Source organism: Mesoplodon bidens (assembly GCF_964165515.1).
Source record: "Mesoplodon bidens genome assembly, chromosome: 14".
In the NCBI taxonomy this organism is placed as follows: domain Eukaryota; kingdom Metazoa; phylum Chordata; class Mammalia; order Artiodactyla; family Ziphiidae; genus Mesoplodon; species Mesoplodon bidens.
The window spans coordinates 37,121,059-37,409,416 of record NC_138170.1 but is presented as its reverse complement, the minus strand read 5'-3'; the positions used below and the strand labels follow the sequence as shown (position 1 = coordinate 37,409,416).

At 39.1% G+C, this 288,358-nt stretch overlaps 3 protein-coding genes and 2 pseudogenes across 7 annotated transcripts; 2 read left to right on the top strand and 3 right to left on the bottom strand.

Annotated features, from left to right (window-relative positions):
• Positions 1-14,955: 14,955 nt before the first annotated feature.
• Positions 14,956-41,342, bottom strand: FAM161A (FAM161 centrosomal protein A). 3 transcript variants are annotated; one of them, XM_081254813.1, is made up of 8 exons: positions 40,647-41,342; positions 28,782-29,020; positions 25,833-26,999; positions 25,322-25,489; positions 23,572-23,671; positions 16,642-16,695; positions 16,361-16,515; positions 14,956-15,898 (listed from the first exon to the last, which is right to left on the bottom strand). In XM_081254813.1, exons 1-8 carry the CDS (start codon positions 40,818-40,820, stop codon positions 15,763-15,765), a joined length of 2,193 nt encoding a protein of 730 aa, XP_081110939.1. In that variant the 5' UTR covers positions 40,821-41,342; the 3' UTR covers positions 14,956-15,762. The 3 variants fall into 3 exon arrangements, with proteins under 3 accessions (XP_081110939.1, XP_081110940.1, XP_081110941.1); XM_081254814.1 differs by lacking the exon at positions 16,642-16,695; XM_081254815.1 differs by lacking the exons at positions 16,642-16,695; positions 25,322-25,489.
• A 17,992-nt stretch (positions 41,343-59,334) lies between these two features.
• On the bottom strand, positions 59,335-74,206 carry CCT4 (chaperonin containing TCP1 subunit 4). The gene is made up of 14 exons (XM_081254816.1): positions 73,935-74,206; positions 69,705-69,757; positions 69,139-69,228; positions 67,857-67,965; positions 67,065-67,207; positions 65,662-65,783; positions 65,178-65,310; positions 63,795-63,934; positions 62,663-62,759; positions 62,470-62,580; positions 62,247-62,377; positions 61,874-62,108; positions 59,782-59,895; positions 59,335-59,545 (listed from the first exon to the last, which is right to left on the bottom strand). The coding sequence occupies exons 1-14, from the start codon at positions 74,059-74,061 to the stop codon at positions 59,531-59,533; spliced, it is 1,620 nt and encodes a 539-aa protein (XP_081110942.1). The 5' UTR covers positions 74,062-74,206; the 3' UTR covers positions 59,335-59,530.
• A 12,274-nt stretch (positions 74,207-86,480) lies between these two features.
• On the top strand, positions 86,481-247,050 carry COMMD1 (copper metabolism domain containing 1). The gene is made up of 3 exons (XM_081254817.1): positions 86,481-86,673; positions 161,928-162,209; positions 246,833-247,050. Exons 1-3 carry the CDS (start codon positions 86,497-86,499, stop codon positions 246,938-246,940), a joined length of 567 nt encoding a protein of 188 aa, XP_081110943.1. The 5' UTR covers positions 86,481-86,496; the 3' UTR covers positions 246,941-247,050.
• On the bottom strand, positions 154,881-155,230 carry LOC308627670 (small ribosomal subunit protein uS10-like; annotated as a pseudogene). The gene has a single exon. The product of its transcript is annotated as a small ribosomal subunit protein uS10-like (transcript).
• A 39,358-nt stretch (positions 247,051-286,408) lies between the features above and the next one.
• On the top strand, positions 286,409-287,322 carry LOC308627748 (phosphatidylinositol N-acetylglucosaminyltransferase subunit P-like; annotated as a pseudogene). Its single transcript has one exon. The product of its transcript is annotated as a phosphatidylinositol N-acetylglucosaminyltransferase subunit P-like (transcript).
• The last annotated feature ends 1,036 nt before the right edge of the window (positions 287,323-288,358 follow it).

The following is a 288,358-nucleotide window of genomic DNA, read 5'->3' as shown; positions in this document are numbered from 1 at the left end:
TTAAATATTTTAAAAGTTGGCATTTAATTAAGAATTTTAAATATTCAGTGCCCTTCTGGCTTTGCCTCTCAATGGTTCTCCTTGGGGTTTTGTCACTTACTCATTGCCACCTGCTGGAGAAGAGAAGAAGTGCCGTTGAATACTTGCCTTTCCTGTAACAGACCTGTTAACCTTTCTCAGCCGTGGAAATCATACCAAGTCCTCAAAGGAGTCGCCCCTTATTGCCCCAGGTGGAAGTCAGAGGAATGTTTGTGGTATGGACTCGGGAAGGAGAAGGTTCTCTGACCTTTCCATTCCTGTGTCCTGCAACCTGCAGTTGCCCCTTCACCCGAGAGGATGGGAGGGTGTAACTTGATGAGCTGGGATAACAGCAGGTGAATTCACCAACTGGTCCTGAGAACCAGGAGAAGCGCCAGTGGTGATAATACTGGCTGCTTCCATACCTACGCTTCTGGGATCAGAGCAGCTTTGATACTCTGTGGACAGGTTAGGTTTACTTATTTAGGCTAATGTCAGATGACCTTAGAAATAAAAATTAGAGAAAGCTATTTTCAAGCCTGTTCTTATAGATAGATTAGGCTTAAACAAGAGATTTGAAAACTTCTTCCACACAGACCACTAAAATTTTTCATGGCTCTATGAACACATCTAACTTTTTGTTTCAAGAATATTACTAATGGAAATTATTTTTCCAGTCTGTCCACATCCCCATTGAGCTCCACTTCAGGTAACCAGAGTGTGTGCCCTCACCCCAGCATGTCTCTCACCCCAATCTGACAGGTCTCTGCCTCTGCTCTCAGCAACCTCCAATCCACTCCCTCTCTGCAACTAGAACGATCATTATAAAATGCAGACCATTTTATAAACCACTTCCCTGCTTTAGAATCCTTCAGTGGTTTTTGAAGTCCAGACCCTGGGGGCCACTCAGAGGCTGTCCTAGTCTCTTCTTTTAACCCTTTCCTGTCATTCTCAGTTTTTGCCATGTTAACCCACTTCCATTTCCCAAGCAGTAACCTCTGTCTCATTTCTGGGCCTTCATGCACACATACACACCGCAGTCTCTTTGTTTGAGCAACTGGCTGACTTTTACTCATTTGTTAGGCCTCAGATACCTTTCACAAGAGGTGTCTGGCCTCCCGAAGGCTGGTGGGGCTCTGCTCTCCCTCCATGTCTTGGCCAGACCCAGGAAAGCACCATCACACTGTCTGTGAGGAACCGTGTCCTAATCACCATCCCCTTTACACTGCAGGCTTCCTGAGGGTAGGGACTGAGTCTTGTCTACTTTTGTATTCCCATGCCTAGTACTGTGCCTGGCACATAATAGGTGTTCAAAAAATAAATGTTGCATGAATAAATGAAAGAGTATATTTGAAGCACTTTTAACTCCCAAGAAAAAATATGTATGCTGTCAATTTTACAGAGTAAATCAGAATCAAAATCTTTCTTTAAAACTAAGTTTTCTGATAAAAGAGAAATTCACAACTTACTCTCATAATTTTACTTAAAAAAATAATGATGCAAGAAACAAAAATGTACCATGAATCCATTATAAATAAGATTCATGAGACTCATTCAAATCTTTCTTTCCCAAGACCTGACTTTATCAACAGAATATACATATAAGAATGAGATTTTCCACAAGACCAAAATACTATTATGAAAAATAAGGGTGAATTTACACACTGATTAAATTTGGCCATATTTATATAATCCATAATATTCATTCCCACTAAAGAAGCCATGAAAGTACTTGAATAAACTTTTGAATAACTTTGAATAAAGTTGTAGAATACTTGTTTCTTTTCAAGAGGCAAAAAAGCAGGACAAGTTTAAATTCTGGGCCTCCAAACCAAATTTCAGAAAGGCTTAATAGCATCCAAATGACCTTCTTGTTAGTGATGCCTATTCATCCTTGACCATGCGGGCTCCCGAACACTCCAAAGGCTGTGGGGCTGCAGCTCTGCCTGTGAAACTGACACAACTCCGTGCACTGGCACGTGGCAAGGACCCTGAGGTCACAGCCCGGTTTCATGATGTGGAGATACTCTTAAGTGATGAATGGTAAGGATTTTATGTTCTGTCTGCAAATCATGATGGGATCTCATAGTACAAGATATAAAACAATTTGTTCTCAAATATTGCTTTGCCACCTCCACTGCTCATTAACTTAATTTTGTGAGAGTTTCTTGATAGAAGACAAACACTTTTATGAATGAGTCACAAATATTATTACATTAATTCTTTAGAAAATATAATTCTATCGTTATATATGAAAATGGTCATTGCTTTTCTTCATTTTCCAGAGATAAATATGTTTTCCAAGGAGGGCAAAGGACAAAAGCAGAAAGAAAAAATGCCTCCTGGTATTCTCCTGGTGGGGACTTCCCTCCAGCTACAAGAATGTTAGTGTAGTAGCTTCATGACGGCCCCAGAGATATCACGTCTAATTCCTGGAACCTATAAATGTTACCTTACCTGGAAAAAGGGTCTTTGCAGATGTGTTTTTTTCTCAAATTTCTTTTCAGAAGGGGGGGGGGTTATCCTGAATTATCCAGTGGGCCTAAATGCCATCACATACATTTTTTTAAAAAAATTTATATATTTTATTTATTTTTATTTTTGGCTGTGTTGGGTCTCCATTGCTGCACGCGGGCTTTCTCTAGTTGCAGCGAGTGGGGGCTACCCTTCGTTGTGGTGCACGGGCTTCTCATTGTGGTGGCTTCTCTTGTTGTGGAGCACAGGCTCTAGGTGCACAGGCTTCAGTAGTTGTGGCACGTGGGTTCAGTAGCTGTGGCACATGGGCTTAGTTGCTCTGCGGCATGTGGGATCTTCCTGGACCAGGGCTCAAACCCGTGTCCCCTGCATTGGTAGGCGAATTCTTAACCACTGCACCACCCGGGAAGCCTTTTTTTTTTTTTAAACATACTGATTCACAATTTTTTAAATGTTTATTTATTTATTTATTTTGGCTGCGTTGGGTCTTCGTTGCTGCACGCTGGCTTTCTCTAGTTGCAGCGAACGGGGGCTACCCTTCATTGTGGTGCGCAGGCTTCTCTCGTTGCAGAGCATAGGCTCTAGGTGCACGGGCTTCAGTAGTTGTGGCCTTCGGGCTCAGTAGTCGTGGCTCACTGGCTCTACAGTGCAGGCTCAGTAGTTGTGGCACACAGGCTTAGTTGCTCCGCGGCATGTGGGATCTTCCAGGACCAGGGCTCGAACCTGTGTCCCCTGCATTGGCAGGTGGATTATTAACCACTGCGCCACCAGGGAAGCCCCCATCACATACATTCTTGTAAGAGAGAGGCAGACAGAGATTTGACAGAGACATAGTGGAGGAGATGAAGACAGAGGCAGAGATTGGAGTGATGTCGCCACAGCAAGGAAGGCCAGCAGCCACCAGAAGTTGGAAGAGGCAAGGAATGAATCCTCCCCTAAAGCCACCAGAGTGAGAAGGCCCTGCTGACACCTTGATTTTGACCCAGTGACACTGATTTCATACTTCTGGCCTCCAGAACTGTGAGAGAATAAATTTTTGGTTTTTTAAGCCACCCAGTTTGTAGTAATTTGTTACACAGCCACAGGAAACTGATACAACTAGGGTGACGTTAACATCCATTATAATGAGTTTATGGGGCAAAATGTTTATTTTAGTGGAATTTGATTACAATCGTGAGGATTCAGTCAATAAATATTTATCAAACACTTACTATGTGTCATGAGCCTATAAGCTCCATTGGGCAAATATTTTTGTTTTGTTCACTACTATATGTTCAGCATCTAGAACAGTGCTTGGCACATAGCAGCTGCTCAGTAAATATTTTGGAATGATATTTGCTTGCCACTCTTCTAGGCCCTAGGATACAGCAGTGAACAACGTAGATGATGTCTCTGCACTTGGGGAGCTTACGTGCTACTGGAGAAGAGACAATAAATACACAATAAATATATTACTTATGCCTAGTAATGATCAATGCTCTATGGGAAAAGCAGAGTGAAGGAGACGGGGAATGTGAGGTGGTGGCTTTTTAGATACAGGAGTTAGAAAAGGCTTCTCTGTGACATTCGAAGAGAGGCCTGAATGAGGTGAGAGCACCGGCCTTAAGGATGCTAATTATAAATCTGATATTTTTTTGAACTCTGGAATTTCTTAGGAGGATTTAGGGTAGAAGCTCATAGGAAACACTGATTCTTCTCTGTGGAGAAATATTAAAGACCACCACTTCAAAAATTGCTGGAATACATCCTGCAGACTCTCTTAAATTTTGTTAATAAAGGACTTAGAATAATGCTACCAGAAGGACTCTAGGAATGTAGTACCACTTTAAATTAAGAAACAAAGCAATAAACAGAAAGGTGCATGATTTGCATTCTCTCCACAACTTTTTATTTGTGAAATGTATTAAACTGAATCAAAACACATAAGACGCAGAAATTTAACTTTCATCCAGAATAAAACTCTGATATATTCTCTGGATAAAATTTGTTAATCCCTAAAAACTTGCTGTAAGATGAACTGTTCATTACAACATGTTCCCTTAAAACAAAAGCACTGCATTTGACTTCAGGAGAGCTAGGTTTGAGTGCCATTTCTTCTAGTTATTAGTTGTGACTGTGGGGACACAGTATCTATCTGGGATCCACTCCCATCTGCCCCCTTCCCAGTAACGTCCCAATCTTGCTCAGGCATCCACCCTGCCCCATACACCCTAGCACTTTAGGAGAAGCCAGCTCCATCGCCAGTGCCATGGGTAATCCCCTGCCCTTTCCCAGTGGTTTTGTCAGAAATGGGCATTAATCAGTATAAGTTAGGATTTCCATTTTTACTGGCCAAACATATTCTAACTAATAGCACTAATGTTGGACAAATTACTTAACTGTCCAGCATCCCAGTGCTCTAATCTATAAAACGGGGGTGATTCTGTTTACCCTATCTACCCAACGTACTCACTGTAAAAGTGCTTTTTTTTATTTTGCAAAATGGACTATATCCTAAGATGGTATTATGTCAAAAGAAAGAAAATTAAGTTGAGTAGCTTGAGGCATTTCCTATAAACCATCAGATTATAGTTAAATTTGCAAATTATGGAAGATATTTTCTTTCAAAAAACAACTATTTCAAATATATGCATTCAACGAGTATCATAGAATTAGCACCATTGTCAGTTTATCCATTTATTCATTCAGTCTTTCAACCAGTATTTATCGAGCACCCACAATGCACCAGCCACTATAGTAGATGCTGGGGGTCCAGTAATTGGCAAAATGGTCACAGGCCCTGCCCTCAGGGAGCTGCAGCTGCCAGCAATGCTGCTGCAGTGCCCAAACACTTATAGACCCATCTCAGAGGCAATTTCTCAGCAAGGCAAGAACACCAGTCTCATTATTTTACTGCTAGGCTTGTTTTGCGAAACCAATGACACTAGTTTGACTACTTATCTTATTCACTAGTCTTTTGTCCAATTTACTTTTGTCAGTTTTTTAAAAGATTAACTTGTTCTCGAAGAAGAAATACTTGGCACCATTGAGGTACTCAAAAGAATACACCTTAAGCTCAGAAATCAATTTCAACCCAAAAGGATGAAACTGGTTCTAAGTATGTTTGATCCACGGTGATTCAAAATATATTGAGAACCATTCTTTTGAAGGAGCCATCACTTCTTAAATAAATGCATGTTGAGGTTCTGTTTTAAAACTCACATTATTTTTAGCCCCAGCTAAAGAACTTGGCATTACCTTACAAAGAATAGGCTTCAGAGTGGCAGTGACTGCAGTTGCTCCCTATGATTCTATCACTGTGATTGTGAAACCTTCACTTTAAACACCTGGGGAGATAAAAGAAGAGGATCAGGGATGGAGCCCTGAGGAGCCCTTAAAGGGCAAAGGGAATAGAATTTGCTGGCAAAGAAGGCAGAAAACCAGAAAAATACCCAGGAGAAGAGAAAATATTGTGAAAGGAGGAATGCTCTGACCACATAAACCCTCCTGAAACTCCACCAAAATGTCAGTAAAGGAATAAAACAAGAATAAAGCCACAAGAACAAAGAAAGCAAGAGAAGAAATAAGAGCAGGTGAATCTAGAGCTTAACAACATCTGGAAAGTTGTTAACAGAAAAGAGAAGTAGCAACTAAGGTAGAAGGCAGCAGCAGTTGTAGTCAGAGTATGGGGTTCAAAGGAATGATTTTAAAGTGCGTGGATGAGGTGGAAGAGAATAGGTCCCTGGGGATGAGGAAGGCAAAGATCTAAAGTCCAAGAGGTCTCGGGAAGGACAGGTTTTCTGCTAAGAGGTGACATCTCTGAGAATGATGCAGATGACAGCAGGTATGTATGAAATCTGTGATGCCATTTACAGGATATAGACATGTAGATTACATGTAGCATAGAGTTTATACATTATAGAATATCTGTAATACATGTACTATAGAATATTTATATACAAACATAACGTTTCTGGAAGAATACACACAAAGCTGTTTTTGAAAATTTAGACGCTTTTACATCGTAGGGTGTGTTTATCATGAACAAAAAGGATCCTTTTAAAATAAGGCAAAAGTTTTTCATTAGTTCCTCTTGATAGTTTTCATATCAGAAATGTAACATGTTTCTTAGTTATATTTTACATTACATTTGGGGTATTGTTTAAGTTTATAGATTCTGAAGCTTTTGAACACAAAAGTTCCTGTACACCGTTAGTGGGATCTAGTCTAAGAACAAAAAAAAAAAAAAAAAAAAAAGAAAAGAACAGAAACAAAAACAAAAACCATCCAACAAAAAACAAACAAAACTCAATCATGCTTTTCTTGAAAAAAAAAAAAACCTATTGTTTTGCTTGTTTCTGAGTCATCTTAAGAGCTTGAATTGATCTTCCATTTCTAAGGTAATGTTCCTTAGAGTGTAGGGTAGGGCAGGTGAACAAGCAGAGGATTCTGGTCCAGGCTTTGTCATTAACTATTTTCATGACATAGCCTGGGCTATTTAATTTCCTCCTCTGCAAAATGGAAAGGACACTCTACCTGCCTCACAGGTTGGATGTGAGATTCCAATGATATAATGTGAAATACTTTAAAAACTACAGTTATACAAATGAAAGATTCTTATTTTTATTTGCTGCTTTTAAACTCTCCTCCTTTCCCCTTTTCTTAAAATTCATACTTTCCTAATGGTTCCAGAAGTGATGGCAGGTCAGAGAGCCTTCTGAGCTAGTCCAGCTACCCAGTTGGTCTGAGATAAGAAACTGGGGAAGTTGGAGAGAGGTAGAACTAACAGCGGATCACAGAAGAACTAACAAGGAAATATTGGTTCAGTGTCTCCTTGTGAGAGAAAGAAAAACTGAGGCAAAATGCAATTTCTCTTCACTCCCATAAGAGTAAAACAAATTTACAAGATCTCATTAAAACAATGAGAGACAAACAAGTTCTGAAAATTTCTTGGTGAGTAAGGAATAACACAGAAAATGAATTGTATGGCACTCATTATTAATTATGTATATGTATGTCCATAATGTCATTGATATGACTTTATTTAGTGAGCTTGTTACCGAGTCCAAGCTCATACTGCTCACCCCACAACAGGCCAGTAAACCAAGAGATGAGGTGCTGGGGCAAGGAATAGTGCCCTTATTCAGAAAGACAGCAGGCCAAGAAGATGGTGGACTAGTGTCCCAAAGAACCATCTTACCTGATTTAGAATTCATGCACTTTTTATACTAGAAGGGGAGGGGGTGTGGCTGTTTGTTGTAAACTTCTTGGTGCCGGAATCCTTTGTTCTTGCAGCTGTCCATGTAGGCCTGGTCACAATGTTCCTATAAACCTCCAACAAGACAAATGTTATTCTCTGTTTCTGCAACTTTTTATCTTGAAATGATGGAAAAAGTGTTATACCTTTAAATGTCAGAGCCTTGAGAATGGGCTATCATTTCCAGCTATAGGCAACATTCTTTTACAAAGGTGCAGAGCCAGCATGACTAAGCACAGGCAACAGAGCACCAGGGTTAGAACTAAAGGAATAGGTCCAATACGAAGTCAGTTTTGTTCTTCTATGTTACAGGCTGTTTTATATTAGTGAACATTTTTAAAAATGTACTTTTTTGAGCTTCCCTGGTGGCACAGTGGTTAAGAATCTGCCTGCCAATGCCGGGGACACGGGTTCGATCCCTGGTCCGGGAAGATCCCACATGCCACGGAGCAACTAAGCCCGTGCGCCACAACTACTGAGCCTGTGCTCTAGAGCCCATGCTCGGCAACAAGAGAAGCTACCACAAGGAGAAGTCTGCACACTGTGACGAAGACCCAATGCAGCAAAAATAAAATAAATAAATAATTTTTTTAAAAAAATGTACTTTTTTCGGCTTCCTCCTGCCATATTTTTGTTCCTGCCTCCATATTCCTCATGAAGTGTTTCAGTTTGTCAGCCACATGTTCTCTTGGCAAGGTTTTCAGGAACATAACTTTTAAGGTTGGCAAAAGGATACTGTACCACACCCTATCCATCTGAACATGATTATGATGCCACAAATCACTTATTTTCATAATAAAATGTACCATGCTTCTTTTTATTAATAATTCAAGACGAACAGAAATATTGTTATTTGTTTGAGTAGAGCTCCACTGTTGTTTTTCTTTAGAATGTTAATTCCCTATCTTGCATTTCCTTCCTCATAGATAAATACAAGGAATATTTTTCTTCTTGGAAAAAGTGAGCATTCTTCAAAGACAACTAAAAGATAGACCTCAGTGTACAGGTTTAGCATAACAAGCACATGTAGTCTGTGAAAATTCAGAAATGTTACTTCTTTCCAAACTATGTTTAATGATGGATTGCATAGATCTCTTGAATTAGAAACTGTGTTTTCCTACATTTAATAAAAATTCAAATGGCTGAGGCTTAAACAAGATAACACTGAGTCTGGAGGTTGGCAGTATTATTTCTGTGGCTCAAAGGTGTGAGGGCCAAAGTTTCTCAGATTTTTCTTGGCCTTTCTCTCATGATTATAAGATGAATGCTGTGACTCTAACCATCACATTCAAGTTCCAGGAAGGATGAAGGAGGAAAAGAGAAAAGGCAAAGACCAAAAGGCCAAGCTAGCCAAATCTTTCCCCTCTAATGACCTTTCCTGAAAACCCCATTTACTTCTCTCTGGCCAGGATGGTATCACGTGACCTCCTAGCTGCAAGGAAATTGGGAAATACAGGTTTTTGTTTTTGTTTTCAGCTGGGTATATTGCCACCTCCAGCAAAAGCAGGAAGGAAGAAAGGAAAAATAGTTACTGGTCAAACAACTGGCAGTCTCTACCACGTCCTTTTCTTGGAAAAATATTACTTTATTTCAAGATCATGTCTGCAGCCCAATGGTTATTTCTTAATTATAAGATCAATAAAGAAGAACCTCTACAAAATTGCCCCACTGCTGCTTTCAGTCCCTAATGGACTGGGTCATAAGTGCTGGTTTGAATTTCTCAATGCTATTATATTACTAAAGCTAGTCAGTTTTTCTTCTCTTGGGGGAATAGCTTCTAATGGAAAAATAAAAGAACTTAAGACACTACATATGCAAAACTGTAGTAAGTGGGTCTTAAGATGATTTTTTAAAAGTATATTTTCACGGGTCATTTGTAATACAGCAGTTTTGGGGAAAAAATAACTACCCATACATTAGAAGTTAATCACCCTTATGACCACTTCAGTGCATAAGGTATAGTGGTAGGAGAACTAGCTTTGAAATTAGACACACCTGTATTTGCAATATGGGTAATTTAAAAAGTCTCTGAAGTGACCTGCCTGTTTTTGCCCTTGCCATTTACAGACCATTCTCACCCAGCTGCAGAAAGACACTAGGTGATGTCAGATCACATCACCCTTCTCAAAACCCCCAGTGGCTCCCCATCTCAGTCAAAGAAGCCAAAATCCTTACAATGGCCTCCAAGATCCTCTCCTTCTCTGTACCCACCTCCCCCCCGCCATGTCTTTCTGACCTCATTCCTGTGTCTTTTCCTCCTCTTCTCTCTGTTCCAGCCACCCTAGCCTCCTTGCTGTTCCTCAAACATCTGAGCACACTCCCCCCCACCCCCGAGAACTCAGCACTGGCTCTTCTCTGCCTGTAGCCCTTCCCCCCTGATATCCACGGGGCCCACCCCTCACCCTTTCAGGGCTTTTTTGAAGGTCACCTTTTCTAACAAGGTCCTTTAAATTACCAGCACAAGCTTTCCCTCAGCTTCCTTAATTTTCTGTATCAGCTGCATTTATCACCACCATCTTTTTATTTCAGTTCATTTCGGTGGTAGAAGGGGGGTAAAGTCTTTACTCCTAGTCCAATATTTTCTTTTAAATTATTTTTCTAAGTAATACGGTAAAAAAAAAATTCAAACAGTTCAAAAAGTACACAGGAAAACTAAGTCTGAGAATTTTCTGGGAAGATGGTAGTGGTAGCAGTCTAGTGTTTGAATCATCCTGTACGCTCCCATTTAATGACAAGAACAAAACTCAAAACCCTCAGCTAACATCTATAATAAAATCAGGCGATATAAAGAGCCATAGATTCCAAAATGAGAAAACAAGACCCTCGTGGTGTCAGGAAGATTATGAAAGGAAGTACAGAAGCCAAAGGCGATTTTGAAGGCCCTGGGAATCCGAGAACCCTAAAACTACCATCAGGTGTTCTGAGAATTGACAATTGAGCAGGCTGTTCTGAGAACAGCAGCAGAAATCAAGACAGACTCTGCAGGCTCCAATATGCAGTTGAGTATGATGAGACTACAGAAAGGTCTGATAATGCTGAAGTGGTCTGGGGGCCCTGAAATGACCAAAGCACCCTCCTCCCAAAAAAGTCCCACCTTCCCTGGTGGTCCAGTGGTAAAGAATCCGCCTTCCAATGCAGGGAAATGCAGGTTCGATCCCTGGTCTGGGAACTAAGATCCCACATACTATGGGGCAACTAAGCCCACGCGCCATGACTACTGAGCCACACGCCTCAACCAGAGAGTCTGTGTGCAATGCACTCCAGAGCCTGCGCACCACAACTAGAGAGAGAAAACCCACACACCACAACTAGAGAGAAGCCTGCATGCTGCAATGAAAGATCCTGCGTGATGCAATGAAGATCCCACGTACCACAACTAACACCCGACACAGCCAAAAAATAAAAATAAATAAATATTTAAAAAAAAAAGTCCCACATTGAGGAGAAACTTCTATGAGCAGGAATAGCAGAGGCAAAGAAAATAGGAGATCCAGAAAAAAGGTGGTGGGTGAGCAGCATAGAAAATCTCAGAAAGTTCAAGCCCATATTTTTAAAATATCACATCATACAAACAACAGAGTTGAAAGCTGTTGGGGGAGGCCATCTGACCCAGGCCCTGAAAGTCCACGCACATTCTTGCTAGGTAGGCCAGAAGGCAATGTACTGACCACTCTTTACCTGGGCCATTTTCTCAGGGTTTTGTTTGCAGCAAGCAACCTTGAGGGGTGAAGTAATGTCTTCCCCACCTCCACCCCAAATTACAGTCTTGTTCCCAAATACTATGAAACTGGGGACTCCCCCAAGCTCAGTGTTTCCCTCCTATAACATAGCCCACTGGGTGTGAAGGCATCCATGGGGGTCCCTCTGCATCTCCCCCAAGGAACTTGGGGGACAGAGGGAGCCAGCACAAATGAAGAGCATGCTGACACTTCAACTACTGCTTTTACCATTAGTAACAAAGTCCTTTGCCTTTGATATAGGAGTCTCATGTCTTCTGTCAACATCCATGAAACTGCGGCATGCTAACTTGTTAACTTATAAATATGGTAAAATCCTAGACCCTGCAGTTCTTGACAGAATCTAGAAAATCTGTCCTAGGCTGCTTCTCCCTTGTAGGAGTACAGTACAACTCATTCCACTTAAAATATGAGCAAAGAAAAAGGATCACGATTGAATATCATTCAAAGTGTTTTTTTTGTTTGTTTCGTTTTGTTTTTTAAATAGGAGAACCAGAGAATAATAATATCTGTTTGGACAATGAAACCATATCAGAAAAACATACCCACAAAAGGAAAGAAAACTATAGCTATCATAATACTTCAGATTAGCTAAAAGAAAATGATAAAAACTGTAAGGGGAAATGTAAATTACAATGTGAAAAATTCTGAAAGTGATTTGAAAAAAGATTTTAAAAGAGGAGTAAAAAACCCAGGAAAGATGAAAAAGTCACCTCAAAAATGAAGGCTAGAGTGAATAAATACAACAAATAATGTCCTAAAATGAGGAAAATGTGAGAAATAAAAAAGAATTGGAGGGACCTCCCTGGTGGCGCAGTGGTTAAGAATCCGCCTGCCAATGCAGGGGACACGGGTTAGAGCACTGGTCCCGGAAGATCCCACATGCCGCAAAGCAACTAAGCCCGTGCACCACAACTACTGAGCCTGCGCTCTAGAGCCCACGAGCCACAACTACTGAGCCCGCACGTCACAACTACGGAAGCCCACGTGCCTAGAGCCTGTGCTCCGCAACAAGAGAAGCCACCACAATAAAAAGCCTGCGCACCGCAACGAAGAGTGACCCCCGCTCGCTGCAACTAGAGAAAGCCCGCGTGCAGCAATGAAGACCCAACGCAGCCAAAAATAAATAAATAAATAAATAAATAAATAAATAAATAAATAAATAAAATAAGCAACAAGGCTATACTGTATAGCACAGGGAAATATAGCCATTATTTTGTAATAACTTTAAATGGAGTATAATCTATAAAAATATTGAATCATTACATTGTATACCTGAAATGAATATTGTAAATTGACTATAATTTTAAAAATAATAAATTAGTAGTAATATTAGTAAATAAGTAGTTCAAATATTATTTCTAACAAAAAATACTTAAATAATTTCATATCTCACTTAAATAAAATAATGTTTAAAGTTAAGTTTCTTGAGTAATATCCTGTCCTCTGACACTATCACTTGAATACCCTAGTTTACAAAGAGCCTTTCCATATACGATTACACCAGTCCTTCCTACAGCCACCCAAGATGGGTACTATTCCCATTTTTAAAGAAAACTGAAGATTAGTCCTGAAGCAAGTCCCACACACTGCCCATGAAACGGAGAAGAAACAGAATGGGGAGCAAATCCTTAGGAAGCAAGTTACATTTTGAATGTTACAATTTGTGGATTGTGTTTCACAGGTTCTCAATAAATTGGAAGGGAAATGTTTTTAATCCATGTGTACTCATTTTGAAGTAATTATAAGTAAAATTAAAAACCATATTCATCTACTTACTCATCCAAGTCTTTATTAAATACCTACTGTATGTACAATCCTGTGCAAAATATTAAGGAATAGAAAGATGAATTTTTAAGTTGTGCCAACTCTCAAGGAGTTTACAATCTAATGATAGTGACAAACAGTTTAACACAAACTTAGGAAAGGAGTTTATGAGTGAACATTTGCTCTTAATTGAGAAAAATCACCTCATTTTTAAATTTAAGGCATAAATTGCCAGTTGGAAAACACTGCTATTATATACACCTTTATTATTTATTAGTTCATCTTTTTTAAAGGAGGTTTATTGTTTTTAGGAAAAGAGAAGTCTTACCCAATCACATCTTTATGACTGGTTTGAATTTTTAAAACAAAAATTTGCTCAAAGAGCAAAATGATGGATTCATATAATCAAATTAACATCATGCACAGAAAGACAAGTGTGTCTGCAATAATGTGTAAAAAGTTGAGCACAACTGGGTCCCGTATTAAAGGGTCAAATCTGAAGTACTCTGGAGACTTGCCTTGAACAAGTTATTATACACAATTTCATCATATATAAAACAGGGTGATATTTAATTCCAATTAAGGTTAAAACTCAGATGCTATAATTATTTCCAACTATCTTAATACACAGGGTTAAAAAAACTAGTATAAAAACTTTTAGGGCTTCCCTGGTGGCGCAGTGGTTGAGAGTCCGCCTGCCGATGCAGGGGACATGGGTTCATGCCCCGGTCCGGGAAGATCCCACATGCTGCAGAGCGGCTGGGCCCGTAAGCCATGGCTGCTGAGCCTGCGCGTCCGGAGCCTGTGCTCTGCAACGGGAGAGGCCACAACGGTGAGAGGCCCGCGTACCGAACAAAAAAACAAACAAACAAACAAACAAAAAACTTTTAAAATAATTTATGTATCAAAAATAAATTGGAATAAAAGTAGGGATAAAAGAGAAAAAGTGATGATGGTGTGGCTAATTTAACAGTAACTCTCTCTTTGGCCTTGTAATTGCCAGTTGGAGATTAATTTTTCTCCATTTTAAAATGGGCTTTGGGACTTCCCTGGTGGTCCAATGGTTAGGATTCTACCCTCCCAATGCAGGGGGCATGAGTTCAATCCCTGGTCGGAGAACTAAGGTCCTGCATGCTACACAGTGTGGCCTAAATAAATAAATAATAAAATAGACTTTGAAGCATGTGCCCTCCCTGGGTTCTGCATACCTTTCACAACTGGCTTCTGACTGGTGCAGCAGGTCTGGTGTTGCTTTAAGGGTTGCAGACCAGGCTTGGAGTTTCTTTAGCAGTCTAGTCCCATCAAACTTTTAGAAGCCTTCAGGTATATATTTATCCACACTCAATTTGATGTTAAACTTACCCAAATAACAATTTTTCTTCTTTTTCTTTTTTCTTTTTACATTTGAAAACTCTTGACTTTTATTCGTTGGCCTCTATATTCTGACATCCTCCGTTATTTAGCTTAACGGCAGCTCCCTAAGGGCATATGAAACAATAGACTTGGATTTTTCAAAAAAAAAATCCCCAGTAACTCTCAGTGCATAAATGAATGTAAATGTGCAAATTATCTATTTTTTCCTGTTTTATTACTTTTTAAAAATGGCTCAGATAAGAAATTTAAAATACCTAGTAAAATAAGTTTGAGGATTCATTTTGTGAGATGTACTGCAGAGAAAAAGAAGGAGCAAGTAGTATAATTTAAAAATATTTATTGATTCATGCTTTCCATAACTTTTTTTTCAAACCAAAGGCCAATACTCCCCTCTGCTCTCAATGCTAAGCAATTTTTTCCACCCAAAATGATAAAATTATGTATATTTTTATACCTAATCAGTTTGTGACAGCTGTGATTCTCAAACACTTTTTAAAAATAGAAGTAAGGGCTTCCCTGGTGGCGCAGTGGTTGAGAGTCCGCCTGCCGATGCAGGGGACACGGGTTCGTGCCCCGGTCTGGGAAGATCCCACATGCCGCGGAGCGGCTGGGCCCGTGAGCCATGGCTGCTGAGCCTGCGCGTCCGGAGCCTGTGCTCTGCAGGGGGAGAGGCCACAACAGTGAGAGGCCCGCCTACCGCAAAAAAAAAAAAAAAAAAAAAAAAAAAAAAAAAAATAGAAGTAAGATCAAAGTTGCAAACAGACCATATGTAGTGATTTTAAAAACTGAATAGGCAAAGCCTGACTCTAACTGACCAAATGACCCATCAGCTGGATTCGGCCTTTTCAGGCTACACGAGGACTTTGCTCAAGAGACCTGCATGGGGCTTCCCTGGTGGCGCAGTGGTTGAGAGTCCGTCTGCCGATGCAGGGGACACAGGTTCGTGCCCCGGTCCGGGAAGGTCCCACATGCCGCGGAGCGGCTGGGCCCGTGAGCCATGGCCGCTGAGCCTGCGCGTCCGGAGCAAAAAGAGACCTGCACGTTATCAGACGGCTTCCCATGGATGTCCTTAACACCACAAGCGCAGCTTCTGATACCCAATGCTGCCAACAACATCAGGGGAACAGAGAGGAGACCCTGCCGACTGATTCAGTTTTATTCTTCAACACAATTCTCTTCTCCACTCTCTTCATCAGCTTTACCTGTTTCCTTGCAAGAATCTTGGCTGTTGGTATCAGTAAGATAATTTTCTTCCCCATTCTCTCTTTCTTCTATTTTTTCTTCATTAAAGCTAGAGAAAGAAATTTATCAATCTTTCAAAGGAAAAATGATTTGGTTTAAAGGTAAACAAACCCTCTGTAATGTACGCCATCCTGCAGTTAGTCTTCCTCAAGTGTATAAGCTCCGATTTATCAAGAGAAGTCTATAAAAGTACCAATTGGGAAAGTAGATATTCTTCTGAGAAGTAATTTATTTTAAAACTTGATTGACTCAAACTTCATTTGAAAGCATGCTAATATTTTCATTATTTATGTCAGAAATTTAAATTATTTTACTTTAAAAACAAAATACTTCATCACTGTATAATATTTTGAAGTGTCAAACATGTTAAAATGTCAGTATGTTTTACAATAGTTCACATGTATTCCATTAGGTAAAAGACCTTTTAAAATATTATAGAACAGAATTTTAGCTTTCCTGCAAGTAAGAATTTTTTCAAAGGTAAACCATTCAGACATCTTATATATGTTACCTTTCTTTATCTTCAGTGAAACTTTTCATCTCTTGATTGCTGAAGTACTCAAATATTTTTCCACTTTGGCCTTTCTTTGAAACAAACTCATCAGATATTCCTAGTGCTTTTAAGGTGTTAGAATAATGCTTTTGTGCTGCCATTCTTGCATTTTTCTATAGGAAAGACAAACCTTTTTAGATAAGAACAAAAGACTTTAAGTTTCCATTACAAATGTATGGGCTAAAAGCTCCAGTGAAAGTTAAATTCAATAATCACAGTTGGTTGAAAAATATGCATACCCTCTGACCAGCAATTCCACTCCTAGGTATATGCCCAGAGAAACTCCTACATATCTGCCCAAGGAGACATAACAAAATGTTCAGAATAGTACTGTTTGTAACAACCCAAAACTGGAAACAACCTAAATATCTATCAGCAGTAGGATGGATAAATAAATTGTGACATATTCATATAACAGACTAAAATAAAGCAATGAAAATGAACTCTAGCTATATGCCACAACATGGACGGATCTCACAAGCAGCATACCACAGAAGAGTACATGTAGTATGATTCATTTACATAAAGTCCAAAAACAGGCAAAACTAAACTATGCTGTTTAGGGATAGGTACATCAGTGGTAAAACTGTAAAGAAAAACAAGGAAATGCTTATCTCAAAAGTTAGAAGGGTGGCTACCTCTAGGTGAGAGAGTTTTGATCTGGGAGGGGCACACAGGGTTTCTGGGGTACTGGCAATGCTCTAATGCTTTTAACCTGGGTAGTGGCCACATGAGTTTTGATCTATAATTATTCTTTACTGTATACTGTTTCATGACTGTTCAAGGATATCTGAAAAAAATCAGTAAGAAAATAAGTTCCTGTGATAGTTGTCAGAGAGTTCTTTATATGCCTACTGTAAATTTTACTCTTTACAAGCCATATCTCTAATCCACCGAAGATGATAAAATCATCAATGTTGTTACCTTAATTCTGTAGAGGAAGCAAGGGATACAGCAAGAAAAACATGAATTTAGAACTGGGTTCAACTCTCCAGAATGTTACTTCCTGGCTTTGGGACCCGTGGGAGTTGTGATGACACTCTCATACCTAAAGCAAGTCAGTTGTCATAGTTCCTGAGACCACAGGATTTACAGAGACATAAGATGACTGGGGTTCTCATTAGTGCCTTGGCTTTAGTCCAATTTTATCTCCTATGAGTGGACATGAACTAGTATAGGGCCAAAAATCGTCATCTGGACCTCAAACTAAAGAAAAGTCCCGAGGAATGGCCCAGCCCCAATGTACCACTGGCATCCCATCCTGGAAAGGGTGTGGAAGAGCATCCAGTCTCACCCCAAATTTAACAAATAAGTAAGATACTCCCTCCACTCTTGCTGAGGTTAAGCGGTTTGCTTAAGGTCACAGGATATAGTGAGAGGGAAAACCAAGTCTCTTAATCCTTTCCTGAGTCTTCTCCACTCCACCATGCTGCTTTCTAAGTGGTAGTGGTTATCCTGGAGTTTGAAGGTAGCCTGAAGCCTGACTTCAGCAAATCAGTGTCAGATATTTTCCTAACCCAGGGATTCCGGCATAAGGAAGGACCATGGAGTCTAGTGTTCCATGGGAGAAACCAAAATGGCAAAGACTGATTACAATGGATAAGACTATCACCAGTGCATTTCCTGACATGCTAGAAAACTGAAAAAAGAAGCACTCAAACTGCTGCTAAAATGCACCCACTGTGAATAATAATAATTTTTAGAAAAGTAAGTAAAAATGCAACCAGAGGCTATGAACACCAACAGACAAGACTTGGGGAACTGAAAGGCACAGCAAAGTGAGATGAGAACTATGGCCCAAAGACTGTAAAGCAGAATAAAGAAACCCCAAATGTAACCCAATGTGTTAAGAAAAATATATTCTAATTTTAAGCAAATGAAATATAAAAGATTTAAACGATACTAATCAATGTTAGTGCTTGTAAGCCTTCATCTGAATTTGGCTTAAAATCCAATTTAACATCTATTCAGTTAATAAATCCTCTGATTTTCAAGAAACAGGAAAACATGGTTTGTTCTGTCCTGGATAACTCAACAGCAGCAAGACCACAATTAACACTTATAAATGGGTAATGCATAAAGTTGTGAGTGAATTTATTAAATAACAGCTGTTAATTAGCAGCAATAGTCACTGCAAGAAAAAAAGAAGTTCTAATTTATGTTAACAAAACCAAAACAATGGTGAGTCACTGTCAGTCACCCTGTATATAGAATTTATGACCTTTTAAGATTTTATATCAAGGTGAAGAGTGTGTAATTGTTCCTAATTGAAACAAACATTTCCCCCTTGAATTTCACAATGCAAAAGAATTGTAAAGACTATGAAATAAAAGTAGTTAAAATAACTGTATGGTTATTTTGTTTTTCTATCTAAGACTGCAAAAAAACCAAATTAACTTTGTTTCTTGAGGAAACCCAAATAATAAGAAATGATGAAAGTTTGTCTACAATCACTGCCCTAGTTTGAAGGGGAAAAAATACTTAATTTTTATGAGCCTAAGTTTAGTTTATAGTAATTCTTTCCTTTATTTAATAATAACTGAATACTTATTTTGTGACAAGCCCTCACGGGAGGTAGAAGGTATATGGGAAGAGAGAACAGCATATGTGTGGGCCAAGGATGGTGGAAGAAATATCAGCTATGAAACTAACCTATGTTTTCAATATTTAACATTTCTTTATGGGTTTAATTTCACACACACCACTTATTTTACCACATTTTCTCTGGTGCTTAGAAAGAGTGGGAATTCACAGCATGGTAAAACTGCTTGTTAATACTGAGACTCATCACTAGTATTGTCAGGGTAGTGCTCTCAGCCTGGACTAATCCCAGGAAGAAACAGTTCAGTTTGGGTTCAACAAATGTTTCTTAACATCCCCTTTGTGCCATACATTGTCTTAGGTGCTAAGTGTTAGGAATACAAAGATTTGACCAACACCTTTAAAAGAACTAGCTGAAAGAGAAGAGAGCATTGAACAGATAATTTCCACACAACATGCAGGAGCAAAGATAGAGATGCACAAAAGGGTAATAAAAGACCACAGAGGAGGGCTTCCCTGGTGGCACAGTGGTTAAGAATCTGCCTGGCAATGCAGGGGACACGAGTTCAATCCCTGGTCCAGGAAGATCCCACATGCCACGGATCCACCAAGTGTGTGCGCCACAACTACTGAGCCCACGCGCCTATAGCCCGTGAGCCACAACTACTGAAGCCCGCGTGCCTAGAGCCCATGCTCTGCAACAAGAGAAGCCACCACAATAAGAAGCCTGTGCACCACAACAAAGAGCAGCCCCTGCTCGCCACAACTAGAGGAAGCCTGCGCACAGCAACAAAGACCCAACGCAGCCAAAAATAAATAAATAAAAAGACTAAAATACTTACTTAAAAAAAAAAAAAAAGAGGGCTTCCCTGGTCGCGCAGTGGTTGAGAGTCTGCCTGCTAATTCAGGGGACACGGGTTTGTGCCCCGGTCCGGGAAGATCCCACATGCCGCGGAGCGGCTAGGCCCGTGAGCCATGGCCGCTGAGCCTGCGCATACGGAGCCTGTGCTCCGCAACGGGAGAGGCCACAACAGTGAGAGGCCCGCGTACTGCAAAAAAAAAAAAAAAGAAAAAAAAAGAAAAAAAGAACATAGAGGAAATGGCACGCAACCCAATCTGGGGAAACAGTGCAAGAAGCGATTTTACACTAAGCCTTGAAAGAGTAAGAGGAAAGATAGGAAGAAGCTCTAAGGGTGCTGAGAAACAGAATAAATAAAGATTTCAAGTTTGAAACTAGTAGTCTGGTATGGTCTGAAAGTAAAGAGTGTACAGAGTGGGGACTGGGGGCGGGCAGTGGTCGATGAACTAAAGAGGTCAACAGGGATCAGATAATAGAGGATTCTGTACACCATGCTAAGACTCGTGGACTTTCTTCCAGGAGAAAGTAGGACAGCTTAATGTTAAGTGTTTGGAAGCAGACTGACTTGGGTTCCAATCCTAGTTCTATTATTTACTAACTATAAACCTTATGAGTTACTTACTTTCTTTCAACTTCAGTTTCTTCCTCTGCAATACAGGAATACCCACCTTGCAGCATTGTTTGGAGAAGTCAATGTCAAGATCCCTTGATACCATTCAATGAAAATGAGAATGAATGGCATCAGTGAAATGGATGATTGCCACTGTTATTGGGGTTATTAACTTCGTACTCAGGGTGAACGTGGTGGCAAGGGAATGGGAATGGCAAAGCGAAGACAGAATGCAAGGCAGGAAAACCAGTCAAACCATTATAACTCAGATAGGAAATAACAAAGGTTTCACCTAGCATTTCACATTAGAAATGGAGAAAGGTAGATGCAAAAGTTATTTAGAAAGGAACTTGTCACATCTCTCAGTGACAACTGAATGGAGAGAAAAAGAGGTTCCCAGTTATCTAAATTGTGGCCCAACAAAAACATGAACTCAAAGAGGAAGATCTAGTTTGGGGCAAGATGAATGTAAGACGCCTGTGGGAAACCTGGGTAGATACATCCAGACAAGTGGACATAAAACCTGCAGTTGGGAGCTGGAGATAACTACTTTGAGGTGAAAGTCAATCACTTTATGCTGAGTAACACAGAACAGCTTAAGATAATTTTTTTCCCCTAAAGTTGAAACTGAGATATGAAAAAAAAAATCCCTTAAAATGAAAAGCAGGGCTTCCCTGGTGGCGCAGTGGTTGAGAGTCCGCCTGCCGATGCAGGGGACATGGGCTCGTGCCCCGGTCTGGGAAGATCCCACATGCCGCGGAGCGGCTGGGCCCGTGAGCCATGGCCGCTGAGCCTGCACGTCCGGAGCCTGTGCTCCACAACGGGAGAGGCCACAACAGTGAGAGGCCCGCGTACCGCAAAAAAAAAAAAAGAAAAAAAAAAAGAAAAGCATTACATAAAATTATATCCAAATCAGTCAGTAAAGGGTTCCCATAACTTTGAGAGGCTGTAATATGTAGATTTACCCATAACACATGTCCTCTGTCTTCAGTGAGTCACTGACACGGGCAGCCCTATAAGGACACTCATCTGTCCCAGACACTTGCTGGCAGGAAGCTCCAAATGTAACAGCTTGAAATTCACAACACAGCACCTGTAACCTTCAGTGATTTTGTCCATTGTTAAACCATGTTGCCCATAGTAGCCCCTCCCTTATGGACACAAAGGGGAAGATCATCTGAAATTGACAAATCTCTCTTAAAGGAAAGACTGTAAAACTGAGTATAAATCTAGTAAAATCAGAATTCATTGTCCATAGGATCAAAGTATTTTTTCTGATAAAAAGGAAGTGCTTCTCACAGACAGAAAACAAACTTATGGTTACCAAATTGGGAGAGGAGGGATAAATTAGGAGGTGGGATTAACAGATACACACTACTTTATATAAAACAGATAAACCACAAGGTCCTACTGTATAGCACAGGGAACTATATTCAATATCTTGTCATAACCTATAATGAAAAAGAATCTGAAAAAGAATATACATATACACACATATATACCTATATAACTGAATCACTTTGCTATATACCAGAAACTAATACCACATTGTAAGTCAACTATACTTCAATTTTTAAAAAAAGGAAGTCCTTTTGGTAATTGTAGATAAGACTAAAAATTATAGACTCACTTAAAAAAACTGATCAACAAAATGAAAAGGCAACCTACTGAATGGAAGAAAATATTTGTAAATCATCTACCTAATAAGGGGTTACTATCCAAAATATATAAAGAACTCATACAAGTCATTAGCAAAAAACAAATAATCAAATTTAAAAATGGGCAAGAGGTCTGAATAGACATTTTTCCAAAGAGGATATTCAAATGACCAACAGGCACATGAAAAGGTGCTCAACATCACTAATCATTAGGGAAATGAAATCAAAACCACAATGAGATATCACCTCATACCTGTTACAATGGCTAGTCTCAAAAAGACAAGACATAACAAATGCTGGTCAGGATGTAGAGAAAAGGGAACACTTGTGTGCTGTTCGTGGGAAAGTAAATTGGTGCAGCCATTATGGAAAACAGTATAGAGGTTCCTCAAAAACTTAAAAATAGAACTACTACACAATCCAGCAATTCCACTCCCAGGTAGTTATCTAAAGAAAATGAAATCACTATGTAGATTCACTGCAGCATTATAGACAATAGTTAAGATGTGGCAACAACCCAAATGGCCACCAAAAGGTGAATGGATAAAGAAAATGTGGTATATATATATATATATTATATATATATAAAATATATATATATATATATACACAATGGAATATTATTTGGCCATAAAAAAAGGAAATCCTGCCATTTGTGACAATACAGATGGACCTTGAGGGCATTATGCTAAGGGAAGTAAGTCAGACAGAGAAGGACAAATACTATATGATCTGATTTATGTGTGGAATCTAAATACACACACACACAACTCATAGAAAAGGAGATCAGATTTGTGGCTACTGGAGGAATTGGATGAAGGTGTCAAAAGGTACAAACTTCCAGTTATAAGATAAATAAGTACTGGGGGTGTGACGTACAGCATGGTGACTGCAGCTAACACTGCTGTGTGGCATATTTGAAAGTTGCTAAGAGAGTAGGACCTAAAAGTTCTCATCACAAGGAAAAAAAATATTTTTGGTAACAATACGAGGTGATAGATGTTAACTAAACATACTGTAGTAATCATTTCCTAATATACGTATGTCATTATGCTGTATACCTTAAACTTATACCTGCTATATGTCAATTTTATCCCAAGAAAACTGAAAAAAAACCTGTCAGAAATAAATCTGATTCAATTAGCCATTTTGTTTCATTTTTTAATTTTTCAAAGACTTCCAAAACTCCCCTTAATATTTGGCCAAGTTGGTACTGAAAAAAGACTAGCCATTAAAAACAGGTTGTGAAACTATTATTTTGAAAATGATTGGATTAGCAGCATGTTCTTTATCAAGCTTACAAGCCTCATCAAGATTCAATGCTCAGATTTAAGCAAAACTACTTACTTGACTGATGTGATGAAGCTGTCACAGAAATAATACTGTCTCAGTAAATTATATAACACATAAGAAAAATGGACTATAAAAATTAGGAGATAGAGATGTTAAAAAAAAAAGAAAAAAAAGCTGACAATAGCTATCAAATTCCAACAAACACAACCTGAGCAACTCTTTCAAATAGCAGTGGCCTGTTTTTTAATTTTTCTTCTCTTTCTTCTAGTTCTCGTCGGTATTCTCTCATCCTTTCTTTTTCACTCTTTCTAAAATCAAATAAAAGGAATGGAATTTTTAAAAGAAATAAGAATTTGCACATATAACATTTAGCGTAGATGACAAATCAGAAATTAAGTCATGAGCACAGTTTATCACAATTTCTTTTCTAGACTGGTAAATTTTTATGGAATGCAGGATAAAAATTCTAGGTTCTGAGAGCACACATTTTACATCCCAGCAACAGTCTGGGTACCTTGAGGTTCCTGAAATCTTCAAAGCATAATGGATTCAGTGGCTTTAAACTGGCCTGAGGAGATAAATGAATGCCCTCTTATCTCATTTATAAGTATTTATAAACCAAAAAAGTTTGGTCCAAATTTGGTATCTTCTCTTTAAGGAATTTCTTCTGAAAACAAGACCTTGCTCTTCTTTTTTCCCCTAATGATATCTCCTATAGGTTGATGGCACAGTTAAATGGGAGCAGGGTAGGGGAGTAATGGGGAGTATGGGAATACCACATAGAGAGGAACAGGAACCAAAATACATAAATTCACAGTAAGTATACTTACTATTTGAACTAGATCCTATAATAAATTAAATTATGCTACTTTCTCTATGTAAAATACATTAATTCTACCAAGATCATAAGACTTCATGGATTAGAAAAAATAATTATACCATAAAATGATAATTATGCCTAACTATACACAATTTAGCATTATGGAAAATCCCATTTACTTTCTAAGGACGACCAGTATATTTCTAACGAATATTTTGCTCAAGTTCATCAAATAAAGCTCCTTCTATCAATGAATTACATTGATACACATTATAAGGAATGTATACATAACATCTGTTACAAAGGAATATAATAATTATTATACATAATAAACATTTAAAAAGGAGCACTCATAATTAAAAGCAAATATAGATTTGGGGGTACTTATAAATCAGATTAAAATTAATAAATCATATTACTTACCCAGCTTTGAGGGAGATATTTTACTACTTAAACATGAACATTTTTATGTCGCAACATAAAAATGTTCCTCTGGAACACTGATTTTCAAACTTTGTACTGCGGAATTGCAGCATGTAATACATACTACTAAACCTTAACACACGTGTTAACTGACACACCACATAACTGATGTTAACATCAATGTGTTAATTTGTGCTATCAGATTTCATGCAGACCTTAGAACAAAGCTCTCTGACATATCTGTTTATTGAAGAATATTCTAAGATGACACGGCAAGCTGTTAAAAAGAGCTTTATCTGTGTGAATCAAGATTTTTCTCAATATTGCACTGTGCAATAAAAAATAATATAAAGAAAAAGTTTAGATGCTGATGTAAGATTACAACTGTGAACCATGGCCACAATATGTTTTTCTGTTCATCAACATGGCGTCATGGTCCTGGAGTCAGTATACATGTTTGTTCTCACCACGAAGTGAGTGAGTATGAGAGAGAGAGAGAGAGAGAGAGAGAGAGAGAGAGAGAGAGAGAGAGAGAGAGAGAGTGTGTGTGTGTGCGTGCGTGTGTGTAAGTTAACTATAAGTAACTGATAGTAACTTGAATCCAGAAACTGAAATACTAATACTATTCTTAATTTGTTCATATATTGGGGGTCCACTGATTAAAAAAAAAGTTTGAAAACCAATGATCTGGAGGGTCAGGATTCTCTCATGATACCTGAGAGATTTTACTCTGGATTTAGACATTTGAGCTAAACTCTGATGTGAGTCATAAGCCTTAGCCCGGGTTGTCAAGAGTTTCTGCAATTCTTTCATTCTTTGCTTCTGCTTAGTTAGGATCCGATTTCTCTCTTCTTCCAATATTTTCTTTTCCTCAAGTGATCTCCTGAGGGCAACAAACTAAGGCTTAATTCACTTTAAGCCAATGAGAATGTTGTTTAGCAAAGACTTAAGACAGGATAATTCAACGGTTGAATAAAAGGGGCAACCTTCTGAGAAGGATCTGAGTTGTAATTAGAAAATCAATAGGGTGACTGTAAACTTTTCTATCCCCAAAGATTCATAAAATGGAAAACACATTAATTTCTTAGAAGAACACCCTCCGGCAAAATGTTCTATATTATATAGTAAAATATGTTACCAGATAAAATAACGTCATATTTTCAAATTCCCCAATACAAAATCAGTGGAGCAACCATGAGTCAATCAGTGCTGTATCAGTTATTTACCTTGTGGCTTGTTCTCTTCCCCTGGAGGACACCGTGGGCATGGGAGGGTTGCAGCTACAAGGCACAGGTTTTGTATTTCTACTTCTTACTGGTGACCTGCGCCTTGGAGACAGATAAGGCCAACGTGTTTCTTTTAAATTTTCTTCATCTGCTTCAATATCTGCCAAGATTTTCTCTCTTTCAGTGGATGCGTGTGAGGCTGCATGAAGGTCAGATGGTTCACAGACTGTCAGGGGTTTTGGACACTTCTGTTCTGAGTGATGTTTCTGATATCTCTCAGGAAGGTCTTCAGAATCAGCAGTCTGGCACCTAACCTTGTGTTTACACTTGGACTTTTCAGCCTGTTCAGGACACTTGGGCTTCCTTGTAGCATAACTTCTGCGAGCTGGACTACAAGGAAGAGGGGATGAATTCTGTAAAAAGTCTTGGGTTCTCTGCTGCATCCTAATGTTTCTATAGAGCTCTTCTTCTGTTAACTTGTCATTGATAGTTGAACCATAAGTAGATCGAGGTATTGGTCTGGCTTTAAATTGGTTTGTTTTCTTTTTAGACTTAAAACAGTCTTTCAGCTGCTTTTCCTGAATTTGCTTCTGTTCCTCCCTTGCAATAAACTTAAATGGCTTTTGCGAGGCCAAAAGAGCTTCTTTGTTTTTCTCCTTCATAGACCTCCTCCGTTCTTCATTTTGCTTGACTATATCATGATAAAGGGGGAGAAAGACGAACGCAGGAACTGGGTTGGCTCGGAATTTTTTCTTACACTCTGATTCTTCTTCTTGTTTCTTGAGCAGTTTGCGTGCCATTTCGATATCTGATTTAGATTTCACGTTCTCTTCTTTTTTCTTCTGCTCTCTAATCATCATTTGAAAAGGCTCAGGTACTGTAATCTTTGGCACCCATTCTTTTGGCTTCTTTTTTTTTTTTTCGAGTGCTGGCAAGTCAGCATCTTCAAACTGGATATAATCTTCAACAGAGAAGTCTGTCCACATGTTGTTGATGAGCTCCTTAGCATAGGTCATCATTCTGCTTTTCTCAGAATACTCTTTTTCTACGTTGGGCAACTCATCTTCAGAGGAAGACACAATCAAGGAGGAAGACTGACCTAAATCAGGCTCTGAAACTGATGTCATTAATGAAACAGGATGATGGGAGCTCTTTTCTGATACAGACCTAAGTAAATGAGAAGAATAATTAGGTTACTCTTTCAGCTGCATGTGACCAAATATAAAAATTAAGACCTACATAATTTCTAAGATCAAGGCAAAATCAGTTAGAAAATAGGGGCTGGATAAGGCTTGTGAAAATCATAAATTTGTTTTAGAACAGAGCCTGGTAGATGCCGATAAATGATCTAGTTTTACTCCCTCATTTTACAGGGCAGGAACCTAAGACAGCAGAGGCTCCTTGGGTCTAATCTTGAATTCTCCACACGTTTTCCAGAGTCACCATCTTAAAACATACATCTGATCACATCACTCTCCTTCCTGAAACTTTCCCGTGATTTGTCATTGTTACAAAGTCTAGATTATAGGGACTTCCCTGGTGGCGCAGTGGTTAAGAATCCGCCTGCCAACGCAGGGGACATGGGTTCGAGCCCTGGTCCGGGAAGATCCCATATGCCACGGAGCAACTAAGCCCGTGCGCGACAACTACTGAAGCCCGTGTGCCACAACTACTGAAGCCCATGTGCTGCAACTACTGAGCCTGCGCTCTAGAGCCCACGAGTCACAACTACTGAAGCCTGCACACCTAGAGACTGTGCTCTGAAACAAGAGAAGCCACCGCAATGAGAAGCCTGCACACCACAACGAAGAGTAGCCCCCACTCACTGCAACTAGAGAAAGCCCGTGCGCAGCAACGAAGACCCAACACAGAAAAAAAAAAAAAAATCCAATCACAGGGGACTTCCCTGGTGGTCCAGTGGTTAAGAATCTGCCTTCCAATACAGGGGGACACGAGTTTGATCCCTGGGGGGGGGAACTAAGACCCCACATGCCTCGGGGCAACTAAGCCTACGCACTGCAACTAGGGAACCCGTGCACCGCAACTACTGAGCTCTCGAGCTCTGGAGCCCTCGTGCCATACCTAGAGAAGCCCGCACACCTGCCACGAAGAAGAACCTGTGCGCCAAAATGGAGACCCAGCACAAGGAAAAAAAAAAAAAGATCCAATCATGGGAAGTTCCACACAACACACGGTGATTTCTCACGGCACCATGCCTTGGCACACATGCTTCCTGCTGCCTAGAAGGCCACTCCTTGCTTCCTACATCTGCTTCAGCTATTTCTCCTTCAAGACTGAACTCAGATACGACAATCAATGTGCCTGTATCCCTCCACTGACACCTTGACATGATCAACTGCTCTTCCTCTGTCTCCATGATACTCTGTTACACCATGTCGTGTGTTTGGATCTCAGCTAGTCTTTAACCTCCTTGAGGGCATCTTGATTTTGACTCCTCGGTGCCCAGACAAGGTCTGGCACACAGGAGATGCACAATCAGAGCTGACCAACTCAAGTTTCAAAAGAAGCAAGTTTATGGCAAAAATGACTATTTTGAAAACTTAAATCAGATCTATGTCTTAGCTCTGAAACTTCTGTACTATATCTTTACTGAGCTCATATTAATCCACATATTATTTTAAAAAGGGCTTTTAAAGTTAAATTTTAATATTCATCATTTGAAAATGGCCCAGACTAAATATTCTGATACATGTCTAAGAATGGTGGGTCAGAGAGAAAAGAACAAAGGGCCATCAAATGACCCACAAGGCAAGAAGCCACCTAATAGGTTGATCAGCCATCAAACAATCTAAATAAAATCTCACCTCTGTATATCATTAAAAGCACAAGGGGATATTTGAGAGAAAATATTCTGAAATAATTTTGTTCTGCACCTTTAAGTATACATTTTACTTTACAGTCCACAAATAACATTATGTACAAACTTACCTGGAAGAGACACTAGCAGCTTCTTCCATGGTGATCGCTGGCTGAACTTCCTTTAAATTTAATTTATTCTGGTACATTTTCTCTAACTTTGCCATAGTTTCCATGTGGGCTGCCTTCAGCTCTTCTAGTTTCCTGAAGTACTCTTCATTAGAGTGGTAAATATCAGAAAGGTCCACAAAATCCTCACAGCTTATACGTTTTTGTTCATTTACCCCAGAAATGTTGGCGTTAAAATCAGCCTGGTAGGAGGAAAAAACCTGTTATATGATGGCTGGAATTGAAAGACAAATTAAGTTGACATGGTTCCCAATGCTGCTTTTTAAAAAGTCCACTTAAATATATTATATGTTATGTGTGGACTATGTACATATAACAGATTATAAGTTACTTGTGGGCTATGCACATTTTCTCCTAATGACATTTTATTAAGAACAAGAGCGAGAGACCAAGTTGCCATAAAATAAATGTTATTAAGTCCATTTTATAAAGGATGGTTAGATTCCCAGGTCATGTACTAACCTATACACTACAGTAGGATCAAGCCAAACCACCCTTTATAAAGAGCCTCCTTCTGGAGGAGCTTCAAGATGGCAGAAGAGTAAGACGCGGAGATCACCTTCCTCTCCACAAATAAATCAGAAATACATCTACATGTGGAACAGCTCCTACAGAACACCTACTGAACGCTGGCAGAAGACCTCAGACCTCCCAAAAGGCAAGAAACTCCCCACGTACCTGGGTAGGGCAAAAGAAAAAGAAAAAACAGAGACAAAAGAATAGGGATGGGACCTGCACCTCGGGGAGGGAGCTGTGAAGTAGGAAAGGTTTCCACACACTAGGAAGCTCCTTCGCGGGAGGAGACTGCGGGTGGCGGAGGGGGAAAGCTTCAGAGACACGGAGGAGAGCACAGCAACAGGGGTGCGGAGGGCAAAGCGGAGAGATTCCCGCACCGAGGACCGGTGCTGACCAGCACTCCCCAGCCCGAGAGGCTTGTCTGCTCACCCGCCGGGAAGGGCGGGGGCTGGGAACTGAGGCTCGGACGTCGGAGGTCGGATCCCAGGGAGAGGAGTGGGGTTGGCTGTGTAAACACAGCCTGAAGGGGGCTAGTGTGCCACAGCTAGCCCGGAGGGAGTCCGGGAAAAAGCCTGGAGCTGGCGAAGAGGCAAGAGACTTTTTCTTGCCTCTTTGTTTCCTGGTTCGCGAGGAGAGGGGATTAAGAGCGCTGCTTAAAGGAGCTCCAGAGACGGCCGCAAGCCACGCTCTGAGCGTGGACCCCAGAGACGGGCATGAGACGCTAAGGCTGGTGCTGCAGCCACCAAGAAGCCTATGTGCAAGCACAGGTCACTATCCACGCCTCCCCTCCCGGGAACCTGTGCAGCCCGCCACTGCCAGGGTCCCATGATCCAGGGACAACTTCCCCGGGAGAACGCACGGCGCGCCTCAGGCTGGTGCAACGTCATGCCGGCCTCTGCCGCCGCAGGCTCGCCCCGCATCCGTACCCCTCCCTCCCCCCCGCCTGAGTGAGCCAGCCCCCGAAGCAGCTGCTCCTTTAACCGCGTCCTGTCTGAGCAAAGAACAGACACCCTCAGGCGACCTTCACGCAGAGGCGGGTCCAAATCCAAAGCTGAACCCCGGGAGCTGTGCAAACAAAGAAGAGAAAGGGAAATTTCTCCCAGCAGCCTCAGGAGCAGCGGATTAAATCTCCACAATCAACTTGATGTACCCTGCATCTGTGGAATACCTGAATAGACAACGAATCATCCCAAATTGAGGAGGTGGACTTTGGGAGCAAAGATATATACATTTTTTAACCTTTTTCTCTTTTTGTGAGCGTGTATGTGTATGCTTCTGTGTGTGATTTTGTCTTTATAGCTTTACTTTTACCATTTGTCCTAGGGTTCTGTCTGTCCGTTTTTTGTGGGTTTTTTAAAATTACTTAAAAATTTTTTTTCTTAATAATTATTTTTTATTTTAATAACTTTATTTTATTTTATTTTACTTTATTTTATTTTATCTTCTTTCTTTCTTTCTATTTTTTCTTCCATTTATTCTGAGCCATGTGGATGAAAGGCTCTTGGTGCTCCAGCCAGGCATCAGGGCTGTGCCTCTGAGGTGGGAGAGCCAAGTTCAGGACACTGGTCCACAACAGACCTCCCAGTTCCACATAATATCAAATGGTGAAAATCTCCCAGATATCTCCATCTCAACCCCAGCACCCAGCTTCACTCAACGACCAGCAAGCTACGGTGCTGGACACGCTATGCCAAACAACTAGCAAGACAGGAACACAACACCATCCATTAGCAGAGAGGCTGCCTGAAATCATAATAAGGCCACAGACACCCCAAAACACACCACCAGACGTGGACCTGCCCACCAGAAAGACAAGATCCAGCCTCATCCACCAGAACACAGGCACTAGTCCCCTCCACCAGGAAACCTACACAACCCACTGAAACAACCTTAGCCACTGGGGACAGATACCAAAAACAACAGGAACTACGAATCTGCAGCCTGCGAAAAGGAGACACCAAACACAGTAAGTTAAGTAAAATGAGAAGACAGAAAAATACACAGCAGATGAAGGAGCAAGGCAAAAACCCACCACACCTAACAAATGAAGAGGAAATAGGCAGTCTACCTGAAAAAGAATTCAGAATAATGATAGTAAAGATGATCCAAAATCTTGGAAATAGAATAATTACAAGAAATGTTTAACAAGGACCCAGAAGAACTAAAGAGCAAACAAACAGTGATGAACAACACAATAAATGAAATTAAAAATTCTCTAGAAGGGATCAATAGCAGAATAACTGAGGCAGAAGAACGGAGAAGTGACCTGGAAGATAAAATAGTGGAAATAACTACTGCAGAGCAGAATAAAGAAAAAAGAATGAAAATAATTGAGGACAGTCTCAGAGACCTCTGGGACAACATTAAACGCAACAATTTTCGAATTATAGGGGTCCCAGAAGAAAAAGAGAAAAAGAAAGGGACTGAGAAAATATTTGAAGAGATTATAGTTGAAAATTTCCCTAATATGGGAAAGGAAATAGTTAATCAAGTCCAGGAAGCACAGAGACTCCCATACAGGATAAACACACCAAGACACATATTAATCAAACTGTCAAAAATTAAATACAAAGAAAAAATATTAAAAGCAGCAAGAGAAAAATAACAAATAACACACAAGGGAATCCCCATAAGGTTAACAGCTGATCTTTCAGCAGAAACTCTGCGAGGCAGAAGGGAGTGGCAGGACGTATTTAAAGTGATGAAGGAGAAAAACCTACAACCAAGATTACCCAGCAAGGATCTCATTCAGATTTGATGGAGAAATTAAAACCTTTACAGACAAGCAAAAGCTAAGAGAATTCAGCACCACCAAACCAGCTTTACAACAAATGCTAAAGGAACTTCTCTAGGCAGAAAACACAAGAAAAGGAAAACACCTACAATAACAAACCCAAAACAATTAAGAAAATGGTAATAGGAACATACATATAGATAATTACCTTAAATATAAATGGATTAAATTTTCCAACCAAAAGACACAGAGTGGCTGAATGGATACAAAAACAAGACCCATATATACGCTGTCTACAAGAGACCCACTTCAGACCTAGGGACACGTACAGACTGAAAGTGAGGGGATGGAAAAAGATATGCCATACAAATGGAAATCAAAAGAAACCTGGAGTGGGAATTCTCATATCAGACAAAATAGACTTTAAAACAAAGACTATTACAAGAGACAAAGAAGGACACTACATAATGATCAAGGGATCGATCCAAGAAGAAGATATAACAATTGTAAATATTTATGCACCCAACATAGGAGCACCTCAATACATAAGGCAACTACTAACGGCCATAAAAGGGGAAATCGACAGTAACACAATCATAGTAGGGGACTTTAACATCCCACTTTCACCAATGGACAGAAGAGCCTGTGCACTGCAATGAAAGATCCCGCGTGCTGCAACAAAGACCTGACACAGCCAAAAATAAATAAATATTTTTTTAAAAAAGCCCCAACCAAGAGTACCAAGAGTCCAGGGGGCCAAGCCACAGGCAACAGGAGCCTTAAAGGATGTGAGCAGAGGACAGACATGGTCAGTAACACTCAGAAGGACTCTCTGGTAGCAAGTGAGGTAGAGTGAAGGGAAGCAAGGTTGGCAGCAGTTGATGGGCTACTGCAAGGGTCCGAGTTAGAGGTATTAAGGGCAGAATTAGGGAACAGCACCAGGAACACAAGAAAGGAGGCTGCCTTGGGAGATTTAAGAAGCTGAATCATCAACTTGATAATAGCCTGGACTGTGGGCAAGAAACTGAAAAGGTTTCTTTTTGGAGTGCTGTATGTCTAGGTAGATGACGGGGCTTCCATTCATTAATATAGGGAATACAGGGAGGAAGAGTATTTTAGGGAAAGGAAACTAATCTCTGTTTTATACACACTAAGTGTGAGAGGATAGTAGGGCAGCCAAATGTACAGGAAATGGAGGAAAATAGGTCTGGAGACCTGGTAAGAAGGCTGGGCTGGAGATAGAGATATGGGAGCCAGCAATGCACACAGAAGTGCAGGGGCAGCCTTGGGTGTGGATAAGGCTGCCTGTGGGCAATGAGAGGCAAGAACCTGAGGATGGAAATGTTGGCAAACACCAGCATCTAAATAAGCAGTGACAGGAGGACTAACATGAAATGGACAGTGGTCATGAGAGATACAAAGATCTAGTTGAAACTGAGCAGAACCCTGTAGGGTCCTCCTGGGCACAGAAGTCTTTCTGTGTCCCCATTTCAAAGGGCAGCTTCAAACAGTTACTAATTTGAGGAGTGAGGGAATGCAGAAACAAAGGAAAAGCAATCAAGAAACAGTAGTGAAGGAAAGGGGAGGGTCCTGGTTCCTCCTCAAGGGATATATGTAACAATCTGATACGAATCTCTGAGTTCTTCTACAGGAACTAAGACCCCCACCCAGGTGGAGGATGGTAACTTTAGGCTGAGCCCAAGCACATGGACCCCAGACTGGCTGGAACCAGAAGGCTGATGACTGAGATTCCTGGAACACCACCCTGTTACCTCCCCATCAACCAATCAGAGAAAGGTTACACACCCTGCAGCCCTCCCCGCTAATTCTGCCTATAAAAACTCTTCCCCATTAGGGGAGTTTGGGCTTTTTGAGCACAAGCCGCCTATTCTCCTTGCTTGGGGTTGCAATAAACCTTTCTCTGCTCCAAACTCCACTATTTTGGTTTGTTTGGCTTCACTGTGCATTAGGCACACAAACTTGAGTTCAGCAACAAAGTGATAAGGGTATTTAAAAGAAGGGAGCTTTGGTTTGGTTTGAGTTTGGAAGATAAGGGAAGGCTTCCTATAGGAGGTGATGTTTGGGCTGAGTCAACGAATGGAAGAATCTGGGGGATCATAGAAAGTATTATATATGGGGAAAGAGGGAACAGGTACTCCAAAGGAAATGACGTTAGCAAAAGTGATGGGGATGGGGGCGGTGGTGTGTGGTGGAAAGCAACGTGCACACAGCTGCAGGCTAAAAGGAAAGTAAAAATGCATAAAGCAATTTTGGGAAGCAAGCCTGGAAAGGGAAGTTAGGGCAAGCAGGCGGTGGTTTCTGTTTCTTGTCTACCACTGGCTCCTGACCACTCACGGGTCACCTGGTTTCAGCCCCTTTACAACCCTTCAAAGCTGAAAGGGTTTGATGAAAGTTAAGTAACTTTTCAGTTTGGAGCGTTCTCGTGGCGTGGGGAAAAGATTACAGACGTGGTATCAGCATTCTCATTCATGCCTAGGTTCTGCACTTCTTAGCCATGTGACTTGGGCCCTAGCCTTTTGAACTTTAGCTTTACGATACATAAAGTATGTGTGCCAGGTTGTTAAACCGGTGTCTCGGCTCCAAAGCCGTGCTATGTGATGCTGGGCTTGGGACTCTGCAAACCACATTTCCGCTTTGCCAGCTGCTTCCCGCTAGACTCTGCTAACAGTGGGGCTACAGGGAGACTGCAAGGCTGGAGGAAGAAGCAGGGACTTATTCCTTCCTGTTAGTTCTCCATCTGCTAATCCACTTGTACCGCCCCAGCAGGGTTCCTCGTCCGGGCGGGCGGCAGGAGCTCCTACTAGCAAAAGTGGCCGATTCCAGTTTGCAGTTTTTCCGAAGCTCACAGAATCAGCATATCACCTCGGCTTACTGTTCCCTCTCCCTGCCTCCATATATATATGAACAGCCCAACTGCTCACTCCTTCAGACCTTCACTCAAAATGTCATCTTCTCAGCAAGGCCTTCATTGACTACCCTGTTTGAAATTACAGGGCTTCCCTGGTGGCGCAGTGGTTGAGAGTCCGCCTGCCGATGCAGGGGACGCGGGTTCGTGCCCCTGTCCGGGAGGATCCCACGTGCCGCGGAGCGGCTGGGCCCGTGGGCCATGGCCGCTGAGCCTGCGCGTCCGGAGCCTGTGCTCCGCAACGGGAGAGGCCGCAACGGTGAGAGGCCCGCATACCGCAAAAACAAGAAAGGAAAAAAAAAAAAAAAAAGAAATTACAGCCTCTCCCCTGACTCACTGTCAGCCTCCCTTTGCTGCTTTCTCTCATAAGTACTCACCACCAACTGATATCTCTGCTGATTTGTGTACTGGATGCCTGCCTCCACCAAAAAGTGAGCATCACAAAAGCAAAGCGTTTGTGTACTTCGTTCAGTTGTTCCCCAGCGCCTAGAAAAGTGCCTGGCCAATGGCAGATGCTCAATAAGTATTTGTTGGATGAGCGAATGTCCAGCTAAAACAATATTAAGTTTCTCCCAAGGGAAGAGGACAGGTATTCCCTCATAAAGACTGAATCAAAGAAATATTGGCTGCTCAAGAGTGATATCCTACTGAGTATTAAGGAAAGGGCTTATTTTCCAAAAACTACCATTGAAACAGAGTGGATATTCCAAACACTCGCTTTTAGGCAAAAGCATCCACGTGCTCTCCATTCATTCTTTTAGAACACTCCTTAAAAGGAGTCCTTATAACAATCATTTTCACAGAAAGGATGAAGTTTATTTGAACCTGGAAAAACTTTGAAAAAGATATAGAAGGATGAGTAGCTTCTGAAGAGATGCGGTAAATGATAATTATACGTATGCACTGACTTTTGCACAGTATCCATTCCATTTCAGCTTAATACTGGTAACACTAGCCTCAACTTTTCGGGTAAACTGATCTCACAGTGTTTTACCCAAAACAGATAAATGGTTAATAAGCAACTTCCAACTCTAATTTCATCTTAAATTGTCTCCACACTGAAGGAAACATTTAGTAGTTCAAATAATCTAGACCAAGGACATTATTTTCCAAGAGCCTAAAATAGCACCCTTTCCCTTTAATTGTTGAGCTTTCTGTGGAATGTTTTTGTTCATGCAGATTAGAGGATAATCTTCCCTAGATTGGCTTGACCCATTTAGATGATGTCTCCTTCCAACACATGTTGCTTCATTAGTAATCAGCACTCATAATTATTTGTGTTATAGTCGATCTACTATCATCTACAATTATGGAATTTTTATTTAAAAAAATTTTTGCATTAAAGGGATTTGTAAGGAATGAGGCAGATCTAAATGTACATAAGAGAAAAAAAGCAAGTGGCAGAACAATATGTATCTATAAAATGCTACCATATATTAAAATATTATGTACACAGGAGACAGGAAAAAGCCCAGAATATATATCAGTTTCAAAACAGTGGCTACTGATGAGGAGGGAGGGGGGAACCAGATTTTCTTTTAGAGGGGAGAAGTGTTAAAAGGGCCTAACCCTTATTTATAACATTTTTTTAACATCTTTATAAAAATATGGATCACTTCACTAATTTTAAGTGTCATCCTTGCACAGGAGCCGTGCTAATCTTCTCTCTATTGTTCCAATTTTAGTATATGTGCTGCCGAAGCAAGCACGGTATAACATTTGAAATTTTAAAAGGAGAATGTGTTCATGTATTACTTCTATAATTAAAATGTAACTTAAAAAGAAAAAGAATGTTTTGTGAATATTAATACTAAATTAAAAAATGAACAATTTCTCATGGCTACTTGGTCTGCCTGGCACCTCCCGTGCTCCTTGGGGAAGTGGCTCTCACACTGCCCCAGAGATCCTGCCTACCTGTCCCTTGCTCTTCTACCTGCTCCCACCCTGACTCCCAACTACCCATGATAATTCCTTTATTTCTTCAGTAAAAAAAAACCCGTCAGAGGGAAGTTCCCTCATCTTCCCATCTACAAAACTGCCTGCCTTTGTGCCCCTTTGCTCCTTCCCTCCTGCTTCGGGGATGAAATGTCCTTCTCTTAGCAGCATTTGCCCCTTTCCCTTAGCATTGAAAGCAATAAATTGGAAACTTCCACACCCCTGCAATAATTCTTCTACCACTGTAGCTGGTCTTAATCTCTTTTGCCCCCTTTTTCTCTACCTGACTGTTAAATGTCAAGGGTTTTAAGAGTTCTATACTAGGCCCCTTCTCTTCTTTCTCTGAACTCCCCCCTTAAGTGACTTAATCCAGTGCTTCAAAAATGCTGAAAACTCCAGATGGAGATTCTCTGTCCCACACCCAACAGGACTACAGTTTCATAGGCCCAACTGCTTTCTACATCTTTCCACTTGGTAGTTTCACAGGTATCTCAAATTTACCATGTTCAAAACTGAAACCTTGATTCCCACTCAGCCCCTGAATCTATTCCTCCCCAAGTTACCCACAATTCAGTAAATGATGTTATCTTCTATGCAGCTGGTCAAACCAGAAACGTGGGAATGAGCATTCTTGACTACTTCTTCCTTGGCCTTCACATCCAATCTAATCTAAGTCCTATGCAATCTGTCCACTTCTTGCCATCTCCCCCGGGCTCTAGGTCCAAGCCACCACTTCTAGCACCTGAATTACTGCAAAAGCCTCCTACCCAGTCTCCTTTCTTTGTCAAACCCTCCAATCATTCTCCACAAAGCCATCAGAGTCATCGTTTTAAAATGTAAATAGGAACATGTCACTTAAAGGTCTTCAAGGACCTCTCACTGCACCTGCAATAAACGCTAAACTCCTTACCTTGGTCTACAAGGCCCTCCTTACCTCTCCAACCTCATCCCCTCCCCTCTCCCTCTCTCTCTTCTCCAGTCCCATTGGCTTTCTTTCAGATCCTTAGTCACACAAAACTCTCTCTCTTCCTATCTTTGGGCCTCTGCATATGCCGCTCCCTCTGCCTGGAATGCTTTTCCCACCCCTACTCTTCAAATGGCTGCTCTTTCTCATCGATTAGGCATTGGCTTAAATGTTAACTCACTGAAATAGGTTCCTTCCTATTTCTTTTTTTAATTATAGTAAGCTGTTCATTTCTTTCCCAACATTTCCTGTCTTACAACCATTTGTCCATTTTTTATTGTCTAACTTCCCCATCAGAATGGAAGCACTGTGACGACATGAGCTATGTCTGCTTCATTCACTACTGAATAGTCTGTGACTGGCACTTAATAAATGCTCAATATTTGTTGAAAAAGAGAAGGCCATCCCACTAGGAAAGTCAGTGAAATTTTAACTGTGAATTATAGAATAGTGCTTTACCCATGTCATCATCAACCCCATAGCAAGGTCTATGAACTGATATCTCCAACTGAGGCTGGATTCAAGAAATATGACTTAGTGCCCTATATGGGCACGGAGTCCTGCAAGGGGTGTGAATGGAGCCGGTGGTGGGGCGGGGGTTGCTTTGGCAAACCAAAGGACTTAAAGGGGCCTACTGTGACAGTTGGTTCTCTAATCAATTTTGTGTGGTGATTCTGGTAAGCTGAGTTTACTCCATCTTATAGATGATGAAGCTGAGACAAACTAACCTTTAAAAAACCAAGGTGGAGGGACTTCCCTGGTGGTGCAGTGGTTAAGACTCTGTGCTCCCAATGCAGGGGACACAAGTTCGAGTCCTGGTCTGGGAAGATCCCACATGCCTCGGAGCAACTAAGACCGTGCGCCACAGCTACTGAGCCCGTGTGCTGCAACTACTGAAGCCCGCGCACCTAGAGCCTGTGCTCTGCAACAAGAGAAGCCACCACAATGAGAAGCCCGTGCACCGCAACAAAGACCCAATGAAGCCTAAATAAATAAATAAATAAAACAAATAAATAGAAAAATAAAAAACCCAAGGTGGAGACCAAGCCAAACTGTGAAGAAGGCAAAGCTTGGCTCCTGCACTCCCTTTCTTGGCTTTTCAGTGCTTTGTCTGCCAACCCCATGTCCTCTGACCATCAGGCCTTCTACAGTGGCAGCTTATCCAGATTTGCTTTTGGGTCCTTCAAGTACAGTGGTCTCAAAACAGTGTCAAACTCCAAACTTAGCTTCCTTTTTCAGTAGGACCATGCCCCTTGGAGATTAGCTCATTAAGCTAACCTCTCCTAAGGTGATGTTTCTCATACAAATCTGCAGTTTACCAGGGCACTCTGGAAGTATACCTGTGGCTACAGAACTGACTGCTTCCTCCACCACAGCAAGCCAAAGTAGAACTTAATCTTTGCGAGAGTTGTTCAAATAACAGTCCCACTGGCAGTTGTTATTATTATTACTAATTTATACAAACTGTCCTTTAGCTATGACATACTCTCTCATTTGGTTATTATAATAGCCCAGTGAGACAAGAAAGAGAGACAGTTATTATAGTTCTTTTACAGATAAGGAAACTGAGATTGAAGGAAGTTACTTCTGAATATCAACTAGCAAATGAACAGATCCTAGCCCGGGACTCCAAATCCTTTTTCTCCATTCAAATTTTTTTCCAACATAAGTTTGCCTCCTTTGTTGGCTCCTGAAATTTGTGTTGAGGGGAAGCTTTATCATGAATGAATCTGGTCCTAGGTCACTGACCCTGGTTCATGTTCAGGGTCTCAATCTGCCTTACTCTGGATAACCTCAAGTAGTTTATCTGTTGATAAAATACTGCCCATAAAAGGTGTTGCTACAGATTTTCTCATTAACAGTTTTAGTGTAGATTAAAGAGATTAGAATTCCAAAATACCCAGTAATTTCTATTAGCCCCAGACCACAATGTTTTGAATCTGAGAAGCTTTGGACAAATGGTATTAAGAATCTTTAACCGGGGTTAAGGAGGTTTATGTCTGCAGATTACTAGTTAAAATTCAAGGTTCCCATCTTTTAAGTGAACAGAACCGATGGCAGACTTGACCCTCTACCTGGTAGACAGGTGGGTCACAACACATTGGACACCGAAAATTGATCAGTGAAAAAGCTGTCTCACCCCACCCTTAAGAGCCGTGTGGAAACATTGGAACCTCAGTAATTTGTTTTTCTGGAGGCTTAACTATATCTGTCTGATTTACCCAGCGAACTCTTGCTGGTTTTAAACATCATCTCTCATGTTCTGTATTAAAATGCACCAATAACCAAGACATCAAGATGACAACAAAACACACCTGACAGCACAGCTGATTCAGTTGCGTTTTATGGGTTATCCTCTATGGTTAGAACAGTTTTCCTCAAGTTGAAAAAAAAAGAAGAAAAAGAAAAGCAAATATCTACTCCCAACAGATGCTGGGGCATAAGGAGTAAAGTTCTGTACTTTTCACTCTCTGGAAACAGACTAACGTAAATGCTCTCCAAGAAATTTTTACAACAATCTCTTTACTTAAAGTTAAAAGACTTTTCAACGCCTTGGTTTTGAGTATTTTCCGTGGGATCACAGAGAACGTGGTGGGCCAGGCTCACCGGTAGGGAGGGATCTGGACAGGGCGCGCGTTTCCCAGCACGCGCCTCACCAGCGGTGTCGCCGACCAGCCTCCAGTTGCACCCCCCCGGGGCCTAGCCCCAGCCCACTTCCCGCCCCTGCATTACCGGCGCCCGCGCCGACCCCGCTGCCTCTTCCTCCTCCAAGGCCGCCGCCGCCGCCGACAGGGACTCTACGGGGTCTTTGCGTTCGTAATGGGTGACCCGCGCTCCGGTGCTGGGATTGACCGGGGCTTGGAGACTGCTGGCCGCCAGCTTCGCTGCTCGGTGCGAGGCGGCCATCACCACGCCACCGAGGCCTGAGCGCCCGCGCTGGGCCGGGGCGTGGAAGCCGGCGCGGCCGTAGGCGCCCGACAGCTCCTTGCTTGGGGAGGTGGTTACTAGGGGTCCGGTAACTAAGGACGCTACAGGTGCCGCAACGGGCCAAACGTCACTCAAAACCGGCGCACACTGCGGGAGGCCCGAAGTAGGGGCCTCCTGGATAGCGGGAATCAGTATTGAATCTTTGCTGGTTTAGAGGGCTGGTGGGCAGAATAGGGCACCTCTTCCCCTCCTTCGCGCTTCACCGCCTAAACGCAGGCTTCTCACATTATACTAATGAAACGACACGTTTTGTGAGTGAAAAAGCGCATTTTTATTCATTGAAATAACCTGTTAGGAGGAGACGGCGGCGGCAGAGGAAAGCTGGGGATGTTATCACGTTGCGGTCTCAGGACTGGAAAGTTCGCATGCCGCTACCCAACATGGCTCCCCCGGAAGCCAGAGAATGGGAGTCCAGTATATTCTGTTCTGATTGACTTGAGAGCTAGCAGAAATCGACCAATCCGGAGGAGGCTGCTAGCTATCCCTCTCGTCTGACCAATAAAAGCCCAGAGTTGGGTGGAGCCTGGTCCACCCACCAGTGAGTGACAGTGCAAGTGTATGAACCGCATGTTTGCTCCTTGGGTTCCTCAGCCTTATAGTGGCGCGGGTCGGAGGGCGAGAGAGCCCAGCAGTAGCCACAGACAAGTGTCATCTCCATCTCACCCCCATCAACATCTCCCACCTGGGATGTGGGTGCTTCAAATGACGCCTTCCCTCTACACCACGCGCCTGGAAGAGAGGCCTAGCCTTAAAATAGCAGGTGTGGTGCAGTCCAGCCACCTGCTACCTAAGCCCCTACCTCCTGAGGCTGAGGCTACAGCAACCTTCCCCCCCCCTATTCTTCAGCTTCCTCCCACTCCCTGCGATACAACCTGCCACCGCCACCACAAAGGTAGAGTGTGCAGCGCGCGATGTCTAGAACCCTTCTCTGAGATCTGAGCCCTTTATACCAAGTCTTTCTTGTTCGCTGGTCTGAAGTGTGAGCACTTGCAAAATCCCCTATTCCCTCACCTTCTTCAGGCTGCTCTTTGTTTTGACTGAACATTTGCTTCGACCACTGGAACAGACGCTGGCTGGATTTTGAGCAGAAGCCAGAGTTGGAAGCCCATGAGGTATGGATGCCCCAAGTGACCGGAGAAGGGACTTCCAGTCATTTGCATGCAGCTAGTTCTGTGGCTGCACGTCCCCCTCTTGGGATTCGTTTTAACTCAGACCCAAAACCAGCAAGACAAGTCTACGTGCTGAAGCACTGCAAATGGAAGATTAGGCTAGAATAGGATAGAAGGAATGAGTGTGGAGGACATATTGTATGTGTTTATAGAAGAGCAGAAAAGCTTCCACTCATCAGCAATATTCTAAATTTGCAGATATCTTTTTAAAATTGTTTTGATTGAAATATAGTTGATTTACAATGTTGTGTTAGTTTCAGATGTACAGCAAAGTCATTCAGTTATATATACATAAATTTGCAGATATCTAATAATATAGCCTCAAAATATATACAGCAGAAATGGACAGGTCTACAAGAAAATGACAAATCTTACATCATCATAGGAAGAATTATTTTTGCACTTTTATATTGAGATGTAACATACACAGTGCAATGAATAGATCTTAAATGTATAGTTGGGGGACCTCCCTGGACGTTCAGTGACTAAGACTCTGTGCTTCTAATGCAGGGGGTCTGGTTTGATCCCTAGTCAAGGAACTAGATCCCACATGCTGCAACTAAGAGTTAACATGCCACAACTGAAGATCCCACGTGCCGTAGGAAGATCCCGTGTGCCAAACCCAGCACAGCCAAATAAATAGATATATTTTTTAAGTGTACAAAAAATGTATAGCTGGATGCGTTTTGACAAATGCATACACTCATGAAATCATATTAAGAGACAGAACATTTCAGTCATCCTGGAAAGATTCCCTTGTGCCCCTTCCCAGTCTGTTCCCCATTCCACATTCCCTTGACTGTTATAGAACTTCATATAAATGGAATCATACTGTATGTACTCCTTTTGCTCTTAACTTCTTTTGATCAGCATATTGTTTTTTTGGGATTCATCCATGTTGTATATATGAGTGGTCTGTTCCTTTTTAATTGCTGAATAGTATTCTTTGCTGAGATAATAGTTTTCCAATACTGGAAGAATTTTCCTCATTATTCTGTGCTATTCATAATGTAACAGTTACAGTCAAGGCATACTCTTTTTTTTTTTTTTTGCGGTACACGGGCCTCTCACTGTTGTGGCCTCTCCCGTTGCAGAGCACAGGCTCCGGAAGCACAGGCTCAGCGGCCATGGCTCACGGGCCTAGCCACTCCGCGGCATGTGTGATCTTCCCGGACCGGGTCACGAACCCGTGTCCCCTGCATCGGCAGGTGGACTCTCAACCACTGCGCCACCAGGGAAGCCCCAAGACATACTTTTAAATTTAATCCGTGCCATTGACATTGTCTTTATCACTTTCTTAAGTTTATTCACTCACCTGTTGTTTCCATATTTTCAGCTGTCAGTTTGGGTCCTTCAGGAAGATGATACCAGGAAGGAGTTAGAAGTGAAAGAGAGTTATTGGGGGAAGTTCCTGTGAAAGATAAAGGGAGGGGAGTAGGAATGTTTTCAGAACAAGATATATTCTAACACCTTAGAAAAGAGAGGGAAAGGAGAATAATTGTGTAGGTGAAGGTTGAAACTACAGTGAAGGTCTGAGAAAGTCTCAGCCAGGTAGAAAGAGAACTCCAGCACAAAGATTGCTCATAGAGCAGACATGGCCAGACCCTACCAGCCCTGCCATCTGAATCACTGGCTAGCACTCCCTCTGAAGAGCAAGTTCTCAAATGGAACACTGTGGGAAAACCCTGAAGTGCTGTGGTTGCCGGCTGTTAGCCAGTGTTATGCTGGTAAATGTTTGATGACTGGCTCTCCGGGAGAATGTGTGTGTGTATGTGATTGTACTTATAAATTTTAGTAATATAAAGAATTGTAGCACAAAGCTTATAAATAAAACATACTCTTTACTGTAAATCCCTCACAAATGATTCTCCCAGAGTACTTTCATTGGTCTTTGCTGAACTCTTGTATCTATAGCCAACCTATGGTTGCAACTGGTGAATGTAGTTCCAGCATGAATGCTGGTTGATATTTTTGTTTATATTAATGACTAAGATGAAAGTGAAACAACCAACATGTATGTCAGAATTTCACTTGTGTGCCAATGTTGTGAGTAACTTTTTTGCTAGAATAGATAAATACTTTTCTAATACTAAAAGAATTTTCCTTAAATTTTTATGCTGTTCACAATGTGACAGCTATAGACACCACACACTAAGTTTTTTTCTGTATTATTAGCATTTTCCTCATTGTTTTAAGTTTAAAACCCAACCTGTAGCACTCGCTGATTTCCATGATGTCAGTACCCTCACCAAGGCCAATTTCAAGTAACCAGTGTGACATCACTGAACATGAACTTGGGGAATGATGCCCAATAGGACACCATTATATAGTTTTTCCACCATACAGATAGAGTAGATGCAAATAATCTTGAGAGCCTAAGTAGAAGTAAAATGTAGTAACAGAAGAGGAAGTGAAGAGTTTTGAGAAATTATCTTTGTTTTAAATATAATTTATTTAATTACAATTTAGCAAAACTTAATTTTTAATAATGGCTGTGTTTAACAGTTTGCAAATATCCTGAAATTTTTACAGTCAGGTCTTTCAAGCCAGTACTAACAGGCCCCTGCACACTGCTGTGTCAATTGACTGCACTCCTCACAGCAGAGCCTGTCTTTAAAGGAGATCTAAGCAGCTAAGCTAGATGACTGCCACATTTGCTATTGTGAATAAAGCAGCTATGAACAGTCCTGTAAGTGTCTTTGATACATTTGTGTATATATGGAGGGATATAGAAGATTTGAACAGCACAATTATAATTAGGTAACATATGTCTATTAGAAAATATATTTTTCTAATATGTATATAAATATATTTTATATATTATATTATAGAAATAAATTTATATAAATATATATATAACAATTGGAGAATATATATTATCTTAGGAACATTATAAAAAGAAAGCATAGCACTCAGCCATAAAGCTAGCCTCAACAGACTTCAAAGGATTAATATTATACAGTTAACATTCTCTGATCACTTAATGCAATTAAGTTAGACATTAAATCTTTTTTAAAAACTAGAAAAGGCTTTCAGTTTGGAAACTCTAAAATACTTCTAAAAAACAATTCATGGGTTACAGAAGAATTCATGAAAGAAATTATAAAATATATAGTAAGTATATATACTTAAATTATATATGAAATAAATATATTTATTAATATATTAATATGTTCCTTAGAAACCACTTAAATGTATATTAAATAAATAGAAACCATATATTAATTATATTTAAATTTACATATAATATACAAAATGTAATATTATGTAATTATATTCATTTGTGATAGTATATTAATGTATTTAATAAAATATTTTAAGTGGTTTTTAAGCCATGTGTTAGAATAATTTTGGGGGGGGGAGGGCTGCTCCGCATGGGCTGTGGGATCTTCGTTTCCCAACCAGGGATCAAACTGGAGCCCTCAGCAGTGAGAGCACAGAGTCCTAACCACCGGACCGCCAGGGAATTCGAGTAATTTTTTTAATGCAGAAATAGATAATTGAACACTGGATTATCAGATAGCTTCCAAAATGCTTCAGATGATTCTAATCTTTTACAGGTTGGAGAACCAAGGCTCTAATTCTTCTCTAGGATACCTAACTATTTGCTCAGTTCCATTTGCTCTCTGGTCCTCTGGCTCGCTGCTGTAGTAGCAAAGTAGCATCTCTTGTGCTAAAGCAACGCTGCCTACACCCACAGAGGCTCTCGCTCCTTGCACCACTTCCAGACTTAGATGAAGCACTGAGCTTTTGGGCTTCCCCAGCAGCTGACTGGAGGCACTGGGCAAGGATCAACATGCTAGGATAAGCTTTGACCAATGAGAGATGTGAAACTGGCAAATACATTTCTTTCCCTTCCTTTACCTGACAGACTCTTCTAAGGTAGGATGATTCTATGGAGACTGTCTGGGCAAGTCACTAATGACAAGAAACCGATCTTTTTTTTTTAAAGAAATGGCCAGCTTAGTAATTCATACCTTTGTATTTGTTTTCCATCTTTTGCTGTCTCATTTCCCTTTCTTCTACATTCTTGATGTCCTGGGATTTAATGACCCAATAAAATATTAGTAGATTTTTAAAAATAATAAAATAAAAAATAATATTACATAAAAAATATATTATATGTAACATTATATATTTATATAATAATGTATAGGTTAACATATAATTTTATAATATAATAATATAAGTGGCTTCAAACCACTTAAAATGTATTAAATAAATATATATATATGTATATGTGTGTGTGTGTATATATATATAATCTCCCATGCACCTTGGGATAGGGATTGTTCTCAGAGCAATATGACTCCTGGATTCTTCCACAGAACAAGTGCAGGGTAAGATCATTGGTTCAGCAACAAACAGAAACTACTGAAGTAGCTGAAATGTGCAGAATGCTTAGAAAAATAAGGCAGAAATGAGAAAAATAAATTTTGAGGTTAAAAAGCCTTGAATAACAAAATGAGTAACAGAAATCCTTGGGTTTAAAGACAATGTTATGGGACTTCCTTGGTGGTGCAGTGGTTAAGAATCCGCCTGCCAGCGCAGGGGACATGGGTTCGAGCCCTGGTCCGGGAAGATCCCGCATGCCACGGAGCAAGTAAGCCCATGCACCACAGCTACTGAGCCTGCACTCTAGAGCCCACGCACCAGTACTGAGTCCATGCGCTGCAACTACTGAAGCCCACACGCCTAGAGCCCGTGCTCCACAAGAGAAGCCACCGCAATGGGAAGCCCACGCACCGCAACAAAGAGTAGCCCCCACTTGCTGCAACAATGAAAACCCAATGCAGCCAAAAAAAAATAAATTTATTTTTAAAAAAATAAAGAGATGGGCTTCCCTGGTGGCGCAGTGGTTGGGAGTCTGCCTGCCGATGCAGGGGACACGGATTCGTGACCCGGTCCGGGAAGATCCCACATGCCGCGGAGTGGCTGGACCCGTGAGCCATGGCCGCTGAGCCTGTGCGTCCGGAAACCTGTGCTCCACAGAGGGAGGGGCCACGACAGTGAGAGGCCCGCGTACCGCAAAAAAAATAAAAATAAAAATAAAATAAAATAAAATAAAGAGAATGTTATGACTGAGTTTAGTCAACCAACTGGAAGTGAAGGGCTGAACCAAGATGGAAATTATTCTTTGCATCTGAAGTGTAGTACCATCACCTTATTAGGTCACAACAGAGTGACCCAGTGTGGCTCTGGCCCAATTCTCTTGGCTGTTTTTGGAGAATCCAGGCTCTAAAATGATGCGAATCAACCAGACTGGTGTTTTGAATGAAAAAAAAAATTCTACAGAGTTTATGGGAGAACTGTGGCCCCTCCACAAGAAAATATCACTGGAATCCCTTTCACTTTCCTAGACCTGAAGAAAGAAGAAAGGAAACAGACAGATTGAAGAAGAAAAATTGCCACCTATGAAAAAAGCAAGACAAAGAAAAGAAAGATAAAGAAGAAAAAGAAAGCAGTAGAGAGAAAAGGTAGAGATCTTGAAGTCCAAGAAGACTCCAGATCTCCTACCCTAAAAGACAATCCTGCCCAGTCAGGACAGAGAGAAAGCACAATCATGTTCGGCCTTCTCATCAAAGAACCAAGAGCCAGAGTCCTTTCTCTACTCCAGAAAAGAACACTCCAGCACTCCCAGAACCTTCAGTACAAGTGACCACTTCTGACCCTTAGTGATATCCTGAAATTTCCCCAGCCTGAAACTGTACCAAAGCTAAAGGATATTCTCTGGACAAAAAAAATTCCAAAAACAAAAGGAAAAGGAGAAGAATCAACCAAAATCTCACGCTTCTTCTCATACTTGATCTTGCTGGTGCTACAGATCCCACCAAGTTCATGTTCACCTAGAAGACAGCTAAGCCCAAGGAGGCAGCTCACCTGGAGGAAGAACTCCACCAAAGCATAGACGGAGCAGATCTCCAGTGAGATGAAAAAGGCACTCATCAGCATTCTTGTCTAGGAGTAGTTCATTGTCCACTTTGTCTTGTGTTGGGTCACTGACAAGTCTCCCAAGAGGACCTTCAGCCCCCTTGAAAAACTGGTAGTGAAACAGGAGGTAAGGAGGCAGGGCACAACCTTGAAAAGAACGGCATAGCCCGAGGACGTGACATAAACTGATGAGAACCAAATAGGTCCAAGATGGTGGATGAGTCGACTTCCACTAGACCTTGAGCCTCAGTATACGCTCACTGTAACACATCAGCAAGCTAAATGACACACCCACAGGTGCCATGACAGTTCCAAGGCCAACCATAATGGTCAAAGAATGGGAGGTGGCCCAATTCCTGGAAATCCCCACCCCTTCCCCCAAATAGCTGGACCACTCCTCCCACTCATTAGCCTATGAAATTACCCACCCCTATAAAAACTGACAACCCCATACCCTGATGCTACTCTTGCCTTCTGAGATGGCCCACACTCCATCTGTGGAATGTGTTTCTCTAAGTAAATCCACTTCTTACCTATCACTCTGTCTTTCACAGAATTCTTTCTGCAGCAAGACATCAAGAACCTGAGCTTCATTAAGTCCTGAGACCAGGTGTGTGATCTCAGTTAAAAGACCGTGGGTTCAAGTCCCAATCTGAGTTGCATGGTTTCAGCAGGTTATCTCCTTCAGCAAGTCCTCCAAGGCAAAAGCACCAAACATCACCTACAGCAACTCTACCACCAGAAATTCATCATTCCCCAGCACCCAGCAGCAAAGCCCTACAAGAAAAAGTTGTATTTCTGTTTCTCCAGGGAGAACTTCAGGTAAAGTGACAAAAAGTGATAGAAGTGACAAAAAGTGATAAAAGTACTGAGAATAAAATATAATACTATTCAGCCATAAAAAAGAATCTAGGGCTTCCCTGGTGGCGCAGTGGTTGAGAGTCCACCTGCCGATTCAGGGGACGCGGGTTCGTGCCCCGGTCCGGGAAGATCCCATGTGCCGTGGAGTGGCTGGGCCTGTGAGCCATGGCCGCTGAGCCGGTGCATCCAGAGCCTGTGCTCCGCAACGGGAGAGGCCACAACAGTGAGAGGCCTGCATACTGCAAAAAAAAAAAAAAAAAAAAGAATCTAAAAAAAAACAACAAAGGAATGAATATAACAAAAAAGAAGTAGACACAGATAAAGAGAACAAACTAGTGGTTACCAGTGGGGGGAGGAGGGGCAATGTAAGGGTAGGGGAGTAGAAGATACAAGCTATTGGGTGTAAGATAGGCTCAAGGATGTGTTGCACAACATGGCGAGTATAGCCAATATTTTGTAATAACTGTAAATGGAAAGTAACCTTTAAAAATTGTATAAAATAGGGACTTCCCGGGTGGGCCAGTGGCTAAGACTCCATGCTCCCAATGCAGGGGGCCCAGGTTCGATCCCTGGTCAGGGAACTAGATCCCACAAGCCGCAAATAAGAGTTCACAATAAGAATTCACATCCCACAACTAAAAGATCCCGCATGCCACAACTAAGACCCGGCGCAGCCAAATAAATAAATAAATAAATATTTTTTAAAAAATTGTAGAAAATAAAACAGAAAAAGAAAGTACTGAGAAAAAAGGCTCCCTCATCTAGAAAAGTGGAGTTCTCTGAATCAGAGGACAAAGGTGGCAAAATGGCTGCTGCATTTTCTGTGCAGCAGAGACACCAAATCAGACGACAAAACCAGCTCCTCCTCAGATGATGATGGTGATGATAGACCCAGAAGTCCTACATGAGAAATGGTGAGGTAGGCAGGTGGCAGTTCAGAATGCCTCTCCATCACTACAGAAGTGCCAGAAAGAGATTTTCCCTTTTAGAGAAGTCCTTCCCCACCACCCACCAGAAGGCACGGTTTTCCTTCTCTCACACATCACTTCTCCTCAGCTCACGTAGCCCATGACACCACCATCATTAACCCCTTAACGACCATATCATTTGCAGATATTTTCTCCCATCCAGTAGGTTGTCTTTTCGTTTTGGTGGTGATTTCCTTTGCTGTGCAAAAGCTTTTAAGTTTAATTAGCCACCATTCTACTTTCTGTCTCTATGATTTTGACTACTCTAAGTGCCTCATATAAGTAGAATCATATAGTATTTGTCTTTTTTTGTGACTGACTTATTTCACTTAGCATAATGTCCTCAAGGTTTATGTTGTGGCATATGCCAGAAATTCCTTTCTTTTTAAGGCTGAATAATAGTCCATTGTGTGTGTGTGTGTGTGTGTGTGTGTGTATATCACATTTTGCTGATCCATTCATCCATCAATGGACACTTGGGTTGCCTCCACGTTTTAGCTATTGTGAATAATGTTGCTACAAACATGGGTGTACAAATACCTATTTGAGACCCTGCTTTCAATTCTCTTGGGTATATACCCAGAAGTGGAATTGCTGGATCATGTGGTAATTCTATTTTTAATTTTTGAGGAACTGTCATCCTGTTTTCAACAGCAGCTGTAGCATTTTACATTCCTACCAACAATATCCACGGGTTCCAGTACCCAGTATTGTTTTTTCTTTTCTTTCTTTTTTTTTTTTTTTTTGTTGGCTGTGTTGGGTCTTCATTGCTGCACTCAGGCTTTCTCTAATTGCTGCTAGTGGGGGCTACTCTTCATTGTGGTGCACGGGCTTCTCACTTGCAGTGACTTCTCTTGTTGCAGAGCACAGGCTCTAGGCACACGGATTTCAGTAGTTGCAGCATGTGGGCTCAGTAGTTGTGGCACGCGAGGCCTAGAGCACAGGCTCTGTAGTTGTGGTGCATGGGCTTAGCTGCTCCGCGGCATGTGGGATCTTCCCGGACCAGGGATCGAATCTGTGTCCCCTGCATTGGCAGGCGGATTCTTAACCACTGCACCACCAGGGAAGTCCCTCTTTTCTTTCTTTTTTTTTTTTTTTTTTGCTGCGCCACGTGGCTTGCAAGATCTTAGTTCCCCAATCAGGGATCGAACCCATGCCCCCTGCAGTGGAAGTGAAGAGTCCTAACTGCTGGACCGCCAGGGCATTCCCGTTGTTTTGTTTTTCTGATAGTAGCCATCCTAAAGGGTATGAGGTGATATCCTGTAGTTTTGATTTGCATTTCCCTAATGATTAGTGATGTTGAGCATCTTTTCATGTGCTTATTGGCCATTTGTATATCTTCTTTGAAGAAATATCTATTCAAGTCATTTGCCCTTTTTCTTCTTTGCCCATTTTAAAATTGGGTTGTTATTTTGTTGCTGAGTTTTAGTAGTTCTTTCTATATATTCTAGGTACTAATCCCTATTAGATATGGGATTTGCAGGTATTTTTTCCCTTTCTGTAGGTTGCTTTTTCCTCTGTTGATAGTGTCTTTTGATGTACAAAACTTTAAAATATTCATGAAGTCCAATTTGTCTATTTTTTCTTTTGTTATCTGTGTCTTTTATGTCATATCTAAGAAGTGACATTGCCAAATCCAATATTGTGAAGATTTTGTTCTATGTTTTCTTCTAAGAGTGTTATTGTCTTAGGTCTTTCATCCACTTTCAGTTAATTTTTGCATATGGTGTAAGGGCCTAACCTCATTCTTTTGCATGTGGACATCCACTTTTCCCAGCACTATTTGTTGAAAAGACTGACCTTTCCACATTGAGTGGTCTTGGCTTGCCATTTGAACTCATTTGAACATATTTGTGTTTATTTATTCTATTCCACTGGTCTAAATGTGGGTCTTTATGCCAGTGCCACACTGTTTTGATTACTGTAGTTTGCTGTATAGCTTGAAAGCAGGGTGCATAATACCTCCAGCTTTGTTCTTTTTAACATTGCTTTGGACATTCAAGGTCTTTTGTAGTTCCATACAAATTTTAGGATATTCGTTCCAGTTCTGTGATAATGCCATTGGTATTTTGATAGGGATTACATGGAATCTGTAGATCACTTAGGATATATTGACATTTTAACAATATTCAGTCTTTGAATCCATGAACATGGGATCTTTTCCCATTTATTTGTCTTATTTCTTTCAACAATGTTTTGTAATTTTCACTGAGCAAATCTTTCATTTCCTTGGTTAATTTCTAAATATTTTATTTTTGATGCTATTATGAATTGTTTTTGTAACTTCCTTTTCAGATTGTTGTTAGTGTATAAAAATGCAAATGATTTTTGTGTGTTTTGTATCCTGTTACTTTGCTGAGATCATTTATTAGTTCTAACAGCTTTTTTGGGTGTGTGTGTGTGTAATCTTTGGGGCTTTTTACCTGTAAGATCATATCATCTGCAGATGTAATTTTACGTCTTCCTTTCCAATTTGTATGCCTCTAATTTCTTTATCTGGCCTCATTGCTCTGGCTAGAATGTCCATACTATGTTGAATAGAAGTGGTAAAAGTGGGCATCCTTGGCTTTTTTAAAGAAAAAGCTTTCAGTCTTTCACCATTGAGTCTGATGTTTGCTTTGGGTTTTTCATATATGGCTTTTCATTATGTTGAGGTAGTTTCCTTCTATTCCTTTTTTTTATCATGAAATTGTTGCAATTTGTCAAATGCTTTTTCTGCATAAATTGAGATGATCATGTAGGTGTTCTTTTTTTTGGTTTTTTAAAAATAAATTATTTATTTATTTTTGGCTGCATTGCACCTTCATTGCTGTACACGGGCTTCTCATTGTGGTGGCTTCTCTTGTTGCAGGGCACGGGCTCTAGGCACACAGGTTTCAGTAGTTGTAGCATGAGGGCTCAGTAGTTGTGTCTCACGGGCTCTAGAGCGCAGGCTCAGTAGTTGTGACACATGGGCTTAGTTGCTCCATGGCATGTGGGATCTTCCCAGACCAGGGCTCGAAGCCACGCCCCCTGCATTGGCAGGCAGATTCTTAACCACTGCACCACCAGGGAAGTCCCATGTAGGTGTTTTTCACTTAATTTTTTTTGCATTGATTAATTTAATGATATATTGCATTGATTAATTTTCACATGTTGAAACATCCTTGCATTCTAGGAATAAAAGTTCACTTGGTCATAGTGTATAATACTTATACTATGCTGCTAAATTTGGTTTGCTACTAGTGAGAATTTTTGTATCATTGTTCATAAGGAATATTGGTCTGTAGTTTTCTTGTAATGTCTTTGTCTGGCTTTAATGCTGGCCTTATAGAATGAATTAGAAAGTGTTCCTTCCTCTTCAATTTTTGGAAAAGTTTGAGGAGGCCTGGTATTAGTACTTTAAATGTTTGGTTTAATTCACCAGTAAAGCCACTGTGTCAGGTCCAGGGCTTTTCTTTGTTGGGAGATTTTTTTTTTTTTTTTGCGGTACGCGGGCCTCTCACTGCCGCGGCTCTCCCGTTGCAGAGCACAGGCTCCGGACGCGCAGGCTCAGCGGCCACGGCTCACGGGCCCAGCCGCTCCGCGGCATGCGGGATCCTCCCAGACTGGGGCACGAACCCGTGTCCCCTGCATCAGCAGGCGGACTCCCAACCACTGCGCCACCAGGGAAGCCCCTTTGTTGGGAGATTTTGATTATTGATTCAATGTCCTTACTGGCTATAGGTATATTCAGATTTTGTTTCTTCATGATTGAGACTTGATAGGTTTTGTGTTTCTAGGATTTGTCCATTCAATCCAGGTTATCTAACTTGTGAGCATACAAATTGTTCATTATATTTTCTTATAATCCTTTTCGTCTGTAAAATCAGTAGTAATGTCACTTTCTTAGCACTGCTTTTGCTGTGTCCCATAGTTTTGGTATGTTGTTTTCATCTGCATTCATCTCTAAGTATTTTCTAATTTCTTGTAGATTTTAGTAATTTTTCTTTTCTTAATCCATCTAAAGAGTTGTTAATTTATTGATCTTTTCCAACAAACATCTTTTTGTTTCATCAATTTTATTGTTTTCTATCCTCTATTTCATTTCTCTCTGCTCTAATCTTTATTTCCTTCCTTCTGCTAGCTTTGGATTTAACTTGTTCTTCTTTTTCTAGTTAAAGTTGTAGTTAGGTTGTTTTGAGTTTTTATTTTTTAAAGTAAGCGCTTTATAGTTATAAATTTCCTTCTTAGCACTGCTTTTGCTGTGTCCCATAAGTTTTGGTATGTTGTGTTTTCATTTGCGTTCAACTCTAGGTATTTTCTAATTTCTTTTATGATTTCTTCTTTGACCCATTTGTTGTTGAAAAGTGTGTTTAGTTTCCACAATTTTTTAAATTTTCCACTCTTCCCTCCGTTATTGATTTCTAACTTCATCCTGTTGTGGTCAGAGAAGATACTTTGTATGCTATCTACCTTTTAAAATCTATTGAAACGACTTGTGGCTTAACATATGGCACATCCTGAAAAATGTCCCATGTGTACTTAAGAATATGTATGCTCTTATTGTGGAGCAGTGTTCTGTATGTCTGTTCTATCTAGCTGGTTTATTGTGCTGTCTTCCATTTCCTTACTTTCTTAAGATTGTTTTGAACGTTATTGTGAGTGAGGTACTCAAGTCCCCAACTACTTTTTTGTATCTCCCTTCAATTGCCAGTAATGCTGCTTATGTATTTACCTTTATTGAGATCTTTATTTCTCCATACAGCCTCAAGTTACTGTCTACTGTCCTTTCACTTGCATGACTGATGATTTTTGCTTCACAGTACTTTGATGTCCTGTCATCGGGTGCATGAACATTTCTAATTGTCATATCTCCACAATGTTCTTTTTTTTCTTGTGACTTTTTTTAGGTTCTATTTTGTCTGTTATCAGTAGAGCCACTCCTTTCTTTTGGTTCCTATGTGCATGAAATATATTTTTTCTATCATTTCACTTTCAATATATTTGTCTTTGGATCTAGAGTCTTCATAGACAGCATATAGTTGGACCATGTGTTTATATCCATTCTGCCAATCTCTAGTTTGATGAGTTTAATCTATTTACATTTAATTACTGGTTAGGAGGAACTTACAACTGTCTTTTTCCTATTTCTTTTCTATATGGCTTATAGGTTTTTTCATCCCTCATTTTATGATTTACTGTCTTTTGTGTTTAATTTTTTGTAGCGAATTGTTTAAATTCTTTTCTCACTCTCTTTTGTATATATTCTATAGTTTGTGTGTGCGTGTGGTTACCACAGGGATAACATTTAATATCCTAAAGTTATAACCCTCTAATTTGAATTTATAGCAGCTTAACTAACTTCAACAGCATACAAAAACTGCTACTTCATAGCTTTGTTCATACCACTTTCATTTGAGGTCACAAAATTTCACCTTTATATACTATGTGCCCCAAAACATAAACTAATAATTCTCTTAAGTGCATTACTCTCTTAAACTATGTAGAAAACAAGATTCGAAGTTACAAACCAAAGTTTGTAAAACTTAGACTAATTTTTTTCTTTAAATATATCACTCTTAAGTCATATAGAAGACAAAAAGTAGTTAGAAACTGTTTACAAAAACACTAGCTTTTATATTGCCCATGTAATTACCTTTATTGAGATCTTTATTTCTCCATATGGCTTTGAGTTACTCTCTACTGTGCTTTCACTTGCATGACTGATTTTTTTCATATGTTGATGCCCTTTCTTTTTAAAACTGAGATGTAATTGCTATACCATATTATGTTACATGTGTACAATATAGTGATTCACAAATCTTTATAAAGGCTATACTCCATTTATAGTTATTATAAAATATTGGCTGTATTCCCCATGTTGCACAATAATACCTTTGTAGCTTATTTTATACCTAATGGTTTGTACCTCTTACTCCCCTACCCCTATATTGCCCCCCCTTCTTCTCTCTCCCCACCGGTAACCACTAGTTTGTTCTGTGACTGTTTCTTTTTTGTTATACTCACTAGTTTGTTGTTATTTTGTCAATTCCACATATAAGTGACATCAGACAGTATTTGTCTTTCTCTTATTTCACTTAGTATAATGCCCTCCAAGTCTATCCATGTTGCTGCAAATGGCAAAATTTCATCCTTTTAAAATGGCTGAGTAGTATTCCATTGTATATATATATACATCTTCTTTATCCATTCACATTACTGATGATTTTTGATTGAACACCAGACATTGTGAATTTTATATTATTGTATCCTTTAAGAGTTTTAAGCTTTGTTCAGATACACAGGTATGTTGCTTGGGATTGGTTTGATCCTTTAAAGAAATCCTTTGCTATGAAGAGTCCACAGCAATCTTTACTCTATGGCAAATTTAGCTTCGCTACTAAGGCAGAACCCTTCTGAAGGCTCTATTCAGTCCTTGTATATTGCAAGGTTTCTCCAATTTGGCTAATGAGAATTTAAAATATTCCTAGCCTGTTGTAAACTTCAGTCTACTGCTTTTCATTGGTTGTTCCTTGAACTCTAGTTTTACCCCAGACACAGAAATAAGTACTCAGCCAAATACTCAAGGCTACACCTCTACACGTCTGGGAACTATTTCTGTAAAGCTTCCTGTTTTCTAGTACTTCATCCCACAACTTCTAGCCAACTCAGTCTTTTGGAACTTTGATCCCTAACTCAATTCAACAAAACCGATGGAAGAAATATTAACCTGTACCTCTAAAAACCTCAAGAAACTGAAGGGGACCAAACTTAAGACACGATAGTCAAACTGTCAAAATACGAAGAATCTTTAAGTAGCAAGTGAACAATCTGAGCAAAATCCCAGTTTCACATTTGTGTCATTTCCTCAAAAGAAAAAAGCAAACACAAGGACTTACTTCCCTGGTGGTCCAGTGGGTAAGACTCTGTGCTCCCAATGCACATGGCCCGGGTTTGATTCCTGGTTGGGGAACTAGATCCCACATGCATGCCGCAACTAAGAAGCCACATGCCACAATCCTGCAACTAAAGATCCCACGTGCCGCAACTAAGACCTGGCACAACCTAAATAAATAAATAAACATTAAAAAAAAAAAATTAAATGACAATTAAAAAAAAAAGCAAAGACAGAAAAAATGCATCCATCTGAATCAAACTGCCCCAAAACACACAAAACCACACACTTATACCTCAAAATACAGAGACATCAATTAACTTTTATGAGCCACACTCATCACATCAGTTATTACAACTTTGTCACGTTTCAGATAACCCTCCTTCTACTTTACAATGACAGTAGCTCCTACTTCCGACAGCTACTTCCACAACTTGAGGTGTTTCCAAGTGGCATATTTAATATACTATGCAGTTGTTAACCATTTAGCATCTGTAAAACTGTCTTATCAGGTTCCTTTTGCATTGCTGATTAAGTTTTGCCTCAACCATATTTCTGTAAGCCCTGTGATTTCTATTGCACAATTTTGCACACCATGATTTTTAGTTATACATGTTACAGAACTGACTTTATGGCAAAATACCAAAGTAGTTAAATTTAGGTGGAGGGTATATGGTGTTCATACTATTCTTTGAACTTCACTGTATTAAAATTTTTTCATCTTAATGAAAAGCTGAGGGTGGGAATTCCCTAGTGGTCCAGTGGTTAGAACTTGGTGCTTTCACTGCCTAGGCCCGGGGTTCAATCCCTGGTCAGGGAACTAACATCCTGCAAGCCTTGCTGCGTGTGGCCCCCCCCCCAAAAAAAGAAAGAAACGAAAAAGAAAAAAGAAAAACTGAGGGTGAGGAATAAATAGTACTCAAGAAGAAAAAAGTATGCAAAACTTTTGCCTCATTAGGATAGTCATCCTTTCTCATTGTTAAAAAGCATACCTTTTAAATATTTAACAGGATAATTTCCCTTTCATTACTTCAGAATTATTTAACTGTATCAAACCACTATTTTGAGTTTTGTCATTTGGGCTTCGATTTCCTAAAACATAACTTATTTTATAAACTGTTGTAAAACCCAAGTCAAACCCTAAATAAAGTAGTTAGTGGCTTAATTTATATCAAACTTAACAGAATAAATGACTAGGGAATGTTTGTCTTGTTAGAGTTCCCTTTACAAGGTTTTAAATATAAACTACTCATATATTTAGATATATAGGTATAGCCTAAGACACAGACACACGTAAGGATGCTGAATAACTCAATTAAAAGTTCCAATATAAATAATTTTGGTTAAAGTATTTTCACTTAAGAGTATTTAGGATAGGGCTTCCCTGGTGGCACAGTGGTTAAGAATCCACCTGCCAATGCAGGGGACACGGGTTCGATCCCTGGTCCGGGAAGATCCCACATGCTGCAGAGCAACTAACCCCACGCACCACAACTCATGAGCCTGCACTCTACAGTCTGTGAGCCACAACTACTGAAGCCTGCATACTCCGAGCCCGTGCTCCACAACCAGAAGCCACCACAATTAGAAGCCCGCGCACCACGACAAAGAGTAGTCCCCACTCGCTACAACTAGAGAAAGCCTGCATAGCAACGAAGACCCAACGCAGCCAAAAAAAAAAGTATTTACGATATACATAATTCAGTTGTTTTATGGTAGCTATGATTTTTTTAACAGCAAGCTCCTAATACCCACTAAAATGATAATCACTGAATTATTAAATTCCAGACTATCCAAAGACTTATCTGAATTTACCATGTACCAAATTAGTCATTTTAATTAACTACCGGAGTTCTCAGACACAACCAAACTTCAGGCTGGTCTGCTGAAGTTTTCTCCAGATGTGAAGGAGCTCCCCCCAGCTGCTTTCATAACACTTTTGTGAAATACACAAAAGAAAGATGGTTGAGTGTGATACCAGATTACAGAGGCCCAATTTGTGGTCCACCTTAAGGGTTTGGCCTTTCTCCAAAGGCAATTAGAAGTCATGAAAGCTTTTATAAAGGAGTGCCTGACAAGTTTAAAAAGATCACTAGCTATATATATAGTGTATGCAGAATTGACTGGAAGGTGGCTAAAGCAAGGACAGACACTACTTAGATTTTACACCATTCATGGTGCAAGATGATGCTTGTTGATCAGGGTAGAGGCAATAAAGATGTTTTAAACCACTGGAAAAAGACTTACTAGTTATGAATCCTTTTTGTACAAATAAGATTTGCTACATTTTAATTTTTAGAAAGAATCCCAATTAACACAACAGTGGTTATTCTTGGAGAAAGGGATTAGCATGAGAAAGACTTTCATTTTTCACTTTTCTTCTGTATTGTTAACTTTTCAAACAGCATATATATTATTGTAAGCAGGGATTTATCAGGGTGATGAGCATATTGGGCCATTTTTCCTTCTCAATACTTGTTAAAAAACTAACAGAAAACTTAAAAGTACCCAGGATTAAGCCCGTAAGGAAGTTAACACGTTAAGTGTGAATTCTTCCTTCCCTTCCTATACAGATTTCTCAAGAGGATCAGAGGTAACAGAGGTTGTGAGGGCAGGGCAGTGGGGGTAATGCAGGAGCACAATTAATCTGCCCTTTGAAACCATATTTTTAATGTTTCATCAAACTGTGTCAATACAATTTGAAGCAAATGCCAGCTGGAAGACCAGGCCCACAAATTCATAAAGGAAACAATCTTCCAAACAACAAGGAATGCCAAGGTGCTCTTCCACTCCAACTGCACTAATAGTGGCCATGATGGTGCCAGTCAGCCAGTGTTATCCATGTTACCGACTGTTTACCTGAAAAGAGAAAAACTTAGATTTCAAAACCTGTAAGGACAGAACTTTAAGGATGGAAGATGTTTAAGGTGGTTATCCAAATCTCCCTATTTTTATAGGTGAAAAAAGACTAGAAGTATGAACTGTTTTCACCCTGATGACTAGCAAACTAACAACATTTACTGCCCCCCACCCCAACTCTTCAAAAATATGCCTTTTTGACCTTGTAGGGAAATACACGACCTGTATATACGTACCACATCATCAATTTTCAGAATGCTCCGGACAGTTTCAGTTGCTAGAGTCAGTGCACTGACTGAAACCAACAGAGGCTGGACAACCAGTTCCTCAAGTATGTTGGAAATACCACCCTGCAAACCAGTACAAGTTGCTTTTAGTGTTTTTAACTGATCCATATCACCAAATACAGTTACCAGTAAACCTCAAGGCCTCTCAAACTTAGTTTTCCCTTAGTCTAGTCAAGAGTAAGATACTCTCTACTAAGCTATTCTCTACACTGTAGCTTGTGTTTCAACTAAAATTTGGAAAAATTGAATTCCAAGCCTAACTCCAAAACAACTCCTTGTAAGCATCTTTTAGTTAAAAATACCCTGGCAAAGGGCCTTCCCTGGTGGTGCAGTGGTTAAGAATCTGCCTGCCATTGCAGGGGACACGGGTTCAACCCCTGGTCCAGAAAGATCCCACATGCCAGCTCGTGCACTACAACTACTGAGCCAGCGCTCTAGACCCCGCGAGCCACAACTACTGAGCCCACGTGCTGCAACTGCTGAGGCCCGCGCGCCTAGAGCCCATGCTCTGCAATGAGAAGCCACCGCAATGAGCCCGTGCACTGCAACAAAGAATAGCCTTCACTTGCCACAACTAGAGAAAGCCCACGTGCAGCAATAAAGACCCAACACAGCCAAAAATAAATAAATAAAAAATAAATTTATTAAAAAATAAAAAGTATCCTGGCAAAAATTATGTAGATGATCATAATTATTAAAAATTATGAGATTTGGGGCTTCCCTGGTGGCACAGTGGTTGAGAGTCCGCCTGCTGATGCAGGGGACACGGGTTCGTGCCCCGGTCCGGGAGGATCCCACATGCCGCGGAGCGGCTGGGCCCGTGAGCCATGGCCGCTGAGCCTGCGCGTCCGGAGCCTGTGCTCCGCAATGGAAGAGGCCACAACAGTGAGAGGCCCGCGTACAGCAAAAAAAAAAAAAAAAAAATTATGAGATTTGTTTACTGTATACCTGAAACTAACACAATATTATAAATCAACTATACTTCAATTAAAGAAAAAAGTTATAAGATTTTAAATCATCTGATTCCCAATTCTGAATTTGGTCATGTCTGCTCTACTCTGCCTTTACATCATTCTCACTTCCCACTTTTAGGTTCCTACTGCCACTATCCTAGTCACCTTTATCCTAGGATTACTGGTGATGGTCCTAACAGGTGAACCTATCTCCATTCTTCCCTCCTTAAAATACTCTTTTCAGCACCTTAGCCTCTTGGTTAAAAAATTTTTAGTGGCTCCCAACTACTAGAATTAAAACACAAAAAAACACAAACACCCATGCCTGTCTCAACAACTCAAAGGACTCCTCATTCTAGCTTTTATCTGATCTTTCCAATCTTAAAGTCCACTGTATGACCACCATATAACCTCTGCTCTAGACAAAATGAGTAACTTCTTGGTCCCTTACCTGTAAACCACTGCTTCCCCATCTGAAACTTTTTCATTCCCTACCAACCAAGGCTGCAGCTTCATGAAACTTTCCCTAACCAGGTAGTGCCCTCCTTTGAGTTCTGTAACCATTCAAAAAATATCATCTTGGATTGTCAATTTTTTTCCATTACATATTATTTGTCTTCTCAATAAAAGGAGACATAAAACATTAATTCAAAAGGGGAAATTATTATTGTTCTATGTGTTTACCCTATACAACTACACTAGGGTGGTGCTCACAACAGCAGCAATGGTTGACTACACACCAGGCATCTTTGTAAGAACTTTCTAATTAGTAATCCATTTAATCCTCACAGGCCTATGAGGGAACTATTAATAGTCCCTGTTTTTACAACCAAGATAACTGAAGCACAGACTAAGTAACCCGCTAAAAGTTGTACAACCATTAAATGGCAGACTTAATGAACAATACTTCTCACTTAAGGCATCATCTTCATTCTCACTAGGTGGCATACATTAACCTGCAGGTCTTATACTTAAATCCAAGGTTAACTCTATTTTTAATTACAAAGCCTTTCATTCGACAATTATGAAGCTTTTAGTATTTTATAATAATCAACATTTTCTGCAGTAACTAAAGATTAAATTATTACCTTTCGGACATTAATGCCTGTAGTTTTTTCTCCTTGGGCATGCCTGTTTCTTAGTTCTGTTACTGTAGAAATGGGATTCAGGCCAGCATTTTCAGCTAGTGTAGATGGAATGACCTCCATAGCATCTGCAAAAGCACGAACGCAGTAGGATTCCATACCACTCAATGTTCGTGAGTATTCAGTTAACCGCAGGGCCAACTCTATTTCTGGAGCACCACCTCCTGCAATAAGAGCCCTGAAATTCACAAATATATTTTTAGCTTATTTTATCCAACAGAAAGCTATTTTTTAATAATAATAACTTAGTATTTTTACCTTAATAAAAATATACAAGTTTTTATGTTCAAAATGTTACATAGTAATTTAATGTTACCTCTTCTTCACTAAACAGCGAATAACACATAAGGCATCATGAATGGAACGCTCAGCTTCTTCCATCACCAATTTGTTAGAACCACGAACAACGATTGTAACTGTTTTTCCAGGGCTTGCACAGCCTGTAATCTTTAGTAAACAAACTCCTAATTAGGTATTTGAAGGATTAAAACAAATAAAATAAAACCAGACAAATAGAAGCTTAATTTTAATATTGTTACCTTGATCAGTTTGCCAGAACCATTTAAGCTGACCTCCTCAGCTAACTCAGCCGATCCCAGCATGTCAGCAGTGAACTGGTCAACATGAGCAACTGGTTTGGTTCCAATAGTCTGAGAAAGATAGTGATATCCACAAATTGAGAAGTGTGAATAGTGAACATTTTCACACATACAGATACTAAGAATAGTTTACCTTACAAATGAATTCAATGTCTTCTCTTTCAATATCCTTAACCACCATAATCTTCATTTTGTTCAGGAAATGTAACGCAAGATCACTAAGAGCATCTCTAAAATACAAAATCAGTGATTATGTCAATACTAGGTTAGAAAAAAACTTTGCTGTTCAACTCCTTTTTTACGGTTTTAGTAATTTTACTGTTGTTTAAATGGCCAATGATTTAACAAATTATTTGTGAAGGAAGATGCTTTAAACAGCTTACCAAGTTTATGACCTCAAAATTCTTAAATAAGATTTCTAATGAATATTTAAAACGTACCCCAACGACACGATTTGTAAAACACACAATAAAAATTATGTCAAAGTTTTTCTTAATACTAAATAAGTATAATTCTGATAATTAACAATCGATGCTTTATGAATTTATAAATTAAGTATGATGTAATTCAAGACTCCACAAATTTATACACTTTTACACAAATTACCTGGAATGATCCTCCTGACAACCCTTGATACTGAAGGGCAGATATTACTATCCTTGTTTTACAAATAAGCACACTGAGCTTTGAGAGCAGTTTATTCGAGGTTACTAGCTATTACATAACTTGTATTTAGAACCAGGTATTCCAACTCTTCATCAAGGTTTCTATATCAAGAGCATCCATAATACTTTCTGGCATAACATATTAATATATAGTACATGAGAATGTGTCTACCTATTAGAAGAAAACACTGAAAACAAACAAAAAAGGGATCAGTTCAAACTTTGGAGAATTCTTCCAATCCATGGACTATCCAGCATTCCCCCCAAAAGAACTTCTAAAATTTCAAGGCAAGCTATTACATGGACCTTTAAATAAATGCCTCTAAAATTTTAGCTAGCTAATTAATTTTAGACTAAAGTTAGCTTTTTACTTGATAGTGAGGATATTGGTCTAGAAGGATAACATATCCCACATTTAAATGATCATAACAGGAAGAGAACTCACTTTAGATCATTTACCAGAATACAACAATACCCTAAAATGCAGATTCATTCCAGATTTCTAGTGGTTTACCCACCTCAAGTGTTTCTTAAAAAATTGCTAGAAGGGATCCAAAATCAATTATCATTAAGAGGTGAACAAAATAAACAGCCTCACACCTTAGAATAGACTTCTGTATGAGAAGAACATTACATCCTGTTTTCTTAATTTGCTTCACTAAATTTAGAATATAGGCTCTCTCCTCTCGAAGCACTCGGTCCATCTGGACGTAGTCAGAAACTACTATTTGATTGTCCATCTGTTCAGAAAAAGGATGTATTAATAATTTGCATTTTAAGAGTCCTTAAGCAAAAAAATGACTTTTAATGAAAATATTATATATAGTATAAATTCAACCAAAATCATACAAGAAATTATATAGACATGCACAGAAAAAATTTAGAAAAAGGAATATACACAAAACTTAACTCAGGTTTTTTATTTTCATCTATACAAACTGCTGTCTTATTTTTTACAAGTACATTTTTGGTGATTATAAAACATAAGAATGGGCCTCCCTGGTGGCGCAGAGAGTCCGCCTGCCGATGCAGGGGATACGGGTTCGTGCCCCGGTCTGGGAGGATCCCATATGCCGCGGAGCGGCTGGGCCCGTGAGCCATGGCCGCTGGGCCTGCGCATCCGGAGCCTGTGCTCCGCAACGGGAGAGGCCACAACAGTGAGAGGCCCGCATACCGCAAAAAGAAAAAAAAAAAAAAAAAAAAAAAAAAAAAAAAAAACCATAAGAATGATTATCCTATTTTGTGAATGTCAGTTCTTTTCATATGAATTTACGTATTACTGAAATATCAATAATTTCAGTTGCAACCTTTTTACTCTAGGGATTGTTAAAAAAAACTGGTATGCTGAAAGGAACTACGAAGGACAAATATTGTTATACAAAGACCTACAAAACAACATTTTTATGTGGGTTAAAATCTGGGAAACAAACGACTCAACAGGAAACTTGTATGCCAACACAATGTAAAATGAGAGCAAACCTGAATGAGATGACAAAGATCAACCACTCCTTCAGGGGATGGTACTTATGACTGATAGATATGGGAATAATAAAAAATCAAGTTTTTCGGAGTATGGGTAATAAACTGGTTTTAAAGTTCCATTGTGCCGACATAAAGACAAAAGATCTGCCTGCTAGGGAAGGATGGGTGAAGGTTTCTGTTCTCAGAAAGCTAGAAAGAATCTGCAAAGTCCATTTATACTATCACTTTCACATAACCTATTTTTATTGTTTCACAGACATCGCTATCATTATTTGTCTTCATTTGTGAAGTGAACGCTCAATTTCAGTAAATAGCCAACTGAGATTATAGATTTATCATGTGTGGCATCCAACATTTTCTACTTTTATCTAAATTTTACTAATTATTTTTAGATCCTTGCTTTTTATCACTAGTATCAGCACTTTCTATTTTTATAAAAAGAAAAGTTTCATTATTAGAAAGTCAAACACCTAAGGAATCATTTCATTTGGTTTTACTTACATCTGTTTTGGGAGCAGATAAGCAGAACTGAATAAGCCCAATCTTGGCCTTTTCAACCCTGGTTATACCAGAATTTGCCACCTTTTGAGTAAGAACCAGACCTTCCACCAACTCACAGTCATCAATTGTCCCACTAAGAAAAAAGAAAATGAAATAGTTATGAAGGAGGGGCAGAAACCTGCAAGTTTAATAGATTGCTAACAGATTAAAAATCATCAGTCTGATAAAATGTGCTTCAGCCTCACTCACATTTATTAGTGCCCCATTCCTGAACCTCTCCGGTCACACCACTGCCCTGCCATCATTAGGGAATATAAACAAATTCTTGAAATTCCCACATTAACACAAGTTGTCATGAAAACAAAACAACAAATGTATGTGACTTTCACCTATGTACTTTTCATTTAACTTATTTATTTTTGGCAAGAGCTTATGTTTAATTTCAAAATTAATTTTTATTAAAGTTATAATTAGAGATGCTTACCCAAGTTTCTTAACTATTTTAACATCTCTAAGATCTACACTAGTAGCTGTGGCTGGGTCAATCACTTTCATCACTGCATTTACAGTCATTGGAGAAAGGAGACTTGAATATTGAGAGACAACCTAGAATTATTAAAAAAGAAAATAAAGTCAGTGTTGTAACACAAAATGTCCTAGTTTTTTAATGACAAAGATATTCAAGAAGTAATGTCAATCATTTATTTGGCTGGGGTGGAGAGCATATGAGAAAACATTCCATATAAACTGTCTTTTCCACTCAGGTTTGTCAGTCACCATATAAAAACATATGCCTGTGTTCCTCTTTTATTAATATAGTAGTCAGGACTAGATTACTAGTAATTCTACAGGAAATCCAAAAGAACAAATTAATTTTATGCTGAGGTTTCCTATCTAAAATGAATTTATGATCAGATGTTATATATGTGCACCCCTATTACTGAGGGGCTGACAAAAATAGCTAATGGTTAACATTTATTGAGCACATATTATATGTCAGGCAGTGGTTTTAACACTGTACATTCATATATTCATTCAACCTTCAGACGAAAAATCTGAAACAGCTTAATTAAATGGAGCCAGCATTAAACCCAAGCAGTCTAGGTTCTATGACCAATGCTTGTAACCACTATGATATTCTGTCTATATTAGTTCTGGGGACATTTATCAATAATATTACTTAATATCACTAATACTATCTAGCTTTCCACTTAATATACAAATAACGCTGATGAAAAGGAAAAAGAACGGGGTGGGGGTGTGACACACAACAGAAAACAGGTGACATGAGTTCCCAAGAAATTTAAACTAACATCACTTCTTTAAGTTTGATAAGAAAAGCAACATAGATATTAGTAAGAGATGGACCATGATGGGCAGCCCTACCTTGGGTTCAAATCACAGCTCTACCTCTTATTAGTGGGTCTTGGGTAAGTTATATAACTTCACTAGACCTCTTTTCCCATCTGTAAAATGAGGATACTACAACTTACCTGAAAGCCTTGAAGGAGTAAATTTTACTGGAACTAATTCAGTTACACAAATTAGCTACCTAGTCACTCTTTAGAGTTAACGTTTATGAACTGTACAGCATCAAAAATCAGTGTAGGGACTTCCCTGGTGGCGCAGTGGTTAACTGAGCCCACGTGCTGCAATTATTGAAGCCTACGTGCCTAGAGCCTGCGCTCCTCAACAAGAGAAGCCACTGTAATGAGAAGCCCGCGCACTGCAACGAAGAGTAGACCCTGCTCACCGCAACTAGATAAAGCCTGCACGCAGCAATGACAACCCAACGCAAAATAAATAAATAAAAATAAAAGTCGCAGTTGTGCTTCTTAATGAACTGTAAACTGTAATTTTACAATGATCCCATAGTGCTTGTCTCACCTTTGAGTTCAGTGAAGTGGCTGCACTATTTAACAAAGTTTCTCTGTCACTCAGTTCCACAGGTCGAGACATGTCAGTCAAGATTTCAATACCCTTTTCCAAAGCCTTCTGGAATGACTCAGAAATGATGGTGGGATGAATCCCTGCCATTTGTGAAAGGTTAGTTATTTAATTGTAACAGATAAACTTCATATTTGATATGACTTAAAATTTCTCTGTTCATTAAAATTTCAAAGTAGTCAAATTTTAAATTAATCTTAAATAATAATGGTTTGAATAACCTTAACAACTAATATGTCTAATAATTTATTTCCATTTAATTTGGAATAAATCGATTACATACTATGATATTTAAGACTAAAACCAATTTTTCACTTTTCAAAACTCTACAAATCTACATAATAATTAGAATAAGTGACTGGGGAGTCACTATGACATTTAGGCACCATTTACCAAAGCAGGAACCCATACTTTCTCTCCTAAATCACAGTTCTCATCTATATCTTAAGTTTAGTACACCACCAACCAGTCATTTTTGAAAAGGAAAATTTTAACAAGTTCCATTCAAAAGGAAACCTAGCCAAAACAAATAAAACAAGAACAAACAACCCCCCCCAAACCAAATCCAGAGCAAAAAGAAAAAAATTTCTAATTCATATGGTAAATATAGCAAAATGTAATCTAAAAATTCCTGCTTAGAAAATTCTGCTTCAAATTAAATTGTAAATCTCATATTACTTAATATTTTTTTGCCTTTATTCAGTAATAAAGCATGTCCTATGTCCTACCCACCTTTCTGAAGAAGCTTGGTACAGGAATCTAAGAGAGAGCCAGCAATAATGACCACTGATGTCGTGCCATCTCCCGCTTCTATATCCTGAGCCTTAGATAGCTCCACCAGCTAAGTGAACAGAACAAGTCAAGTTGCTCAATGAGAATGAGACCCAGTAACATCTAATTCAAATATAACATCAATGACCTTCACCACGAGGTTCACATATAGAATTTGATTATTATCAACACTGTAAGATTCAATATACTTGACTTCTGATTCGCTGTCCACCTTGGTCTCATTTAAAAATGACGACCTTGGGGCTTCCCTGGTGGCGCAGTGGTTGAGAGTCCGCCTGCCAACGCAGGGGACATGGGTTCGTGCCCCGGTCCGGGAAGATCCCACATGCCGCGGAGCGGCTGGGCCCGTGAGCCATGGCTGCTGAGCCTGCGCGTCCGGAGCCTGTGCTCCGTAACAGGAGAGGCCCCAACAGTGAGAGGCCCGCGTACCGCAAAAAAAAAAATAAAAATAAATAAAAATAAAAATGATGACCTATATAGTTGTGGCATGCAAAATTCTACTTACATACTTTCTAACAAGCTATATTATGATTTCCAGTTCAGACTAAGGGTTGTAAATTTCTTCTTCCCAGTACTTAAGAGAACTATGGGTACCCTGTAGACTCAGAAGCTATGAAATGCAGCATTCAGATGAGAGAATATTGTCAGTTTGAAATCCCTGGCCAAGTTTATCTAAACTGACCCTGCATGAAGCATAATCTGATTCATTTTCAGTCATCTTTAACTAATTAAAAGAGACTTTTTAACAGATAGGAACTTTTAAGGAATTTGTTTTTGCTGATATGGTGACTTCTCACTTGACACTGCAATCACCATTATGATCTGTAGTTGAATTAGAAACTGTTTTTAAAAATAAATGTCAGTGCAAGTTTAAACACAATATTTATTTTGCAAACAGTTAAAATTATTTTGCTCTCTTTCAGTTAACACCCATTGAACTAATAATTTGTACAATTTCATGTTTTTCTCTCTTCCTTCCTCATGTGTGGCACATTGCTGTGAACAAAGACAAGATTCATGTTTTATTACAACTTGCAATGGAGAACATGCTAGACATACAACGTATCCTAAAGATATGCATGTTTAGCATAAAAAAGGAAATATTTTCACCATGTTTTAAGCAATATCATGTGATCAAATAAAAAAATTTAACTGTTTACCAAATATCAAACAACACACTTAAAAACCCCCCACAAAACCCTCACCTAAAAATTATACTTACCATTCTGGCTGCTGGATGTAACACCTGCATTTGTTTCAGAATGGTGGCACCATCATTTGTAATGGTCACATCACCTTTTCCATCTTGAATCTACAAAGTTTGTTATTTTTAAAAGAAAGTTATATTTCAAAAATTTTGTTTTCTTCATCCAGTATTAATGTGAAATCCTAAAAGCTCTACTAATTTTAACACTTCTTGTACAGAAGTTAACTTATGTTTGCATATTGTTTAATTTCAAATTGTTTTCCCTTACATTGGTATAATGATTTAAGAATATGCAGTAATAGTCCAGCTTTGCAAATGAAATAGCTGGGTTTTTTCCTACTTAAAAGTGAAGTAACTGAGACACCAAAAAAGGGATGGAAATGATATTATGAAGAATCATTATCATAAACAAAATATGAATTATAGTTAGGTCCCATTCATCCCAAAGTAATCTATCCCTTTCTGAACTCTCAAAGCCTTTCTAACACTTTACTTTTTAAACAGCACATCTTAACCCTCTATAGAGCGCTTGCAGTATGAACAGCAGCACTCAGTAAGTAATGAATGATTGAGCCTTTTACCATTTTATCCATTCCTTTCGGTCCAAGGCTTGTTCTAATAGCATCAGCAACGGCTGTAAACAGAAGAAAAAAAGAAATCAAGACTCTTTAAAGAGCATTTCTACCCTCAAATAATCATTTTCGACTTATTAGAATATGGTGGACAATTCACCATGTTCACTAAAGAAAATTCAATGTCATTAATAATAATCTACTGGAAACAGTAATTATTTTACTCCTTTAATTGTACGACACTTCAATTTTTGTTGTTACTATCACTATATATAGCACTTGTACTCTGCATGTGGTAAAATAAATTTTGATGGTTCACCTAATCTTCCTTTAAGTATCAAAATGGTATAACCTACTTATGCGCTCTGAATGAGGACTATATTATTCTCTCCATTCCTTAAAACAAGCCACAATAATAGGACAACTATATAATTTGCTTATTTGTTTACTCTGTCTCTCTAAACTATAGTGTAATTTCTGAGGGCAAAGATTTTTGTTTACTAATGTGAAGCTGGTATATGGATAGACCACAGTTTAAAAAACAGTAACAAAAACCCTCTTTGAACCCCAAACCAAATCAAACAAAAACCCCACAAAAAAACAAAACCTTAACTAAAAAACCAAATCTAAAATCATAGTATTTTTTTGTGGGGGGGTGGTACGCGGGCCTCTCACTGTTGTGGCCTCTCCCGTTGCGGAGCACAGGCTCCAGACGCGCAGGCTCAGCAGCCATGGCTCACGGGCCCAGCCGTTCCGCGGCATGTGGGATCTTCCCAGACCGGGGCACGAACCTGTGTCCCCTGCATCGGCAGGCAGACTCTCAACCACTGCGCCACCAGGGAAGCCCTAAAATCACAGTATTTAAAAAAAAATTTATTTTAAATATTTTGGCCACGCTGTGTGGCATGCAGGATCTTAGTTCTCTGAGCAGGGATCGAACCTGTGCTCCCTGCAGTGGGAGCACGGAATCTTAACCACTGGACCATCAGGGAAGTCCCTAAAATCATAGTCTTTAGTCATCATTAGTATGTTATGAACCATCTCTGGACATATAGTCTACCACTCCATTCTTCTTATTACTTGTCCATGAGCATGTTTCTATTTTATTGATCCACTTATTATTTTCTAAGAGAAATTGTAATTGATGTACTTGATACCCTTTACTGCGACAGGTCCAGGACAAACGATTAAATCTCCCCACCTTTTTTTTTTTTTAAAGATTTAATTTTATTTATTTTTGGCTTATTTATTTTTGGCTACTTTGGGTTTTCATCGCTGCACGTGGGCTATCTCTAGTTGTGGCGAGCGAGGGCCACACTTTGCTGTGGTGTGCGGGCTTCTTGTTGTGGTGGCTTCTCTTTGTTGCAGAGCATGGGCTCTAGGTGAGTGGGCTCAGTAGCTGTGGCGCACAGGCTTAGTTGCTCCGCAGCATGTGGGATCTTCCCGGACCAGGGATTGAACCCGTGTCCCCTGCGCTGGCAGATGGATTCTTAACCACTGCGCCACCAGGGAAGTCCGCCTTCCCCTTTCTCATATACCATTTCACCCCATATACAAAGGGCTAAAATAGTGCCCTATTTTTGTGTACTCCACAACTAGCATAATGCTTCCCCTTAACTGTGTAAATACATAACCTGGACTTCCTTGGTGGTGCAGTGGTAAAGAATCCAGCTGCCAACGCAGGGGAAATGGGTTCTATCCCTGGTCCAGGAAGATCCCACATGCCATGGAGCAACTAAGCCCGTGCACCACAACTACTGAAGCCCGCACACCCTAGAGCCTGCTCACCCCAACTACTGAAGCCCGCGCACCTAGAGCCCGTGCTCTGCAACAAAGACAAGCCACCGCAATGAGAAGCCTGCGCAACGCAATGAAGAGTAGCCCTGGCTCGCTGCAACTAGAGAAAAGCCAGAAAAGCCTGCGCACAGCAATGAAGACCCAATGCATCCAAAACAAAAAATAATAGTAATAATTAAAAAAAATACATAATCTTAAAGAGGGTAAGAGAAAATATTTGGTATAGTTTAAGAATTATATTCTACTTAATTATTTCATAATTTGGGGCTGCATTTCCTAATTATTCAGCCATCCCTACCCTTTCAGGTGATTTTAGTGGACCCACATGGCCACAATTCTACAAGCAGACCAATTCATTTTAAGAATGTGCCCTTATATTCATCTATGTGAAGACTCCAGAAAGACACATTGTGCAAAAAATAAAAAATTCTAGACTGATCACCTCTCTCAAAGTGTTTGAAGTTTAACATACTGTGTAGTACACAATTATATGTTAAATGACTCGTGCTGAATAGTACTAAACGACCACTACTACTTTTGTGTGTGTGGTTTTGATATCATCAACCAATGGTACTTAATATACTTTTTGGTTATTAGCAAAATAAAAAACTGGCTCCATGAAGTACACTAAAGATGCATCCGGCAAAAGCTTTTCTCAACCAGTTTGTAGGGTTTTGCCTGACTTGGACAGACTACGAGTGGACAGACTACGAGTGGCCCTTTGTTCCAGGAGCTCTCCTCATTTAAGATGTAAGGGTCATGTTATTAGGTAAATAGATGGCCTTTTCTTCCTATATGCATACCTCCCTTGTCCAGTTTTAATTCTCTGTGCCCTGATGTTTCAAAAGCTACCAAAGTAAACGTCCCATCTTGTATCCTCCTTGTTTGTTGAAAATCTACCATATTATATAGCATTCTTGCCCACCCCCCTCCAACAGCCCCAGAATTGATCTAACATCTTGCTTCTAATGTAATAAATCTAAGCTTCAACTATGCTCCCTAGATAACTATCCACCAACTTTTATTTCCAGGTAAATATTCTCTCTTGAACTTCCAAATGACTCCTAAATTTACCCATCTGGTCACTCTGACCTCCTCAACTCATTTAGGCTCAAACGAGAACCTATTCTTTCTTCTTCCACCATCCTCCCTTCAGTGCACCTGTTTCTTTCAGCAGCAGCATCCCACCCTCAGTCACCTAGACAAATAACCTCAAATATTTGTAAGGCTGTACTTTATATACATCTGGCTCTTCATATGCTTTCTCACTTAATCCTCACAGCAACCCTCCAAATTAGGTACTATCTCACTACACTGAAGAACAATCTGTAGCTGCGCGAGTTGTTTTAAACCCTTTCCAAGACACCAGGCCCTTCCAGATTCGGACCGACTTTACCTTTCCGATCTCACCTCTCATTTCTTCATGCACCTTATGCTCTAACCCGAATGAAATACTCACTGTAGCCAGTACACATAACGGCAAGATCTCTAAGCATTTGTTCTCACTTTTCCTTCCAGACTCTTCCATCTCAACCCGGCTTATCTTAATCCTCACAACTCCCTTTTTTTTTTTTTTAAAAAAAGGGCAACTTTCCCTCCCCGATTTTATAAGTAAGGAAACCTTGGTTAAAGGTCACAAAGCCACGAAGTAAGGTAACTGAATGAAACCCAGGACTTCTTAAATTCCACCAAAGGCCAAACTGTTCTCCAGTTGCTCATTGCACGTGCAGAGAGGACATCAAAGCACAATGCAGCTTCATAATTATTCTCAAACAAGATGGGTCGGTTGGTTCCCCACATCCCAGTACAATGGGCCCCGCCCCAATCTAAGGCGCAGAGAGTTTACCCGAATTCGTTTCAATAGCTGTACCGAAAGAAGTTTTTAAATAAGAACAAGAAAACTAAAAAGTCCTGTTCAAACATTCTACCAGTGGACCGCTGCATGCGGGCTTCGGCCCTTTTTTTTTTTTCCCTGTACGCGGGCCTCTCACTGTCGCGGCCTCTCCCGTTGCGGAGCACAGGCTCCGGACGCGCAGGCTCAGCGGCCATGGCTTACGGGCCCAGCCGCTCCGCGGCATGTGGGATCTTCTCGGACCGGGGCACGAACCCGTGTCCCCTACATCGGCAGGCGGACTCTCAACCACTGCGCCACCAGGGAAGCCCGGCCCCTTTCTTAAATAGGATGAATGAATGCAGCACGGCCCGGCATGAAAAATTATGGGCGTCTAAGACGCAGAATGGGGCAAGTCCAAAGGCCTCCATACTCGGGGTCGGAAATCATGGGCAGAGAACAGACAGGAGGATCCCTGCACTGAGCTTATTCTACGGGAAGCCACAGGGGATCATCTGAAGGAACAGAGAACGAATCATGCCCATCCAAGACTGGGAGTGAGCATGCACAGCTAAGCCCGGAGGGCCACGGCTTAGGCCGGGCAGCGATACCTTTGGCCGCGGAGATGTTGCTGAAGCGGATCTGGGCCGGCTTATCGCGGTCCTGATAGGCGCTCTTCCCGCGGCCGCCGGCAGCCCCGGCGGGCGGCCCGCTCCGGGGGGCTACGTTCTCCGGCATGGCAAGCTTGGACGGGTCTGCGTGAGCTCTGGAAGGACAGATGGACGCGGATTCCGGCTGGCCCGGGACTAAAGGTAAACGCCCACCGCCTTCTCGAAGCTTCCAGAGAGCGACGCCGGCGCCGGGAGGAGGAGGCGGGGAAAGGGGCCTCCCTGGAGGCCCGGCGCCGCCGTGACGTAAAGGCTGCCCGCTGCATGCCGGGTGCGGGGGTCGCGCCGCGGATCTTGGGGCTGTTGGGAGCTGTTGGCCTGCGGCCTAGTGGGCGGTGGGCGGGCTCCTGGGAGGCAGAAAGGACCGCCTGCGATTGTAAAGGCTGGTGTTGGGACATCACATCTCCTTGACCCTGAGGTCCCTTCTGTTAACTCAAGCTGCACCTGTCCGCTAGGTGTTGTAGCCAACGGGAGTTACTCCTGTGTGGGTGGGGCAGGGCTGAGTCGGTTTTTACTGGCGGTAGACGTGTATTTTATTCAGTTTTATATATTTTGAAAGCGAGTTGGAAGAGAGGTTGGCAGGGGTGAGTTCTTTTTCCCCCTTTCTTGTTTTAATTGAGGTATAGTTGATTTACAACATTGTATTAGTCTCAGGTGTACAACTCAGTGATTAAAATTTTTCATGGATTATACTCCGTTTAAAGTTATTATAGGGAATTCCCTGGTGTTCCAGTGGTTAGGACTCAGTGGTTCCACTTGAGGGGGCACGGGTTACATCCCTATTCTGGGAACTGAGAACCTGCAAGCCGTGTGGCGCAGACAAAAAAAAAAAAGTTATAAAATATTGACTATATTTCCCGGGCTGTATAATACATATATCCCTGTAGCTTATTTATTTTATACGTCCTAGCTTCTACCTCTTAATCCCCTATCCCTGTTTTGCCTCTCCCCCCCTTCCCTGTCTCCACTGGTAAACACTAGTTTTTTTAAATTATGTATCTGTGAGTCTGTTTTTCTTGTTATATTCATTCATTTGTTTTCGTTTTTAGATTCCACATATAAGTGATAACATATAGTATTTGTCTTTCTCTGACTCATTTCACTTACCATAATATCCTCTAGGTCCATGCATGTTGTTGCAGATGGCAGAATTTCATTCTTCCTATGGCTGGGTAGTATTCCATTGTGTGTATATACCACATCTTCTTAATCCATTCATCTGTTGATGGACACTTACGTTGCTTCCATATATATATATTTTTTGAATTTTTTTTAAAGAATATTTATTTATTTATTTTTGGCTATATTGGGTCTTCGTTGCTGCACGCGGGCTTTCTCCAGTTGCGGGAGCTGGGGCTACTCTTCGTTGCAGTGCGCCGGCTTCCACTGCGGTGGCTTCTCTTGTTGCGGAGCACGGGCTCTAGGTGCGGGGGCTTCCGGGCTTCCGTAGTTGTGGCTCATGGGCTCTAGAGTGCAGACTCAGTAGTCGTGGCGCACCGGCTTCGCAGCTTGTGGGATCTTCCCGGATCAGGGCTCGAACCCGTGTCCCCTGCATTGGCAGGCGGATTCTTAAGCACTGTGCCACCAGGGAATTCCGCCCGATATCTTGACTAATGTAAATATTGCTGCTATGAGCATTGGGGTGCATGTATCTTTTGGAATTAGTGTCTTCATTTTCTTCAGATACATGCGGAGAAATGGAATTGCTGAGTCATGTGGTAGTTCTATTTTTAGTCTTTTGAGAAACCTCAGTGCAGTCTTCCACAGTGGCTGCACCAATTTACATTCTCACCAACATGCCTGCCAATATTTGTGTTCTTTTTGATGCTAGCCATTCTGACAGGTGTGAGGTGATAGCTCATTGTGGTTTTGATTTGCATTTCTCTGATGATTTGCGATGTTGCGCATCTTTTCACAAGAAGAATGTCGTCTATTCAGGTCTTCCGCCCATTTTTAAATTGGGTTCCTTTTTTTTGGTACTATAATTTTGGATATTAACCCCATATTGGTCATATCATATCATTTGCAAATATTTTCTTCCGTTCAATAGATCGTCTTTTCATTTTGTCAATGGTTTCCTTTGCTGTGCAAAAAAGCTTTTAAGTTTAATTAGGTCCCATTTGTTTATTTTTGCTTTTGTTTCCTTGTGACTGCTTTTCTTTGATTTAGATGTTGGAGTTGGTTGTTGAATATTGATTGATACTAGGTGGTAGTTAGAAATTTAAATATACACTGGCTAAATACCAGAGAATCTTAAAAGTTTTGGACCTGTGATTGCCTACCAAATCAGGACTGCCTGTCCAGTTAGTACAGTGCCTTAGTTTTACAGTATTTTCTCCTGCATAACATAGCCAATGACTCTTAGGGAGCCTGAACATTTTCATAACAATCATTTAGTTCAGTTATGTGCTAGTTGCAGTGCTAAACCCTTTACACGTTTCATTTCATTTAATACTCTCAACAATCCTATGAAGTAGGTGTCTGTCTTTTTTGGTAGGAGGTAAGGGAACGAAGCACAGGGAGAACTGAAGCCCAAGGTAAACTTGTAAATAAATGGAAGAAGTATTCCAATAGAGCAACGACTTCAGAGGCCATGAGCTAAACTGCTGGGCTTTTTTTACTTCTATATTTTAATATGAAAATAATGCAGGTGAGGTTCTTTCGATATTCATTCACAAATAGTTACTTAGCATCCATAAAATGATGGATGCCTGGGATAAGTTCAAGGACAATTGTTCATAGTACTTAATCCTGTGATCCTTAGGAGCTTTTACACTCAGTCAGGTTACTGGCCGTAGAAGATGAAGCTTCTTAGGTGCTCTGAGATCCATAAGTCTAGTGCTGATTTCTCTTTAAAGGAGCAGATTACTTCTATGCAGCCCACAAACATGCTATGATTATTTGTTAAAACAACTGGTGTAGTATGATGGAAACAAGTGTGATGATGATGGAAATAGCATTAATTTGGGGGCTCAAAGTTCTGGCTTGAGTTCCACTTCTGCTACGTATTAGCTATGTAATCTTGGGTGAGTCATTTAAGTTCTCTGGGTCTCATTTTCCTCACCTATAAAATAGGAGGGTTGAATTAGATGGCTTCTAAAGGCTTATTAAACTACTAGTTTTATCAGTGTGAGGAGTAGACGTGTCAGAAAGGACAAAGCAGAATTTGGAATATGCCATTATTGGCTTTTGGGGACAGTCTCCATAGGTATGACAATTGCTTTAATTATCTGAGAGGTTTCAAGTTATAAATACATATTTTTCTTTTTCTGTGACAACTGATATTGGAATTATTTTTCTTCCTAGGATTAAGCAATAATAAATGCTGAACATTTGATTGCTTAAAAGTATTGATGTACACTAATTCTCCATTAGAATGGGATTTCAATAAGTATTAAAACATACAACTTTTGTAGGATACTTTATAGATACAAAGCACTGTTGCTAGTGAAGGATAGACATGTTGGAAAAATTCCTATTGTATCAGATCCAAGCAGAGTTAAGACAGATGTGGGAATGTTGGCAATAACAGTAGCCTTATAGAAGTTCTCTAATGATTTGTAAAATAGTTTTTATAAAACAATAATATTTGGCCAACCATCCAATTGAGGGTTCTCCTCTCTAGGATGGATGTTGAACCATGTGCTAAGCCCTCAATAATAAGACTGAGCCAGGCACCATTTTGGATTGGAAAAGGAGGCAGGAACGTGTTTAACTTTTCTCTCTTAGGTTTTCACTCCATCTTAAAGACAATTTTTTAATTGTTATTTTTATTATCCATATTTCTTCCCTTCCGAATCAGTTTATGTTGTTGAGACCACCATTAAGCTCTGTTTTCCTAAACCATATTGTCTGCATCATTCTTTTTTAAAGTTTGGCTTGCAATATGTTAACATGAAGCAGGGGCCTGTTTTCCTTAAATACATTTTGATTTTTCTAATTTTCTCTGAAAGGTTTCTAGTTCACATTTTTATCACTTTCTAACCCTCCCAATTATAAGATTACTATCTGAAAATGGGAGAAGGAAAAGCCCAAGGGGGGTGCTGGAAAACTTAGAAGTTTTGTGATCTATTATAAGTAAACAAGTAACCAGATGTCCTATCTAAAAACAGAAGTGAACTAGTATTTAATTATGGTAGTACTATCCAGAGCCATAGAAGTTGCAAATTTGTGGACAAAATAGATGACTGTTATTTTGGAGGTCTAGGGTGTGGAGGGACACAACACAAAAAGAGAGGCAGCAGACACTAGATACCTCTGATGGAACATGAAACAAGCTGAACCTGAGTCTGATCAAGTTCCTAGATCTAACTACAAATTTACAGATTTGTAGGACATACAAGGATACAAGAATATATTTTTAAAAAATGATACCAGGAGGGTATAATCAATAAAATCTAAATCATGGGAAACTCAGTAGGACAAATGACCTACAAACGAATTGCAAGAAAATGAAAACAAAAAACAATGAAGTTGGAAGGGGAACCTATAGGTAATTGCATTTGGCTAGCTAATCAACTACTTAAATATTCAGACAAACAGTTAAAAAATATGAAGTTTGTAAGACAGAAATTTGAATACTGATTGATATTCAATGATTGATTATTAAGAAAGTATTTTTTACACGTAGAATATGGAAAAATGTATTATGGTTTTTTTAAAGAGCCTTTATCTTTTTTTTTTTTTTTTTTTTTTTTTTTTTTTTTTGCGATACGCGGGCCTCTCACTGTTGTGGCCTCTCCCGCTGCGGAGCACAGGCTCCGGACGCGCAGGCCCAGCGGCCATGGCTCACGGGCCCAGCCGCTCCGCGGCATATGGGATCCTCCCAGACCGGGGCACGAACCCGTATCCCCTGCATCGGCAGGCGGACTCTCAACCACTGCGCCACCAGGGAGGCCCCAGAGCCTTTATCTTTTAAGAGAAGCATACTGAAATATTTACAGATAAACTGCTATGATATCTGGGATTGTCCAAATAAAAGAGAAGGGTGAAGTGGTTGGGAGTAGAAAGGAAACAAGATAAGCAGTGTGTTGGTATTCATTGAAGTTGGTGATGGGGACATGGGAGCTCATTATACTATTGTTTATACCTTTTATGTGTTTGAAATTTTCCATGAGAAAATGTTTTTAAAAAATGTTTGGCTATTCAAAAAGAAAACAAGACTAGATTTCTCCATGTATTTTCCATCTTTCTAAATTCAATCCCATTTAAATCTTTGAGTCTGAATTTGAATTAAAATACTTTAAAATGCAGAATGAGAGTTTTGTTCTGTGGCAGTTTCATTCCAAATGCTTGCTGTGATAGTTATCTTGATTAACACAGCTCATTAAAGGATAAAATAACACACAAGATACATAGAGAGGTAGCCCACAGATAAATGAGCCCCCGTATGCTCTGAACCATCACTTACTCTGTCACCTAAACCAGAAACCTGGGAGTCATTCCTTTCCCTCTTCCCTCATCCAAACTCTGCTAATTTTACCTCCTTTATGTCAAAAAATCCATCTCATATTCTCCATTCTAAGTGCAGCTCTCTTGGATCCGACCCACATCATCATCAATTTGATTACTGTGATGGTCTAGCTTTTGGCCTCCCTTGCTCCTTCAGTTCATTGCCACATCACTACCACAAAGGAATCTTAAAAGCTCAAATCTGATCTTGTTATTACTCTTCTGCTTAAAACCTTTCAGTCACTCTTCAAGGACCAGATATAAAAATCGCATTACATGTAAACTTTCCATCTCTATGACTGAGGCCCTGTCTATCTTTCCAGGTTTATTATCCTAGGATCCTGGTTCCACTTTGCTACTGTAGGGGAGGAAGCTATATCTTTTTCTTTCTACCCTTCTAGGTGCTTGGCTGGGGCTCTGTAACAAAAGACAGATAACAAGAGAAAAGCATACAGATTTATTTAATGTAAGTTTTATGTGGCAGGAGAGCCTTGATAAGGAAATTAAGACTTGAAGAAGTGGTTAAAACTGAGTGTTGCTGTGATTTGATGAAGAGTGGAAAGTTGTGGGAAAATGTGATGGGACAAATGATATGAGCTAAGGGTAGTCAACTGGGAAAACTTAGTAAAGCCTGTTCTTCCCTCTGTCTTTGGAGATAAGAGTGCTCTGGGTATAGGGAGGGTACCTCTCACATGAGGGTCTTATGAACTGTTTCAGGGGAGAAGGGGGAAGTCAGAGAATCCTTCTTGCACCTGTCGTTTCTCAAGTTCCTTCAAATATTCAATATGCCAAGGTGCCATATTTTGGGGTAGTGTGTCCTGAATCCTACCATTACACTATGGGGTTCCTAGTGTACCTCAATACACCACTATGTTTTGTGCTTGCATATATAGGGACATGCTATTTCACCTGCAACATACCTGGCTATTCACATTAAGCCTTTCTTTGCCTGATTCAAACTGAGTTAATAATTATTTTCTTTCTTTCTCCACCAATTCTGATAGCTACTTCTAGGTACTAAGTAGTAACAACCCTTAGTTCATTGCATTTTAATAATTTGTTGATACAGAGGAGGCAAAAATAATTTTCCCTCCCACTTTTCTGTTCTGGCTGGGACCCCTGTATCAAAAGACAGATTAATGAGAAAAACAGAGGTTTATTAACGTGTATACGTGTATACACGTGTATACCTCATGTATACATGTGACATACCCAGGGAAAAATGAATAACTCAAAGCAGTGGCTTAGAACTCCTGTTTATATACCATCTTCAGCCAAAGACAAAGGAAAGGACCATGTCCAGGAGCTCATTTATGGAGAGATGACAGAGAAAAGCATGGTAAACAAGAGTGAGTTATCGCAGATTTAAGTCGGTGCATTCTCCATTGATAAGGGTCTAAAGTTGTCTTCTGGGATTGGTTTTTGTACTTTCTGGTGGACAGGGAAGGAGAGACACCTTTGAAAATGTATGTCCTGCTTTTAGGTGAATCGGAGAAGGGCTGTGAGCTTTCCTTGTATCTGCTTATTCTCAGTTGCCTTCAGCTCAAAAGAATCCTTATGCCAAAGTGGTATATTTCGGGGTGGCATATTCTGCTACCCTTCATTTACATATTATTTTCCTTTACCAGAATGTAAGATTTTAGAGCAGAGTGTCTTATTCATTCTGTATGCCCTGGAGCCTAGCAGAATGATTGGCACAAAGCTCTCAACCAATATCTGTTGAGTGGAGAGTGAATGGAGATTAAAGTAGAACTGGAAAAAGCAGAGGAGAGACAGGGAGCAAGGGGAGTTTATTGCAAAACTTAGGGGCCCCTGTCTTTCCACATTACTTCAGTTCACATTTTAAATTTTAACATTTTGCAGAGCTGGAAAATCTTATAAAAACATGTATTGCTGGCCTGAGACCAGACAGCCTGTAAGCCATAATAGGAGCAGTTTAATAGGGGAAGCGACTAGTTGCTTGATGAGACTTAGAATGGGAACCTATCTGACCACAATGAAAAGGAAACCTGTTTAGCAGAAGGGCGGCTAGTTAGATGCTTATAATTTCCCTTGAGCCAAGGCTCAAGGTATTTTCCTTGCTGTTGTCTCACAGCAATTAGGCAATTCTTTTAATAGGCCTGCGTCCAGGTTTATCATCTGCGAAACAGGTTGTGTTTTGAAATTTAATAAAATAAAGCTTGTGCTTTGATCCTTTTGTTTGAAACGCATTCTAAAAATGCGGCTGTTACCAGCCTTGAACAGTCACATTGGCAATAGCAGCCCCTGGTGGCACAGGGATGATTTTCTTTTATTGGTCACCTTGGTGTTTTGGAACTTGTAGGCTCAGGCAGGCCCTGTGTTAAAAAACAAAATTCAACTGAGTAAATTTTAAAAATTTTACTGGCTTTATTCAGTGATTCATGAATCAGGCAACATCCAATCTAGCAAGTAGAAAGTAGCTCCAAGGAGCTGTACAAAATGAAAGACTTTTATAGACAGAAGGGCGTGGGAACATGGAAGTTACACTAGACAAAAAAGAAGTTTGGTTATTACAAGGTCACCTTCGTTTAGCGGATGGCAGGGATCTATCAGTTTACCTAACTACTGTTGATTAGGAGATTCCGAGTTGGTAATTAAGTCTCAGTTTGGTGATGTGGAGCTTAGCGTTAAGTGACTCCATTTTGGGCCTCCTTTCTTATTTTTAACAAGTGATATGTCCAGGTATAACATATATTGGAATAAAAGTTGAATAATGATAGTGATATGCAGAATTTCCCCCTGCTTCTAATAAAAGAGCAATCTATTTATTGTAAGGATTAATTAGAACTGGGAGTACTAAGAGAGAGTTCTTAGAACCAGTGGAAAACTAGCAGGCTTCCAGAAACTTCAGAGGGGTAAATTAACCCCTAGATATTGTAGACTACATTTGGTGTGTATTTGCATTTTGGGGAGAAAATATCTGAGGCTTCTATAAGATTCTGAAAGCATCTAATTTTGTCAAAATGGTTATGAAACACTATGTAAGGTGTGTGGCTTTTCTCAGTAATGTAGAACACATGTTCTTTAAAGCTTTTCATTAAAAGAATTCTGATTTTATGACACACATCTTTTTTTAAAACTGAAATATAGTTGATTTACAGTATTGTGTTAGTTTCAGGTATATAACAAAGTGATTCAGATATATATATATATTTTTTTCCAGATTATTTTCCATTATAGGTTATTATGAGATATTGAATATGGTTCCCTGTGCTATACAGTAAATCCTTGTTGTTTATCTTTTTTTTTTTTTTTTTTTTTCGGTACGCGGGCCTCTCACTGTTGTGGCCTCTCCCGTTGCGGAGCACAGGCTCCGGACGCATAGGCTCAGCGGCCATGGCTCACGGGCCCAGCTGCTCCGCGGCATGTGGGATCTTCCCGGACCAGGGCATGAACCCGTGTCCCCTGCATCGGCAGGCGGACTCTCAACCACTGCGCCACCAGGGAAGCCCTGCTTATCTATTTTATGTATAGTAGTTTGTAGCTGTTAATCCCTTATTCCTAATTTATCTCTCCCTTCCTTTCCTCTTTGGTAACCATAAGTTTGTTTTCTATGTCTGTGGGTCTGTTCCTGTTTTGTATGTAAGTTCATTTGTATATATATATATTTTTAGATTCACATATAAGCAATACCATATGATATTTGTCTTTCTCTGTCTGGCTTACTTTCTTAGTATGATATTCTCTAGGTCCATCCGTGTTGCTGTAAATGGCAATATTTCATTTTTTATGTCTGAGTAATATTCCATTATTCCAGTAATATTCCAATATGTGTGTCTGTATACATATATATTTGTATATATATGTACGTATATATACCACATCTTCTTAAACCAATTGTCTGTTGATGGGCAGTTTATTTATTTATTTTTATTGGCTGCGCCGTGCGGCTTATGGGATCTCACTCAGTTCTCCCACCAGGGATTGAACCCGGGCCACGTCAGTGAAAGCCCAGAATCCTAACCACTAGGCCACCAGGCAACTCCTGATGGGCACTTTATCTTTTCATTAAATAACTTTTTATTACAACAATATTATATGTACACTGTAGACATTTAGAAAAATCAGGTAAGCAGAAAGAAGCAAATAAAAGCCATCTGCTCAGAGATATACTTCATAACCATGTTGGTAAATAACTTTCCAGACTTTTTTTTTAGGCGGGTTGATAGATTCAACTATATAAACCTAAGGAACATATTGCAATGTAAGTGACAAACATTAGTATTACTAATGTGTAAAGAGCTGTTAGAAATCACTGAAGTGACAAACCTCTGTAGAAGGTGGACAAGGAAATGGGAAGAAATACAAGCAGTCAATAACTATATATAAAAAAGTCCTCACGTAAAGGTGGTTGTTTAAAACAAGACAGCAGGCCCCAAATGGAGTCACTTATGCTAAACCAGCCCCACATAACCAAACCGAGAATTACAGTTTCACCTTTCCCAGAAATGGAATCTTAAACCAGCCAATCAGGAACCGCCTAATCAGCACTAGTTAGGTAATCTGCCTGATAGATCCCTGATGTCCCCTAAAGGAAGGTGACCTTGTGATAACCAACCTGCTTTTTTGTTTTGAGGTACAACTTGCTTATTCTCACTCCCTTCTGCCTATAAAAGTCTTTCATTTTGTACAGCTCCTTGGACCACCTTTCTAGCTGAGATTGAATGCTTCCCTATTCATGAATTGTTGAATAAAGCCAATAAAACCTTTACAATTTACAAAGTTGAATTTTGTTTTTTTAACAGTTCAAAAGGTACAAACTTCCATTTTTAAAATAAATAAGTCCTGGGGATGTAATGTACAGCATGTTAATTATAGTTAATAATAGTGTATTGTCTTTTTTTTTTGGCCAAGATGTGTGGCTTGTGGGATCTTAGTTCCCCAAGGCCCTCGCAGTGAAAGCGAGGAGTCCTAACCGCTGGACTGCCAGGGAATTCCTGAAAGTTGCTAAGAGAGTTAATCTTAAAAGCTGTCACCACAAGGAAAAAAAAATATAGCTGTGTGGTGATGGATGTTAACTAGACTTATTGTAGCAATCATTTTGCAATATATACAAATATGGAATCATTATGCTGTACACTTGAAACTAACATAATGTTATATTGTCAATTATATAAATTTTAAAAATCACTCTCAAAATTTAAGAAATACATATTAAAACAATAAGATAGTATTTCTCATGTATCAAATAGCAAAGATTCTAAAGAATAATACCAGTCAGTGTTAGTAAGGTTTCATGGAAATAAATGGGTACAGCCTTTCTGGTGGGTAATTTGGAAGTCATGTACTTAATAATGCTTTCTATCCACTCACCACCCTTATATTACTTTTTCCCTTACATGGACCATTCTCTGCAACACCTGTAGGCACACTTAACAGGATGTATAGTTTATCTCTAGGTTTGTTTTTCTTAGCATTCTGAAAGCATCTCTGAATTTGCTTTTTAGAAAATTAATTCCTTTAGGGAAAGAAATATCATATCTTTTCTAGTATAAAGAATACCTCCTGGGCTTCCCTGGTGGCGCAGTGGTTGAGAGTCCGCCTGCCGATGCAGGGGATGCGGGTTCGTGCCCCGGTCTGGGAAGATCCCACATGACACGGAGCAGCTAGGCCCGTGAGCCATGGCCGCTGAGCCTGCGCGTCCGGAGCTTGTGCTCTGCAATGGGAGAGGCCACAACAGTGAGAGGCCCGCATACCGCAAAAAAAAAAAAAAAAAAAAAAGAATACCTCCTGACTTCAGGCAAATGCTGGATAAATATTAGTTAAAGTAGTCTAGATCAGTGATTCTCAGCAGCATGGCACTACTTCAAAAGGGGTATTTCAGTTTTCACAATAATGGAGGGGGAGGAATGGCCAGGGCTGGACAGGCACCAAGGATACAAGACATCTTGCCATGCAGGGGACATTCGTATAGGTGAAAAACCTACCTGTTTATTATTGTCTGAGCCTGAAATGTAACTTTATACATTGAAATGCATATATTATAACTTTCTTTCCTTTTATTTTTATCCTAAATTACAGTTAGATCATTATATTGATTTTTAAACTGAGATATAATTCACATACTGTGAAGTTCATTTTCTTTTAAAGTGTACAATTCAGTGGATTTAGTATATTCACAAAGTTATACAATCATAGCCACTATCTAATTCGAGAACACTTTCATCATCCCTAAAAGAAACCCATTAACAGTCATTCTCCATTCCCCACTCCTCTAGTTGCTGGCAACCATTAATCTACTTTCTGTGTCTATAGATTTGACTGTTCTGCACATTTCATATCAATGGGATCATACAATGTCTGGCCCTTTATGTTAGTCTTCTTTCACTTAGCATGTTTTTAAGGCTCATCCATGTTGCAGCATGTATCAGTAACTCATTCCTTTTTATTGGTGAGTAACATATTGATTTTTGGAAATTATATGGGTAAGAAGTTATATTATCTATGCACTTTATTTCAGGATAGTAAAGAAAGTGTTAACAAAATATTTGTTATAGACAGCAACATTGGATCAGAGCCACTAATCTAGCTGGAAAGACAAGACGCATGTACGTAAAAAGGCAATTAACAACCCAAGAAAACATATTACCAGGGCATATTTAAATTTTTGGTGGGCAAAGGTGCACAGGTAAGGATTAGGCAGAGGTCAGATTTGAGTGATAGATCCTATTCAGTTAATGGATTGGCAAACCTTGCAGTGAGATACAGCCATCCGAAAGTTAAACTGCCACCCGCATAGGATGCTACTCCATCTAAAGTAATATCCATTGAGCAATTTTTTCTTCGACAAGCCCCTGGAGTGATGAAGAAAATCAGCGGAAGCAAAGTGAGCGGTATGGAACTTAATGGATTGATAGCTCCGCGGTGGCAAACCTAAGGGTTGGGTTTTGCAGAGCTGGGAGGGGCCAACACCGACCCCTGCTGGAACTCCGCCGCCACTTTCCTCTCGCGCCTTTGTCCAGCTGTTTAGGCCCATATCGGCTGCCGTGGCGGGGAAACGCTCAGCTGTTGGGGGGCGGGGCCTCCGCCAACTATGGCGGGCGAGCTTGAGGGCTCTAAGCCGCTGAGCGGGCTGCTGAGCGGCCTGGCTCAGGACGCTTTCCATGGGCACCGGGGCATCACGGAGGAGCTGCTGCGGAGTCAGCTCTATCCGGAGGTGCCACCTGAGGAGTTCCGCCCCTTTATGGCGAAGATGAAGGGGATTCTTAAGGTACCGCTACTCCCTGCAGCCTCCGCCGCGGAGCCTAATCTCTTCCCCGCCACCCTCCGACTCGTCCCCCCAGAAGCTGAAAGGCTTCCCTCCTCAGACCTCCGCCCCAGGGGCTCCACATTACGCTCCTTCAGATCCCCTGCACTCGTTCTGTCCCTTTTCTCACTTTCTTAGGGCTCCCCGCAGCAGTGCTGACCGACACCCACCGGAGAAAACTTGGGTTTTGTCTCCAGACACCTCTCTTGTGTAGGTTACGATTTCGAGTTGCCTCGGCGGATCTGTGCGCTCCATACTTTTTAAAATTAAGAGCGATCAAGCTATCAGCTTTCCTAGGCCGTGGAAGTGTTCAAAAATGTTCAAGTGATCATGTGTATGCCGGCATAAGGGGTGGGTTAGCCGGAGTGAACCCCAGTCAAGCAGTCCACCATATGGTTAAGAGAGTACGTTCACCAGCTTGAAGTCAAAGCGTAGCTCAGCCTGTCCAATAGAAATGTAATGAGAGCCAAACATGTAATTTTTACAATTTCTAGTAGCCACATTAAAAAAGTAAAAAGAAAAAAGTGAAATTAATTTTAACATTTTGTTTAACCTAGTATATCCAAAGTATTATCTCTTCACGTGTAATCTATACAAAATAATAATGAGATGTTTTATATTATTTTTTCACTAAGTCTTTGAAATCTGGTGAGTATTTTACACTTAAAGCACATGTCAGTTTGGACTAGTCACATTCCAAGTGCTCAACAGTCACTTGTGGCTAATGGCTACCATATTGGACAACACTGGTTTAGACTAAGAACTAGTGATAGGACTGAATCTAGTAATTAAGTGTACTCTAGAGATAACTTGTAAAAATTATTTTTGTGGGCCTCCTATGTGTTAGGAACTCTGTTAGACATGTTATATTTTATTTAATTTGTTTCTTGCAAAAACCTTATGTGGTGTACACCCATTTTAAAGATTAGGAAACAGGCTCAAGGAGTCTAAGCATTTAGCCTAAGCATTACACTTTGATTAAAATCAGTGTTGAAATTTCATCTGTTATCCTTTTGCAGTTACTGTGTTTCAAAACTGCTTATGATACCTTAAAAAGGCAGTTATGTTTTTTTTTAAAGATTTTGTTGTTGTTATGGACCATTTTTAAAGTCTTTATTGAATTTGTTACTATATATATATATTTACATCTTTATTGGAGTATAATTGCTTTACAATGCTGTGTTAGTTTCTGCTGTATAACAAAGTGAATCAGCTATATGTATACATATATCCCCATATCCCCTCCCTCTTGAACCTCCCTCCCGCCCTCCCTATTCCACCCCTCTAGGTGGTCACAAAGCACCGAGCTGATCTCCCTGTGCTATGCGGCTGCTTCCCACTAGCTATTTTACATTTGGTAGTGTATATATGTCCAAGCCACTCTCTCACTTTGTCCCAGCTTCCCCTTCCCCCCAGCTCCCCCACCCCCGAGTCCTCAAGTCCATTCTCTACGTCTGCATCTTTATTCCTGTCCTGCCCCTAGGTTCATCAGAACCATTTTTTTTTAGATTCCATATATATGTGTTAGCATACGGTATTTGTTTTTCTCTTTCTGACTTACTTCACTCTGTATGACAGACTCTAGGTCCATCCACCTCACTACAAATAACTCAATTTTGTCTCTTTTTTAAGGCTGAGTAATATTCCATTGTATATATGTGCCACATCTACTTTATCCATTCAATCGTCAGTGGACACTTAGGTTGCTTCCATGTCCTGGCTGTTGTAAATAGTGCTGCAGTGAACATTGTAGTACATGTCTCTTTTTGAATTATGGTTATGAATTTGTTATAATATTGCTTCTGTTTTATGTTTTGGTTTTTTGTCCACGAGGCATGTGGGATCTTAGCTCCCTAACCAGGGATTGAACCCTCACCCCCTGCATTAGAAGGTGAAGTCTTAACCACTGGACCGCCAGGGAAGTCCCCTATGTTTCTTTTTTAAAACTGCTTTTGCTTAGAGGATTTGAATCTGAAAAAAAAAAACAAAGCAATTATTTCACAGAAAGTAAATGGATTGTCTCATAGAAATGTAAGGAGTAATATCTCATATGTGATTCTAGACATTCTAAGTAATTTTAGTTGATATCATAAATCACTAGTGAATACCTTGTATTTCTATCAAATATTACCCTTTGAGTGGTCAGAAAAGGTTTCCTAGAGAATTTGACATCTTACCTGAGTTTCTGAAGTGTTTGCTAGGTCTACAGGGGATGAGGATAAGGGACTGCAGGCCAAAAAGTAAGAACAGCACTTGTGTAGGCAGTGTCTTAGGATTTCTAAATATTGGGGGCTACTTCTCTCTAGGTGGCCCGTATTTTGATTCTTTTGTTTTGTTATGAGATAAAAATTGCAGTATACTGCGAGAAAAGATTGTCTAGAAACTCTCTCTCTTATTTTCTTTAAAATACATTGCTAAGTAATATCTAGGTCTTGCTCTCACTATTCTCAGTCCTCTGCCCAAGGCTAGAATACTTAAGTTTTCTGAGTGGTCTTTGAGTAGCATGGTTCTCTTGGTATTGGGAGAAGAATAGAAGATTTGCCTGTGCCTGGCAGCACAGACTCTGCACAGCTGCTGGTCTGAGGTACCAAGGGAAATAGCCTTTGATTGTTTGACTTAGGGCTGAAACTATGGGCTCAAGATAACATCTAGTTCCAATCTTCATTTACCTTATAAGCAACACTGAGGGATAAAACATCTCTCTAATTCTTATGGAAACATAAAAAGCAAACATGATTTTTAAACAAAAAGGCTTTGAGCAGAGATGGAACGTCTAGCTGCAATAAAAGAGAATATACACAAATAAACATGATGCAAAGATGCTGTAGCATTTGGAAATAGAGGTCTGAGTGGACTACTGTGGACAGAAAAGAGATATTAGTTCCTTCTGGCAGATGGAGATGCCATATTTGTTGGTTTTTTTCCCCCAAATAATTAATTATTTATTTAAGGCTGTGTTGGGTCTTTGTTGCTGCATGCAGGCTTTCTCTTTGTCTGTGGAGTCTCAACAATCTTGAATTCAACATGCAGGCTAGAATAAAAGCAGTGAGGAAAAATACTAAAGAAAAAAATGTAGGAGTCTAAGCAGAGGGACAAAAACTGAGGATAAAAATGGAGTAGTACCCCAATTGTCATTTGGTGGCCATACCTTTCAATCATCTATAGAACATCAAGTTCTATAAAGAGAGTGAAAATGAAAAGGGACAACAGGGGTAGGAGGAAAGGGAAGGAGGGATGTGTAACTCCCGGCAGGGAATGGACAGTGCGTACCCATTAATAATCTTATTGCCAGCTGCCTGCATTCATTTATTCATAGCCTGTGTTTCAAGTTCAGGTGCTTCCTGAGCTGTAGCTTTTCCCTCTAATCTTCACGTTCCTTGCCCAGGTGTAGTGGGTGAACTGGAGTGAACTGGAGCTTTTCTACCCTACTTGGCTGGGACATTGACCCTCTGTAGCTTTGCCTGTTGATCACAAAAGGACAAACCCTTCATCTGCTTGTAGATACGTGAAGCTGACTGTTCACTTGCTTTAGTTTTATTTTTTGGTATCTCCTGTGAAGCAGTGAAATCAGTGAATTGAGAGTGGTGTGTTTAGTTAGGGAAATGACATCCTATATAAATACTCTGCCTTTTTTAACAAAAAATATTTATTTATTTATTTATTTATTTTGGCTGTGTCAGGTTTTAGTTGGGGCACGCGTGATCTTTAGTTGCGGGATCACAGCATGTGGGATCTTTAGCTACGGCATGAAGGATCTTTAGTTGTGGTATGTGGTATCTTTTTAGTTGTGGCATGCATGTGGGATCTAATTCCCCAACCAGGGATCGAACCCAGGTCCCCTGCATTGGGAGCTGGGAGTCTTACCCACTGGTCCACCAGGGAAGTCCTACTCTGCCGTTTTTATCTAATTTTTTTTTTGCTCACATTTGTAATTTCAACTTCTCATAGATATGTGTTTGCATACTCTCTACTTCTTGCTCCTGCTGTTAACCTCATGGGTATGCTCCTTAATTCTAGTTTACTAGAATTCTAGAGAAGGATCTTTAACTATGAAGCTGGATCGCAGTTTGTACACTTATGTCCTGTATTCACTACTGCCCTCTGTTGATGATGATATTATATTTCATCACTGAAATCTCATGTTAAACAAAGACATTTTTAAAAAATATTTATTTATTTATTTAGGCTCCTCCAGGTCTTAGTTGTGGCATGCAGGCTCTTTAGTTGCGACATGCATGCGGGATCTAGTTCCCCGACCAGGGATTGAACCCGGGCCCCTGTATTGAGAGTGCAGAGTCTTACCTACTGGACCACCAGGGGAGTCCCTAAACAAAAATTTTTGATGAAAATTCTATTGAATTTTTTGGGTCTATTGTTGATATAATTCTTTATTCAGTTCTGTCAATCAAGTGTTAATTTTTCCATTTCTCTTTCCCTCTATAATTTTTTTTCCTTTTTTAAAAAATTTATTTATCTTACTTTTGGCTGCATTGGGTCCTCGTTGCTGGCACGCAGGCTTTCTCTAGTTGCAGTGAGCAGGTGCTACTCGTCGTTGCAGTGCGCGGGCTTCTTTTTGCGGTGGCTTCTCTTGTTGTGGAACACAGGCTCTAGGTGCACAGGCTTCAGTAGTTGTGGCTCGCAGGCTCTAGAGCATAGGCTCAGTAGTTGTGGCACACAGGCTTAGTTGCTTCGCAGCATGTGGGATCTTCCCAGACCAGGGATCGAACCCATGTCCCCTGCATTGGCAGGCGGATTCTTAACCACTGCGTCACCAGGGAAGCCCTCCTTTTTTTTGTTTAATTGAACTATAGTTGATTTACAATATATGTTTCAGGCATACAGCATAGCAATTCAATATTTTTATAGATTATACTACATTTAAAGTTAGTACAAAATAATGGCTGTATTTTCCTGTGCTGTACAATCTATCCTTGTTGCTTATTTATTTTATACTATTTTGTCTATAATTTAAATTTTTAAAATGTTTAGATCCTATTTCATTATTTATTTATTATTTATTTAGGCTGTGCTGGGTCTTAATTGCAGCACGTGGGATCTTTGTTGTGGTGTGTGGGATCTTTAGTTGCAACATGCGAACTCTTAGTTGATGCATGCATGTGGGATCTAGTTCCCTGACCAGGGATTGAACCCGGGCCCCCTGCATTGGGAGTGTGGAGTCTTACCCACTGGACCACCAGGGAAGTCCCTAGATCCTGTTTTAGAAGTCTACAAATACATGCGACAGCTTATGGATTGGCCTTCCTATTCCACTTCTACCTCCTGATCTATTCTCAGCACAGCTACCAGTGAACCTCTTTTTTCCCCCAACTTTATTGAGATATAATTGACAAACCAGTGATCTTTTTAAAACATACATCATACCTACTAACTCTCCTGCTTTCAACCATTCCATATTCATGGCTTCACCTCAAACTTCAAATAAGATCCAGTCCTTTTACCATAGCCTTCACGTCCTTGTGATCTCCCCCTTACCTATTTCTCTGATCTCATTGTCTTATTCCAGCCACACTCATCTTGTCTTTATTTAAACCTGGTAGATGCTTTCTGAATTTCTTTAGGACCTTTGCAGGTAGTTGTCCATATGCCTGCAGTGCTCTTCCCCCAGATAGTCACATGGATTGTTCATTTACTTCATTCATTCTCTACTTAAAAGTGATTTCCTATGAGGTCTTCCCTGATCTATACAAAGAGCCTCACCCTTCCTCTCCACTCTTTGTGCCCTGCTTTGCTTATCTTCATACTTAGCACTAACTGAAATTATGTACTTATTAGCTTGTTTATTTGTTGACTCCCCTATTAGAATGTAAGCATTAAGAAGGCAGGACTTTATTATTATTTTTTCCTTTTTTATCACTAACACCTAAAACTGTTTCTGGCATGTGGTATGCACTTAGTAAAAATCTGTAGAAAATGTGAATGAATGGATAGTGCTTAAATGTGGAGATTGCCATTGAAAAGGTAAGCACAGAGAGAAAACCTACACTACTTCTGTATGGGGAGAGCTGGAAGGTATAATACTCTGGAAGGTATAATCAGGGGTCAGCAAACTATGGCCCCTGGGAGAATCTGGCCTGCAACCCGTTTTTATAAATACATTTTTATTGGAACATGGCCACATGCTCATTCATTTACATATTGCCTATGATAGCTTTCACCACTATAATAACAGAGTTGAGTGGTTGTGACAAAGATCTTGTGGCCTTCAAAGCCTAAGATATTTACTATCTGAACCTTTACACAAAAAGTTTGCCGACCCCTGTTTCAGAATGTTCTTAAATTCATAATGTTTGGTATTTGCAAACAATATTGTATATAAATTATAAGTTGGTTACTTGACTCAAATCTAAAATAGGAATATTTAGGAAATAGGGATTATTTGCTCTTATGTCCTCTTTTTTTTTTTTTTTTTTTTGCGGTACGCGGGCCTCTCACTGTTGTGGCCTCTCCCGTTGTGGAGCACAGGCTCCGGACGCGCAGGCTCAGCGGCCATGGCCCACGGGCCCAGCCACTCCGTGGCACATGGGATCCTCCCCGACCGGGGCACGAACCCGTGTCCCCTGCATCGGCAGGCGGACTCGCAACCACTGCGCCACCAGGGAAGCCCTGCTCTTATGTCCTCTTGAGGAATTTCACTAGTTTGTTCTTTATGCTCATGAGGTTTGTGGTAAATAAAAAGTAAGCTTTAATAATTCTGTAGTACTCAGTGTGTGTTCTTGGTAAAACATGGTTATAATTTGAACTTGGAATTTTTTTCATATTCAGAGGATGTAAAATTTTTGTTTATTAATATAATTTAAAATAATATAAAATTTAATGTAAACTTGAGAATCAAGTTTTTACTGTCAACATATGAAAACTGGTTTAAATTTATTTGAGAAAATAATATCAGTAACATATATTAAGATTTAAATAGTAAAAGCCTAAGAAATATTTGTATTTTATTCATTTTATTTATTTATTTAGTTAGTTTATTTATTTATTTTATTTATTTATATTTGGCTGCATTGGGTCTTCGTTGCTGTGCGCGGGCTTTCTCTAGTTGTGGCGAGCGGGGGCTACTCTTCGTTGTCGTGCGTGGGCTTCTCATTGCGGTGGCTTCTCTTGTTATGGAGCACGGGATCTAGGCGCACGGGCTTCAGTGGTCGTGGCATGCGGTCTCAGTAGTTGTGGCTCATGGGCTCTAGAGTGCAGGCTCAGTAGTGGTGGTGCACGGGCTTAGTTGCTTCACGGCATGTGGGATATTCCCGGACCAGGGATCGAACCCATGTCCCCTGCATTGGCAGGCGGATTCTTAACCACTGCGCCACCATGGAAGTCCTGAAATATTTGTATTTTAAATACCTGGTTTTGTCTCTTCTCTTGAAGCTATGAAAATTTATAATTTTTTTGAGAATTATATTGACTGGAAAGGAAAGACCTGTGGTAATACAGTTTTTGTATATCTTATAATGGGGATAGGTCATGTGACGTATGCTGGATTTAATTTAATTTTTAATTTTGCAAACATTCAGCTACCTGTATGCTTTCTCTTAATAATTTGTATTGTAAATATTATTTAACTTTATTAAAGAAAGTATAGAAATTTGAAATTTGTAAAAACACACAATATCATCTGCTGACATGACCATTGTTAATATTTTTGTACATTTATTCATCCAACAAATGTTTATTCAGCGTACATATTTTTTTAATGGAGAGTAGACTTTTTTAAATTGGTATTTTCACCATTGTGTTTAATGTGTTCATTTAAAATTAGAGCTGGTAAGCAAGTCCATGAAAGGAACATCACCAACTAAATGGTTTACTTTACTCCTCCAGTGTAGTAAAATTTTCGGTACATCTTGGTTGTCCTTTTTTTTTTTTTTTGCGGTATGCGGGCCTCTCACTGTTGTGGCCTCTCCCGTTGCAGAGCACAGGCTCCGGACGCTCAGGCTCAGCGGCCATGGCTCACGGGCCCAGCCGCTCCGCAGCATATGGGATCCTCCCGGACCGGGGCATGAACCCATGTCCCCTGCATCGGCAGGCGGACTCTCAACCACTGTGCCACCAGGGAGGCCCTTGGTTGTCCTTTTTACAAATCCTCCAGAACCTCACGAAGTGCTTGGCCCGTGGTGGACAGTAGTAAATCCATCTTCATTAAGCAGCAAGTATTAAAAAGTAATTGAAATTCTGTTAGAGGTACTAATTGAAGATATTCTATATTTACTTCACCTGACTCCTAAAACGTAAAATAAAAGACAGTGTACAGATACTTAGGCCTGTGTAACAGTGAAGAAAACTCAGCTTGGAAAGAGTTGGTCATTGGCCAACAAGAAATTTCAACAAATTTAGACTTGATGGGATTCAGTGTTCTCTGGGAGATGGGGTGTGTGTGTGTGCCCAACCCGGGCACCACCTGGCTTCCCTAAGCATCTTAATTGTATACCATGCACTATGCTTGGGATATAGCAATAAACATCACAGCTGTAGTCCCTGCCCCAGTGGATCAGATAGCTCCTGGAGAATATAGGCATTAAGCTAATGGTTAGGGGTATTTGGAAAAGGCAGTCACAGAGTACTCTGTGTCAACTTAAGTAAATTATAGGCAATTTAGAGTAGCTCCTAGCCCACTTGACAGCATGAACAAAGAAAGAGAAAGGGGGGAAAAGTCCTACTTTTTAAAATTTTTTGGCTGCATCCGGTCTTAGTTGCGGCAGGTGGGCTCTTCGTTGTGGTGTGCAGGCTCCTTTCTAGTTGTGGCACATGGGGTCCAGAGTGCGTGGGCTCTGTAGTTGCAGCACTCGGGCTTTCTAGTTGTGACATGTGGGCTTAGTTGCCCAGTGGCATGTGGAATCTTAGTTCCCCGACCAGGGATTGAACTGACGTCCCCTTCATTGCAAGATGGATTCTTAACCATTGGAAAACCAGGGAAGTCCCAGTCTTACTTTTTAGATACAGTGGACTAAAAAGAAAAGATAGAAACAGCACAGAACTAACTTCCCCTAGTTGTGTAGCCCTGGTCCCAAGGTTGAGGTTTCTCATGAATATGGCTGACGAAAGTCATGATAATGTCTTTCCTGGATGAGTATATGGCTGCTCTGGGACCTCATTTTCAGTTTCTTGCCTTGATCTTTGGGACCGTATTGGCTGTCAGAGTGTCTCTTGACCAGACCAAGATGTGTGCTATAGTAGCTCCATCTCTTCTCACTGGGGCTCAGCTTACTTACTGTGCCTCTTCTCAGATCCTGAAGCATGTTCTCAAGTAGCTCCTTAAGAAAGGATATATGAGAGATAACTTTTTTCTTTTTAAGTCATAAAAGATATATTTATTCTAGTCTCACACTTAAGTGCTAGTTTGGCTGAGAAGATATTTCTAGGTTGTGAATAATTGAGTCACAGTTTTGAAGGCATTGTTTCATTGAATGTGACTTGTCTTTTTCTCTCTCTGGAAGCTTTTAGGATTTTCTCTTTATCCTTTATTTCCTCGAATGTCATTGATGTATGATTTTCTTTCATTTCATTCTTTGGGCTACTGTGTGCCCTTTCAGTCTGGAGACTCATGACCTTTTAGTTCTGGGAAAAGTTGTATTTCTACTTTATTTTCTTTTTTCTTTCTATTTTTTAAATTGAAATATAGTTGTTTTACAATGTTGTGTTAATTTCTGCTGTACAGCAAAGTGACTCAGTTACACATACATATATATGTGTGTGTGTATATATATATACATTCTTTTTTTAATAAATTTATTTTATTTTTGGCTGCTTTGGGTCTTCGTTGCTGCACGCGGGCTTTCTCTAGTTGTGGTGAGCTGGGGCTACTCTTCATTGCGGTGTGCGTGCTTCTCATTGTGGTGGCTTCTCTTGTTGCAGAGCATGGGCTCTAGGCACACAGGCTTCAGTAGTTGGGGCACGTGGGCCCAGTAGTTGTGGTTCATAGGCTCTAGAGCTTAGGCTCGTAGTTGTGGCGCACAGGCTTAGTTGCTCCGCAGCATGTGGGATCTTCCTGGATGAGGGCTCAAACCCGTGTCCCATGCATTGGCAGGCGTATTCTTAACCACTGCGCCACGAGGGAAGCCCTACATTCTCTTTTATATTCTTTTCCATTATGGTTTATCCCAGGACATTGAATATAGTTCCCTGTGCTATACAGTAGGACCTTGTTATCCACCCATTCTATATATAATAGTTTGCATCTACTAACCCCAAACTCCCAGTCCATACCTCCCCCACCTCCCCTCCCCCTTGCCAACCACAAGTCTGTTCTCTATGAGTGTATTTCTGCTTCATAGGTTCATTTGTGTCATATTAGATGCTACATATAAGTGATATCATATGGTATTTGTCTTTCTCTTTCTGACTTACTTCACTTAGTATGATAATCTCTAGTTGCATCCATGTTGATGCAAATGGCATTATTTCGTTCTTTTTTATGGCTGAGTAGTATTCCATTGTATCATATCTTCTTCATGTACCATCTTTTCTTTATCTATTCATCTGTCAGTGGACATTTAGGTTGGTTATTTTCTTATATCTTTTTTTCTCCATTCTCTTTCTAGCACTCTGATTTTTCAAATGTTAGACCTTCTAGACTGAATCCTCAAATTTTCTTTTATTTTCTCTATTTTCCATTTATTTGTTTTTTCTTCTACTGTCTGGTAGATTTCTCAACTTTGCCTTCTAGCCTTTTCTTTTTTGGCTGCACCACATGTCATACAGGATCTTAGTTCCCCGGCCAGGGATTGAACCCATGCGCCCCGCAGTGGAAGCGTGGAGTCTTAACCACTGGACCGCCAGGGAAGTCCCCTTTCTAGCCTTTTAATTGAATTTTTCATTAGATCATGTTTTTAATTTCCAAGAGTTTTGTTTTGACATGGACAATATCCTATATTTAGCCAATGTAGGAGAAGAAGAAGTTTTTCCTTGACTCTCTTGGAATTCCTGGCCAGGTCTGAAATTTAAACTGACAAAGACAGATTGACAGGAGAGAAGTATACAAGTCTTTTTTAAAATAAATTTATTTAATTTATTTATTATTTTTGGCTGCCTTCGTTGCTGCGTGTGGGCTTTCTCTAGTCGCAGTGAGCGGGGGCTACTCTTCATTGCGGTGCATGGGCTTCTCATTGCAGTGGCTTCTCTTGTTGCAGAGCATGGGCTCTAGGTGCGTGGGCTTCCATAGTTATGGCTTGTGGGCTCTAGAGCACAGGCTGAGTAGTTGTGGTGCATGGGCTTAGTTGCTCCATGGCATGTGGGATTTTCCCGGACCAGAGCTCGAACCTGTGTCCCCTGCATTGGCAGGCAGATTCTTAACCACTGCGCCACCAGGGAAGCCCCGAGAAGTGTCCAAATTTGTTTAATATAGTTTTATGTGACAAGGGAGCCTTCATAAGGAAATGAAAACCCAAAGAAACAGACCTGAGTATTTTATATGTTTGATGAAGAGTGGACAGTTCATGGAGAAATAGAATAGGTTAAGGAGTATGAAGTAATTGTAGTAAACTGAGGGAATTTAGCAGGGCCTGTTTGTAGGCTTCTTCTTGGCACTCCTTTGTTTTGTGAGATGAGAATGGACATTCCATTCCTCTGTGTATAGTGAGGGCACCTCTCATGAGGGTTTTATGACCTGTTTTAGGGAGAAGCGTTGGTGAGGAGGTCAGGGTGACTTTCCTCCTCTTCCTTTTCTTAAATTACTTCACCTTAAGATATTCAATATGCCAAGGTGCCGTAATTTGGGATAGAATGTCCAGAACCCCATCACCACCAGCCTCTCCTCTCTTTCTTAAAATACAAGGAGGAGGGGCTTCCCTGGTGGCGTAGTGGTTGAGAGTCTGCCTGCCGATGCAGGGGACACGGGTTCGTGCCCCGGTCGGGGAGGATCCCATGTGCCACGGAGCGGCTGGGCCCGTGGGCCATGGCCGCTGAGCCTGCGCGTCCGGAGCCTGTGCTCCGCAACGGGAGGGGCCACAACAGTGAGAGGCCCGTGTACCGCAAAAAAAAAAAAAAAAAAATACAAGGGAGAGCATATACATAATTTTCTGCATTTGGCTTTTAAAAAATTTGACTCTATTTCTGAATATGTATTTTTTTCTTCCGACTGCGTTAGGTCTTCGCTGCTGCGCACAGGCTTTCTCTAGTGGCAGTGAGCGTGGGCTACTCTTCGTTGTGGTGAGCAGGCATCTCATTGCGGTGGCTCCTCTTATTGTGGAGCACAGCATCAAGGCATGCAGGTTTCAGTAGTTGCAGCACACTGGCTCAGTAGTTGTGGCACACGGGCCCTAGAGCGTGTGGGCTTCAGTAGTTGTGGTGCGTGGGCTCAGTAGTTGCAGTGTGAGGGCTCTAGGCCGTGTGGGCTTCAGTAGTTGTGGCGCAGGCTTCAGTAGTTGTGGCTTATAGGCTCTAGAGCGCAGGCTCAGTAGTTGTGGTGCACAGGCTTAGTTGCACCACGGCATCTGGGATCTTCCCGGACCAGGGCTCGAACCCATGTCCCCTGCATTGGTAGGCGGATTCTTAACCAGTGTGCCACCAGGGAAGCCCTAATAACCTGGAAACTTTTGTGGAAAGTACATATGGTAAAAGCAGAGGCTTAAGAGTGAATTTGGTATCAAGTTTACAAAATGACTCGAGGTCATTGCCCATTAGTGATTTTGTTATTGTTGCCAAAGAGTGGTTTTACCAGCTTCTCTTTTGAAATTTATCTTGTGGCATATATGCAGTGAAAGAGCCAGTTGTGAAAAAGCCATAATGCTTTTAAATATTGAGCTTTCTTGTCTCTGAAGTAGGGTTTTTGGATTTATTGTATAATGTTAAAAGATTTTACTGTGTAAGATATTTTAAAATCTGGTATTGGACCTCCCGAGGGAAGATGGCGGAAGAGTAAGACGCGGAGATCACCTTCCTCCCCACAGATACATCAGAAGTTCATCTACACGTGGAACAACTCCTACAGAACACCTACTGAACGCTGACAGAAGACCTCAGACCCCCCAAAAGGCAAGAAACTCCCCACATACCTGGGTAGGGCAAAAGAAAAAAGAATAAACAGAGACAAAAGGATAGGGACGGGACCTGCACCAGTGGGAGGGAGCCGTGAAGGAGGAAAGGTTTCCACACACTAGAAGCCCCTTCGCGGGCGGAGACTGTGGGTGGCGGAGGGGGAAAGCTTCGGAGTAGCGGAGGAGAGCACAGCAACAGGGGTGTGGAGGGCAAAGCGGAGAGATTCCGGCACAGAGGATTGGTGCCCTCAGGCACACACCAGCCCGAGAGGCTTGTCTGCCTGGCCGCTGGGGCGGGCGGGGCTGGGAGCTGAGGCTCGGGTATCGGGTTTCAGTCGGAGCGCAGGGAGAGGACTGGGGCTGGCGGCAGGAAGAGAGCCTGAAGGGGTTAGTGCACCACGGCTAGCCCGGAGGGAATCCGGGGAAAAAGTCTGGAGCTGCCGAAGAGGCAAGAGACTTTTTCTTCCTTTTTGTTTCCTGGTGCGCGAGGAGAGGGCATTAAGAGTGCTGCTTAAAGAAACTCCAGAGACGGGCGCGAGCCGCGGCTAAAGGCGCGGACCCCGGGGCCGGGCGTGGGACGCTGGGGCTGCTGCTGCCGCCGCCACAAGGCCTGTGTGCGAGTGCAGGTCACTGTCCACCCCCCCTTCCGGGGAGCCTGTGCAGCCCGCCACTGCCGGGGTCCCGGGACCCAGGGACAGCTTCCCCAGGAAAGCGCACGGAGCGCCTCGGGCTGGTGCAATGTCACGCCAGCCTCTGCCGCCGCAGGCCCGCCCCGCACTGCGTGCCCCTCCCTCCCCTCGGCCTGAGTGAGCCAGAGCCCCCGAATCAGCGGCTCCTTTAAACCCGTCCTGTCTGAGCGAAGAACGGACGCCCTCCGGCGACCTACGCGCAGAGGCGGGGCCAGGTCCAAGGCTGAGACCCGGGAGCTGTGAGAGCAGAGAAGACACAGGGAAATCTCTCTGTGCAGGCTCGGAGGCAGCGGATTAAAGCTCCACGGGTCCGCTTGATGTGCCCTGCGTCTGTGGAGTGCATGAATGGACAGCGAATCATCCCAAATTGAGGAGGTGGACTTTGAGGACAAGATTTAAGATTTTTTCCTCTTTTCCTCTTTTTACAACGAATTATCCCAAATTAAGGAGGTGGACTTTGAGAGTAAGATTTTCGATTTTTTTCCCCCTGTTCTCTTTTTGTGAATGTGTATGTGTATGCTTCTGTGTGAGATTTTCTCTGTATAGCTTTGCTTCCACCATATATCCCAGGGTTCTATCTGTCCGTTTTTTTTTCCAATAATTACTTTTTTATTTTAATAACGCTACTATATTTTATACTTTATTCTATTTTACTTTATCTTCTCTCTTTCTTTTCTTCCTACCTTCCCTTCCTCCCTCCCTCTCTCCATCCCTCCTTTCTCTTTTTCTTTCCTTCCTCCCTCCCTCCCTCCTTTCTTTCCTTCTTTCTTTCTTTCTTTCTTCCTTTCCTTCCTCCCTCCCTCCCTTCTTCCTTTCACTCTTTCTTTTTCTTTCCTTCCTCCCTCCCTCCTTCCTCTCACTCTTTCTTTTTCTTTCCTTCCTCCCTCGCTCCCTCCTTTCTTTCTTTCTTTCTTTCCGTCCTTCCTCCCTCCCTCCCTCCTTTCTTTCTTCCTTCCTTCCTTCCTTTCCTTCTCTCTCTCTTTCTTTCTTATACTAATTCTTTCTTTCTACTTTTTCTCCCTTTTATTCTGAGCCGGGTAGATGAAAGGCTCTTGGTGCTGAAGCCAGGAGTCAGTGCTGTGCCTCTGAAGTGGGAGAGCCAACTTCAGGACACGGGTCCACAAGAGACCTCCCAGCTCCACATAATATCAAGCAGCGAAAATCTCCCAGAGATCTCCATCTCAACACCAGCACCCAGCTTCAGTCAACTACCAGCAAGCTACAGTGCTGGTCACCCTATGTGAAGCAACTAGCAAGACAGGAACACAACCCCACCCATTAGCAGAGAGGCTGCCTAAAAACATAATAAGGCCACAGGCACCCCAAAACACACCATCAGACGTGGACCTGTCCACCAGAAAGACAAGATCCAGCCTCAACCACCAGAACACAGGCACTAGTCCCCTCCACCAGGAAGCCTACACAACCTACTGAAACAACCTTAGCCACTGGGGACAGACACCAAAAACAACGGGAACTACGAACCTGCAGCCTGCAAAAAGGAGACCTCAAACACAGTAAGATAAGCAAAATGAGAAGACAGAAAAACACACAGCAGGTGAAGGAGCAAGATAAAAACCTACCAGACCTAACAAATGAAGAGGTAATAGGCAGTCTACCTGAAAAAGAATTCAGAATAATGATAGTAAAGATGATCCAAGATTCTATTTCCAAGATCCAAAATCTTGGAAATAGAATAGACAAAATGCAAGAAACAGTTAACAAGGACCTAGAAGAACAAAAGATGAATCAAGCATCGATTAAAAACACAATAAATGAAATGAAAAATACTCTAGATGGGATCAATAGCAGAATAACTGAGGCACAAGAACGGATAAGTGAGGTGGAAGATAAAATAGTGGAAATAACTGATGCAGAGCAAAATAAAGAAAAAAGAATGAAAAGAACAGAGGACAGTCTCAGAGACCTCTGGGACAACATTAAACGCACCAACATTCAAATTATAGGGGTTCCAGAAGAAGAAGAGAAAAAGAAAGGGACTGAGAAAATATTTGAAGAGATTATAGTTGAAAACTTCCCTAATATGGGAAAGGAAATAGTTAATCAAGTCCAGGAGGCACAGAGAGTCCCATACAGAATAAATCCAAGGAGAAATACGCCAAGACACATATTAATCAAACTGTCAAAAATTAAACACAAAGAAATCATATTAAAAGCAGCAAGGGAAAAACAACAAATAACACACAAGGGAATCCCCATCAGGTTAACAGCTGATCTCTCAGCAGAAACTCTACAAGCCAGAAGGGAGTGTCAGGACATAATTAAAGTGATGAAGGAGAAAAACCTGCAACCAGGATTACTCTACCCAGCAAGGATCTCATTCAGATTTGATGGAGAAATTAAAACATTTACCGAAAAGCAAAAGCTGAGAGAGTTCAGCACCACCAAACCAGCTTTACAACAAATGCTAAAGGAACTTCTCTAGGCAAGAAACACAAGAGAAGGAAAATACCTACAATAACAAACCCAAAACAATTAAGGAAATGGGAATAGGAACATACATATCAATAATTACCTTAAATGTAAATGGACTAAATGCTCCCACCAAAAGACACAGATTGGCTGAATGGATACAAAAACAAGACCATATATATGCTGTCTACAAGAGACCCACATCAGACCTAGAGACACATACAGATTGAAAGTAAGGGGATGGAAAATGATATTCCATGCAGATGGAAATCAAAAGACACCTGGAGTAGCAATTCTTATATCAGACAAAATAGACTTTAAAGTAAAGATTATTAGAAGAGACAAAGAAGGTCACTACATAATGATAAAGGGATCGATCCAAGAAGAAGATATAACAATTGTAAATATTTATGCACCCAACAGAGGAGCACCTCAATACATAAGGCAAATACTAACAGCCATAAAAGGGGAAATTGACAGTAACACACTCATAGTAGGGGACTTTAACACCCCACTTTCACCACTGAACAGATCATCCAAAATGAAAATAAATAAGGAAACACAAGCTTTAAATGATACATGAAGCAAAATGGACTTAATTGATATTTATAGGACATTCCATCCAAAAAGAACAGAATACACATTTTTCTCAAGTGCTCATGGAACATTCTCCAGGATAGATCATATCTTGGATCACAAATCAAGCCTTGGTAAATTTAAGAAAATTGAAATTGTATCAAGTATCTTTCCCGACCACAATGCTATGAGACTAGACGTCAATTCCAGGAAAAGATCTGTAAAAAATACAGACACATGGAGGCTAAACAATACACTACTCAATAACGAAGTGATCACTGAAGAAATCAAAGAGGAAATAAAAAAATACCTAGAAACAAATGACAATGGAGACACGATGACCCAAAACCTATGGGACGCAGCAAAAGCAGTTCTAAGGGGGAAGTTTATAGCAATACAATCCCACCTTAAGAAACAGGAAACATCTCGAGTAAACAACCTGACCCTGCACCTAAAGCAATTAGAGAAAGAAGAACAAAAAAACCCCGAAGTTAGCAGGAGGAAAGAAATAAAGATCAGATCAGAAATAAATGAAAAAGAAATGAAGGAAACGATAGCAAAGATCAATGAAACTAAAAGCTGGTTCTTTGAAAAGATAAACAAAATTGATAAACCATTAGCCAGACTCATCAAGAAAAAAAGGGAGAAGACTCAAATCAGTAGAATTAGAAATGAAAAAGGAGAAGTAACAACTGACACTGCAGAAACACAAAAGATCATGAGAGATTACTACAAGCAACTCTTTGCCAATAAAATGAGGGCCTCCCTGGTGGCGCAGTGGTTGAGAGTCCGCCTGCCGATGCAGGGGACATGGGTTCGTGCTCCGGTCCAGGAAGATCCCACATGCCGCAGAGCGGCTGGGCCCGTGAGCCATGGCCGCTGAGCCTGAGCGTCCGGAGCCTGTGCTCCGCAACGGGAGAGGCCACAACAGTGAGAGGCCTGCATACAGAAAATAAATAAATAAATAAATAAATAAAATATAAAAATAAAATGGACAACCTGGAAGAAATGGACAAATTCTTAGAAATGCACAACCTGCCAAGACTGAATCAGGAAAAAATAGAAAATATGAATAGGCCAATCACAAGCACTGAAATTGAAACTGTGATTAAAAATCTTCCAACAAACAAAAGCCCAGGACCAGATGGCTTCACAGGCGAATTCTATCAAACATTTAGAGAAGAGCTAACACCTATCCTTCTCAAACTCTTCCAAAATATAGCAGAGGGAGGAGCACTCGCAAACATTCTACGAGGCCACCATCACCTTGATACCAAAACCAGGCAAGGATGTCACAAAGAAAGAAAACTACAGGCCAATATCACTGATGAACATAGATGCAAAAATCCTCAACAAAATACTAGCAAACAGAATCCAACAGCACATTAAGAGGATCATACACCATGATCAAGTGGGGTTTATTCCAGGAATGCAAGGATTCTTCAATATACGTAAATCAATCAATGTGATAACACCATATTAACAAATTGAAGGAGAAAAACCATATGATCATCTCAATAGATGCAGAGAAAGCTTTTGACAAAATTCAACACCCATTTATGATAAAAACCCTGCAGAAAGTAGGCATAGAGGGAACTTTCCTCAACATAATAAAGCCCATATATGACAACCCCACAGCCAACATCGTCCTCAATGGTGAAAAACTGAAACCATTTCCACTAAGATCAGGAACAAGACAAGGCTGCCCACTCTCACCACTCTTATTCAGCATAATTTTGGAAGTTTTAGCCACAGCAGTCAGAGAAGAAAAGGAAATAAAAGGAATCCAAATTGGAAAAGAAGAAGTAAAGCTGTCACTGTTTGCAGATGACATGATACTATACATAGAGAAGCCTAAAGATGCTACCAGAAAACTACTAGAGCTAATAAATGAATTTGGTAAAGTAGCAGGATACAAAATTAATGCACAGAAATCTCTGGCATCCCTGTACACTAATGATGAAAAATCTGAAAGTGAAATCAAGAAAACACTCCCATTTACCATTGCAACAAAAAGAATAAAATATCTAGGAATAAACCTAGCTAAGGAGACAAAAGACCTGTATGCAGAAAATTATAAGACACTGATGAAAGAAATTAAAGATGATACAAATAGATGGAGAGATACACCATGCTCCTGGATTGGAAGAATCAATATTGTGAAAATGACTCTACTACCCAAAGCAATCTACAGATTCAGTGCAGTCCCTATCAAACTACCACTGGCATTTTTCACAGAACTAGAACAAAAAATTTTAAAATTTGTTTGGAAAAACAAAAGATCCCGAATAGCCAAAGCAATCTTGAGAACGAAAAACGGAGCTGGAGGAATCAGGCTCCCTGACTTCAGACTATACTACAAAGCTACAGTAATGAAGACAGTGTGGTACTGGCACAAAAACAGAAAGATAGATCAATGGAACAGGATAAAAAGCCCAGAGATAAACCCACGCACATGTGGTCAACTTATCTTTGATAAAGGAGGCAGGAATGTACAGTGCAGAAAGGACAGCCTCTTCAATAAGTGATGCTGGGAAAACTGGACAGGGACATGTAAAAGTATGAGATTAGATCATTCCCTAACACCATACACAAAAATAAGCTCAAAATGGATTAAAGACCTAGATGTAAGGCCAGAAACCATCAAACTCTTAGAGGAAAACATAGGCAGAACACTCTATGACATAAATCACAGCAAGATCCTTTTGGACCCACCTCCTAGAGAAATGGAAATAAAAACAAAGATAAACAAATGGGACCTAATGAAAGTTGAAATCTTTTGCACAGCAAAGGAAACCATAAATAAGACCAAAAGACAACCCTCAGAATGGGAGAAAATATTTGCAAATGAAGCAACTGACAAAGGATTAATCTCCAAAATTTATAAGCAGCTCATGCAGCTCAATAGCAAAAAAACAAACAACCCAATCCAAAAATGGGCAGAAGACTTAAATAGGCATTTCTCCAAAGAAGATATACAGACTGCCAACAAACACATGAAAGAATGCTCAACATCATTAATCATTAGAGAAATGCAAATCAAAACTACAATGAGATATCATCTCACACCAGTCAGAATGGCCATGATCAAGAAATCTAGAAACAATAAATGCTGGAGAGGGTGTGGAGAAAAGGGAACACTCTTGCATTGCTGGTGGGAATGTGAATTGGTACAGTCACTATGGAGAACAGTATGGAGGTTCCTTAAAAAACTAAAAATAGAACTACCATATGACCCAGCAATCCCACTACTAGGCATATACCCTGAGAAAACCGTAATTCAAAAAGAGACATGTACCAAAATGTTCATTGCATCTCTGTTCACAATAGCCCGGAGATGGAAACAACCTAAGTGTCCATCATTGGATGAATGGATAAAGAAGATGTGGCACATATATGCAATGGAATATTACTCAGCCATAAAAAGAAACGAAACTGAGCTATTTGTAATGAGGTGGATAGACCTAGAGTCTGTCATACAGAGTGAAGTAAGTCAGAAAGAGAAAGACAAATACCGTATGCTAACACATATATATGGAATTTAAGAAAAAAAATTTCATGAAGAACCTAGGGGTAAAACAGGAATAAAGACACAGACCTACTTGAGAATGGACTTGAGGATATGGGGAGGGGGAAGGGTAAGCTGTGACAAAGCGTAAGAGAGGCATGGACATATATACAGTACCAAACGTAAGGTAGATAGTGGGAAGCAGCCGCAGAGCACAGGGAGATCAGCTCCGTGCTTTGTGACCGCCTGGAGGGGTGGGATAGGGAGAGTGGGAGGGAGGGAGACGCAAGAGGGAAGGGATGTGGGAACAGATGTATATGTATGACTGATTCACTTTGTTATAAAGCAGAAACTAATTTAAAAAATCTGGTATTGGCCTTTCTTTACAAATGAAGAAAAGTATGTAAAGCAGTATCTTTTTGATACTTCAGTCAGTTTAAGAACGAACTTCACCCGTATACGTTTTGGACAGTAAATATTAAGTAATAAGAAATTAACTTGAGTATAAAAAATGTATGCAAAATATCTGGTCTTAAAATGTTTAGGTCAGGAGACTTGAATAGGAGAGACTGAAAACATTTGACTTATTCTGTCATATTTTCAGGATTCATTTGTGTTCTGTCTTAACTATAAGCAGTAATTCTCTTTTTCTACTTTAGATGGCAGTAGAATATTGGCTTGCTAGTAACACTGATAAGATACGTTGGAAGCAACGTAATATTTAAAATGTTCTTTCTCTTGAATTGTTCTAGTTCAGAAAACAAAGTTGTCTACTCAACAATAAGAATTTCTCATCCAAAAGAAGTCTAAATATTTGGTTTGATATATTGAATTTAGTAATATCATTTTCTGGAAAACTTAAAGCTGTGTAAACAGATTCCTTTTGCTACAGTTCTTTAGGTTTTGTTTAAGTAAATTTAGCTAATTTCATTGATGATTTTTAAAAATTTAATTTTATTTTTATAATATATTTTTAACTGAGATATGGTTGATGTACAGTATTATATAAGTTACAGGTGTACAACATAGTGATTCACAATTTTTAAAGGTTATACTCTATTTATAGTTATTATAAAATATTGGCTGTATTCCCTGTGTTATACAATATATCTTGTAAGTTATTTATTTTATACATAATAGTTTGTATCTGTTAATCCCCAACCCCTATCTTGCCCCTCCCTCACTTTTGGGAATTAAGATAGTAACTCATGAGATGTATTCCTACTTCTCTGAAGGACTGGCAAACAACTATTTGATGTTATGTTTTTTATGTCACTGGACATCACATGATAAAGCAGCAACTGCAGATTACCAGCTAGAATTTGCAGACTATGTGAATAGGCTCAAATGACCTGTAATGAGGTGTTCTGTAAGTTCTTTTCCTTTCTTTCTTCGTTTAGAGTAAAATGCATATTAATTGAAGACCTTTTTTTGGTTCTCCTATCTCAAAGCAACTATTCTAGGTCTGAAAACTTGACTTGGGTTGAAGGAGTTCCTGGGTAGGAATATTTTTAAAGAAAATTTCTATCTTTGATTTACCTATCAAATACAGTCAGTCCTGCTTATTCATGGCTTCTGCATCAGAGGATACAGAAGGACAACTGTACTATGCCATTTCATATAAGAGACTTGAGCATCTGTGATCTGTGGACACCAAGGGACAACTGTATTTATTGAGTCCCTAATGTGCTATACCCTGCTCTGTACACAAAGGTGAATGTGATAGTCCATGTCTTAAAGAATCCTGTATTATATGGTAAATGCCTTAAGAAAGGCATAAATAATGTGTTCTGCTAGAATGGAACCTAATTTATAATCCTTATAAACTACAGAAATATAAAAAGTCAGGGGGGTTTGGTCATAATAAAACACATACTTTTTTTGGCTTTAACTTAGAATGTAATTTTTATAAATTTTAACTTCCATTATGGATCATCTTTAATAAAAATTTATGTTTCAACTAGTTCCTTTTTTTTGAAAAAAGCCATATGATACTAAATTGTAGAAATTTTGGTATGGGTTGTGTTATATATGCTGTATATATGATTAAATTTAATGTTTTTATATGCCAGTATGGGATTATCTCTGAAAGATACTGTTCTCTGTCATGACATCTGATTTCTTCCACAATTTTCTATAGAATTCTTCCTTCCTTCCTCCCTTCCTCCCTTCCTTCCTCCCTTCCTTCCTCCCTTCCTTCCTTCCTCCCTTCCTCCCTCCCTCCCTTCCTTCCTTCTTTCCTTCCTTTCGGCTGACAGGTCTTAGTTGCGGCACGTGGGATCTTCGTTGCCACGCGCGGGCTCTTCATTGCAGTGTGCGGGATTCTCTCTAATTGTGGCGTGTGGGGTCCAGAGCGCGTGGGCTCTGTAGTTGAGGTACACGAGCTCAGTAGTTGTGGCTTACGGGCTTAGTTTCCCCGTGGCATGTGGGATCTTATTTCCCTGACCAGGGATTGAACTCACATCCCCTGCATTGGAAGGCGGATTCTTTACCACTGGACCACCAGGGAAGTCCCTATAGACCTATTTCTATACAAAGAAGCTATCATTTATGAAATCCTTAAATTTCCATTATGTTTTTCCTGAGCATATGTTACATATATTACATAGCATATATTATATTTGATTATTAAGAAATAATAAAACATTTACAAATCATTTATCATTTATTTAAAATATGTTTGTTTATTCAAACAAACATTTATTGAGTACCTGCTATGTGCCAGGTCCTGTGCCTGGCACTGGAAATATGAATGAACCAAACTGACAATTTTCCTGCTTCTTTAACCTTACACTGAAGGGGGGCTGTGATTTCCTGACAGTAAACAAGAATATGTGCATAAAAGAATGGTGGCAGAAAATGTATTCATTTTTTATGTACTTCCTCCCCTTCACCTCTAATAATCTTTTTTGATCCATTAAACTCAATGACAGACACTTCCCTGGGATAATGAATCTTAAATCATTAGTATCTTTGATTTTCTTTTAAGAAAACCACTAGATTTTACTTAAAATCAAGGTGATAGATGTTAACATATTAATCTTATATAAATTTCATGTTCTAACGAAATCTCCTAGTATGTTATTTTTTTACCATCCAGATTTGCTTGGTGTATAATAAATTTCTTGGTATAGAGATATAAAGTGACTTAATTTTTCTATTGAGGATTCCACTCCTATACATGTACCATGCATGAGATGTACTCTTCTTTAGATCTCTTTAATTATCTGTCCCTAAAGTCAGTGGATCTTTGTATCTTTTCTGGCTTTTCAGCTAGTTCCCTAGAAAGAGCACTTAAATTTTATTTTCAGACACTTGTTAATTGAATATAGCATACATAAAGAAAGGTACACAAATCACATGTGTGCAACTTAATGAATTTTCACAAACTGAACATAGCCATATAACCAGCACCCTGATCAAGAAACCAAATACTACTAGCACTCTGGAGCCCTCCTTATGCCCTCTTCCTGTCACTAGGCACCCACATCCAAGGGAAGCACTTTACTAACTTGTAATACCATAGTTTAGTTTTGCCTGTTTGTAAACTTTATATAAATGGAATCTTATAGTGCATACTCTTTTTTTTTTTTTTTTTTTTTGCGGTACGCGGGCCTCTCACTGTTGTGGCCTCTCCCGTTGCGGAGCACAGGCTCCGGACGCGCAGGCTCAGCGGCCATGGCTCACGGGCCCAGCGGCTCTGCGGCACGTGGGATCTTCCCGGACCGGGGCACGAACACGTGTCCCCTGCATCGGCAGGCGGACTCTCAACCACTGTGCCACCAGGGAAGCCCATAGTGCATACTCTTGTGTCTGGTTTCTTTCACTCAACATGTTTATGAGATTCAGCATTATTGCATATAGTTGTAGAGTCATTCATTCTTATTGCTGTAGAGGAGGGGTCAGTAAACTATGCCCCATAGGCTAAATCTGGTCCCCTGCCTCTTTTTGTACAGCCAGTGAGCTAAGAATAGTTTCTACATTTTTTAATGGTTTAAGAAAAAGAATTTTTTGTGGCACACGTAAATTATATGAAATTCAAGTTTCAGTGTCCATAATAAAGTGTATGGTTGCTTTTGCTCTACAAGGGCAGCGTTAAGTAATTGCAATAGAGATGGGATGATTGGCAAAGCCTAAAATACTTACTGTCAGCCCTTTATAGGAAAACTTTGCCAACTTCTGCTGAATACACCAGTGTTTGAATATATCACAATATGCTTATCCATTCTACTGTTGTTGGGGATTTGAGAAGTTTCCAGTTTTTGCCTTATTATGGATAGAAAATACTACTTTTCTTTTTATAAATTTAATTATTTATTTTATTTTTATTTTTGGCTGCGTTGGGTCTTTGTTGCTGCACGCGGGCTTTCTCTAGCTGCGGCGCGTGGGGGCCACTCTCCTTTGTGGTGGGCAGGCTTCTCATTGCAGTGGCTTCTCTTGTTGCGGAGCACAGGCTCTAGGCGCACGGGCCTCAGCAGTTGTGGCTGCTGGCTCTAGAGCCCAGGCTCAAGAGTTGTGGCGCACGGGCTTAGTTGCTCTGCGGCATGTGGGATCTTCCCAGACCCGTTCGAACCCGTGTTCGATGCATTGGCAAGCGGATTCTTAACCACTGCACCACCAGGGAAGTCCCTGAGTTGTATTTCTTTTGAACTCCTATATAACTGAGATGTGTTCTGCTTTGAAGCTGCAAATAATTAAATATGTTTGTATATTCTTTTCCTCAACTTTTGTAACTCTATCTCTCATCGTACATTTTACAGCCTTTCCAATAGTTCTTTAATGGTCTGATGACCTAGTATAGCTAAGTGCAGTATTTATCTTTTCTCTCGTTCTATTTTTTTTTGAGTTTTTGAATTTAATTTAATTTATTTTTTTATATAGCAGGTTCTTATTAGTTATCTATTTTATACATATTAGTGTATATATGTCAATCCCAGTCTCCCAATTCATACCACCACCACCACCACTCCCGCCATTCTCCCCCACCTTGGTGTCCATATGTTTGTTCTCTACATCTGTTTCTCTATTTCTGCCCTACAAACTGGTTCATTTGTACCATTTTTCTAGGTTCCACATATATGCATTAATATATGATATTTGTTTTTCTCTTTCTGACTTACTTCACTCTGTGTGACAGTCTCTAGATCCATCCATGTCTCTATAAATGACCCAGTTTCGTTCCTTTTTATGGCTGAGTAATATTCCATTGTATATAGGTACCACATCTTCTTTATCCATTCATCTGTCAATGGGCATTTAGGTTGCTTCCATGACCTGGCTATTGTAAATAGTGCTGCAACGAAAATTGGGGTGCATGTATCTTTTTGGAATATGGCTTTCTATGGATAAATGCCCAGTAGTGGGATTGCTGGGTTATATGGTAATTCTACTTTTACTTTCTTAAGGAACCTCCATACTGTTCTCCATAGTGGCTGTATCAATTTACATTTCCACCAACAGTGCAAGAGGGGTCTCGTTTCTCCACACCCTCTCCAGCATTTGTTGTTTGTAAATTTTCTGATGATGCCCATTCTAACTGGTGTGAGGTGATACCTCATTGTAGTTTTGATTTGCATTTCTCTAATAATTAGTGATGTTGAGCAGCTTTTCATGGGCCTCTTGGCCATCTGTATGTTTTCTTTGGAGAAATGTCTATTTAGGTCTTCTGCCCATTTTTGGATTGGGTTGTTTTTTTTTTTTTAATATTGAGCTGCATGAGCTGTTTATATATTTTGCAGATTAATCCTTTGTCTGTTGATTCATTGCAAATATTTTCTCCCATTCTGAGGGTTGTCTTTTCATCTTGTTTATGGTTTCCTGTGCTGTGCAAAAGCTTTTCAGTTTCATTATTTTTGTTTGTATTTCCATTACTCTAGGAGGTGGATCAAAAAAGATCTTGCTGTGGTTTACGTCAAAGAGTGTTCTTCCTATGCTTTCCTCTAAGAGTTTTATAGTGTCTGGTCTTACATTTAGGTCTCTAAGCCATTTTGAGTTTATTTTTGTGTATGGTGTTAGGGTGTGTTCTAATTTCATTCTTTTACATGTAGCTGTCCAGTTTTCCCAGCACCACTTATTGAAGAGACTGTCTTTTCTCCATTGTATATCCTTGCCTCCTTTGTCATAGATTAGTTGACCATAGGTGTGTGAGTTTATCTCTGGGCTTTCTATCCTCTTCCATTGATCTATATTTCTTTTTTTGTGCCAGTACCATATTGTCTTGATTACTGTAGCTTTGTAGTATATTATGAGGTCAGGGAGTCTGATTTCTCCAGCTCCACCTTTTTCCCTCAAGACGGCTTTGGCTATTTGGGGTCTTCTGTGTCTTCATACAAATTTTAAGATTTTTTTGTTCTAATTCTGTAAAAAGTGCCACTGGTAATTTGGTAGGGATAGCCTTGAATCTGTAGATTGCTTTGGGTAGTATAGTCATGTTCACAATATTGATTCTTCCACTCCAAGAACATGGTATATCTCTCCATCTGTTTGTGTCACCTTTGATTTCTTTCATCAGTGTCTTATAGTTTTCGGAGTACAGGTCTTTTACCTCCTTAGGTAGGTTTAGTCCTACGTATTGCATTCTTTTTGTTGCAGTGGTGAATGGGATTGTTTCCTTAATTTCTCTTTCTGATCTTTCATTGTTAATGTATGCAAATGCAAGAGATTTCTGTGCATTAATTTTGTATCCTGCAACTTTACCAAATTCAATGATGAGCTCTAGTAGTTTTCTGGTGGCATCTTTAGGATTCTTTATGTGTAGTATCATGTCATCTGCAGTGACAGTTTTACTTCCTCTTTTCCAATTTGTATTCCTTTTATTTCTTTTTCTTCTCTGATTGCTGTGGCTAGGACTTCCAAAACTATGTTGAATAATAGTGGTGAGAGTGGACATCCTTGTCTTGTTCCTGATCTTAGAGGAAATGCTTTCAGTTTTTCATCATTGAGAATGATGTTTCCTGTGTGTTTGTCGTATATGGCCTTTATTATGTTGAGGTAGGTTCCTTCTATGCCCACTTTCTGGAGAGTTTTTATCATAAATGGGTGTTGAATTTTGTCGAAAGCTTTTTCTGCATCTATTGAGATGATCATATGGTTTTTATTCTTCAGTTTGTTAATATGGTGTTTCACATTGATTGATTTGCATATATTGAAGAATCCTTGCATCCCTGGGATAAATCCCATTTGATCATGGTGTATGATCCTTTTAATGTGTTGCTGGATTCTGTTTGCTAATATTTTGTTGAGGATTTTTGCATCCATATTCATCAGTGATATTGGTCTGTAATTTTCTTTTTTTGTAGTATCTTTGTCTGGTTTTGGTACCAGGGTGATGGTAGCCTCATAGAATGAGTTTGGGAGTGTTCCTTCCTCTGCAGTTTTTTGGAAGAGTTTGAGAAAGATGGGTGTTAGCTCTTCTCTAAATGTTTGATAGAATTCACCTGTGAAGCCATCTGGTCCTGGACTTTTGTTGGACGATTTTTAATCACAGTTTCGATTTCATTACTTGTGATTGGTCTGTTCATATTTTCTATTTCTTCCTGGTTCAGTCTTGGAAGGTTATACCTTTCTAAGAATTTGTCCATTTCTTCCAGGTTGTCCATTTTATTAGCATAGAGTTGCTTGTAGTAGTCTCTTATGATCCTTTGTATTTCTCCCTTCTGGCTTGTAGATCCTTTGTATTTCTCCCTTCGGGCTTGTAGAGTTTCTGCTGAGAAATCAGCTGTTAACTTTATGGGGGTTCCCTTGTATGTTATTTGTCATTTTTCCCTTGCTGCTTTCAGTAATTTTTCTGTCTTTAATTTTTTCCAATTTGATTACTGTGTGTCTCGGCATGTTTCTCCTTGCGTTTATCCTGTATGGGACTCTCTGCGCTTCCTGGACTTGAGTGGCTATTTCCTTTCCCATGTTAGGGAAGTTTTCGACTATAATCTCTTCTGATATTTTCTCGGGTCCTTTCTCTCTCTCTTCTCCTTCTGGGACCCCTATAAGGCAAATGTTGTTGTGTTTAATGTTGTCCCAGAGGTCTCTTAGGCTGTCTTCATTTCTTTCCATTCTTTTTTCTTTATTCTGTTCCACAGCAGTGAATTCCACCATTCTGTCTTCCAGGTCACTTATCTGTTCTTCTGCCTCAGTCATTCTGCTATTGATTCCTTCTAGTGTATTTTTCATTTCAGTTATTGTATCGTTCATCTCTGTTTGTTTGCTCTTTAATTCTTCTAGGTGTTTGTTCTTTAATTCTTCTAGGTCTTTGTTAAACATTTCTTGCATCTTGATCTTTGCCTCCATTCTTTCTCCGAGGTCCTGGATCATCTTCACTATCATTATTTCTGAATTATTTTTCTGGGAAGCTGCCTATCTCCACTTCATCTAGTTGTTTTTCTGGGGTTTTATCTTGTTCCTTCATCTGGTACAAAGTCCTATGCCTTTTCGTTTTGTCTGTTTTTCTGTGAATGTGGTTTTCCTTCCACAGGCTGCAGAATTGTAGTTTTTCTTGCTTCTGCTGTCTGTCCTGTAGTGGATGAGGCTATCTAAGAGGCATGTGCAAGCTTCCTGATGGAAGGGACTCGTGGTGGGTAGAGCTGAGTGTTGCTCTGGTGGGCAGATCTCAGTAAAACTGTAATCCACTTGACTGCTGGATGGGTGGGGCTGGGTTCCCTCCTTGTTGGTTGTTTGACCTGAGGCGACCCAGCACTGGAGCCTACCCTTCTCTTTGGTGGGGCTAATGGCAGACTCTGGGAGGGCTCACGCCAAGGAGTACTTCCCAGAACTTCTGCTGCCGGTGTCCTTTTCCCCACAGTGAGCCACAGCCACCCCCTGCCTCTGCAGGTGACCCTCCAACACTAGCAGGTAGGTCTGGTTCAGTCTCCCCTGGGGTCACTGCTCCTTCCCCTGGGTCCCAGTGCACACACTACTTTGTGTGTGTCCTCCAAGAGTGGAGTCTCTGTTTCCCCCAGTCCTGTTGAAGTCCAGCAATCAAATCCCTCTAGCCTTCAAAGTCTGGCTCTCTAGGAATTCCTTCTCCTGTTGCTGGACCCCCAGGTTGGGAAGCCTGACGTGGGGCTCAGGACCTTCACTCCAGTGGGTGGACTTCTGTGGTATAAGTGTTCTCCAGTTTTTGAGTCACCCACCCAGCAGCTATAGGATTTGATTTTACTGTGATTGCACCCCTCCTATCTTCTCATTGCGGCTTCTCCTCTGTCTTTGGATGTGGGGTATCTTTTTTGGTGAGTTCCAGTGTCTTCCTGTCAATGATTGTTCAGCAGTTAGCTGTGATTCCAGTGCTCTCGCAAGAGGGATTGAGTGCACGTCCTTCTACTCCACCATCTTGAACCTATCTTGTAGCAGGGTAACTGAGGACATGGGAAAAGACGTGACCCAAGAATCGGCTTACCTAACAAGCTGGGTGCGTGAGAATGTTTCAGGACTGCAAGCAGTACTGATTGCTCTGGGCACTGATCCACGCATGTCCTTGGTATAATTGGGAACATAAGAAAATAAGGAGGTGCATTGCTTAGATGTTCAAGGACGACACAGCCTGTGCTAAAAAGAACCTTTTTGTATTAGATAAAGCTTAAATAAATATGCCATAGTGGACTGAGGGCTTTGCTCTTTTGCCTGAGCGAGCAACAGCCCTCTACCACTGTGCTTTAACGCATACGTCTCGTGTGTTGGACTCATTTTCGTCCCTGACTGAACAACTGCAACACTATCTCTTTTCTCTTGTTCTTATTTTTCCTTTATTATTAAGTCATTTATATTTCCACAGGGTCAGGACTGTGTCTCCTATTGCAGACCTATGAACTTCATCTGGTAGTGGGGCTCTGGTTATAATAAAAGATGACCTCTAAGCAATTCTGTTTCTTTCTTTTTTTTGTTTTTTTGTTTTTTGCTGCATTGGGTCTTTGTTGCTGCGCGCGGGCTTTCTCTAGTTGCAGTGAGCAAGGGCTACTGTTTGTTGTGGTGCATGGGCTTCTCATTGTGGTGGCTTCTCTTGTTGCAAGCACAGGCTTAGGCATGCAGGCTTCAGTAGTTGCAGCACGTGGGCTCAGTAGTTGCGGCACGCGGGCCCTAGAGTGTGCGGGCTTCAGTAGATGTGGCACGTGGGCTCAGTAGTTGTGGCTCACGGGCTCTGGTGCAGGTTCAGTAGTTGTTGCGCACAGGCTTAGTTACTCTGTGGCACATGGGATCTTCCCGGACCAGGAATCGAACCTGTGTTTGATGCATGGGCAGGTGGATTCTTAATCACTGCACCACCAGGGAAGTCCCACAATTCTGTTTCTTGTACAGTATTTTTTTTACATAAGTATTAATTTAGGCACTTGGTTTGGATACTACACTAATCATGTGCTCTTTCCCAAGAGAAGGCTTTATGGTCTGTCAAGAGAAAGAGAAGAAGGGGTATTTTTTAAATTTTGTAATTGCTTCTGGAGACTTTCCCACACTTACATCCCTGAGCTGGCCACAAAATGTTCTTTTTGAAAAGGCAAAATTCTTTCTCCGTGAAGTTAGAGGCTAATGTCTTGCTTGGAGTGTTTAATAGGAGGAAACTTTCATTGTACCTCATCATGGATTTTTTTTTTTTTCCGCTTGCTGACAGAGACAGAAGTCCTACCCCAAACGGGAAAAACATAGAAGATGAGTAAGTTATCGGGTAAAAGTAACTTGGCAGATTGAAAGCCAGTTAGTAACCGTGAACTTCTAGTAGTAAAGAGTGTAATTTGGAAGCACCCTGAATGTTAGGTGCTCTCCTTGTGGCATAAATAGCCACTTAACAACAGATCCAAATCACTCTTTGCTTCTCCAGTGAATAGAGGAAATCCTAAGCCTAAAAGATTTTTAGTAGAGAAAATCCTGGGTTTACTCAGAAATATATTTTCTATCTTTAATAATAATACTCGAGATAAACATTTGTAATCGTTTAAAATGTGTTAAATTCTTGAGTTTAGTCATTTATAGAAGCATTAAAGTGTTACGTAAATATATCTAATTGGTTATTGTTTCTTAGAATTAAACAAACCTAGCCTTATTTTGAGGGGAGGGGTGATTGATGAGTTTGCTTTACCCTTCTTTACCTACCTGGTTTGTGTGTGTGTGTGTGTGTGTGTGTGTGCGCGCACGCACATTCTTTTTTGTTTTTCTTTTATTGAATGAAAGATTCTTTAAATTCTATAGTTCTTTTTTTTTTAAATTAATTAATTAATTTATTTTTGGCTGTGTTGGGTCTTCGTTTCTGTGCGAGGGCTTTCTCTAGTTGCGGCGAGCGGGGGCCACTCTTCATCGCGGTGTGTGGGCCTCTCACTGTCGCGGCCTCTCTTGTTGCGGAGCGTAGGCTCCAGATGCGCAGGCTCAGTAGTTGTGGCTCACAGGCCCAGTTGCTCTGCGGCATGTGGGATCTTCCCAGACCAGGGCTTGAACCCGTGTCCCCTGCACTGGCAGGCAGATTCTCAACCACTGCGCCACCAGGGAAGCCCTGTAATTCTATAGTTCTTTACAGTTTTTAAAAGTTTCACACACGATTTCATATAATCCCATAATACCCCCTTTTTTTCCCCACTACCCTAATTTTGCCCCTTCTCCCCCACATCACTGGTAACAACTAGTTTATTCTCTGTATCTGTGAATCTGCTTCTTTTTTGTTTTGTTCACTAGTTTGTTCTATTTTTTAGATTCCACATATAAGTGATATCATACAGTATTTGTCTTTCTCTGTCTGACTTATTTCACTTAGCATGATGCCCTCCAAGTCCATCTGTGTTGCTGTAAATGGCAAAATTTCATTCTTTTTTATGGCTGAGTGGTATTGCAGTGTGTGTGTGTGTGTGTATACACACACACATATGTATATACCACATCTTCTTTATCCATTCATCTGTTGATGGGCACTTAGGTTGCTTCCATACCTTGCCAATTATAAATAATGCTGCTGTGAACATTGGTTTACCTACCTGTTTTGCATGAATTTTTTTCATCTTGGTATCTAAGAAGATGTCCAAAATTGGCAGTGCTACTGCTTCCTTTGTTTCTTTTGTTAACTTACTATGTTTTCTTCATTATATAGGTACAAACTGGAAAATTAGTTTTTTTTGAACCCTTATTTAACTTTACAATTTTTTTCTTATAATGTGTTCTGTAGAGTGTTTGGACTTGGAAATTATATTTATTACCACTTTAATAACAGACTGCACAAGAAGAAATGTAGGAGATAATAATTAGGTTTATAGCCTTTTAAAAATTATTTATTTATTTATTTATTTATTTATTTATTTATTTGGTTTTGCTGGGTCTTCGTTGTGGCAGGTGGGCTCCTTAGTTGCAGCTTGCGGGCTCCTTAGCTGTGGCATGTGAACTCTTAGTTTCGGCATGCATGTGGTAACTAGTTCCCTGACCAGGGATCGAACCTGGGCCCCCTGCATTGGGAGTGTGGAATCTTATCCACTGCGCCACCAGAGAAGTCCCTATAGCCTTTTTAATACAGAAAATGACCAGGTCTTGGCTTATAATGTTTCATATTATGACATTAGAAAACTTGGTAATTTTTGGTGTTTAACAATGACATGGGATTATTTTTTTGGAGGAATCTGGGCCAATGCAGGAAGTATTCTAAAGATTTGCCCTGAAGACAGAATCTTAAATTCTTAGTCTGTTTTTTTTGGTTCTGTTTCCCTCCTATTTTTTATAGCTTTGTGGCTATCTTATTATCTTTCAAAAGTTTGTGAAGTTTAATTTTTTCCCCTTTTGCAGTTTTATGCAACTTGAATTTGATTAAAATAAACAAATGTGGAGCAATTCCAGTGATACTATTAACTATAATTACTTTTAAAGATACCGTATAGACATCTGGCCAAAGATTGTATATTACCTATGTAGGAGAAGGTTAAGGTGGGGGTAAACATCTGTTTGGAGGAAAATGATTAGAATCAAATTCATAGAATCACTATTGACTTTGCATGATTTCTGAATTAACCGTCTTAATTTGTTCCAGAATCACTAAAATTGTAGATCTTTTCATTGAGTAACAGTGTAATTTAACATAATCCTAATATAATGTTCTGAAATTAGACTAGAGTAATATAGAAAGCAGCAAATTCCTTCCAAGATATCTAGCCTCAAGAGATCTTTGCAGAAGCAGATACTAGGCTGTTCTTTCAGGAATTTAGAATATTAAGATTTGAAAGCTGGCTTGATTAGTGGATTTGAAAACAGAAAACACCACTTTTCATAGAATATCTGTCAAGATTTTTTCATTACTAAATTGTAAACCCTTTTAACACTCCATCAAGTTAGTCATAGTCATTAATTTTCTCTGACTAGGTAGGTAGACTGGATGATAGGTAATGCAGAATTGAAGTGTTTATTTTAATCAGGTCATGAAACAAGTATGGTAGTAGACATTTTTCTTTCGTTTATTCCTATATTCATTCAACTGTGTGCAAAGTATCCTGCTAAGTGCTGGGGGGAATATGATTCGTGTAAGACACTGTGAATTTCACACGGAGCCTGAAGTTTACTAGTTTATAACACCCGGCCCACCAATGATAAGGCTTCATTTTCATCATTAAAGTTGTTTAGAAGGATCAAATTTAATCTGTTTGAATTTCACAACATTCTGTTGCTACTTACTCAGCTCAGACTTTCAGTAAACAACAAAATAGTCACATGAGTGCAGCAGAAGGAAGCAAAGTAAGCTGTATGATCCACAAGATGGGAGATGGATCCTGAATTATAAAGATTTTTCCACAGTATGAAATACTGAATTTTGATTCCCATAGTACACTACCTTTTGCTTTTATTTTCTCTCCTATTGTGAATTTGTATTCATTGATAGTAAACTTACTTAAAAAATTAATGGGGGGACTTCCTGGTGGTGCAGTGGTTAAGAATCTGCCTGCCAATGCAGGGGACACGGGTTTGAGCCCTGGTCCGGGAAGAACCCACATGCCGTGGAGCAACTAAGCCTGTGCGCCACAACTACTGAGCCTGCGCCCTAGAGCCTGAGAGCCACAACTACTGAGTCCGTGTACCACAACTACTGAAGCCCACGTGCCTAGAGCCAGTGTTCCACAACAAGAGAAGCCACCACAATGAGAAGCCCACGCACCACAGCGAAGAGTAACCCCCACTCGCTGCAACTAGAGAAAAAAGTCCACGTGCAGAAATGAAGACCCAACGCAGTGAAAAATAAATTAAAAAATTAAAAAAAAATTAATGGGTATAAATCTGGAAGTATTGGGCCTGAGTCATTGGTTTGGATCAGGCTCTAATTGGGGCAAGCCATTAGAATTGCTTTTAGTTTCCACTATGTCTTAGCCTGCTTTGGCTGCCATAACAAAATACCATAAACTGGGAGGCTTAAACAATAGAAATTTATTTCTCACAGTTCTGGAGCCTGGGAAGTCTAAGCTCAAGGTGCCAGCAAGGTAGGTTTCATTCTGAGTCCTCTTTTGGCTTATAGGCACTGCCATTTCACTGTGTGCTCACATAAACTGTTCTTTGTGCATGTATGCAGGGAGAGAGAGGATAAACTCTCTGGTGTCTTGTCTTATAAAGGCACTAATTCCATTATGAGGGCCCTACCCTCATCACCTCATCTAACCTTAATTACCTCCCAAAGGCCCCATCTGCAGATCATCGCATTGGAGGTTAGGGCTTCAACATATGAATTTAGGGGAGACATAAATTGTTATTCATGTTTGAAGAGGAAATTAATCTTCATGCTTACTGTTTAGTTTATGTATAAACTGCTTCTTGAGAATTTAGTAGCCATCAGAATCTTTTAGCTAATGAATTTCACATTTTCAGATTCACATAATTAAAACCTGTGGAATGTCCTCATTCTGAAGTCTACCAAATCCAAGTTGTTTTTTGCACAGGGAGAGCAAGCAGTAAACAGAACGGGAGTTGGACATGTGTTTGAGCGGTGATACTGGCTTGTTCTTATCTTTTGACTAAAGAAGGAGGTAACAATGTCCACTCCGGCGAAACAACTCTGTCTCCTGTTCCCCTTAAAAAACAAGACTAAGGGACTTCCCTGGTGGCTCAGTGGTTAAGAATCTGCCTGCCAATGCAGGGGTCACGGGTTCAAGCCCTGGTCTGGGAAGATCCCACATCCCGCGGAGCAACTAAGCCCATGTGCCACAACTACTGAGCCTGCGCTCTAGAACCCGAGAGCCACAACTACTGAAGCCCACGCGCCTAGGGCCCGTGCTCCGCGACAAGAGAAGCCACTGCAATGAGAAGCCTGCGTACAGCAAAGAGTAGCCCCCGCTCGCTGCAGCTAGAGGAAGAAAAAGCCCGTGTGCAGCAACAAAGACCCAGTGCAGCCAAAAAAAAAAAAAAGAGAGACTAAAATTTTTCTTTTGACCACGTATGTCTCCTGATATGAAAACGTGCATTTAATTTTCTTTATAGTAGCTAAGATCAGTGAAACACAGAACTGTTACTTTTTTTTTTTTTTTTTTTTGGCGGTACGCGGGCCTCTCACTGTTGTGGCCCCTCCCGTTGCGGAGCACAGGCTCTGGATGCGCAGGCTCAGCGGCCATGACTCACGGGCCCAGCCACTCCACGGCATGTGGGATCTTCCCGGACCGGGGCACGAACCCGTGTCCCTTGCATCGGCAGGCGGACTCCCAACCACTGCGCCACCAGGGAAGCCCCAGAACTGTTACTTTTTAAAAAATGTAAATAGACTTAATTTTTTAGAGCAGTTTTAAGTTTACAGCAGAAAGTGCAGAGAGTTCTCATATACTTCCTGTTCCCACATAGGCACAGCCTCCTCTATTCTCCATATCCCCTCCAGAACGGTACATTTGTTACAATAGATGAACCTACACTGGCACATCATTATCACCCAGAGACCATAGTTTACATTAGGGCTCACTTGTTCATCTCTCCCTCCCTCTTCTCCTTGGCAACCACTGTTTTAAAATTTTATTTATTTATTTATTTTTGTCTCCATGGTTTTGCCTTTTCTAGAATGTCTTATAATTGGAATCATAGAGTGTATAGCCTTTTCAGATTGGCTTCTTTCACTTAGTAATATTCATTTAAGTTTCCTCCATGTCTTTTCACGGCTTGAAAGCTCATTTCTTTTTTGTATTGAATAATATTGCATTGTGTGGATGTGCCACAGTTTATCCATTCAGCTGCTGAAGGACATATTTGTTGCTTCCAAGTTTTGGCAATTATGAATAAAGCTACTATAAATATCCTTGTGCAGTTTTCTGTGTGGACATAAGTTTTCAGCTCATTTGGGTAAATACCAAGGAGTGCAGTTGCTGGATCGTATGGTTAAAAGTATGTTTTTTGTTTGTTTGTTTGTTTGTTTTGGAGTATGTTTGGTATTGTAAGAAACCGCCAAACTGTCTTTCAGAGAGGCTGTAGTATTTTGCATTCCCAACAGCAATGACTGAAATTTTACATCACTTCACGTCTTTGCCAGCATTTGGTGTGTCAGTGTTCTGGATTTTGTCCATTGTAATGGGTGCATTGCTGTTACTTTTTGATTTGGTGGTTTATTTATGAAAATTCTAGGGACTGCTTGATTGTGTGAAAGTGTTATTAAATATCTTTCATGACAGACAACATATCAGAATAGAATCTAATTGCAATTGCCAAAGAATCTTAAGCGTCTAAATGTTTACTTTGCTTTAATATATATTTATACTCTGACTATAACTAGAATCACAAATCATATATGCATATAAAGAAGAGCTAGAAGGAAACTATAAATTTATTTATTTTATTTATTTTTATTTTTGTCTACGTTGGGTCTCTGTTGCTGCACGCGGGCTTTCTCTAGTTGCGGCGAGCGGGGGCTACTCTTCGTTGCTGGCCTTTTCTTGTTGTGGAGCATGGGCTCTAGGCACGTGGGCTTCAGTAGTTGTGGCACTCAGGCTCAGTAGTTGTGGCTCGCGGGCTCTAGAGTGCAGGCTCAGTAGTTGTGGCGCACGGGCTTAGTTGCTCCAAGGCATTTGGGATCTTCACGGACCAGGGCTCAAACCCATGTCCCCTGCATTGGCAGATGGATTCTTAACCACTGTGCCACCAGGGAAGCCCAGGAGGGCTTTTCTTAAACTGAAGGTCAATGTAGCCATCGTCTGTATTGGAGAGCCTTGAGTATTTCACTTTACTACTGGGGATTCCAGTATCCAGATTGGTACGAGACGGCATCATAACACGCTGACACAGCTACAGTCGGAGCCCCGGCCAGGCCACCCACATGCCAACAGCTCCAGGATGTGTGTTAAATATTTAATATTTGAGTTGATTTTAGTTATAATCCAGGCGTTTTGTTACGTCTTTGTGACATTTGTTTTTGTTAGGTACACATTTATAAAATCTTTTCTTAAACCTGGTCATTTTTTTCTGTATGTTTGATTATATTCCATAAATATGGCAATTTGATAAGAAGTAGAATGTGGGCTACCATGGATTTTAATGACTTTGTATATTTAAAACATTAATGACTCTTAAAATACCTAAAATACCATACCCATGGGTCGGTAATTCAGATTGCTAAATGACTTCTCACCTTAAAATTCTTAAATTCCACTCTTACATGTATTCTGTTAGGTTCCTTTGAAATTTGACAAATGTTCTCCTTGATTATGTTTTTCTTCAAACAAAGCAAAAATAAGACTTGAAAACAAATTACATCAGCAGCAAACAAAATATATAACAAATTATATATCACTTACGTGCTAAGTCATGTTGCAAGAGAAAAAGATTCAAAATTTAAAATAAAAATTTTGCTTTTATAAGAACTGCATTGCAGGAAGTAAGGAGGGGAGTGCTCACCAATTAGATGGTGAGGATTGCCATCTCATTTTCTTAGTACATCAAAATTATATTTGTCTTTTTTATAAGAGACCTGTTTTGTGTGGGGAGAGAAGAGGGGAGTGGTCTGACTTATCAGCAGGGAGGAGAGTTCTCATGGTGCACAGGTAGGAAAGAGAAGACTTGACTCTCAGGTAGATGACATGAGATCTCATGATACTCAACCTTGGAGAGGGACATAGATGGAGCCAGTAGTCATACATGTTAGCAAACTTCAGAAAGACTGTTTGTTAGGCATACTGATAACAAACATTTGAAAGTGAACATTGTGTTTGTCAAGGAAAATGTTATGGATTTATCATTTGATTCTTTTTTTCTAAGCATTGAAATAAAATGTTGCCTTATTGTGGAGAACCTGATTTCTTCATGTAAATCAGGGAATCCTAAAGCTTGTCCCACAGAATATCAGTACCTCAGGTTATTTTTTTGGAAGAAAAAAAGCATTTAGTGATCAATTAGAATTGGAAAATGCCACATACTAGATTTCTTTCTTGGAAATGGGTGTTAACATATTAAAGACACAAAGACATTCTGCACAGAGAAACATGTTTGACTTTCTTTGACTTAGGGTTTCTCAAACTTATTCAGTCCATGGAAGCTCTTCTCCCTGACCCCCTACACCATAGCAACCGTAATAATTTTCTGTGGAACAGGTGGTCTATAATAGTTAACACTTACATTGTTCTTACTATATGCCAGGCACTGTTTTAAGTGCTTTACATATATTAATTTGTTAATCTCTGCTGTGCCTCTATCTTCTTTTTTCCTCCATCCCAAGTACTAATGGCTCACAAACTGTGATCCATGGAACAAGAGACAGTGTAGCCACAAGAAGCTGAGGGCCCGGACTTGGAGCCTTGACTGGGTTAGAATCCTAGTTGATTAAATCCCATTTATGGCTTGTGATCTTGAGCCAGTCACTTAATCTGTGCTTCAGTTTTTTTTAAAGATAGAAACAAAACTTTGAGTTATTATGAAAATGTTCAAACGTAAGAAAAGTAGAGAATAGTAACCCTTCACCTAATTTATCAATTGTTAATATTTTTTTATATTTTCTTTCCTTTTTTTTTTTCTGGAGTACTTTAAAGTATATGCCATGATATTTCATTTTAACTTTAGTGTGTGTCTCTAAACTACATAACACAATATGATTATACGACCAACACAAGTAACAATAATTCCTTAATATTCAGTGGTCCCCTAATTGCCCCCAGAAATGTCTTTTATTGCTGGTTTACTCAAACCAGGATCTGATCATAGACCACAACATTGCATTTGGTTGTTGTATCTGTAAGGAAAATCAGAAGTAAAGATGAGGTTGAGGGAGTCATTTTTGGATTTTAGTAATGAAGTAGGACATAGATTCCCTGCAGAGACTGAGGGGTAGGAAAGAGGATTTGGAGTCTGGAGAGGCTAGAAAAGATTTGGGATAAATATAGTCAGAGGTGGAGAAATAGACGCTAGGTATCTTTGGTGGATAAGAATGCCCAGCAACAGAAGCATTGAGAGTCAGTGATGGATACCACCTTAATCAAATGATCAAACTCAGCATCGTCAATAGACAAATTGACATCTCTGCCTCATATATGATATTTCTGCCCCAAAATCATAAACCTACTCTAATGAGTAATTTTGCAAAACAGCCACCCTAGACTCTTCAAAAAGTCTGGGGAGACAGGATCATTGCGGGTCATCTTGGAGACTGGCTACTTACTATAAGGAGGAACAAGTTTTCTAAGTAAAGAAAACCATTTATTGGGACATTCAAGTGACTATTCTAGTAGGCTTGAATATAAGGAATATGGAGTTTAGAAAAGATCAAGATTGGGAGTTGTCGTGATAATGATGATGATAGTACTGTTAAAATGTAATTTTCCAAAAAAGTCAAATTGTTACCCTCCTACAGAAACAAAAACGAACACACGTTAAAGAATTAATTTTACTCATATTATGTGAGACAACCAGGCAGATACAACCCATTCAAAGGAAAAATCAAAGCAGCACAAATTAATGTGATGTAAAGGCATGGTATGAATTGTAAATTGAGACTAGGCAAAACTAGATTTTTTCCCCCACTCCCCTAGGAAGGAGGGGGGATGTCAATTAAATTACTATTTGACAGGACATAATTTACGTATCTATCAGTAGTATACCACTTATGAAGAGTTGCTAAGTAGCTCCAAGTCATTTAACTGGACTAGAATCTGATAGCCTGGAAAAGTGTGCTATAGAGGATACATAGGATATTTTGTTCCGAGTTCCTCATTTAATCCTCACTACAATCCAGCAGGGGAGATAATCTTATCTCTATACCAGAAATGACAAAATTGAGGCTTAGAGTGGATGACTAACTTGCCCAAGATCTTACTTAGGGAAGTGGAAAGAGTACTGAACACAGGTTATTTTGACTCCTTAATCTGTAGTTTTAATCACCCATAACAGATATAAAAATGGCACTATGTAGATAAACAGGAGGAAACCACTAGTTTCCTGTGCTGTGTTCTGAAGGAGTTGGAGAAAAGGTGGGGTCGTAGAGGATATCACAACCAGAAGCACCTTGAGCCAGAGCATTGAGATGTAAAAGATCCTGGGATATTTGGGGAACAATAAGTACAAAGAAATGTCAGCAATCCCCATCTTCCTGCTTAAAAGAAGAAATCATTCTGTTGGTTACTGAAAATGAGGTTTGGACCATTTTAGTGAGTTTGTGCATTTTAGGAGACAGTTTATTACTCTGGAAATAATAGGATTTAGGAGGCAGAAAGACTTTAGTTAAAATTCCCAGTATTACAGTTTACTAGTTAAGTTGGGTGAGTTGCTTAATCTTTCTGAGCCTCAGTTTCTTCATATACAGAATAAGAAAAATATTTATACTTCAGCTAGAATTAGTAATATAATACATGTGATACTATATGTAAAACTCCTAAATAGTGCTTGGCATATGGTTTGTATTTAATAATCATAGCTATTATTATATTAAAATCGTGCTATGTGGTAAAGTGTTAATTCTCTTTACTCCTTCAGGAAAGTCATTTACTTCAGGGATCTGTATTTAGATCCAGTGGATACAGAATATATTACAAGGGTCCTCCACAGCTAAAAGAAGAGACCAGTTGCAGAGTTAGTGTTTTTTAAATTAAACATAAACATTTGCATAAGTAATGTACAAGTAAGACTTTCCTCTTTATAAAGTTAGGTTTCAGTTATTTGTCTTTGAGAGCCATGTCCATCTGCAGTGGAATAAGCTTTTAGACACAATGATAACAGTCTTGTAAGAAGCTAAGTCATATGCAGCTGGGGGTTTTTTAATAACTTTTTTCAATATCCTAAAGCGCTAGCTAAAATTTTCAGTTTTGGAAAAGGAATTTGTCATGTATTGGCTTTTTCACGGATACCACCTTATCTATATGAGCGTGACTACATGTTATTAAAATTCCAGATGGCTGCTATTGGAGTTCAAGAAAAATAGGAGTTATAGAGAAAACCAGCCAACTTCCAGGACAGTCCTCTTTACATGGCAGAATTTGGAGAGTGACTAGGATTCACCGTTGATGCTATACAGACGCTTTCTCTTTTGTGCTGGCATTCGGACTGGTCAGTCTCTCAGAGAACAATCTAAGTAGACTTCTAAGAGACTGCTGTATAATCCAGAAAGCTTTTTTTTTTTGGTCACCTTATGGTTTAGCTCACCTCTTCATTGACCAAAATATTTGTATCCATCATTCAAGACACTTCTTTCTAAGAGGTGTTACCTGGAGACTTAAGTTATCTACAGAGTTAATAATTGGTTCGTTGCTTTAATTGGGGCAGAGAGAGTTGAGGGGGTGTGTGTCTTTGGGGTTCTTTGGAGAAGAACGAAGTTTCAAGTATGCTAAGGGTGTAGGAGACTTGATCAACAACTGGATAAATTCCAGAAGGCTTGATGAAAAGCATTGTTAGCTTAAGTTAGGAAAGGTAACCTGGGGAATTAAAATTTTAGGAAGATATGTGCCAAAGGAACTTGGCATATGGGGATGTAGCTGAACACTGCAGGATTTCTATCCCAGTTGTGTCTAAGACCCTTGAAAGACCCCATGGTCTTTATCATCAAGCTCTCTGGCTTGAACAACAGGGGTACTCAAGTACTTGATAAATGAATAACTAAACGTTTAAATTTGTAATGTAGATAAGTGAAATACTCATAGCTTTGGGGTCTTTGTTTTGTCAGATACCCCCCTTTTTGTCTTCTTTCTGTTCTTTGTCAATATCTTGGGGTCTACTGGTAGAGTTCCAGAAGCAGACTACATGTCTGGATCCCCAAAATTAGCCTCTTCGTTTTCCTGGAATAAAGCCCTAGATTTCATTGTGAATAATCACATTTGATTATGTTGTTATTTTCAAGTTCAAGTTTAGTAGATTATAAATAAAACAAATCGTCCCTTTAACAGAAAGCACCTTTCTCCATTTGTTGATGATTTAAAATTTTCTTTTATCCACTATATATAGAAACTCCAGGCAACCTGTGTGTTTCTCTTACTATTTAACTTAGGGAATTTGACATTGATGGGAATTAAAACCACCCTTTCAGCAAACCCTGCCAACTTTGGAGGCCTTGTCCTCTTTTTCAAATTGGCTACAAATCTCTCTTTCTTTCTCTGCCGACATCTTTAATTCTTCTCTGACTTTAATGTCTACATCTGGAAAGGTCTTTGGATAAAATGTATATGAAGGCCACAAGTGGATTTCTATAAAACAGTACTCTTATTCCTGGCATTTCCTTGCTGTTATTTCGGTTGTCTGAATGGCCAGGAGATTCAGATACCACCCATGTTTTACAGACCTTTCAATAGTAAAACAGGCAGCTATATTCCATGCATGGAGCACAAGTGAGACAGACAAATAAAAGACCTATTGGCTTTCTGTTCTCTGCTCCCTCTTTTCAGTCCTTAGTTCACCATAAACTGCAGAGATTGACACTACATCTAAGGAGCAAAGAAAAGCAAGGGAACAAACGTTCATTTTTCTTTTTCAGTATAATGCTAAAATACCTAAGTCCTGTTTAAACATCATCAACTACATTTAAAAACAAAATAGATTTGAGATGTGTTTGTGTGTGTGTGTGCGCGTGCGTGTGGCACGTGGAGGGAAGCAGAGAATGAAAAATAAGTTTTATTTATTAGTAGGCTTATCCCCTAGGTGGGACAGTTGGGAAAGCTGCCCTGGAGGGACCATGGGAGTGATGCTTTATGAAGAGAGAATCAGGGGATGCCCATACCACACACCCTAAATGAGTTTTGCCTCAGGCTTGTGCCCTTCTGGTCTATCAGCATGAAGGAATAAGATCGTAAATAAAATGTGTTTTTCTCTTTTAAATGGCTTTACAAGTTCATGTTGTGGATTGAAATTTTCAGTTAAAGGAGAAGGCTAAAGATATGAAATTGAGAACTAAACAAAATGGATGACAAATGGCTAGGGTAGTGAAGCATTCACTGGCTTGTCAGTTAGGCTTTATAAATTAGTGAAGAGCCCACTAGAGCCAAATATTACTCTCCAGGGTGTTCGTTGTCTTCAGAGTGTTGAGGTTATTTTTATTAACTAGACTGTATTAAGAATATCTTTTCTGTATCATTGCTTTTATTTTTTAATTTTGTTACTGTTTCATTGCTTGATGTTGCTGAAAGAAAACTTTTCCAACTTGGGTCCAGTGGTTGGTGACTACAGATTGTGACAGTAGACAGATTAAGAGGAGAAAAGACAAAGTTTATTTAAGCTTGCATGGTATGCATGAGGGAGTGCTCAATAGCCAGTGATAAAAGGTTTATATATCAAATTTAACAAGGGTGGTGGTGGTCAGTTTAGGGCTTCAGTGAGAAGGTATGGAATGTTCTATTGGGCTTTTAAAATAAATTTTATGTGTTTATTTATTTATTTTTGGCTGTGTTGGGTCTTCGTTGCTGCACGCGGGCTTTCTCTAGTTGTGGCGCGCGGGGGCTACTCTTCGTTGTGGTGCGTGGGCTTCTCATTGCAGTGGCTTCTCTTGTGGTGGAGCACGGGCTCTAGTCGTGCAGGCTTCAGTAGTTGTGGCTCATGAGCTTAGTAGTTGTGGCTTGTGGGCTCTAGAGCGCAGGTTCAGTAGTTGTGGCACATGGGCTTAGTTGCTCCATGGCATGTGGGATCTTACCGGACCAGGGATTGAACCTGCGTCCCCTGCATTGGCAGGCAGATTCTTAACCACTGTGCCACCAGAGAAGACCTGGGTTGTAGTTTTCTATTGAAAAAAATTTCTCTCTGCAATCATAAAATTTCTTTCTACAGTCACCCCCATTTTGATCAATTATAGCAAAGTAAGATTATCCTTATTTATAAAATAAGTCTAATATAATTAAATTTGGCCTAATTATTTACATAAAGGCAGCAAGAATGATAACTGACCACATAGACCTTTTCAATTTTTCTTTGCTGGACTTAAAACTCTCTTGAGGCCAGAAAGCCAAGCCAAGAACTCACCACCAGACTTCACCTGCAGTAATCTATCGGTTTGGGTGAATTCCTCTCTTCTTGAGGTCCCCTAAATGTCTTAAAGTTCCTGAGCTTGCTACCAGTGACCTTCCTTAGTCACCTGTAAGGCTGGTAACCTGTAAGTTAAGTTCCAGGCTAACTTCCAAGAGGGCTTTGTAAACACTGGTTCTTTATATCAACCATATAGTTCCTTAAAACTGTCTGGTTGTATCTAATTCTATGCCCATCATTCTCAAATGTGGCATTTCAGTCCAAGCCTTGATAATATAACCAATGTTTCCAATTGTGTACTGATACAAAGAGAACTTATTAGAATAACTGTATTGCCATGAAAATAAGAATATGAAATAAGAGTTTCCAAAATCTAGAGGGTTCAGGCAGGGAGAAAAAGGTATATGTTTTATTTTTGTTTACAAAGGTTAATCTATGAAGTGGTTTGAGTTATAGATAGCTTAAGAGAATAGAGAAATGGGGTACATTATCTCCAGAAAATAGAACATTAAAGAACCAGCAATGTTCCAAACAAACAAAGAAAAAAACTATTAAAATCATAATTATTCTTCATCAGTTGATTCGGTCACATGTAATTAATTCTCTTTCTGCTTGATCTTGGGTTATCAATTTTATGAATCCATCAGCCTCTTCCCTAGAGTTCTGGACTCCTTGCTCAGTCCAGTGGTATGACCTTGCAGTTATTTAAGCAATGCCATCAGAAGCTTGTATCTCAGATTACTTGTCATAGTCCTCTCTATGGGTCTCTAAAACTGTCCCTTTGTTGAAGATGAAGCATTCTGGTTTGTAGCTGATTGTAAGAGCTTTCAAGAAAGCATGAGAGTAAGACAATAACTATTTGTGAATGACAAAATACTTAAAATGGCTCTGGTTAAAGATCTGATGAGAGTTCATTATAAAAATAATACAATTGATGAGAAATTTGGTTTCTGTGACATAACACATTTTAAGATAATAACTGGAATTATGATTCATAACATTGTATCAGGACATATCAAAGACTTCAGGGGCATTTGCAAATTTCTAGGAACTGTGTATATTGGGTTGCCAAAAAGTTCATTCGGGTTTTTCCATAACATATTATGGAAAAACCCAAATGAACCTTCTGGCCAACCCAATAATTTCTGAAGTACTTATATTAATAACATTTACTCATATAAATATAATCTACGGAACGTTAAGCATCACTTCTTATTTGACAGTGTTTCCCATGCAGTTTAACGTGTCAAATAAACTTAATTATCTCAAACATCTCTCTTTTTAAAAGATGAAAGAACAGATCCTTTGAGATTTTCAAGATCAAGATTTTATTTAGGATTTCATTTGAGGAAGGCAAAATATCAAGTTGTCAAAATGTCAAAAGGTTTGAACACTTGATTAAATAGATCACAGGTCACTTTTTAAAAAAGGAAGACTTAGTTCTCTTAAATAAAGACATGGTAAAGCACCAGAAGTTATTCCAATGGACACAGAAGTTTTGTTTTCTTAGGTGGATTACTTAGAAGGTAAATAAAAATCTGTTACAGCCTCTTAAGAGCAGACCAATAGTCCAATCATCTTTGTTCTTTTAAGAGAGAAAAGAACCTAGTTCTAGTTGCATGTGTACACTATTGATATTAAAGTTCATTTTAGGACTTCCTTGGTGGCACAGTGGTTAAGAATCCGCCTGCCAATGCAGGGGACACGGGTTCAATCCCTGGTCCAGGAAGGTCCTACATGCTGCAGAGCAACTAAGCCTATGTGCCACAAGTACTGAGCCTGTGCTCTAGAGCCCGTAAGCCACAACTACTGAGCCTGCGAGCTGCAACTACTGAAGCCCACGCACCTAGAGCCTGCATGCTGCAACAAGAGAAGCCACTGCATTGAGAAGCCTGCACACTGCAACGAAGACCCAACGCAGCCAAAAATAAATAAATTAATTTAAATAAATAAAGCTCATTTTAAAACCTTGTAATAAATCCATTCAATCTTAACTACCTTCACCACATGAGATAAATTTCTCTCACTCTTTGTTTTCCCCACAGACCCTTTACAACTTTCTATATCAATTCACCTTTTTGTCCTTTCACTTTCCTCTTTCTCTGGAACAATCTTTAAACGACCTCCAAACAACTACTTTAGGACAAAATTACTCTTTTTTCCCCCCCTCAATAAAAACATATCCTACATTCCTTGAATACTTTTCATACACAGATGTTTCCCTTAACTCTTATTTGTTTCTAGTAGTTTTGGTTACATATAAAATAATGATAATTAAAAAATTATTTATTTATGTATTTGGCTGTGTTGGGTCTTAGTTGCAGCACGCAGGATCTTCTTTGTGGCATGCAGTGTCTTTTGTTGTGGCATGTGGGCTTCTCTCTAGATGTGGCGTGTGGGCTCTAGAGCGCGCGGGCTCAGTTGTTGCAGCGTGTGTGCTCTCTAGTTGTGGCGCACAGGCTCTTCATTGCGGTGCGCAGGCTTCTTTCTAGTTGTGGCGCGCAGGCTCCAGTGTGTGCGGGCTCATAGTTGCAGCACGTGGGCTCTCTAGTTGTGTCACGCAGGCTCTAGAGCATGCAGTCTTAGTTGATCTGTGGCATGTGGAATCTTAGTTCCCTGACCAGGGATTGAACCCATGTCCCCTGTGTTGGGAGGCAGATCCTTGACCCTGAACCACCAGGGAAGTCCAAAAATGATGATAGTTTTTTTTTTTAATTTTATTTATTTTTTTACACAGCACGTTCTTATTAGTTATCCATTTTATGCACATTAGTGTATATATATCAATCCCAATCTCCCAGTTCATCACAGCACCCCCACCCACCCCCCCACCACTTTCCTCCCTTGGTGTCCATACGTTTGTTCTCTACATCTGTGTCTCAATTTCTGCCCTGCAAACTGGTTCATCTGTACCATTTTTCTAGGTTCCACAAATATGCGTTAATATACGATATCTGTTTTTCTCTTTCTGACTTACTTCACTCTGTATGACAGTCTCTAGATTCATCCACGTCTCTACAAATGACCCAATTTCGTTCCTTTTTATGGCTGAGTAATATTCCATTGTATGTAGGTACCACATCTTCTTTATCCATTCATCTGTCCGTGGACATTTAGGTTGCTTCCATGACCTGGCTATTGTAAATAGTGCTGCAATGAACATTGGGGTGCATGTATCTTTTTGAATTATGGTTTTCTCTGGGTATATGCCCAGTAGTGGGATTGCTGGATCATATGGTAATTCTATTTTTACTTTCTTAAGGAACCTCCATACTGTTCTCCATGGTGGCTGTATCAATTTACATTCCCACCAACAGTGCAAGAGGGTTCCCTTTTCTCCACACCCTCTCCAGCATTTGTTGTTTGTAGATTTCCTGATGATGCCCATTCTAACTGGTGTGAGGTGATACCTCATTGTAGTTTTGATTTGCATTTCTCTAATAATTAGTGATGTGGAGCAGCTTTTCATATGCTTCTTGGCCATCTGTATGTCTTCTTTGGAGAAATGTCTATTTAGGTCTTCTGCCCATTTCTGGATTGGGTTGTTTGTTTTTTTAATATTGAGCTGCATGAGCTGTTTATATATTATGGAGATTAATCCTTTGTCCGTTGATTCATTTGCAAATATTTTCTCCCATTCTGAGGGTTGTCTTTTCGTCTTGTTTGTAGTTTCCTTTGCAAGAGCTTTTCAGTTTCATTAGGTCCCATTTGTTTATTTTTGTTTGTATTTCCATTACTCTAGGAGGTGGATCAAAAAAGATCTTGCTGTGATTTATGTCAAAGAGTGTTCTTCCTATGCTTTCCTCTAAGAGTTTTATAGTGTCTGGTCTTACATTTAGGTCTCTAAGCCATTTTGAGTTTATTTTTGTGTATGGTGTTAGGGTGTGTTCTAATTTCATTCTTTTACATGTAGCTGTCCAGTTTTCCCAGCACCACTTATTGAAGAGACTGTCTTTTCTCCATTGTATATCCTTGCCTCCTTTGTCATAGATTAGTTGACCATAGGTACGTGGGTTTATTTCTGGGCTTTGTATCCTGTTGCATTGATCTGTATTTCTGCTTTTGTGCCAGTACCATATTGTCTTGATTACTGTAGCTTTGTATTATAGTCTGATTCCTCCAGGTCCGTTTTTTTCCCTCAAGACTGCTTTGGCTATTTGGGGTCTTTTGTGTCTCCATACAAATTTTAAGATTTTTTGTTCTAGTTCTGTAAAAAATGCCGTTGGTAATTGTATAGGGATTGTATTGAATCTGTAGATTGCTTTGGGTAGTATAGTCATTTTCACAATATTGATTCTTCCAATCCAAGAACATGGTATATCTCTCCATCTGTTTGTATCATCTTCAGTTTCTTTCATCAGTGTCTTATAGTTTTCCGCATACAGGTCTTTTGTCTCCCTAGGTAGGTTTATTCCTAGGTATTTTATTCTTTTTGTTACAGTGGTAAATGGGAGTGTGTCCTTAGTTTCTCTTTCAGATTTTTCATCATTAGTGTGTAGGAATGCAAGAGATTTCTGTGCATTAATTTTGTATCCTGCAACTTTACCAAATTCATTGATTAGCTCTAGTAGTTTTCTGGTGGCATCTTTAGGATTCTCTATGTATAGTATCATGTCATCTGCAAACAGTGACAGTTTTACTTCTTTTTTTCCAATTTGTATTTCTTTTATTTCTTTTTCTTCTCTGATTGCCGTGGCTAGGACTTCCAAAGCTATGTTGAATAAGTGTGGTGAGAGTGGACATCCTTGTCGTGTTCCTGATCTTAGAGGAAATGCTTTCAGTTTTTCACCATTGAGAATGATGTTTCTTGTGTATTTGTTGTATATGGCCTTTATTATGTTGAGGTAGGTTCCCTCTATGCCCACTTTCTGGAGAGTTTTTATCATAAATGGGTGTTGAATTTTGTCAAAAGCATTATCTGCATCTATTGAGATGATCATGTGGGTTTTTCCTCCAAAATGATGATAATTTTTAATCATTAGTAACCTTTATAGAGAAAACTAGTTAGTAGACAACAGAATTGCCTGTCATATACTAGCATTTTGTAGCAGATTAGCACATTTGATGAATATATTATCTCATAACTTCTAGACATATATGCTTCTTCATAGTATACCTTCTCAGTGTGACAAGAACATGTTTATTAACAGACCTAAATATCTTTAGTCTCTTTGTAAGAATAAGAAAACAAAAGTATATGCACTTAAACTTATATTCAGTAACAATGTTTCAATGTTTTATCTTATTTAGGAATGACCCACATATTCAATAAATATCTATTATTTAACATAGTATAACTTGAAGGTTCAATTTACCAAAAAGATTTTGGAAAGTACTTCAAAGCAGTCACATTTTAAAACACAATTATTGTTGAAATAAAATTTGTCAGAATAATGATTCGATTTGATTAAAATCAAACCTGTGAGTTTTATTATCTTAAGCATCTAGTAAATATAATAGTAGCTTATTTGACTAGTAAGTCCAAGTAGAATAAAATGTAAGTCTGCATTAAACTTAATGCTGACAAGTTTGAGGACCTTCCTGTTTTATTAAACCAACAATACTAAAGTTTTGTTATTTACCAAATCACATTATTTTCAAATCACATGAACTTGAAAAATATTTTGGTTATTTCGTATATTTCTGAGAGTTTTAGGAATATTTACGGTAAGTCCCCTACATACGAATAAGTTCCGTTCTGAGAGCAGGTTCATAAGTCCAGTTTGTTCTTAAGTCCAACAAAGTTAGCCTAGGTACCTCACTGACACAATCGGCTATGTAGTACTGTAATGTAAAAGGTGTATAATACTTTTTGCACAAATAATACGTAAAGAACAAACAAAAAATAAACATTTTAATCTTACAGTACAGTACCTTGAAAAGTACAGTAGTACAGTACAACAGTTGGCATACAGGGGCTGGCATTGAGTGAACAGGGAAGAAGAGTTACTGACTGGAGGAGGGAGAGGAGTTGGGAGATGGCTGAGCTGAAGGATCATCAGCAATAGGAGACGGAGGGCTAGCTGCAGTTTCACTCATGCCTGACGTTGATGGCACAGGTTCTGGTTCCTTGCTGGATTCAATTCTATCTACCCTCTTGAAAAAATGATCCAGTGATCATAGATGACATGATAGCAACGGATTGCATTCTGAATTGCTGCTGCAACCTTCTTGTACCATTCTACGTTCGGGTCCTGTGCTTCAAAAACTAACAGTGCCTCCTCAAATAAAGAAAATCCCCTTGTCATATCCTGCGTCATGAATCTCTTCAGTTCTTTAGTTACTTCTTCTTCCTCTTGTCGCTCCACGCTCAATTATTTTCACTTTTGTTTCCCTCATTATTGCTTGGCGCTTCTTAGCAGTACCTGCTACATCACTGCTGCTTTTACACTTGCTTCCGGACATCCTGGGCTTGAAATAAAGGTACTACTATCTTTACTGTACTACTGTACTCTATACAGTACTGTACAGTAAAGTACACAAAAGCACAACCACTTGTAGAGGATGCACGCACGTGACAGTGTACTCCAGACATGCGAATTAACTTATGTGATTGTACCTTTTTATCTAAGTGGTTGCTTTTGTGTATTCCTTGAGTCCTTAGAGGGAGTCGGCAGGGGTCTGGAATTCCAATGACTGTAGGAAGTTGAGGGGCTGGAGTGCAATGGGCAAGCCTTAGAGGAGCCAGCTTGGGAAATCTTAAGTTTTTCCAAAGGAGCCTTGAAAGTTCTAAATTATTCTTAGTACAATCATGTCAACAAGGGAGAAAGTAAAGTTAGTGCCATAGTGGCAGAGCGTATAGTCAGCAGGGGTTTGAGAAGGAGGATTTCAGTTGACTAAGTTCCCATGACAGGAGTAGGATCAAGTAGGGAGAACAGAGAGGCCTTGAAACAAAAATCCAAGAAGGCTTGCAGCCTGAGAAAACAGAGGCTTCGAAGCAAAGAACAGAGAGGCCTTGAAACCGAAGCCAGGAATAACTTCCAGCCCAAGGTATACCTTAAAAAAAGAAGCCTGGGACCCTAACCCCGCTTCAGAGAATATGCTAATTCAAAATGTGACTCAAACCATATGCCTTTTTATGGCTTAGGCATGGATCCAAGGGATATCCGCCCCAAAAGCTACAGAAGTGACACGTCTATTTAAATCTTTTACCCATTTTAAAATTCAGTCATTTTGTGTTATTAGTGAGTTATAAGAACTTTAAAAAAATATATTCTGAATACAAGTTTGTTATCAGAAATATTATTGGCAAGTATTTTCTCCCAGTCTGTGGCTTGTCATTTAATTGTCTTTTGAACTACAAAAGTATTTGATTTGGATAAAGACCAGCTTATGAATTTGTTTCTTTATGGGTTATACTTTAGCTGTTGTATTAAAGAGCTGTTTGCATAATCAAAAGTTCTCAAAGATGTTCTCTTCTGTTTTTTTCAAAAAGTTTTATAATTTTAGGTTTTATATTTTTGTATATGATCCGTTTTGAGTTAATTTTTGTGTATTTGTGAGTTAATGTTCTCATACATTCTAAGTGGAGGAGAGAATTGGTTCTTTAAGAATGAACCAATTTTTTATGTATAAAGCAGAGATCTATAGTACCTAAACAGATAAACAGGATATTTGTGGCATTAAAATTTTTTGAGGGTAGGGCACAATTAAGTTTAAAATGTCTAGAGGCACTTCTTAGGAATGTGATAATGAAAACTTAAGGAACACAGTCTATTTTAAACTTTATGCATGTGGGTGCACAGTTATTCCAGCCCCATTTGTTGAAAAGACTATCCTTTTTTGCATTGAACTGCCTTTTCACCTTTGTTGAAAATCAATGGACCATGAATATAACGGCTTATTTTTGAACTCTCAATTTTGTTCCACAGATCTGTGTCAGAAAACTTGGTTTTAAGATCACATATAATAGGTAAAATAATTTTTCAGGTGCTTTAAAAATTGGCACCTCAAGATTATTTCCTTATAATTTTTATGTGAAAGAAATGCATAATTTTTCGTTGAAGGAAAATGCATGTTTATATTTTTCTCCAAGTAAAAATTTGCATCTGAAATTTTTATTTCATAGTGAAATGGATGGGAAAAGATGGCTTTCAAAAATTTTAGTTCAAATATATTTTGCAAGGTCAGGGAACTATTTGATTTTTCTTTAAGAATGAAATTATTTAGATTTCTTCCAAACACCTGTTTGTTTAACTCAAAACATTAAAGAACCAGCAATGTTTCAAACAAAAAGTCATAAAATATAATCATTCTCATCAGTTCACTAAATCCCTTGTTACTAATTCTTATTTTGCATGAGTTCTATTTTTCCATTAGAGTTCTGAAAATTCTTATCCATTTCAGTTGTATGATTTTAAAGTTATCAAAACCTGTATTCTAGAGTACTTATCAGTCCTTTCCATGAATCTTTCTGAAGATGAAGTACTTTTGCAAATGTATCAGAGTTAAATAGTAAGTGTCTAAAAATGACAAAAGACTTTAAAAAATGGCCGTGATTAAAGATCTGATAGACTTTTTTTTTTTTTTTTTTTTTTTTTGCTGTATGCGGGCCTCTCACTGTTGTGGCCTCTCCCGTTGCGGAGCACAGGCTCCGGACGTGCAGGCCCAACGGCCATGGCTCACGGGCCCAACCGCTCCGCGGTACGTGGGATCCTCCCGGACCGGGGCACGAACCTGTGTCCCCTGCATCGGCAGGTGGACTCTCAACCACTGCGCCACCAGGGAAGCCCCTGATAGACTTTTAATAAGAAAACTTAGTTATTTCTGTGACACAACAATTTAAGATAGGGACTTCCCTGGTGGTCCAGTGGTAAAGAATCTGCCTTCCAATGTAGGGGATGCGGGTTCAATCCCTGATCAGGGAACTAAGATCCCACGTGCCGCGGGGCAAGTAAGCCCGTGTGCCACAACTACTGAGCTCTCGCGTCTCAACGAGATAGCCTGCGTGCCGCAAATTCCAGGGCCCCTGCGCTCTGGACCTTGCCCACCACAACTACAGAGCCCACGTGCCCTGGTGCCCACATGCGACAACTAGAGAGAGAAAACCCACATGCCACAACTAGAGGGAAGCCCACGTGCCACAACAAAGAGCTCATCCTGCAGCAAAAGATCCTGCATGCCTCAACAAAGACCCCGCGTGTCACAACTAAGACCCGATGCAGCCAAAAAAAAAAATATTTTTTTAAGATAATAATTGGACAACAAGGATATTGACACATTCTATGATCTTCAAACAATTTTTAGAATACCTGTATTAGTAACATATGTCCACACACATATAATCTAAAAGGCTTATCATCCATCTGACAGAGATGAAAGACCTGTGTATTGAAAAACTACAAGACAGTAATGAAAGCAATAGAAGAAGACAAGTGGAAAGATAACCTGTACTATTGATTGGAAGAATTAATATTGTTAAATGTCCATACTACCTACATCTACAGATTCAATGCAATCCCTATCAAAATTCCAATGGTATTTTTCACAGAAATAGAGTCAACAATCCTAAAACTTGTATGGAACCACAAAAGACACTGAGTAGCCAAAGCAGTCTTGAGAAAGAACAACAAAGGTGGAGGCATCACACTCCCTGATTAATTTAAACTATATTACAAAGCTATAGTAATTAAAACAGTATGGTTTTGGCATAAAAACAGACACATAGATCAATGGAACAGAATAGAGAGTCCAGAAGTAAACCCAAATATATATGATCAATTAATTTACCACAAAGGAGGCTAGAATATACAATGGGGAAAGTACAGTTTCTTCCATAAATGGTATTGGGAAAATTGGACAGCCAGAGGCAAAAGAAGGAAACTGGATCACTATCTTACACCATACACAAAAATTAACTCAAAATGGATTAAAGACTTGAACATAAGACCTGAAACCATAAAAGTCCTAGAAGAAAACAAGCAGTAAGCTCCTTGACATAGGTCTTGGCCATAATATTTTGAATCTGACACCAAAAGCAAAAGCAACAAAAGCAAAAATAAGTAAGTGGGACTACATTAAAGTAAAATGCTTCTGCACAGCAAAGGAAACCAACAAAATGAAACTGCCACCTACTGAATGGGAGGAAATAATTGCAAATCATATTTCTGATAAGTGGCTAATATCCAAAATATACAAAGCATTTATACAACTCAGTAGCAAAACAAACAAACAAAAAAAGTCATGCCTATGTAATGAAACCCCAATAAAAACTGGAATTTTTACCCTGGGTGTGTTTTTCTGGCAAACAGTACTCTGTGTATTGTTATGCATTGATGTACCAGGAGGGTGATGCATCCTGACCCTCTGGGAGGGGACATGGAAACTTTGCATTCAGGACCCTCTCAGACTTTGCCCTATGCATATCTTATTTTGGCTGATCCTGATTTATGTACTTTTTTGCTAGAATAATACTGTAATTGTAAGTGTAGTGTTTTTCTGAGTTTTGAGGCTTGTTCTGCTAAATTATTGAGCTTAACGGGGTAGTTGGAACCCCAAATTTATAGCCACTTGGTCATAAGTATGGGTGGCTTGGAATCCCTCAGCTCCATGGCTGGTTTCTGAGGTGGTATCCTCTTTGTGAAGGATTTTGCCCTAACTTATGAAGACTGGTTCAACTCTGGGTCATTCATGTCCCAGTTGCATTGCAGGGTCGATGGTGGAAGGGGACTAGGTAGCCCATCATTCAGTAAGTAGACCTACACTTTATCTCCCAGTTTTCAGAATGAGTTATCTTCCAGTTTTCAGAATGAATCCCTTACCTTGAGCTGTGCCTCGAGTCCTTGAGTCCAGAGCCCTCTAGTTTACTCTGTAGAATGGAAACCCACAGTCTTTCACCAGGGGAAGTGATGGGGTAGTAGTTGGGTTAAGTAAGCAGATTTTCAACCAGTTCTTTGGTTTCCAACTTCTCTTTCACTCAGAAATACCTAGTGCTTTCCATTTCTTTGTCTTTCTGGAGTTCTACAGTGGGAATTGCTTCCTAGCTGTACCAGAGAAATCTATATACCCAGAAGTCCTAACACTCGTTTCTTACTATTTTCTACTATGTCTGCCATCTTCTTTGTTATATTTTTCAGTTTTGTGTTTGTGATAAACAATTGAGAGATTGAGTAGTTTTTCTGTACCTATTATTACCTGAATTTTATTTTTTTAGCTAGTTGACTTTAGAGTGTTTGATATATAAATAAATGTTTTGTGAATATTTAGAATAGCAGGTGTATTTATTTTGCTGTAGATGAATATAATTAAAAATTCTAAAATTACTGTGGTCAGGTTTTTATTAATATGGAAGCTTAAACATGGAAATAAAATTTCATGTAAAATGTGCTGAACTATTTTTAATTTCTGTAATTTTAAGCTGTCAATTTCTGATAAATTACATATCTTAGTTAATGGAGAAGACTATCTAGATTAGCAGTGTGATTTATCTTCTAGGCCTAGCTACCAAGTCGACTATTTCAAAAACCAGAGCCGAAACTACTTCAATAGAGAAAATTATGGATGTGATCAGTAGTCTCCCTACTAAACTGTAAACATAGTGTGAGCAGGTATTTCAATGGTGTCGAGTTTTGTGAACACTTAATAAATATTTGGTGATCAACTGACCAATGCTGACTGAAGTATGTGAAATCTTATAAATGACTAAGAAAGATCTTGAAAAAACAAGTGTAATCTGAGTTAGGGATAGATGTTTAAAAATCCACCAGAGTAGTTACTAAATGTGAAAAAAATTGCTGCTGCAAGGGGTTGAGTTATCTTTAAGGGCACGATAAATCTCAAGGACAGGAGTTGGAGCTTCAAAGTTCAGCTACCCTTCTCACATGAGACTCCTTTACCTTTTTTTCCCTCAGTATTTTATTTTTTTTTGCCTTAAAAAAAACTTTTCTAAGCATTTTCAAACATACAAAAGGGTAAATAAGTATTTACCTTTATTGAAGTATCAAGGTTTGATATCCTTAAGAAACAAGTTCCATGAAGCTGCCCTGAAAATTCTGGGAAGTTGGGTAGGTATGCTTACTAGCTAAGCATACCTCCTAGAACACATGATTAAAATTTGTTAGAGCACATGCCAAGTAAACTATGAAAAACCTAACAAACTTTTTATCTTAGGTATTGGCATATCCCAATGATCTATACTGTTCTAGGGTGTGATGGCTTAGGAGTGAATATGATTTGAACCTAATACATTTTTAGAGGGTATCAAATTCAGAACCAGGCAGATCCATCTCCTGACCCTAAACATAGTCCTAAAGTAAATCGCTTGAGGAAATTGGATCCCAAAGATTACAGGTGGGGAATTTTGAAGTGTGTTCATATTTCGTTGGAGATCAAAGAAGCCTAACTAAAAGAATTGTGGGCTGACTTATATGATAACTTCTTTTTGAAAGGGCTATTTTATCTTGAAGATTATGAGTTTGGAGGAACTAAGGTGATTGGCAGTGGGAAGAATCAGAACATGTGAAATTCCTTAAAAATTTATTGACTTAAATAACTTTGTGTTAACACATAATTTAAAAAAAAAACCTTTACACTTAAAAAAAATCTGTTAGAGCACAATAACTAATTGCTGTATACCAAAGACTTCCCAATTGCATGAGGCTGTTTTTATTTATTTATTTATTTTGTAGAGGCTGTTTTTATTTTTTTGCTGTATGCGGGCCTGTCACTGTTGTGGCCTCTCCCGTTGCGGAGCACAGGCTCCGGACGCACAGGTTCAGGGGCCATGGCTCACGGGCCTAGCCGCTCTGCGGCATGTGGGATTCTCCCGGACCAGGGCACGAACCCGTGTCCCCTGCATCGGCAGGCGGACTCTCAACCACTGCGCCACCAGGGGAGCCCTAGAGGCTGTTTTTTTTTTTTTTTTTTTTTTTTTTTTTTTCTTTTTGCGGTATGCGGGCCTCTCACTGTTGTGGCCTTTCCCGTTGCGGAGCACAGGCTCCGGACGCGCAGGCCCAGCGGCCATGGCTCACGGGCCCAGCCGCTCCGCTGCATATGGGATCCTCCCAGACCGGGGCACGAACCCGTATCCCCTGCATCCGCAGGCGGACTCTCAACCACTGCGCCACCAGGGAGGCCCGTGAGGCTGTTTTTAAATTGTTGATGTTCAAGCTTCAGTTTTCACTGGTGTGCTGCTACCTGATATGAATATATTTAACCAGATTCATCACTCTGTTAGAGTGTATACTTTTATTTTTTCTCACTCCCACCTAGCTTTCTATAACCAGATTTTGAGCTTGGTTAACTTTTCACCTGACTGCCCTTAATTGGATGTTAAAGCAGCCAGGTAACTGGAAAGTTCCTGGCATAGTGACTGTTACATAGTAGTTGTGTAAGTCACTGAACTTTGGAATGTGTCCAGAGGTACTCTAGGTGAGTCTGTCATTGGCCAAATTTTTGTCTTATGAAACCAAATTAGTTTCTTTTTTAATGTGTAAATTTGTTAAATTAGAATGCAGAATATGGCAGTAGTACTCAACAGACACACTAGTCAGTTGTGTATTAAATTTAGTAATGGGAAATATGAATTTGCCTTTGAAATATGATTTGATTGCACTTCTGTGTTTACCTGTGCCAAATGAAACATGGTTGTATTTTGTTTACAAAGGCTCCAGTAACTTCCCAGGCATGGAGACATCAGATAAACAGAGACTTTATTATTTTATCACAGGTGGCAAGAAACAGGACTAATTACACAGATGTGAGAGGAATAAATTCTCCTATCCACTCCATAGCTCTTCTTTTTGCTGAAGTTTCCTTCTATTGGTAATTTTCAGTTCTGAATTGTGTAAGTTGAGAAGTTCAAATTATTATAGCTTTTTTTTTTCCTGTAAGAAGGACCAGGCATAGGCAACAGTGATTTATAAGATTTGCTGTCAACTTGAAATATTTTCCTTTCTCCCCAGTGAAAAGTAATAGCATTTTTCTCTTTTCTTAGTTTTAGCTTTGACTTAATCTTTCCAAGTTGTCCATAGCCAGCACCTTATTTTCTTGGTAACCTTTTTTTCCCCGTTTAAATGTAGCCAGGATTTTTATTATAGTGGAAATGGGACTAATTAGCTATTAGTTGTTGAAGTCTGATATGAGATGAGTGTTTTTACTTTAAAATGCAGCTGACCTAAATTGCAAAAACAATAGACTCCTCAACACCAGTGCTTCTTTTTTTTTTTTTTTTTTGCGGTATGCGGGCCTCTCACTGTTGTGGCCTCTCCCGTTGCAGAGCACAGGCTCCAGACGCGCAGGCTCAGCAGCCATGGCTCACGGGCCCAGCCGCTCCGCGGCATGAGGGATCCTCCCAGATCGGGGCACGAACCCGTGTCCCCTGCATCGGCAGGCGGACTCTCAACCACTGCGCCACCAGGGAAGCCCACCAGTGCTTCTTAAATGATGTCTGTTGAGGACTGGATTTGTAGTGTGTGTGTGTGTGTGTGTGTGTGTGTGTGTGTGTTGTGTTTTTAGAATGTTCAGTCTCTCACCAAAAATACATAAAAATATAAGATTCAATTATTTTGTTAGAAAAATCAACATAAAAATACTGTCACATTGCCACAAAAGTTTCTGAATGTTTACTCTCAGTCTCTACAGCCACCTCATAGTGGACTTGTAATGAAGTTTGTGGACTGGCATTGATCTGCAGACTGTACTTTGGGTAGTACTGCTCTAGATTTCCTGGCAAATGAGGAAAGCCAAGGATGCTGCATTGTGCTTTTGGTTACACACCAGATTGTATGCTCTTCAAAGTCATGTTCATGTTATTCATCTTTTTTGAGAGCTTAGGACAGGGCCTGATAGGAAGGTGGTTGAAACTCGGTGATGAAGATTATATGGTGATAACAAGTGGAGTCAAAACTGAGCGGGCTAGAACAAATTCTGAAAATATTCAAAACTGAATTGTGAAGTAGTAACATAGGAGGGTTTCCATATCAGATTATCTACTTTTTCTTCAGGGATAAAATAGGCCTTACAAAAATTTTCTAATAAAGTACATTCAATCCTGAATGGCAATTGAGAGCCAGCTTTCATCATTTTGGTCTACTTTAAGAATACAAAAGCTCACACTACCTATTATATAAAATAGATAAACAACAAGGATTTACTGTATAGCACAGGGAACTATATTCAATATCTTGTAATAACCTATAATGAGAAGTGAAAAAATGCAGATATATACATATATATGTATAACCAAATCACTTTGCTGTAACCTGAAACTAACCCAATACTGTAAATCAACTATACTTCAAAAAAAAAAAAGAATACAAAAACTGAGTTATGCCAAAGTTAGTTTATAGGAGGGAATAAAGCTTTGGAAATTTAACAAGGTTGAACCACTTCAAATTACCATTTTTGTAAGTCAAAAACAGTTGCATACTGGCAATTTTGTGTAGCTCAATGTATAGATACAGCAACATGGAATGTTAATACTGGGGGCGGAGTACATAGACATCATTTAGCAAATCCCCTTCATTTAATTTTAGGGAAACTAAAGCCCAGAGAAGTGTTTCAAACAGCAAAACCATTTTCTAACTGTAAGTATAGTAAACCAGATTTTACGAATTTACTGAAGGTAAATAAAAGGCAAAACTGAGTTGCGGGACTTTCCAGGTGGTCCAGTGGTTAAGACTCTGTGCTTCCAATGCAGGGGGACTGGGTTCGATCCCTGGTTAGAGAACTAGATCCCACATGCATGCCACAACGAAGATTCTGCACACAAGCTGCAACGAAGATCCTGTGTGCGGCAACTAAGACCCGGCACAGCCAAATAAATTAAAACAACAACAACAACAAAACACACAAAAACTGAGTTGCTTTCCTTTTGGACTATTTCTGCTTATGTTTTGGACTATGTTCTACTTAAAATAATATCATAAGCAATTTCAAGGGAAATATTTAGTTTTTTTAAAACAAGAAAACTGAGGGGGCTTCCCTGGTGGTGCAGTGGTTGAGAGTCCGCCTGCCGATGCAGGGGACATGGGTTTGTGCCCCGGTCCGGGAGGATCCCACGTGCCGCAGAGCGGCTGGGCCCGTGAGCCATGGCCGCTGAGCCTGCGCGTCCAGAGCCTGTGCTCCGCAACGGGAGAGGCCACAACAGTGAGAGGCCTGCGTACTGCAAAAAAAGAAAAAAAGAAAACTGAGGACTTCCTTGGTGGGGCACTGGATAAGACTCCACGCTTCCAGTGCAGAGGGCCCGGCTTTTATCCCTGGCCAGGGAACTAGATCCCACATGCATGCTGCAACTGAGAGTTCGCATGCCGCAACTAAGGAGCCCGCCTGCCACAACTAAGACCTGGTGCAACCAAATAAATAAACACAAATTAAAAAAAAAAAAAAAAAACAAGAAAACTTTTAAGAGCATTAGAAAACACTAGTTTACCTAAACCATTTTTTGGACAGTTTCACTTGCTTTAGCTCATCATATGATTTTTTTTATTCCAAGAGGCTATAGAAATGCAACTAAGATCTTTTGACCTGGTATTTGATCTTTAATTGTGTAAATATATATTTTTGTCAGAAAATATTCTGGTGAAATAAATCAGAAGAAAAAACATTCTCTTTATTACTTACTAACAAGCTAATATTAATAGTCAGTAGAGGCAAATTGCTTTTGCTTTCTCAAGGTCTTAATTTCTTTGTATTGACAGCTGGTAGCATTCTGTAGTTTATAGGCTTAACTAAGGGAATGTGTGCACATTATGGCACAGCATATTTTTGGAACCTTCACAGAACTGTTGACAAGTAAAGATTTGTTTTTGGTTACCATGAGTAGTTTCTATGGGGGTTGAACTATTGTTAGTTCTTGGTTAGCCTCTATGCTTGTCAGTCTGTTTTCTTCAGAAATGATGAATTTAAATCTGCATGATGTGTTCCAGTTCACTTACTTAATGGAAATTAGGGGAGTGAATAACTTTCTGAAATTCTTAATTACTGTTCCCATTAAGGGGTTGGAGAAGCAAATATTTATATCTCATGCATTATCTTGCTTAATTCCTAATCATTCTTTCTCCTTGGATATAACTTACTCACTAAAGAAATAGCTATCTATCCAAACAACTGCCTTGGCATATTCCAGCAATATTTTTTTTCTTACAATATTAAAAACCCCACATATAATATATCTAGAAAAAGACAGTTATTTCCAAGCAGGATGAGATTGATGGTAAGTATATTATTTGTGGATGAGAATTTTCTGCTTGTTTTTTTTTTAATTATATATATGAGTTACTAGCAATACTGACCATGGTAAAGAATATTTCTTACAATTAAACTTTGTTTCTTTCTTGGAAAAATAGAATACCTAAATTCAAGGTCATCTTATATTTGAGTCAGTAAGATACTTATCCTAGAAGTTTATTATTTATCTTTGACAGTATTTTATCGAGTTGATTAAAAAGAGCTACAAGTTATTAGATTGCATTGATTTATCACTTATATTTGATACACTCTTAAGAAATAGTACTTTTGGGTTGTTGAAATTATGTCCCCAGTATTTATTCTTGGTCATAAGAACCAAGATTTTTCACATTAATTTATATTTATTATATTAGACTAGCAAGTTTGCTTTCCTCTTTTGATATGGAGTAAAATTAGAAAGATTAATGATTCTTGTATGGTAGTTCTATTTTTAATTTTTTGAGGAATCTTCATACTATTTTCCATAGCGGCTGCACCCGTTTATATTCCCACCAACAGTGCATGAGGGTTCCCTTTTCTCCATGTCCTTGCCAACGTTTATTATTCATTGACTTTTGATAATAGCCATTCTGACAGCTGTGAGATGATATCTTATTGTGGCTTTGATTTGCATTTCCCTGATGATTAGTGATGTTGAGCATCTTTTCATGTGTCTGTTGGCCATCTGTATGTCTTTGGAAAAATGTCTGTTTACGTCTTCTGCCCATTAAAAAAAATTTTTTTTGATATTGAGTTGTATGAATTCTTTGTATATTTTGGATATTAACTGCTTACCAGATATATTGTTTGAAAACACTTTCTCCCATTCAGTAGGTGGCCTTTTAGAACAAATTTTAGAATTATTTGTTCTAATTCTGTGAAAAATACTGTTGGTTTTTTTTTGTTTGTTTGTTTTTTGGCTGTGTTGGGTCTTTGTTGCTGCTCACAGGCTTTCTCTAGTTGCAGCGAGCGGGGGCTACTCTTCATTGTGGTGCGCGGGCGTATTGTGGTGGCTTCTCTTGTTGTGGAGCATGGGCTCTAGAGTGTGCGGACTTCAGTAGTTGTGGTGCGTGGGCTCAGTAGTTGTGGCACACAGGCTCTAGAGCGCAGGCTCAGTAGTTGTGGCGCATGGGCTTAGTTGCACCACGGCATGTGGGATCTTCCCAGACCAGGGCTTGAACCCGTGTCCCTTGCATTGGCAGGCGGATTCTTAACCACTGCGCCACCAGGGAAGTCCCTGCTGTTGGTATTTTGGTAGGTATTGCATTGAATCTTAAATTGCCTTGGGTAATATGGTCATTTTAGCAATGTTAATTCTTCCAACTTGTGAGCACAGTATATCTTACCAGTTGTCTGTGTCGTCTTTGGTTTCTTTCATTAGTGTCATAGTTTTTCGAGTACAGGTTTTTTACTTCCTTAGTTAGATTTGTTCCTAGGTGTCTTATTCTTCTGTAAATGATACTATTTTTAAAATTTCTCTTCTGATAGTTCTCTGTTAGTGTATAGAAATGCAACAGATTTCTGTGTGCTAATTTTGTATCCTGCAACTTACTGAATTAAGTTACTAGGTCTAATAGTTATTTTGGTGGTATCTTTAGGATTTTTCTATATATAGTATATCATCTGCAAATAGTGACAGTTTTACTTCTTCCCTTCTAATTCGGATTCCTTTTTTTTTTTTTTTTCTTGTTTGATTTCTGTGGCTGGGACTTCCAGTACAATGTTGAATAACAGTGACGAGAGTGGGCATCCTTGTCTTGTTCCTGATCTTAGAGGAAATGCTTTCAGCTTTTCACTGTTGAGTATGATATTGGCTGCAGGTTTGTCACATGTGACTTTTATTATGTTGAGGTATGTTCCCTCTGTACCCACTTTGTTGAGAGTTTTTATCATAAATGGATGTTGAATTTTGTCAAAAGCTTTTTATGCATCTATTGAGAAGATCATAGGATTTTTATTCTCCAACTTGTTAATGTGGTGTATCACATTAATTGATTTTCGAGTTGAACTGTACTTGCATCCCTGGGATAAATCCCACTTGATCATGATGTATGATCCTTTAAATGTATTGTGGAATTTGGTTTGCTAATATTTGTTGAGAATTTTTGCATCTTTGTTTATCAGTGATACTGGCCTGTAATTTTCTTTTTTTTGCAGTGTCTTTGTCTGGTTTGTATCAGGGTGATGCTGGCCTCAGAGAATGAGTTCAGAAGCATTCCTTCCTCTTCAATCTATTTTGGAATAGTTTGAGGATAGGCATTAACTCTTCTTTAAATGTTTAGTAGATTTCACCTATGAAGGCTTCTGGTCCTAGACTTTCGTTTATTGGGAGTTTTTTTGCTTGTTTTGTTTTTGTTTCTTAATTACTGATTCAATTTAATTACTGGTAATTGGTCTGTACATATTTTATATTTTTTCCTAATTCAGTCTTGGGAGATTATACATTTCTAGGACTTTATCCATTTCTTCTAAGTTGTTCATTTTATTGGTATATACTTTTTTGTTGTAATCTCTTATGATCCTTTGTAACTTCTCCTTGTTCATTTCTGATTTTATTTATTTAGGCCCTCTCTCTTTTTTTTCCTGATGAGTCTGGCTAAAGGTTTATCAATTTTGTATATCTTTTCAAAGAACCAGCTCCTAGTTTCACTCATCCTTTTGTTTTTGTTTTGTTTTGTTTTAGTCTCTATTTCATTTATTTCTGCTCTGATCTTTATTATTTCTTTCTTTTTTGGGTATTTTAAAACATTGACCTACACAGAAGAATTCCAAATAATTTATATAGATACTTTGCCTCCAAGGAGGTGGAGCATAACTTCCTATTCTTTAAGTGTGGGCTGCTCGTGGTGACTTCCCACCAAAGAGTAGATTATAGAAAAGGGGGAGAAAAGAGTTATTTTACAGTGGAGAAACCTGAAAAACACTACCTCAGCTAGGTTCCATTAACAATGGTAAGCCATGTTGGTAGCATGTACCCTTGATGTGGTATGATGAGAATGGCAGTTCACCTCTGGTCTTTCTCCCAAAACCTATAACCTCAGTCTAACCATGAGAAAAACATGAGGCATATCCAAACTGAGGGACATTCTACAAAGTACCTGACCAGCACTCCTCAAAACTGTCAAGGTTATCAAAAACAAGGAAAGTTTGAGAAACTGTCATAGCCGAGGGAAACTTAAGGAGACATGATGACTAAATGTAGTGTAACTTGGATGGGATCCTGGAACATAAAAAGCACATTAGGTAAAAACTAAGGAAATATGAATAATATATAGACTATGGTTAATAATAATGTTATCAGTATTGATTCACTAATTGTCACAAGTGTGACTTTACTAATGTAAGATGTTAGTAGCCTAGGAAGTTGAGTGTGTGGTGTATTGAATCTGTACTATCTTCATAAGTTTTCTGTACATCTGTTCTAAAGTTAGTTTTAAAAATTGTAGATACAAAAATAGAACTACCATATGACCCAGCAATCCTACTACTAGGCATATACCCTGAGAAAACCATAATTCAAAAAGAGACATGTACCAAAATGTTCACTGCAGCTCTATTCACAATAGCCCGGAGCTGGAAACAACCTAAGTGTCCATCATCGGATGAATGGATAAAGAAGATGTGGCACATATATACAATGGAATATTACTCAGCCATAAAAAGAAACGAAACTGAGCTATTTGTAATGAGGTGGATAGACCTAGAGTCTGTCATACAGAGTGAAGTAAGTCAGAAAGAGAAAGACAAATACCGTATGCTAACACATATATATGGAATTTAAGAAAAAAAATTTCATGAAGAACCTAGGGGTAAAACAGGAATAAAGACACAGACCTACTTGAGAATGGACTTGAGGATATGGGGAGGGGGAAGGGTAAGCTGTGACAAAGCGTAAGAGAGGCATGGACATATATACAGTACCAAACGTAAGGTAGATAGATAGTGGGAAGCAGCCGCATAGCACAGGGAGATCAGCTCTGTGCTTTGTGACCGCCTGGAGGGGTGGGATGGGGAGGGTGGGAGGGAGGGAGATGCATGAGGGAAGGGATGTGGGAACAGATGTATATGTATGACTGATTCACTTTGTTATAAAGCAGAAACTAATAAAAAAAATTGTAGATACTACTAGAGCCCTCTATATACCTCTCAGATTTCATTCTCCTTGTCCTTTGAAGTAACCTCTGGCCTGCATTAGGTGTTTATCAATCTCATGCATAATTTTACATTTTTACTACATACATATTTTAAATTTATAGTATTTTTTACCTTATAAAATTTCATATAAATAGTATCATACTTTATGTATTTGTGTGCAGCTGCCTTTTTTGTTATTGTTGTTCGGCATTATGTGTTTGTGCTTTATCCATGTTGATAGATATAATTCTAATTCATTTACTGTGTATTAGTCCATGGTTTGAATGTCACTAACCATTTTTGTTGTTGTTGTTCCGGACATTGGGGTTGATTCTAATTTGTTACTATTACCAACATTGTTGCAATAACCATTCCTGCATAGGACTCCCAGTGCATATGTATAAGAGTTCCTCTAAGTTTTTTCCATTGCAGAAGAGTTGCTGAGTTCTAGAATTCGTACATCTTAAATTTTGACAGGTAATGCAAAATTGCTCTTCAAAAATGTTCTGTTCCCACAGCAGTATATGAGAATTGTTGGTGAGGAAGTGAAGAAACAGTTTTTAATATTGTGGGGCATTTTACTTTTTGCCAGTTTAATGGAAGGGAAATGGTAGTAGTTTACATTTTCTTTATTATTAGTTATGTTGAGCATATTTTTATTGATTGATTTATAATTAAGTTTCCCTTTCTATGAATAGTCTGCTCATATTTTTGGTCAAGTTTTTAGCTGGTAGGTCTTTTTGATTTCAAGGAGTTCTTTATATATTCTGCATACTACTCTTCTGTCAGTTATATACTTTATAAAATCTCAGTATTTCATTTGAATTTGAAACTTTAAAAAATGGTATCTTTTTTGTAAGAAGTTATTTTTTGCTTTTTAAAAAATTGAGTATAATTTATATGATAATACTTAAGTATTCAGTTTGAGTTTTTGAGAAATGTATGTACCTGTGTAATCCACACTTCTGTCATCTTATCATCCTATCTTCACCACAGAAAGTTCCCTCATTCCTCTTCCCAGTCAGCCCCACCTCTGCCTCAGGTAACCACTTTTCTGGTTTCTGTTATCATAGATTAGTTTTGCTTGTTCTAGAACCTAACATAAATTGAATCATATAGTATATACTCGATGTATCTAACTTTAAAAATTCAGCATAATATCTGAAATTTATGCATGTTTTTGTATCTATCACTAGTTTTGGGGTTTTTTTTTATAGACTTTGTTTTAAGAACGGTTTTTGGTTTACAGAAGAACTGAATGGAAACTGCAGAGAGTTAACATATACTCCCTTGCTCTCTGCTCCCAAGCAATTTCCCCTATTATGAACACCTTGCATTAGTGTGGGACATTTGTTACAGTTGAGGAGCCTGTGTTGATTACATTATTAACTAAAATCCACAGTTTACATTAGAATTTACTCTTTGTCTTGTACATTCTGTTTGTATATTCTTTCTACACAAATGTTTAGTTATGTGTGTCCACCATTTAGTATCAGATTTTGTACACTATACACAATTGTTTCATTGCCTGAAAAATCCCTTGTGTTCCACCTATTCGTCTCTCCCTTCCTCCCGCTGAACTCCTGGCAACCACTGATCTTTTTACTATCTTTATAGTTTTGACTTTTCCAGAATGTCGTATAGTTGGAATTGCCATGATCAAACACTCACACAGCCCATATTCTAGGAAATAGGACATAGACCCTTAACTCTTCATGGGAGAAGGGTCAAAGAATTTTGGAGCCAAGTTTTTAAATAACCATATTCTATATTATATCTACATATTATAAATGGGGAAATTGAGGTACAACAAGACTAAAAGACTTTCCCAAGATCAAGTGAGTACAGGACTAGTTTTTTTTGGGGGGGATTCCAGATTTCATGCTCATCCAACTATTCACTCGTTCAGTATATATTTGCTGATCACCTACTATATGCCAGTCACTGTGCGAGGCTCCAGAGGTTAAATATTAAACAAGAGAGGCAAGGTCTCTGCCCTCTTAAAGAACTTACATTTAGAGCAAGAAATAGGCCTGATGTAGGTTTCTTTTTTAATTAGGATTTTTATTTAGAGATAATTATAGATTCACATGCAGCTATAAGAAATAATACAAAGAGATACCATTGTATTTTTTATTGATTCCCCCTAACAATAACGTACTGCAAAACTAGTATAATATCACAACCACTATATTAACATTGGTACAGTCAAGACACAGAACTTTCCATCACCACTAAGATCCCTCATGTTGCAGTTTTATAGCCACATCTACTTTCCTCCCACCCACCCTTGCTCCTTCCTTTTTTTTTTCTCCCCTTTAAACAACTGATAATCAATTTATTAAAATAGTTGATTTAAGCGTCTGCAGTAGTGATTCAGCCTCGACTCCTGGCTAAATACTGATGGAAGTAATCTGCTTAACAATCTCAGAAAGACTGTTCAAGTCAATGAGTTTCTTGTATATCCTCATCTGAAAAAGAGACCAAATCTTTCAGCAGGAGTTTTTCTTGTAGTGATTCTCAGAGTCCTGGTAGGCCTCCAAACTGGTCTTTTCATTTTAAGATTCTTTTCCTTTGCACCTCTCATCAAGTCTGCACAAACCTTCTCCAGAGGTTTTACATTGTGACTGGATAGGGTGATTCTAATTTGGTGAAATTGCCACCTCTGGTTCCACGGGTATCTTTCTGGTATCTTTCAAAGCCATGGTTGTGATGTACCTCCCTGACTGACTTGTTCCTGGGTGAGAAAAAACAGTGGCAAGCCAAGAGCAGGAGTGGGTGGACCCGAGCTCAGCTGCAGCTGCAACCACATATTCCTCAAAGAGCCCCCACCCCTTCCTTAATCACTAGCAACTACTAATCTGTCTTCCATTTCTGTAATTTTGCCATTTCAAGTATATGATATAAATGGAATAGTACAATGTGTAACTTTTCCTGATTGGGTTTTTTCACTCAGCATAATTCTCTGAGAATTTATGCAAGTTGTAGTATCAATGGCCCGTTTCCTTTTTATTGTAGAGAAATAGTCCATGGTATGGATATACCACAGTTTATTTAACCACCAGTTGAAGGATGTCTGGTTTGTTTCTAATTTTTGGCTATTGCATAAACATTTGTGTATAGCTTTTTGTATGGGCGTAAGTTCTCCTTTCTCTGGGGTAAATGCCCAGGAATGCTATTGCTTGGTCATATGGAAGTTGCATGTTTAGTTTTCTAATAAATTGCCAAAATGTTTTGCAGTGTGGGTGTGCCATTTTACATTCCCACCAACAATGTATGAGTGATCCAGAGTCTCTGTATCCTGTCTTGTCACTACATTTTAGCCATTCTGATAAGTGTGTAGTGACATCTCATTGTGGTTTTAATTTGCATTTCTCTGGTGGCTGATGATGTTTAGCATTTTTCATTGTACTTATCTACCGTCTGTATATCTGCTCTGGTGAAATGTCTCTCATATGTTTTGTCCAGTTTCTAATGGGATTGGTTATTTTTTAATACCGCATTTTGAAAGTTCTTTTTTGTTTTGTCTTTTGGCTGCACCGTGTGGCATGCGGGATCTTAAAGAGTTCCCCAACCAGGGATGGAACCTGCGCCCACTGCAGTGGAAGCATGCAGTCTTAACCGCTGGCCCTCCAGGGAAGTCCCTGAAAGTTCTTTATATATTCTAGATACTAGTCCTTGGTTAGATATGTGGCTTGAAATATTTTCTCCCAATTTTAAGTATGTCTTTATCCCCTTCACGGGGTTTTTTGCACATGGTGAGGTTAATTTTGATGAGGTTGAATTTAACAGTTTTTGCTTTTATGGATCATGCTTTTGGTGTCAAGTCTAAGAATGCTTTGATTAGTCCTAGATCCCAAAGATTGTCTTTCTTTTTCTTTCTAAGATTTACAGTTTTTCATTATATCTAAGCCCGTGATCCACTTAAAATTTACTTTTATATGTTATGAGACTAAGGTTGAGGTTCTCTTTTTTTTTTTTTTTTTTTTTTTTTTTTTTTTTTTTTGCGGTATGCGGGCCTCTCACTGTTGTGGCCTCTCCCGTTGCGGAGCACAGGCTCCGGACGCACAGGCTCAGCGGCCATGGCTCACGGGCCCAGCCGCTCCGCGGCACGTGGGATCCTCCCAGACCGGGGCACGAACCCGTGTCCCCTGCATCAGCAGGCGGACTCTCAACCACTGCGCCACCAGGGAAGCCCTAGGTTCTCTTTTTTAACCTATGGATATCTACTTGCTTGATTACCTTTTGCTGAAAATGTTCTCTTTCTTTCCTTCATTGAATTGCTTTTGCACCTTTGTCAAAGATGAGTTGCCCATTTTGTGGGGGTCTGTTTCTGTGGTTTTTATTGGTCTGTGTATTCCATTGGTCTATGTATCTGTCTCTCTACAGATATCACAGAATCTTGATTACTGTAGCGGTGAATTAAATCTTAAAATGCAGAAGACCAATTCCTCCCACTTTATGGTTCTTATTCAAAATTGTTTTATCTACTCCACTTCCTTTGCCTTTCCATTTAAATTTTACAATAATTTTGTCTATACCTACAAAAAATCTTGCTAGGATTTTGATCGGACTTGCATACATATCAGTCTGTTTCTTTTCTCTGAAATAGACAGAACAACTTGGCATGTTTTTACATCTCTTCTGTTTTCCTGTCTCTTACTACCTCACTTTTTTTGTTCATTTGAAATTTCAGTTTCAAACTGCTAATTATTAATTTTTAACATTTAAAAGTTGTAATTGGATCATCATATTTCAGTCAAATACATTTTTAGCATATTGCTGATCTGTGTTGACTAGGTGACCAGTGGTTTCTCCAAGCTGCCCACCAGCAGCCACATCATGTGGGGTTGTTCTATGATTATATTCTAGCAGCACAACATTATCAATAACATTAATATGATGGTTTGCATTTTTATCTTTCAATCAGATTCTTCCTTTCTCCTGATTTCCTAGCCTAAATATCCTTTAGCTCTGAGCCCCTTGCTAATTTGCAAGGTTAGATTAGGCAAACAGATATCAACACCATGGGATTATTTTCTGCTTTATCTAGGAGTTTATAGTTTGTGATATACATGGTAAGATTTTGTAGAGCAAGGAGTTGGTAACTGTAGATACTTCTAGACTTAATCTGCAACATTTATTACTTTTGGTTTAAAAAGTTGTTCATACAGTTGTGCTTGTCAGAACATAAATTCAAAAAGTTGTGTTAGATCCTATATTTGCAGAGATACACAAATTAGACTGTCAAAGATTAAAGTCTGTTGGGTGAAATAGACTTGTAAACAGAAAGCTTCATTACATTGAGGTAAGTGCTATGATAGAGATATTAGGGCATTTTTGGAATAGAGAGGCACCCTTACCTTACGAGGGGAGGAGGAATATTGGGGGAGTCATGCTTGAACTGAGTCTTGAATGGTGAATAGAAGTTAATCTGGTGAAGGTGGTGATGAAAGGACGTTTCAGGCAGTTAGAATAGCGTGAACAGAGGCACACAGAAAGAAGCAGCTAGCATATTGGGATTGGTAGCAGAGGCATTATGAACAAGTTAGTGCTGTTTGAGTGGCAAGTGTGGGAGGCAGGGAGTAAAATAAGATAGGAGGATAATGTTACCAGAAAACTGGGTTTGCCCAAGAGTGGTGGACATTGAGCCAATAGCCACAACCAAGCCAGAGATCGAGAGAAGGAAGGATTTATTACTTGCAGCAAGTAAGGAGAACACTGGGGATCTTTCTCAAAGCAGTGTCTTCCTGAACAGCAAAATTGGGGAAGTTTTAAACTAAGAGTACATGTATATTCATGAGGGGGCTTGAGCAGAGGAGAATTCAGCATAGAATTAGGACAAAGGTTGGCAGAGTCCAAGCTTTAGTTGATTAAAGTCTAGACTATCAACATCTTCATTCCATCCTCCACCTGGTGGGGGCCTTAGTTCCTGCAGAACTCAAAGATATATTATGTATATCCCTTGAGGAACCAGGACCCTGCCCCAAGGCTGCACTGTTGTTTCTTGACTGCTCCTCCCTAGTTTCTGCATTCCCTCCCTTAAGATCATTAATTACTGAGATCTGTTCAAGGGCAAGCATGGCAGCCAGGCTTAGATCACAAAATGGCTTAGGCCTAAATGGGTTCTCTTATGTCAAGAGAGCCACTCTTGGTTCTCTTTCTCCAAAGACCCTCTAGCCTGTCTGCTTATAATAAGTCAGCTCACATTTTGAAGGGCCTGTTGTGTTGGGTTTGGACTTGATCCTCAGTGGCTCTCAAACCGATCAGACCCAGGGTTTCCTTTTTATAGTAAATATTTTCCAGTGTCCCTGTTGGCCTGCACTCTGCAGGCCTACAAGGCCTGCACTTGCCCAGCTTCAAGACCGAAGAAAGAGCTCAGTCAGCGACAGAGACATCAGGGGTTTAATGGATGGAGGAGCTTATACATCTGAAGCAAGGTCCTGGAGCAACACCCCACCATGTGTGACAGACAGAAGGCAGGACAAGGTGGCAGGCTTTGCTCCTGGGTGGAAGGGGAGATTGCCAGTTATAGGGGGAATTACATCAGATTGGCTCATTAGTTACCAGGGAAACCAGCAGAGGGGCACACCCCTCACTGCCCTTTTGATAAGAACAGTCACTAGCTGGGGTCTGGGGCAAGTTTATAGGAAGGTCAGTCATAGTGTAGGGTATAGGTGAAGCAGGCACTGGTAAGGCAGGGGATGTACAGAGAGCAAGAGAACAGCCATCTTGAGTGGTCTGACCATACAGTTCCTTTATTAACCTTAAATTAAATGCATGTATAATTATAATTCACATATAATAAAATTAACATGTATAATTTCTAATAATATGATAACATACATGTAATATAAAGGAAAGTTATAAGGAAAATAAAATAATACAGTAATTTAAAAAATATATTTAACAATGTAAATGTTGAAGCATTACTGCATTAGAACATGTAATGAATTTATCAAATACTTGCACCTCTATGTAGAATCACTGTGACTGTGCAGCAGTAAATGCAGACATATATAGATGTGTTGTTTTGGTAGTTCAGATATCAAACTATGAATGGTATTGCCACTGGTAATGAGATTGTCCAAAATGCTCAACAACCTATTTGTAAAGTTCTGACCAAACCAACGTATTGATACAAGCTGTATTAGTTGCATTCCTGGAAAATTTAGAGCTTATTAAAACTGTGCCAAAGAATAATTTTTTATGTAAAAAGAAAAAGATTAATTTCTAGGCCCAGGTAATTATAAACAGGTTCCACATAATATTAGATGGGACATTGCCAAGTCATGTAGGACACGTGTCAGTTTGTTTTGTAGGATGTTCTTGAGCAGGGGTTAGCAAACTACATCCTGCAGGACACACTATTTTTGTATAGCCCATTAGCTAAGAATGGTTTTTACATTTTTAAAGAGTTGGGCAAGTAAAAAGAAGAATATGGGGCTTCCCTGGTGGCGCAGTGGTTGAGAGTCCGCCTGCCGATGCAGGGGACACGGGTTCGTGCCCCGGTCCGGGAGGATCCCGCATGCCACGGAGTGGCTGGGCCCGTGAGCCATGGCCGCTGGGCCTGTGCGTCCGGAGCCTGTGCTCCGCGGCGGGAGAGGCCGCAGCAGTGGGAGGCCCGCGTACCGCAAAAAAAAAAAAAAAAAAAAAAGAAGAAGAATATGTTACAGAGACGGTAACACCTTTTTTGGATGAATTGACCCCAGTTCAAGATATTGTTGACTGGAACCCAACCAAAATAACTTCTATCACAAGTGAAGTTAAATCAGAATAGATTTCTTAATATGCTTTGAGGAAAAGAATGATACACATCACCTGTGTTGTGATGTGATCGTGTGAAGCAAAGTGCCAGTGGAAATAATTTTATTTAATTATAGTATATTATACAAATTAATGTTTCTATTGAGTGGCATAGCCAGAGATTTTGGGTCCTCCTACCTGGTAAATAGGCAGATATTCAGTAAACATTTGTTGAATTTTAATGTGAAATATCGTTAATCTATGTTGTAATATTTATCATACAACTTTTTCATATTAATGGAGAAATGAAAGACAGCATGTTTGTCTTTCAGCCTCCGTTCCACCTATTCTACTTATACTCCACCTGTACACTGTCTACCTTTACGTTTCTCTGTTCTCACTGCTACTGCTCAAGTGTAGGCAGGACTCTTGGTTCCAAATGATAGGAATACAGCTTAAACTACCTTGAATAGTAAATGGGAGTTTTTGGTGCCTACAGGTGGAAAAGATGCCGAGATAACATACAGAGTTGAAGAAAGGTCTGCAGGAACCAAGGCCTTGGGGATTACAGAACAGGATATCACTCCATTAGAACCCACTCTCATCTCTCCTTGGCTTCATTCTATTTTATTGCAATCAGGCTTTTGCCAAAAGATCAAAGATGTCTGTCTGCAACCCTCCAGTCTCATGTTCTTCTGGTACCATGACCCCAGGAGGCAAGAGCCACTTCTCCTCCTAAATTGGGAGATTAATTTGGATCAATCATTGTGCCCAGAGAAAGGAGGTACTATGATATTTTGGTTTGGAGCTCATACCAATCCTCATGGCCAGGCAGGGGAAAGCTTGTTCTGAGACCAAATCATTAACCATCACTGATTTATTCAGGGCTCCATTGCCCCAGCCCTTTGATGATTTCCCGCTTCAGTTTAGCTGCTTACTGTTCTCAGAACAGCAATGGCAATTAAGGTTTGAAAACTTATGGAAAAGAATAAAGTAGTATACAGTTTCAGAGTAGTATTATTGGATATGAGCTATTTGGTTGAAGATGGGCTATAAAACTAAACTAATTCATTCACTTAACAAAATTTACTTAGTACTTCGTATGGACAAGGCATTACCCAGTTATAGTATATCAAACCAAGCCTGGCTATAAGGCACTGTGAAATTATGTAAGATTTCATCAGAGCACTAATTCATTTTATTCTCTTGTTTTATTATTTTTACATTTTAATTTTATTTATATTTTATTATTTCCTCATCATGGAACTGGATATTTATAGATTCTAGTTATTGATAGAGAATTTGAGTGACACGGATTTTTTTTTTTTGGCCACGCCACGTGGCTTGTGGGATCTTAGTTCCCCTACTGTGGATTGAACCTGGGCCCTCGGTAGTGAGAGCGTGGAGTCCTGTCCACTGGACCACCAGGGAATTCCCAAAATGGAATTTTTCACAATAGCTTTTCTGATATTCAGTATTTTCAAAGGGAATATTTTTGTATTTATGAAGCGCTTATTCTCATTACTGTCTTTTGATGACCCTTTTTGAAAGCTTATTCAGTGATTAAGAATCACTCAAAATGTGATCTGTAGTTAAGATGCATCTTTTTCTAGTTATCTACCAAATTCATATTTGTTATTTTTTCTGTCATTATAGTCTATTGCATCTGCAGACATGGATTTCAACCAGCTGGAGGCATTCTTGACTGCTCAAACCAAAAAGCAAGGCGGGATCACATCTGACCAAGCTGCTGTCATTTCCAAATTCTGGAAGAGCCATAAGACAAAAATCCGAGAGAGCCTCATGAACCAGAGCCGCTGGGACAGTGGGCTTCGGGGCTTGAGCTGGAGAGTTGATGGCAAATCGCAGTCAAGACACTCAGCTCAAATGCACACTCCTGTTGCCATAATGGAGCTGGAAATAGGGAAAAGTGGACAGGTGAGTTCAATTTCAATTTCTCTTTGTAAACTGTATTTTTCCATTACATATTAGCCATACATTCAGAATGATTTTATGTAACAGTCTTTGTTTGTAGGGATAATGATAACAGGAAAAGATTCTGGTTTTCAGAATCCCTTTTCAAAGATAGAATCATCTGAAAGTTTGGATATTCCCAACTGTGGATAGAGTCTGAAAACCAGCCTCTGGCATCTATCTCAAATGAACAAAGTTGGTCGATAAGGTGATTGCACAGAAGTTGGCCACTGTTCCCTTTTGGTTAGATCTGAGTTTGTGGTGTTTGGTCAGAATCTCCAAGGCAATGATAAAGATGCTAAGTAAAGACCAGGAATTAAGATTAAACAACATAGAACAAACCTATCTCACAAAATTCATCTTTATAGGCATTCAGGTCTAGGAGGCAATGTATTTTTTTTAATAAATTTTTATTTATTTATTTATTTATGTTTGGCTGCATTGGCTCTTCATTGCTGCGTGCGGGCTTTTTCTAGTTACGGTGAGCGGGGGCTACTCTTCATTGCGGTGTGCAGGCTTCTCATTGCGGTGGCTTCTCTTGTTGGGGAGCACGGGCTGTAGGCACGCGGGCTTCAGTAGTTGTGGCTCGCAGGCTCAGTTGCTCTGCGGCATGTGGGATCTTCCTGGACCAGGGCTCAAACCCGTGTCCCCTGCACTGGCAGGTGGATTCTTAACCACTGCGCCACCAGGGAATTCCCAGCAATGTATTTTAATTACAACATTGTGTTGTTCCTAAAGACCCTAAAGTATACTATTTCTGTCCTTAGCCTACAAATTGTTTTTAATTGATCTTGATTATTTACAAAACAGTACTGCTTTCCTTGCAGTTTCCAATGTCATTATAGCAGACATCTACATGGTTTTTCTTTGAAGTCTTCAGTTTGTACTCCAGATGACTGCCAGATCAGACTTTTAATGACCTGGTATATGTCTTTTGGGAAAAAAAAAAAGCAGCAACTTGTAATTAGGAAGAGAAAACCCAGATCATTGAATTAGCTAACCAGATTTATTTTCAGATAAATAAATAAGTGGTTCTATTACATCCTATAATAGAAATTTATATCTTTTCTTCTAATGATGAGCGCATTTTTTTAGCTGGCAGGTTTCCTCACATAATCCCTTCTTGAGTTTCTTAGGGTTTTTCCAGTATTTGTAGTTCCCTAATGACTTTAATTTTAATTTAAAAGATAATTCCTTTAAAAAATTGTTCTTTTTCAAAATATATTTTGAGGACCTTTTATTCAGTTATTTTACAATAGTGCTAATTGCCTTTACTGACTTTGGTTTCTCTGATCCTAAAGTCCATTTTCTTAACCACTGTGTTATACAGCCTTCTTCCTATTATTCCTAGACCAAAAATCTGACAGAAAGGTGCAGGAAGTATTCTTGGATACCTAAGTTTCACCAGCCATTTTTATAGGCTGTTCATTTTTTATTCTGGCAGTAGTGATTATTTCATTTTGTCAAGTATTTATCATTTGGGCAGGAATATGAAAACATACATATCTACTTTGACTTTCCTAGAAAGTAGTGATTATTTCATTTTGTCAAGTATTTATCATTTGGGCAGGAATATGAAAACATACATATCTACTTTGACTTTCCTAGAAAACTATTATAGTATTTCTTTAACTCGATATTTTCCTAATATTTCTTGAACTGGGGTTTATAATGTGCCTTTTGATTTTAGTAACTTATATACCATCTGAATTTATTGGGTATTGACACAGGGATTTAAAAAATCTATTTTTAAGTTCCTATGGTTTTTCTTTCATTTTTTTTAGCTAAAGTAACAAGAAAAAACATTTTTTCTTAGAACAGTAGAATGTGTTTTTGTCAATCAGTAAATCTAAACATCACTACACATGTTTTTTTTTTTTTTTTTTTTTGCGGTACACGGGCCTCTCACTGCTGTGGCCTCCCCCGCCGCGGAGCACAGGCTCCGGACGCGCAGGCCCAGCGGCCATGGCCCACGGGCCCAGCCGCCCCGCGGCACGTGGGATCCTCCCGGACCGGGGCACGAACCCGTGTCCCCTGCATCAGCAGGCGGACTCTCAACCACTGCGCCACCAGGGAAGCCCTACACATGATTTTTTAGCTAGCTTCAGGAACATTTCATGATTACTTAGAATAAGTTGGTAAACTTTTTTTTGAGAGGACAGACGTTTTATGCTTGACAGCTATACAGTTTCTGTCACAAGTATTCATCATTCTTGGTGCAGCTCAAAAGCAGCCACAGACAGTATATAAACAGATGGGCACTCCTATCTTTTTAGAAGGTTTACCTATTTCAATAGAATCAATAGGTCTTAGAAGTCAGAGAGTCCTTAAGTACTCATCTAAGGTGAATTACGTAGGTGAGGTGGTATATCCTCATTTTCCAGAGAAGGTGTATGTGACAGATAAGTGACTTGCTTCAAACATAGCTGATAAGTGGTAAAGTGAGAACTAAAATGGGGATTGGGGCTTCCCTGGTGGTGCAGTGGTTGGGAGTCTGCCTGCCAATGCAGGGGACATGGGTTTGAGCCCTGGTCTGGGAAGATCCCACATGCCGCGGAGTAACTAAGCCCGTGCGCCACAGCTACTGAGTCTGTGCTCTAGAGCCTGCGAGCCACAACTACTGAAGCCCACATGCCTAGAGTCTGTGCTCTGCAACAAGAGAAGCCACCACAGTGAGAGGCCTATCCACCGTGACGAAGAGTAGCCCCTGCTCTCTGCTACTAGAGAAAGCCCGAGCGCAGCAACAAAGACCCAATGCAGCCATAAATAAATAAATTAATTTAATTTAATTTAAAAAAATAAAATGGGGATCACCAGACTTAGTTTTTCCAAAAACCATTGACACCAACATCTAGGAGCTTTTGTTAGCTTCTCACGATAGTCTGTGCCAAGAAAACATGTTGGTTATAAAACATGTTGGTTATACAATGCAATAATCATGAGCGTTGATAGGAATATCACTCAGCAATAAGAAGGAAAGAACTTTTGATATACGCAACAAAATGGTTGAATCTCAAAATCATTTGCTGAGTGAAGTAAGCCAGATAAAAGCTTTTTTTAACATAATGTATGATTCTACTCATATAAAATCCTAGAAAATGCAACGTAATCTATAGTGACAGAAAGCAGATGCCTGGGCATAAGAGTAGAGGGAGGAATAGATTAGATTACAGAGGGGTGCATGAAAATTTTTAAGTGTGAAAAAATGTTTATGTTCATTGTGGCAGCTGTTTTATGGATGTAAATATATGTATGTCAAAACTTATGAAATTGCATGCTTTAGATATGCAGTTTATTGTACATTACTTATACTTCAAAGTTGTAAAGAAAATGGTCACTGTGAAAATGATTGAAAATGCACTTTAACCCACAAAATCCTTTGAACGCAAATATATTCTTAAATCAAGAAAAGTTGTAAAGAAAGAAGTAAACTGTAATAGAACCTAGGCTGGCAGTAAAATATACAACCCAGATCCTACCGGAAATGTTTTTGTGAGGCCTGGATCCTTGGTTAGTACTTCTGTCAGCTTCTAGGTGAATGTTATTTATGAAATACTCTACTAAATCAACTTAGCAGTTTTTAGAACACGTATAGGCAACAAAGGCAAAGTTATTTTTACACTGCTGTCATTGGATGAGCTTGTGAGAGAATTAATGATTCTAGGATATTAAGAGGTTGCTTCTAAGCAGAATGAGCAAGTTTTTTGAACTCTGGGGTGTGTGTGTCCATGTACCCCAACAACTAAATTACTGTCTTCAATTTCTGTCATTTTAAATCAGTGGTTCTCAATCATGGCTACACATAAGAATCACTTTTGGAGCTTTAAAATTTTTCATGCTCTGGACGTACTTCAGACCAGTTAAGTAAGAATCTGTGGGGATGGGACCTGGGCATCAGTATTCTTTAAAACTGGTGATTAAAAAAAAAACAAGGGTAGGGGGACTTACCTGGTGGTCCAGTGGTTAAGACTCCACACTTCTTCTGCAGGGGGCACGGGTTCAATCCCTGGTCAGGGAACTAAGATCCCGCATGCCACGCGGTGTGGCCAAAAAAAAAAGAACACAACAACTAAAAACTGGTGATTTCAGTATTCATCCAAGGTTGAGAACCACTGTGTTAAAGGTGCCAACTACTCTGATTTGAAATGTTAATATAGCTTGGTATTAAATTTTTACAGTGAGAATTCAGTATATGTTGGCATATTACTTCTACTTGCCATAATTTATGAAGTGCTTGGGGACTATTTATTCATACACTAGATGTGGTAGGTTTTTTCTCTCTTTCCCTCTCTATTTAAATTTCTCTCTCCTGCTCAGTTTGTCTGCATTACTTCTTTCTTTGGTCCAAAAAGTGCATTTGACAATTGGCAGCCAAGTGCATGCATTAACTTTTTTTTCTTATTAACCACAATATATAATGCCTTTGGGATATGAGGAAGGCAAAGTAATAGAGAAGTAACTAAGGCAGTATATATTTATGGAAATATGTAAAGCTAGAGAAAATGACTATGCACTAGTGACCTAAATACCTTTCTTGTAGTGAATGTTTTTCTTCAACAGAAATAAAATTTTTGCAAGAATAAAACATGAATTCAGTTATAAAAGTACACAGAAAACTCTGTGGTGAACATTTCTTGTCCAAAGGGAAGAACATCAGTGTTTTACTCGTATAATTGAGATCCTTTCGTATTTGATCATAAATCACTGAGGGACCTAAGCCTTGAGGACTGTTGCAATCTGGCATGTGTCTTTAGGAAAGTTTTATTGTTCTGCTTACTTCATTAATACCACTGTTTTCCTTTCCTGGAACTTAAATAGAAATTCTCATAGAGTGTTTTCTTTTTTTAAGCAGTAACTTTTGGGGAGATAATTTATATGCTTAGTAGAGTCTCATACATGGTTATTTCTCTTTTTTTGAGACTGAATTTTGGCATTTTATAAAGACATGTTGGTTTTTCTTTTGTGACTTCTTGTTTTTCAAAACCAGTAAGATGTTTTGTGAGGAAACATTTAGCCACAGCTTCCATGCTAAACCATTTAGTAGTAAATTATTTCTTCTTTCTTCTGCTGAATTGTTCTTTCATAAGCATTTAGAGATTCCCTGCCTGTAGAGATCCTGAAATATAAATCTCTGTTTCTTTATTGTCTTTTTTATTTTTATTTTTTTAAAATATTTATTTTGGCTGCACTGGTCTTAGTTGCGGCATGCAGGATCTTTAATTGTGGCATGCAAACTCTTAGTTGTGGCATGCATATAGGATCTAGTTCCCCAACCAGGGATCAAACCCAGGCCCCCTGCATTGGGAGTGCAGAGTCTTACCCACTGGACCACCAGGGAAGTCCATATTGTCTTTTTAAAACAATGAATAATGTTATTGCCTTTTCTAGACTTAAGTTTTAGTGTACCAAAACTCCTCTAGTTTTGGGTTGTGTTTTCAGCAGACAGAGGGAAGAAGATAGAATCTACCTTTACTGATGTAATTTTTTTCTGGCCAACTGATCATATGCTCAATTCTGTCATTTTCAAGCAGTTAGATTAGAGAATATCACATATCAAGAGACTATATACAATGGTTAAAAAAAAAGAGTATATACAATGGTAGACACACTCTGATTTCTAGGATCAAGACAGGTTAGGCTCTGGATTAAAAGGCCAGCATTTTGTTTACACAGGTAAACATCTAATCTCAAAAGAAAGTAATCACTTGTTTTTAATTTCCACAATTCCTTCTACAACAAGGTACACTGATCTCCTTGTATAATTCTGGTGGTAAGGAATAAGAACCTGCTAAAACCTGTGATTAATAATCAGTTTATGCTGAGTTCTCTTACGTAGCATTGTAGCTTCATAAGCCGGAGTAGAGCCACCACAACTCCCTGCTTTGTGTCATAGAAGAAGCAAAATTTAAAGCACATTCTCTTTCTCATGCCCTTTCTCTCTTACATACATACATACATTTATATGTGTACCAATATATGGGAAAATTTGTAAAGATGGGATATAGAGAGTAAATAAAATGCCATTTTATTTTATTAACACTTACTCACCGTTTTGAGGTCATGTTGCTTTATTCTCAGTAGCTATGGAGGAAAGTTTAGATAATCTTATTTGGTTATACATGCTGTAATGCTTCGTCTATTTCTGATAATTCTTGTTTTTAAGGTTGGATTTTCACTTTTAACAATGTAATAAAGGAAAGCCTCCAGAGAAATTAGTCAAGCTAATCTAATAAACAAACCACCCTTTGTCAGTACAGATTGATGAAATTTAACAGCTTGAGGATGCTTAAATCAGTTTAGAATACTTTTTTTTAAATTAATTAATTTATTTGGTTGCACCGGTTCTTAGTTGCTGCAGGTGGACTCCTAAGCTGTGGCATGCAAACTCTTAGTTGCGGCATGCATGTGGGATCTAGTTCCCTGACCAGGGATCGAACCCAGGCCCCCTGCATTGGGAGTGCGGAGTCCTAGCCACTGTGCCACCTGGGAAGTCCCACTTTTTTTTTAAATAAAGGAATTTTCCATTTTATATTTTATATCAGGTTTTGAACATTGAGTTTATTTAAACTTTAATTCTGAATGGGTCAACCCTTTTTTGTAGCTCAAAGATGTGTTTCATAATAGTTTGTTTTCTAAAGTTGTGGTCCTAAACTTACAGTTCCAAGATATAATTTGTAGAAGGACAGTGCCTAAAGTCTATAACAACACAGAAAATAAATAGAATAAAAATTTGGTCCTTCTTGAAAGCCATTGTGATTTTCATTGTGTTCATTTTTTGCTAAAAAACAAACATGGAGATCCACAACTTAATATTTAAATTCTGAATAACTCTGAATTAACTATTTACAAAAAATACCTTGTACGAAGGAAATGTTTTACAAAAGAGAAAAAGATGCTAAAAAACTTTTAACGTTACTAATTAGAATGAATATTTACATAACAGAGAATAGGTAATAGCTAGTGGGGAAAAAATGTAAGTGGTCATCTAGTTTTGAAACAATTAAAATCAGAACTTTTCAGTAGTTGATAATTTACCCATTAAAAAGTAGACATTTGGGGGTATGTTTTATGTAAGAATTGTGTAATAATAAGTGGTACTTAATATTTTTGATGTATTAAGATTAGAATGCTCTACTATTAATATGCTTGGTTTTCTTAACCAAGCCTCTGTTCAAAAATTTATATAATGATTTTGCATTTATTTTGGTCTTAAATGACAGCCTTTTGAGACTTGATCCATGAGCAACATTTGACATACTTGACTTCTCTTTTCTTTGAAACACTTGTCTTCCAGGACACCACATTTGCCTAATTTTCCCCCTAATTTTCTAGTCCGTTCCTTTTTTTTCCCTTTTCATATCTCTTTTTTCTGCTGGTTCTTTCTCATTTACCCCACTTCTCAATGTTGGAGTGTCCCTGGGCTTAAGTCTTTGGTCCTGTTTTCTTCCCTATCTCCAACACACTTCCTAGGTGATCTCATTTAGTTTTTTGTTTGTTTGTTTTAATTTATTTTATTTATTTATTTTTGGCTACATTGGGTCTTCATTGCTACGCGCGGGGTTTCTCTAGTTGCGGCAAGTGGGTGCTACTCTTTGTTGCGGTGCGTGGGCTTCTCATTGAGGTGGCTTCTCTTGTAGTGGAGCATGGGCTCTAGGTGCGTGGGCTTCAGTAGTTGTGGCTCTCAGGTTCTAGAGCGCTGGCTCAGTAGTTGTGGCACACAGGCTTAATTGCTCTGCGGCATGTGGGATCTTCCCAGACTAGGGCTCGAACCTGTGCCCCCTGCATCGAGAGGCGGATTCTTAACCACTGCGCCACCAGGGAAGTCCCAGTTCTATGGATTTAAATACTATCTATAGCCTAACAACTCCCAAATTTATATCTCCAAACTGGATTTCTCCCTTAAATTCCAGGTATATACTTATGACATACTTGAGAACTCTATTTAAATGTGAAAAAGGTATCAAAAAATGGAATATGCCCCAGACTAAGTTCCTTCTTTGCCTCCCATCTTTGTTCCTCCTATATTTTTTATCATCTCAGTCAGTGGTACCTCCATTCTTCCGGCTCATATCCTCTTTTTCTCATGCCCACATCTAGTTCATCATCAAATCTTGTTGGGTTTAATTTGATTACTTTTCACTACTCCCTTCTACTCTGTTCAGATCACCATTACTTCTCTCCTAGATTACAGTAACATTCTCCTAACTGACCTCTCTGCATCTGCTCTTTAGCCTATTGTCAACACACAGCAGTGTGTCAACAGAGTGACTCTGTTAAAGCCTAAGTCAGTTAATGTATTCATGGCTCTCATCTCACTCTAGGGGCTTCCTTTCACAATCAGATTAATAGCTTTCTCCCTTGCTCAGTCTGCTCTAGCTAGACCCATGCTGATTGCTGATTCATGGATCGTGCTAAGTGTGCTCCCTCTTTAGGGTCTGTACATTTGCTGTTCCCTCTCTCTGGATTGGTCTTCACTCACATATTTATAGAGTTAGCCTTTTCACTTTCCTGAGGTCTTTTTAAAAAAATTCACCTTCTCAATAATGCTTTCACTGACCACCTCTCTAAAAGTTTAGTCCTCCACTTTCTGCTTTAATTTTTGAAAACTTTATTGAGCTATAATTTCCATACAATAAACTGTATCAATTTGAAGTGTCCAATTTGATTAATTTTGGCTGGTATATACACTTGTGGAACCACCATGGCAGTCAAGTGACAGAATGTGTTCATCATCCCTTAAAAGTCTCCCTCTTGGGCTTCCCTGGTGGCACAGTGGTTGGGAGTCTGCCTGGCGATGTGGGGGACACGGGTTCGTACCCTGGTCCGGGAGGATCCCGCATGCCGCAGAGCGGCTGGGCCCATGAGCCATGGCCGCTGAGCCTGCGCGTCCAGAGCCTGTGCCCCGCGGCGGGAGAGGCCGCAGCGGTGAGAGACCCGCGTACTGCAAGAAAAAAAAAAAAGTCTCTCTCTTCCCCTGTACAATCCATCTCTCTCTCTCCAGCACAGTTCCTAGACAACCACTGATCTACCTTTTATCATCATAGATTAGTTTTTTCTGCTTTGTTTTTTCTTCTTGGCACTTATGACTATCTACCATGCTGTATATTTTATTGTAATTATTAATCTTGTCTGTGCTCCACATTAGCATGTAATGGGATGAGGATTATTGCTGTTTTGTTCACAGCTGTATTCTCAAAGTCTAGGATGCTGCTTGGCACATGATGTTCAGGAAATAGTTGTTGAATGAATAAATGAATCATATAATTCACTATTTTACTAAGCATCTACCATGTATCATGCACTGTGTAGGTGTTGAGGATGTATCAGTGAACAATACGGCCAAGCCTCTTATCCTAAGGAGCTGACAGTAAACAAAAAATAGTAGTAATTAGTGTAAGAAAGTGTATCAGAGACTGAAGAGCCTTATCAAAGCTCAGAAGAGGAAATGGCTCTCCTTACCCAGGAAGCTGAGGAAGGCAGCTCTAAGGAGGTACATTTGCTTTTGGTTTCTCTGATTTCAACTCTGATTCAGAGTTAAATGTCATGAACTAAGAAAAACAAAAAAGTTCGTACAGGTAGTATGACTTCTCTAGAGTTTATGAACATAACCATTGGGTTTAGCACATAGGTGTGACCTTTGGCACTGGATTAGTACAGGTTGTCCTTCCCTTCCTCCCTTCCTTCCTTCCTCCCTTCCTCCCTTCCTCCCTTCCTTCCTTCCTTCCCTCCCTCCCTCCCTCCGTTCGTTCGTTCGTTCGTTCCTTCCTTCCTTCCCTCCCTCCCTCCCTCCCTCCGTCCGTTCGTTCGTTCGTTCCTTCCGTCCTTCCTTCCCTCCCTCCCTTCATTCCTTCGTTCCTTCCTTCCTTTCTTCTTCCCTGTTTCCTCCCTTCCTCCTCCCTCTCTCTTTCTTTCGTTCTCTCCTTCTCTTTCTTCCTCCCTCCTTCCCTCCTTCCCTCCCTCTCCCCCTCTTTCCTTCCCTCCCTCTCCTTCTGTCCCTTCCTCTCTTCCTCTCTCTCTCTTTCTCCTCCCTCCCTCCCTTCCTTCTTTCCTTCCTCCACTTCCAACATGTTGGTTTTCCAGTTTCTTAATCCACAGGTGGTAACAGGTACCAAGAAGTAAATTGGCAGAAAAATCATTGTAAGCAAAAGCAAGACTCATTTACTACAGTGGTTCTCAGCATCACTGGGTATCAGGCTCACTGGAGGAGATGTTAAAAATTATTTAAAAGCCTTTAAAAAAGGGCTTTTGCTTTCATTTGAGAGAGAGAAGTCTTCTCTAAGGAGGCAAGCTGGTCTGAGAGCACAAAATACTTGCAGAGGGAACAGCAAAGGCAAGAAGTTGGCCTTGGTAGGAAATCTGAATTTTTATTCTAAGTATAATAGGGAACCATTGAAGGGCTTCAAACAAGGGACTGATGCAATGTGATTTATGTCCTCATAGGATCCCTGATGCATGTGTGAAGGATGAATAATATAATCAAGAGTGAAGCCATGATACCGAGAACTTATTTAAAAAAATCACTGTGGTTGGAACTGTTTTTTTGCACGTTAAAAGCTATTCTCTTTTGCTTACAAATCTCTGTGTGGTAGTAGTTAGGTAAAATGGGGTCTCAAGGTAAAAACAGAAAAACCCCCAAACTTCATCCTCATTCTGTTAGCAAGGTTAGGTATACAGAATGAACAGAGCCAAAATTAATATTCCACTTCAAAATGGGGTTACGTGGACTTCTGACAATCTTCATTCCACATTTTTACCTCTTTCCCACAATTATGACAATCTCCTTCCTTTTTAAATTTTATTGTAACATGTTTCAAAATTTGGCAAGCCCAGGGGCTTCCCTGGTGACGCAGTGTTTAACAATCTGCCTGCCAATGCAGCGGACATGGGTTCAATCCCTGGTCTGGGAAGATCCCACATGCCACGGAGCAACTAAGCCCGTGCACCACAACTACTGAGCCTGCACTCTGGAGCTCGTGTGCCACAACTACTGAAACCCGCATGCCTAGAGCCCGTGCTCCACAACAAGAGAAACCACTGCAATGGGAGAAGCCCACGCACCGCAAGGAAGAGTAGCCCCCACTCGCCGCAACTAGAGAAAGCCCACACACAGCAATGCAGCCAAAAATAAATAAATACAATAAATTAAAAAAAAAATTTGGCACGCCCAGAGATAATACAAACCATTATTGTGCCAAAAGGGAAAAAAGTGAAGCCAAGAGAACACTTAGAGGGCACTATGGTACTGGTCCAGGTAATATAATATTAGCCAGGAAGATGGAGATAATTTTAACAGTCAATGTGGAGAGAAGTGAGCAGATAGGAGAAACATTTTCATGTATTGTAGATGAGTTGCTTTGGGATGGGTTGGAAGGGATGTAGAAAATGAAAGAAAGTGAGGAATTGGGGACAACTCTTTTTTTGCATGAATATGTTAGTGTAAATTGGTAACTCTAGTCTTTAACAGTCTTATCGATAAATTGGCCATCTAATACACAACTTGAGTTTTTCCCCAGCCCTTCTTCTGGGGAAAAAAGTAAATCAAAAGAAATTAACGGGGCTTCCCTGGTGGCGCAGTGGTTGAGAGTCCGCCTGCCAATGCAGGGGACACGGGTTCGTGTCCCGGTCCAGGAAGATCCCACATGCCGTGGAGCGGCTAGGCCCGTGAGCCATGGCCGCTGAGCCTGCGCGTCCGGAGCCTGTGCTCTGTAACGGGAGAGGCCACAACAGTGAGAGGCCCGCGTACTGCAAAAAAAAAAAAAAAGAAATTAACATTTGGCGTGCTGAAGTAATTTTATTACTTCATTGTTTCTTATGATGTACCCTTTTCTGTACGTATATTACGCTTCAATATAAAGATTTAAAGAGGTAGAGATACGAGTGTTTGTCTTTGCAAACTCGTTGCACCTATGAGAAGAGGGCTTTAGCACAGCTGAAGTCCTTGGCTTCTGACTAATATCCTGCCAATAGGCAGCCCCTGGTGTTGGACTTCTTTCAGATTGTTACCATTCAGGCTCTTTGGTTCTATTCTTGTGGACAGTTGGGGTGCTTGAGAGGAAGCCAGGAAACCAAGCCTTAAGAGGATTTGGAAACAATTTTTGTGCTAAACTCAGGGTGACAGTGTATCCTGCCCAGAAATGTTGAAACTGCTTGTGTTTGTCTAGTATTTGTGTACTGGCTGGTGGGCTGTGGGCTTCATTCCATGTATGTTGCTCTACTGCCAAGATGAAGGCCTCTGACCCAAGCCCATTCTTAGCACTTTTTTTTATTATGTAAACTATACATACATAAAATTTACCATTTAATCATTTTTAAGTGCATAGTTCAGTGGTATTAAGTATATTCACAGTGTTGTGTAACCATCACCACTCTCTATGTCTAGAACTTTTTTATTATCCCAAACAGGAACTCTGCACCCATTAAACAATAACTCCCCATTGTCACCTCTCTCTGGCCCCTGGTAATCTCTATCTACCTTCTGTGTCTTTGAATTTGCCTGTTCTACTAGGTACCTCATATAAGTGGAATCACACAATAACTGCCCTTTTGTGTCTGGCTTATTTCGCTTTGCATAATGTCTTAAGATTGATCCATTTTGTAGCATTGTCTCAGAATTTCAATGCTTTTTTTTTTTTTTTTTTTTGCGGCACACGGGCCCCTCACCGCTGTGGCCCCCCCTGCCGCGGAGCACAGGCTCCGGACGTGCAGGCCCAGCGGCCACGGCCCACGGGCCCAGCTGCTCCGCGGCACGCGGGATCCTCCCGGACCGGGGCACGAACCCACACCCCCCGCGCTGGCAGGCGGACCCCCAACCACTGCGCCACCAGGGAAGCCCTCAATGCTTTTTAAGGCTGAATAATATTTCACTGTATGTATATACCACACTTTATTTATCCATTAATCTGTTGATGGACATTTGAGTTGTTTCCATCTTTTGGTTTTTGTGAATAATGTTACTGTGGACATGGTGTACAAGTATCAGTTTGATTCCCTGCATAGGGTGTATACCTAGGAGTAGAATTGTGAGAGTATATGGTAATTTTATGTTTAAGTTTTTGAGGGACTGCAAAACTGTTTTCCACAGTGGCTGCAACCACTTTATATCCTTTTCAGCAATGTGTGAGGGTTCTAATTTCTGCACATCCTCATCAACATCTGTTATTTCCTTCCTTCCTTTTTTTTTTTTTAATTGCCATCCTAATGGATGTGAACATTCCCTAATGATTAGTGATGTTGAGCATCTTTTCATGTGCTTATTGGTAATTTGTGTATCTTCTTTGGAGAAATGTCTACTCAAGTCGTTTGCCTGTTTTTTAATCTGGTTGTCTGTTGTTGTTGAGTTATAGGAGTTCTTTATATATTCTGGATATCAATCACTTATCATATATATGATTTACAAATATTCTTTTGCATTCTGTGGGTTGTCTTTTCACTCTAGATAATATCCTTGGATGCACAAAAAATTTTAATTTTGAGGTAGTCCAATATATCTATTTATTCTTTAGTTTCCTGTGCTTTTAGTATCATGACCAAGAAATAATTACCAAATCCAGTGTCATGAAACTTTTCCCCTGTTTTTTTCTAAGAGTTTTATAGTTTTAACTCTTATGTTTAGGTCTTTGATCCATTTTGATTTAATTTTTATATATGGTGTAAGGCCTTAACACTTCTGAATGGATTCTTAAAAAATGATTTCTCAATTGAGGGAACAGAAAGTGGGACATTTGAATTTAGAAGCTAAGTTTCAGTTTTATCATGTTTCTGAACTTTCTAGATAGTTCTGTCTGTAATTAATCAAAGAGAGCTCAGTAGTATCACCCAAGTTACAGGTGGCACTTAATAATGAGTGGTAGTCACTAGGAATGAGCTCAGATTAACTGCCAAATAAGTTCAACATCCTTTTCATTGTCAGGGTTATTAACTTAAGTAGATTAGAGGAAGTCACTAATAGTGAAAGTATATCTGAATTTTAATAAGTCATTTAATAGTCTGTGGTTATAGTAGAGAAACAAGAACTGAATTATGATGATAAAGCTCATGAGTGCATAACTAATTGAGTGGTGACATCCGAACAACATTGATCACAAAGTGAGTTTGGGACTTCCCTGGTGGTACAGTGGTTAAGAATCCACCTGCCAATGCAGGGGACACGGGTTCGAGCCCTGGTCCAGGAAGATCCCACAGGCTGCAGAGCAACTAAGCCCGTGCACCAGAACTACTGAGCCTGCACTCTAGAGCCCACGAGCCACAAGTACTGAGCCCGCATGCCACAACTACTGAAGCCCACGTGCCACAACTACTGAAGCCTGCGTGCCTAGAGCCCATGCTCTGCGACAAGAGAAGCCACTGCAACGAAAAGCCTGTACACTGCTTAATGACAACGAAGAGTAGCCCCTGCTCCGTGCAACTAGAGAAAGCCCGTGTGCAGCAACAAAGACCCAACACAGCCAAAAATAAATAAAAATAAAAATAAATTAATTAAACAAAAAAACAAAGTGAGTTTGACCAGTTATCCTATGATAGATAACTCCCCGTCACACATTCCCTTAGTCTAGAAAAAACAGCTTAGCCCTCTAGGAATAGAATTTAAGGTTTCCATGCTCTATCATCTATTTATATTGTACAGTCCTACCAAGAGGGACTGTATTTTCCATACATGCATATCCTTTTCTGTTGCTACTTGGAATGTTCTTTATCCATCCCCATTTTCACTTGGTTAAATTCTCTCTCTTCTTTAGAGTTCATATTACTGATTATCTCTGCCATGAATTCCTCCCTAGTTATCTCAGCTGGATCAGATAATCTGAATTCTCAGGGTATTTGAACCTTTCTTTGGCATTTCATACAACTTAGATTTAAAATGAAAAACAAAGCACCTATATTAGTGTCTAACTTAAGCAAAAAAAAAAAAGGAGGTTAGCAGGTTATGTACTTAGGAAGCCCAGAAGTGGTTCTTGGCTTCAGATACCTCTTGGCTCTCTCTGGCTCTGTTCATGTCATTCTGTAAACAAACTTACTCCCTGTGGAGGTAAAATGATGGCTGTCAAGCCCAGACTTATCTTTTCAGCTTTGCAATACCAGTGGAAAGAGGTACTTCTCTCTTCCCAACGTATATACATTGACTAAAGGCTGAAATTCTTATTTACCCTGCTTAGGTCACATAGCTACCCATGGAGAAGTCACTGTTTACAGGAATTAGGGTAATTGAAACTTGCAGTATTTGCCCAGCTCTTTAACCAGGGGTAAGATAAGGTACAGATTGAGAGCTGATACCACAGGGAATAGGTGAGGAGTAGTTTCCTAAAGGAATTAGGTACATTGGACAAACAAAACCAGTGTATGTCCACTACAGTGCCTTGTTAGTTTATGCCTTCAAGAAGCCAATATATTTATGTGTGTGTGTGTGTGTGTGTGTGTGTATATGTATTTTTTTGGCTGCACTGCGCAGCATGTCAGTTCCCCGACCAGAGATCAAACGCATGCCCCCTGCAGTGGAAGCGTGGGGGTCCTAACCACTGGACCACCAGGGGATTCCCAAGAAGCCTACAATTTATCATTAATATATGTATCCCTTATAGCCTCAAAATATTAAAGTAGGTGTTTGATAAATTTTTGGATGAATTGATAAGGGAGAGAACCCATGTGTTAGTTATCTGCTGCTGCATTAACAAATTACCACCCGCCCCCCGACATTAGGGGCTTAAAAAACAACAAACATTTATTATCTCACATAGGAATTGTGATAGGAATTTGGGAGCAGCTTAGGTAAGTGATTCTAGCTTAGGGCCCCGCCCCCCCCCCCCCCCCCCCCCGTCCCACGGCTTGAATGGGACTGGAGGATCTGCCTCCAGGCTCACTCATGGCTGTTGGAAGAGGCCTGAATTCCTTTCTTGTTGTTGGCCACTAAGTAACATAGCAACTGTTTTTTTTCCACAGTGGGTGATCCAAGAGAGAAAAAGTAAGCAGGAAGCCGCAGTGCCTTGTATGACCTAGTCTCTGACTTAAACACCATTACTTCTGCTTTAAAGAAAAAAAAAAAGTAAATATATGTCACAGTTTATTTTTGCTGGGAAATAATGAGGGATAGCGCAGTATATCAAGTATGAAATTAATGAAGTTAGCTCTTGTTGTCTTGTTACTGTATGTTTTAGTTTTCATCTGTTTAGCAAATACCTGCTGAGTGTTTAATATCAGAATAACTATAGCTATTATTTATTATATCCTCACCATGTTCCAGGTACTGTTCTAAAAATATTTTATGCATTGACTCATTCAGTTCTCTTACCAACTCTCTGAAATAGGTATGAATTTTTTTTCTGGCTTTAGGTTAACTTTATTTTTGAATAATTTTAGATTTACACAGATGTTGCAAAGATAGTACAATGAGTTCCCTTATACTCATCCAGTTTTCCCTGTTAACATTTTACATTATCATGGTACATGTGTAAAAATAAGAAACTGCCACTGATATATTGTTACTAACTAAACTACAGATTTTATTTGTATTTCACTAGTTTTTCCATTTATTATTCCTCTCTGTTCTAGGATCCAATCCAGAGTACCACTGAATTGCTAAATAAACTAAATTGCATTTAGTTGTCATATCTCCCCAGTTTCCTCTGACCTGTGACAGTCTCTCATCTTTCCTTCTTTTTCATGACCATAACAGTCTTGAAGAGTACTGACCAGATATCCTGTATAATTTCCCTCAATCTGGGCTTGTTTGTTGTTTTTCTCATGGTTAGACTGGGGTTGTGGGTTTTGGGAAAGAATTCAACAGAGGTGAAGTGCCTTTCTTGTCACACCATATTAGGGGATAAATGCAGTACACACGGCATCACTGTTGATGTTAACCTTTATCACACGTTAAGGTAGTAGCATTTACCAGGTTTCTCCATTGTAAAGTTAATATTTTTCCCTTTCCCTACTCTATTCTTTGGAAGTTACTTTTTTTTTTTTTTTATTGTTAGAAGTGAGTCACACTCCAGGGGAGGGGAATTAGGCTCTGCCTTTTGAGGCAGGTGTCAAAGAATTTGTGAACATATTTCAAACCACCACAGTTCACTCTCTAGCCAAAATTATTGACACTCCTCTCACCTGTAAAATACACTCACCCTCTCCCAATATCCTGCAAAAGTCTCTCCTTTATAGCATCAGCTTATAGTCCAGGATGTTGTCATCTAAATCAAGTCTAGGTTTGGATGAGGCTTCTTAGATGTAGTTCTTTAATTTTAGCCCTTTGGGTCCATTGCCTCTCTGTCTGAAGACCTGTGAAACTAAGGAGGCAAATTATCTACTCTGCAAACACCCAAAATGCAATGGTTGAGTAAGAAGAAGGTAACCACTATAGGTACTCTTGTTCAAGGAGAGGGAAGATGTTGGCACAAAGGTGTCATTACTTCATACCACTTCTAAAATTCATAGGGCATAGGCTGGTAATTCCTTGATTAGAATTTAAAGTCTGGGAGTAACTATCCATGGCTCTTAGCTCCATCTCTTGGGCTTTTACTTCTACACTCTGCATTCTCTTTTCTTTTCTATGAAAGGTAGCCTGCATTTGCAGCTGTGTAGTTTCTTCTACCTATTTCCTGCTTGTAGATGTTTGGACACCTAAAGGACTCTTCATTTTGTACTGTTTCTGCTCCTTTCAGTCCAAATGGGTGATTTTTCTGCCTGTATAATTCTCTTAACAACTTTATGGCACTCCTGTAAATCTTATTTGAGCTCACTCCATTAGGTAAAAGCCACACCTAAAACTCTCTGTGTGAGATAAGCCATTTTCTGTTTTAGGATTCTGCTAAGGGACAATGGCTTTTAGCATGTTAGAAACTCTAGTGTTTGATTAAAAGACTCTGTGAGTCATACTTTTTAAATCTTTAGAACATCTTTTGTCTAACTGAATAGTACTCAGAGTCACCATCTTAGAGCTTTCTGAGGCTGTAACAAAGAATTTTATAGCTATACTCTCAACCTTGTCTTTTAGACCATGTATTCTTGGCAATGCCTTGCATTTGAACTTTTCTTGGAAGCCATTTCTTACTTTAATATTGTTTGCATCTGGAAAGACTGAGAATCTTCAAAACCAACAAGTTCTGGCTCCTTTTGTTAAACCATTCTTGAGATGTTTATTAGGAATTTGGAAATATGGGTCTGGGTTTCAGTGGTGTAGGCTTGGCAAAAAGAAAGGTCTAGGAGTCATGAGCATTCATTCAGTGGCCATTGAATTTAAGAAGTTATTGAGGAGCAGAATGAAGGCCAAGAGTAGAACTTTGAGAATTGTGGACCTTTAGTGGGCAAGTGAATAAAGAGTGTGAGGGAGGCAGGCTGGGAGGGAGTCAGCGATAGATTGGAGACATGAAGAGTACAAGATTGGAGAAGTATTGACGATAGCACTGCCTCACTTACTTTACATGCTGAATTCATGTAAATTCCACTTTCAGTGGAAAGTTTCCAGTTTCCTCTTCATATAAACTCTTTGAGTCAAGGAGATCAGTACCTTTATATCATGAAGTTTATGACATTAGCCTTTCTATTAAGCTGAAGGATGAAAACACCACCATGGAAGCAAAGTTGAAGAACATATCTATATAGCTTGCCCTCTGTGGCCATAAAGTGTGAGTGTAGAAATAACTCCTGTAGAAAAGAATGCTAGGGACTTCCCTCGTGGTCCAGTTGTTAAGAATCTGCCTTCCAATGCAGGGGATGCAGGTTCAATACCTGGTCGGGGAACTAAGATTCCACATGCTGTGGGGCAACTAAGCCTGCATGCTGCAGCTACAGAGCCTGTGTGCTCTGGAGCACGCATGCCACAACTAGAGAAGCCCATACTCTGCAACTAGAGAGAAGCCTGCAATGAAGAGCTTGTATGCCGCACCGAAGACCCAGCGCAGCAAAAAAAGAAAAAAAGAAAAGAATGCTATATGCTTAAAGTCATTCATATTTTAAAAAACTATAGGTTGTCTTTTTTGTTGTTGAGTTTTAAGAGTTCTTTATATATTCTTTTTTTTTAATTTGTTTAATTTATTTATTTTTGGCTGCATTGGGTCTTCGTTACTGCGCACGGGCTTTCTCTAGTTGCAGTGAGCAGGGCCTACTCTTTGTTGCAGTGCGCAGGCTTCTTATTGCGGTGGCTTCTCTTGTCATGGAGCCTGGGCTCTAGGTGCATGGGCTTCAGTAGTTGCAGCACGCAGGCTCAGTAGTTGTGGCTTGCAGGCTCTAGAGCGCAGCCTCAGTAGTTGTGGCACACGGGCTTAGTTGCTCTGCAGCATGTGGGATCTTTCCAGACCAGGGCTGAAACCCGTGTCCCCTGCATTGGCAGGTGGATTCTTAACCACTGTGCCACCCGGGAAGTCCCTATAAATTCTTGATATTAAACTCTTATCAGATACATGATTCAAATATTTTCTCCTATTCTATATGATGTCTTTTCATGTACTTGGTAATGCCCTTTGATGCACAGAAGTTTTAAATTTTTATGAAGTCCAGTTTATCTGTTTTTTCTTTTGTTGTTCATGCTTTTAATGTGAAGTCCAAGAATCAATTGCCAAATCTGAGTCATAAAGATTTACCCTTATTTAGGTTAAGAGAAATAGGTCAGTGTAAGTATTTAGGTCATTGATCCATCTTGAGTCAATTTTTATACAGAGAGTGAGGTAGGGGTTGAATGAATTTTTCTTTTTGGCGTTATATTTTCTTTAGACATTATATTTTAGAATGAAAGAACCCCATCCTATAATGTAGTTTTTAATTCTTCTATGAGACTCTAAGCAAGTTGCTAATTCATAGTTTTTGAAATTTTTTTTGCTTTTTTTTAACCTTTTGAATATTGATAATGAAGGAGGATAGCTGTAGAAACTGTAAGTTAGATATTCTAAGATCAGTCTTCTAATGTTATTTATACCAAGTGCTTCCTTTTCCTTTACATGAAGTGGGGACCAGTGTAAGTTGAGTTACTTGGTGAACAAATTATGAGGGTAAAGTATTTTTAGCAGTCTGTTTAAATATTTTTTTAGAATGTGTTTTCATTCTAGTTTCACATTTTTGTTTGCTTTTAACAATTGAGTATGTGGGTACTCCTGAATAACATAATACTTGTAAATTCATACTTTGCAGTCTCTCTGCTCTAGTGGAAATGATAATAGTAATTAAAAAAATAGAAACTCAAAAGGCTTAGCCACATTAATAAATGATAAACTTGTCTGTAAACCTGAAATGGAATCAAAGAGCAAAGAGATGAATGAGTTTAAAATCGTGGGTCTTCAGTCTCTACAGTAAGTGTTGGTAGCTGAGTTTGATTCCTGTGCAGTCAAAGGAAGGAAATGCATTTCACGTATACCATTTATAAAAAGTTTTTTAAAATATCCAGATCACTTAAAAGATATGCATGGGGTGGTAAATAGTAGGTACCTCTGAGGAGTGAAGAGAGGAAAATGAGATAGGGGAAGAAAACAGTGGCACAGAGTAAACTTTTATTACTTAAAAAATATCCAAAAACAAAAAGAAAATTTGAGTGTGTGTGCATTGTGGGGAAGAAGGGGTACTCATAGGAATTTAGCCTAAGGAAACAACCTGAGATTCTACAAATATTTATTTATATAAATATTTATTATGGTATTTATGTGATGGAAAATTAGAAACAACTGAATGTCCAATAATAGGTGAATGAATGGGGGCCAGTGAGGGAGAATAAGTGAATAACCATACAAATGTTTAGATCCACTCTATGAAATACTCTACAATCACTATTTTTAAAAAAATCAATGTTTTTACAGATTATTTAATGATATTAGAAAATGAGATAATGTTCAGTGTGAGGTGAAAAAAGCAAAATACAGAACTGTATATATAGTATATATAGTAAAATCCAAATTTAAAAAAATTTTTAATCTTGTAAAATATATATAACAAAATCCACTTTAAAAAATTTTTATTTATTTATTTTATTATATTAAAAAAATTTTTTTTGGCTACGTTGGGTCTTCATTGCTGCGAGTGGGCTTCCTCTAGTTGTGGCGAGTGGGAGCTACTCTTCATTGCGGTGCACGGGCTTCTCATTGCCGTGGCTTCTCTAGTTGCGGAGCATGGGCTCTAGGTGTGAGGGCTTCAGTAGTTGCAGTATGTGGGCTCAGTAGTTGTGGTGCACAGGCTTAGTTGCTCCGTGGCATGTGAGATCTTCCCAGACCAGGGCTTAAACCCGTGTCCCCTGCATTGGCAGGTGGATTCTTAACCACGGCGCCACCAGGGAAGTCCATAAAATCCACTTTTAATGACATCTAATACATTCACAGTGTGCAACCATCATAATCCAAATTTTAGAAATATATATTTACTTGCATAGGAAAAAATGCCCCCCCACCAAAGTATACAAGAAGTGTTCTCAGAGATTATTTTTATGTGTTGGAGATATCTGTATTTCTTATTCTTCATCAGTTTTAGTATTTTCCACATTTTCACGTGCTTTGTTTGTTTGTTTTCCTATTCCTAAAGAGTCATTCTAAGCTTGAAAGTAGTAATGTTTATTTCTTTTATTTTTACTCATTTAAGTAAAATGTTTATTTTCTCTCTGTTTACTTTGAAATGTCATACAAAAGGCTGAAGGGCTTGAATGATTCATTTTTGGCATATGTCCAAGAAAATGCTATACTGCATCAGGTTAATAATAAGGAAAAAGGTTAATTAAGAAATTGAATGAGGTTTAAAATTAAACTCTTTGATAATGTTTTAGGTTCTTTCTTATTATTGGACACCATTCTAGAATGTTAAGATCATCATTTCATTTAGGATTTAAAATTTATTAATAAATATTTGTGTTAATATTTTCTGGTCAAAAATGCTCTCCATATATATTTTAAACCATAATTAGCAGTATTTGGGTAATGAAGTTGTAGAAGAAATCTTTGCACTGTGTTTGGATTTAAATCTGCTAGAGACAGTATTTTATTTTACTTGCAATCTGCACAAGAAAAAGCTAGACCTAGGTAGGATCTTTTTCAACTAAAGGAAATATGTACAAGATTTTTAGTGTTAATTACAAGCCTAGTGAATTTCTTTATAGTATATGTGATTGTGCTCTATAGATAAGTAAATTATACCTGTATCTTTTCTGTTGATGGTTACATTCCAGGGAGGTTAACTAGGAATTTTGTATTGAACCTGTCGGGAAGAACTTTAAAGTTATCTATGAATATCTCAGAGAATCTTGCTTTTTCAGGACCTGTATAAATTCAAATTTAAACAAGACCTTTCTCTACCTGTCTAGTCTCTTAAGAGTGTTCTTTGTTTAAGGCTCCTGTAAGTATGTAATGTGATGTTACCTTATCTAACTAGTGTGAGTTACCTTATCAGCATGGTATTTTGAAAATTCAGAATATTTACCATAATATTATTTTCTACCCAAACTTATCTAATACCATTCTGACCTGTAATTTCTTTTCCTCTCAACAAAGCGTAGACTGAAAAAAAACACACAACATGAGAGCTGTGAGTTCAGTTTTATTTGGGAACTTACTGAGGACTGTAGCCTGGGAGACAGCCTCTCAGATAGCTCTGAGGAACTGCTCTGAAGAGGTAGCAGGGGAGGACAGTAGATATATGATTTTGGTAAAGGGGGTGCAAGCAATCAAGCACACATCTCGATAGAAGTTTGCTGCTAGTTACGAGGAGCAGATGTCTCTGTTAATGATTTTAATGCTTTTCTAGGTATACAATGCAAAAAATTGGATTCATAAAATTTTCTCCTGAAAATATCTATCTGAAGACCTGTTTTGCCAGTTTTTCCCACAGCACAGAGTGCCTCATTCCTCATCTCCAGCTTGAGCTTCTTTCAGGGTGTGTAAAAGGTTGGCGTCTGCAGTGGCTAGTGACTTAATTCTTGAAGAACCAGATGGCAAGAGACATTTTTTAGTTGATGGTAGAAAAGGGTGCTAGGCCAATAATAATAAAAAAGATACCATTTGCTTTCTGACAGGTAAGCAAAAGCCCGGTGGCAATGTACTGTTCCTATCCCTACTTTGCACATAGGAAAACTTGGGCATGGAGAGGTGAGGTAACTTGCCCAGGATCACAGAACTAACTAGTAGAAGATAGAACTAGAATTCAGACACAGGCCTGTTTGAGTTCAGTCAGACCTTATGTCATAACTCAGCAACCCATCTAGTTACCTGTTGCTGTGTGATTGGTGCTCTCCCTCACTGTTAGCCACTTAGGGCTAGTCTCTCTTGGGGGTATACCTCACCCTTTGATGCCAAGGCCCCTCTGTTTCCTAAGGAGGTGATGTTGTCATGAAAGGTATAGGGGAAAGATGGTAGATTCTGGGTCCTACCATTCCTGGACTTAAATTCCACCTCTGATACTTATTGGCCAAGTCATTTAACCATTATGGTCCTCAGCTTTCTCATTCATAAAATGGGCACAGTAACATATTCTTTTAAATGTTATTTTGAAGGTTAAAGATAATGTATATTATGTGTATGAATATATAAGGTATATGATATGTGTATGTTTCGTGGTGCCTGTCACACTTAGAAAATAACTAAATGGGGCTTCCCTGGTGGCACAGTGGTTGAGAATCCGCCTGCCAATGCAGGAGACACAGGTTCGAGCCCTGGTCCGGGAAGATCCCACATGCCATGGAGCAACTAAGCCCGTGCGCCACAACTACTGAGCCTGTGTTCTAGAACCCACGAGCCACAACTACTGAGCCCGTGTGACACAACTACTGAAGCCCGTGTGCCTAGAACCTATGCTCCGCAACAAGAGAAGCCACCGCAATGAGAAGCCCGCATACCGCAACGAAGAGTAGCCTCCACTCGCTGCAGCTAGAGAAAGCCCCCACGCAACAATGAAGACCCAGCACAGCTGAAAATAAATAAATTAAATAAATTTTTTAAAAAAACCTAAGTGGCTAAAGAAAAAGATGCATTCTTTCCACAATTTATCTACTATCATTGTCACCTATAATTCCTTTAATTTTAGTCAAAATTCTTTTTTGAGGATTCTAATGATCTCTTTTGCTACTTATTTTGGTACCACCTGGTTTTATGTATACTCTAATCCTTTTTTATTTCTTTAATGATAAACCACTATCTTAGTACTATTATGATATCATGTGCCATTAATTTGTAGTTTTCTCAAAAGTCACTAGCCTAAAACCTTAAATCCCCATCATTGATAGAGGGTAGCCTGGTGGTTTCATTCTTAATATGTCTAATTATATCATGGATAAATTCTGAATTGTGTGGACTACAGGTGCAGCATCCTACATTTCCAGCTCATGTTTCTCTTCTGGCTGGTACAAAACGAAGAGCTATAAGATTTTATAAAGCCATGGTTCTAATATTTGCCATCTCTATAGTAATTTGATCTAGTGAATTGACTATGTTATTGCTAATTCTTTAGAAGAGCATAGGTAATAATTCTAAGAATGGTTGTTTTATTCTTAGTAACATACCCTGTATAGGATTGTTTTTACTCTTTTTTTTTTTTTTTTGGCATGTGTGTCATGTCAGGTAAAAGTTACTGGCAACATGGAAACACCTCCTATAGAATCATGTTGGAATATGGGCATTGCTGTGCATATTTTGGAGACATTTAAATTTTTAGCATAATTTTGTGACAGAAAAAAACAGTAATGTCTTCAAGTCCTGTGTCTTAATTTAAAAATGAGTAGAAGTAGCAACTAATTTGGGTTCCTAATTTTGATAGTTCATGTTAGCCTGTTTTGGACATGAAAGCAAACAGCAGTTTGGAAAATCTTCACTTTAGAATACTTTAGAGACCTAGTGACAATGCCAGCGTATTCAGAAAGAATGGAGTAGGAGCTAATAGTCACCAGGGAGAGTTCTGCTGCCCAGATGACTCCAGTTATGGTTTTATATAAGAAGCTTTGCAGAGACAGGGTTTCCAGTATGATCACTCCTACATCGGTCTGCTCTTAGGTCTTATTTTTCCAGTGGAAAGCGAAGGGAAGTTGTTTTCATAAAGAAGAGAGACGATAGCTTTCTCTGAAATTTACAGGGGCTTAATCTCCAATTTTGACACACTTTAATGTTTGGTAATAATTTAGCAGATATTTACTTTAAAAAATTAGCTTTCAATGCTTTATGTAAACTGTAAATGTGTATCTTTTATAATTCAAGAATCCAGTAGTTTTATTAGCCCCATTATTTTGATTGATTTTTTTTCAGTTGACTGATAAAGCTGTTTAGTTTTCATCAAAATCTTCAATTGGATTATTGTTGAAGCAAATTCCAAAAATCATCTGTAAAAACCATATGTCTCTTTACATGTATAACCACAATACTATTATCACATCTGAAAAAAATTAACAATTGTATCTTAACATCATCAACGGTCTGATGTTAAAACTTCCCCAACTGTATAACTTCAGTTTTTAAAAGTTTTTTGTTCTAGTCCACACACTGTCTATGATTCATATGATTCTTAAGTCTCATTTACTCTGTATATCCCCATCATGGTTTTCTCCCTTGCAGTTTTACTAGTTTATGAAATTAGGTCATTTGTCCTGTAGAGTTTCCCAAGTTCTGGATTTTGCTAATTGTATTACCATGAAGTTCTTAATTTAGCCTGTTTCTCTGACCCCTATATTTCCTATTAGACCTAGAGAAGGGTTTCTCAGTCTCCCACTACTGCTGTTTTGTGCTGGATAATTTTTTGTTGTGGGACGTTGTCCTGTGCATTGCATGTTGTTTAGCCGCCTTGTTGGTCTCTAGCTACTAGTTGCCAATTATACCTCCCTTGCTTCCCCAGTGTGACAACCAAAATGGCTCTGGACGTTGACAAATGCCCCAGGGGCAAAAATCGCCCCTTGTGGAGAACCACTATCTATGATATTCTTGGCAAAAATCCTTTATATGTGGTGGTGGTGTTTTCTCCCTTTTCTGAGCACCACTTTTAATCTCCTTTGTCACATACATATTCTCTTAACATGCTATATACTTAAAATATTTCCTGATGCTTTAGTAGCCTTAGTTTTGACCTTTAACATTTATTTGAGCATATTATATGCTGACATCCAAAATATATTATTTTGCCATTTATTTTGAGCTTTAGAAAGAACCAATATATTCTACAATTTGATAAAAATACACAGTTACAATATACAAGGTGACTATGTATCCTCTTAAAATTTTTTCTTTTATGGTCCCCAGGTTTTGAATATAGGTTTACAGTTATGTATGCAGATGATACTCCTTATTTTAATATTATCTTAACAAAATACCAGTTATTTTAAAAGGGATAATACTATCATTGTTAGATTTCCAAATGATTAATAAAAGCATGTACACAGGCTAAGTATACGTATACTTTGAGGTTTTGTGAAACATTTTCTCAATTCTTCAGCTCCTGGCCACATTGGTCAGTGCCTCACTACTCTTTTCACTTTCTTGGCAATTGACCTTGGTCTCTTTACCTCTTAATTGACTTCTCCTTTTCATCTTTTATGAGAACTTGCTTGCTCCAGTATAAAAACATCACATCCCCTTACTAATTTATCTGCCTTCTTTTTGCCTTTTTCTTCCTCTCAGGAGCTCCACTTAGTCTGACCTTATACCTGCCAGCCCCAGCTCAGATTGGGTTGCCTTCACTTTTAGGCTTCTTTCTTTACCCCACTCTGTAAATCATCACAGTAGTTAGACATAATATCCCTGATTCTAGTGAACCAGGCCTCTATATGATATAAAACAAAATATAATTAAGTCCTAAATAAATGCTACTGTGTTTAATGAATACTTTTCCTTTTTCAATCAAGTTTACCTGGAAACTCAAATGCATTCAGTAGATACTGTTTCATATTTGATCCTTTAAGCACTCAACTCTATTACTGAAGATCATAGGTATTCTTTCCATCCCAATATTGGCTTGACTTATAGCATGTTATGAAGCATAATCCTTGGGACTTCCCTGGTGGTGCAGTGGTTTAGAATCCGCCTGCCAGTGCAGGGGACACGGGTTCGAGCCCTGGTCTGGGAAGATCCCACATGCCTCAGAGCAGCTACGCCCGTGTGCCACAACTACTGAGCCTGCGCTCTAGAGCCTGTGAGCCACAACTACTGAGCCCATGTGCCACAACTACTGAAGCCCGCACGCCTAGAGTCCGTGCTCCGCAACAAGAGAAGCCACCACAATGAGAAGGCCTTGCACTGCTGCAACTAGAGAAAGCCGGTGCACAGCAACAAAGACCGAATGCAGCCAAAAATAAAATTAATTAATTAATTAATTTAAAAAAATCTTGGTAATAAAGAAGCATAATTCTCATTGGTAGGTTACAAACCAAAGCACACTACTTGTCCCTAAATGTGCTTCACCAGTGAAAGTTGTTGGTAATTAAAATTTATTAACATATCTGTTTTTCCATTTTACTTCAAACTGAAGAGCCAGGGTGTCATCTTTCACTGGGTTCATCTTTTCTCTGGGAACCTATTGCCATTTATGTTAAACTAAATTTTGTTTGGTTACTTACTTTAGTGATGCCACACTTGCATTGAATTTTATTTTCAAAGACCTTCACTCTGTGATTTTTGGTGACTTAAAAATGGTTTTGCATTCTGAGAAAGAGTTAGAATTTGATCTCTAATTTAATCATGAAGAAAAGGCTTGTATGGTGGGATTCTCGTGACCTTTACTTAGATTTTCTGTGTTTGAAATAGATAGAAACTGAGTTGTTTTAGCTTCCTTTACATTTGCATTTGAGGGACTTCCCTGGTGGTCCAGCGGTTAAGAATCCACGCTCCCAATGCACGGGACCCGGGTTTGATCCCTGGTCAGGGAAGTAGATCCCGCATGCTGCAACTAAGACCCAGTGCAGCCAAATACATAAATAAATATATATATATATATATTTAAATTTGCTTTTGAGAACATCTGCTATCACGTTGACAGCAACACTTAGTTGATTATTGTTTCTGTGAAACGGGCTTTTCTACTACATGGTCAACCTTTCCTTTATAGTCTTCTGGCACTTTAGTTTGTGTAACACAGTCTAACAATTATCAGTACATGTCCCTTTATACTTTGCAAGTTCTTCTACCATATGGTTTCTTATCTTTATAGTTGAATTTAATTTCTTTTTGAGTACAGGAACTGTCTGATATATATTTTACACTGAACATGAAAATACTCAGAATATGCCTGTGATTGATTGTCAAATGATTATAAACTGCCCAGAATGTGCAGATTTTGTGAATTGTTCTTAGGAAGAATTGCTTCAAATTTGATTGTGCTAGAAACCACTGACTCATAGGAGTTAAAAGCCATATATCTGTTTTTCGAAGCCCAAACTATGTTCTTTGAAATTGAGAATTGTTTACTTTAGTGGAACCTAATCCACTCATATAGACTTCCCCTTGCTGCTCTTTTTCTACTGGTTTAACCTCTTTAAAACAGGGCGGAAATAAAAGTATATTACCTTAAATTTCATTTTTGGATTCCTGGGCCATTTATGACTACTCTGTATTTAGTTACTATTTTTTACTAACTTTAAGTTAGTAAATTACATGAATATTACAGGACCTGATTTACTTCCCTGATTCTTTGAAAGCAAGAATATCTGGTATAAGGAGTAATTTACCAGAGTTGAGTGAAGAAACTATAGTTCTTAGATGATTTCTGCTGATAGGATTTGCTTTAATTACACTTCTACTCACCTTTCTCCTCAGTTACTGAACAAAGGCAAGTGTGGCATATTTTTTGGAGTGAAAATGTTGAATTAAGAGAGCTGTGGGGGCTTCCCTGGTGGCGCAGTGGTTGAGAGTCTGCCTGCCGATGCAGGAGACACGTTCGTGCCCTGGTCCGGGAGGATCCCACATGCTGCGGAGCAGCTGGGCCCATGAACCATGGCCACGGGGCCTGCGCGTCCAGAGCCTCTGCTCTTCAATGGGAGAGGCCACAACAGTGAGAGGCCAGCGTACCGCAAAAAAAAAAAAAAAAAAACGAGAGCTTTGGGAGGGAAAATCAGAAAAATATCTTCTTTAAAAGTTACTTCTTAAAAAGAAATGCCTTTATGGGATTAACAAACTACTAGTCATAAAATAGGTAAGCAACAAGGATTTATTGTATAGCACAGGGAACTATATTCAGTATCTTGAAATAACCTATAATGAAAACTAATCTGAAAAAAAATGTATATAACTGAATGACTTTGCTGTATACCTGAAACTAACACAATGTTGTAAACCAACTATACTTCAAGAAAAAAGAAAAAAAAAAGGAAAAAGAAATGCCTTGCATAGTAAGAATTCAAATATTTGATTGTTTGAATTGCTCTGCTCTCAAGTGACTACATTTAGTTGTTAAATTTGAATCATAGATGGTCAGCTAGTAGATACCACCTTATAGGAGAGATACCCATAAAAGGGTGTGATGGCCTACCTCTACAATTTATGATGAAAGCTGAAGTTAGAAAACGTATCAAAAGAGATCATGGGGGCTTCCCTGGTGGCGCAGTGGTTGAGAGTCCACCTGCCGATGCAGGGGACACGGGTTCGTGCCCCGGTCCAGGAAGATCCCACATGCCGCGGAGCGGCTGGGCCTGTGAGCCATGACCGCTGGGCCTGCGCGTCCAGAGCCTGTGCTCTGCAACGGGAGAGGCCACAACAGTGAGAGGCCCGCATACAGCAAAAAAAAAAAAAAAAGAGAGAGAGATCATGCATTTAGAAATTCAGCCTGTTGGAGTGGAAATGTCAGGTAGGAGACTGTGATTTAGTTGGGTCCTTTTGGTTTACATTAACTATCACACTCAAATTATGTCAAAGAAAGGAGGGTGTATTATAAGGGTGCATGTTCCAGGACTCAGTCTCTCTCTGACCCTCTGGTTTTTTCTCTCTGTCTCTTTCCCCTCCTTAACTCCCCTTTCTGCATGGTCACTTTCAGCCTTTCTCTGTATACTTAATCCATTCTCTTCTCCCTTTGGACTGGCTGTTTTGGTTGCTTCATCATAGCTGCTGTATGTGTAATTCTCATGTCTTTTCTAACCCTTCTCTCCTTCACAGCCTTTTAGTTTAACCTTTCATTCGTAGCTAACAAACTCTCCTTTAATATTTCCTAAATGTTTCCAGATGTTCAGGGCTCAGCTCATCATTTTATAATTGGGCCATATCTACCTTGACCAGGAAGTTGTTATAGTATAAAATACACAACAGTTGCAGTATAATGGCCAGTCACCAGATACATGTTTAATGGGTTACTGGTGAGTTTCTCAATGTACATAATATCAGAAGTATCTTTGACCTTTTAGAAATAGTTAAAAAAAAAAAAAGAAGCCTCAGCCTGTGTGTTTGAATGCTAGACTGTTAGAGCCTCAGTTTAATTACCTACGAAATAGGAAAACCAAGTGATACCTGACATAGTTAGCACATGAGGCCCAAATCACATTCTTTATCATCATCATCTTTGATGATGAAACAGCCAGAAACTGTCACTGAGTTATTTCACATGTTTAATTCTTTCAGCTCTTCCATCAAGCAGCAAGCTTAGAACAAGATTTCAGTATTTGATTTAGATAAAAATTTTGTTAAAGTGCCTATGGGTCCAGGCCTCTACAGCACAAACTTATGCAGCAAAGGGCCTTGGACAGAGTAGAGTAGGGGTTCACTACATGTTTAAGTGAATCGTATCATTTTTGTATATTGATATATTTTCTTTCAAAAAATTGGCACCTCTCACTTAATGCTTTCTCTAAACGTTTACAGAAAATATCTCTCCACTCTTTTTTTTTTTTTTTTTTTTTTGCGGTATGTGGGCCTCTCACTGTTGTGGCCTCTCCCGTTGCGGAGCACAGGCTCCGGACGCACAGGCTCAACAGCCATGGCTCACGGGCCCAACCGCTCCGCGGTATGTGGGATCTTCCCAGACCGGGGCACGAACCCGTGTCCCCTGCATCGGCAGGCGGACTCTCAACTACTGCGCCACCAGGGAAGCCCTCTCCACTCTTATTTTAATACATAACTTTTATGATGAAATTCAAAGCTCAAGTGAAAAATTGCTCAGGCCATTGAAATAAGTTTTTATTGACTGTGACCTCTGATTGGTGAAGATTCTCGGTTCTGTATCTGTAATGTTGAGAGAGAACCAGAGCTTGTGTATAATCTGTGGCTGTCAAGATAGGATGGTTTTCCAGCATATAGGTATAGGGATTTTTCTTCTTCAGTCAACAGTGATAAATTAATATAGATTCTTTTCAAGTTTAGTTAACAAAGATAAATTAACCTTCTATTTACTGTAACTGATTGGTAAATAGATATATCTCATAGTATACTAGTTACATGGTATTTAGTACTTTAAATCATGCTTTGATGTATATTATTTTATCAGATAATTACAACACTATTGTGAGATAAGTAGTGTGGCTGTTAGAATCCCTTTTTAACAAATGAAAAGGCTGAGAGAAAAATTATTTGCTTTAGCTCACATGGGTAATCTGTAGCACAGGCAAGAAGTGAACAAAGTCACCTCCCTGTATGCTGTCCTTTTCAGAAGACCACATAGTCTTTAAATTATCATGTGTTACAATTTCAGGATATATTTTTAGGTACAACAGCTAGTTTATTGGATATAATGTATTTGGTGGTGAGAAAGTAATGGAGCTGATATTGGCTTCTCTGGAGCTGATAACAAGGGTTATTGGTGGGGTTTTTTTTTTTTTTTTTTTTTTCTGACCTTGTATGATTTAAACTTTGAGATCAGCTCTGACTTTCCTGATGCTTTTTGTAGTTGCAGTCTCTCATTGTTTGGTGGTTTTGTATTTACTCTATCAATCATCTTCATCCTGGTTCTCTTCCGGATTTAAGGTTTATTTTCAAAGGTAAGTTAAGCTTGAGGTTTGCTCTCTATTTGGCACTTGGGATTAATAAACTTGGCCTGCTAGTTGATAACTGCTCTAACCCTGGAAAATTTGTGCTGGTATTTTAAGAAATAATACTTCTTTGATTTATGAGCCTTGTGTGTGCCTCTGGCAATAGTCCTTTTGCAGAGCATACTGAGTTATTATATAATGGTTACTCATGTGAGTGTGGACTAGAAGTTTATGCTGTACTTTGCACTCAAGTCCATTTATTTATGCCTAAAAATCAAGCGCTGTTGCCTCTGCTTCTACTTCAGGTGTCAGTCCATCAACAATGTATGCTGTTCACCATTTATATTTCAGAAACTGCTGGGAAATCTTGAAATAATCCTTTACTTTGGCCAGCTGTTCTTCCATTTTAGTGTTCCTAGAGTCTGCAGCAGTTTTGGAGAGGCTTGGCTGCCTTTTTGGCACTGCCCCACCCCGTTCCACCCCATTTAACTAGAATAGCTTATAATTTCCATTTAAGATTTTAGTTAAATTTTATTTGAAGAAAGGTGGCTCTATTTAACATTGGAAACAAATGACTTAACTAGTGTCTTTATGTCAGCATTGTAAATGAGGTGACAGTGTTGCCAAAGAATGAAATGCTCCTCCTTCCTTCCTGTTATATCACACAATATCATGGGAGTAGTTCAGTAATTAGTAAACTCTATGTATTCATTATCTTTGGAACGGTACATATCAGATGTAACTTTTACTCCCATCAATATATGTTTGTGGTAACTGTGAAAAGTGTTATTTTATTAGTCTTGTTCATATTTAGATTAGATTAACTTTATGGATTTCCCATAGGGAATCAGTCAGAAATATGAACTTTGATGGTGGTGTTTTATGCTGTGTTTTGTTGTTGTTGTTGTTGTTTTGAGTCACAATGATCCCCAGAAGTGCCTCAAAGTCCATCATGGGGGAGGAAAGGTGGAGCATAGGTGTACCGGGCTCTGGCCCCAGTGTCCACTTCAGTCAGAGCAGGTGCAATTTTACCTATTGAATTAGTGGGGTTCCACAAAATATTTAGTTTGAAAGAGGATTCTGGGGCTAAACTTTGAAACTACCAGATTAGTAGGAAGACCTAGGAGTTAGGAAACCTAGGTACCAGTTCTGGCTATCCATTAACTAGTTTTGTAGTGTTAGGAAAGTCACTTAACATATCTTTCTAAGTTTTTCATATGTAAAATACAACTAATTCTGTCTAACTGATAGAGTTGTTTTCAGATAGTGGTTTATAAAACTGATGAATCAACAAGTATAATAAATAACTGATATAATAAATAATTTATAATAAATAAATAACTGAGAAATCCAAAATGTTTTTGAATTTTCCTGTAGAATTTATCGTAACAATAGCTATGGTTTTTTCCCCTAATTTTCTGTGATCTAGGGCATTGTTATTTCTTCTTCTTTTTTTAAAAATAAGTTTTGTTGGTAGCCATCCTTAAAACTTGATTTCTAATGGAAGCCAATGACTTTATAAACACAAACAAAGGTATGTATATTTATTTTTAAATTTTTATATTAATTTTATTCCACTGTTTCTAATAACATAAGTAGATAAATGAAGCTTAGCTTGGAGAAAATTTTAACTGTCTCTGCATTCCCAAGAGAAATCAAGTCTGGGATGCTTGCATTAATTTCCAGTCTTTGAAGGGCCAGAAAACTGCGCCTGAAATTGGGTTAGCACATTTCTGAAACTGCTGTTACGTTACTCTGCTTAGTTGGATTGGGTGCCATTTCCTTTCTTCTTTCCTTGAAGCAGCGAATACAAGCTTCATGTTTTCTTTAGGAAACTATCCCAAGCCTGTAAATTTATTTAAATGCCACAGCTTGTGAAATCACAGGGACATGCATAAAGAATAGATTTTATTCAGAAAAGGCTCAGTAGTTGTGTTCCAGCCTTAAAGAGAACAAGTCTGTTCTCTTCTCTTTTACCTGATGGAGTATTAGAATGGCCTCTTGTTAAAGGAGTTGATTAGCTAATTTGATTCAGAAAGAAGTGAGAATAACATTGTAGGGTTAGGTGTTGCTGCCTGATTTTCTAGCTCTTGCACAGCATATGCATTTTAAATATCGGAGGGATTAACCTGTTCCTTGCATCATACCACCAGAATGGGATAGCCCAGGTTACAATTTTGAGCAAAGCTGGCCAGTTTCTGCTGGTTGTTATGGATGTATGGGAAAGCACAGTCCTATCTGACAAAGGAATGTATCTGTCTATGGGGTATTAAATGCGAGATATGCCAGAATGGTAGTGTGTCCTATCTTCTGGAAGTTAACAAAATAAAATATCTGAAAAGATATGTTCTTTTTCCTTATTTAAAACTCTTTCTACTGAACAAAAAATTAGAACCAGGAATTCCAAAGGAATTAAGGAATTTTTAACTGGTTGGGTATTTTCTGGCCTAGTAACATGCAGTTTTATTGATCAAAAGTCTTCCTGGGAAAAATATAGCAATTCCATAATAATTCTAATAATAGTCACCTGTTGAGTGCCTCTTATGTGCCAGTTCTTAAAATATTATTTTAAGGTACATAAATGAGGAAAAAGGTTTAGCGATGTTGAACAATGTACTCAAGGTCATACAACTCAAGTAGGAGGGTTAGAGGGTTGAGCACAATTTTCCCTGGCTGTAAAACTCATTCTCTTTCCCTAACCATGCTCTTTCTCAGTGAAGAATCATTCATGAAATCTCTCTCTTAGTTTTCAGAGTATACTTTCCCTTTACGACAATTTATGTCAAGTGAATCCTACTTTAGTTTTATTTTTCATGGTGAAATTAGATATAATATACCTAAAAATTAAAATCCAAAAGACTAAATGAAAGTTAAGTTTGGACTCCTTGGGATTATATATTACCAACATTGATTTGCCTTGCTGGGGCTTTTAGTACACCTCTATCAGCTTGCTTTTTGTTTGTGTTATGTTCTTTAGTACAGAATTTTTCCTTGACCATTGATCACCATTTTCTTCTTCACACTGCTGTACTCCCTACTCCTAAGAGATTGTGGGGATCTTTTAGGTCCACACTACCAGAAACTTTGTTCTTCCTTCAGGTATTCATGACTAATATAGGGATGCAATATTACATTTAGTAGGTGCCATCATCTAACATCATGTGCTTCAGTCGGAAACTTCTTTCATTCATGGCTTTAGTTTATTTTAAATGAATCCATTTCTACTTTCTGGATCAACAATTTTGGATCTCTGTTTTGTTTATAATGAAAAATACTTCTAGTTTTCTTTGCTTGATAAATTACATGTGTAAAGTTATTTGTATTTTCTGCTGTCTGTTTTATTAATAAAAGAAATTGAGTAATAACTGCACTGTTTTTACATATTTTTGCTGACACTGAGGTAATGGTGCCACTGGTAAAAACAACCCTTTGATGAAGATGAGATATCAGGCTAGTTCATGCTTTTACCTTCCAAAGGTGTTTATGAGAAAGTGAAATACCTCATTTTATTTTTAAGGCCAAACAATACTTCAAACCTATTTTTCTGTGCAGATTTAGACACTTGGGAAGATTGTCAAGTATCTTCTAACTTTGGAGTAAGGAACACTGAGTGTACAGTCTTTCACCCACTAAACACACATTGTTTTATTCAAAGAGGCTAAGCCCTATCATCATCTTGAGATTTGTCAGTGAGTCAGAGCCTTTGGAAATAACCAGCTAAGCCAGTGATTCTGTGTATGGCTTTAGGCAAAGGGAATAGCTTATACCTTGGCCCTTGGCTGGTTGGAGATTAAATAAGAATAGCAGTCATGTTCACTAAGGATGTCTCTACTTAATAATGGCTAAGTGGTCTAAGGTGTCTTTTAAATTCTCAGACTTGAGTTCACTGCCTTATTTCATATTTCTTTATTAGATGCCTTCTCTTCAGTTCCCTCTCTCTCTCTCTCTCTACATATATATATATCTATACATATATATGTATATATCTATACATAGAAAAAATATATATATTTATTTTTTAAGAACCAAATCTCTTTAGAATCGGTTTTCAATCCCACAAGGAAAGGTTTAAAAATTTTTTGTTGTTGTCATTTAGTGGTATCTCATATGCAGGAAGTATGCCCCTATTTGCTCTGTCCTTACGTGTAAATTTGAGTCAACTTGAACTTTACTTCTGGAAGTTAGGTCCAACTGAGTCTGCCCGCCAAATGATTGGGAACAGTGGCAGAATAGACTTTTCTGTAGTGTTCTACTTCCTGCTTGTATACAAAGCTATTCAGGATGAACCTGAAACAAAGATGGCAAACTGGTATAAGAGAGAAGGTGAAGGAGTGCTATTCTTCTTCATATGAATAGCAAGGAGGAAGCTTAGGTGCTTACCCTGGGAAACTTAACCTAACCAATTCCTTTTCATCCTTCATGTCTCAAATGTTCCTTGATTGTGGAGATTTTTCCTTGACTTCCCTGTCTTAGTCCCCTCTATTACATACCTTCCATAGCTTTTCCTTTTCCCTTGTTACAATACCTTATCCCAGTTGTAGTTGCTTGTTTAACTATCCATCTCACGAGATTGTAAGGGCCATGAAAGTAGGAATTAGCTATTCTTATTGCTTATTGAGTCACAGGTGCTTATGATAATACCAGGCATAGTGATGCCAAATATAAACTTGTTGCATTAATGAGCAAATGAATGGTCAAATGTTATGAGAGACTAATAATTCTGGGTGAGGACTTGCCTAACTCATTCTCCCCAGAGTTTTAGTTCTCTAAAGTAAGAATTCCCCTCTAAAATCTTTGAACTACCTTGTCTAAGTAGAGGTAGAGAGAACATTAAGGATGAATATGGAGTAAGTTAGTTGTTTTAAGGGAGGTCCTATATAATTTTACCAGGTGGGTAGTAACTTATTTTTTAACAACCACAGGTGCACTTAGCCATTTGTTTCTAAATTTATTGTTCTGGGCTTTTGGGGTATGTGTATTTTATTTTTCTACTTCTTCCTGGTTAGGCTCTATATAAATTTTCTCTTGGATATTCATGTCAGCTTATGGTTTTTGTCTGAGCGTTCATTGGTTTGATTTATAAAAGGGATTACAGATACATAGGTTTTTACAATAGTAACTACCGGAGGGTACATTTGTGTGGGGGTAGAGCCTGAAAGATGGGGAATAAAATAATTATTTGAATGACCCTTTAAACCATGCCTTAAATAATAAGCATTATTGTTCATAATAGCTCTGTATCACTCACTGTGTCATTTAGGAATATTTGTTGTATCATTTATAGAATGTTTTTGTGTCTCTAGGGGGAAGGGGGCATCAAAACATTTTCCACAGAAAAACCATGATCCTTAAGGAGTAAAGTTTTGTTCTTTGCCGTTTTATGGCCTTCCTGCTGCTAACCTGCAGGTGTTCTTTTTGCTCTTTGGCTTCCCCCTTGTTTGTATTAAATATACCAATAATTAAATTCCAAAATTTTCTAAATTTTGGCAGCAAATTTGTAATCCATTTGTTTATTCTTTTCCTGCATTGTGATTAACCAAGACTAGATTTTAATTTGTAGATTTACTTGAATTTGTGGCTTACGTAACAAACTTTCACTCTCTCCAATTAATTTTTGTAAGATGTCATTTTGAAGGGAGAGGTATTTATCTTATTTCTGGTAGCCTTCTAATCTACCTTTTGGTTCATCTCTTACTTTTGTTTTTTGTTGATTTCATCCTATTTTGATCCTTTTAACTGATTTCTATGTTGGCCTGTTTTTAAAATTACCAATTTAAATTGGAAATTAGGCACAGAATTTAGAAATGTGAAAGTAGCTCTTTAATATAGTTTGTTTGCATAGTGCCTTCCCTGGTTCTGTAAGTGTCTTATTTGTATTCTTGGCATCTTTTTCTCAAAGGGTGAACCAAGTACTGTGGACTAGCAGCCAGTGTCAAGGTAAAGTGAAAAGAAGTAACAGAACAGGACTTTAGGGACCAGGGTTCTATTCCTTCTCCTATCAACTATCAGAGAAACAGTCTGGTGAGAATTGGCTTCTGCTCATTTATATGTAGGATCTCCAAGGAACAGGCTTCTGACCATGAGAAGAATGGCCTATTTTCTCCCTGTATAAACTATTAGGGGCCTTCTGTCACCACATTCACGTTAATTTGATCGGTGTTTACAGACATTTGGGGAACTGGGATTATTAGTATTGTTTTTATAGAAGAAGAAAATGAGTCCTGGATAAGTCCTATAACTTCATTCTATTTCAGCTATCCTTTAGCAAGTGCTAAATGTATAGCTAAATCTGTGCTGCACAAATATGTTACACAGAATTTGGTCTGGATAAGGAGATAAGACAGGTACTTATGTATGCAGTTCTGACCAATAAAGTTTATGATAATGTGATCTGAAGGACTGTGGACAAAAATGCTAGGCAACTCAAAGTCAAGGGAAAAGAGTTCATGAAAAGCTGATATGAGTTGGATTCCAAAAAAAGGTAGGATTTATCCAGAGTCCCTTGGCTTTTAACAGAGCTGGGGTTTTTTGTCCATTATGGTATTCATTACATGCCATAACTTTTTGCCTGAAAATTAAAATTAGTGTAGAACTCACCATGAAACATTCCTTGAAGAAATTAAGCAAAGAGAAGAGCTTAGACGTACTACCTCTTGGCTTGATCCTCAGAACAGTTCATCTTCTTTGCAGTGAATCTTGACAACATGATTCAAAGAATTTAGCAGATGACAGTCTTAAGGAAAGAAACTTGATTGATTTCTTTTTTCTCTTTCTCTCCAATTCATGATTTACAAAGCCTTCATTTTTTCAAATGTTTACCTCTCTACCATAGCTATAGCACTGGAGTAGGTGAGTAGGTGAACTAATACATGACTTACAAAGATAGAACTAGGCAAGTGACATTCTTGTGAAGCAAGTAAAGTGTTTGGTATCTCTGTATTATCTTTGGATTCAGGTTAGAGGTAGTTACTGCCACCACCACCCTCAACTCTGGAAATAAGCCAGAGTTTCTTGCTTGAGATAAACATTAAGAAACATTCATTCAGTTTTACTGGACACCAAAAAGTATTCAAGAGGGTTAAAATATACAGTCCCTACTCTCAGGTTCTTTATAATCTGGTTGGAGAGACAGAAATGAAGAACATAACCTAAGGCTATGTATTGTTAGTATTTTACGGTTCATAAGCACTTTTCTCACATATTCTGTTTTAAGGGATTCTCAGAATCACCATACCAGGTGCCCAGTTGACAGACTAGAAGCTATATGATTTAAGTTACTTGGCTGAGAAACTAAATTTCACCACTTACTTGAATTGCTAAGATGTATGGTATGGACAATAAATACTAAAGGTCATGGAGGAATGAGAGAAACTATTGTCCATCAGTAGATTTTAGGCAGTTCACAAACGCCCTCACATTTTTTGGTAAAGTTTGTATGCAAGTGCATTTTTCTAGGAAGAGGGTTCACAGTTTTCATCAGATTTTCCCCCCTTTTCTTCAATTGATGTATAATTGCCATTTATTTCATCAGGTTTTGAAACGAGTCTGTGGCTCCAAAAAAAAAGTTCTAAAACTACTTGTCTAGAGTAAGTGTCTAGAGTAAGTCTCTAAGTGTTTGGCAAACACTTAGAGAGTGAGGCCTTAGATGAGTTTTGAACAATAAGCCAAGAGAAGAGAGAGCAATCTGAACAGAAAAGTGACAGCACCTAAAATTTCTTCTGTTTTCTCCAAATAGTGCCCTGAGCTGCTAGATCTTCAGCACAGATTCCTGATGAGGTTCACTTTCTTTCTTGTGCTAATTTTCCTACTTCCCTTTGCTATCCCCCATGTTCCAATTGTACAGGTAATTGGTTTGGATATAGTGGTTACATCATAGGTCTTAATAATTAATTTTAGATATGATTTAACTAGTAGAAGGTTTTTTTTTAGGTAAAATGGGTGAGAGAAATACATCTAAGCAATGACAATACATGTAGTAGAAATCATGATAGTTTATTCTGAAAATTGAATAATGATTGACTGCCCAATACGAAGAGTAGAATATCTATATATTTTAACTCATTTAACAGACATTGTTACACATGACATGGGCCAGAAACTGCTGTGAATACAATAGCCAGAAAAAACCAGACCTAGCACTTGTTCTTATAGAGCTTTCAAAACAAATTTCGCAAATGTGTCTATAACTTATGAACTCAGTTATACTGTTAGATTTGTCTTTTTGGGAAAATCCCAAATAAGATCATTGATATTGAGAGGACCCCTTTCTGATGGTTGTTCTCTTCCTAGATCAGTGGTTCTCATCAGGGCTTGCAGGGAAAGGGTTGCCCCCAGAGTACGTTTGGCAATGTCAGGAAACATTTTTGGTTGTTCCAGCTGGGGAGATACTACTGATATTTAGTACATAGAAGCCAGGGTTGCTGTTAAATCTCCTATGATGCACAGGACAGTCTCCACAACAAAGAATTATTCAGCCCAAACTGTCAACAGTGCCAAGATTGAGAAACCCTGCCCTAGATGGACGTTTCAAAGTAACTGAATGAAATTGCCTTCATAAGGTAGAGTCAGGACTTACTCAGGCATTTCAATACTGCAATGTCATGCCACCCTAAGGTTCTAATGTTTCCTCATTAATGAGTTTCAGGCTTTATTTAAAGGCTCCTTGATGTACTCATATTCTGCTTTTGGTTCATTTCAGTGGGTATGGTTAAAGTAGTAGGGGATGGTGGCTTGGGTTTGAAGTTTGGAACTATGCTTTCTTTTAAAAAATTACCCACACTGTAGTGGTATGATTAATATATTCCTATTATTATCTCTTATTGTCAGTATTTACTGAATTACATGACTATATCTAATAGGTGAATCCCAGAACATGATCATTATAGATTAACAGATAGGCAGGACTTAGAAAGGAATCAACATAGGTGTTTATTTCTAGGTGAATACTCTAGAACAGTGCTTCACTAGCTTAATGTGCCCCTAGAAATCTTACTAAGATGTATCCTCAGTACATCTGAGGTGAGGCCTGAGATACTGCATTTCTGTCAAGCTTCTGGGTGGGAAGGCTAGGTGAAGCATTAGATCATAGCACAAAATAAGTATGCTTGAAGTATCACTGTTCTCCAACCAAAGAGAAGAAGATTAAAAGGCTTTTTCTGCTTTTAACTTATTTTTAATTTTCACTTTCTGGTTTTAATACTGATAAAATTAATGTCGGAGAACATTTGAAAAGCAGGAAAAAAAAGGGAAATCTCTAGTACTAATCTCTACCACCCCAATAAAGTTACTATATTTTGTGTATTTTCTTTCCGTTATTTTATCTTAAGGGCTTTAAAATATATATCCTTAAATACAATATACGCATTATACAATTCTGTATCTGCTTTTGTTGAAAAAAAGAAGAAAAAAATTCCCCTTTATTTTTTTCTCATTTTCTTTGTCCTCTCTACTACTGCATTTTATTGTTCAGCTTTGAATAATTTAGTTTAGGAAAGAATTTATCACTTAGGAAGAGGCCTGCTGAGAGGGATAAAGGATCACATGCCTTGCTGTAAAGACTTCATTTTGTAAGCTGACTTATGTCATGTGGCAGTTAAAAATATATTTCTCATCACTGGGAAAAACAAAGCTGAGAAAATTCTGTTCCTTTAAATTTGATTTTCTTTCTCCTTGGAGAATGCATAACTGATATTCTGGGACTTGACCTAGGCAAGGAACATGTCATTGCTATTTGAAATTGAACAGTTTTTTTCTTACAAAACTAACATTTATTCCTCATAATTGGAAGCTTAGTGATAAATGTGAGATTAAAGTACAGGCATATGTTGATATATGCAGGTACTGAAAGTCTGTGAGTGAGTTGAATATTTGTGATTGTGAATCTTATTTTCCACTTACAGATCTTCCTCGACTTACGATGGGGTTATGTCCCGGTAACTTACAACCCATCCATCGTTAGGTTGAAAATATCATAAGTCAAAAATCATTTAATGCACCTAACCTACCTAACATCATAGCTTAGCTTAGCCTACCTTAGAAGTGCTTCAGAACACTTACATTGGCCTACAGTTGGGCAAATCATCTAATACAAAACCTGTTTTATAGTAAGTGTTGAATATCTCAGTAATTTATTGAATACTGTACTGAAAGTAAAAAACAGAATGGTTGTCTGGGTACAGAATGGTTGTGAATGTATTGATTGTTTACCCTTGTGATTGTGTGGCTGACTGGAAGCTGTGGCTCTCTGCCTGGTCCAAGAAAAGATCAAAATTCAAAATTCGAAATACAGTTGCTCTTAAATGGGCATCTCTTTACACCATTTTAAGGCTGAAAAAATCGTGAGTCGAACCATTGTTAAGTCTGGGACCGTCTTTACTTATATTAGTGCCCTCTAATGGGAAGATTGTAAAGAAATTTACAGGTTGTTAGAGAAAATTACCCTTTGCTCTATGCTTTTGATGCAGCTTATTTGTCTTATCACCCATTCACCTTAGTTAGGCTCAGTATGTCTCATGAAAGGCTTCTAGATTGACAAGCAATTAGCATATACTCTGGACTTTTTGGTTATCTTAAAAGTCCGTTTAACTTTTAAGCCACCTGAGGTCTCTGAAGTTTTAGTGAACCATGTGCACTTCTCCAATTCAACCCATAATTTGTAGAAAGCATCAATTTAAAAAAATTGTAGTCATTTTATAGTTGATTCAGAACTTTTATTGCTGTGCTGAAAAGTTTACCATTTTTTCATATTGCATCATAATTGTCAATCTAAGTGATTTTTAACAAACTTTCTTCTGCTCTCTTTGATCTTTCAAGCCTCTTGATACTTTTTTGTTTTTTTTTTTTTGTTTTTTGTGGCCATTTGGCATATGGGATCTTAGTTCCCCAACCAGGGCTTGAACCTGGGCTCCCAGCAGTTAAAGCAATGAGTCCCAACCATTGGACTGCCTGGGAATTCCTGATACTTTAAGTTAACAGATTTTTGAGAGTGATTATATAACGTATCCCATTGGTTATTTGGCCCTGTTATGCGGTTGAGAGTGACTCTTTTACAGATCTTCTCAGGTGTGACTCTTAGGAATGGATTTTTAAGTCTTCTATAGTTATATCATAATTGGCTCCACTTGGGCCTCCCAGAATTGGTTGAAAGCAACGCTGTAAATAGTCCAAAGGTTTTTAAAGCCATATGTTCAGTAAAGCATGTTAATGGTTCAGTAAGCTCATGTACTCTGTCAAGTCATCAACATGATTAGGCTTCATAGCAACTATCAGCATTCTGTAAATATGCCAAAGACTTAGCTGATCCACTCAGCTGAGTTCACTCTTTAAAAGACTCTTATTTATGCCATACAAACAACCCTTCAGACCTGCCTCACTATATTGGAGGAATAGTAATTAAAAGTTCCTCATCTCCTTTCTCAAAGAATGTATCATCCTCTTCCAGTCTGCTTTAGAGGGATGACTCTCCGACTGAATCAAAAGGAATCTCTTCACCATCCTATTTTGCTTTACTTATTGAATTAGTTAGGATTAAGTTCAGCTGTCAGTCACAAAGATCCAAATTAACAAAGACTTTAAAAAGATAGGAGTTTATTTCTCTTTTATGTGAAAGCCCAGAGTTGTTTCTCTTCCACACAGCCTTTACACTTTTCCATCAGATGGCTTTGTTGTTCCTTGGGTGTAATCCTTGTCCTTGTGTCTGAACAGACCATTTTTTTTTTCAATTTAATTTTATTTTTTTTTATACAGCAGGTTCTTATTAGTTATCCATTTTATACATATTAGTATATATGTGTCAATCCCAATCTCAAATTCATCCCACCACCACTTTGCCCCTTGGTGTCCATACGTTTGTTCTCTACATCTGTTTCTCTATTTCTGCCCTGCAAACCGGTTCATCTGTACCATTTTTCTAGATTCCACATGTGTGTTAATATATGATATTTGTTTTTCTCTTTCTGACTTACTTCACTCTGTATGACAGTTTCTGGATCCATCCCCGTCTCTACAAATGACCCAATTTTGTTCCTTTTTATGGCTGAGTAATATTCCATTGTATATATGTAGCACATCTTCTGTATCCATTCATCTGTTGATGAGCATTTAGGTTGCTTCCATGACCTGACTATTGTAAATAGTGCTGCAATGAACATTGGGGTGCATGTATCTTTTTGAATTATGGTTTTCTCTGGGTATATGCCCAGTAGTGGGATTGCTGGGTCATATGGTAATTCTATTTTTAGTTTTTTAAGGAACCTCCATACTGTTCTCCATGGTGGCTGTATCAATTTACATTCCCACCAACAGTGCAACAGGGTTCCCTTTTCTCCACACCCCCTCCAGCATTTGTTTTTTGTAGATTTTCTGATGATGCCCATTCTAACCAGTGTGAGGTGATACCTCATTGTAGTTTTGATTTGCATTTCTCTAATAATTAGTGATGTTGAGCAGCTTTTCATGTGCTTCTTGGCCATCTGTATGTCTCCTTTGGAGAAATGTCTATTTAAGTCTTCTGCCCATTTCTGGATTGGGTTGTTTGTTTTTTTAATATTGAGCTGTATGAGCTGTTTATATATTTTGCAGATTAATCCTTTGTCCGTTGATTCGTTTGCAAATATTTTCTTCCATTCTGAGGGTTGTCTTTTCGTCTTGTTGGTAGTTTCCTTTGCTGTGCAAAAGCTTTTAAGTTTCATTAGGTCCCATTTGTTTATTTTTGTTTTTATTTCCATTACTCTAGGAGGTGGATCAAAAAAGATCTTGCTGTGATTTATGTCAGAGTATTCTTCCTATGTTTTCCTCTAAGAGTTTTATAGTATCCAGTCTTACATTTAGGTCTCGAGTCTATTTTGAGTTTATTTTTGTGTATGATGTTAGGGAGTGTTCTAATTTCATTCTTTTACATGCAGCTGTCCAGTTTTCCCAGCACCACTTATTGAAGAGACTGTCTTTTCTCCATTGTACATCCTTACCTCCTTTGTCATAGATTAGTTGACCATAGGTGTGTGGGTTTATCTCTGGGCTTTCTATTCTGTTCCATTGATCTATATTCCTGTTTCTGTTCCAGTACCATATTGCCTTGATTACTGTAGCTTTGTAGTATAGTATGGAGTCAGGGAGTCTGATTCCTCCAGCTCTGTTTTTTTCCCTCAAGACTGCTTTGGCTATTTGGGGTCTTTTGTGTCTCCATACAAATTTTAAGATTTTTTGTTCTAGTTCTATAAAAAATGCCACTGGTAATTTGATGGGGATGGCACTGAATGTGTAGATTGCTTTGGGTAATATAGGCATTTTCACAATATTGATTCTTCCAATCCAGGAACATGGTATATCTCTCCATCTGTTTGTATCATCTTTAATATCTTTCATCAGTGTCTTATAGTTTTCTTTTCCAATTTGTTTTCCTTTTATTTCTATTTCTTCTCTGATTGCCATGGCTAGGACTTCCAAAGCTATGTTGAATAAGAGTGGCAAGAGTGGACATCCTTGTCTTGCTCCTGATCTTAGAGGAAATGCTTTCAGTTTTTCACCATTGAGTATGATGCTTGCTGTGGATTTGTCATATATGGCCTTTATTATGTTGAGGTAGGTTCCCTCTATGCCCGTTTTCTGGAGAGTTTTTATCATAAATGGGTGTTGAATTTGTCAAAAGCTTTTTCTGCATCTCTTGAGATGATCATATGGTTTTTATTCCTTAATTTGTTAATGTGGTGCATCACATTGATTGATTTGCGTATATTGAAGAATCCTTGCATCCCTGGGATAAATCCCACTTGATCATGGTGTATGATCCTTTTAATATGTTGTTGGATTCTGTTTGCTAGTATTTTGTTCAGGATTTTTGCATCTATGTTCATCAGTGATATTGGTCTATAATTTTCTTTTTTTGTGATATCTTTTTCTGGTTTTGGTATCAGGGTGATGCTGGCTTCATAGAATGAATTTGGGAGTGTTTCTCCCTCTGCAATTTTTTGGAAGAGTTTGAGAAGGATGGGTGTTAGCTCTTCTCTAAATGTTTGATAGAATTCACCTGTGAAGCCATTTCGTCCTAGACTTTTTGTTTGTTGGAAGATTTTTAATTATGGTTTCCATTTCATTACTTGTGATAGGTCTGTTTATATTTTCTAATTCTTCCTGGTTCAGTCTTAGAAAATTGTACCTTTCCAAGAATTTGTCCATTTCTTCGTGTTTGTCCATTTTATTGGCATATAGTTGTTTGTAGTAGTCTTTTATTATCCTTTATATTTCTGCAGTGTCGGTTGTGATTTCTCCTTTTTCATTTCTAATTTTACTGATTTGAGTCCTCTCCCTTTTTTTCTTTTTTTTTTTTTTTTTTTTTTTTTTTTCTTTTTGCGGTATGCGGGCCTCTCACTCTTGTGGCCTCTCCCGTTGCAGAGCACAGGCTCCGGATGCGCAGGCCCAGCGGCCATGGCTCACGGGCCCAGCCGCTCCGCGGCATATGGGATCCTCCCAGACCGGGGCACGAACCCGTATCCCCTGCATCGGCAGGCGGACTCTCAACCACTGCGCCACCAGGGAGGCCCCCTTTTTTTCTTGATGAGTCTGGCTAAGGGTTTATCAATTTCGTTTATCTTCTCAAAGAACCAGCTTTTAGTTTTATTGATCTTTGCTTTTTTCTTCGTTTCTGTTTCATTTATTTCTGCTCTGATCTTTATGATTTCTTTCCTTCTACTGACTTCGGGTTTTCTTTGTTCTTCTTTCTCTAGTTGTTTTAAGTGTAGGGTTAGATTGTTTGAGCTTTTTCTTGTTTCTTGAGGTGAGATTGAATTGCTATAAACTTCCCTCTCAGAACTGCTTTTGCTGCATCCCGTAGGTTTTGGGTCGTCGTGTTTTCATTGTCATTTGTTTCTATGTATTTTTTAAATAAATTTATTTATTTTTGGCTGCATTGGGTGTTTGCTGCTGCACGCGGGCTTTTCTTTAGTTGGGGGGAGCCAGGGGTACTTTGTTGCAGTGTGCAGGCTTCTCATTGCAGTGGCTTCTCTTGTTGTGTAGCACGGGCTCTAGGTGTGTGGGCTTTGGTAGTTGTTGCACGAGGGCTCAGTAGTTGTGGCTTGCGGGCTCTAGAGCGCAGGCTCAGTAGTTGTGGCGCATGGGCTTAGTTGCTCCGCGGCATGGGGGATCTTCCCGGACCAGGGCTTGAACCCATGTCCCCTGCATTGGCAGGCGGATTCTTAACCACTGAGCCACCAGAGAAGCCCTCTGTGTATTTTTTAATTTCTTCTTTGATTTCTTCAGTGATATCATGGTTATTTAGTAGCACACTGTTTAGCCTACATGTATTTTTACAGTTTTTTTCCTGTAATTGATTTCCAATCTCATAGCGTTATAGTCAGAAAAGGTGCTTGAGATGACTTCAGTTTTCTTAAATTTTCCGAGGCTTGATTTGTGACCCAAGATGTGATCTATCCTGGAGAATGTTCCATGTGCACTTGAGAAGAAAGTGTATTCTGCCCCTTTTGGGTGGAATGTTCTATAAATATCAATTAAATCTATCTGATCTGTTGTGTCATTTAAAGCTTGTGTTTCCTTATTTTCTGTTTGGGTGATCTGTCCATTGGTGTAAGTGGGATGTTATATTCCCATACTATTATTGTGTTGCTGTCGATTTCTCCTTTCATGGTTGTTACCATTTGCCTTATGTATTGAGGTGCTCCTATGTTGGGTTCATAAACATTTATAATTGTTATATCTTCTTCTTGGATTGATCCTTTGATCATTATGTAGTGTCCCTCCCTATGTCTTGTAACAGTCTTTATTTTAAGGTCTATTTTATCTGATACGAGTACTGCTACTCCAACTTTCTTTTCATTTCTATTTGCATGGAATATCTTTTTCCATCCCTTTACTTTTAGTCTGTATGTGTCCCTAGGTCTGAAGTGGGTTGGGTCTCTTGTAGACAGCGTATATATGGGTCTTGTTTTTGTATCCATTCAGTTAGTCTGTGTCTTTTGGTTGGGGCATTTAATCCATTTACCTTCAAGGTTATTATTGATATGTATGTTCCTATTACCATTTTCTTAACTGTTTTGGGTTTGTTTTTGTGGGTCTTTTCCTTCTCTTGTGTTTCCTGCCTAGAGAAGTTTCTTTAGCATTTGTTGTAAAGCTGGTTTGGTGGTGCTAAATTCTCTTAGCTTTTGCTTGTCTGAAAAGTTTTTGATTTCTCAGTCAAATCTGAATGCGATCCTTGCTGGGTAGAGTAATCTTGGTTGTAGGTTTTTCTCTTTCATCACTTTAAGTATATCCTGCCACTCCCTTCTGGCCTGCAGAGTTTCTGCTGAAAAATCAGCTGATAACCTTATGGGGATTCCTTTGTATGTTATTTTTTGTTTTTCCCATGCTGCTTTTAATATTTTTCTTCGAATTTAATTTTTATTAGTTTGATTAATATGTGTCTGGGTGTGATTTTCCTTGGGTTTATCCGTATGGGATTCTCTGTGCTTCCTGGACTTGGGTGACTATTTCCTTTCCTATGTTAGGGAAGTTTTTGACTCTAATCTCTTCAAATATTTTCTCAGACCCTTTCTTTTTCTCTTCTTCTTCTGGGACTCCTATAATTCAAATGTTGGTGTGTTTAGTGTTGTCCCAGAGGTCTCTGAGATTGTCTTCAGTTCCTTTCATTCTTTTGTCTTTACTCTGCCCCTCGGCAGTTATTTCCACCATCTTGTCTTCCAGCTCACTTATTCGTTCTTCTGCCTCAGTTATTTTGTTATTGATTCCTTCTAGTGTATTTTTCATTTCAGTTATTGTGTTGTTCATCTCTGTTTGTTTGTTCTTTAGTTCTTCTAGATCTTTGTTAAACATTTCTTGTATCTTCTCAATCTGTGCCTCCATTCTATTTCCAAGATTCTGGATCACTTTACTATTGTTACTCTGAATTCTTTTTCAAGTAGCTTGCCTATTTCCTCTTCATTTAATTAGTCTCATAGGTTTTTTTCTTTTTCGGTAAGTGACTGTTGTGGCCTCTCCCGTTGCGGAGCACAGGCTCCGGACGTGCAGGCTCAGCGGCCATGGCTCACGGGCCCAGCTGCTCCGCGGCATGTGGGATCTTCCCGGACCGGGGCACAAACCCGTGTCCCCTGCATCGGCAGGCGGACTCTCAACCACTGCACCACCAGGGAAGCCCGTCTTGTAGGTTTTTACCTTGCTCCTTCATCTGTGACATATTTTTTTGCCATCTCATTTTTTTTTTTTATGAGTGGGATTGTGTTCCTGTCTTACTGGTTGTTTGGCCTGAGGCTTCCAACACGAGTTTGTCGTCTGTTGGGTAGAGCTGGGTCTTGGTGCTGAGATGAGGACCTCCGTGAGACCTCACTCCGATGATTATTCCCTGAGGTCTGAGGTTCTCTGTTAGTCTAGTGGTTCAGACTCGGAGCTCCCACCACAGGAGCTTCAGCCCAACCCCCGGCTCAGGAACCAAGATCCCCCAAGCCGTGTGGGGCAGCAAAAAAAAAGAAAAAAAAAAGAGAACAATAACAAAGTAAAAAATAAAATTAGACTAGGAAACTAACAGATGTGTTAGAAAGAATATAAAAATAAAATATATAGATGAATCAACAATTGGAAGGTACAGCAGTACCACATAGTAAAAAAGAGGAGAAGAGAAAAGAAAATAGAAGGGCGAGTGGGAGGTCTTGGCTGTGGAGGGTGGAACTTAAGCAAGGGCGAGGTTTGGGTGGTGGGCGGGGCCTATGCTTAGGACCCACAGGGCTGGAAAAGGCCCTGGGGGCTGTTGGGGGTGGTGGGTCTTAGGTTCAACAGAACAGAAGGGGTCCAGGTGTGCCCTCCACCCCTGGTCTCAGAGGGTGGGGGACCTCACCTGGGGATCCAGCAGGCTCCCTAGGCTCGAGTGGGCAGGACAAATACCCTCCGCTCCTCTCCCGCTCCTCCCAGAGGGCCCCTCCCCACCTGCCTCTCCTGTTCTCCCCTCAGCCTCCTTCTATGCCCCCAGGACCAATGTGGCCAGGGAGGATGGGGGGCCTTGGAGGGCAGGGGACCGGCCTGGGAGCTCAGCAGGACCCCAGCCCAAGTGGGCAGGGCAAACGCCCTCTACTCCTCTCCCACTCCCTCTGGAGGGCCCCTCCCACATGCCTCTCCTGATCTCCCCAGCCTCAGGGGCCACCGATCCTTCTGGCCTCCACTTCTTCTCCCCCCTCAGTTCCCCCACATCCTACCAGTTCACTTGGGGGTTCCTCCCATCTTCTTGGGTGTCAGGGTCCCCCACCAGTGGCCAGCAGGTGCCCTAGTTGTGGTGAGTTGCTAACTCGGTTTCTTCCCACACCGCCATCTTGACTCTGCCCCCAACAAAAATTTTCATAATTTGTATTTTCATTATTATTCAGTTCAAAATGCTTTCTAATTAACCTTGTGACATTTTATGCGTTTTTTTGACCCATGGTTTATTTTAAAATATTATGTTTAGGGGCTTCCCTGGTGGCGCGATGGTTGAGAGTCCACCTGCCGATGCGGGGGACCCGGGTTTGTGCCCCGGCCCGGGAGGATCCCACGTGCCGCGGAGCGGCTGGGCCCGTGAGCCATGGCCGCTGAGCCTGCGCGTCAGGAGCCGGTGCTCCGCGGCGGGGGAGGCTACAACGGTGAGAGGCCCACGTACCACAAAAAAAAAAAAAAAAAAAAAAAATTATGTTTAATTTCCAAATAATTTGGGTTGTTCTAGGCATCATGTTAATAGTTACTGTTTAATTTTATTGTGTTGAGAGAAAATATTCTGTATAAGTTTTCAATAAATTCTTTTGAGATTTATTGAGATTTATCTTCTGACTTAGCATTTGATCTATATTGTTTAATAGACCATGCACACTTGAAAAGAGTACATAGTCTGGAATTGTTGGGTGTAGTACTTTATAAACATCAATTAGATTATGTTGGTTAATAGGCCTGTTCACATTATCTATGTTCCTACTGATTTTTTTGTCTAGTCATTATTTCAGTTACCATGAGAAAGGTGTTAAATTTGCAATCATAGTTGGAGATTTTTAAAAGATCTCTTGCTCCCTTTAATTCTCTAAAATTTCTTCTTGTAGGTTGCAGCTCTGTATCAGGCCTATACACATTTAAGGTTATATCTTTGTGATGAATTGTCCGTTTTATCATTATGAAATACTGCTCTTTATCTTTGGTAATACTCTGTATTGGATTCTATTTTATCTGATAATAATATAGCCACTCTAGCCTATTTAATATCTTTTTCTAAGCATTGCTTTCAACCTGAGTTCATATGTGAAATGCATCTGTTGTAGGTAACGTTTAGTTTAGTTTAGTCTTGCTTTTGAAGTACTTTGCCCATTTATGTTTAGTGTAAATCTTAATATTGTTGGATTTAGTCTGCTGTTTTGCTTTCTTTCCCAGTTTGTTCCATCGTAGGTTTGTGTTTTTTGTTTGTTTGTTTTAATTCCTGTTTATCCTTTCTGCCTTTTTTGACTTGACACATTTTTTTTTGAGAATTCTATTTTAATTTCTCAATTGGCTTTTTAGCTATATCTCTTTATAGAGTTTCACTAGAGATTGCATTGTACATCCTTAACTTTTCACAGTATACTTAAAATTAAAACTGTAGCATTTTGTGTAAAATACAAGATTCTTAAAACTATCAAATTCTGTTTATGTTACATCTTTTAAGTAATAGTTGTCATAACTTTTTATTTTTATGTGTTAAACCCCATATTTCAATTATAATTTTTGCTTTAAGTAATCATATCCATTTTTAAGAAATTAAGAGAGAATAAAACATGGCCTTATATACTTAGCCATATTTTTACCACTTCCACTGCTTTTTGGTTCTTTTTAAATTTATTTTTATTATTTTTAAGTTCCACTGATTTATTTTCTTATGTCTGTGCAAATAATGCTGTGTTTAACATCTTTTTTGTGTGTGTGTGTGTGTGGTACGTGGGCCCCTCGTTGCTGTGGCCCCTCCCATTGCAGAGTACAGGCTCTGGACGTGCAGGCCCAGTGGCCATGGCTCACGGGCCCAGCCGCTCCGCGACATGTGGGATCCTCCCTGACTGGGGCACGAACCCGTGTCCCCTGCATCGGCAGGCGGACTCTCAACCATTGCGCCACCAGGGAAGCCCTAACATCTTATTTTTATTTTTTTAAATTTATTTATTTTATTGAACTATTCATTTCTTTTTGAATATCTGTTTCTGCATCTGGTTTTGTTTCTCATCAGTTTGAAGAATTTCCTATAGCATTTCTTACTGTGCAGGTATGTTGGGAATGAGTTTGCTTAGTTTTCATTTATCTGAAAATATCTTTATCTTTTGTCTTGATGGATATTTTTGCTGAATTTCAAATTCTTTGTTTTTCTTTCAGGACTTTACATATATTGTTCCACTGTTTTCAGGTTTCCATTGTTTTCAGTCTAACATTAGTTATCATGTGTATTATTCTGTATGTAATGTGCCATTTTTAATTGGCTGCTTTCAAGATTTTCTGTTTATTAAAGTTTGCCTTTCAGCAGTTTGAATATGACGTGCCTCGGTATGGGTTTCTTTGTATTTATCTTCCTTGGTATTTACTGTTCTTCTCAAATTTGTACATTTATGTCTTCTATCAAATTTGGGAAACTTTTGGCTATTATGTACTTCAAGTCCCTTTTTTGCCCCACTCCCTCTCACTCCCCACTTTTTCTTATGGAAGTCCAATTACACATGTCATGAATCTTTTATTTTTTAATTTTTTTTTCATTTTTGGCTGTGTTGGGTCTTTGTTGCACACAGGCTTTCACTAGTTGGTGGCAAGCAGGGGCTACTCTTCATGGCGGCACGTGGGCTTCTCATTGCAGTGGCTTCTCTTGTTGTGGAGCATGGACTCTAGACACTTGGGCTTCAGCAGTTGCAGCATGCGGGCTCAGTAGTTGCAGCACATGGGCCCTAGAGCTCAGGCTCAGTAGTTGTCACACACAGGCTTAGTTGCTCCACGGCATGTGGGATCTTCCCGAACCAGGCATGAACCCGTGTCCTGTGCATTGGCAGGAGGATTCTTAACCACTGTGCCACCAGGGAAGTCCCACATATCTTGAATGTTTTAATATTGTCCCACTGTTCCTCAGGCTCTGTTCTCCCCAACCACCCCCTTCAGTCTTCTTTTCTTTATTCTTCAAACTGCATAATTTCTGTCTGTCTTCAAGTTCAGTGACTCTTCTGTTATCTCCAGTCTTATTTTTCCTATTTATTGAATTTTTTACTTTAAGTATTATATTTTTTAGTTTTAAAATTTTCATTTGGTTATTTTATAGTTTCTGTTTCTTTGCCAGTATTTCCTATCGGTGCATTTGGTTCAAACATCTTTGTCTTTACATCTTTAAATATGGGTATCATAGCTATATTTGCTAATTCCTACAACTGGGTCATTTCAGGTTTAGTCTCTATCCATTTAAGTATATGTCACATTTTCCTGTTTTTTCATAGGTTTAATAATTTCATGTTGTATAATAGACATTATGAATAATGCATTGTAGATACTGTGGGTTCTGCTATGATCCTCTGAGGAGTGTTGATTTTTTTGTTTGTGTTCTCAGGCAATTAACTTGGCTGAATCCAACACTGAACTGCAGTGGGTAGCTGCTGAAACTTCTGTTCATATCTTTTAGCTTTATCTGGGCTGCTTAGAATCTGTCCTAAGCATGCAGAGTTTACTTGTCCAAAGTCAGATATTTCAGTCAAGTCCATATACAGAATATGGAGTTTCTTCACTGTGTCTCTCTCTCTCTTTTTTTTTTAAAAGGATTTTTCGTTAATTTCTGGATGTTGTGATAGCCTCAAACTCTGTCTTCTTGGTTCCTCAAGCCAGAAAGACTGCAGATTTCAGAATTTTAGCTGTCAACCCAACACTCAGTGGGGCCTGTCCTCAGTAAAAAGCTGTTTAAATTTAAAACAAGGGCAGAGGGGCAGCAAACTCTCTCAGCCAGTGCCATTCCTAGATGTTGACTCTCCAGCAATTTCTGTCTGCTCTTGTTTTTCTTTGCCTTCAGATAGTTTTTGTTTTTGTTGTTTTGTTTTGTCCAGTATTTAAAATTCTCGTCTGTGGGATGGTAGGTTAAATACAAGTTACTCCACCATTAGTGGAAGTAGAACATTTTTGTTTGGTTTAAAGAAGAAGAAAAAAAAAGAGTCACCTCAAGCTGTTTTTAGAAAAGAGCATGGGGAAAGAGGCCTTCAAACAGTGACTTAAGGTTCTTCTCTTTGGCCATTCTAGACATCAGGGCCATTCTAGACATCGGGGACATAGTTTTATTGATATTTTATATCCATTATCAAAAATTTGAAATAAGAAAGCAACATCATATAGGGGGAAACCCTTAGTGTGGGTGGGGTGTCAAGAGACCTAATCTATAGTCTGGCTCTTGCATTGGTTTTCTGTTATTCCAAAATTAATTTTTTATTTACTTCAAAAAACTGAGAAACAAATGTCTCTATTCATCTATACAGTATTTTAAGTTTTATCAGTATCCTAATTTGGCCTTGCCTAGATCTTCTAGCATTGTGGGTTGTGTTTTTTAAATGTTGTATGCAGCTAATGTTAGTATTTGGAACATCTTTTTGAGTCCATAGAATTTGAGTTGTGAGAATAGAAAAGTAACATAGCTTAGTGAAAAATAAAAAAGAGTACTTAATGGAAAATAGAGACTACTCCTTGAACAAGGAAAAAAGTAGAACAGCATGCTAGTTGCTTATAGTCTCACCTTTCTAAACACACATTTAAACACTCTATTAATATCAGTAAAATTCATCTCTGTATAATTAATTCTTAAACTTAAATTACTTGAGTCTCATTAAAGGTCAACAGAAAAAATATTGCAGTTTATTTTTAGATTTTTCTGGTCCTATAGAGCCTATGAATTTATGAGACTGGTTAAGGTCTTCAAACTGTTATCCTGGTGGAGTGCTATTAATAACACATCTGCTACTTGTATTATTGTGTCATCATCACCTAGTAGTAAAAGAATACATTGCCTACCAGCTGTACTCAATTTACAAGACAGAGCAACAAGTAACAAAGGCACACTTGTTTAACCAGCTGTTGTTGAGTAAAGATGAAACTATTAAACACGTCACCCCTGGACCATCCCTGGATAATAAACTATTCTAATTGAGATCTTCACTTCAAGTTGTTTTTCCAGTAGCAAGCATGCACTTGTATAAATTTCCTCTATATCCTCTTGTGTCTGGTGGCACGTGTTTATGAGGAAAAATCTCTAGCTACTAAAATGTTTTAGAATATGTCAGTTTTCACATTTATATGATTCTTTGCTTTTCATTGTGGTGTTTTTTCGTATTCTTACAACTCAAATTCTCTGGACTCAAAAGTTTGTTTCAAATACTAACATGAGTTGCAGCTAACATTATACAAAGTTTTTCCTTCAAAAGAGTAAAGGAAATCTAGTGATGAGGAATTTAAATCTTAAATATTTTCTATTCATAACTGAAGAGCTCTGATAGGCCCATAATACTGAGTTGGAAGGCCACTGAAGACCATTTTGGAGCAGAAGAATATACATATTTGAATAAATTGTTTGCTGTGACAGCAACATCGGGTTGTTACAGAGTTAGTGAACTCTAAACGATGTGTCTCCATTTACTCAGTGTGCTGTGCTGACTAAAGAATAAAGATGAATTGCTGTGTTTCTTGCCTCTCAAGAACTGTGAAGAGTCTGAGATTTTACCCTACTTGTAAGCTAACAGACTAATCTGCCACCGTTTTATGAATGCTGGAAGATTGCTGGGTCAAAGACAAAGGACTTTATTACTCCTGGTGGTGGTGGTAGTGGTGGTAGTAGTGGTGGTAGTAGTAGTAGTAGTAGTCAGAGCACCAGCATTTGCACTATTTGCCCAAGCCCCAGTTTTACTAGAGTGATGCAAGGAGGGTCGGTGAACCCTGTCTGGGTGGAGACATTATCATACTAGACAATAAACAAACCTACCCTCTGATCCACAGGGTGACTCTCTATCTTCCAAAGCTGCTTGTTATACTAACGTTTTTGAAAAGATAGTCTGGAACAAATACAGTCAGTGCTTCAGCTCACAAAACATCCAGAAATGTGAGAGACCTATGGAGAATTGTTGCCCAATGGTGTCCTCTAAGATTTTCTTTTAAAACATAATATTATGTGGATGAACCAATAAGAAACCACATGAATACTTTTTTTTCTTTTAAAGTATTATTTGATACCTTCTATCTATACAGCACATTTAAAGCCTATTCACGTCTATTATTGTCTTATTCTTACAATATCTCTATGAAGTTAGTAGAGCAAAGGAAGTCAGCATTTAAGAGATGAGAAATTGACACCAGTATATTAGCTGCAAAAGTATTCTGATTGCCAATTACACATTATTTACTAAGTAACCTACTAATGAAAGTCTCTACAATCTTCACATATTTCATGGTCATTTAGTCTGATTTGAAGCTTGACATAAAAATCAAAAAATTTTTAACAACCATAAACCAAGTATCACCTCATTTTCTTACTGAGAGATGTTAAATCTTCCTTAATTTTATTTATATGTGCCTAGCACATAGGAGGTGCTCAAAAAATATTTCTTAAATGATTGAATGAATGAACAAGACAGCTTTTCTTGTAGTAAGACCAAAATATCAGGTTCCAGAGCACAGGACTATATTCCTTAAAGCAGTGTTACTACATTAACTACTCTAAATATTTTTGGGTACAGGATTTGGCCTACATGCTTGCTAGAATTTTCTATACACACATATGTTAAGAATCTCTTTGGGGGGCTTCCCTGGTGGCGCAGCTGGGCCCGTGAACCATGACCGCTGAGCCTGCGTGTCCAGAGCCTGTGCTCCACAACGGGAGAGGCCACAACAGTGAGAGGCCCGCGTACCGCAAAAAAAAAAAAGAATCTCTTTGGTATAAATTCTGACATCACTATAGGCATTTTTAGTATTTTCCTTCGAAATTAGAGGAATCACTTTAATTTAGTGATTATATTTTCATTCCTAGAAATTCTTTTTGTCTCTTTTTAAAGTCTGTCTGGTCATTTAAAATGATATGTTGTTCTTCATTCTGTATCTTATGATTCCATTTTGTGATGTTCTTGAAGGTCTGAATTCTCCAGTTTTTCTGCTTACTGTCACTCATGGTGAATGTATTAGTCAGTGTTCTCCAGAGCAACAGAACCAATAGGATAATATATAGATATATAGATAAGGGGAAATTCATTATAGGCATTGACTTACACAATTATGGAGGCCTAGAAGCCCCATGATCTGCCATCTGCAAGCTGCAGAACCAGGAAAGCCTGTGGTATAAAAATTTAGTCCAAGTCCAAAGACCTGAGAACCAGGGGAGCCAGTGGTATTATTCCCAGTCTGAGGCTAAAGGCTTAATAACTAGGAGCTGCCATGTCCAAGGGCAGAAGAAGGATGTCCCAGCTCAAGAAAAAGGAGAATTATCCCTTCCTCCTCCTTTTTGTACTATTGGGCCCTCAGTGGATTAGATGATACCCGCCACCATGTTGAGGGCAGATCTTCTTTACTCGTTCTACCCATTCAAATGCTAATATATTCTGGAAACACCCTCACAAACACAACCAGAAATAATGTTTTACCAGCTATCTGGGCATCCCTTAGCCCAGTCAAGCTGACACATAAAATTAACCATTGCAGTGACTTTTCTCTTCTGGTGTTTTATAATCTAGGGTTGAGATCTCATGTAATCTCTTTCTTCCCTTCTCTTAACGGAAAGAAGATTTTTTGGTTTATTCACCCTTTGCTGAGGAGGAAGAGCTCTGAAGGTTGCAACTTTATCCAGGAGTCTCAGTTCCCTCTTTGCTTCATATGGACCTAAGGCTTTATCTTCTGTATTGGCTGATCATAAAAATCACTAATTTTCAGCTCCCTCTTTGTATTTCGCCCTCTTGCTTTTTTGTGAGCTTAGCTGTTTATTTAAAAGGATATGTATTACATTTACCTAACATTTTTACCTATCTGTTTTTGCGGTACACGGGCCTCTCACTGTTGTGGCGTCTCCCGTTGCAGAGCACAGGCTCCGGACGCGCAGGCTCAGCGGCCATGGCTCACGGGCCCAGCCACTCCGCAGCATGTGGGATCTTCCCGGACCGGGGCATGAACCCGTGTCCCCTGCATCGGCAGGCAGACTCTCAACCACTGCGCCACCAGGGAAGCCCCATTTTTACCTATCTTTTAAGGGAGATTTTATGTCTTTTAAGTGAGATTGTCCACTGTGTTCTCAGAAACTCAACTTGCTAGTTACTTTAACCCATATAGTATTATTGAAGTTACTCTACACTGGATGGATACAAATATATAATTCAGAGGGGAACAGTCAGCCTTATTATATCAATATTTGTCATTGTAAAAATATATGCTATTTTTACAAGGCAAGTAGGTGATGAAGCTTGAAATACTATCAGTAGGATGCAGAGATTCAAAATATATGAATCAATAAAATACCTAGGAATAAACCTGCCTAAGGAGGCAAAAGAACTGTACTCCTAAAACTATAAGACACTGATGAAAAAAGTTGAAGATGACACAAACAGATGGAAAGATGTACCGTGTTCTTGGATTTGAAGAATGAGTATTGTTAAAATGAGCTTACTACCCCAGGCAATCTACATATTAATTTATACAGTTTTGATAGGCTGTTTGTTATTGCTAAAGTCCTAGGTTCAAGTTTTAATATTCAGTTGTGGAGAAAAGGATGGAAATTCATGAGTACTTAAAATTAGACTCCTAAATGAAAAATTAGAAAAAAATATTTTAGTTGTGGGGCCCAGTTAAGGCATTTTTCTGTTTGTTTTCTCACTTGACCTTCACTGATCCCATGTAATAGGTATCATTATCCCCAAGCCACATGGAGTCTTCAGTTCATTGTTGATAGGACTTGTACTAGAATTAATTTCTATTGATTCTTAGTCCTGTATTCTATTTATAGTTTACTGCTTACTGTCTCAAATCCTAGTTAATGACGATCATAATGTAGACATCAAATTGAAGTCATTTGGTTTGTGGTCCTAGATTAGAAAGACCGGAAGTAGACTCCCATATACATGGTCAATTGATTTCAGCAAAATTGCAAAGGTATTTAATGGGGAAAGGGTAGTCTTTTTAAGAAATAGGAGCAAAGAAACATTTGGAATTAAAAGTGACTCCCAGAAGTTAGTGCAAGTATAGTGGTTAGCTCCAAGGGGAAGATTAGAGAATGCAATAGGGAAGGGGGGGATACAGCGGTTTCAAATATGTTGACATTGTGTTAATTTTTCAGCTGCATCATTGGGTACCATGTGTATTTATTATTCTTAGAGCCCTACATACATGTTGTATAAATTCTTTAGTACATGACTAAATCATTAAGAAATGAAATTTAATTAACTTTGAAAGGATACTAAAGACCTTTTTGGAAAATAGCACAACCACTGTCAAAATCAGTCAGTCCCACTTTATTAAACAGTTTTTGTTTAGAGCTGTAATACTTGGGATTTAGGGGAAAAAATGGCTTTGCATAACACAGGACAGATATTTTATTTTCTGGCTTTATTTTTACTTTTTATGGTATTAACATGATATTAACTCTTTGTATTTTTGGACTATGCAGAACAAGAACAGAGGCAGATATGGGAGATTGGAAGGTTTTCAGCAAGACAGGCAAAATAATTTAACAATCTGATAGTAAATGATATACGATAGAAGGTGAGCCTTCATCAATTAAGGCCAAGGAGCTTATTTGGCTTTAGAAAATAATTAGAGCTCAGGTTGTGTTTGTTAGGAGTAGAAACTCAGGTGGGAGGCCTGCCTGTGAAGGGGAAGGGGGCTGGTGGGAGTGGTGGGAAAGGCAAAGATTTAAAGTTGGATGAAAATAAATAATCAGACCTATGGCTGGGGCCTGAAAGACAAACTCTCACTAGTTGTATTTCTTTCTGGCAGACTTATGACAAGTTTTCAAGGGGGAATAAATGTCAGTTTTCTATTTTGTTTTAAGAAAGGGATAATTTCCAATTTGACTTTGTCTTCTTAACTTGACATTTGGTACTTGCTTTGCTAACATTATCACCTGTGGCTGAAATACAAGCTCTTGAGTTTAGGCTATAATTGAGTTTAGGCTCCTGATTATTCCTGAGACTAGAACTCTCTCTGGCACCAACAATTTAGATCTATCAAAATGTGTTAATAGTGTTAAATCGTACAATTAAAGGATATACTCTTATAATACTGCAGTATTCAATTCTGATGTTAACCACCCAAAGTTAGTGCAGATCTCCCAGTTAAAGGCATGGTCCTCCAACAGACTGCCCTCACTTCAGACTCTGGTTGCAAGTTTGGGTGTCCCAGAACACCCACACTTTTGACCAACTGGATGCAAATATAGAAGCTTCCTGCAACCCCCCCTCAGGTTTGATAATTAGCTAGAACAACTCACAGAACTCAGGAAAGTTATGATCTCAATTTAATTATAAAGGATACAAATCAGGACCAGCCAAATGAAGAGATACATAGGGTAAACTCTAAGAGGGTTCCAAACACAGAACTTTCATGCCCTCTCCCCTTGGAATCTGAATTCATCTCCCTCCTAGCACACTGATACATTCATCAACCAGGAATCTCAACTGAGCTTCTGTGTCCAGAGTTTTTGTTGGGGTCACATTACTGAGCCATGATTGATTGTATCATTGGTCACATAATTGAACTCAATCTCCAGCCCTCCTGCCCTCACCAGATGTTGGGTTGATATTAAGTGGCTCAGAGTCAACCCTCTGATCACATGGTTGGTCTTTCCTGCTTGGTCTGACCCCATCCTGAGTCATCTTTTTATGTATAAGCTATCTAGGGGCCCACAATGAGTCACCTCTTCAGTATAAACTATCAGAGCCCACCCTGAATAACAAGTCAGTGGGGAAATCCCAAGGGTCCAGATGCTCTCTCAGGAACCAGGCACAAAGACCAGGCAAATCTGTATTATACAACACTCTTGATCCAGAGAGTTAAATGGTATTCAAGGCCTTTGCTGTCTAGTTCTAGTATTTTCTATCAACAATAGTATCTAATTTGTCTTCTCTATTTTGTCTCTTATCATTTTCTCAGCACAGGGAAAACTAAGAACCAAGTAATGAAACCAAAAGCATCACATCCCACTCTCACCAAGTCTTTGAATCTTCTAGCAAGGGAACTTAATATGCAGCTTCTCCCTTCCCTCTGAGCCATTAAGGCATAGATTGCAAATTGGTGACTTACAGTTTTTAGCAGATATTATATTGGTACACCCTTTAAAAATTTTTTTTAATTACATGCCAATGTTTAAAAAAAAAACTGGAGAGTTCACATTAATGTGAACTTTCTGACTCATCTTAAAATTAAGAAATACATATCACTGGCCTGTGTTCCTACATAGCAATATTTGGCTGCAGTCCCCTTTAAAAAGCAGTTTAGAAATCTCAACAATTTAACACAATCCTTACCCCCTTCCCCAATCCCCCTACCTCCACTGTGCAACTTGATCTTTAAGGAATCTCTCTTTTTTTTTTTTTGCTGTACGTGGGCCTCTCACTGTTGTGGCCTCTCGTGTTGCGGAGCACAGGCTCCAGACACGCAGGCTCAGCGGCCATGGCTCACGGGCCCAGCCGCTCCATGACATGTGGGATCTTCCCGGACCTGGGCATGAACCCATGTCCCCTGCATCGGCAGGCAGACTCTCAACCACTGCGCCACCAGGGAAGCCCTTTAAGGAATCTCTGAGTTAAAAAGAAAAAAAAAAAGCCCAGAACCCTTTGTTTATGCCATCTCAGTTAATTCTGGATATAATCAGGTGAGGTAAGCATTGTAACTCCCATTTTGTAGTTGAACAAAATGAAACTGGCTAAATGAATTTTCTACATAAATTTCCCAAGGCTTCATAATACATGGAAGAGCTAGAATTCATATCCCGTTCTTTATTGGTTATAGTTCTGCTCACCTGGCCTCATACTTGTGACTCCTAGCCCATTCTTAAAGGCAGGTTCTATGTCTTCTTTTTAAATAAATTTATTTATTTATTTATTTATGGCTGCATTGGGTTTTCGTTGCTGCATGCGGACTTTTCTCTAATTGCGGCGAGCGGGGGCTACTCTTCCTTGTGGTGCGCAGGCTTCTCATTGTGGTGGCTTCTCTTGTTGTGGAGCATGGCCTCTAGGCGCACGGGCTTCAGTAGTTGTGGCACGCGGGCTCAGTAGTGGCTCACGGGCTCTAAGGTACAGGCTCAGTAGTTGTGGCACACGGGCTTAGTTACTCTGCAGCATGTGGGATCTTCCCAGACCGGAACTCGAACCCACGTCTCCTGCAGTGGCAGGAGAATTCTTAACCACTGCGCCACCAGGGAAGCCCAGGTTCTATGTCTTACTCTTACCCCGTACACATTTGCCTGTAAACATAGTGGGCATTCCATAAATGTTTGTTGATTTCAATTGGATTTTTTTGGGCAGAATTGAAATATGTGACAACTAATTGGATGTTAGCCACAAGAAAAAGGAAGTTGTCGAAGGAGACCATGGGAATTTGAGGTTGGGACTGGAAGGGTAATGATGCTATTTGGAGAAATAAAAGAAAACAGGGTGAAGAGCAAATTTGAGAGAGAAAATGACTAGTGTATTTTGAGTAATTTCTGTGTGTCAGGCATTGTGCTTATGTCTTTACATGCATTATCTTCTTTAGACATAGTAACAACCCTTTGCTGAAGGAACTACTCATATCTGCATATTACAGGGGAAAAAACAGGCTTGGAGAATTTAAGTAATTTACCCATGGTCTCATAGCTAGTAAGTGGTAGAATTAGGATTTCAAACCAGGATTCTGTGACATCAGAATTCATTTTGGGGCACATATTAGATTTAAGGCACTAGCACGAAGGCTTTGTGGCAATGCCTAGCATATAGTTGGAAATACAGTAACTGTGCTCAGGAGATGTTTCAGGGCAAAATTGTTAATCTGAAAGTAATCTGCAGAGGTGATTGTCATGGCGATGATGAGTTGGTTCACATTTACCCAGAGAGGGAGTAAGGAGATAAGAAATCAAAAGCCAGATAATAGAGGAACATCTGTTTACTGGGTGAGAAGAAGAGTTAAGATCCTTTTTTTTTTTTTTGCGGTACGCGGGCCTCTCACTGCCGTGGCCCCTCCCGCTGCAGAGCACAGGCTCCGGACGCGCAGGCCCAGCGGCCATGGCTCACGGGCCCAGCCGCTCCACGGCATGTGGAATCCTCCCGGACCTGGGCACAAACCCGTGCCCCCTGCATCGGCAGTCGGACTCTCAACCACTGTGCCACCAGGGAAGCCCCAAGAGTTAAGATCTTTTTTACCTTTGGAGAATAAAAATAATTTTGCGTGTACTGTTTGCTAAGAATAATTCTTATGAGGCAAGTTCAGTTTCATGTTGTTTAAACACTAGCTAGCCATACATATTTAACTTGGTTTAAGATGGGAAAAATATCCATTGTTCCAATTTTGTAATAAAATTACAAAATTTTTTAACTTTGTTAGGTATACTTGTTAGAGTTAATATTATAAAAGAAATAGTGAATTTTAAAAATTGACATATAATTGACATATAACATGTAAATTTACAGGTATAACATGTTGATTTGTTACGTTTATATATTGTAATATGATTACCATTGTAGCACTAATTAGCAAGTTTGATGATTATAACACAGTATTGTTTTCTGTATTTCCTCTCCTCTCCCCTTCCCTTCCCTTCCCTTTCCTTTCCTTTCCTTTTCCTTCCTAAGCTAGTGCTCTTGTAGAATGTCTCACTTTCTAGATATCTTAATGTTGATACTTCCTCATGTGTCATTTACCTTGTTCTTTTTGTTCCTGTAAAATGATAATTAAGTCTAGAGATTTGATTAGATTTAGACTGGACATTTTTGTCAAGTTCATAGGTGAGTTTTTAAACAGAAATTTTTCTCAAAGGGAGGAATGAGATACGATTTTTAGGGTGTAGAGTGTTGTGGAGGGAACGGTGCGGCCAGAAAGGAGGGAGTGACAGAATAGTCCCAGGTACTGGAGACAAAGAGGTTTTTAGTTTTCATGAAGCCATTCCTATCTGTTGATCATTCATTAGTGGACGCATTGCCCTCAAAGTATTCATTTGATTGGCTACTGAAATTCTGACTTTTAATATTTAATTAAATATCTCTTTATTCTCTCCTAAATAAAGCAAAATTTAAAACTTGAATGGTTTCTAGATTGGTTTTGTTTTGTTTTTCTTTATAGGATCAGCTCTAAACACAGCTTCCATTGTCATAAGTCAGGAGAGCAGGTAGCTTATGCAGTGACCTCCTAATTCATTATTAAAATATTCAGTTTTATGACATCTCAGAAAGGCTCATTTTATCTTTTTTGTAACTAGTTGAAAATATACCACTATCAGTTGTTTTCGAAATGGTTTTCTTTTCTTTAGATGGCAGCCATTATTTTTATATGCATGTCTTGTCTGACTAGTATTCTTTTAAGTGTTCTACATAGGCTCTATAATTGTTGTAACTGGCCTAAATCTGTAATAGATCAGGTAAGCCAAGACTTATATCTAAAGTATTTTTTAAAATCTTACAGCCTTATTCAAGCACAGACTTTAGGCAAACCTGAAGTAGGAAAAATGACATCAGCATAATCCCACTGATCATTGATAATTAAGGCCTTTGATCTGTGCAGTTCAGAGAACTACAAGAACATTATCTCATAATTCTCAACTGTTCTCTGAAGTAGGAAGGCAATTTCTATTACCCTAATTTACAGATGTAGTTTGTGGTCTTTAAAAGGTTAGAGAGCTGTTCCACAAGGAGCTAAAGGCAAAAGAAGGGATGAATTGTAAAAACTGTTTCTTAATCTTTCTAGACCACTCTGAGTCCACAATTGTTCTTTTCAGAGGTATAAAGATTGTTATAATGTAGTTTGAAATTTTTTCTAGTCAAAAAATAAAAGGCTGAAATGAAAATTTTAGTCTGGTCTGGTTAGTGCATTTCATACTCAACCAAACATTTCTGAGATGCTTAATAAATAGTTAAGGATGGTCCCTCTTATCAAAAATATTTAAGACATTACAAAGAGCAATGGACACACTATCATTTATTATTTATCACCTAAATGTTTTCAGTGTGAATAACATTTTGTTCTTAAATGTTCTCCAGGGCTAGATAGTATATCTAGCATCGAAAACCTATTTGGGGTGATTATTAATATTATTAACTTTTGAATAAAGAAATTTCTACATATGAATGTGTGTTATTCTTACTTTAAACATATTTCTGTCACTCATTTCCTGTTTCAGTTAATGGCATCACCATCCTACTTACATACCAGGCTGGAAGTATTAGTGATCTTCATTACTTTTCTCTCCCTTACCTCCAATCCATTTGGTTACCTAGTCCTGTATGTCTACAGTTTTTTGTATACCCATCTATCCATTTATTCCCATGGGCACTGCCTGAGATCAGGCCCTCTTCACCTGATCTCTAATCTTTTGCATCTCTAGTACTTCACACAGCTTCCTGAAATATACGCCTGACCATTTCACTCCTCTTGAATGGCTTTCATTCCTAATGGAATTAGGCATTAAGTCCTAATGCCTTACTATGAAATCTCATCATGGCTGTATCCCATCCTGACTCTTCTTCCATCAGACTAGACTTTAAAACTTTATACAGAAACTCTGCACTATTTTTGTACTTTTGCTGTTCCCTCTACTTCGAAATATCCCTGTTTCTTCATGTAGAAATCCTAATACACATGCCATTTTCTCCATGAATCTCTTTAATTCTTCCAGTCAGACTTAATATCCCTCTTGTATATATACATTCATAATACCTGGGCTAAACGTTTTTTCTTTTACATCCTTGACATTTTATTTTGAATTGTAGTTCATTGTGTATATACATTTCTTTCGTACAATCATGATTTGTTGTCAGTGGAGACTGTATATAGAACACAGTCACACCTTAATAATTTTGCATGTAGTAGTCTTAGCTTTCAACTTTTACTGGAATTTTATAATTGATTGAGCAAGTCAGTTTCATAAGTTGATTCATCTTCCTACTACAACTAAAAAAATGACTAGAAAGAATAATTTTGTTTCATAGGTGGTAAAAACTCAGGAAAAAGTTGCTATCTTTGGACATGTTTCCTGAAATCAGCAATGTAGATAGAAATGGATTCTTCTATTGTCCATAGTAAACTATCTAAACATTAAAAATTTTAAAGTATGTGTTCTACCTGTATTCTTTCCTATGAAACTGTTGTACGACATTAATAAAGGCTGATAGAATTCAAAACTTCCCTTAGTTTGTTCCATTCTTCTAGCCTTCCCACCAGCTGCTCTTTATAATTCAAAAGTGCCTGTTCTGTGTCAGGCACAATTCTAGGTGCTAGAGATACAACTGTAAACAAACGTAGTGTGTTTTCTAGTTTCAGGAAACAGTCATGTAAAGAAAGCAAATATATACAGTATAGCAGATTAAGAATTGTACAAAATACTAAGAAATACAGAAAATCTATTTCTATATGATTGTCAGAGTCTGGGCTAAATTGCTTGCTTTGAGTTTAAATATCTATTTAAATCCTTGCTTGTGTATCACATTCCTTGCCTATGCTAATTTTGTTTAGGGTTTGTATTGAATATTTTAGGTTCCAAATTACATAGTAATATATAAATATTAAACCTAAATAGAACTTATTAAACTTAAATATAATTTTTGAAGTAAATGTTATTCATGCTAAATAATATATAAGTTCTTAGAAAATCATAGAAATCAAATTTTTAAATTTTTAATAATTTTTCAGCATTAGGGGATTATATTTAAATGCTAATTTAAAAAACTTTAGAAAATGAACCATCATTTTTCACTTGTGTGAAACTAAGTTTTTTTTACATATATGGTGGTTTGCTTAAATCAGGGTACACACATACACAGGCATCATATTTAGTCAAATGAACAATTTGTTTCCATCGGGTACCAGTTAATCTTACATGTTTGCTAATCTTAAGTGACTATCACATCCACTTGGCTTTAAAAGTTCTCTGTGCTCTCCCTAGGGTAGCTTATTTTCTGCTCTTCCCAAGCTATAGCAAAAAATGTCTATCATTGCCTGTGCTACCCTGCCAACTGACCTAAGAGTAACTCCTTTCCCTATAGTCCTTGCTACGTGAGTAATAAACCATGCCAGCTTTTTATCCCTACCCACTGATCCCCAGTTAATTAGATCAGAGGGAACCCTGAACAATGATTGCCCATCCATAGGCTAAAAAGGTATTTGTGACGTGGTTTGGTGTAACAGGCTCTGCTCAGGCAGAGCCTATGGTTTTGGGTTGAGATAGATTCTTTTCAGGATTCTCAACTTATTATTGATGTAGGGAAGCTGCCAGATGGTGATGAGCATTGTAGCTGAGAGGTCACACAGAGCTTGCATTAGAGTAGTAATTATGTGTATCATGTGTATATTGCAGAATTGGTTTTCTGGGAAGAAGAGACTAGAACTAAGGTGTTGGGGGGGGGGTGGGGGTTGGGGGGATGCACATGTGTCTGTGTGCGAGTTTGCATGTATGTGAGCGAGAATAATAACAGTTCCTGATGGTTTCATAAGCCCTGAAAGGCCCAACCTGGCCTCCTCACTGTCCTACAGACCTACCATGCTCACTCCCAACTCTGTGCACTTGCCTAAGTTAGTCTCCCTATCTTTGGTCTTTCTCCCTACTTCAGGCCACCTTGAATAGTACCACCAGGTTAGTGTTCCTTAAAATCTCCTGATAATGGTATTTATCAGGCCAAAAATCATTAATGGTTTCTGCATTACCTTTGTGATAAAGTTTAAGTTCCTTAGTTATGTATATATGATCTTTTTAACTCTGCTTTCTAGGATGTTTTGTCTAAAAGAACGAAGCCCATTTAGTTTGGTATTTTAGTATAACAGGTCATGGTGAAAGTCCATAGCTCTATTCTTTTGGTCATTTGTCTCTAGGAACTTTACTGAGAATATCAATTAGACTGGGAGCCCCATAGTCATTTGTTGCAGAAGAAAAGAGAAATGGCTCTTGGGTTGAAACATGAGCTGCCAGAGGCGTGTCTCTACCTTTTGAATGTAGGTGAATAGTGGTGCATTCAGGGGCTGCTGCCCCTGGTGGAAGAATTTTATGAGTCCAGCCTTCCCTATCCAGCTTCTTGCCAGCTGACAGGCAGTCTGTCTGATGCTTAACCTGATAATGTTGCCAAACTGTCCAGTAACCCTTTCTTTGAGTTTTAAATTCTAAATGTTTTTATTGATCAGAAAGAAATAGCCCTTTAGAGATCATTTAAGTTTTGCTTTGAAAGCCCTGACCACCACAGTGCCAACAGAATTGACTTATAGTGTGGTTGGTTAAACTGGCATTCATTTGGGAATTTTTCAGAACTCCAAGTTTTATGGGTCAGCATTCAGCCTTATCCTCTATTTTGAAAAAGATGTGAAGAATAGCAACATATAACTCTTGGCAAGATACAAAATGCAATGATTTCCCCTCCTTATCATGGCCTTTATCTTTTAAAGGTTATCTATTAAAATCTTAACTCTTTACTCTAGAATTCAAGGTCTTTCACAATTTTTTCCCATCTGCATCCCATTCCTTCTCTAAAGGAATTCTCTTTTTTAGCTAAACAAGTCTATCCATTCTCCTTCCTCCCCACAACATGCCAGGCATATTTCTCGCTCAATGTCTTTGCACATAACGTTTGCCTAGCCTTAAATATCCTCTCTCCTATCTCTAGCTTGCAAGGCCCAGCATAATATTTATTCCTCAAATCAAAATAATGTAAATTATATATCAGCATCAATAAATGCTTTAAAGATAAATGACTCCTCTTTTCACTGACAGAAGGCATATGCACTGTGAATTTATAGTTATCCTAGGTGACTGAGCATTTTGCAAATAAAAATTTCAGGGGTGTCACACAAAAATGAAGTTTCTAGAATTTTTTGAAATAACAAAGGTTGGTCAACACCGGGCCCACTTTTCTCCAAATAAGAGGTTGGAGCTGAGAAATTATTATCCCTTTAAATGATACTTGTATTCACCACTTTAATCCCACCACTCCTTACTCTCTCACCACATTGCCGCAGCCTGCTTTGGGTCTCTACTTGGCCCTCTGCCCCATAGGCAGTTGAATTTAAGATGATGGCTATGGAGATACCCAAGGAAAATGAAAGGATAGTCTTCCAAGAAGAAAGGAGAGATTATCAAGGTCTTTGATAGTCTCTGTCTTAACAGCTAGGAAGGTCACTTCATATTTACTTCCTACCTCCTAATTGACAATAATCAGGGAAAATAACTCAGAAAGTAAGGATATTTAATCATGGGAAAGTTACCAAGAAATGAAATACCTTTCAGAAAGTAATGTTCTGACCTTAGCTCAGAATAGGGAGTAATCACTAAGAAGGCTGTCTGAGACTTGACATCACTTTTAGGATCCATTTGCTCCAAAGGGTGAGCCCTTTGGGACAATAGAATGGAAGCAAAGCTTTCAAAACAGCTAATATACAGGAGGTAGGGATTCATTTTGGCCTTAAATGTAGTTACTGTCCCTTTTCTCATCTGCCTTCCTATAAACATTTTGATTAGACAATAATAGTTGGTATTTGTCCAATGTTTTAAATAAGTTCTTTTATTTTGTTGCCTCATTTAAATTTCCTAAAACTCTTACAAAGTGGGATACAATGGATGAAAAACGTCAGGCTCTGGGAGTTTAACTGAATTACCTAAGTTCACATGAATATTAAGTGATAGAATTGGAAGTAGATCCTAGATCTTGAGATTTCTGGTCTTGTGCTCTGTAATTTTATACTGTCTGGGTCTTCATTACCTTCCTATGAATGATCTCATCCTGCTTTTGTATGTGTTACCAAAGGACGGAGCAATGACACTAAGTCCGTAGCAAGGAGACAATGATGTGAGAAATGAATTTTAGAACTGAGACAGCCTCTTATAATTTATTCAGTCTTCTTTACCTCCTTGAGTAAACTACCTGGAAAGTGGCTAACTGTTTTCTCAGAACATCAAAAGTCTTTTTTTTTTTTTTCTTTTTTTTTGACCATACCGCACGGCTCGTAGGATCTCAGTTCCCAGACCAGGGATTGAACCCAGGCCCTCGTTAGTGAAAGCACAGAGTCCTAACCACTAGACCCCCAGGGAATTCCTGAATGTCAAAAGTCTTGATCTACATGTCTACTATAGATCAAAAATATTGATCTACATGATCTAGTGAAATTGCCTTTTAAATTGTTTTAATTTATTGCCTTTTTTTCCGGTTAGAATGTTAGCTCCTCAAGGGCAGAGACTCCATCTTGCTTACCACTGAATCCTCAGTGTTTAGAACTATACCTAGCAGATATAAGACAGTCAATAAGTATCTCATGCCTAATTCACTGACTTAGTGTTTTAATGTCTTTACATTGAGAACCTCCTGCCCCCAGTCAAATGTTGGTTGTTTTTCTGAAATCCACTTTTTCCTTTAGGTCTGACATGGATGGTCAGCCCTGTGAAGGAGTGTGGACATTGACCTAGAGCAGCTTGGAGTTGAAACAATTATGTTTATGTGATAAAAGTCTCTGAGTCACATGGCAAATAGGTTTATCTTTGTATACCTTTTCTCTCAATGCTGCTTGTATTTGATCCTTTGTAGCCATCAGTACTTTCAAGCCCCTTCAGTTCAGAAGTGTCCTGTGTTGTCTGTCTATACCATGAAGTGGGAGAGGTTGGGAAGCATTGCTTTATTGGATTACAAGTAGTCTAAGATTCTGGACTTCAGCAAGAGGTCTTCTGCATGGTAAAAGTTTTGTGATAATGCAGGTGAGGGAAATACACAGACATGTTTGTAACAGAGCATCAGCAAGTCTGCTATTTCCAAGAACAGAAAGCACAAAAATCCAGATTCTGAAAGGTTAAGAAGGGCTTACTGTTTAGTCCTGAGACTTTGCCAGTTTCTTCATGGTTGAGCCTAGCCTTTTCTAATTCCTAATATTTGAATCCATTGGGTGGTCTTGTTTAATAAAGACTTCTATTAAGAAGGGAAGAGAGGGCAAATAGTGTGCCTGATCCTTGCAGGGAGGAAAAAAGTGCGTTGAAAGAGCACAGAGCTCTCAGGATGTTAAGTAACACTGTAAAAACATGCAGGAGTTGATTTACTGTTTGGGGCTTGTCATAACCTGAAGCAGTTGGTGCTGTTTCCCAGTGTGAGCTCTTTTTTGTTTCACCAGGACAATGTTAGGTCCCAGGAGTCTTTCACGTGACTGTTTGTCACTATTAAGAGCCAAGTGCCTGTTCTGAAGAAAACAGAGCTGTAGTTAAAGTGTTCAGGAGAACTCCTTTTTAAGTGTCAGGGGACAGGATGTGTGTAACAGGGTAGGAAGAGAGACTAACATTTATTGAGAGTCTGTTTCACACAAGACAGTGCTGGGTACTTGCATATGTGCTATCTTATTTATCTTTATAACAGTCCTATAAGATAAATACTATTTTTCCATTTTCTAGATTTCGAAACCAAAACTTAAGAAAATTAGATGACTTTCCCAATGTTACACAGCTTTTAATAGTGGAGCCATATCTAAATCTAAATTGTCTTAACTCTCAAACCAATGATTTTTTCCCCTTCATGATATTGCTTTGGATTCCATGTGTAATGATGGAGAAGTCTCATTTCTTGATCTTCCTATAGAGGGAGAGGGAAACAGTATAAAATAGCAGAGTTTACATGCATTTACGTACTCCTTTCTAACCTTAACTTTCAAAATGTTTTAAATATACTGAACTTTTAAACATAATACTGAGTAAGATCTTAATGGGTGATGCAGTCGAGTGGCTGAGAAGTACTTCTCTCCCTAAATTTAAAGATGTTTGCAAAAGTATATATTACTTTCTGGAAATTTCCAATTATGAGCCATTATGTCCTAAAGAACAGAGGTTAATAGTGACCTTCAGGGTATAGCATCATCATTGTCATATGTTTTGACTTAACCTCCGGTTGAGAATTCCCATTTCTAAAACAGTTCATTTTAATCTAATTATTTCTTGAAGGCAGACTCAGACTTAGGGCCTCGTCCTATAACTGACAGAATTACTGGAAGTTCTGTCTTAATGTTCATACTATATATTTTTGCTCTTCACTGATGAAAATAAAGACTTCGCATTAAAATTTTCTTTTGAGACTTCCCTGGCGGTGCAGCGGTTAGACTTCACGCTTCCACTGCAGGGGGCATGGATTTAATCCCTGGTCGGGGAGCTAAGATCCCACATGCCATGCGGTACCGTCAAAAGAAAATAAATAAATAAAATAAAATTTTCTTTTATCTTTTCAGACTACAGATGTAAACCCTCATTTCGGCACAGTGATGAGAACCTAATTTTCTGTTTGCTTTGCTAGAGGCCCCTCCTCACAGGTTGAAATGTGGGACACAGAAATTTACTTGTTTGTTTCATTTTATCTTTCTTCCCCCTAGGGATCATTTGACTTTCATTTGAAGTTCTAATTGACAGAGGGGGAAAAACAGAAAAATGATGAAATATTTGAGATAGTAATATAAAAAAATACCAATTAAATTCGATTCCATATCTCAAAAGTGGATTTGTATTTCTGTACTTTGAAGAATTGGTTTAGCTACTATAATCCTTTTTTTGTTGTTTTAATCTCTGCCATAGAGTGATTTAACATAAATAGAATAATTTTATTGGTGTCTTCTAAGAGAAAGTGGGAAGAATGAGATTATCGTACTAAAACAATAGATTGGAAATGCTCTGCACACAAGCTCCCTTGCCCTCTTGCTATGGGCAAGGGAATTACGGAAATGAAGTAAGAATGGTATCTTAACTGTGGGCTTCCTGATTTTTCAGTGTTATTGTTGAAGATTAAAATTTGACTATAAGAAAATTGCTTGATTTGACTGTTCTCTTTTTTCTTAGAACTGACAGTGATGAGTTGACAGGAAGGGATAGGCTTTGCACCTGAGCTCCTGACCCTGCTTTTAGTCACGGTATTCATTAGCACTCCCCTAAATAAGTTCACATTCTTGGCAGCTCTAACCTGGAGTCAATAGAGATGCTGCTTAATCAACCAATATTATTTTAATGTTGCTGGGGTATGAGATACTGTGGTAAAATCAGAGAATGTAAGATACAGTTTACCCCACCCCATCTGTGTTAAGTTGCCTTGGATGCATTATCTCATTAATTCTTCACAGCAACCCTATCTGTTAAATCTGTTAAAAATCATCATTTTACAGATTAGGAATTTAAAACTTAGCCAGCCACACAGCTAGAAAGTAGTGAAGTTTTAATTTAGGTTTGGATTTAGGTTTGTATGACTTCAGAACCCATGTTCACTAATCACTGGGGGTAGGAACTAGGGAATATATAGGCATTTGCACGTACATAGAATCTCATTATGAGGAAACATCAGACAAACCCAAATTAACATTCTATAAAATAACTAACATATTCTTCAAAAATGTCAAGATCAAGAAACACAAAACAGGTTGACTGAGAAACTATTCTAGATTAAAGGAGACTAAAGATGCATGACATCTAAATGCAATCAATGTGTGATTGTGGGTTTGAGGGAAGCAGGAAAAAAAAACTTCATAAAGGACATTACTGAGGTATTTGATAAAATTTGAATGTAGACTGGGTTAGATAGTAGTGTTTATCAATATTATATAACCGTGACTATATACGAAAATGTCTTGTCTTTAGGAAATATACACTAAAATTTTTAGGATAAAAGAGCATGACATTCCCTATTTACTCTCACATGGTTGTGAGAGAGAGAGAATGACAAAGCAAATGTGGCAAAGTATAAATAATTGAATAAATGGTGAATCTGGGGAAAGAGTATAGGAGAGTCATATTTTTCTCATTTTTTTGTATACTTGAAATGATGTAATGAAAAATTTTAAATACCTTATATTCTATAAATGGTGACTAAAATTCTTCAGAAACCTTCAAAACACAACTGGGGCCAGAAGATGAGGACCATATTCTGTTCATGCTTCCTCCATTCGCAAAGAACTTGCCAAACCAAGTTGAGGAGGTAAACATAGACTGTTATTTTGAAGAGGAAACTTAAGTCATACTGTCAAGATGTTTTTCTTATATCTCTTTTGGGGACATACCTCTCTTTTCTTCAGAATAGTTCGTTGTTTTCGCTGATATTTTTGTCCCATTTCTTTGGCCCCTCTTAGATAGTTCATATTTCTGACTTACTGACATAATCTTGGATAGAGTGCTAAATATATTCTTTTTAACAAAAGAATAAACTACAAAGTAAACACTATTTTTACTAATTATTTATGTTTATTTATTTTTATTTTTAACAGTGTATATGCCGCCTCCATTCTCTCAGTTTTAGGTGGTTTTCAGTCAAGCCTTGATTACATATGAGTGAACTATGCTGTTTCGGGCATCATCAAGGGCACTCTTTTCTTTCAGTCCACCCAGTCCTGTTTACCCTTGCCTTGGCCAGAGAACAGATGTGGGCCAAATATAAAGGATGTTAAAGGTTTAAATTCATAATTTAATATATTTTTCTCTTTTTCCCAATACTTTTTCATTCTCTTTCCTTTTTAAAAAAATTGAGATATGACATATAACATTATATCAGTTTCAGGTGTACAATATAATGATTTGTTATTTTTATATATTGCAAAATGATCATATTTATCTTTTTGTATTCCGAAAGTGCTTTTAAGTGCTGATGTGATTTTTTTCAAGATGAATAATTTGGTGTTCCTGGGTTAGATAACAAGGCAGAACTGGGAATTCCTTCTGATTATAGATGGAAAGAACCCCAGGGTTCAGCAGGTATTTTGGTTCTACTGACTGTGATCTGGGAGAAGGAGTCTCAGTCAAGGAGGTCCACACGTTAGTCAATAGAACAACAAAAGCAAATGTCACCTCCCACTTCTGGTGATGGGGACAAGTAACTATATACTGTTGAATCCTCCCTCCCTCCCCCTGCCGCCACACACACACAGAAAGAGAGAGGGACTAAAAGGCCATCTTGCTTCAGAATAAGAACTCAGTCTCTTTATAATATGTCTCTGCATAGTAACTTTGGGTTATCGTACTATCAACACTCAACTTTCCTTTGAGTCTGTTAAAAGTTAACTTAATCATAGACTAACTTTCACATGTGGGTACTTAGTGACTATAAATAATGGTGTTTATGTTATTATATATGAATGTGAGTCAGGATTGTGAAATGGTTAAGTGCTTGGACTCTGAAGCCAGACAGACCTGGGTTTAAAACTGGCTCTGCCACTTATTACCTGTGTGGCCTTTAACAAGTTGCTCATCTTTCCTTATCTGTAAAATGGAATAAAATTCTCCTCAGCAATGTGAAATAATACATGTAAAGCACTTAGTGTTATGCCTGGCATTTTTATATCTTTGATAAATGTTAGCCATTGTTAGTTATCATTGCTATTAATATTATTATCATTAGTGTAATATCAGTATCTGCTTACATTTGCTAATGTCTTCAGATTTATCACACTTTTCCCATACTCTCTCCTACTCCTGCCTTCCAGGCTGACTTCTTTTTAATTGAGGCATTTCATTTTTTAGGCGTTTCATTTTCCTCCAGGGTTCAGAGATGATCCTTGTATCCCCCTCAGTCTCTTCTATTCTCTCCACTACTTCCAAAGCCTGCTGAATGAATGGGCCAAAGTAAGAAATTCTCTTTCTTCGCCAGTTAGAACCTGACCACCTGTTCTGTCTTTTGCAAAGAGCTGAACTTTTAATCCTAGTTTCTAGAACTGTGGGCAATATTAAGCAAATGAGGCCTGACTTTCTTTTCCTCCATAAATTGGATCAGAAGTATATCAAAACCCATAAAATCCATTGCATTATCTGACGAAGTCTTCCTGCTGAATATAGCTGAAAAGATGTGATTTTGGGTCAGATGGACAAGGTCTGTCACTTCTACAGTTGTTCAAAGTACCTTACCTCTGGCTTGGTCTCTACTTAGTTACAGGGTCGTTCTAAGGATCAGATGAGATACGTCATGCATGTGAAAGGGCTTTCTAAACTGTAAAACACCATGTTAATATGAGGGATGATTATTGTGTATGAACAAAGGCCCCAGCAACCTAAGTGATGCCAGAATTCAACCCTAGACAATAAAGATGCAATCTCCTCTCTTTCTGCCACCTCCAGAAGTTTGCAGTTAACTATTTGAGCTGGAGAGGCTAGTGACTAACTTCATGCAGTGACTACAAATCCTCTCTTCTTCCCTCATCCCCATATTCTCTTACAGAGTGTTACGCCAGATTCTGAGTCTTCAGAGCTGGACTTTGGGGTACAGCGTGGCAAGCAAGGTACTTAATAGGATCTGGGAGTGAGGATTAGGAAAGATTTCTTTTGTGCCATTTTCCAACCCCCTTCCTGGCAGCCCCTATTGATTAAATGACATTTCAAAGTCGAGTTCAGTAAGAATGAGGCCAGATATGGCTTCTGCCAAACTGGGCTGGCAGATCTGAGCAGTCAGCAGATAGCTTTTGTGTATGTGTGTGTGTGTGTTTCTTGTTTCTGGATTATTAGAAATTCTTTTCTGTACGATATGAACAGCAAGCCTAGACTCGTATGAGATCATCATCATCATCATAACCGCACTTAGGGGATACCTGATAACACAGTACACTCCAAGCACTGGGGATTATTATGGACTGAATTTTGTCCCCCACAAATTCAAATGTTAAAATGAAGGTTCCAACCTCCAGTGCCTCAGAGTGTTACTGTATTTGGAGTTAGTTGGAAATACAACAAAATTAATCCCCATTCTCCACAACGTTGCCAAAAAAAATTCATCCAAAACTTCTTCTCCCTAAATCAGCGTTTTCTGAATTCAAAAGTCCTCTTGTCCTTAGTCATTTCAGCCTTTGCCCTCCTTACATAAAGAAGGGCCAAGGGAAATGCTGCTTTATAACTATGCCTATTTCTGCTTAATTGTGCTATCATGAATGACTTAAAAGAGACCACATTGAGAAAGCTGGGAATAGATAGATGGTGCTATTGGCAGAGCAATGGCATTGGCCTCTAATTAGACGTCCTCTAGTTGTCCTCTAGTTGTCTTCTTCCCCTGCCAAGGATTTTGTCATTCATTGCCACACTCTTGTCTTTTTATTGGACAAATTAAGGTGTTTCCCCCATCTTAATCTCTAGGTTATCAAGAACCCCTTAGAAAGCAAGTGCCATTGCATACTTTGTTCCTGCCTAACTAATGGTATTGCCTAAATGAGCTACTCTGGATGAGGTGGGGTTTTTTGTTTGTGTTTGTTTTTTAATCTTCTCTATTCCTTTCATGTAAATATATTTTAGTTTGTCAAAGTTGTTTGCAAATGAGTTTGCTCTGGAATGTACCTCATCAGGAATGATGAAGGGCCCCAATGTGAACTTCAAACTAAAATTAGCAACACTCTTTTCTCATGTGCTAAAGAGTTTTGTCATTTGGTTTCTCTAAAATTTAAGTGAAATTTCTCCTTCCTTCAGTGTGATTTGCCTTTTCAGCTGTTTAGCGGTTGTTGCTCTGGTTCTTTGTCCATTGTCACATGGAAACTAGTTCTACTTAGCCAAAATTCTGTATTATTTCCTAAAGATCAAACCAGAGCACCTAAAACTAGTTTTTTACCCAAATATCTTTCAGCCACAGTTTTTCAAAATACAGAAAATCTTAACAGCTAAATATTAAATCCTGCTGAAAATGAAAAGTTGTAAAATGAAGTAGAGCACAGTATTTTGTAGAAATCAGCCAATGATCTAATTGAATTGAGCTTTTAGTGTTTACATAACTTGGCTCCATTTTATTTTCCTTTTTGGGTATTTCTAAAATACTAAATACGTAAGTCTTGATGCTTATGTAAATCAGTACAAAATCGGGTATTTCTAGTTAGTTCCCATTCTACTCTGTTAAATCTACACTAATCAGGTTTGAAAGTGTCCATATTGAGGGTCAGATGTAGGTGTTAGTGGGCAATGGATTGAATCAAAGAGCTGGGAATTCTGGGCTTCATGTAAGTGGGGCTAGTCTCTGGGTTTCTTTTGGTTTGAGTGGTAAAATGAAGATTGATGGTACCTTTACCTTTCACTATACACTGAAGAGGAGCAGGTATGTGTCAGCCTGCTTTGAAATCTTTGGGGGAAGAAGAATAGTGATAGTCTTGGTTTAGCAGTACAGAATTTGGCCAATGAAAGAACCACTCATTCTTGCAAGGTCAAAACTATTTTCTCCCTTTCAGAAACAAGTCAGGTTGCCTGGGCCAAAATACATTTTCCTTTTGACCACACATTGGCAGGACAGGCATGTCCAGTTTTCTTCTAGGTCATAGCTCTAGATTTTTTCCAGCTAAGAAATATTCAACCAAAAGAATCTCAGGGTCCTGTTCTTGGCCTATTCCCACTTTCTCTCTTCTTAGAAATTCAAACAGCTTTGAGTGGACAGTGTTCTTGGGATCTCATTGCCTTGTTGGGTCACAGGCCCTGAGCCTGCAGGTGAAAATGAAAGCACCCCAGCAGAAGGATGTGTGTGTGTTTGCGTGTGTGTAAATTCAGCCTTTGGATTTCATTGAGATTATCTTGCTAATGCCCCTTTATAAGGTTCACTAGGTTTTCCTGGTGCCTAGTGACCTTGGTGATCAGGTGATTAGAGAGGCACGGCGAGTATGGATCTGGGATCTGACTAGTTTAAGGTACTTTATCTATGGATCTGTGCATCTGATATGGGTTATGTGATAAGGAGAAGGATTTGCCTTTGGTACTTTCCTACTTTTATGTTTTGTGCCCTACCTATTCATCCCACTTCCCCCAGTCCCTCTTAATAGTAGGTACCCTATGTTTTAGGGCAGGCTACTTGGGTTCATCCTTTCTGGAGGAAAATAAATCTCTTGATTTAAGTTGTAGAAAGCTGTTAACGGCTTTTTTGTATTACCTCTCCTGGGAGTATTTCTGTTTTAAAGACATTATCTAGGCTGAGAACAGTAGTCCTGGTTACTAACGGAAGGGAAATATTTGGGATAAGAAGACCTTTCTGGCTTAAATTGCTACCATATGGGTATGATTTTCAAAAGTAGTTATGTGAAGTCACAGTTAAAGTTCCTCTAATTTCCTTTTCTATAAAACTTTTTGCAGAGCTGCTGTGATTTAGTCATACTAACCAGTTTAAATTTCACTTCCTTTTCCCATCTTGTAGAAATACTTAAAAGATGCACCAAAAACGAGGAGGAAGTCAAGCAGCAGAGACCCAGATAATAGGTTTCTGAATAATGAAGATCTGATGTTTTTTTTTTTTTTTAATTTTGCCACTTTATATAAAACCTGTGTGCGCCACTTGGAAAGTTGAAGTTAGGTGCCTTAGATTTGTTTAGCAGTAACTTATATCTGTGGTAGATCTGAAACTCCCTGGATATCTAATGTCTGTTTTCTCCCTTGAGTTTCTAGTTAACTGATTAAAAATTCATGTTTTCTCATAAAGTTTATCTTTTAATATAATAAGAATTTGTGAGGGTGGGGACTTTTAAATTTTTTTAAGCGCTTTAAACTTCTATTGTCAGGTTGTCCTCACAAAAGTGTTTTGAAATGCCTGAATGACATCACCAGAAAACTCAGTAATTGTTATCCAGTGATGGTTAATGCTTTTACACTACACTGGTAATACTCTCTCTTCTTCTAGGAGATTGCAGAAATATGGATAAATACTTCCTCTAGAAGGTGCTCCAGCTCTGAAAGTACCATGTCTTAGTCCCACATATGGTCTTAGCACATTATGGACATCTGTTGAGTTTTGGGGTGAATCATTTTAATTTAGTTGCTTGGTCATTAAGTTTCAGTCGTAGCTTCCAAAAGAGTCTGATTTTAGTATTTTCTGATCTTCAGTAGCATAATTTGCTTTGTGATTTACAGTATAATTTTTTTTTCCCTTTTGGAAAATTGCTTTATCATGCTTTTTACACAGTAGATGTAGGACTTGTCAGCTATTATATTTGAAATGAGGATTTCCTCAGGATTAAAAATGGCCTGAGTAAGGACCATTGATTGTAATTATGTATTGCTAAAAATGTTTGTTGAAAGATTAAAAAACATTATAAACCACAAGTTTTCTTTTGGAAAGTATTGTTTTAAGCTACAGCATAAGCTATCCATTGCTTTAGATATAGGGTATAAGAACAGGTTGTAGAGATGAGGCCATGTGTCTGGTATCAAGACCCTTGATGCAAATTCTTTATGAAATGTCATCTCGCACGGTTGTTGTTACTATTATTCTTTTTCTTCTTTTTTAACATCAAAATGCTGTTATAATTTTAATATCAAATGATAATAGAAAAAATTAAATACTGGTCCTGGTTCATACTATCATATTTATCACTTAGAGGGCAACCTTTCTGCCAACTTAGGCATGATAAAAATTTTTGCTGGGGCTTCCCTGGTGGCGCAGTGGTTGAGAGTCCGCCTGCCGATGCAGGGGACACGGGTTCGTGCCCCAGTCCGGGAAGATACCACATGCCGCGGAGCGGCTGGGCCTGTGAGCCATGGCCGTTGAGCCTGTGTGTCCAGAGCCTGTACTCCGCAACGGGAAAGGCCACAACAGTGAGAGGCCCACATATCGCAAAAAAAAAAAAAAAAAAAAAAAAAAATTTTGCTGTGCTCATCTTTGGAGTTTGCATTTGGTGATTATGTACTTTCACAGTCTGAAGAAATTCCTGTTTATACTGAAGTAGTGATTGAGGCCAGAAGTAAAGTAGGAAATAAAGAAATGATACCCTTACATAGAAAATACTGGAAATGGCAGAGGAGAAGGAGTTGGGGGTAAGAGAATAAATATCCTGACCTCTCTCTTCTCTTGTCAGAACCCAACTGTAAGCCAGAGAACAAAGGAATGACAATCTTATAGGACCTGGAACAAGGCAGAGAAAGGGGGAGAATGGCTATGAAAAGACAAGTAGAGAATAATCAGCACAGTTTTCAGGGAACTATAAAATTTTAATTTTGGATAAGTGGTCCCTTATGAAGTAACTTGGAGGATTCTTTGCCACAGAGAAGCTATTTTGAGGTCTCCTGAAAGAGTTAGGGAGCAGTATTGGTATAATCCTGAGAAAGCTGCAGAAAGTATGGGATTGAGTGACGAACACAGATTTACTTATGAAGCTGTTTTAAACTTTTCTTGTGGGCAATGTTCAAAGCCTCTGGGTATCTTATTTATTATGTAATTGATCTTCAGGACACTATTGCCAATTTTGACCTTTGCCGTATGTTCTCCTTCTCTCTCCAGAAGACACAAAGTGGCACAGCTGCAGCTCAGAGGGTTAATTTAAGTTTAGGAAAGAACAGCCCAAACAGAGGGATAGGCTTCATGGCTAAAAGTTTGTGCTCAGCCAAGAGTCCCTTTGTGTCAATAAATGAAGCCATAAGAAAAATTGGAATAGCCTTATGAAAGCTGGTCACCTGTATGTGGCCTTCTGAATCAGTATTGGTTAGCAGGATCCTAAGGCATCCTTTCGCACTCTCATCCTTCATCCCCCAACTTTAGAATTTTTAAGACACCACAACATGTTAGAATTTGCCAAAGTTGTATTCTAATGATAAATATGACCAATAATTTGGGGATAAAGCTTTGTGGAAACTTTGCATGGGAAATAATACAGAAGATAGGCTATAAGATTTCTATTTTTTCTTATGTTCAGTTTATTCTAAATGGTTCTATTTAGTTATTTATTAAGTCATAGTTCTTTTTATTTTTTATTTTTAGCATTTTGTCACTGTAGTATCGTTTTGCCAAAGAATTGGTCAGGGTATGCTTCTGGACCTAGATAAGGAAGTCATTTAAATGGACAGTACACACAGAGAGGTTATTTAATAGTATGTAGATGGAGAAACCAAACATTTGCTTAATAACAGCCTTCAATTTTTATATAAAATAATAATCAGTTATACTCTCTGACCCTGTTGGGAAACGAGTTTAAGCTAAAACATTAAAGATTTAGGTTTGACAAGTAAGAGTTTCCTGAAGAATGTCAGAGTGGTTACCTGGGAAAGGAGTTCCTTAGGAACATGTAAGATGTCCTTCTCTAGAAGTCATTAAAAGCTAGCTAGGTTTTTTTGTTGTTAGTTTGAAGAGGGTGGCCTCTCAAAGATCTTTTCTTAGGATTTTATGAATTTTTAGCTTTTGTACTTGGAAAGAATATTTGAATATTTTACCTTTGCTTTCTTTTCTAATTTGGAATAGTTACTTAAACCCTTGAGTTTAGTACACTGCCATACTCGCTGTGATCACAAAGTACATATTCTTAATAATGATGCACCTGCTTATTCACCTGCTAACCATTTTCTGGCTCTATCCCATGATGTATCTACACTCTGCTAAGAAGCAAGTTCTAACTCTTGACTCAGATATTTAAATACAGGAATTTAGTCTTATCATTGCTCAGTATGACCAGATCAAGATGGATGACTTTGAGAAAAAAAATCAAGTGTTTCAGATTGCTCTTGTACTTTCTGCGTCTGGCTTGAAAAGCATCACCTGCATTTCTAAAGATATTTTCAAGTGTTTTAGATGTATTTTCTGTAGGGCACCCCAGCCAAATGCAAAATTTGAACTAAGCTCCATGTGTTAAGCCCCAGTTTAAAGGCCCCTGAATTCCTGATAAAATATTTTGATGACATAACTAGATGAAGCTAGGCCTTGATAATAATATAGTTTCAGGTAAACTGTTTCTTCAAGAGTCATGTATGTGTCTTTCTAAGACTGTTAGTGTGCATTGTTTCCAGGGGAGAGAGTTGAAGGTTGGGAGTGTGTGGAAAATACTTGTTTAACTTTGGACTCTGTTTAGCCTGCTTTTTCTCTCTAGTATTTGATTCCCCTTAAAAGTAAACCAAGCTTCATTAATACTTAGAGATCCAATCAAAGATAATTTGAATACTGAAACTTATAACAAATTAATGACCTTCAGTCAAAAAAGATCCTGGCTATTTATTAATAAACTTTGCTCAGGTTTTCCTGTCTCCATGCACATTGTCCTTGATAGGCTCTTCCCATATAAATGGAAAACGAGGTGATTTATTATTGTAACTGACTTCTGCCAGTTTCCTAAATATATATGTTAGACTCTGGTAATTATTAGTTTCTAGACTATTGTTCCAAAGGCCAAATATTTTTAAATGTTTTCAAGTCAGGCTAAAGAGCTCAATAAAACTGAATGAAGAATAAGAGGCTTTCAAATCTGAGACCTGTTCTTAATTTAGCCAAGTGAAGTACCTAATTTGCCATACATTTGCTCTTATTTCCAAAAGGAGATAACCCTGCCTGTAGCTCAAACACAGGAGCATCTTTCTTTTCTTAAAGTCGGTTTTTGCTTTCGACTAAATGAAAACCTGGCAGTTTCTAAGCTCACATGTGAGACTATACCCCTTTCCTATTTAAATACATGTTTGAGGAAAAAGTTCCTTGTAGCCAGGGAAAGCTGCCTTTCCTCCCTTTGAAAGACTCTCATCTGAGAGGCCCCTTCTTCCCCCTCTGTACTTGTTTCTCCTGGGTGATGTTCAGTGCCATCAGTATAGACACAGCGCAGCAGCTCACCAACAGCAAAGGTACTTTTACAAAATCAGATCGTGAAGGTTCTCCTAGCTGATGACAGAGTGACTCCCTCCCTCTGAAGAGGCTTATTGGTCTTCCTTTGCCTGCCACTTTGAATGGGGGTGGGAAATGCCGTGTATTTAGAAAGGAAAATATAGAGAAAAGAACATTGATCTGGTGGCTGTGCCATCAACAAACAGGGATAATAGGCATGTCATTTAACATGCCTGGGGCCTCAATTTCATAACCTGAAAAACAAGGTAGTTGGGTTATATTGTCTCTAAGAATTCATACTGCTCTAAAATTACATGGTTATTATTCTTTGGGATCTTGAATATGTTCACTCTTAAAATCCTATACTTTTCCCTTGTCTCTCAAGACAGTGTGGACCTAGCATTTGTCCAGTGTACATGAAATTTCTGTCACCACACTTCAAAGGCCTTTTTCTTTGACTTCTACCTAATTTGGGGTTGATTGAACCTAACAGTTATTGAGAGGAAATGTTTGAGGGAAATCTTGGGAGAGTTGGCTTGTAGCAAGTGGAAAGGCCTCAGAAATGTTTAAGGCTGTTTCAAGATCTGGTTATCTTTCAATTATCTGGTTGATGTTTCCCAAGCAACTTGTTCACAGCTTGTCACAATTTCTAGTATAACTACTAAATCCAGGGTAGCCCAATTCCCAGGCAAACGCAGAGCCAATCTAAATCCTCCTTCCATTGTTTTTATTACAGGGTGCTATGGAGACAGCGTGGACTTTGGAGTCAGCCAGAGCTGGGAGTTCATAATCTGACTCTACCTTTTTCTGATTTTGTGATACAGGTTAACCTCCCTGTGTCTCAGGGTCATCATCTATAAAACAGCAATACTTAACTACTTACCTTAAAAATTATTATGGGATTAAATGTGATGACAGACAAGAAGAGCTTCTCATGTGCCTCTTAAAGAGAACAGCAGACGTTTGTGTACCTCTTTAGCATTTATGAAACACCTCATAGAAGTAGTTTCATTTAGGGCATTGTGTGGATAAGATATCATTTAGGTATTGAGGCCTGAGTCAGGCTTGCTGGGTAGGGGCCCTGGGCTTTGGAGCTAGGTCACACCAGATCCAGAGCCTTGGCTATCTTGAGGGTCTTGTCTAAAATATCCTTTTATGTTTTCCAGGAATCTGAATTTCTGTGTTTGGAGTTTGATGAGGTCAAGGTCACCCAAGTCCTGAAGAAGCTCTCGGAGGTAGAAGAAAGTATCAGCACACTGATGCAGCCAGCCTAGCTGAAGATGGAGCTGTTGAAGCAAAGGTGTTCATGATCCCTCCCCAAGGACCTGCTTTTTTTTAAAAAAAAATCTTATTCCCCCAATAGTATTAAATCCTCAAGTTCAAATCTTGCCTGCCTCAGCTTGCTGCGATTTCATTCTCTCTTCCTTTCATTTACTCTTATAGTTGATCTACTGCAGACGTTCTTATACTTCAGCATACAGAGGCACTCATAAAAGCATTTTTTAGAAAAAAAAAAAGGCCTTAAGGACCCTATCCACAGAGACTTGGATTCAGTAGGACTGGGGTGGGATCAGCTTTAGAAACCCTTGCTATGGTGGCTTATTCCCGGGTAGGATTATAGGAATTTATACATGATAAGTCATGCAAGAATTAGAAAAGGAGAGAAAACATTTTACTCATGCAAATACAAGGCTGACCAAATATGGCCTGAGCTGAGTCCTAGAGGAGCCTGCCTAACCTAGAAGAGGTTTACTGACCTTAGTAAGACATGAAATGCTTCTGGAACTGATTGAGGCATTTGTATTAGTTCTGCCTAAATCTGGTGGGGGTGGGGTCTGGTTTGATCTGAGCTACTGAGAAACGTGGGCTTTTCTGGAACCTAGAACGAAATTGACCTCATCATAAAGGGTCTCCCTTCACTTACCTCAAGTCAGGATTGTGGGAAGGGAAAATGTCTCTTGAAGTGATGTGAGGTCTTTACCTCAGAAAATTTTACCTAAGTCATCAAATAAAACTTCTTCAAGACAATTTCTTCAAGAAAACTAGCATAAAAACTAGGTCCTGGGACTTCCCCGGTGGCGCGGTGGTTAAGGATCCGCCTGCCAACGTGGGAGACACGGGTTCAAGCCCTGGTCTGGGAAGAGCCCACGTGCCGTGGAGCAACTAAACCCGTGCGCCACAACTACTGAGCCTGCGCTCTAGAGCCTGCGAGCCACAACTACTGAGCTTGCGAGCCACAGCTACTGAAGCCTGCACCCCTAGAGCCCTTGCTCTGCAACAAAAAGAAGCCACCACAATGAGAAGCCTGTGCACTGCAACAAAGAATAGTCCCTGCTCGCCGCAACTAGAGAAAGCCCGCGTGCAGCAACAAAGACCCAACACACCTAATAAATAAACAAACAAACAAACAAACTAGGTCCTGGTAGAGAGGTTATACCAAACACCAAGAATATTCTAAGAGGAGGAACTGTCAACTAGTACATTGAGGCTATGGTCCTTGTTGAACAGGTTTTGTCATCTGACACTGATAACATTTAGAAACTTCAGTTGCCTTTGGGATGTAATGTGTCCCGAAAATGTAGCGCTCTTGGTCTGTGGTTACAGCATATGTCAGTTCTAATGAGTTTATTCCAGGGCAGTAATAATTCCTCTTCTGTTAAGCATTTTCTCCTAAATCAGTTTAAAGACATTTTAGGGGCTTTTCCAAAACCCAAGCAGAAAATTTGGCTTCCTCCCTGATTAAAACCATCCCAGCATTTAGCAGACAATGACCAGAAAGTTTTAAATGTAGCCCCTGTGGACCCTTCAGAAAACATCTTGAAACAGTATGGTAAATAGATTCAGAAAAGGCGCATGGTTTGGCAAAAGAACTATTAAAACTTGCTTTCTGTTCTCAGGGCTACTGTCAACGTGATCCAGGAGAATTTAGATAATGTCTCCTGCTGTAAAATGGAGGAAAAGAATATCTCATCAGGTAATGGGATTCCAGATGTCACTGAAAGGAAGAACTGCAGCTACCATGTTAGTATTGAGTCACATTTCCAATGAAAGTCTATGGAGGCCTGAAGGAACAGTCCATGGGCCCACAGGGAGAGGGCATCATTGTTGTGGTTTGAAGCTCTATTTAGGTCATTTTGTGAAAGTAATAGCCACAAAAGTGGACATGGGCTTTTTTATTATATCCCCAAACCCTAGGTCAGTGGTAAAACTGTTAATGCATACTGAATTTTTCAGAATAATGATAATAATAATGAAAGAAACTGGTTGCTGAAGGTGGGCCCCACATTTAACACTAAATACTTTTGAATGCAAGTGGTTTCAGACAGGGTGTGTTTGTGTGTGTTTTATGTTTACTGGTGATTTTTTACTTTCTGATCGCCAAGGGAGTATTATGTTTATTATAGTCTATTGTGAAAATATAGTACTCACTAAGAAGAGTTAAATGACCCATCAACCTAATATACAGAGATAACAAAAAGAAGGCTAGGACTAGAAGAAGAGTTGACTTTCCCTGAATAAATTCCTGGAAGTGGAGCACATGGGTTTTTGGGGTTTTTTTTTTTATTATTATTGAGGTATAGTTGATGTACAGAGCACACAGTTTTTAAGACTTTGATAAACATTACAAATTGCTCTCCAAAAAGGTTAACATCAGTTTGTATTACCTCTAAGAAAGTATGCGACTAAATCATTCCCTTTCTTGCCTATTGGATATTATCTGGTTTTTGTATTTTCTGGTACTGACCTGTTTTTGTAAATTTTTGCAAGGGGCACTTACTTATACTAGGACATCTTCCTGGGGATGGTGCAAGCATGGAGAAAGGACCAGGAAAGGAGAAAACTGGCATAAGGGTCCCAGCAGACCCCCTACCTCTATAATCCTAGGTTAAAACCACTTTATTTTGAGTTCAGGAAATGTGGAGCAAAATAAAAATAATCCTCAGCCTGAATTGGGCCTTGTAGAAATTGTCCCTGCTTAAACCATAAGCACTGTAACTTCAGTCTGTTTAGAAACAGTACAGACAAGCCAAACGTTGCTTTCAAAATAAAGTCAGAAAGAATCTCCAGACTTTAGCAGTTTCATGTTGATAGGGAGCAAAGGATTTGGCCTTATTCTCAGGACTGCCTTTCTTGGAGGCTCTGGTTCCTATCAGCTTCATCAGTGGAGGCTTAAATTCGACTATTACAGGCTCCTCTTTCCTTTATATAACCTCTCTTCCCCAAGTCTTGCTTTAACGATGATTCAAAAGGAATTGCAGCATTTTAAAGTTTAGTTTAACTTAGTCTTTCCCAAATGCAAGCAGGTGGTGAAAAGCAAACGATCACATTGAGTATCTGAAGTCTTAAATAGCTGACATTGTGTCAAGCTAGTAGTTATTGAAGTTCTTTTTTTAGACCTGAGTGAAAATTTGGAAAACAGAATATAATAGAAATTAAAGGAAAATAAATGTTAAACAGACGTTAGAAAATATTGTTTTCTGAAGTACACAAATATCTAGACCAGTGAAGGAACAAGGATATAGAAGGAGGCCTTCTGGAGTCAGATCAGAAATGATTTGATATTTTTCTAAAAGAACAGGATGTTGGAAAAGATGGGCCTTTGTGAGACAGTTGCCACCTTATAATTCTTAACTGTCCAACTTCCCAGCCAAGGTTTTCAAATATTTCAGATGGTGATTTAGCCAGCAGAAGGGAAAACGTAAATAGAACATAATTAGTTTGCATTTAACTCTAGTTGCAAAGTGTACAGTTTTTTACCTCAAAATTTGAGAAATAGCAATTTTTATCTAAGTGTAGTCAGTTCTCCCTCATCTGGGGACAGCCATAAACGTCTCTTACCACGTCACAACTACATGCCGTGCTCACTAGCTTATGTTGCAAAGGAACCTGCCTCAGCCTGCTTCCTGTCAGATAAATGGTGCCAACCAACATAATTTACAAGTTTAGTACATATATTATCAGAATAAAATACTTAGCCTATACATGAGAAGATAGCAAAATATGGGTATTTACATCTTTTACTCACCAAGCACTGTAAGTAGGCCTTTTGTTTCTCTCTTACCTGCTCTTGGCTAGTTTTCTGTTTCTTGCTAGTGTTAGGGTTTCAAGTTCTGTTGATTTACAGGATGGAGGTGGGGGAGAAATGGGAAGGGGGGAAATATGGGTTTGATTGCACAAGTGGAATAAGAGATTAAACTTCTAGTTTAAAAGGAATTTAGGCTGAATAATGAAAATAGTTAAAATCCTTAATGCTGCTATTATACTGTTTTCACATTAAAGAAATGAAAATAAATTTGGGAATTTTATATGATTCATATTCTGGCTATTTTTAGAACCATGGCTAAAATTTGGCACTGATCTCAGAATGACTGATTTGGAGGCTTTTGTAGAAGCTATTTTATCATCTTGTCAAAATGGGGAAACATCTGGATGGACAGGGCAGAGGACTTGTACAAGGCCGTCATCAGGAAGAGACCTTAGGGTACTGTCTTCCATCTCTATGTTCTATCTGCCAGACTCACCAAGGGAATAAAATGTGCTTGTAGAAAATACCTATGTCCTAGCTCATTGTGTTTAGATGATGATCATTTTTCCAGTGATGATTTTTGTATGGAGATATGACCTTGAGGGCTGTGAGGTCCAGCGTCACATGCAACCTGCATCCACATTAGACCTGTCTCTGTGCTGAGGCTGCTAATGTCCTTTGTAGAGCCTGATGCTATTTCTTATTACCTTGGCCTCACTCAATGCCACCCATCTCTAGGACAATGTGCAAGATGAGTCTGCTGCCACATGGGGCTTCCTGGCTGTCCACAGTACCCAGACAGGCAGAAGATTATCCTTATCCTTGCTGGACAACCATGACCCAAGCTTACTAAATACAGCATAACTCTTGTTCATTAATTCATTATAATAATGTCTATAGTGAATTCTGTAGCAGCCACTTCCTCACTGTTATGGTTTTCTCAACATGGTCTACCCACAGTACAGTAGAACAGAAGTCAGATTTTTTTGTTTTTTTTACATTTTAATTATAAAAGTAACACATCTTGGGAATTCCCTGGCTGTCCAGTGGTTAGGACTCCACGCTTCCACTGCCAGGGGCACAGGTTCGATCCCTGGTCAGGAAACTAAGATCCTATAAGCCGCGTGGTGCAGCCAAAAAAAAAAAAAAAGTAACACGTGCTCATTAAAAATATTAAAGATTATTTAATTTTTATATCAGTATAGAATTGTATAGAATCAGTCTTCCTTGCCTTTTGCTTTTAAAAAAAAGTCTCGGGACTTCCCTGGTGGTGCAGTGGATAAGACTCCACACTCCCAATGCAAGGGGCCTGGGTTTGATCCCTGGTTCGATCCCACATGCATGCTGTAACTAAGAGTTTGCATAACGCAACTAACACCCAGTGCAACCAAATAAATAAATAAATATTAAAAAAAAAAAAAAAAAGTCTCTCTCCCCTGAAGTAGTTGCTGTTAACAGTCTGGAAGGTGTGTTTCCTTCTAGACACTTTCTAGGCACATCAAAGTAAGGGGATATATACATACATACATACACACACATATATCTATATCCATATATATGTTGATATAGTTATACATTCAAGTATACCTTCAAAGCATCATTTTAGTGGTTCTTAATTTTTGGATGATACTTTATGTCTTAAAGAATCCAATGAAAGCTATGGTTTCTCTTTCCCAGAAAAAAGACATACACATATTCACTGAATTTTTCATTCAGTGTCAGGAGTTTCATGAATTCCCGGAAAGCAATCTGCCACCACCTCTACCAATCCCCTAAAGTTTATGGAGCCAGGGGCAACCAAGAAAATAGCAATAATTTGTAGTGGATTTGGAGAGGATTATTATTTACAGCAGAAACCTAATGAATCCGTATACTCAGGATGCTCTTAGTTGAATTTTCTGGTCAACAGAGTTTATCACAAAATCTTTTTTAATTACAAAACTTTGAATTAAAAACATTATAAAAAGTCTCAGTTCACTCCCCTCTGTGACAGACAAGGATCCCTCAGTACTCCATCCTCATCCCTTTGTGCCTGCTGAACTTTCACAACTGCCATAACAGCGCCTAAGCATTTTAGTGCACCTCTTTATCTGCGCATCTGTCTCCCCCCACCCCTACCCCCCGACATGGCTGTGAACTCCTTAAGGAGAGGGGCCTTATCTCATCATCTTTGCATGCTTCCCCCTCCCCCTGCCTACAAAAGTCTCCACAATTGTGCATGAGATGAATGAGCATCAGAGGTGTGATGATTGAGTATTAATCAAATCCAGTGGTTCCATTTAGTAGGGAAAAAGAAAACACGAGTCAGAGAGATGTAGGTTTCAATCACAGCTCTGCACAGGCCTGACTGTGGGACCTCAGGCGAGTTTAGTTTTCCCATCTGAAAAATAGGGCTGTTTTTTTTTTTAAGGGATGATAAATCGAATTCACAGGATTAGATACTATAGGATAAATAGGATTTAGGAGATAGTCTAAAAGACATCTTTTAGAGACCCAAGGGCTCTTTGCCCGGGTCAAATCCTGGCTCTTATTTACAAGTTGTGCAAACTAGGGCAACTTATTTAACATCTCTTTGCCTCAGTTTCTTCATTTGTAAAAATGGGATGATAATACAATAATACCTACCTCAGTTGCCATACTGGGAGAATAAAATGAGTTAATATGTAGAAAGCACCTGGGATAATATCTGCACAGAGTTGGCACATATAAATGTTTGCTGTTGCTATTTTTATTTTCATTATTACTACTGTTAGGAACTGTCTTCTTAGGAAGCTGAAACCAGTAACCATGAAGCAGTTTACAAGCATTTCAGGTCAGTGGCCAATTAAGTGCTAAATTGAATGGTACAAACACAATTGCTGTGAGAGTTTCAGCAAAGAAAAAGGTCAGAGGGGGCTGGAGTCATCCGGAAAGGTTTATAAGCCAAAGCTTTTTAAAATCAGGTGAACTTGTGAAGATAGAGGGGTATGTTTTTGGATCTGGAGGTGGACAGGGAACACATTTCCAGGAATGGGTAGGGTCACTCCTTTTCATGGAAGGGGCCTGCCTTTTCTCTTGGTGGATGTTTACAATTCCGAATCTTATCTGGCTCACAATCTGGGGCTCAGGTTCTAGGTGATGAGTTGTCATAAATGGAAAGCTGAGAAAAGGGAGACTAATGCAGTTGTGTTCCCGTGGAAGACAATCAAACAAAGCTAAATGTAGCTGGAGTCAGAGAATCTGTGACTGCTAACAGACGTAGGACTGTGCAACTAAACAAACCCCAAGGCTTACTCCCTCCTTGAGGAGGTGAGGCCACAAGCAGTTACTGTAGCATCCCTGGTGGAGCTCTGGGCCCATTCTGGCTCGATTGAGAAGGAAGGTGAAGTCTGTTGTTCTTTCAAGGGTCGCTTACCTGCCTCCTGAAGAGAATCCCCAGGGCCTAGATTCTGGAAAGGGAAGGGAAAGCAAGGAGAACATAAAAAACAACCTTTGTCTTCTTAGCCCATGAGATTCACGTTCATGCCCTGCCAGCTCTTTGCAGGAAGGAATGAGTGTTTTTTTTTTTTTGGCTGCATTGGGTCTTCGTTGCTGCGCACGGGCTTTCTCTAGTTGTGAGCAGGAGCTACTCTTCGTTGCGGTGCGTGGGCTTCTCATTATGGTGGCTTCTCGTTGCGGAGCACGGGCTCTAGGCGTGTGGGCTTCAGTAGCTGTGGTACATGGGCTCAGAAGTTGTGGCTCACGGGCTCTAGAGCACAGGCTTAGTAGTTGTGGCGCATGGGCTTAGTTGCTCCGCGGCATGTGGGGGTCTTCCCAGACCAGGGCTCGAACCCATGTCCCCTGCATTGGCAGGCGGATTTTTAACCACTGAGCCACCAAGGAAGCCCGGAATGAGTGTTCTTTTTTTTTTTTTTTTTTTTGCGGTACGTGGGCCTCTCACTGTTGTGGCCTCTCCCATTAAGGAGCACAGGCTCTGGACGCACAGGCCCAGCGGCCATGGCTCACGGGCCCAGCCACTCCACGGCATGTGGGATCTTCCCGGACCGGGGCACGAACCCGTGTCCCCTGCATCGGCAGGCGGACTCTCAACCACTGCGCCACCAGGGAAGCCCGGAATGAGTGTTCTTTAAAAAAAAAAAAAAATTCCTACCTGCTCTTTCCCACAAAGCAGAGTTCAATTGTGGCGACTTAATGGGGGTGAAGGTTGTTACTCTGCAGAACTGAACTTTGCCCAGAGAGTTTGTATTTGCTGTCAACCAACAGCCAAAGAATGGCCCAGGAAGGCAGACGGGCCAGGTAACATTCACTGTCCCCTGGAGCCCCAGCCTAACCTGGAGTGGCCGGCCCAGGTAGGGGCTAGAGGTGAGGTGCCAAATCCTCTGGGCACTGAAGGTCCACCTGGCTTTGGACCTCATAGACCAAGGAGGTGCCTTTCCCCAGATCCCCTCTGAGGTGGAAGAAAGCAAATCACTTCATAAATTACTTACTGTATAATCCATTAAACCATAGATGTAACCGTTTGCTGGTTAGTGTACCACCACTTTAAATATGGTCTATAAATGGACTTGAGGATATGGGGAGAGGGAAGGGTAAGCTGTGTCAAAGCGAGAGAGAGGCATGGACATATATACACTACCAAGCGTAGGGTAGATAGATAGTGGGAAGCAGCCGCATAGCACAGGGAGATCAGCTCGGTGCTTTGTGACCGCCTGGAGGGGTGGGATAGGGAGGGTGGGAGGGAGGGAGACGCAAGAGGGAAGGGATATGGGAACAGATGTATCTGTATGACTGATTCACTTTGTTATAAAGCAGAAAAAAAAAAAGAAGCCATGTGAAGAAAACAAACAAACAAACAAATAAATAAATAAATATGGTCTATAGGGAATTTAGAGAAAAATCTTTTCCCCCAGTATCAGGAAGTAAGTAAAATAAATAATAAATAAATAAATAATAACTAACCAGATAATTCGAATAGAGGAGTATCCAGTGGGCAAGTTATCAGACTCACCCAATTCCCTTGCAAGTTATCAGACCCACCCAATTCCCTTGCTGAGACAGGTGGAAAAAAGCTGATCCTTCTTTGCATCTATGCTTATGTACGTAATTTTAGTAAATGGGGAAGAGTAAGGCAAAAGTTTAACAAACAGTCCCCTTTCCTCTCCCTGTACACATAGGGAGCTGTTGAATAAAAAGCCAAGGGAATTTGATTCTGAAGTTCCCTGAAGAGCTGGAGAAATCTCCTCACGGGGCACCTGACCCTTGGAGAATCAACTTGCAGCCCCTGTGGGCAAGCAGCCAGAGAATCACTGCTGGAGGGATGAGACCCAGCTAGTCCCTGTTGCCCTGCATGAGCCCCCGGAGAGAAGTGGTTCCTGCATAACAGCAGGGCCATTCTTTGTAGATGGAACACCACACCTAGTTTTGTACCTGGAAGCTTAGCCAATTAATAAACCACTTAACTGTGGTTTGTTAAGGAGCTGGTTTGGGGAGACAACGAGGGTTTAAACTCTTATCCTTTCCTTCCATTTTATCTTATCCTTGTCCTGGAAAAGAACTGAAGATTGCTGGTGACTTGTTCCATTTCTCACCCTTATTTTGCCAGGTGCTAAATCACCCAGTCAGTCAGAATTAAGCACATGCTTCCAGCTAAGTTTTTTGAGAGATTAAAAATGTTTCAACTGTCAAAAGTATCACCATAGTCTTAGGAAAAATCAGGACTTTTGTAGGATTTCTGTGCTTTCATAGTTCTTTTGTTTTTTTCAGTTTTTTTAAATTATAAGTACAAAGAAGGGAGGAGACTCATAATCTTTTTTCAGGGACTGTTATGGATCTTAATCAGGCCTGATATCCCACAAAGTTTCCAGGGTGCCCTGTAGGAGGAGTATAGGGCTGCCCAAGAGGCCCAGGCCACTGGAAGAGGAATTGATTATATTTCAGGGTTAAGAGGGTACCTCCCATTCCAGGAGCTCAGAACATGGACCTTGGCCTTTTGGGTGGAAGTGTATGGACATTTCTGTCTTCAAGGAGCTGTTTTGGTTTGGTTTTAACTTTATGCAACAATACATGGATACATTGTCCTTGAGAAGCATTTAAGCCTTATAATTAAGGCTAAAGTCCTCTATGGCCAATACCGTCCATCCTGGTTTCTTCCTCCTCTTCCCCAGCAATAATCTCTGTGGTCACTTTGAGTGTATCGCCTTCCATGGTTTTTTTATGATTTTTACCTACCTGCATATATGGCCATATTTACAGTACTGTTTTATGTATTCCTGTAACACAAGTGCAATCACACTGTATGTATTATCCTGCAAATTGATTTTTTCCCTCAAAAGCATGTTTTGGAACTTTTCTAAATTAGTACTACAGAGACCAACAACCCACCAAATTGATATAGAGAATATTTCAAAGTGGAAGCATCTGAACTACAGAAGATGCTGAAAGAAATCTCATTAGAACTTCCCTTATCTGATCAGAACAGAGCTCTACTAGAGCCAGCTGCCAGCACTCTCCCCCCATCACCCTTACAGCTCATATTGGGGAGGCTGACCCTGGGCACTGGGACATCCCCCCAAAATTGTGTAAACACATCTCACCAGACCTTCCATCCTTTGAAGCCCAAAGCCCCTCCCCTCCTATTAACCTGGTATATAAACCTTTACTCCTAGCTATTCTGGGAGCTACTCTAGAGTAGTACAGGGAGTACTATGGGGTGGTCCTGCATTCATAATATTAATACATTTTTATCCTGTTAATTTGTGTATTGTCAGTTCATGTGCATCGCATTCCCCTCAGTCAGACCTAAGTTGGTAGAGAAATTTTTCCTCCCAAAAGTTTATATAAATTTACCTCACTAATTTCAACTGCTGCATAGTATTACAGAGACACAATAGGTTTGGGTTTTGTTTTTCTTTAATTCCCTATCAATGGATTTTTAGGTTGTTTCCAATTTTTCCCCATGGCAAACAATACTGCAGTGAATATACTTGCACATGCCTCCCTATATACATGTGCAAATATATCTTAGAAAACAGGAATTGGTATATCATGGGTTATACGCTTTTTAGATTCTAGACACTGGCAAATAGACTGGAGTACGATAAATGTTTAACAACCAGTCTCCCATAAAAGGGGGTAGGGGCTAATTTGTAGCATTTGTCCTATTTCCATTGTGTGAGTTCTCCCACCATGGCCAATTTCAAACTACTAATATTCATTACTGAACTTGGATTTGGGACGAGTTATACACCGTCAGCTCTTGCAAGCTGGTACGAACTGGCCCCCGCACGGCTCGAGAATTCCTCAAACTCAGGATGCAGATAGATACCGGCAAATAGCCCTCCGAAGTAGCCCAACCAACTTGTACTTTTGCAAGCAATGTATGAACGTGTCTTGATAATATTACACTATTTTGCAAATATGAGTCAAAAAACGATACCTCATTTTGCCTTGCATTTTCCCAGTCATCAATGAGGTTGAGCATCTTTTCACATTTTATTGGTATTTCCCGTTCTGTGAAATGGTCCATATCCTTTGCTTGTTTGTTTTTTCTTGTTGTTGTTGTTTTACTTATTCACCTTTTTCTTACTGATTTGTTGGAGCCCTTGATGTAGTCTGAAAATATATTGTCCTTCAAGTAGTTTTCAATCTAGTTTAGAGAATAAAATTGGAGGAATATTCCCAAATTCTATTGAGTACCTACTATATGAACATACCCATCAAGGACTGGGACTGAGAAAAGTACACATGGTGTACATCAAATTCTGTGTGTACTTGTGTACCATTGTGGTAGGGTCAGTTGAACACACATGTGCATACCACTAGTACTAATAACAAGTAATTACTGTGAAAAATAGATAAATTGTATTTTGGCTCAGTCAGGCTATTTGTTGTATTTTTCATAAGCATATTATTGATCATTTCTCTTGGGGTCACTTAGGTCACTGGACTTTTTTCCTGAAGGAATATATATACCAGCACTTCTTATTCACACTGAAGTCTCTTGTGAGTCTTCCTGTGAGGTCTCATCCTCATCTTTTCACTGTTGGCCCTGATCTGGAAAGGTGGAGTGCTTTTCTCTCCAGGCTGTTCTTCCCTGAAAATGACTGGCTGCCCCAGCAGCTTGATATCTTCTGGGATGAATTAAGAACTACAGTTTTGCCCAGGAGGAACCAAGATGGCATAGTAGAAGGACGTGCTCTCACTCCCTCTTGTGAGAACACCAGAATCACAACTAGCTGCTGGACAGTCATCTACAGGAAGACACTGGAACTCACCAAAAAAGATACCCCACATCCTAAGACAAAAGAGAAGCCACAGTGAGATAGTAGGAGGGGCACAATCACAGTAAAATCATATCCCATAACTGCTGGGTAGGTGACTCACAGACTGGAGAACACTTATACCAGAGAAGTCCACCCACTGGAGTGAAGGTTCTGAGCCCCACGTCAGGCTTCCCAACCTGGGGGTCCGGCAACGGGAGGAGGAATTCCTAGAGAATCAGACTTTGAAGCCTAATGGGATTTGATTGCAGGACTTTGACAGGACTGGGGGAAACAGAGACTCCACTCTTGGAGGGCACACACAAAGTGTGCGCATCGGAACCCAGGGGAAGGAGCAGTGACCCCAAGGGAGACTGAACCAGACCTACCTGCTAGTGTTGGAGGGTCTCCTACAGAGGCAGGGGGTGGCTGTGGCTCACCATGGGGACAAGGACACTGGCAGCAGAAGTTCTGGGAAGTACTCCTTGGCGTGAGCCCTCCCAGAGTCTGTCATGAGCCCCACCAAAGAGCCCAGGTAGGCTCCAGTGTTGGGGTGCCTCAGGCCAAACAACCAACAGGGAGGGAACCCAGCCCCACCCATCAGCAGACAAGCGGATTAAAGTTTTACTGAGCTCTGCCCACTAGAGCAACAGTCAGCTCTACCCACCACCAGTCCCTCCCATCAGGAAACTCACACAAGCCTCTTAGATAGCCTCATCCACCAGAGGGCAGACAGCAGAAGCAAGAAGAACTACAATCCTTCAGCCTGTGGATCAAAAACCACATTCACAGAAAGATAGACAAGATGAAAAGGCAGAGGGCTATGTACCAGCTGAAGGAACAAGATAAAACCCCAGAAAAACAACTAAATGAAGTGGAGATAGGCAACCTTCCAGAAAAAGAATTCAGAATAATGATAGTGAAGATGATCCAGGACCTCAGAAAAAGAATGGTGGCAAAGATCGAGAAGATGCAAGAAATGTTTAACAAAGACCTAGAAGAATTAAAGAACAAACAAACAGAGATGAAAAATACAATAACTGAAATGAAAACTACACCAGAAGGAATCAATAGAATAACTGAGGCAGAAGAACGGATAAGTGACCTGGAAGACAGAATGGTGGAATTCACTGCTGCAGAACACAATAAAGAAAAAAGAATGAAAAGAAATGAAGACAGCCTAAGAGACCTCTGAGACAACATTAAATGCAACAACATTCACATTTTAGTGGTCCCAGAAGAAGAGAGAGAGAAAGGACCCGAGAAAATATTTGAAGAGATTATAGTTGAAAACTTCCCTAACATGGGAAAGGAAATAGCCACCCAAGTTCAGGAAGCACAGTGAGTCCCATACAGGATAAACCCAAGGAGAAACACACTGAGACACATAGTAATCAAATTGGCAAAAATTAAAAACAAAGAAAAATTATTGAAAGCAGCAAGGGAAAAATGACAAATAACATACAAGGGAACTCCCATAAGGTTAACAGCTGATTTCTCAGCAGAAACTCTACAAGCCAGCAGGGAATGGCATGATATACTTAAAGTGATGAAAGGGAAGAACCTACAACTAAGATTACTCTACCTGGCAAGGATCTCATTCAGATTCGATGGAGAAATCAAAAGCTTTACAGACAAGCAAAAACTAAGAGAATTCAGCACCCCCAAACCAGCTCTACAACAAATGCTAAAGGAACTTCTCTAAGTGGGAAACACAAGAGAAGAAAAGGACCTACAAAAACAAACCCAAAATAATTAAGAAAATGGTCACAGGAACATACATACTAATAATTACCTTAAATGTGCATGGATTAAATGCTCCAACCAAAAGACACAGGCTTGCGGAATGGATACAAAAACAAGACCCATATATATACTGTCTACAATAGACCCACTTCAGACCTAGGGACACATTCAGACTGAAAGGGAGGGGATGGAAAAAGATACTGCATGCAAATGGAAATCAAAACAAAGCTGGAGTAGCAACACTCATATCAGATAAAATAGACTTTAAAATAAAGAATGTTACAAGAGACAAGGAAGGACACTGCATAATGATAAAGGGATCAGTCCAAGAAGAAGATATAACAATTATAAATATATATGCATCCAATGTAGGAGCACCTCAATACATAAGGCAACTGATAACAGCTATAAAAGAGGAAATGAACATTAACACAATAATAGTAGGGGACTTTAACACCTCACTTACACCAATGGACAGATCATCCAAAATGAAAATAAATAAGGAAACAGAAGCTTTAAATAACACAATAGACCAGATAGATTTAATTGATATTTATAGGACATTCCACACAAAAACAGCAGATTACACTTTCTTCTCAAGTGCACATGGAACATTCTCCAGGATAGATCACATCTTGGGTCACAAATCAAGCCTCAGTAAATTTAAGAAAATTGAAATCATATCCAGCATCTTTTCTGATCACAACGCTATGAGATTAGAAATGAATTACAGGGGAAAAAAACGTAAAAAACACAAACACATGAGGCTAAGCAATCCATTACTAAATAACCAAGAGATCACTGAAGAAATCAAAGAGGAAATCAAAAAATACCTAGAGACAAATGACAATGAAAACACGACGATCCAAAACCTATGGAATTCAGCAAAAGCAGTTCTAAGAGGGAAGTTTATAGCTATACAAGCCTACCTCAAGAAACAAGAAAAATCTCAAATAAACAATCTAACCTTACACCTAAAGGAACTAGAGAAAGAAGAACAAAGAAAACCCGAAGTCAGTAGAAGGAAAGAAATCATAAAGATCAGAGCAGAAATAAATGAAATAGAAATGAAGAAAACAGCAAAGATCAATAAAACTAAAAGCTGGTTCTTTGAGAAGATAAACGAAATTGATAAACCCTTAGCCAGACTCATCAAGAAAAAAAGGGAGAGGACTCAAATCAGTAAAATTAGAAATGAAAAAGGAGAAATCACAACCGACACTGCAGAAATATAAAGGATTATAAAAGACTACTACAAACAACTATATGCCAATAAAATGGACAAACACGAAGAAATGGACAAATTCTTGGAAAGGTACAATTTTCTAAGACTGAACCAGGAAGAATTAGAAAATATAAACAGACCTATCACAAGTAATGAAATGGAAACCATAATTAAAAATCTTCCAACAAACAAAAAGTCTAGGACGAAATGGCTTCACAGGTGAATTCTATCAAACATTTAGAGAAGAGCTAACACCCATCCTTCTCAAACTCTTCCAAAAAATTGCAGAGGGAGAAACACTCCCAAATTCATTCTATGAAGCCAGCATCACCCTGATACCAAAACCAGAAAAAGATATCACAAAAAAAGAAAATTATAGACCAATATCACTGATGAACATAGATGCAAAAATCCTGAACAAAATACTAGCAAACAGAATCCAACAACATATTAAAAGGATCATACACCATGATCAAGTGGGATTTATCCCAGGGATGCAAGGATTCTTCAATATACGCAAATCAATCAATGTGATGCACCACATTAACAAATTAAGGAATAAAAACCATATGATCATCTCAAGAGATGCAGAAAAAGCTTTTGACAAATTCAACACCCATTTATGATAAAAACTCTCCAGAAAACGGGCATAGAGGGAACCTACCTCAACATGATAAAGGCCATATATGACAAATCCACAGCAAGCATCATACTCAATGGTGAAAAACTGAAAGCATTTCCTCTAAGATCAGGAGCAAGACAAGGATGTCCACTCTTGCCACTCTTATTCAACATAGCTTTGGAAGTCCTAGCCATGGCAATCAGAGAAGAAAAAGAAATAAAAGGAAAACAAATTGGAAAAGAAAACTATAAGACACTGATGAAAGATATTAAAGATGATACAAACAGATGGAGAGATATACCATGTTCCTGGATTGGAAGAATCAATATTGTGAAAATGCCTATATTACCCAAAGCAATCTACACATTCAGTGCCATCCCCATCAAATTACCAGTGGCATTTTTTATAGAACTAGAACAAAAAATCTTAAAATTTGTATGGAGACACAAAAGACCCCAAATAGCCAAAGCAGTCTTGAGGGAAAAAAACAGAGCTGGAGGAATCAGACTCCCTGACTCCATACTATACTACAAAGCTACAGTAATCAAGGCAATATGGTACTGGAACAGAAACAGGAATATAGATCAATGGAACAGAATAGAAAGCCCAGAGATAAACCCACACACCTATGGTCAACTAATCTATGACAAAGGAGGTAAGGATGTACAATGGAGAAAAGACAGTCTCTTCAATAAGTGGTGCTGGGAAAACTGGACAGCTGCATGTAAAAGAATGAAATTAGAACACTCCCTAACATCATACACAAAAATAAACTCAAAATAGACTCGAGACCTAAATGTAAGACTGGATACTATAAAACTCTTAGAGGAAAACATAGGAAGAATACTCTGACATAAATCACAGCAAGATCTTTTTTGATCCACCTCCTAGAGTAATGGAAATAAAAATAAACAAGTGGGACCTAATGAAACTTAAAAGCTTTTGCACAGCAAAGGAAACTACCAACAAGACGAAAAGACAACCCTCAGAATGGAAGAAAATATTTGCAAACGAATCAACGGACAAAGGATTAATCTGCAAAATATATAAACAGCTCATACAGCTCAATATTAAAAAAACAAACAACCCAATACAGAAATGGGCAGAAGACCTAAATAGACATTTCTCCAAAGGAGACATACAGATGGCCAAGAAGCACATGAAAAGCTGCTCAACATCACTAATTATTAGAGAAATGCAAATCAAAACTACAATGAGGTATCACCTCACACTGGTTAGAATGGGCATCATCAGAAAATCTACAAACAACAAATGCTGGAGAGGGTGTGGAGAAAAGGGAACCCTGTTGCACTGTTGGTGGGAATGTAAATTGATACAGCCACCATGGAGAACAATATGGAGGTTCCTTAAAAAACTAAAAATAGAATTACCATATGACCCAGCACTCCCACTACTGGGCATATACCCAGAGAAAACCATAATTCAAAAAGATACATGCACCCCAATGTTCATTGCAGCACTATTTACAATAGTCAGGTCATGGAAGCAACCTAAATGCCCATCGACAGATGAATGGTTAAAGAAGATGTGGTACATATATACAATGGAATATTACTCAGCCATAAAAAGGAACGAAATTGGGTCATTTGTAGAGACATGGATGGATCTAGAGACTGTCATACAGAGTGAAGTAAGTCAGAGAAAAACAAATATTGTATATTAACGCATGTATGTGGAACCTAGAAAAATGGTACAGATGAACCGGTTTGCAGGGCAGAAGTTGAGACACAGATGTAGAGAACAAACTTATGGACACCAAGGGGGGGAAAGCCGCGTGGGGTGGGGATGGTGGTGTGATGAATTGGGCAATTGGAATTGACATGTATACACTGATGTGTATAAAATTGATGACTAATAAGAACCTGCTGTATAAAAAGATAAATAAAATTCAAATATTAAAGAAAATAAATAATTTACCTTGTAGGGTAACGTAAGCTGATCAAATTAACTGTGTGCACAAATAGTAAAGCTTTCTGAACAATATACAATATGTCTTATATAAACTTATAAGGGTGAATTTTGTATACTATTTTATGCTTTATTATATGCATTGAAACATTTTTTCAGTTTTATCTCAAAAAAAATAAAAAATAAAAAGTTCAGTCACCCCAACCAAAAAAAAAAAAAAAAAGGAACTACAGTTTTTCTCTGGGATGGACTGTTCCCATAATCCCTCAAATGCAGGATGCAGGAGATGGCCTGTTTTTACAAAGGCAGGGCTGTGGAGAAGAAAACAATAGAGATGTCATCTGAGATGGGAGTGGTTATCTGCCAAATGTAATTATGACTGCTTATAATTTGCTGCTCAGAGAGATTTCATACTTGAACCATATATCAAAAGTTTTAAGTTGAAAAGATATTGAAATGGTACCAGGTGGTAATGCAGATGTTAGGGAGGGAAATTCTTGAATCCCCAGGTTTCCTGACATTCTTGCCCTTCCTCCTTATCCCAGTACCATGCCCAGTACTGATTTTAGTGAATTCTGAACGAGGATCTTGATTCTCTGAATTCGCACCTAGCTGGAAATGGTAGCTTTGGTAATATGTTAGAGCAGCAAGTAGTTCTTAACCAGGGATGGACATCAGAATCCCCTGGGGAATATCTATTAACATGCCAAATCTGTTGAATCAGAATCTGGGTGGAGGGCAGGCATACGTATTTGGTGAAAGTTCTGGAATAATTTTTTTTTAATTGAAGTATAGTTGATTTACAGTATCATACACAGATATTGTAAATATCAGGTGCACAGCACAGTGATTCAGCTTCATGTATGTATGTGTGTGTGTGTGTATATATATATATATATATATATATATATATATATATATATATATATATATATATACACACACACACACACACACATACATATATATATGACTTTTCAGATTCTTTTCCCTTATAGGTTATTACAAAATACTGAGTATAGTTCACCATGCTATACAGTAGATCCTTGTTAGTTATCTATTTTATATATAGTAATGTGTATATGTTAATCCCATCCTCCTAATTTATCCACCCCCTCTTCTCCTTTGGTAACCATAAGTTTGTTTTCTATGTCTGTGAGTCTATTTCTGTTTTGTAAATGAGTTCGTTTGTATCTTTTTTTTTTTTTCAGATTCCACATGTAAGCGATATCATATGATATTTGTCTTTCTCTGTCTGGCTTACTTCACTTAGTAAAATGATCTCTAGTTCCATCCTTGTTGCTACAAATGGCATTATTTCATTCTTTTTTTATGGCTGAGCAGTATTCCATCATGTATGTATACCACATCTTTATCCATTCATCTGTTGATGGACATTTAGGTTGCTTCCATGTCTTGGCTATTGTAAATAGTGCTGCTATGAACATTGGGATCCATGTAGCATTTTGAATTATAGTTTTCTCCAGATATATGCCCAGGAGTGGGATTGCAGGATCATATGGTAACTCTTGTTTTTAAGGAACCTCCATAGTGTTCTCCACAGTGACTGTACCAATTTACATTCCCACCAACAATATAGGAGGGTTCCTTTTTCTCCACACCCTCTCCAGCATTTATTATTTTTAGACTTTTTGATGATGGCCATTCTGACCAGAGTGATGTGATACCTCATTATAGTTTTGATTTGCATTTCTCTAATAATTAGCAATGTTGAGCATCTTTTCATGTGTTTTTTGGCCATTTGTATGTTTTCCCTGGAGAAATGTCTATTTAGATCTTCTACCCATTTTCTGATTGGGTTGTTTGTCTATTTGATATTGAGCTGTATGAGCTGTTTGTATATTTTGGAAATTAATCCCTTGGAATAATTCTGATGTGCCCTCATGACTAGGAACAACTATTCTATACTAGTGCCATTCTGTGGCAAGATTGGTACAGACATTCAGAGTAAGTGTTAGAAACATTTATAGCAATGTCTGTTGAATGTAATAAGAAGGTTGAGCTTGTACAGGCATACCTGGTAGATTCTACAGGTTTTGTTCCAGACCACCACAATAAAGTGAATACCACAATAAAGCAAATACCACAATAAAACAAATACCACATTAAAACGAATCACACAAATTTTTTTGTTTCCCAGTGCATAAAAAGGTTATGTTTGCATTACACTGTAGTCTAAGTGTGCAATAGCATTATGTCTAAAAAAAAGTATGTAAAAATAGGACACGGGGAGGGGGAAGGGTAAGCTGGGACGAAGTGAGAGAGTGGCACGGACTTATATATCCTACCAAATGTGAAATAGATAGCTAGTGGGAAGCAGCTGCACAGCACAGGGAGATCATCTCGGTGCTTTGTGACCACCTAGAGGGGTGGGATAGGGAGGGTGGGAGGGAGACGCAAGAGGGAGGAGATATGGGGATATATGTATATGTATAGCTGATTCACTTTGTTATAAAGCAGAAACTAACACACCATTGTAAAGCAATTATACTCCAATGAAGATGTTTAAAAAGATACTTTATTGATTAAAAAAATGCTAACTATTGTCTGACAGCACAGGGTTTCCACAAACCTTCAATTTGTAAAAGTAGCAGTATCTGTGAAGTGCAATAAAACGACGTATGCCTGAATCGTGCATATCTTTAATTTCATTTTGTGTTTTACAAAATTATGTATCTTACAAAATTATCAGGCTGTGATAGATTGGAAATTTTTTAAATTCTCTGGTTTGGCAGTTTTCGGATCTTAGGTAAGTCTCAATGACCCCTTCTGGTAGGTCGTTGAGAGGATTAGCAGTAATGAATGTATCTAAAGCACTTAGCACAGTGCCCGACATTAATAGAAGTTAATGGGATTCCTTCACGGAACAGTTCCTAACAAAACTATCTTCCAGTTGGCTGTCAAAGAACCCAGAATCATGGAGTGTTGTGAGTGAATCTTTTTATTCAGGCATGCATCATATTCTAACCAACCTAGAGCACATGGCATGGCAGAGATTTGAGTGCCTCTATGAACCGTTCAACCATGAGTAAGGGGGCTTAGTGGCCATGGCACTTATAGGCCAACCCCTGGCTAGCAGATCTTCCCCCAGTCTCCTTCCTGTCTCCTCTCATATTCCCCTTCCCCATAGTCCTTTTCTCTGTTTCTTCCCCCAAAGATCCCAACTGCTTTTATTTCTTAAAAAGCACAGTCATTTTCTGTTCCTGAAGGAGCATTGGGGGTAGAAATTTCTGGCCACTGTGGTCTGGCCTCCTGTTCAAGCATCTAAAAATAACCAGACCATTCATACTGGGCCAATTAACCTCCTGCTGGCATTGGTGCTATGTCCTTATTGTGCTAAAAGAGTATCTGTTCCTTCTTTTGACATATTACAAAAAGCCCCTTTCTCTTACCTTCACCTTGGTAGGTATCAGTATCATTATTACTGGGGGCAGTGTTGCGTGATGGTTAAATATAGGTACTTTGGAGCCAGGAACTTTGGACTGAATTCTGACTCTGCTCCTTGTTAGCTGTGTGGCTTAGGGAAAACATAATTTTTTTTAATTATTATAATTAATATTAGAAGCAATAATATCAGGGCTATTTATTCTAGTGGAGAATGAGTTTGAGCCCTAGCCTAACTTGAATATTCAAGAAAGTGAAATGCAGTGAAAGGCTTTAACAGGCCATCTTTTCTTCTAGGATTCCACAGTTCTTTTGGATGACAGCACAGATCACTGGTTTGGTCTGACTAATTCTGAACTTCTCTGGTTAGGGTTTTTAAATTTAAGTAATGTGATTTAAAATTTCTCTGTGATTGGGACTTCCCTGGTGGTCCAGTGGTTAAGACTCCACGCTTCCACTGCAGGGGCCGCATGTTCGCTTCCTGGCTGGGGAACTAATATCCCGCATGCCACGCAGCCCCAAAAATAATAATAATAATAAAATAAATAAATAAATGTAAAAAGAAACAGGTGTAATTAGTTTTTTAAAAAATTCCTCTGTGATTTAAAAGTTACTTCCTGTAAACCAGAAGTCTAGAATCTTGATTAGCTCAGATTAAAAATTGTATCAAGAATACTTACATTTTCTTTCTTTTTTTTTTAATTGGAATATTGTTGCTTTACACTCCTGTGTCAGTTTCTGCTGTACAGCAAAGTCAATCAGCCATACGTATACATATATCCCCTCTTTTTTTGGATTTCCTTCCCATTTAGGTCAGCACAGAGCACTGAGCAGAATTCCCTGTGCTATACAGTAGGTTCTCATTAGTTACCTATTTTATCTACCGTTTTCTTGAGCCTAAATTCCTACGGAAATTTAATTCTAGCAACTAATTAGCTGTTTGCTTCTCCATCTTTCTTCTGTTTATCTCCACTGACTTGTTCATCCTTCAGGCCTAAGCTCAGACAACACTCTCTCAGGAAAGCTGCCTCTGAGCCTCCAAGTCAAGCACATGGACCCTTTTTCTGGCTTCACTGGAGAGGATTGTACCTGGATGCCCCACCAATCGGTGAACTTCTTATAGCCTACATCCCACTGCCCTGTCTCTCCCTGACTTTCACCTCCTTAGTACCTGCTCATCCTTCAGTCCTCAGATCAAATGGTATACCCCCTATGGAAGCTTTCCCCATTATACAGAGCCATATTCTCCTGTGCTTTTTCTTTAATAGCATTTATCACAGGTCATTTTTAAATTTTTTTTTTTCATGAATGTCTGTCTCACTTAGACTATAAACTCCTTTGAGGTGGGACCATGTTTGCATTTGCTTACTACTGTGTCCCCATCACCTAGCATGGTACCTTGCTCCCTGTAGCAGTTACTAAATATTTATTGGCTAATAAAGGATGCTATTTCATTCATTCACCTCCTTTAGGACAAACTGTCTTATTGATATTTGTGGCCTCCACAGGCCACGGGTATACAAGCTCTTTATGGTATGAGAGAGAAAGGCAGGAAAATAGGTCTGCATTGAGGCAAACAAGGTGGAAAAATAGGTCTCTATCACCTGTGAACTATTCTTATCAAAAGTTAAACCTGAACCTAATCAAGCCTTTAGGTCTAACTCCTATTTCACAAGAAATAAAGAGATAGAATATTTGATAACACCATGAGGAAGCAATCAAACAAATCCAGAAATTTTAAAACATTCTGCAAGACAACTGGCCTAGACAAAAAAGGTCATGAAAAGAAAAAGATGGGATGATTCTAAATTAAAAGATTAAACAGGCATAATATACAAATGCATTATATGATCCTTGATTGGCTCCTCATTGGTAAAAAGCAATTACAAAAGATATTTTAACTACAATTTGAGAAGTTAGAATATGGACTCTATATTAGATGATACTTTGGAATTGTAACTTTTCTTAAATATGTAGAAAAATGTCCTTATTCTTAAAAGATATATGATAAAAATGTTTAGGGTGAAGTGTCATGATGTCTACAACTTAGACAAATGATTCAGCAAGAATAAAATACGTGTATAGATAAAGCAAATTTGAGCAAATATTCACAATCATTGAATTTGGGTGAAAGGTATACAGTTGGTCACTGTAGAAGGTTTTTTGTTTATGGTTTTGGGATTGAGGGAGTCAGGTTTAATTTACATTGGTATAGAGTAAAATTCAAAAATTTAAAATTTACATCATGTAAAGTTTTATTAATTTTGACAAACACATGTACTTGTGTAACTACCATCATGATCGAGATCTAGAATATTTCTACTGCCTTCAAAACCCTCCCTTCACTCTTCGTAGTCATCCCCTCATCCTACCCCCAACACTTGACAACACTGATCTGTCCTCCATCCCTGTAGTTTTGTCTTTTCCAGAATATGATATAAATGCCTTTTAAGTCTTGCTTCTGTAACTTAGTGTAATAGTTTCCTAGGGTTACTGTAACGGAGTACCACAAACTAGGTGGCTTAAAACAACAGAAATTTATTATCTCACAGTTCTGGATGCTAGAATTCCAAAATCAATTTGTCAGAAGGTCCATGCTCTCTGGATGGCTCTTGGGGAGAATCTGTTCATGACTTTCTCTTAGTTTCTGGTGTCACCAGCAATCCTTGGCATTCTATATCTTGCAACTGTGTAACTCCAGTCTCTGCCTATGACGTTGCATGGTGTTCTCCCTGTGTGTTGCCTGTCATTGCATTAGTTCTCCCTGTCTTTTATAAGGACGCCAGTCATATTTGAATAAGGGCCCACCCTATTCAAGCATAACCTCATCTTAACTAATTACATCTGCAAAGACCCTATTTCTAAATAAAGTCACGTTTTGAGATTTTGAGGGTTAGGAGTTCATATTTTTTGGAGGGGAGGTTAGGAGTTCATATTTTTTGGAGGGGAGATACAATTGAACCCATGACACTTAGTATAATGCATTTGAGATTCATCCATGTTTTCACATGTTTCAGGAGTTATCAATGTATAGTATCCCATTGTATGAATGTACCACTCTTCTTTTTATTGAAGTACAGTTGATTTACAATATTATATTAGTTTCAAGTATACAGCATAGTGATTCAATATTTTTATAGAGTATACTCCATTTAAAGTTATTACAGAATAATTGCTATATTTCCCTGTGCTGTATAATATATCCTTGTTCCATATCTGTTTTATACATAGTAAGTAGTTTGTATCTCTTAATCCCCTACCCTTCTCTTGCCCCTCCTTCCTTCTCTCTCCCAACTGGTAACCACTAGTTAGTTTTCCATATCTGTGAGTTTGTTTCTGTTTTGTTATGTACATTCATTTGTTTTATTTTTTTAGATTCCACGTGTAAGTAATAACATACAGTATTTGTCTTCCTCTGACTTATTTCACTAAGCATAATACTCTCTAGGTCCATCCATGTTGTCCAAATAGTAGAATTTCATTTTTTACAGCTCTAATATTTCATTGTATATATATATACCACATATTCTTTGTCCATTCATCTGTTGATGGACACTTGGGTTGCCTCTGTATCTTGGCTACTGTAAATCATGCTGCTATGAACATTGGGGTGCATATATCTTTTTGAATTAATGTTTTAAAAATATATACCCAAGAATGGAATTGCTGTATCATATGGTAGTTCTATTTTTAGTTTTTTGAGGAAACTTCATACTGTTTACCATAGTGGCTGCACCAATTTACAGTCCCACCAACAGTGCACAAGAGTTCCCCTTTATCCACATCCTCACCAACATTTGTTATTTGTAGGCTTTTTGATGATAGCCATCCTGACAGGTGTGAAGTGATAGCTCATTATGGTTTTGATTTGCATTTCTCTAATGATTAGCAATGTTGAACATCTTTTCATGTGCCTGTTAGCCATCTGTATGTCTTCTTTGGAAAAGAAGACCTATTCAGGTCTTCTGCCCATTTTTTGATCAGGTTTTTTTTTTTTTTGATATTGAGTTATATGAGCTGTTTGTATATTTGGTGAATGACATATACTCTGAAAACTATAAAACATTTTGAAAGAAATTGAAGATGATACAAAGAAATGGAAAGATATCCCATGCTCTTGGATTGGAAGAATTAATGTTGTTAAAAGGTCCATACTACCCAAAGCAATCTATAGATTTAATGCAATCCCTATCAAAATGCCCATGACATTTTTTCACAGAACTAGAAGAAATAATGTTAAAATTTATGTGGAACCATAAAAGACCACAAATTGCCAAAGCAATCTTGAGAAAAAAAAGAACAAAGCTGGAGATACCATGCTCCCTGACTTCAGACTATATTACAAAGCTACAGTAATCAAAGCAGCATGGTATTGGTCCCAAAACAGACACACTGATCAACGGAACAGAATAGAAAGCCCAGAAATAAACCCATGTACCTATGGCCAATTAATCTATGATGAAGGAGGCAAGAATATACAATGGAGAAAAGACAGTCTCTTCAACAAGTGGTGCTAGGAAAACTGGACAGCTACATGTTAAAGAATTAGATTAGAACATTTCCTCACCATGTGCAAAAATAAATTCAAATGGGTTAAAGGCCTAAATGTAAGACCTGAAACCATAAAACTCCTAGAAGAGAGCATAGGCAGAACACTCTTTGACATAAATCATAGCAATATTATTTTGGATCTGTCTTCTAAGGCAAAGGAAATAAAAGCAAAAATAAACAAATGGAACCTAATTAAACTTAAAAGCTTTTGACAGCAAAGGAAACCATTGACAAAACGAAAAGACAACGTGCTGAATGGGAGAAAGTATTTGCAAATGATATGACTGATAAGGGGTTAATATTCAAAATATATAGACAGCTCATACAACTCAATATCAGAAAAACAAACAACCCGAGTGAAAAAAGGGTATACCACATTTTGTTTGTGCATTTATCAGCTGAAGGACATTTGGATTGTTTACAGTGTTAGGCAATTATGAAGAAACACTATGAATATAATTTATATTTATACACTATAATTATGAACATAACACTAAATATAACACTATAATTATGAACAAATACTGCTACTATAGACATTTGCATATGGATTTTTGGCTGAACAGAAATTTTCACTTCTCTTGGGTAAATATTGAGTGGGATGTTTAATTCTATGAGAAACTGCCAAACTTTTCCAAAGTGGTGGTACCATTTTCCACTCCCATCAACAATATAGTCCTCCACATTTTCATCAACACTTGACATTGTTAGTCAAATGGCCGATTACAGCTATTTTAATGCATATGTAGTGGTATTTCATTGTGGTTTTAGTTTGCATTTCCCTAATGACTTATGATATTAAGCATCTTTTCACATGCTTATTTGCCATTTGTATACCTTCTTTGGTGAAGTATCTGTTCAAATATTTTGCCCATTTTTAGTAGGTTATTTGTTGTGTGAGCTCTCTGTGTATTCTGAATACAAGTCCTTTATCAGATATGTGTTTTTTAAATATTTTCTCCCAATCTGTGGCTTGTCTTTTCTTTTTCTTAATAGTTTCTTTCAAAGAGCAAAGCTTTTAATTTTGATGAAGTCCAGTTTATTTTTATGGGTTGCTCTTTTGATGTCGTACATGTTTTTCAGCCCTTCTGTGAGTTTGAAATTTTCTTTTATTTTTTTCTGCTTTTTTGGGGGGGGCGGTGCTGCTGAAGAAATGAAACATTTTATAGTAAAAAGTTGGGAGGAAAAAGAAGGCAGAGACAGCTGTTTTTTTTTAAAAGCAAGCAATTATTAAAAGGCAAACAATAAAAGGTACAGTCCTTTTTTAAAAACTCCATTCTGGCTCCTTTTCACCCTTTAGTCTTCTGCAGATGCAGTTCCCTTCAAACCTTCTGTTTCTTCTTCAATTCCTTGTTTAATCAATCTCAGAGAACAAGAGAGAGCAGGAGTGAGAGACACGGAGGGAAATGTGATTCTGGAACATTCCAGAGTTCATGATGGGGAGTTTTGGACTAGAGTGGTACTGATCCAGACTCCTCAGCCTCAGCAACTGGAGTTGATTTTGGCTGTGAAATGAACACCCAGCTCTTACTAAAAGCAGACTCTGAGACTGCAGAGGGATAGACAATTCTGCTGGTCTCTGGGGTCTGACTTGGTGCTGCCTCAGTTACTGACGAACCTCAGGCAGTTGGCAGGCCTCCGTGCCTCAGCCAGACCCGGTGAAGAGGCTTGCTGAAGCTGCAGTCTGGGCCTGAGAGGTAGTCCTCAGTACGGCAGGTAACATCTTGTTGCATGTAGAAGTCCTCCAAAACCAGATGAGCAAAGGGAATTCCAGCCTCTGAACTGGCTTCCTCTCCTCCTGCTTCCCAACTGTCTTCCTGCTGTACACACCTGTCATCTCTCCTGGGCAGAGGTTTGTCCATCCCATCCTATTCAGAGACTGTTGGTATCTCCCTCACACCACCCCCTCTATGATGCTTTGAAGTTGGTTTGAAGGGACAATAAGAACCTAGGACAGACTCCCTGTAGGATGTTTCAAGGTGGTAACCCAGATAGAGGAAGACCTAAGACATTTTTTGAACTCCTTGTCATGACCCTCTGGTTTCCCTTGCTTTCCCTGCTGTTGCACTCATTCTGCCAAAAAGGAAAAAGTTGAAAACAGATGGAAGCTTGACTCAATTTGGGTCCTAATTTTCTGATTCCTGTCCTGAGCCTTTGTCAGATGTCCTGAGTTAGACTTGTCATAAATTATATTCTGGATGATCTTTGGAACAGGTCCTTCTGGATGGTCTTTGGAATACCCTAACCTGCCCAAATCTGTTTTGGGTTAAACCCAGCATTGTCACTTTTTCAAAAATAGGCTTCTTCCCGGGAGAAGGCACCTCTCTTTATTAGGGCCACAGCTAACTTTGAACCCTGTTGGCTGCCTTCAGTACATGGGTGATATGGTGGTTTTTGTGTGTCACTGACTTCCCAAAGTTCATACCTTGCAAACCAGCCAGGCCCTATTTCATGCTTGATTCAGCCATATTGGAGTTTCCCTGTGGCCATGTTCTCTCTCCCCCAGTCAGCTTCAGGTGCTTCCCCAGCACCACCAACTCCTGATCCCAGAGCACCTGCTAAGTACAACCAATCTCTACGGCACTATTAGTACGTGGTTGCTGCTCCCAATAGAACAACAGCTGATGTTACTATAGCACTTTTCTATTTAGAAAGCACAGTTAAACACAGTCTTACTTCATGCTTACCCCAACCTTGTGAAGTAGGTACTCTCACTCCCATTTTTCAGGTGAGGAATCTGAGGCTCAAAGAGATAAAGTCACTTATCCATGGTTACACAGCTTGTTTTGAGAGGGACAAAACTGGGATTCAAACCCAGGTCTTCTGAGAAAAATAAAATATATGTCTGTAGTTGCTTTTATAAAATATCCTTGGAAAGATATATAAGAAACTATTTTCATGGATTACCTGTTGGAAAAAGAGAACTGGGTGGCAGAGGGACAGGAATGGCAGGAAGGTTTCCCGCTATATATACCATTCTGTGAACCATGTTACCGTATTATCCACTTTAAAAAAAAAAAAAGCTTGTCCCTGCCTTACTTCTTTGGCCTGATCTGCTGATTCCTTTGTTGGTGACCAGCTTAAAAACCACTCAGCTGAATGCATCAAGACATCATGCTCCTGGAATTGTCAGTATTTTTGGTGTAAAATTCGTGTATAGCTTCAGTTTTCCAGCATGAATCCATTTTACATTACATTAATGTAATGTGTGGAGACATACCCAATCTCCTTTAGGAAAAAAAAGAAAGCTCTATTTTCCTTGTCAAGGCAGACCTGACCTGTTATCTGGGCAGTGCATCTCAGCCAGCCTATTAGGTGTCTGAGACTGCAGGGAGGTAACAGCACTTCCAGTGTCATCAGTCAGGGGAGGATTTGGGATGATCCACTGTTCTGGTAATTCAGAATTTGAGGACAGGATGGGGGATTTTTCCCTCTGTCAGATTCTTAGACATATCAAGAATCAAGTTTGAGGGGTTGGGACTTCCAGAAAGGCAGAGTAAAGAGCTTGGCAGACCTTCTCTCTGGCAAACAACAATTTGGTGAAAAATTAGTCTCTGAGAATTGTCCTAAGGGCATACTGCAAATGAAGAAACATTCATTCAGTAAGAACAGGGAGGGGCTATGGCATTTGAGACAGGGACAAGCTCCTTTACCCCTGCTCCCTGCTTCATGTTCTGGAAGTTCTACCCCAGGCATATTATACAAGTACAGCCAAGAAGACAGGGGCTCCTCCCCAGAATCCCCCAATCTGGGATTACAGTTTAACCCCAGGAGGGACAGGCTGCTAGTTTTCTCATGCCTCTACCATAGCCCCTTGTTGCAAAAGCTCTATAGCAGGCAAACACAGCAGAGAGGACCAGGTCTCCTTTCCCCCATCCAGGCTTCACTCATAGAAACTGGATCACTCATACATTGCTGGAAGGAATGTCAAATGGTACAGCCACTCTGGAAATCAGTTTGGCAGTTCCTTAAAAACCTAAACATACAACTACCATACAACACAGCAATTGCAATCCTGGGCATTTATCCCAGAGAAATGAAGACATATGTTCAAACCAAAACCTGTACACATATGTTTATAGCAGCTTTATTTATAATAGCTCAGAACTGGAAACAACCCAAATGTCCTTCAACAGGTGAATGGTTAAACAAACTGATACATCCATACAATGGAATACTCTTCAGCAATAAAAAGAAACTATTGATCATGAAATAACCTGCATGAATCTCCAGAGAATTATGCTGAGTGGAAAAAAAATCCCAAAAGGTTATATACCATATTATTTTATTTACATAACATTCTCTAAATGGAAAAATTATAGAAATGAGGAAGAGATTAGTGGTTGCCAGGGATAAGGAGGGATGGGGGCAGGAGGAAATTGGGTGTGGCTATAAAAGGGTAACATAAGGGATCTTAGTGGTGATAGAAATGTTCTGTATCTTTGACGGTATCAGTGTCAATATCCTGACTGTGATGTTGTAGTATAGTTTCGCAATATGTTACATGGGAAAAACCGAGTAAAGGGTTTTTGTATATCTCTATATTATTTCTTACAGGTATATGTAAATCTACAATTAAATCAAAATAAAAAGCTTAATTTTTTAAAAAAATTGGAAAGGATTCGAATAGACATTTGTCCAAAGATGTACAGATGGCTAATAAGTACATGCAAAGATGCTCAACATTATGAGTCATTAGAGAAATGCAAATCGAAATCACAATGAGATAGTATAGCTATAACCAAAAGCCAGACAATAACAAGTGTTGGGGAAGATGTAGAGAAATTAAAATCCTTATACATCGCTAGTGGGAATGTAAAATGGTGCAGTCACTTTTGAAAACACTTTTGTACCACATGGATGATCCTTGAAAACATTTTAAGTGAAAGAAGTCAATCACAAAGACCACATATTACATTTACATTTACACTTATTATATTTACAATTATATTTATATCAATTGTCCAGAATAGGCAAATCTATAGAGACAAAATAGATTAATGGTTGCCTGGGGGCAACCTGTGTGACTGCTAGTGGGTATAGGATTTCCTTGGGGGAGAATGAAAATGTCTAAAATTAGATTGTGCTGATGGTTGCTCAAACCTGTGAACTTACTCACAGGTAAGAACATTGCCTTTTACCCTCTAAATGGGCAAATACTGGGTTGGCCAAAAAGTTCATTTGGGTTTTCCATAGGTGCTTACGGAAAAACCGGAATGAAATTTTTTGCCAACCCAGTAGTATGGTATGTGAATTATATCTCAATAAAGCTAAAAAAAAAAAAAAAAAAAAAAAGCTTGAATTCAAGTTTTTTTTTTTAATAAATAAATTTATTTATTTTGGCTGTGTTGGGTCTTCAGTGCTATGCATGGGCTTTCTCCAGTTGCGGCGAGTGGGGGCTACTCTTCGTTGCGGTGTGCGGGCTTCTCATTGCAGTGGCTTCTCTTATTGCGGAGCACGGGCACTAGGCGCGTGGGCTTCAGTAGCTGTGGCACTTGACCTCAATAGTTGTGGCTCGAGGGTTGTAGAGCGCAGGCTCAGTAGTTGTGGCACACGGGCTTAGTTGCTCCATGTCATGTGGGATCTTCCCAGACCAGGGATCAAACCCGTGTCCCCTGCATTGGCAGGCAAATTCTTAACCACTGCGCCACCAGGGAAGTCCCTCAAGCTGTCTCTTTCACACTCTTTTTAAAACTTTTTATTTGGAAAAAATTTAAAGTCACAAAAAGTTGCAAGATTTACCAATCACTGACATTTTGCCTATTTTTAAGGTTAAATATCATTGGCTTCAGGCTGGTGTATTCATTAGTTTTTTCTGTAGGCCTGGGTTTCAGATTGTGTTGCTTACTCTACTCCAGTGGTTTGCAGTAGGGCCATTTGGCGATGTTTGGAGACATTTTGGAGGCAGCTGCTACTGGCATCTAGTGCACAGAGGCCAGGGAGGCTGCTAAACATCCGACAGCACAGGGCAGCTCTCCCAACAAAAACCTATCTGGACCAAAATGCTAATAGTGCCAAGATTGAGAAACCTGTTGTACTCAGTGTATTTATCAAAAAGAGAAATATTATGGTCTGGTTAAACAGTGTGGGGATTTTATTCTCAGATGAGAGCTTTGGAATGTGGAATGTGTGTATCTCATATGATTTATCAGTTGGTCTTTCAGTTGGTTCTCTCACCCTAAACATTTGCCTGTTGCCTAAGAGGGTAGGAGCCAGACAGAAAGTGCTACAGCATCTGAGCAACACTATAAACTAATAGCCACTTAAGTATTTGGAAAAGATGATAGGGCAGCAACTGGGAAGTCAGGTGACAGTATTAACAGGGCCCAGGGGGACAGTAAATCCTGTGGATTGGGAGGTCTGGTCCTAGTTTGAGGCAGCCTTGTCATGGCACTGGGATAAACCACAGCCATAGAACTTCAAGGATCCAAGAGGTCATTTCACACATGACTTTGTGCTACTGTGTTTCCCTCATGAAATGGTGTCACTGTGGCCATTCCCAGAGGTTGATTGCCATGGGGGTGACTATATGCTAGGATATCTCTGCATTCAGCTACCCAAGTCTTTTCAGTGGATATGCCCCTCCCAGTGCCACATGATGGGCCTCTGCGGGGTTTTTCATGGCCTCTAGAGAAGATGGGAACCACAAAGGGAATCTTGGGTCTTCTGAAAGGTGTTTGCATAGGAAGTTGAAGCTTTCATCCACCATTACATATATACGCCATGATGGGCCTAGGGTGGGTATGTGGGAGGGTGCTGGTCATGAACCCCTGAATCCTTTATTTCTGCATATTCCCAGAATGTCTGAAGAGAGTATCCTGCTCAGAGAGGACACTCAAAATTTTTCAGTAAATATTTGAGTCTCTCCTGTGTCTCAGGCACTGTATGAGGCACACTAGTGGACAAGAGAGACTAGACCCCTAACCTCAGACAGCATATATTAAAAGTAATACATATTTATTCATCAGTTGATTTTTCTCTGTTGAGAAACTGGCTTTATCACATCTTTGCTAGTTATCATCAGAAAGTTTTCAAGATAAATAATGCTTCTCCATGAGAGCAACATAGGGGCCACCTGTTGAGTTTTCTAGAAGGGTTAATAACCATCAGCTGGAGTATGAGACTACTTGAAAATCCTTCTTAAGATATTTATTTAAGTGGATAAGCCACTAAAACTCAGTAATTGAAGAGCAAAATAGTGAAATGGAAAATACAGGCATATAAAGTGAACCTAAAACTTTGAAGACATCATATGGGAAAAGCTGAATGATGGCTTTTTAAAAAAATGTTACTGCATTTGAGTATTAAAAGTTAAGAGCATTCTTTAAAGGGAAATATAGTCATTGTGGATGATAAATACTAATTTAGACACATCTGTTTTTCCTTTTAACTAATCTTAGATCTGTTTTCCTTTTTGTTATTCTGTTTTACATAAAATATTTTAATTTTAAAATTTCTTCAAAGCTTTTTTGTCATGAGGTGGGGTATAAATAAATACTTTTTTGAAAAATCAGACCGGAATGTGGACAATAGATGTCCCCTGGGTTGAAGGTCAGGAAAGGCAGAGGTGGAGACAGGTATACTAGGAAGGATGGAAAGTCCTCTGATAGCATTATGCCTCTATGAGGTCCTGAGCACAGTTCTGTGTCATTCCAGACAAAACTGACCTTTGTCTAAAGAGTTATTTTTTTAAAGCCAAATATTTTTGGTACATCAAGGTCCTCTACTCCTTAGATAACTGAGATCCAGTAATGGTACAGTAACATGGTTTTATCCATGTTCGCAAGCTTGATACAATGAACAGAAGTTGAAGAAAATGAGAGACTTGAACTTGGATGATAATCTGGGAATCTTCCTTAACAGAATCCACTAGAAAAGGATAGGGTGCTCTTTCAGGTTGAAAAATAAGGCCCATTTTGTCACAGGTGAACTTTGTTAGCTTTGTCTTATATCTTTGCAAAGCACAGGCAGAATCTGAACCCCTTTTTGGAGATCCAGAGTAAATGCCATTTCTTTTACCTGGAGTTTCAAACAGCCAACTTTGAGGCTCTGCTGGATCCAGGCAGTGATTTCCTTCTTTAACCCTTCCACAGAGTTGTGGAGTTTTTTCTTTTTTTTTGCCTCTGAGCACCACAGAGAGTTCCCTGACACAGGTTCCTGTGTTCACACATAATTACTAGTGAGCCCATTACTGATGGCTCATAGGGATGACTTCGGAGGAACTGGCTTCCTCTTATGCTCTGATCTTGCCTCTACAGTTCCTCATATGCAGGAGCTGAGTCTCCTCCACCCTCAAAGAGCCTAACTTGGAGCCAGACATACAGACATGGCTAGTTAGTATTGGCTCAATTGTTTCAAGATGTTTATGGATCTCTAAAAGAAAGTATGTACACATCTATTAGAATGGCTGAAGCAAAATTAGAAATAACACCAAATGCTAGCAAGGATGCAGAAAAACTGAATCACTCATACATTGCTGATAATAACGTAAAATGGTACGGCCAGTCTGGAAAACAGTTTGGCAGTTTCTTACAAACCTAACACACACCATATGACCCAGCAATTTCATTCCTTGGATATTTATCCTAGAGTAATAAAATCCTGTGCTCACACAAAAACCTCTTCACGAATGTTTATAGCAGTTTTATTCATAATAGCCAAAAAGCAGAAATAACCAGATGTTCTTCAACAGCAGGTGAATAGTTAAACAAACTTTGGTACTTCTATTTATTTACTTATTTATTTATTGCCCGTGCCTCGCGGCATGCGGGATCTCAGTTCCTCCACCAGGGATGGAACCCATGCCCCCTGCAGTGGAAGCCCAGAGTCCTACCACTGGACCACTAGGGAATCCCCCAAACTTTGGTACTTTTATACCATAGAATACTGTACAGCAATAAAAAGGAATGAACTATTGATTAAAAAGCCCATCGAAAAAGATACACACTATATGATTCCATTTATAGAACATTCATAAAAGAACAAAATTTTAGAAATGGAGAACGGATTAGTGGTTGCCTGGGATTGGGGTTGTAAGGAGAAGGAGCAGGATGAAGGTGGGTGTGGTTATGAAAGGCAACAAGAGAGCTCCTGTGGTTATGTAATTGTCCTGTATTTTGACTGGGGTAGTGGATATACAAACCTAATCATGTGATTAAATTGTATGAACACATGCATGAGTACAAGTTAAATTAAAGAAACCTAAATAAGATTGGTGGATTATACTAATGTCAGTATTCTGGTTGTAATAGTGTTTTGAGAGCTATTAGCATTGGGGGGAAACTGGGTAAACAGTATACAGATCTCTCTGTATTCTTTCTTACAACTGCATGTGAATCCACACTTAATAAAATTTCAACAGCCGTTCATGATTAAAAAAAAACAAACAACTCTGGGCTTCACTGGTGGCACAGTGGTTGAGAGTCTGCCTGCCAATGCAGGGGCACGGGTTCATGCCCCGGTTCGGGAAGATCCCACATGCCGCGGAGCGGCTGGTCCCGTGAGCTATGGCTGCTGGGCCTGCGCATCCGGAGCCTGTGCTCTGCAATGGGAGGGTCCACGGCAGTGAGAGGCCCACGTACCGCAAAAAAAAAAAAAAAAAAAAAAAACAAAACTCAGCAAACTGGGAATAGAGGGGAACTTCCTCAGTATGACAAAGACCACCCACAAAAATCCTTGTCCTCCCCAGTAGTGGGCTTTTTTTTTTTAAGCCATTCTCATAGGTATATAGTGGTATCATGTTGTTGTAATTTGCAATTCCCTAATGACAAATAATACAGAGCATCTTTTCATATGCTTAATAATCATTTGTGGATCTTCTTTGGGGAGGTATCTGTTCAGATCTTTTGTTCATTTTTTAATTGGGTTGTTTATTATCTTATCGTTGAGTTCTAAGAGTTTGTATAATTTATATACAAGTCCTGTATCAGATATATGTTTTGCAAATATTTTCTCCAAGTCTTTTGCTTGTCTTTTCATTATTTTAATGGTGTCTCTTGCAAACAAATTTAATTTTAATAAGGTCAAACTTATTAATGTTTCTTTCCTGGATCATGCTTTTGGTGTTATATTTAAAAACTCGTTACCAGACCCAAGGTCTTGCAGATTTTCTCCTTTGTTTTCTTCAAGCAGTTTTGTAGTTTTGCGTTTTACATTTAGGTCTATGGTCCATTTGGAGTTACTTTTTATCAATATATAAGGTGTAAGATCTGTGTCTAGGTTCATTTTTTTGCATGTGGACATCCATCACCATTTGTTCAATCACCATTTATTGACAAGACTACCTTTTCTCCATTGAGTCACTTCTGCCCCTTTGCCAAAGATCAGTTGGTTATACTTGTGTAGGTTTATTTTTGGACTCTCTCTTCTGTTTCATTGATCTACATGTCTGTTTCTTCACAAGTACCATGTTGTCTTGATTATTGAAGACATACTGTAGTAAGTCTTGAAATTAGGTAGTGTGAGTCTGGAAACTTTGTTCTTTTTCTTCAGTACTGTGTTGGCTATTCTAGGTCCTTTGCCTTTACATATAAACTTTAGAATCAGCTTGTTATTATCTACAAAATAGCTTGCTGAGATTTTGATCTTGATTATATTGAATCTACAGATTAAGTTGGGAAGGACTGACATCTTAACAATATTGAGTCTTCCAATCCATGAAAATGAAAGTTTAATTTATTTAAACCTTCTTTGCATCAATGTTTTTCTAATTTTCCCCATAGAGTCCTGCACATATTTTATTAGCCTTATTCCTAAATTTTTCATTTATTGAGTGCTATTTTTTAAATTAAATGAAATTAAATTTTATTTTTTTATTTTTTTATTTTGGCTGTGTTGGGTCCTCGTTGCTGCGTGCGGACTTTCTCTAGTTGCAGCGAGCAGGGACTACTATTCATTGTGGTGCGGGGGCTTCTCATTGTGGTGGTTTCTCTTGTGGCGGAGCACCAGCTTTAGGCATGCAGGCTTCAGTAGTTGCGGCATGTGGGCTCAGTAGCTGTGGCACACAGGCTTTGTTGCTCCACAGCATGTGGGATCTTCCCGGACCAGGGATCAAACCTGTGTCCCCTGCATTGGCAGGCAGATTCTTAACCACTGTGCCACCAGGGAAGTCCCTACTGAGTGCTATTTTAAGTGGAATTGCTTTTTGAAATTTTAGATTCTAATAGTTCATTGTTATTATACAGGAAAGTAATTGACTTTTGTGTATTAACATTGTAATCCTGAGACTTTGCTATACTCACTTTTTAGTTCCAGGAGGGTTTTTTTTTTTTTTTTGCCTTAAATCACTAGCTAGGAATTCCAGTACAATGTTGAAAAAGAGTGGTGTGAGAGGACATCGTTGCCTTGCTCCTAATAATAGGGGAAAGCATCAGTTTCTCACAACTAAGTATGATGTTAGAGCTGAACAGATACCTCACCAAAGAAGATCTATAAATGGTTAATAAGCATATGAAGAGATGCTCAGTATCATTTGTCATTAGGGAATCGCAGATTACAACAATGTGATACCACTATATACCTATGAGAATGGCTTAAAAAAAAACTGCTGGAGAGGACAAGGAGCAACAAGAACTCTCATTCATTGCTGTTGGAAATCCAAAGTGGTAGAGCCACTTTGGAAACAGTTTAGTAGTTTCTTACAAAACTAAACGTAATCTTACCATATAATCCAGCAATCATGCTCCTGATTTGAAAACTGATGTCCCAACTGGCAACACAAAAACCTGCATGTGAATGTGTATAACAGCTTGATTCATAATCTCCATCAATAGGTGAACGACTATGGGGGCTTCCCTGGTGGCGCAGTGGTTGAGAGTCCGCCTGCCGATGCAGGGGACACGGGTTCGTGCCCCGGTCCGGGAGGATCCCACATGCCGTGGAGCAGCTGGGCCCGTGAGCCATGGCCGCTGAGCCTGCGCGTCCGGAGCCTGCGCTCCGCAAGGGGAGTGGCCACAACAGTGAGAGGCCCGCGTAACGCAAAAAAAAAAAAAAACAAAAAAAAAATAGGTGAACGACTAAACAAAGTATACATCCATACAGTAGAATGCTATACAGCAATAAAAAGAAGCTGTTCAAGACGTGATGAATCTTAAATGCATACCACTAAGTGAAAGAAGCCAGTCTGAAAAAAAACAACATATGTATGAGTCCAATTACAAGACATTCTGGAAAAGACAAAACTATAGAGATGGTGAGCAGATCAGTGGCTGCCAGGGGTTCAGTGTTGGAGGGGCTTGAAAAGGTGAAACACAGGGGATATTTTTAGGGCAATGAAACTATTCTGTATGATACTGTAATGGTGAATACAGCATTAAGCATTTTTCAAAGCCATTGAGTTTTCACTACAAAGAATGAATCTTGACGTACGCAAATTAAAAGAAGTAATTTAAAGGGTCAGAGATCCCATGATGGAATACAAGATGTGACTGAAGAATATAAATATATTCCAAATGTGTGAAACAACCTCACTGAAATAGGAAGGGAAATAACATGCTGACCTAAGTGCTTTGGAAATGAGCGGAGTCTATATGACTAAAAGCAAGAAGAATTGTATATAAGTACCATTTTCCATGGGGGTGTAGGTTAGGAATTCTGAAACTACTATACATGTATATTGGAATTGAAGAATTAAATAAATGAATGATGGGTGACGGGAGCAAGGTTGTTAGAGTGGGAGGTTATAGATAAGCAAGCGGAAGAAGCTAGAATAATACATGTCCTAATGGATTAGAGTTGGAAATATCAGTATGAACTCATGTTTAGCTTAATATAGGTACAAGTGGTTACAAATAGAAATATTTAAGACATGTGTATATATATATGGGTTAGTATACACATCTATGTTTATTTGTTCTGTCAACTAAGAGCACCTAAAAGTTATGACACCCCAGTAACAATGAACACACCTAGAGCCCAGATCTTGGTTTCTAATACCATTCTCCAACAAAAGGAAGCAAGCCTCCTTGGAGAAAAAGCTGATTCTAGGAATGGGGCAGGCTAGCTACAATTGGAGCCTAGAACATTTTGTAGTGCCAGGAAGTTAAAAAAATAAATGCTCACAAAACCAAAAATCAAAAACCCCTACAGTGATGGTCATATGTCAAAGGGATATCAGAGCCAATGGAATAGAGCTAGCTCTTAATGGCCAAAGCTGGAACAATTTGAGCAACAAAATTAATAAAGTAGTATTGTATTATAACTCTAAGTATAAAATTCATGATTCCATACTGGTATAAATAAATGACCGAATAAATAAGTAAATTGGGGAGACTAGATATATCTCTCATGCAAGTAATTGATGTAGATATTCTGCCCTTAAGAGGATGGAACATTATTTTCCACTCCTTAAATGTGCGTTGTATGTGGTGACTTTCTTCCAAAGAGTACAGTATGGAAAGAGAGAGGAAAAAAGGAGTAAGTTTACAGTAGAGAAGCCTGACAAACACTATCAGCCAGGTGATCAAGGGTAACATCAGCAGTGATAAGTCATATTGTTAATATGTTCCCTTGATATGATGTGATGAGGATGGCACTTTACCTCTGTGGTCTTCCTCCCCAAAACACATTACTCCAGTCTAACCATGAGAAAAACATCAGACAAATCACAACTGACAGATATTCTACAAAATATTAGACCAGAACCCCTCAAAACTCTTAAGGGTCATAAAAAAAAAACACCAAGAAAAGTCCAAGAAACAGTCACAGCCAAGAGGAGCCTAAGGAGATATAACTGCGAATGTAGTATTGTATCCTGGATGGGATCTTGATGCAGAAAAAAGACATTAAGGGAAAACTGAGGAAACCTCACGTATGAGCTTTAGTTAACAAGAATGTATCAAGATTGACCCATTAATTGTGAAATGCTAATGATAGGGGAAACAGGATGTGGAGTATATGAGAACTCTCTGTACTATCTTCACAATAATTCTGTAAATCTAAAACTGTTCTAAGAACCTAGGGGCAGGACAGGAATAAAGATGCAGACATAGAGAATGGACTTGAGGACACGGGGAGGGAGAAGGGTAAGCTGGGACGAAGTGAGAGAGTGGCATGGACTTATATATACTACCAAATGTAAAATAGCTAGTGGGAAGCAGCCGCATAGCACAGCGAGATCAGTTCAGTGCTTTGTGACCACCTAGAGGGGTGGGATAGGGAGGGTGGGAGGGAGATGCAAGAGGGAGGGGATATATGTATACATATAGCTGATTCACTTTGTTATACAGCAGAAACTAACACAACATTGTAAAGCAATTATACTCCAATAAAGATGTTTAAAAAATAAGATAAAAAAGAAAAATAAAACTGTTCTAAAAAAAAATTTATTTTGAAGTAAAAGGAATGGGCGTGGTCCCTGTGCCACCTGAAGGGGGTCCCACTACACCTGTGCCCAGGCTGGGGGCACCATCGCCCCTTGGTCTTTCCTTCAATTTTCCCTCTCTACCCATCTCCCTCTGCTGTGCTTGTTTGTGCAGAGGGCTCAGTTCTGAGACTGTCTAAAGCCACTGGGAAAATGGTGGAAAATTCACCATCATCATTGCCAGAAAAAGCGATTTATGCCTTTGTTCTTAAGCTCCCAGTTTGGCTTCACACTCCATCTCCTGTGGGTTTTTATTCCTGAATCTTGGCTTAACTCCTCAGGCTTAAGCTTTCGGCCTCAAAAATATTGGACAGTTGCATTATCTGTCCACCTCCTATTTCTTTTTTTCTGTCCATCTCCTATTTCTATAGTAAGTGGCTACAATAACCAGATATGTACTCTTATTTGGAGTTCATACAGTCACAGATAACTATGCTAAAAATCAACAGGAGAAGAAATACCAAGAGAAGTCATCCCAGCATTAAGAGATATTCCTCTTGGTGAAGTAAATCAAGTGTTCTTTCTTGCAGCCAAAGAACTTTATACCCCAAACTGAGTTATATGTAGACATAGTAACACAAAGCATTTATGTTTTTGAAATAGTAATTTTGACCACAATTATCTTCACTCTTCTCTTATTAATACCCAGTATTCAGATGTAAAAAAAAAAAGTAAGTTGAACTTCTTTTAGATTAAGTTCTATTAATAATGTAAATGTTCTTAAATATTAGTTATTATGAATAGAATAAGTAAAATACTGCATTACCAAAAAATTTAAAAATAAATAAAAGGAATGAACTATTGATACACACAACAACTTGGATGGATCTCAAATTACGTTGAGTGAAAAAAGTCAAACACAAAATATTACATTTATATAACACTGACATATAGCAATTTATATTAAAAAATTTAAATAACAAAATTACAGAGATAAAGAATAGATTAGTGTTTGCTAGGGGTTAGAGATAGAGAGAGAAGGAGGGCATGAGTACAAATGGAGCAGGAGGGATCCTTGTGATGATGAAACAATTCTGTGTCTTGACTGTGGTGGTGGTCACATGAACATACATGTGATAAAATTGCATAGAACTACTTGCACACACGTGCACACACATACACACAAGGGCAAGTAAAGCTGGTGAAATTGGAATAAGCTTTGTGGATTGTACTAAAGTCATCTGCCTGGTTGTAATATGGTACTGTGGTTATGCAAGATGTTACCATTGGGGTAAATGAGTAAAGAGTAAATGAGTAAAGGGTAAATGGAATCTCTCATTACATTTTTAAAGGCATTAGCTATTGCTTTTACTCATTCTTTTTAAAAAATTGACATATAATTTTTTTTGCGGTATGCGGGCCTCTCACTGTTGTGGCCTCTCCTGTTGCGGAGCACAGGCTCCGGACGCACAGGCTCAGTGGCCATGGCTCATGGGCCCAGCCGCTCCACGGCATGTGGGATCTTCCCGGACCGGGGCACGAACCCGTGTCCCCTGCATCGGCAGGCAGACTCTCAGCCACTGTGCCACCAGGGAATCCCTGACATATAATTTTTATGCCATAAAATTCACCCTTTAAAGCTTATAATTCTG

Excerpts from the sequence above, each read along its gene's own strand:
- FAM161A (XM_081254813.1), bottom strand. The coding sequence starts at position 40,820 with ATGGCCGCCTCGCACCGAGCAGCGAAGCTGGCGGCCAGCAGTCTCCAA. Across the intron at positions 29,021-40,646 it reads CGGGGTCGGCGCGGGCGCCG|GCTGATTTTAACGCCAACAT; the intron begins GTAATGCAGGGG and ends TCCTCCTACCAG. Across the intron at positions 15,899-16,360 it reads TTCACTGAAGATAAAGAAAG|CTTTAATGAAGAAAAAATAG; the intron begins GTAACATATATA and ends TTCTTTCTCTAG.
- CCT4 (XM_081254816.1), bottom strand. The coding sequence starts at position 74,061 with ATGCCGGAGAACGTAGCCCCCCGGAGCGGGCCGCCCGCCGGGGCTGCC. Across the intron at positions 69,229-69,704 it reads CGAAAGGAATGGATAAAATG|ATTCAAGATGGAAAAGGTGA; the intron begins GTAAAAGGCTCA and ends CAAACTTTGTAG. Across the intron at positions 67,208-67,856 it reads TACCAAGCTTCTTCAGAAAG|GGATTCATCCCACCATCATT; the intron begins GTGGGTAGGACA and ends CACAAATGGCAG.
- COMMD1 (XM_081254817.1), top strand. The coding sequence starts at position 86,497 with ATGGCGGGCGAGCTTGAGGGCTCTAAGCCGCTGAGCGGGCTGCTGAGC. Across the intron at positions 86,674-161,927 it reads AGATGAAGGGGATTCTTAAG|TCTATTGCATCTGCAGACAT; the intron begins GTACCGCTACTC and ends CTGTCATTATAG. Across the intron at positions 162,210-246,832 it reads AAATAGGGAAAAGTGGACAG|GAATCTGAATTTCTGTGTTT; the intron begins GTGAGTTCAATT and ends TATGTTTTCCAG.